Here is a 267,874-nt window from a genome sequence, read left to right as displayed (position 1 = left end):
CTGCTGCAGGACCAAACCAGTATGCTCCAGTGTATGGTTGAGCTGCAGCAAAGGCAGCTGGAGCACAGACTGCCACTACAGCCCCTGTGTAACCAACCGCCCTCCTCCCCAAGTTCCATAGCTTCCACACCCAGACGCCCAAGCACGCGGTGGGGGGGCCTCCGGCCAACCAGCCACTCCACCCCAGAGGATTGCCCAAAAAAAAGAAGGCTGTCATTCAATAAATTTTAAAGTTGTAAACTTTTAAAGTGCTGTGCTTAAAGTGCTGTGTGGCATTTTCCTTCCCTCCTCTACCACCCCTCCTGGGATACCTTGGTAGTCATCTCCCTATTTGTGTGATGAATGAATAACGAATGCATGACTGTGAAGCAGCAATGACTTTATTGCCTCTGCAAGCGGTGATTAAAGGGAGGAGGGAAGGGTGGTTAGCTTACAGGGAAGTAGAGTGAACCAAGGGGCGGGGGGTTTCATCAAGGAGGAACAAACAGAACTTTCACACCGTAGCCTGGCCAGTCATGAAACTGGTTTTCAAAGCTTCTCTGATGCGTACCGCGCCCTCCTGTGCTCTTCTAACCGCCCTGGTGTCTGGCTGCGCGTAACCAGCAGCTAGGCGATTTGCCTCAGCCTCCCACCCCGCCATAAATGTCTCCCCCTTACTCTCACAGATATTGTGGAGCACACAGCAAGCAGTAATAACAGTGGGAATATTGGTTTCGCTGAGGTCTAAGCGAGTCAGTAAACTGCGCCAGCGCGCCTTTAAACGTCCAAATGCACATTCTACCACCATTCTGCACTTGCTCAGCCTGTAGTTGAACAGCTCCTGACTACTGTCCAGGCTGCCTGTGTACGGCTTCATGAGCCATGGCATTAAGGGGTAGGCTGGGTCCCCAAGGATACATATAGGCATTTCAACATCCCCAACAGTTATTTTCTGGTCTGGGAATAAAGTCCCTTCCTGCAGCTTTTGAAACAGACCAGAGTTCCTGAAGATGCGAGCATCATGCACCTTTCCCGGCCATCCCACGTTGATGTTGGTGAAACGTCCCTTGTGATCCACCAGAGCTTGCAGCACTATTGAAAAGTACCCCTTGTGGTTTATGTACTCGGCGGCTTGGTGCTCTGGTGCCAAGATAGGGATATGGGTTCCATCTATGGCCCCACCACAGTTAGGGAATCCCATTGCAGCAAAGCCATCCACTATGACCTGCACATTTCCCAGGGTCACTACCCTTGATATCAGCAGATCTTTGATTGCGTGAGCTACTTGCATAACAGCAGCCCCCACAGTAGATTTGGCCACTCCAAATTGATTCCCAACTGACCGGTAGCTGTCTGGCGTTGCAAGCTTCCACAGGGCTATCGCCACTCGCTTCTCAACTGTGAGGGCTGCTCTCATCCTGGTATTCATGCGCTTCAGGGCAGGGGAAAGCAAGTCACAAAGTTCCATGAAAGTGCCCTTACGCATGCGAAAGTTTCGCAGCCACTGGGAATCGTCCCAGACCTGCAACACTATGCGGTCCCACCAGTCTGTGCTTGTTTCCCGAGCCCAGAATCGGCGTTCCACAGCATGAACCTGCCCCATTAGCACCATGATGCATGCATTGTCAGGGCCCATGCTTTCAGAGAAATCTGTGTCCATGTCCTGATCACTCACGGGACCGCGCTGACGTCGCCTCCTCGCCCGGTATCGCGTTGCCATGTTCTGGTGCTGCATATACTGGTGGATAATGCGTGTGGTGGTTAATGTGCTCCTAATTGCCAAAATGAGCTCAGCGGCCTCCATGCTTGCCTTGGTATGGCGTCAGCACAGAAAAAAGGCGCGGAACGATTGTCTGCCGTTGCTCTGACGGAGGGAGGGGCGACTGACGACACGGCTTACAGGGTTGGCTTCAGGGAGCTAAAATCAACAAAGGGTGTGCCTGTACATCAAGGAGTATTTCAGGCAGGACTGCACGGAGGGTTCCAATAAGAAATGGTGCACCTAAGTTATCGTTTTATTGGAACAAGGAGGTTAGCCTGGCCTCTGATTGATACATGGCTAGATTTACCTCGCTGCACCTTCTCTGTGAGTGACTGCAGTGTGATCTAGACAGGGGAGGAGGCAAATGAGTACAAAACAAATCTGGTCTATTTCTTGTTTTGATCCACTCCATCTATCTTTTACATCTTTGGCTGGCAGTAGACGGTGCAGAAGGACTGCATGCCATCCACATCTCATGGCTGCTCGGCAGAAGATGGTACAGTACGACTGCTAGCAGTCCGTATCGCCTGCCCGCTCACCATAAGACGGTTCAATAGGACTGACTGCAGGACTAAAGAGAATGACCTGGTCAAGTCACTCCAAATTTAGTCCCTGCGCCCATGTCTGCCCAGGCGCTCCTGATCGACCTCACAGAGGCGACCAGGAGCACCTCAGACATGACGATGACGGCTACCAGTCGTACTGTACCGTCTGCTGCCACAAGGCAATGGGTTGCTGCTACTGTGTAGCAATGCCGTACCGCGTCTGCCAGCACCCAGGAGACATAGGGTGACGGTTACCTGAGCGGGCTCCATGCTTGCCGTGGTATGGCGTCTGCACAGGTAACTCAGGAAAAAAGGCGCAAAATGATTGTCTGCCCTTGCTTTCATGGGGGGAGGGAGGGAACAGGGGCCTGACGATATGTACCCAGAACCACCCGCGACAATGTTTTACCCCATCAAGCATTGGGATCTCAACCCAGAATTCCAATGGGCAGCGGAGACTGCGGGAACTGTGGGATAGCTACCCACAGTGCAACGCTCCGGAAGTCGACGCTTGCCTCGGTACTGTGGAAGCGCTCCGCCGAGTTAATGCACTTAATGCACTTAGAGCATTTTCTGTGGGGACACACACACTCGAATATATAAAACCGATTTCTAAAAAACCGACTTCTATAAATTCGACCTAATTTCGTAGTGTAGACATACCCATAGAGTCAGAATGTTTAAGATCAGAAAGGATCCCCTGATCATCTAGCCTGACCTCCTGTATATCATAGGCCGCCGCCACCATCCAGAACCCAGCCACTAACTCAACAAGTGAAATGAGACCAAAGCAATACAACCCACAGAAGCCTCGGCTATTACATGCCACAGGCAGAAAACAGGAGGAACCAAGTTGCAACAGTGCCTGAGACCCTGGCAATGGCAGGAAAATGATTAAGTGAGATTCACTCAGGGACCTGTCAAGTGACCTGCATCCCACGCTGCAGAGGAAGGTGGAACCCCCCACCTCCTCCAAAGTCACTGCCAGTCTGACCTGGGGGGAAATTCCCTCCTGTCCCCATGTATGGCAATCAGTTAGACCCTGAGCATGGGAGCTCACTCCACAAGATTTTGTGACAATGTGTGATACACAGTATATGAAGAAGGAGCTATGAGGTATTGTACTGCAGAACATTCCCCTGGCAGTCCAATATATGTGATGTGGTTTTCTTTCAAAAACAGTAGTTACTGAGAGGTACTGCAAGTTCACGGAGGAGGTGCCATTTTGCTATATTTCTGCTTCCCACTCTCTCATTGAACAGGCTCACTTCTCTATTTAGAGAACAACCAGCATGTCGGACCACCCCTGCACCTGGCACACTCCGCCCAGAGCTTTCAGAAGAGCTGATGGTTGTGGGGGTGCAAAGGGTATCAATGAAGTGGAAAATATAGGCTCCTTTTTGTGCAGTCCACACTGTTTACATGTCACTTTGTCAGGAAACTTATTAACAGTTGTGCATGTCTAAACTGACTCCAGCCTTTTGCAAACGTAAAAAGGCCACATCAGGAAAAAGTCTTTCTTGAGCAACCTCCTATATACCCCACTCAAGTCAAGGGCCTTTCACAGTCAGGGCATAATTTGGCCTTTAAAGAGGAATACACTACATAGAAGCTGAAGGAAATTGTCTTCTCTTTCACTGGTTGAGAATCCAGAAGGCTGTTTGAGCCTCCCTAGGGGAAAGGCCAACTTGACCTCCATTCACTTTGACACCCAAATGAACTGTATTTAATGTAAAAAATAAATCTCCAGTGAGGAGCTCATACTTTAACCATTGCAAGGATGCTGCCTAGGAAAAAAACTGAATCCAGTTCTGCTCTCAGACACAGGACAGGATTTGGCCTGGAGTCTCTCTCATGGGGTGAGGAAACAAGTCTTCGTTGCAGAAAAATGTTAATGTAAAACAAAGGTGTTTTTGGGTCAGCAGGAGAGCTCCGTAGGAAGGCATATTTCTGTGTCCTCCCAGCTTTGCAAATTTGGGTTGAATTATGCTATGTTTTGGGCTACAAATTATTTTCAGCTGAGTCCAATGAGGAGCTGTACCTCTGGAAGTGACTCAGGTTTAGACAAGTTCCTCCTCAAAACCAGTCAAATCATGTTGTCAGGAAGCAAGCCTGTTGCACCATTCCTCATCTAGGGTTTTCAACCCTCTAGGAGTGTCCTGGAGTCTCCAGGAATTGAAGATTAATCTTTAATTAGGGATTATGTTGTGATGAAACCTCCAGGAATATGTCCAGCCAAAAGTGGCAACCCCACTTTGCACTCATCCAGCTCTGCGATGGCCTCACCTCATCCCTGTACCCATTGGGGTGTTTTGTACCCTTGGAAGCATTAGGAAGGAGTAGGCCCTGAGCTTGGAGGAGCACAGGGACAGTAGTTGCATTTGAATGCTGCATGAGGATCAGAGGGAAGTTGAGGTCTTCTTGAGCCCTTACCCTCTTGTGCACCTACAATGGTGCCAGGCAAAATCTGGTAATTGGTCTCTAATATACTGTTATATTGGCCTCTCTGCTTTGAGTTACAGAATAGATACTGTGAGGAGTAACAGCACTAAATAATAGAAGTAAGTCAAGCTAACGAGTGAAATGCTTGTATGGCCCTAGTCTCTCAGGCTTGGCTCTCTCTTCCATCATCTCTCTAGAGTACTGTTCTTCTCACCAACTCTGTCCCAGCATTCAGGCAGATTTGAGCACTGCCAATTATTGCTCCATTCAGCTGCAGAAATGACACTGGCAGGTCACAGGAAAGGTTTAAAATCAACAGTTCCCTTAAGTGGGCCCAGATTTCCAGCTATCAAGTAGTGGAGGTTTCAGGCTGCACTTCCTGACTATACAGTCTGAGGAATGCATTCCCTGCCACTCAGCCTCTTCAGCCCCACTAATGGCCATGCTCTTCTAGAAGCTTCTCCCCACATTGCCAGGGCCCTGGTATCCTGTCACGCTTCTGCTGGATTCTCAGATACAAACTGGTGGGAGTTCTACACACACACGCCGGGGCCTGAATTTGGGCGACGGTTTGACATGTGATAAGATCAGCATCATGCTTGTTGAAGTTTAGATAACAATGGGAATCTGCCAGTAACACTGGTGCCAGAGGGACCTGAGGAGAAGGTTAAGGAAGGGTGGCAATAGGAGAGTTGAGGAAAGCTGTCAGTGAATGAGTTGGTAAAATCAAGCCAATCAAGGGCCAGTGCACTGGGCTGTGATGGCCCAAACCTTGACTGTGACAGCTAGAAATTGGTGCCAAATCAAGTGAACTCCTCACTCAATCATCCCTGTGCCCTGCTGGTGTCCGTCCTTTTGAGACTAGTAAGAACTGACAGCACCAAAATTAGCCTGAATGCAGGGATGGAGCTGGCGAGAACAACACACCACAGCGCTCACGATGCAGAGATCTAAATGCAGACACTGTTACTACATCAGGATGCAGTGAGACAAACCATGAGTGGGTAGCAGCACTCTCCTCTTGTCCTGCCCTGTTAGCAGGTGTTGGAACTTGGGGGTAGGGGGGTGGGGGGAGATCTTGTTGACTCATTGTGGCAGGTGCAGCTTGTTAACTTCAGATCTGTCAGTGCCAGGCAGCTTGTGTGACATGCACATCTATAAGGCCCCCTTGTGTACTCCGAAGCCCAGACAGCTCCACACATTCATATGGGCTTGGGGGGAGCAGCAAATTGATCCTCATAGCCACTGAAAGCAGTCTGGTAGTTTCTCTGCCTCTGTCCCTGGCCAGTTCCCAGCCCACATGGTGCAGCGGAGAGGGAAAGAGGAGGTGTCCAATGGGGGGTGAGTGCCCCATGTGAGGGGCTAATAGGGAGAACTAGCTGGGGAGGGGGACGTAGGAGGGGTTCAAGAGCTGTTGTTAGTGTTGGGGACACTGGGGCATGGCCACTAGGTAACTCGAGGGGATGGAAGACCACGAGTGTTGATGAAGCCCCCTCGCACTAGGCCCGGTGTCCTTGCCCCCCCCTCCTGCCTGGAGGCACTCGCAGCAGCTCTGTGTACTAGGCCCAAGTGTCCTTGGCCCCACTGCCTGGAGGCACACACAGCAGTTATGGTGATGTAACCCTTCTGCCCGTCAGAGTTGGCAGCAACAAGGGCCGGGTTCAATATCTAGGGGATCCAGTCCAATAACACAATGCAAACCGGCTCGAGCCCCCACCCAGTGACCTGGGACAAATATATACCACCCCCGCTGGGCGCCTCCAAGAGGCAATACTTCCCCTCTCGCAAGCACATAGTCTGAGTGTAGCAAAAAGCCTTTTAATAACAGAGAGAAACAATGTGGTATTATGTTGGGGAAACACCACCAACAGGATTCATAACACAACCCATGAGCAAACCCCCCCCCCAAGCAAATTGGGGCATGCCCTTTTCCCTTTGGTTCTTGAGTCCAGCAACCCCAAATCACCCAAAGTCCCAAAAGTCCAATGCCCCAAAAGTCTCTGTCCCTGGTCAGGGCAGCCCCAGAGTTTGAAAGTTTATCTGCGGAGCTTTACCTCCCAACCTGGGTGGAAATGGGACGGGGGTAAGAGGCACCTTACATGATCTGAAGCTGACCGCCCCATAGCTCCATAGCAGCGCTCTGCTCCGCTCCGCCAGCCGCCCCACGAACTCCTTCGCTCAGCTGCGCTCCGCTCCGCCAGCCGCCCCACGAACTCCTTCGCTCAGCTCCACGGCCCACAAGCAGCTCCTGCCATCCACAAACTGCTCTGCGTCGAACTGCTTCACCAGCTGGTCCGCAAGGCACTCCAGCCGCCCCGCAAACTGCTCCACAATATATCTTCAGGCTCCCCCACTACTTAACACAACACTCAGTGATTTCAGCTCTTAGGTGAATTCAGCTTGTAGTAGGGGAGCCCCAGTGCTGGTGCACTGTCAGCCCAAAGTGAGCTCAGCAGCCTATAACTAGACTTCTAATGAAATCAAAATTAGCTCTGATATTCCACAGTGGAGAGAGGAGAAAGTGCAATTAGCATGTAATGCCCTCACCAAGAGGCCCATACCATCAAGTATTACTACTTGTCCCCAGCCTCTCTCCATTCACAGAGTTTTGGAACCCATGACCCTTGCCTAGCGAGTGCTACGTAGTTGATGGTGAATCTCTCCATCATAACAAAAGGCCACATACAGTTCCAAGCACAGTTCCCATAATCAGGGTAATAACAATTTATTCTTTCTGCCCCAATAACAGAGACACTGGGGATCCCACAGCAGCCAAAGTGACCATTTGGGCAGCTATGGTCTCATTCTAGGCGTGGTGGGTGTGCCTATGCAAATGAGATTGGCCCCTGAAGTTCTTTTCCACAACTTGCCACACCTCACCACCAGATGTCAGGGTGGAGCTCATCCTGACACTGCTTACACTGAGAATCTGCAACAGTATGTTGCAGAGTCAGACTGCCTGAAACTAAGCAAGGCCAAACAGAGGAGATATGAAAGAACAATGCTGAATAAAGCAGCTTTATGTATAGTTTAACAAATGATACAGAGAATCAGGGAACTAGCTGGGAATTGGATTGGCTGGCTATATGGATACTTGGGGCAGCTTGCTATTGGATAAGTATGCTGAGAAAAAGGATGTATAAAAGCCTGTGTAACTTCCTGCTCTGTTGTGCAGGATTTGAGATTTTATTCTCCCTGTACCTTTTTGCACCTGCAAATAAACTTTTCTGCTTCTCCACCCCGTTGTGATTATTGGGTGTAGCACACCGGGTAACGAACCACTCAAGCTGTTGTTCAGCCTCTCGGCACTGGGTGCCGGCAACAGCTTTTGGCGTCCCTGGGTGGGCGACGAGGCTGCAATTTAGCCTTGCCCAGACCCCTCCTGGAGGTCGAGGATTGAGGCGAGAACCAACGCCCAGCGCGCACCGGTGAGTTCATCGGGGGCCTCGGAGGAGACGCGATTTGATCGACCCCAGAGGGCACAACGGTGCAACGCACTCATATAATGGAGAAGCTGTTGTGGACGGCGGTGAAGTACCGGTCCCTTAGACATGGGGGAGGAGCAGCTGCAGGCCACGGTGAAGAACCGGTCCCTTGGATAAGGTAGGAACCTTTTAAAATCCGGATTATATGCTCTGTTGGAACCTGGGGATGCCCAGAGTTACCCTGTAGGTATAGGACAGGGACAGAGCTCAGAGGTTAGGGCACGGTGTGCGCCCCTAGAGTGCATTCTAGCAAACTGGAAGGTATTTGGTGCGGATCCGATGACTAAGAGCCAATTAAAATGATTCTGTACAGTTGACTGGCCTCAATATCAACTAGAGGACCAGGGTGATGGCCACCAGGAGGGTCAATTAACTACAACACGATCCTTCAGTTACTCCTGTTCTGTCAGAGAACAAGGAAATGGAATGAACATATGTATGCGCATTTGTTTCTGACTTTATGTACTCGACCAGATATTTTACAGCGCTGTAATCTGACTCCAACTGGTTCGGTAGTAGCTAATGTTGGTCCCCAGACCCCCACCTCCACTGTAATGGCAGAGCCGGAGTCCCCTTCGGCCCCCACACCCCCACCTTATAAGGGTAGGATGCCTCGGGTTACAGAGATTGCCTCCTCGGTGGGACTCTATCCTTTGCTTACCGAGACTGTTGTGGCTTGCCCAGGGGCAGATGGATGTCAGGCTACCACTATGCAAGTTTAAACCCATGTGCCATTCAATCCAATAGACTTAGCAGCTTTTAAAACACAGGCTGGGGAATTCTCAACGAACCCAAACAGGTTTATTTCAGTCTTTGAGGGGTGCCTCAGTAGTCACAAGCCGATTGAGACGACTGTAATATCCTCCTGAGAACCCTGTTGTCTGAGGTGGAGAGGGATCAGGTTACAGCTAAGGCAAGGGGAGCGTCAGCTGTTCAAGCAAAAAAAAAAAAAAAAAAGAAAGGAATCTATCTGTCAAGTTCCTCTCCAAATAATTGTAAGCGGCTCAGGGCATTTCTGGGTATGGCAGGCTTTTGCAGGATATGGATCCCAGAGTTTGGACTGTGGGCTAAACCCCTGTACGACTGTGTAAAAGGAGTGGATCTACCCCTTCTATTGGACCCCAGAGGCTGATAGGGCATTTAAAATCCTGAAAAGAAAATTGATGGAAGCCCCAGCTCTGGACCTGCTGGATCTCTCTAAGCCGTTTCAGTTGTATGTACATGAACGAAGGGGGGTGGTCCTAGGAGTGCTCACACAGCTATTAGGAGCATGGAGACGTCCCGTGGCTTATTTTTCTAAGCAATTGGATCAGGTTGCAAAGGGTTGGCCGGCATGTTTACGGGCGGTCGCAGCTACTGCCCTAGTGCTTGAGGAAGCAAAGAAGCTAACATTGGGAGGGGTTATGCAAATCTATACTCCCCATATGGTCCAAGCCTTATTGGATGCAAAGGGAGGGCTTTGACTCACCCAGGCTCGGATTGCTCAGTACCAGGCTAAGCTGTTAGAGAACTCTGAAGTCACCTTACAGCCTTGCCCCTCCCTTAACCCAGCCACCCTCTTGCCAGAAACAGAGGAACAGAAACATGACTGTTCAGAGATCATAGATGTCCAGTACTCCAGCCGTCCGGATTTAAAGGATGTACCTCTCCCAAATGCAGATTGAGTCGTACACTGATGGTAGCAGTACTGTAATAGATGGGCAAAGGAGGGCGGGTTATGCTGTTGTGACGCTCCATGACACTGTGGAAGCTGAAGGTTTGCCTGCTGGGACCTCTGCCCAGCTTGCCGAACTAATAGCCCTGACCCGTGCACTTGAACTGTCAAAAGGAAAGCGGGTCAACATTTTTACTGATTCAAAGTATGCTTTTGGTGTGCTGCATGCTCATGCTGGCCTATGGAAGCAAAGGGGAATGCTGGCAGCCCAAGGCTCCCCAGTCAAGTACGGGCCCCAAATCCTCCGGCTCCTAGAAGCCATACAACTCCCCTCGGAAGTGGCGGTGGTACACTGTAAAGCCCATCAAAGGGAAGATCAAGATGTGGCCAGAGGTAACGCTTGGGCAGATAGAGAGGCTAAGCATGCTGCCACCCTGCCATCCCCTCAGGCTGAGAACGCCCATATGCATGCCCTTATCCCATCAGTAGGGGAGCTTCCAACCCCTCAGTACTCTGGGGAGGAGAGACAGCTAACTGACAAACTCGGTCTCCGGGAAAAGGAGGGATGGCTCCATTCCCCAGAAGGGAAGGTCCTCTTACCAAAGGGCCCAATCCGGCCAGTGCTTCAGAAACTACATTAAACCACTCATGCTGGCAGGGAAGCACTTATCCAGCTAATGGGAAAATACTTTATCACTTCCGGACTCCGACCCCTGGCTGCCCAGGTACAAGCGGACTGCTTAGTCTGCCAAAAGAATAACCCCCGACCGGGACATCCTGTGCCACCAGCTGCCCTAGAACCCACTCCGGGCCCCGGACAAGTGTGGCAAATAGACTTTACTGAGTTTCCCCAGACCCAAGGGTTCAAATATCTCCTTGTCATAGTGGATCGGTTCAGCGGATGGCCAGAAGCCTTCCCATGCCGTAACTGCACTGCCAGAACAGTGGCCCTCAAGTTTGTTAAGGAGATCATTCCTCGCTTTGGACTCCCCCTGTGGATGAAATCTGACAGCGGGACACATTACACGTCAAAAATCATTCAAAGCATTTCACATTCCTTACAGATCCCCTGGAAACTCCATACGCCCTGGAGACCGCAAGCCAGTGGGGTAGTGGAGCGGACCAATCAGACCCTTAAACGGCATCTCTCAAAAGTGTGCCAAGAAGCCTCACTGCGATGGCCTGATGCTTTGCCCCTCGTCCTACTCCGTATCCGCGTTCTCCCAAAGGGTAGATTAGGGCTCAGTCCCTTTGAAATTATGTTTGGAAGGGCATGGCCTATGAATGGCACCCCGGTTCTGTCAGGGGAATGGGAGTTGGGTAATGGTTTTTTGTCACAGTATATGTGTTCCCTGTCTGCTGTTCTCTTGTCTCTTCACAGGTATACCAAGGATTCCCAGCCTCTCCCCTTGGACTCTCCCGTTCACTCCTTACAGCCCGGTGACTCTGTGCTTGTTCGCATCTGGAAAGACGAGCCTCTCCAGGAAAAGTGGAAAGGACCCTATACCGTCCTGCTGGTCTCCCATACAGCGGCAAAGATCGAGGGACACAAGAACTGGATCCATCACTCTCGTCTGAAGGCAGTAACCGCCCCCTCGTCAGCAGGACAGTGGACCGTCCAACCTGCTGACTCCTCATCTAGTGAGATCTCAGGCTAAAGCTACTGTTTAAAAGACACAAATAGCGGGCACCTTAATGCTAAAATGGGCCCACCCAGGTACTGGAGACCCTGGGTTGGGAAGACTCTGGTAATAATTAATTGGGTAACATTGTTATTCTCTGTATTGGTATTTCCAAACTGTGCATATCGGGAGCATAACTCCTTTGTTTTGCTTGCGCACCATGTTGCTACTTTAACAAACCAGACTGATTGCTGGGTATGTGCTCCAACTCCACTATCCCCCAAAACGGGAATGCCCCTTGACATGCTGCCCCTGACCCTAGCAGAATTAGCCACCACCAAAGAGCAGGAAAGAACGGACTCGCCGTTCTGGAATAAGACCTCTTTAAGCAGGCCACCTATCAGGACCAGGAGTATTCAGTTGCAGTACTCACTGAGGGAGTGTTATGTTTTACCCGAAACCAATCTGATCACTATGGGCGTCCTGTGGGAAAAAGCTCCTGTGTTATTACACAGTGGGCTGATGGGTATTGGATAAAGACCAACAGGGGAGGCCAACAGTGTGGGTGTAATGGTTCCTCCCCTTTTAGGGAAACACAAATAATCTTACCACAAAAAAGGGGTTTGGAAATGTAACTTGCCGTCAAGTTAACATCTCCAATGTAGCAAGCCCAAGTGAGAAAACTCAGAGCCAAGGCTATTGAGTGTTCTCAAAGGGGGGAGTTGTTGGGGACACTGGGGCATGGCCACTAGGTAACTCGAGGGGATGGAAGACCACGAGTGTCGATGAAGCCCCCTCGCACTAGGCCCCGGTGTCCTTGGCCCCCCCTCCTGCCTGGTGGCACTCGCAGCAGCTCTGCGTACTAGGCCCAAGTGTCCTTGGCCCCCCTGCCTGGAGGCACACACAGCAGTTATGCTGAGAATCTGCAACAGTATGTTGCAGAGTCAGACTGCCTGAAACTAAGCAAGGCCAAACAGGGGAGATATGAAAGAACAATGCTGAATAAAGCAGCTTTATGTATAGTTTAACAAATGATACAGAGAGTCAGGGAACTAGCTGGGAACTGGATTGGCTGGCTATATGGATACTTGGGGCAGCTTGCTATTGGATAAGTATGCTGAGAAAAAGGATGTATAAAAGCCTGTGTAACTTCCTGCTCTGTTGTGCAGGATTTGAGATTTTATTCTCCCTGTACCTTTTTGCAGCTGCAAATAAACTTTTCTGCTTCTCCACCCCGTTGTGATTATTGGGTGTAGCACACCGGGTAACGAACCACTCAAGCTGTTGTTCAGCCTCTCGGCACTGGGTGCCGGCAACATTAGCATTAGGAGTTAATGGGGTACCAGCACTGAGAGGGGGTAACAGAGACGGAAGGAAAAGCAGGTGCTAGTGAGGGAGGAAACAGAATGGGAGAAGAACTAAGGGGGGCAGGGTAGGGAGAAGGTCTGATGGGAGAACTACCTAATGCCACCCTATAACAACACCCCCCACTAATCCCTCTAGTAACTCCCCTGCCTCCTTTCCACTCAGCAACTGAACCCTCTTGGGCTCCCAGATACATTTGCCTTCCCCTCTAGTTCCCCATGTAAGCAGTTTCAGGATGAGCTCCACCCTGACATCTGGTGGTGAGGTGTGCCAAGTTGTGGAAAAGAACTTCAGGGGCCAATCTCATTTGCATAGGCACACCCACCACGCCTAGAATGAGACCATAGCTGCCCAAATGGTCACTTTGGCTGCTGTGGGATCCCCAGTGTCTCTGTTATTGGGGCAGGAAGAATAAATTGTTATTACCCTGATTATGGGAACTGTGCTTGGAACTGTACGTGGCCTTTTGTTATGATGGAGGGATTCACCATCAACTAAGTAGCACTCGCTAGGCAAGGGTCATGGGTTCCAAAACTGTGTGAATGGAGAGAGGCTGGGGACAAGTAGTAATACTTGGTGGTATGGGCCTCTTGGTGATGGGCCTTACATGCTGATTGCACTTTCTCCTCTCTCCACTGTAGAATATCAGAGCTAATTTTGATTTCATTAGAAGTCTAGTTATAGGCTGCTGAGCTCACTTTGGGCTGACAGTGTACCAGCACTGGGGCTCCCCTACTATAAGCTGAATTCACCTAAGAGCTGAAATCACTGAGTGTTGTGTTAAGTAGTGGGGGAGCCTGAAGATATATTGTGGAGCAGTTTGCGGGATGGCTGGTGAAGCAGTTTGACACGGAGCAGTGTGTGGATGGCAGGAGCTGCTTGTGGGCCGTGGAGCTGAGTGAAGGAGTTCGTGGGGCGGCTGGCGGAGCGGAGCGCAGCTGAGCGAAGGAGTTCGTGGGGTGGCTGGTGGAGCGGAGTGCAGCTGAGCGAAGGAGTTCGTGGGGCGGCTGGCGGAGGGGAGCGCAGCTGAGCGAAGGAGTTCATGGGGCGGCTGGCGGAGCGGAGCGCTGCTATGGAGCTATGGGGCGGTCAGCTTCAGATCACGTAAGGTGCCTCTTACCCCCGTCCCATTTCCACCCAGGTTGGGAGGTAAAGCTCCGCAGATAAACTTTCGAACTCCGGGGCTGCCCTGACCAGAGACAGAGACTTTTGGGGCATTGGACTTTTTGGGACTTTGGGTGATTTGGGGTTGCTGGACTCAAGGACTAAAGGGAAAAGGGCATGCCCCAATTTGCCTGGGGTGGGGTTTTTTTTTTGCTCATGGGTTGTGTTATGAATCCTGTTGGTGGTGTTTCCCCAACATAATGCCACATTGTTTCTCTCTGTTATTAAAAGACTTTTGCTACACTCAGACTATGTGCTTGCGAGAGGGGAAGTATTGCCTCTTGGAGGCGCCCAGCGGGGGTGGTATATATTTGTCCCAGGTCACTGGGTGGGGGCTTGAGCCGGTTTGCATTGTGTTATTGGAATGGAACCTCTAGATATTGAACCCGGCCCTTGTTGCTGCCAACTCTGACGGGCAGAAGGGTTACACCCACAAACCCTCTCCTCTAACTTGAGAGGTGCAAGGAAGGTCCTGCTTCCCCACATCTACTCTGTGTTCAGTAAAACCCTGAGTGGGAAATCAGTGACTTGTTGTCACAGGATATCAAGTAGGCAGACACGTTTCACTAGCAAGTACACTCACACAGCTTTACAAATGATGTTTATATGCAAGTTATCTGAGATTATGCAAATTGGCTTATTAAATAATTTGCATAAAATCTGACATGGAGCTGAAGAAAATTTGGCAGCTATGTAACTCTATTGGGATTTTTTTTTTTTTGGATGAGATTACAAGTTTAGTTCTTAAAGGTAATAGTGTTAATGTGATATTCTTAGATTTGTTCTGTAAAGCATTTAACTTGGTACCATAAGACATTTTGATTAACAACCTAGAATAATATAAAATTAACATGGCACACATTAAATGGATTAAAAATTGGCTAATTTATATAAAAATGTAATTGTAAATGGAGAATCATTATCAAGTGGGTGTGTTTCTAGTGGGGTCCCACAGGAATCGGTTCTTGGCCCTACACTGTTAACATTTTTAACAATGACCTGTAAGAAAACATAAAATCCTCACTGATAAAGTTTTCAGATAGAGAAATTTGGAGGAATGGTAAATAATGCAAAGGATAGGTCCCTGATTGAGTCCTCTGGATTGCTTGGTAAACTGGGCAAGGGTAGCAGAGCTTGCTGAAAAGTGGGGGGCCAGGGGTCAAAACCTCCTGCCCCAACCCCTCCTCTTCTGCCCAAGGCCCAGAGCTGCGGACCCAGGGCAGGAGGGTCCGCAGCTCCCCAGAGCTGCCCGTGCATGGCTCTTACCTCAACTGGATTTGGCTCTGACTGGGGGGGCACAGTCTGGCCATGGTAAGATCCACGTGGGGAACTGCGCCGTGGACCCTCCCTGCCTGGGTGAGGGCGTCAAGAGCAGCCCCCAGCCCGTGTCCCCTCCCTGGGGGCTCCCCACCCAGGGGAGGTGGCGGGTCCGTGGTGCTGCTGCCCACGCGGCTCTTACCATGGCCGGGCTGCGGCCCCCCCCAGCCAGAGCCGAGTCCAAGTAAGAGCGGCAGGTGGGCAGCTGGGGAAGCCACAGACCCTCCCGCTCTGGGTGCAGGGGTGAGGGCCCGTGGAACGGTGACATGTGCAGGGGTGTGCTCTCAACCCCCTCACCCTGGGCAGGTGGGGGGTCTGTGGTACCCCACAGCTGCCTGGGCTACGGCTCCAGCTGCCGGCCTGGCCAGGAGGGGCGGGGGAGGGACCCCTGCTGAAAAGAGGACAGACCAGACCCATTCACTTTCAAAAAGTGGGAGGGCCCTGGCCCCCCGCCCTATTCTGGCAACCCTGCATTTGGGTGCAAGCAAGCAATATGTATTTTTAATACAGCTAAATGTAAAAGTATAGATCTAGGCAACCCAACATGTGGCACAGCCCTTGAAAAGTATGGGGTGATTTGATACACAAAGCCTGAGGAGATACCGGAAAACAGGAGATGGGTCCTAAGAAGAAGTGGCATTTAGAAGGACTTCTGTTACTGTATCTTTAAGGACCTGGGACTTGAAGCCTTGCAGAGAAGGTGGGGCAGGGCTCCTCTCTCACCCAGCCAATAAGGACTAAGGAATGAGCTGGGAGTAGGGGTCAAATGCTCCCGCCCCCTTCATAGTAGGGTAGATGTCTGTAAATGTTGTAGGGAGAAGAAAGCAACAGGGGAAGGTCTGCCTATGTTAACTCTCCCAACCTGGGGATGGAAGGACTTATTGGGAAAAGGGCTAGCTGGAGGAGAAGCTGCCTGAGGTTCTACAACTGGTCTAAAGTACAACTTCAGCTCCAAAGAGAAGAGCTAGCAAGCTCTAGTCTTAAGGAGAGGGACAGGGATCGTCCAAAGTACAGCCCAGCTCTGGGAGAATTGCCAGGACCTCCTGAATGGGGGAGGAAATTGTCCAGGATTCTCACATGGATCTGGAGTGGGTGTGAACTTGGATTCCGTCATCTTCTCTTGGCTACCCTTCTCCATCTTATGGAAAGCTCCTCCTCATCTTCTCTAGCAATAGACCTGAAGTCTACCCATGGCCTCCTCCCCTCTCCAGCAGGGGAAAGGGAGAAGAGGACTTGGGCTCAATGTGTATGGGGGAGGCCAGGCTACTCCCACAAAAAGAAAAGGCTAGAGCAGTGGAGGAAAAAAAAACGAGGGCCCAAAAGAAGAATTGGCTTTGCATCTTCCTTTTGCTCTAGCCTCTCTCATGGATCTTTCCAGAATCATAAACAGCTCTAAATTAGCCAGCAGAACATGGCCCTCACCCAGCTGCAATACATAGCACAGCCTACAAACTGGCTATACTGATTAAACTGTGAATTCATCCAAAGCTTTAAGCAATGATGAGGCACATTTGATCTAGGGCAATTGGAAAGAGGGGGCCTGATTCACTTCTCACTGAAGTCAATGAGAATCTTTCTTTTGACTTTAGCAGCATTGGATTGATCCCAGGGTTTGGCAGTTCCATGCCAGCTGAGGAAATGGGGAATGGCACAGAGTTTAATAGCTTTGAGAGATCAGTTCTGCTCCCATTGAAGTTAATGGCTAAATTCCCCATTGACTTCAGTGCACACAGGATTTGACTGTAAATAATGGTTCGGCCTCCTGGCTGCTGAGCTTTGGCAAGTTGCAAATCCTTCAGCTGCTGAACCCCCTCATCTTGCAATAACTCCTGTCACTCGCAAATCCCTGACACCAGTGCTATGGGGCTAGCACATAATAGAAGGAGTGTGACATTTGTGCTACCCACCAGTCAGTGAATAGCTCTTGATTGTCAATAGCTCGGTGTTTGCCAGAAAGAGCGACAGTTCACATCTCCAATGTTTCGGGGCCTCTACAGCTTGGAATCCACTTTCATCTGAGTTCTTTCATCAGGGGAATGAATGCTGGCTTGTGGTTTGGCTGCTCTGTAGGATTTTGAACTCAGAATGTGCTGTTCAAAGAAATGTCACGTGTTCTCAGTCTGCCTTTTTCTCTTCTCTCTCCCCCCCCCCTTTTTTTTTTTTTTGTTGTCTTTAGCAGAAATGATTACCAGTGAATGATTTAATGTCCATCTCTTAGCATTGCAACTAGCAGCCCTTGGGGGCATGTGTTACAACTTGGCTTTTTTTTAATGGTATTTATTTTTGAGCACCCACATGCATGCTGGGTGCTTCACAGAAACAAAGACACAGGCTCTGCCCTGAAGAGCATACTATTTAAACTGATCAGGAGAGGAAATGAGCCAGGAAGAGAAATGGCAACAATGATCTTCCTCAGGAAGGCATGTACATTTCTTGATACTTCCATTAAAGTTCATAGTTGGGGTTTTGGGGGAAGGGTTTGGTTTTTTCTACTCTGCTAGAAAATTCACATTTTGTGACCATTGTAAAAGAAGCATTTTTTCCTATTTCTATTTAACATTTATGTTTTGGTAGCACCTAGGGGCCTCAATCAGGTTGGATCCTTTTGTGCTAGGTGCTGTACAAACATAGTTAATGACAGTCCCCACCGCAAAGAATTTGCCGTTTAAGACAAGACATGTCAGGTGAATGAGACAAACAAGCAAGGGCAGAGGGAGGAAAAGGTAGCTAAAATACAGGGGGTGAAATCCTGACTCCATTGTAGTCAATGGCAAAACTCCCATTGACTTCAACAGGGTCAGGATGTCACCCAGGATGTGCAATTCTGTGCTGTATGAATGTAGAAGGGATTTGAATAAAGAGGATGTTGGCTTGGCAAACTGGCTTGGGAAGGGCATAGGGGACTAAAGGAGGGAAAAGACAAAAATGGGGCATCAAGACTAGCATTATGGGAGCACTGGAGAGGCTGAACAGGGACACCACAGGAGAAAAGAAATAGCGTGGGGCAGAACTTTGGGAAGGTCTTTAGAGGTGAGAAGTATTATAGATCAACAAATGTAACCAGCTGTTCTATAACATTTTATGGTACCTAAAGGAAAATGGCAGTAGTAATTTCCAGCCCCAAATAGGTATTTCCTATTACTCCTTTGTAACTGATGTTTTTATTAGTATTTTTCAGAGGGGAAATATATCCGCACACATACACACAGACAGTCAGGTTTGAAAACTTTGCTCATAGTCCATAATCAGAGAATCATAGAACTGGAAGGGACCTCGAGAAGTCCTCAAGTCCAGTCCTCTGTACTCAATGTGTCATCCTAGTGCTAAACTTGTTTATCTCATTCATAGCTGTCCCACAAAAATGATCAATCCTCACAAGTCTGTCTTGGAATTTTAAAAACATAAGACTTGTATGACACTGCACCCATAGTTTTCACAGAGATATTATGATATGATTATGGCATAACTATGATGTATTTTATGCAAGATAGGTCCTGTGAGATCATTGGAAAGGTTATGATTTACTGAATATGATTGTCCTATTGGTGTGCATGATCATTTTTGTATCCGAAGTTAGGAATATTGACTATATATCTGTATTACACATGTGTTTATACCTGGAGAGTGCCCACTAGGCAGAATGCACTCTGTCTAGATGGCTGGCTGGGAAGGGCCCATTCAATTTAAAGGGCCATTAGGAGAAAACAGTAGGCTTTAGAAGCAGCTTATCTCCCACTGGAGGGTCATGGGGGGGTTTCCTGAGGACACTACAAACAGCCTCTGACTCATGGCTGCTATGACACTACAGGCACATGTGACCAGGTCACCTGGTACTGGACACCATCTTGGGATACCAGTGTTTTTCCACTGACTGGTGTGGGAACCAAGCTTTGAAACAAAGGATTCCCCGCTTATGCAAAAGCTGAATAAGGCAGGGGAGTGACATCATCAAGGTTCTTCACTGACTCCCTGCCCCAAAGAGACTCTTGGAAACACCTGAGGAACAAGGACTGAGTTGGGGGGGCGGGGGATGGGGATGAGTGCTGGACCCAGGCTGAAGGGATTTTTAGCCTGTGAAAGCAACACATGGGGTTTTAAGCTGTAAGCAAATGCAGCTGGCCCCCTTAAGACTATCTGCAGCCTGCTTGAGTCATCATTTAGGGTGAAAATTTTCTACTTGTATCCAATCTCTTTAGTATGTTAAGCTTAGTTTGTGTGTTTTGTTTGCTAGGTAATCTGCTTTGTTTGCTAGGTAATCTGTTTTCTATCCCTTATAATCATTTACAATCTATCTTTTGTAGTTAAACTTTTTTTTGCTTTGTCTAAAACCAGTGTGTGGGAGTCATAACTTGGGGCAAAAGCTGTTGCACATCCTTCTCCACGTTGAGGAAGGGGGCAAATTTCATGAATTTATGCTGTACAGTTCTCTGTGCAGTGCAAGATGGTATAATTTTAGGTTTACACTCCAGAAGGGGGTGTGCACTTGAGTGGCTGGGCAGTTCCTTAGCTGAAGCCTTCCCATGCAGAACTGATCTTAGTGTCTGTATGTAGGGTGTGTCCCCATCTGTATGTCTGCTGGAGCCTGGGCGAGGGCTTGGCAGCCTGGTCACAGCAGTACAGTGTAAAGGGAGTCCAGGCTGGTGGGTGAGGGTGGCTCAGTGGTACCCCAGTTCCAGGTGGCACCCCGGGGGAATCCATCACACCTTTGATATTGACAAGGCTAGAAGTGGACTAAGCTTTGTTTATATTATTCTCTTTCCCCTAGAATTTCCTACCACTGCTATAACCAGCACAGGGAGTGCGGATAAGGCACCATCCATTGCTGGCATTTTGACTATTATATCATCTAGACTCGTTCTGAGCAGAGTTAGACAGTACAGCATCAAAAACATGGGTGACTGTCTGCACCGTAGCCCACCCATTGTTGCTAGATCTGGTAGCAGAGCCGTCCCTAGGGGACAGCGAATCAGGGCTACTGCTCCGGGCCCTGTGCTTTGCCGCCTTGATTGGCCAGCGCTGCATGGGCAGCAGGTGAACTGCCGGCTGGGGGAGGCTACCTCCAGCCTCGCCCCTTCCACCCAAGGGAGAGCGCGCTGGGAGCCTCCCCAGCGCCGGGAAAAATAGCCCCTCCCCGGTCCTGGAGCACCGGGAGGGAGAGCATGCGGCAGTACCGTTGCAGCCTCCCCAGGCCCGGGAAGGTGGGCAGCGTGGTCCCTGGAGCCCAGCCATGCTACTGAAGCGGGGCCTTGTGGGGAGCGGAGTGTGGGTGGGGCCACACCTGGCTGTTTGGGGAGGATCTGTCTCCCCTACCCAGCGCTGTCGGTCCCAGAAGTGATGTCACTTCCGGCCGGTGCTCTGCGCCCCCCTAGGGACAGCCCTGCCTGGTAGTGCTGCCCAGGCATTAGCAAGGTGGGAAATTTTAGGAGAAAATGGCTATGCCTGGCTCCACAAAGGTATTTAGGCTCCTAGCTTCCATTAAAATAAATAGAAATTAGAAGCCTAAACACCTTTGTGAATCTGGGCCCTAGGGTAGATGTAGCTCAGAGACTCCTAAAACCATGCATTAGGACTCTCCTTGGTGAAATATAGAAAAGGGCAAATTATGATCCTCTTGAAACCAGTTGTAAAGCTCCCACTGACCTCCATGGAGCAGGGTTTGGATCTAAATGCATAAGGAGATTGGGCTGACAATACTATTTCCTTCATGGTTTCAAGCTTCTGTTCTCTTGCTGGGCTGTCACCCAGATGTTTAATGGCCCTGTTTTAAGGGTGTGCATTCAATGTTAACTGACAGCCTCCTCCTTAAATGTGTAGTTATGAAGACTTGCAGCAGCCAGCATCTGATCAGAGGTCAACTTATGATGCAAATGCTGGTGCTTATTCTAGGATGGCTGTGAAGTAAAAAGGGCTGCTGATGTCTAACCAGCAGATGGCCAGGTGAAAAGTTATATTATCAGTACTTTGAGCCTAATTCAGAGTTTGAAACACCAGTACCTAAGCCACAGGGTTTCTGTAATTTCCTCTCTTGGATGATGAAGACTAGAGAATGTAACATGCATGGAGTAGCCAATGACCAGAGCCATGGGGTTCAGCGAAGATTCAGGGTAGAAGTACTTGATTTATAAGAGGCTCAAAGGATAGCTGTTTTAAGATCAAAGTAGGAAGAGCTATTTGAAAAATGAGGGTGCCCTCGTGTGACCCAATATTTGCAATTTTAGTAATTTATAATAAGGTACCGTGCCATAGGTAACATTCATATTGTTAATTTAACCTTACACAGCCTATTGTCCTCTCTCTCTCTCCCTCTTTTTTTAAACTCTGCCATTACAGTTCTTCAGCATGTCTCTATCCCCAGTTCCTAGGAAGACATGTTTGCAGTCCAGCCATCAATTTTGATTGACTGCATAATCATATAAACGGCAATGCCACTCCAACCTGCATGCAGAATGAGGCTTTTTCAGGTGAGGAGTTGACCTGATTTGTTCAATCATTCATTTCCCCACTTGGTGTGTTACAAAATGGATTTCCATCCAGAAGGCCAGTCAACAAATTAGATTTGTGCTGGTGATTCCTGGGTGCCACTAGGAAGGTGTATTCATCAGTTTCCTTTCTGTACAGGAATGAACGTAAAGAATTGCTGACACCTCAGGGAGAAACGGAATGATATTCTAGGCCAGCTGCACTCCCACTGATATAGGGAGATACTATTTGAGAGGGGTGGAAATTTTTCATACTGCTTCTGTTTGTGCAGGATGGTTAGAATGTGTCTGTGTCACTGTGCCACCCTCTGGGGCTCTGGTGGAATAGCTTTAAGTTCTGTCAGGATCTCCACTGGAACCCCACTCTGGAAATGCACTGAATAAACATATCCCAGCCTGTCCTATGGGCATCTTACTTTATTTTAAAGAGTAGTGGATGCCTCAGGGATAGAACTGTCTGGAACTTGGTGACCTTACTCTCTGCCATGGAAACCAGTTGTATGCTCCCACAGAAATATGTCAGGAATAAGCAGCAGAACCGGGACAACTGAAAAAGCAAAGATCCTGTTGTTGGGCAAATAAACCAAATAATAAAGAGTGAGTAAAGAGACTTGCAGAAAGCACTGTATGTTAATGCTTTGTGTATGGACTGCATGATCAGGACTGCCAAGCTGCCTGCCTGTTGTATCTGCAGAGCTCCTACTGCTTTACCGCCAAGTAGAACAGTTTCTAAAATGGTGGCCAAATTCAGTTTAAAGAAGATCCGGTAAAGACTCAACACTAGTTATAGTGCAGGGATGTCTCATCCCCTGCAAAGTTCTCAGCACAGAAAAGTTTTTGGCCACTTTCTGCCACCAGTCTCCCCCAGTGCAGTTTCTGGTGGAAGCTGTGTGGACTAGAGAATGAATTAGATACTACAGTGATGAGTGCTCCATCCATACCGTAGGCAGGCTAATAGACATGTTGTCCTCCCTGCCACCAGGAATGGGAACTAAGTGAAGGGAGGATGTGCAGATGATGGTGCTCATCAAACTTCATAGGGATGATCTATTATTTCTATTTGGCATACACTATGGCTCAGACCGACTTTTTGATTCTGTCACTAGAGGGCACTCCAATGATGTTTTCAAAGTCAGCAGGCAATATAGCATTCAAAACATGCTATTTGCTTTTAGTTAATAATTGGATATGTTATTCCCTTGGATACCAGGGCCTTTTCAGAGCTGGTGGGAACTGAAGTAGTCATCAAGACAGCACACACTTTGGGAGGATGGGAGTGAGAAGGGTTTATATCAGCTTTAAAAAAAAATGCTCCAGATTGAAAGTGGTGTATTATTTGTATTGCAGTAGTGCCTAGGAGCCCCATTATTAGCAGGCGCTGTACAGACCGCCCATCCCCTGAACAACTTACAATCTAAGTATGGTTCAGAGATTCCAAGGCAAGATGGGACCATTAGGTTCATCCCCTCTGACCTCCTGTAGAGCATAGACCATAAGACTTCCCCAAAAGCTGGTAAATGAAACAGTCTCAGTCTGAGGGCTAATTTTCACCTATGGGTCTTTGAATAAAATAAAGAGTTGAGCAGCCCTATATTAATTTACAGACTAACCAGAAATATGGGTTTTAATTCAGTATCTTAACAGCAGCTTCAACTTTTAAAATACAATCCTTGTTAGCCTCTAAAGAAGATTCCGGTTTAAACAGTAAAAGCCAGTTGCACCCGTTCCACCCTTTTCACTGTCAAACAGTATATTTTTCTAATTGCTGAAATAGCTTTAGAGCTAACTGTTCACTGGCTTGTTGTCCTGTCCTCCCTTTGGTCCTCATTCAGCTCTGCCAAAGGAGGCTGGGAGTTAAGGGTGGAATTTGCTCTTCTTCCATTAAATACTCCAGGGATTAGGGCTAGAGGCCAAGTTCTGTTCTTATACCACTGTTGATCTAGATCAACTGCATTGACTTCAATGGAGTTACTCTGGGCCACATTTTCCTGCTCAACTCCAGTTCCTTTTCCTGACCCTGTGCCTTCTCATGTGGGGATTGCCTATGCCATCTCCTCCTGTAGCACATCCTCTTCCTCTCCCCATCACTTCCCAGCACAGAGAGTGTGGAGTGTTCTTGCAGTCCTTCATTGCTCTGGGGAACAATAGCCGCAGCTGGCATAAAATAGAAGATGCCCTAGGAGAGAAGGTTGGGTAGGGAGGGAGGGGCATTAGGGAGCTGATTATGGTTCCCCTGTTCTCTGGGCTGCTCTAGGCTGGTCCTGGCCCTAGCCCAAAGAATGAGGGAACTGTGATGGCCTCCCCCACTCTCCCGACCTGAGATCCAAGCCTCTGGATTTATGCCACCATAACAGAACACAAAATGTGATCCTTCATGCCATCTGCAAATGAAATATTGGTCCCTTTGAAGTCAGTGAAAAAACTCTCATTGAATACAACAGGGCCAGGATTTCATCATGTTCTGTACAATGTCAGAGCTCAGCGAATAATTAATAATGTGTTAAGAGGTGCTCCTTACCCTATGAATTTTCAAGCCTTTGCCATGAGCAAAAGGAGTGCCCCCCCATCTCTCCGTTAAACATGTTTCTCTCACATACTGTATCACATTAACTTTAATGCTTGTTGAGCACTAATTGGGATTCAAAGACAACATGTGTAACATATTTTCCGTTATTCATGTTTATTGCTAAAGCACCTAGATGCCCCTGTCAGGGCCCCACAGTGCTAGGCACCATACACATACATATCAAAAGATGGTCCCTGCCCCAAAGAACTTACAGTCTAATTATGATAAGGGACAACAGATGGATACAGGAGACAGATGGGGTAGGGGGGCCCCACAAGGTAACAGAGACAATTATACAACAGTATATTTTTCTAATTATTGAAATAGCTTTTGAGCTAACTGTTCATTGGCTTAATAGAATCATAGAATATCAGGGTTGGAGGGGACCTCAGGAGGTCATCTAGTCCAACCCCCAGCTCAAAGCAAGACCGATTCCCAACTAAATCATCCCAGTCAGGGCTTTGTCAAGCGTGACCTTAAAAACCTCAAAGGAAGGAGATTCCACCACCTCCCTAGGTAACACATTCCAGTGCTTCACCACCCTCCTAGTGAAAGTTTTTCCTAATATCCAACCTAAACCTCCCACACTGCAACTTGAGACCATTACTCCTCATTCTGTCATCTGCTACCACTGAGAACAGTCTAGATCCATCCTCTTTGGAACCCCCTTTCAGGTAGTCGAAAGCAGCTATCAAATCCCCTCTCATTCTTCTCTTCTGCAGACTAAACAATCCCAGTTCCCTCAGCCTCTCCTCATACGTCATGTGTTCCAGTCCCCTATTCATTTTTGTTGCCCTCCACTGGACATTTTCTAATTTTTCCACATCGTTCTTGTAGTGTGGGGCCCAAAACTGGACACAGTACTCCAGATGAGGCCTCACCAATGTCAAATAGAGGGGAACGATCACATCCCTCGATCTGCTGGCAATGCCCCTACTTATACAGCCCCAAATGCCATTAGCCTTCTTGGCAACAAGGGCACACTGTTGACTCATATCCAGCTTCTCCTGCACTGTAACTCCTAGGTCCTTTTCTGCAGAACTGCTGCCTAGACATTCAGTCCCTAGTCTGTAGTGGTGCATGGGATTCTTCTGTCCTAAGTGCAGGACTCTGCACTTGGCCTTGTTGTTCTGCCCTCCCTTTGGTCCTCATTCAGCTCAGGTGAGCTTAGTAAACAGCAGTCACAGCATACCTGCTGCCCAACCATTGCCACTAAGTGCTATCTATGTTCATTGAACTAATTCCTTTAGTTTAATCAAGCAACTGTGTCACTGAGGGGGAACCCCAGATATGTTTCTCTAGCTTATATCCCATTTCTTTAGACAACTGTCCCACTGGGGGTGGAACATCAGTCTCTGTGTGGTTCAGCTATTATATATACACTCACCCCAACATCGCTCAGGTGTTCCTCAGGGTCAAGCATGTCGTTGAAACAGCATAACAAATTCTGTGTCCCTCCTCTGCCTAGTGCTGTTCCTTGCTGAACTGTGTTTTTTAAAAAAATATTCTGTGTTTACTCAAAATCACTTGCTCTAGCTTTCTCTGCTTTCTGTTTTTTTACAGCGCTCCCAGATTTTAATCCTTCACCACAACTTTTCACGTGTTGCCCCTGATTTGTATGGCCTTTATTTTCCTCTTGACATGTACACATACAGTAATTTCCATTAATATTCACATCAAGAGAAGACTAGATCTCTAGGCCACTAGAGAAAAGAAGAGACATAGATTTGCATCCAGACTCAAATGGGAGAAAATGACATGCCACTTGTAGATGAATGAACAGATCAGTCTTTCTGAGACTTCCACTGATACCCTTGAGGATCAGTTCAGTTCTTGCATCCCCTCCTTAAAATACACAGCTTCCATGAAGCCTGGTGACTATGAGCTGCTAAACAAGGAAGCATTGCTATTCTTATTTTTTTTTTAAAAGCGGGGGGGGGGGGGAGAGGGAGGAATCAGACATCTGCCCCACTGTACCACACAGTGCTAAATTCACCTCCTGCTCATTAGGTGCATTCTAGATAAACTCTCCGGGGTAGGGATCAGCTTTGTTCTGCGTTTGTTCAGCGCCTAGCATAATACTGGGAGAGAGGGGGGTCCTGGTCCATAACTAAAGCACCTAGACACTATAGTAATTAATAATTTTCATAGTATTGTCAACATTGGGTCTGGTCCTGTGAATTGCTGGGCACCTACATCTCCTGAACATTTCTCTTAGAGTGACTTCGGTAGGAATTATGGGTGCTCAGTGTGACGTCTATGTAAATGTAGGGGCAAGGATATGATTCTGCATTCCGGGTACTACCTGCGTTTCTTTCGTGGTGACTTCAAAGCTGACTGGTATGACAGGCATACAGCATACCTGAGCTCCCGGCTGGGGAGGCTGGCCCCTGGCCCCTCCCCTGCTGTTCCCCCTCCCCTGCAGCTACGCCTTCGCGTGGGCAGCAGGGCTTGTGCCCACCCACCTCCCAGGCTTTCCAATAAGGGGGCGGGGGGAGGGAGGGGCAGGAGGTCCCAGGGGGCAGTCAGGGGATAGGGGGTGGTTAGATGGGGCAGACGTTCCGGGGGGAAGTTAGGAGAAAGGGAGCAGGGGGGATTGGATAGGGGGTGGGGTCTTGGGGGGCAGTTAGGGATGGGGGTCCCGGGAGGGAGCAGTCAGGGATGGGGGGGTTGGATCGGTCAGGGGCCTGTTGGGGGGTGGGGGTGTGGATAGGGTCAGGGCAGTCAGGGGACAGGGAGCAGTTGGATAGGGGGTGGAGTCCCGGGGGGGCGGTTAGGGGCAGGAGGTCCTGGGAGGTGGCGGTCAGGGGACAAGGAGTGGGGTCGGGGGGTTGGATGGGTCGGGGGCCTGTTGAGGGTTGGGGGTATGGATGGGGTCAGGGGACCGGGAGTGGGGGGGTTGGATAGGGGTCAGTTAGGGGCGGCGGATCCTGGGAGGGGGCGGTCAGGGGACAAGGAGCAGTGGGGGTTGGATGGGTCAGGGGTTCTGAGGGGGGCAGTCAGGAGGCGGGAAGTGGGAGGGAGCAGATAGGGGGTGGGGGCCAGGCTGTTTGCAGAGGCACAGCCTTCCCTACCCGGCCCTCCATACTGTTTTGTAACCCTGATGTGGCCCTTGGGCCAAAAAGTTTGCCCACCCCTGTGATAGAGCCTTCCTCGCAGCTGAAATGCCTATTGTGTTTACTTGAGTAGTGGTACCGTACCAGCACAAAGAGTGGGGTACACCAACATTTCAGCAGCTGGAGTGGGGGGTGGAAGTAGGGGCACAATTACAGAAGCAAAAAGTGTCTTGACTTTTCTAATCCTTGGGACATCATTGAGTTTAGTTTAGCTTGCCAGAAAGAAGCAAAAGACATTGCAAGTAGAGACAAGTCAGTGTAGAATTAGTAGAGGTGGAAAATATTTGAGGCAATCACGTAGAATAGTTCACCTTAAGTGATCACTCTCGTTACAGTGTGTATGGTAACACCCATTGTTTCATGTTCTCTATGTATATAAATCTCCCCATTGTATTTTCCACTGAATGTATCCGATGAAGTGAGCTGTAGCTCACGAAAGCTTACGCTCAGATAAATTGGTTAGTCTCTAAGGTGCCACAAGTACTCCTTTTCTTTTTGCGAATACAGACTAACACGGCTGCTACTCTGAAACATGTAGAATTTAGTGATAGATACATTTTTCTTTAGGAAATATTCTAAGTATAGAGGAGAGTATAGTAAGGTGAAGAGGATGGAAGATGATAAAATACAGGTAGGATCTGATGAGAAACAGTCAAATGAAAAAGTCTCATTCAATTACATCATGTAATGGGAGACACCTAAAAAGGGACATGTTTTTAAAGTGCTTATATACTAATGCTTGACGTCTAAATAATAAGATGGGTGAACTAGAGTGCCTCATATTAAATGAGGACATTGATATAATAGGCATCACAGAAACTTGGTGGAATGAGGATAATCAATAGGATACAGTAATACCAACGTACAAAATATATCGGAAGGACAGAACAGGTCTTGCTGGTGGAGGAGTAGCACTATATGTGAAAGAATCAAATGAAGTAAAAATCTGAAATGAACCAAAACTGTACCGTAGAATCTTTATGGACAGTAATTCCATGCACGAATAAGAATATAGCAGTAGGGATAAATTACCAACTACCTGACCAGGATGGTGATAGTGACTGCAAAATGCTCAGGAGATTAGAGAGGCTATTAAAAGAAAAAACTCAATAATAATGGGGGATTTCAACTATCCCCATATTGACTGGATAGGATCAGGGCTGGATCCAGCTTTTTTGCCGCCCCAAGCGGGCGAAGAAAAAACAAACCAACCCGATTGAGCCGCTGCCGAATGGGAAGAGAGGGAATGATGGAATTGCTGTTGAAGACCAGGACATGCCATCCCAATCACACACGGAGTGCCACCCCTTTCTATTGGCCGCCCCAGGCACCTGCTTCCTTGGCTGGTGCCTGGAGCTGGCCCTGGATAGGATGGAGAGATTAAGTTGCTTGATTCCTGAAATGACTGCTTCTTGGAGCAGCTAGTCCTGGAACCCACATGAGGAGAGGCAATGCTTGATGTAATCCTAGGTGGAGCACAGGATCAGGTCCAAGAGGTGAATATAGCTGGCCCACTTGGTAATAGTACCATAATATAATTAAATTTAACATCCCCGTGGTGGGGGGAAACACCACAGCGGCCCAACACTGTAGCATTTAATTTCAGAAAGGGGAAACTACACAAAAATGAGGAGGTTAGTTAAACAGAAATTAAAAAGTACAGTGACTAGAGTGAAATCCCTGCAAGCTGCATGGAAACCTTTTAAAGACACCATAATAGAGGCTTAACTTAAATGTATACCCCAAATTAAAAAACATAGTAAGAGAACCAAAAAAGAGCACTGTAGCTAAACAACAAAGTAAAAGAAGCAGTGAGAGGCAAAAAGCATCCTTTAAAAAGTAGAAGTTAAATCCTAGTGAGGAAAAGAGAAAGGAGCATAAACTCTGGCAAATGAAATGTAAAAATATAATTAGGATGGACAAAAAAGAATTTGAAGAACAGCTAGCCAAAGACTCAAAGTAATAGCAAAAAAAATTTTAAGTACATAAGAAGCAGGAAGCCTGTTAAACAACAAGTGGGGCCACTGGACAATGGGGATGCTTAAAGGAGTACTCAAGGACAATAAGGCCATTGCGGAGAAATTAAATGAATTCTTTGCATTGGTCTTCATGGTTGAGGATGTGAGGGAGATTCCCCAACTGAGTCATTCTTTTTAGGTGACAAATCTGAGGAACTGTTCCAGATTGGGGTGCCATTAGAGGAGGTTTTAGAACAAATTGATAAACTAGAGAGTAATCAGTCACCAGGACCAGATGGTATTCACCCAAGAGGAACTCAAATGTGAAATTGCAGAACTACTAACTGCAGTGTGTAACCTATCATTTAAATCAGCTTCTGTAGCAAATGCCTGGAGGATAGCTAATGTGATGCCAATTTTTAAAAAGGGCTCCAGAGGTGACCCTGGAAATTACAGGCTGGTAAGCCTGACTTCAGTACTGGGCAAACTGGTTGAAACTATAGTAAAGAACAATATTGTCAGACACATAGATGGACATAATTTGTTGGGGAAGAGTCAACATGATTTTTGTAAAGGGAAATCATGCCTCACCAAGCTACTAGAATTATTTGAGGGGGTCAACAAGCATGTGGACAAGGGGGATCCAGTGGATAATAGGGTATTTAGATTTTTAGAAAGCCTTTTACAAGGTCCCTCACCAAAGGCTCTTAAGCAAAGTAAGCAGTCATGGGATAAGAAGGAAGGTGCTCTTATGGATTGGTAACTGGCTAAAAGATAGGAAACAAAGGGTAGGAATAAATGGTCAGTTTTCAGAATGGGGAGAGGTAAATAGTGGTGTCCCCCAGGGGTCTGTACTGGGACTAGTCCTATTCAACATAATCATAAATGATCTGGAAAAGGGGAATAATTAAGAAATGGGAATAATTAAGAAAGGGATAGATAATAAGACAGAAAATATCATATTGCCTCTATATAAATCCATGGTATTCCCACATCTTGAATACTGTTGCATATGTGGTTGCCCCATCTCAAAAAAGATGTATTGGAATTGGAAAAGGTTCAGAAAAGGGCAACACAAATGATTAGGGATATGGAGCATCTGCCATATGAGGAGAGATTAATAAGACTGGGACTTTTCAGCATGGAAAAAGGATGACTAAGGGGGGATATGATAGAGGTCTATAAAATCCTGACTGGTGTGGAGAAAGTAAATAAGGAAGTGTTATTTACTGCTTCTCATAACACAAGAACTAGGGGTCACCAAATGAAATTAATAGGTAGCAGGTTTAAAACAAACAAAAGGAAGTATTTTTTCACACAACGCACAGTCAACCTGTGGAACTCCTTGCCAGAGGATGTTGTGAAGGCCATGACTATAATAGAGTTCAAAAAAGAACTAGATAAATTCATGGAGGATAGGTCCATCAATGGCTATTAGCCAGGATGTGCAGAGATGGTTTTCCTCACCTCTGTTTGCCAGTAATGGGAATGGGCAATGGGATTGATGATTACCTGTTCCGTTCATTCCCTCTGGGGCACCTGGCATTGGCCACTGTCAGAAGACAGGATACTGGGCTAGATGGACCTTTACTCTGACTCAGTATGGGCGTTCTTATGTTCTTAAATGTGCATTAGATGGAATAAAGTGAGGGCTTTTTTTTCCTGAAGTATGCAGTATGAGAGAGTTTTTGAGACCATAAGAATGGCTATGCTCGGTCAGTCAGACCAATGGTCCATCTTCCAACAGTGGCCAATGCCAGTTGCTTCTGAGGGAATGAACAGAACAAGACAATTATTGAGTGATCCAGTCCCGGCTTAGGGATACCCAAAACATGGGGTTGTGTCCCTGATTATCTTGGCTAATAGCCATTGGACCTATTCTCTGTGAATTTATCTAATTCTTTTTTTAACCCAGTTATACTTTCGGCCTTCACAACATCTCCTGGCAATAAGTTGTGCAGGTTGACTGTGTGTCGTGTGAAGAAGAACTTCCTTTTGTTTGTTCTAAACTGCTGCCTATTAATTTCATTGAGTGATCCTTGGTTCTTATGTGTTATGTGAAGGGGATATAATAGACATCACAGAAACTTGTTGGAACATTAAGACTTTTATTGTTTGTACTGTCTAGTATTTAAATGGTTGGGATAGGAGTGTCAAGTGGAATTACCAAAGTTTGCTGATAATGCCAACACTGGAGCTATAGAAAATAATAAGGAAAAATGCAATGATATTTAGAGGGAGCTGAACTGTTTTTAAAAAACCACAGCTCTATTCTGAAAAGCAGCTGGAAAAATTGCATTGTGGTGGTCCATGTTTGCTGTCATGTCAAATGTATTCAGTGTACAAGTAAACAGATGGTTTGGTAAGTGTCTGCTCTGCAAACTTAACCTAGGGTCGTAGGAAATCAGTGGGAATACTTCTGGAGTAAGGTATTTCTCTGTGTGACTAAGCCACTAAATGGGAAATGTGCTTTAATGTATTGACTAATGTAAACCATGTTGTGACCCAAACTGAGAATGGCACAATCATGCAATGCACCACCAAGTATTTGGAAATCCTAGTCAGATAATCGTTGAGCCTAGGGTGTGGCTATAAAAATAGGGGAAAATAAATATATGACCACAGCTGTAGAACACAGTGGGCAAATGCAGACACTGTACCATCTGAGTTATGGGACCTGTGCAGAATGGTAATTTTACTGTGGGAACAGAATCGTATATTTTCATAAATACAGTATGCAGGACACAACCTGCACTGAAGCATAATTACAGTTTATAATTTGCAATGAACACAATCAGCTACATAAAATATGTAACAAATCACAACAAACTTCCTACAAAAGGGGGAGTGATTCTCCTCTCCCTTACTCCATTAGAAGTACACCTTATTTTCACTAAAGTCATTGGAGTTACACAGATGGAAAACTGCTGGAAGTTGGAGGAGAACCAGGCATAATGGGAGGGGATCTCTGGGAGGATGCTCACGAAGCAGATTCAGCACAGTGGGCTGTCCTCATGACAAACTTTAAGGATAAAATTCCAAACCTCTGCTGCACCGGTTCATTTTGTTTGTACTGCACTAAATCCTGCCCTGCCACTTCCCCCTCCTGCATGCTGTTGCAGCAAATGCAGGCAGAAGACCAGTGTTACTCCTGATGGCATTCTGCGCCAAAAATTAAAAAATTCTGTGCACAATATTTTAAAATTCTGCAAACTTTGACACGTAAATGTGGAAGCTCCAGCATGGCATTTGGGAGCACAGGCCACTGTCTGCACAGAAATGGGAGATCACTGTGCAGCTCCCTCTCTTCCCCTTGCCCCCACCCCAGGACACGGACTCAGCAGTGATGCCACACCCAAACCTCACATAGTGCAAGGACTGGGCCTGCCCCAGAAACACCCCAGGGCCCTGCCTCTTCATGCAAGGTGCACCAGTTGTGGTAGGCAGGCTTAGCAAGGCAGGATCCAAGTGTGGAGGGGCTTAGTGGGGGGATTCAGGTGTGCATTGAGAGAGTTCTTTGTGGGGCAGTCTGGGTGCGGGCAGCTCAGTGGGGGATTGGGTGTGGGAGCTTGTTGCGGGGGCGTTTCTGGGTGCAACGGTAATGGGACTCTGCAGGGAGATCCCGGTGATTGAGGCTCAGCAGGGAGGTCTGGGTGTGGAGGGAAATAGAGCTTGGCAGGGGGGTCTGAATATGAGGGGCTCGGTGAGGGGGGGGAGGAGGTGTCCAGATGCTGGGGGAGTGGGGCTCAGTGGGTCGGGGCTTGGTGCGGTGGCTTGTCAGAGTAGTCCAAGTGCAGGGTGAGTGGGGCTCATGGGGGGGGGGGGTTCTGAGTACAAGGGGGTGAGGCTCAGCAGGAAGATCTGGGTATGAGGAGGGTCTGGCTGCACGGGGGTTGGGCAGATGGGGGAGCAGCCCCCTGCACAAGGATCTCTCCTCCTGCAGCTGAGGAGTGATGGCCACAGGAAGCGGGATGGGGGAGGATTTGCAGAGCTTCCTGCAGCTGGGGGAGAAATCTTGGGGTGGGTCTGACCTGGCCCTGGATGCCGTGCCGGGAAGAGGAAGTCCTGTGCTCCCCAGCCCAGCCAGGACTAGCAGCTGAGCCCGCCACAGGCTAGGAGCCACCAGTCTTTCCCAGTCCCACCCCCTGCCCCACAGTGATTTACCTCTCTGTTGGCTGTCCTGGGCACCCAAAACATATTGCTGGAGAGGGTTGCATGACTGCTCTTGTGGCTTTCCTTTGCTTCCCTGTGAAAGTCATTTTTCTGCAGGGAAGCAAAGAAATCTGCGGAGGACATAAATTCTGCACATGTACAATGGCGCAGAATTCCCCCAGGGGTACAATGTGGCTTTTCTGTGCAGGAGAGGTGGGCTGAAGTGAACTCACACAGGGAGGGCTGCACCTCCTGCTGGTGCTGTTCTTTGATGGGGTTTCCTCCACAGTTCAAGGACAGAGAATGTGGAGGTGGGATAGATGCAGAGATGTGGCTAGTGGACTCCTGACAACATCGATCCACTGGCCAGTGTAGTGCTTTCCTCATTGTGGTATTGGGCACCAGAAGATATTCCATTCATGGGCTGCAAGTGGAATGGCTGAGCTGGTTCTCTAGTTCCATGGCCGGACTGGAGGATGATATGACCTCCATCCCTGCATAAACTTTTTCCTCATGCCCTGCAGAGGAGGGAGGACTTGGTCCAACATGAACAGAGAAGAATCATGCATAGGGTAATAAATCTCTACATTCACAGCATTTTCACCAGAGGTGACCTTGGCTTTCTAGTCTGACCATGAACAGCTGAAATTGGAAGCAGTCTGTGAGATTCTGCTTGAACCTAATGCTGCTCTCAATATTTTGCCTTTCCCCTTACAAACTGCAAATGTTTCTAAGGTTCAGAGGAAGGACTTATTAAAATTAGCCACACGGATTCATTTCTTTATCATGTTTCAGAATAGCAGCCGTGTTAGTCTGTATTCGCAAAAAGAAAAGGAGTACTTGTGGCACCTTAGAGACTAAGGACAGGCCCAACAAAGAAAATAACAGAACGCCACTAACCATCACTTTCAGCCCCCAACTAAAACCTCTCCAATGCATCATCAAGGATCTACAACCTATCCTGAAGGATGACCCATCACTCTCACAGATCTTGGGAGACAGGCCAGTCCTTGTTTATAGACAGCCCCCCAACCTGAAGCAAATACTCACCAGCAACCACATACCACACAACAGAACCACTAACCCAGGAACCTATCCTTGCAACAAAGCCCGTTGCCAACTGTGTCCACATATCTATTCAGGGGACACCATCATAGGGCCTAATCACATCAGCCACACTATCAGAGGCTCATTCACCTGCACATCTACCAATGTGATATATGCCATCATGTGCCAGCAATGCCCCTCTGCCATGTACATTGGTCAAACTGGACAGTCTCTACGTAAAAGAATAAATGGACACAAATCAGACGTCAAGAATTATAACATTCAAAAACCAGTCGGAGAACACTTCAATCTCTTTGGTCACTCTATTACAGACCTAAAAGTTGCAATTCTTCAACAACAAAACTTCAAAAACAGACTCCAACGAGAGACTGCTGAATTGGAATTAATTTACAAACTGGATACAATTAACTTAGGCTTGAGTAAAGACTGGGAGTGGATGGGTCATTACACAAAGTAAAACTATTTCCCCATGTTTATCCCCTCCCTCCCCCGTTCCTCGGACATTCTTGTCAACTGCTGGAAATGGGCCACCTTGATTATCACTACAAAAGGTTTCCACCCCTTTCCCCCCAGCTCTCCTGCTAGTAATAGCTCACCTTAAGTGATCACTTTCGTTACAGTGTGCATGGTAACACCCATTGTTTCATGTTCTCTGTGTATATAAATTTCCCCACTGTATTTTCCACTGAATGCATCCAATGAAGTGAGCTGTAGGTCCCGAAAGCTTATGCTCAAATAAATTGGTTAGTCTCTAAGGTGCCACAAGTACTCCTTTTCTTTTTTCTTTATCATGTTACCATAAGCTACCCAGTGTTACCAAAGGCTACTCTAGGGCTAGGCTACATTAGATAAAGTAAAAATTGAAATAGCCTAACCCCTCTTGCTTTATATACTTTACGCCAGTGTGGGTTTTTACAACCAAAGGGCAAATTACTCCCAAGTATACTGCACTTTAATAGACAAGAGACAGCCTTGCCCTGCTCCCTTTGACCTCAATAGCAAAACTACCAGGGACAGGTGGACTTCACTGGAGATATCACAATTTAGACCAGCTGAAGATCTGCCTCTGGGAGTTTGGCTATTGACATTAAGGGGCTGTGCTATTTGCTATTAACTTCAATGGAGCTGTGACCATTTACACCAGCTGTGGATCTGCCCCTCAATTAACTCCAAGGCAGAAGAAGCAGACTAATTAGCTCTTAATCTTCTTCTCAGGTACTATTCACCCACACAAAGTTTTGTTGTGCTTTTCTGGGTTGTCCAGCTGTGTGTCACTGTGCACTCAGTTTTGCATCAATAGCATTTGAAATGTTGTCATTTTTGCTTACAGAGAAGTTCTCATCCCCTGCTGCAATCCAATAAATAGCTCACACAAACACAGAACCACATGATAAACAATAATATCAACTGCTTCATCTTAAATTACGTGTTTATTGTATAAACTCCCATGCATCAGGGAAGAAGTGCTCTGTATGAACTTACTCCCATCTTGTGAATCCTTACAGCTCATTCTTGCTTGTGATCTGATCTTGTTTGGGACCTTTCTGATATTCTGACTCCATTCTCCGAGGTATGCAAATAGCCTGAAACTAATGACAGTTGCTAGATTACTACATTTTTTTCCACTGAAAGTGTAACATTGATGAAAAGATGTGAATAAACACAGCATAATGGGACACCTTCAACCCCGGCATAAGTGGCTTCAATAGAAGTTGCAGCAATTTACATCAGGGATTAATTTGTTCCAACATTTCATTTTGTCTCAAATTCCAAATAGCAAATGACTATTTTAATTTCCTGAATTGTAGCCTATGTAAAAATGCATAAAGCGTTAATACTACTCTTTATTAAATAAACAGTGCCTAGTGCTGTGCAAAAAGGAATACAAAATAAACTGTGATGAATACAGCTAGGAGCATGAATTTTGTTGTCAATGGTATTCAGTGGTGCAAGTAGAAAACATTTCTTGTTGGTACTGCACTCATGAGAGGGACACGAGGGGGTACGTGACCTCCCCACATGAGCCTCCATGTGACTCTGCCCCGGCCTTAGCCTGTGGCCCCCGCACTCTCCCCGTCCCCTCTGATACCCTCCTTTGTATAAACAAACATCAACATGCTTAACTACTCACTTCCCCCCCCAAATATGAAGTATTCAGTCTGTTTATATGGGAGTTGGGTGAGGAGGCGGGGGCACAGCCTTCCCTACCCGGCCCTCCATACGGTTTAGCAACCCTGATGTGGCCCTTGGGCCAAAAAGTTTGCCCACCCCTGTGTTAACTCCTTATGCTTAATAGTCTGTTCTATCTTGTATTTAATTGTGACACTCTGATTACCGTTCTCAGACCCGAAGAAGAGAGCTTGATGGAGCCTGACTGCTTGTCTCTTTCACCCACAGAAGTTGGCCCACAAAAAAATATTACCTCACCCACCTTGTTTCTCTAATATTCTGGGACTAACACAATAACACTGCAAACCGGTCCCACTGCTGCATTTTCTGTAATTTCATAATGAATTTAAGTGCCTTAAGCAACCATAGATGGCCATTTGCCAGTTCACTATTGAACAACTAATAGTGATTTTCAGTGTGTCCCACTGCTTTTTGGCCAAAATACAATTAAATTTTCCAGGATGCTAATGGAACTTAATAGTACCGTAGTAACATACTGGAACCATTTCTGATGTAAGCTTATCATTATCCTAATGCAAAAATACTTCTATTTTTAAAGCAAACTAATTTTTCTTCCTGTAGCTGAGTGAGATCTTCTTGTGTTAAACTCCTTGGGACCACTCTCCCACTGAAGTTAGTGGCAGTTTTTTCAGTGACTCAATAGGAGGATTGGACATATAATGCTTTCATCTCCAGTCTCCTCCCTAAAACACCACATTTTCCTAATATTTTATATTAATAAGCATTATCCCCAACATCCCAGAACAACACATCTGTTTTTTTCATAACTATCAGCTAACTCTCTCCTTTTAATTCTTTGCTACATACACACTGCCGTTTTAATCTCTGATAAGCCAAAGCACCGTACTAAGAAAAATAGAAAAACAAATGAAAGATTTTGGTACCACACCAAATCATGTGCAAAAAAATCCCCTCTAGAAATGTGGCACTTTTCACGCTTTAGATTAGGATTGATTTTACTGAGTCTGGCAGCTGTTAAATTGCCATAATGAAGTACCATTAACTGAGTGAACATCAAATACTCTACAGATATTAAGGGCTGGTGGTGCCATTATAGGATGTCTGTAATTATCAACAAGTATCAGTCTCTTTTTTTAATGTCTCCTCCACAGCTCTGCTTCAGAGTCACACTTGCTACCCTAGCTGATGATTCACCAGAGTTCCTTTTTGTTTTGCTAAGAGGCAGCATTTCACCAGTGTCCCCCATCTGAACGCACGGGATCAGCTGAACCAAAGTTTTTCCCATGGTGGACTTGCTGGAATGAACAGAACTGGAAATGGGATAAGTGAAGCACTTGTGTGATCTAAACACCATCATGACTATCACATCTTAAAAGAAATGGCTTAAATATGAAACACCGTTTCTCCTATCACTGAAAAAGTTCATTTTAACACAAATCCTAGAAAAGCCAGGTTACAGGGGGCCAGCCACAGTAAGTGAAGTAGGTTCAGCTCACCTGTGTCAGCACATGCACTTCCATTTGGCCAGTTAAAAGGACTGGGCAGCACCTGGGGGTTAGCCAGGGCCAGGGAGAATCTAAGGGGAGGGAGCTGGTAAATCAGCGCAGCCTGGTCAGTCAGGAAGGGCAGGAGAGAGCTGCCAGAGCCAGAAAGTGTTTCCTGGGGGAAGGCTGAATGCAAGGAGAGTAACAAGAAAGGATTCCTAGCTGGCTTCCCCAAGCTATAGAGCTAGGGCTAGAGGGTTTGAGGGGACTGAAAGAAGCTGCAGTGGTAGCAGTAGTAGAGGGAGGTGCCTGCTGGCTCTAAGCCAGGGAGCCAGACCTGGGGGCCAGAGAGGGCTGAAAGAATGGGAAGCACTGGAAAGGCTTACCTGCTGACATCCAGCTGGAGAGCTGGACTCCAGGGAACTGTGAGAGGGCTGTGGCAGTGAGGGTTGCTCCCTGGTAAAGATGCCCTCCCAGCACAGGCTGTAGGGATTCCTACTGGGCAGAGCAGGGTTGTACCTCAGCTGGTAGGGTGGGGGTGGCTGTCCTGGCAGAGGGTCAGAAGAGGACCACCAAGGGGCCTAGGTGTGGCGGATGACACCTGAGTGTGGTCTGGGAGGACAGAGAGGCTGATGGAGATGCCTGCTGGGAAGAGCAGGAGTTTTCTGCACTTGGTTTGGGAAATGGAGGCTTCTCCTCTGTGATAGTCCAGCCATGTAAAGGTAATTCTTGAAAATGACCTGCAAAGCAGAAGAAATTGGGTTTGTGCCATATTATGCTTCTCTGATCTATACAGAGATGTGTGTTGATTTTATGTCTGCTTGTTTTTACATTAAAAATTAATGGAAGACTATGAACTGGAGAACCTAACAGATGTATTATGTTGGGTCTTTTGTAGGGGATTCAATAAACTGTGTTTTGGTAATAAACTGGCCCCAATGAGGGGTGTTAGTTAAGCAAGAAACCCTGCAGTGGATTTTCTGGGGACTCTGAAAGGGGGAAATGAGGCAAGGTTGGTCTATGACAGTTCCATAATGGATTTCATGGCAGCAACTGTCCTTGGTTAATGCTGTTCTTCAACTGTTAATGGAATAGGAAATAAGTTAAAATTGAAGAGATCAATCTTGTGGTCTTTATGTTAGAGCTGCCTGCAGCCATGGAACATTTGGATCAATGACATTGGAGGGTTGCTGAGATAACAGCAGGGAGCTAGGCTCCAACATTTCATGGGGGATTTTAAACTAATACAAATCACTTTGAGAAGATGCAGTTTGAAAGGAGCCTTGGTGGAGCCACTGCATTGTGCTGGAGGGACTCAAGCCATTGTGGAAGTTCTCTCACCACATTCAAGGGCAAGGTTGGATGATTTCTCTGCCTATGATGGAGTTCACCTATTCTCTGGATTCTGCACAAACCTGCCAGAGGGGACAGACTCCTGGGGCTTAATACAAATACATCTAAAAACTAATATATGGAAATATTTTTTGAACATTTGTCTTTACATATATGATATGTAAATGACAGAAATGTTCAAAATATTTCCCAGGGGAGGATATCGCTGGACTGCCCTATGAGGTCTTCACTTTAACTTCCACTTCAAACTTTTCAAGTTAAACTTTGAGAGATGTACATTCAGGTTATTTACTGGAACAAAGTATAAACACTGCTAGCAAATGCATTTAATAGGAGTTAGTTTTCCAAGTGATTTTTGCCTGTGTCCTTGTTGTGGTGATAAGGAAGCATTATTTAAAACTGGAAAACCCATGAACAGATTCCTTAGCCCCTCCCACTTCCTCTCTATGAGAAACTTCCCTTCCTCAGAAGCTGTTTGATTTACCATCATGTACAAAGACAAAAACACTTGAGAGATCCCCTTCCTAAAGCAGCACATCAGTTGGAAGGTGGAACAGACAATTTCTTGGACAGAGACCAGAGTTCTAGCATCCACCATCCCTACTGAAGCCATGGAGGTCCTGTTTACACTAGGGAAATTTTCTAAGCATTTCCCACCAGTGTTATCACCAGCTCAGCTCCCATGGTGATAGCAATGGCAGAATCCTTAGTGCAGATGGCTCACCAGGTGCTGCAGGTGTTTTAATGTTATGTTGATTACACTGTATGGGGAAACTTTGGCAAACCAGTAAAGTGCCTGAAACCACTATGGCCTATTGCTAAAAGCAGCCGCCAAGTCAGCAGGCTGTAAATTGGCCATTCAACAGTCTCAGTTTAACCAAGGCAGGAGGGGAGGGGGTGGTTTGGGTGCCACAGAGAGGGCAGCTTGACCCCGTATCCTTCCTGATAAGAATTGTGTTGAAGTTGCTGATACATGCATTTTAGAAGAGCAGGATGTGCCCCAGGAATGTCTGTTGGGGACTCAAGTCTGCAAACTCTGGAAAAACCCACACCTGGTTAATCGATAATCAGAAGGAACCTCTCACTTGACCATTGAAACTGCTTACTTAATAAGTTTGCTTTAAGGGACATGTCATTCTATTACTAATGTATAAATAAGGGGGAAAAGTTTGAGGTGGTGGGACTCTTCAGGACTGGACTCTCCCTCTGGATGCATCTTGTGTTCCCCACTGGCAGACGGGCTGCCGCTGTGCCACTCAAGAGCCACACTCCGCTTTGGTAATTATCAAGGGTTGGGGGTGTTTTACTAACCTGTTGTGGATGTGTGTATAAGTGCTTGAGACTAAGTAAAGTTTAGCTTTAAGTGAAAGCACTCTTGTATTGTCCTGTTTGTGTCAGCCATCTATCGGTCAGACGGCCGTGTCTCCCCTGATTTATTTCCTGACACCACCTCGCACAGAGTAAAAGTTACCAAGAGCTTTGGGTTGAAAGAACCCCGGGTAACACCACCAGTTACAAGAGCTGGCTTACATGATGCTGTGACTCAGTCCATAAAGTTAAGCACATCCATAAGTGATGTGTTTGGTTTTTTTTTTGAGGAGTGGGACTTAAAGGATGGATGGAGGCAGTGCAAACTTTTACAATCTTTTCAAGATGACCTGCAAAGGAAATATATGGGTTATACCTTTTAGTTGTTTGTTTTATATATAAAAGAAGGCCTGAATGTCTGTTTTTATCATATAATTTATTATCATAAATCAAAAGTCTTTATTTTTATTTTGCTTCAAAATATAAGAGAGGTGAAGTCTTGTCTTCCTGGCTTTAGCTGGAAGATTCTTTAGATGGCTTGGATTCTGAGTCAGAACTTTCTCAGACCCTAATTCAAAAAGGGAGGGGAAGTTGGACCTTAGAAAAGAGTTTTTCTCCCAAGTCAGTCACTTCTCCTCTCAACTAAAGGTTTCACTTGCTTGGGTTTTTTTAAACATCATACATCTGTTACGTTCTCCAATTCATAGTCTTCCATTAATTTTTTTTAATGTAAAAACAAGCATTTCTGTTTCTCTGTATACACCATAGAGAAGCATAATAGGGCTGTCATAAATATAAAGGGAAGGGTAAACATCTTTAAAATCCCTCCTGCCCAGAGGAAAATCCCTTTCACCTGAAAGGGTTAAGAAGCTAGGATAACCTCACTGGCACCTGACCAAAATGACCAATGAGGAGAGAAGATACTTTCAAAGCTGCAGGGGGGAGAAACAAAGGTTCTCTGTCCGTGTGATGCTTTTGCCGGGAACAGAAAAGGAATGGAGTCTTAGAACTTAGTAAGTAATCTAGCTAGATATGCATTAGATTCTGTTTTGTTAAAATGGCTGATAAAATAAGCTGTGCTGAATGGAATGTATATTCCTGTTTTTGTGTCTTTTTGTCTCTTAAGGTTTTGCCTAGAGGGATTCTCTATGTTTTGAATCTGATTACCCTGTAAGGTATTTACCATCCTGATTTTACAGAGGTGATTCTTTTACTTTTTTTTCTTCTTCAATTAAAATTCTTCTTTTAAGAACCTCATTGCTTTTCCATTGTTCTTAAGATCCAAGGGTTTGGGTCTGTGTTCACCTATGCAAAGTGGTGAGGATTTTTATAAAGCCTTCCCCAGGAAAGGGGGTGTACGGTTTGGGGAGGATTTGGGGGGGAAGACGTTTCCAAGCAGGCTCTTTCCTTGTTATATATTTGTTAGATGCTTGGTGGTGGCAGCAATAAAGTCCAAGGGCAAAAGGTAAAATAGTTTGTACCTTGGGGAAGTTTTTAACCTAAGCTGGTAAAAATAAGCTTAGGGGGGTTTTCAAGCAGGTCCCCACGTCTGTACCCTAGAGTTCAGAGTGGGGAAGGAACCTTGACAAGGGCACAGACCCAATTTCTTCTACTTCAAAAAAGAATTACCTTTATATGGCTGGACTCTGTCACTGAGGAGAAGCCTGCAGCACCCCTCTTCTCTCCTTTTTAGAATGAAAGGCTAGGGCAGAGAGGATACAAAATACATTTGTAATCTCAGTCTGCCCATAGTCTCTCCCATTTCTGTACAATATTCTCCTCAATCCAAAACTGATCTGTGGGTGGATTTTCATAAAATCACAAAGTGGTGACACAGCTATTTCCTGTTGCCATCAGAATTTCTCTCTTTACTGGTTGCCACGTTACATGGAGTTCAGCCAAGAACAAAAACAGAGGCCTGAGTTGGATGGGATTTGAAAGACATTTACAGTAGCTATAAGGATTTATGTTTACAGTTTTGCAAGTCAAGGACAATTACAGAAAACATATGCATGAGAACCCCTCTGCTTGCATCTGAAATAAAAGAGAATTTTAAAGATTATAGTAAGAAAAAAACAATAAAAAAGGAGGTTAGAACATAAGAACTGCCATACTGGGTCAGAGCATGGTCCATCTTGCCCAGTATCCCGTTGCTGACCATGACAGGTAGACAGTGACCCATACCAGAGCTTAAAGAGGAGTGTACAGAACAAGGCAATTATGAAGTGATCTGCCTGTCTTCCCCTCACGGCTTCTGGTAGTCAGAAGCTTAGGGTCACCCCACACATGGGGTTGCATCCCTGACCATCTTGGCTAGCAGCCATTGATGAACCTGTGACAGGTTGGATCACAGAAACCCCCTTGGGGCTCCCAATTGATGTGCCAAGACTACTTCTGCTCCTGCTTTCCTGCCCTGGCAGCTTGGGACTTCAGTGCCCTGCCTGGTTTGAGCCAGACCCGCTAGCCTGCTGCAAGCCCAGACCCCGGTCTGAACCATGTCCCCTAACAGCTATAAGCTTAATTGAAAGCAGCTTGAGAAGTGTTCCTGTCTTTAACGCTCAGATGCTCAACTCCCAATGGGCTCCAAACTCCAAATAAATCTGTTTTACCCTGTATAAAGCTTATACAGGGTAAACTTATAAATTGTTTGCCCTCTATAACACTGATAGAGAGATATGCACAGCTGATCCCCCCACACCCCAAGTATTAATACATACTCTGGGTTAAGTAATAAGTAAAAAGTGATTTTATTAAACACAGAAAGTAGGATTTAAGTGGTTCCAAATAGTAACAGACAGAACAAAGTGAATTACCAAACAAAATAAAATAGAACACAGAAGTCTATGTCTAATACAGTAAGAAAACTGATACAGGAAAAAACCTCACCCTCAGAGGAGTTCCAGTAAACTTCCTTTTACAGACTAGTCTCCTTCTAATCTGGGTCCAGCAATCACTTACACCCCCTGTAGTTACTTTCTTTCAGGTATCCTGGGGGGTGGCGAGGCTATCTCTTGAGCCACCTGAAGACCAAATGGAGGGCTCTCCCAGGGGTTTAAATAGACTTTCTCTTGGGGGTGGATACCCCTCCCTCCCGCTGTGTAGAATTCCAGCTACAGGATGGAGTTTTGGAGTCACATGAGCAAGTCACATGTCCATGCATGACTCAGAACTTACAGGTAGCAGCCATGGTTCACATGTTACCTTGAACATCCTCGTGTCAACTTCTTATGTGGATTGGAGCCTTCCAAGATCCATTGTCTGTTAAGTGCTTCCTGATTGGGCACTTAACTTGCAAATTCCTTTCTAAAGAAGCTGACCAAATGCCATACTAAGGCTATTTAAAATCAAACAAGTATACAGCCAATATTCATAACTTTGAATACAACAATGACACATACATACAAATAAGATGAATATATTCAGTAGATCAAAACCTTTACATAGATATGTTACATGGCATATGTAGCGTAAAACATATTCCAGTTATGTCATATGTACATTCATAAGCATTTTCCCATAACGCATTATAGGATGCAACGTCACAGAACCTATCCTACATGAATTTATCTATTTCTTTTTTGAACCCAATTATACTTTTGGCCATCACAACATCTCACGGCAATGAGTTCCACAGGTTAATTGGGTGGTATGTGAAAAAAGTACTTTCTTTTTCTCATATTAAACTTGCTGCCTATTAATGTCATTGGAAGACCCTGTATTTTTTGTATTGTGTGAAAGGTAAATAACACATTTTTCCACACAATTCACAATTTTATAGACCTCTATCATATCCCCTCCCTTAGTCATCCCTCTTCTAAGCTGAATAGCCCTAATCTTTTTAGTCTCTCCTCATACAAAAGCTGTTGCATACTCTCAAACATATTTGTTACCCTTCTCTGAAACTTTTCCAGTTCCACTATATCCTTCTAGAGGTGGGATGACCAGAACCACATACAATATTCAAGGTGTGGGTGGTACCATGGATTTATATAGTGGCATTATGATATTTTGTCTTATTTTCTATCCCTTTCCTAAAAGTTCCTAACCTACTGTTAGCCTTTTTGAGTGCTGCTGTGCAATGAGCTGAAGGTTTAAGAGAACTATCCAGGGTGACTCTAAGGGCTTGTGTACACTTACCAAAGGATCCAAGCTATGATGATCAATGCACCGGGGATTGATTCAGACCTGCTAAATCGATTCCAGATCGCTCACCCGCTGACTCCAGTACTCCACCAGAACAAGAAGAGTGTTAGGATATAGATATTCAGGCCTGCCTGTAAAGGCCTGTACTCTAAGAATGTAGGTATATGTTTATCATTTAGCTAGTAATAAAGGTATACAAGAAAGAATCTGTGTAAGGGCCTTCTCTCACTGTGACAGTCTGAAGCCCTGTTCTTAGGCCAATGCCTTTGGCTAAGCAGCAGAGGCAGCAATAAGCTGGGAAGCGAACGGTCACATCCTCACATTCCAAACTAGTCAATATGGGGCTGTTAGGAAGGTGATCCGATCTATCACCTCCAGAGAAAGGGAAGAGCCTAGAAGACGTAAAAGGAAATTTAGGTTGATAGTTTTCTGTCTGGTAAGAACTCACTTATCAATAGACACAGCTGGGAAACCCTTATGTCTTTATAGATGTAGTTGTGAAATCCTCACTTCTGTATTGTTTTCTCATTATAGGTTTCAGAGTAACAGCCGTGTTAGTCTGTATTCACAAAAAGAAAAGGAGTACTTGTGGCACCTTAGAGACTAACCAATTTATTTGAGCATAAGCTTTCGTGAGCTACAGCTCACTTCATCGGATGCATACTGTAGAAACTGCAGAAGACATTATATACACAGAGACCATGAAACAATACCTCCTCCCACCCCACTCTCCTGCTGGTAATAGCTTATCTAAGGTGATCACTCTCCTTACAATGTGTATGATAATCAAGTTGGGCCATTTCCAGCACAAATCCAGGTTTTCTCACCCTCCGCCCCCCTATACACAAACTCACTCTCCTGCTGGTAATAGCTTATCCAAAGTGACCACTCTCCCTACAATGTGCATGATAATCAAGGTGGGCCATTTCCAGCACAAATCCAGGTTTTCTCAGTGCCCCCCCCCCCACAAACTCACTCTCCTGCTGATAATAGCTCACCAGTAGGAGAGTGAGTTTGTGTGTGTATGGGGGTGGGGGGTGAGAAAACCTGGATTTGTGCTGGAAATGGCCCACCTTGATTATCATGCACATTGTAGGGAGAGTGGTCACTTTGGATAAGCTATTACCAGCAGGAGAGTGAGTTTGTGTATGGGGGGGCGGAGGGTGAGAAAACCTGGATTTGTGCTGGAAATGGCCCAACTTGATTATCATACACATTGTAAGGAGAGTGATCACTTTAGATAAGCTATTACCAGCAGGAGAGTGGGGTGGGAGGAGGTATTGTTTCATGGTCTCTGTGTATATAATGTCTTCTGCAGTTTCCACAGTATGCATCCGATGAAGTGAGCTGTAGCTCACGAAAGCTTATGCTCAAATAAATTGGTTAGTCTCTAAGGTGCCACAAGTACTCCTTTTCTTTTCTCATTATAGTTCCCACTTTGCTATTGTTTATTGGCATGGTCTCTGTCTGGTTCCGTGATTGTTTCCGTCTGCTGTATAATTAATTTTGCTGGGTGTAAACTAATTAAGGTGGTGGGATATAATTGGTTAGCTAATCATGTTACAATATGTTAGGATTGGTTAAGGTATAGCTAAGAATATTACTATATAAATCAGGGGCAAACAGGAAGTAAGTTGGGATTTGAAAATAAGGAAAAAGGAACTTGGATTTAAGCTTGCTGGAAGTTCACCCCAATAAACATCGAATTGTTTGCACCTTCGGACTTAGGGTATTGTTGCTCTCTGTTCATGCGAGAAGGACCAGGGAAGTGGGAGACTGAAGGAATAAGCTCTCTAACAAAGAGTAAGGGGAGTCAATCGGACAGCGTCTCCCATCAACATAGCATAGTGTGGACTCTGTGGTAAGTAGATCTAAGCTACGTCGGCTTGAGTTATGCTACTAACATAACTCAAATTGCATAGCTTAGATCGACTTTCCCCAGTAGTGTAGACAAGGCCAGTGTCTGTCTTGGGTGGTAGCAGCTAATTTAGTACTCTTCCACCAAAATATGTAACAGGAAAAATAACAGGTAAGATGTATCATTTCATTTATTCTAGCCAAATCATGTCTATTTTTAGTATGTGGAATTGGCACACAAGCGTAACAGAATCAGTATACCTTAAGCTACAAAGTCAAGCTTAAAAATGTGTTTGAATGTGTATACAGGATGTCATTTGTAAACTAGGTAGGTTTTTTGTACCTGCAGTCCTTAGTGTCAAAACCCAGCACTATTCTAAAAATACAAAACTCTTATCCCTGTGTGTTTTAAATCTAACTTCTCATGGAGCACCTACAGTATACCCACTCTAATAAATGACCTTATATGCGCTAGTCTGACATGTGAAATCCTATACGTTTTAAGGCAGGCTCCAATATTATCTTTTGGCCCATCCTCCATCTTTCCAAGTCTTGGACTTGATTCTCCACTCACACTGTAGCAAGCCAGAAGTAACTACTTAAGTCAATGGAGTTCCTGTAACCCAGACACCTTAGGTAAGTCTGAAAAGTGTCACAGTGAAAGTGGTGTAAATGGGTCGAAAAGAATCAGACCCCTTGACTTTGGAGTCACCAATAACATGAGGCAGACACAATTTACAAATAATGGGTACGTATTACTGCATCCAATTGCAGTTCCCTGTACACCTTCTTCCCTACTGAGGGAGGCTGAGATTACCTTCACCTGCAGCAGCAGACAAGAAGTGGAAGGATGGATCCTGTTTCAATGTCTTTCAACCTCTGCCCTTCTTAACCCTTTGTTCTGATCAACTCATTCCAAGGAAGATCTACAACAGAAGTAACAAGTGGAAAATGCCAAGAGCTCCATTCAAGTTCAGCAGCAGCAATTCCGACAGTTACAATGCTTAGGGCAGTACAGCCAGATGGGACAATAGAGTTAGCAGCTTTAGGAAGAGTGATCTCTCTATAACCAGGAAGTAATGGAGAGTTAGAATGATAAAAATACCTATATATTCTGTGTAAAATAATGTTTTTTGCAAGGGAATGGGACAACAAAGGTAGAGAAACTCCCTAATAGCTTCCCTACACTTTAGAAGTGCAGATTTTTAGTATAATCAATTTGACCACCAGACAAGTTGTGGTCTCAGTAAGTCAGGTCTCAGTCTAAGTGGTCCCAGTGCATGCAGCTGACAGGTACTAGCATACAGTTCTAGATCAGGATCTGAGTAGGCAATGGAGATAATAAGTCCCAATATGCCAGACACCGTCTCTGGGTGGTCACAAACATGGAACCAACTAACATCCCCAGCATGTTATCACAATCCATGGTCCACAGTGATTGTGTTCTAGAAAAGACATCATGCCTGAGGGGCAATGTCTCCTAAAACAAGAGCTTCCTGCATGTAATGCTCCATTGGACCCCAAGTGGCCGTGATGCCTGGAGATAGCTTCCAGCATGTAATACTCTATCTGGCCCTGACTTTATACTATGGGGACATAGGATTTATGGTGTGTTCAGGGTGAAAGCACTAATTTTTCCAGAGAGAGGAGGTAGCCCCTCCCTCTGAGAAAGTGTCAGGAGGTGTCCCCTCACCTCTAAGTGAGGGGAAGTGACAGAGGAGAAGAGGGGAGACAGTTGTGGGACAGAGCGAGAGAGGGCAGCCAGAGGAACAGGGGGAAGCCAAGAGTAAGTTGAGAGATGGAGATTGAGCAGGACAGATGGACATGCAGATGAGGGTCCCTTAGTTTAAAGCTGGCCAGCCAAGACAGTCTATGTTTGATGGCATGTTCTTGAGTATCAAGCGCCTGTTTGTTCCTGAGCATTAGTTCTGGTCATCTCCTATCATTGATTCATATTGTCCCAGAGATGCAGAACAGGAGCACCAAAAGTCCTGCAGTTCCAGTGGGTCTGGTCTAATGTGCACCATCGCAAGCAAGCATCACTGGGTTGAGTCCCTCTCCTTCAGGAAGTCATGAGAGGTGCCTGAGGCTCAGAGATTGACTTGGGTAGTAGATAGTGACCAATGAGATATTTAGGGAAAGGGGAACTTTGAACTAGATATAATAAACAACCCTATAATAGCCTGTGCAGACTGAGATAAGTACAGATATCTTTCTTCATTTAGAGAGATATATGTAGTTAAGTAGACTCAATAGTAAGTTATAGAGTGTGTGTGTGTATATATATATATAGGAAAACCCTTATACATACTTTATTATATATGTTCATCTATTTAATGTTTTTGTAGGTAGGTGGAATCCAGTTCCATTTGTTCTGGGTTAAATAAAATACCCTGTATGTTCTTTTTTGACAACCTACTGTATTAGCTTGGCTACCACTAAATTACCTTGTAGCAGAGTGTAGCGCCCCGCTGGACGATTACTAAAGCTTGGGCGGTGGTTTTGGGATGGAGTGACCCTCAGAGGGATTTCAAATCGTAACAGAGGAACGCGACTCCGAGCGGTCCTGGGCCCCGGACGAACAGCCTTGCTCCAGCCACGGCTCCCCTCCGGCCCCGCCCCTGGCGGCCTTTATGAGCCGCTCAGCCAGCCCCTGCCACGGCGCCCGGCTCCGGGCTGCGACCTGCCCTGCGGGCGGCCGGGTGCTGCGCTCTGCGCGGGCGGCTGCAGTGAAACACAGCGGTCCCGCACCTGCCCTGAGGTTACCTCACCCACTGGCCCTCCCCGAAACCCCCCAGAGCAGCGGCCGCGATTGTCCTAGAGGCAGATCACAAACAAGGGAGGAGCCGATGCGAATCTGCCGAGGAGACGCCAAAGCCTCCTCTTCCCCTCCATGGCCAGGGAACGAATTTGCTGAAACGAATGGTTTCGCCTCCGCTCACGGGTGACGAATCTGCGGAGTTCATTCCAAAGACACTTGATAGCGGCCCTCCCTCATTTCACGCTACGGCAAGCGGCTTTCCCAAAACTCCTCAGGACGGGTTCAGCCCGCCCCGCACATCCGTGCGTGGGGACGCTGGCGTGGTGGGCGTAGCTCTGAGTCCCGGCTGGGGACGCTGGGTGCCTCCTCCGGACAGAGCCGTGTTCGCCGCTGCTGAGGAGCCGCTGCTGTCCCGGGCTACCTGAGGCCTCTGGTCCCGTTAGGAGGAGCAGCCGTGGCGGACGCCCGTTCCCCGCACCGGACACCAGGGCGCTGAGAGCAGCCGGGCGCGGCGGCGGCCAGGCGGGCGCAGGAGGCCGGGTCCGGGCGGACCGGTCAATGGACCAGCCGGGCCTGGGGCAGAACCCGTGGAAGCAGCTGCCCGGCCCCCGGGGGGGCTCCCAAGATGTCGGCGTGAGGGGCGGGAGAAGACCCCGCCGCTGCCGGGTCCCGGCCGCCGAGGCGAGTGCCGCGGAGCGGATGGTGCTGCTGCGGGGACGCTGAAGCGGCGGCGCCTCGGGCCTCTGTACGTCCCCGTCCCCCTGCCCGGGCCGGCGCGCCCCGGCTCCGCCCGGCGGCACCATGTCGGCCAAGGTGCGGCTGAAGAAGCTGGAGCAGCTGCTGCTGGACGGGCCGCGGCGCAACGAGAGCGCGCTGAGCGTGGAGACCCTGCTGGACCTGCTGGTCGGGCTCTACACCGAGTGCTGCCGCGACTCGCCGCTCCGCAGGGACCGATACGTCTCCGACTTCCTCGAGTGGGGTGAGGCCTGGCGGGGGAGGGCGGGCGATGGAGGGATCGGCGGTGGGGGGCGGTTCGGGCATCTCCCGGCGGGACGGGGAGGAAAGCCCCGGAGCCGGGAGCAGCCCTGGGCCTCTGGACCAGTGAGAGCAGTCTGGGGAGGGGCAGCGCCGGCTAGTCATCCCCCCACACCCTGGGTTTAAGGCCCGTGCTTTGCATGGAGGGGAGAGGCCGCCCACTGGGTGTGACGCCTCCCTTGGTAACACCCTAGTCGCCAGGATGTGACCCTTGACGCCCGATAACCGCCGCCTCCCAGCTCTGCCTTCTTTCCAAAAGAGCCGCCTGGCAGCAAGTAAAAGGAGTGGCCCCGGAGTGCCCTTGGCCTGAAATCCTGCTTGCTTTTAGCCGGAAATGTCAGGCTAATCCGGTGCCTACCTGGAAGGGTGGGGGCAGTAGGGGCAGGCCAGTAAAATTGATTATTTAGCAAGGCTTTGTGTCCTGTTCGTGGCAGATTCCTTATAATCAGTTGAAGGAGGGGAGGGTGTTTCGTGGGGAGGGCGCTTGACATTTAGGGTGCACTCTTTTTAGTCTTAGCACACATCTGAAGGAAAGCGGCAATTCCAGACCATCCCTATGATAGTATCATGATTTGTCTTAGTTTCATGGTGTACTAACCTACCTGATCACAGAAAATCCACACACCTACTGACAAAGGAAAGGCAGCTGCAGGTGGTGGCACACAGAGTAAAAGCATTTTCTTGTAAAGGGGTGTGACTACGTACTCATTTGACATAGTGTTGTTAGACTGGGTTGGAACTACTGCCCTGGTTTATGTTAAATTGGTGATGGTAGCTGACTTGTTTGGGTTGTTGAAATAAATAATACTGACTGGTGAAGGTGACTAACTTTCTTCATGGGATAAAAAACTGGTGGGGGGGAAGTAACCCTTGCAAGACCATGGGCACCTTGCATTATTCTCTTTGTCACACACATGAAGTGGATTTTTAAAGAAACACTTTGTAAAAAAGGATTTTCTTGGGGAGGGGACTGTAAGGAAGTCAACTCCTTTATCTTAATAAATGCCTTTTAATATTAGATTAGTGCTCTAAAATATTGGGTTCCAGAGTAACAGCCGTGTTAGTCAGTATTCACAAAAAGAAAAGGAGTACTAGTGGCACCTTAAAAAGAAAAGGAGGACTTGTGGCACCTTAGAGACTAACCAGTTTATTTGAGCATGAGCTTTCGTGAGCTACAGCTCACTTCATCGGATGCATACCGCGGAAACTGTATGTATGTAGGCAGTTTCCACGGTATGCATCTGATGAGGTGAGCTGTAACTCACCAAAGCTTATGCTCAAATAAATTGGTTAGTCTCTAAGGTGCCACAAGTACTCCTTTTCTTTTTGCGAATACAGACTAACACTGCTGTTACTCTGAAACCTGTCATAGTGGCACCTTGGAGACTAACCAATTTATTTGAGCATAAGCTTTGGTGAGCTACAGCTCACCTCATCAGATGCATTGGGATAATTGGTTCTCCTTGATTTCTGTGGGGATCACCACTCTTTGTTATATGTTAACAAACTAAGGGGATTCGCTTCCTGCAGTCTTCTGTTGATGTCAGTAATGTGATTGTTAACTGAATAATTAACCACTTTATTGCTTCTGGCTTGCAAGTCTGCAGCTACGGGTGCATTGCTCATTTGTTTTGTGGTGGGAGCTTTATGTATGTCATTTGCAAAGTAGATTCTGTTTCCATGTTCTTGTAACCAATTGTGTATGATCATTTCACTTTTTGAATTTACATGTAGACAAGTTATCAAATATGATTGTAACAGACTGTTTATAGTCTAGCTCCGAGATTAAGAAGAGAGGTTAGGGCAGGCTGATTTCTGGTGGAGAAGGTACTTTCTCTATAGTTGTTTGGTGATCATCTTTTGTAGGACAGCCACCATATTGTCATCCAGTGTGCTAATGACAGACTAATCTGTTACTTCTTGTAAAATTGCTTTTCCTATTCTTATGCATCATACTCACTGAATAAATATGAAAAGCTTTTTGGCTTGATGGGAAGTATAGCTGGTAATAACAGTAGCATATTTATTGCATTGTGGTGCTATCAAATCAGTAATTGTAGGCCATCTTAATGTAACAAAGTAGCTATTTAATAATGCATGTAAGCGACCATCTGGTGCCATAGGATTTATAAGTAGGGATAAAAGTTTGTAATCAAAACAGTTTGGAAAGGAAACTGGTCTAAAAATGTAGTCCTGTATATGTATATTCCATATACAAAAAACTAGCTTTAAAAATGATTCAGGTTGATTAATATGTTCTCCCACACTCCCCAACTGTGCAAGCCTTATAAAGCAAAGAAATACCAATTATGGGACACATTTTATCTGTACCCTAATGCCCTCACAGCATATTTCCACTGATGGACTCTCCATCGTAAGGAACTTGCTTCTGCCTCCAACTAATAAAGAAACACAATGCACAACACCCAAATCTTCCTTGTGGTAGAATGCAAAATCTTAATTACAGCCTCATCAGTATTAGCAAATATTCAAAGTTGATGTGCACAAGTTGAATGTAACCTGTTATGTTTGTGGGGGGAGTATGAGATTGTAGTTATACTTTGAGGGAGATCAATGTGTCTTCTTGTCAGTTGGAGGCAGAAGGATCTTCCTTCTGACAACATGGAGTTTGTCACTGTCAACGGAAATGTGCTGTGTAAGAGGGGACCTATAATTGGCATTTTTGTTTGGGTTTTTGAACCTAAGGGGGATATTACACATAACCTAAGGCTTTGTCTACGCTACGCACCGTTTAGTGACATAGCTGTGCCACTCCAGCCATGCCACTGAAAGGCACACAGTATAGCCACTGTTTGTCAGCAGGAGAGAGCTCTTCTGCTAACAAAAAAACCTTCCACCCCCAATGAGAGGTAGTAGCTTTGTTGGCAGAAGAGCTCTCCTGCTGACAAAGTGCTGTTCACACTGGCGCTTTTCATCGGCAAAACTTTTGTTGTTGGGGTGTGTGTTTTTTGTTGTTGTTGTTCCCCCCGCCCCCACCTCTGAACGAGAAAACTGTCATCCAGTTTCCAGTGTAGACAAAGCCTAACTTAACCACTTCTAAGGGAAACTTATGTTTATGGATTTTCATAGGTTCTTAATTTGGCGAGTGAAAAGAGGCTTTGGGCATGGAAGGACAGGCAGGGATTCGTCTTAGTATTTCCTATGTCTTGTAGGGATATGGAGGAGGCAAAAATGTTTGAGGTGAGGGGAAAGGGGGAGGAGCTACCCTTCCTAAGCCTGGCACAAGGGAGCTCATGTTCCTGGGGCAGTAGAAAATGTGAATTACTCTATCTACTCCACCAGGCTGGCTATAGCTCCTTACAGTGGATGACTATCTCAGAATTGCAGAACTTTACAGAAGCTGCTGAGCCCCTAACACTGGAGCCTATAGCTTCTCTCTCCCTGGAACTCTGATTGCTGCTTCCTGATTGTCTGTGCCAAAAGCTTCTGCTCATCTCCTCACTGTTTCTCTACTATTAGAATGTAGGGGTTGGTCATCTTCCTCGTGGCTTCAGTCCCATTGAGTCTGCCTTCTTGAGTCAGAATAGTCTAATTTTCCCATGGCAAGCAGTGTGTGCTATTTCAGTTGAATCAGGCTTCGAGTCTGGGGAAGGGAAGAGAGGGTGAGAGGTTCCATAAAAAGACCTTCAGTAGGGGAAGGTGAGCTGAACTGGAAGCCAGGAAAGGAGTTCAGATCTCTTTTTGCTTTTAGCTGTTCACATTTCTTTTTACTTTTTAAATTTTTATTGAAAAAGGGCTCATTTTCCCACCACCACCTCCTTAGAAGGTAGGCAAGTATCAATCACACAGTTTGCACAATCTGTGAGTTATCTTATTTAAGAATATCCTCACTAGGAGTAAAAGCCAAGTTCTTAATATTATATACCCCAGTCTCCTACAGTTAGAAGGAATTTGTTAGATGTCAGTTCTTGGTGATGCTGCCTAAGCTGTTGCTTTAGCCCCTAGACAACACTCCTTTCCCACAGCCAGGAATAGAATCTAGGAGTCCTGATTACTAGTCCCCTTGCTCTGGCTATAGGTAACACTCTGCTGATGACTGTGGGAGAAATCTCAAGCTGCCTCCTACCATCTACTACAGTGGTTCTCAGCCTTTCCAGACAACTATACCCCTTTCAGGAGTCTGATTTGTCTTGCATAGCCCCAAGTTTCATCTCACTTAAAAACTACTTGCTTACAAAATCAGACATAAAAATACGAAAGTGTCACAGCACTATTACTGAAAAATTGCTAACTTTCTCCTTTTTACCATATAATTATAAAATAAATCAATTAAAATATAAATATTGTACTTACACTTCAGCATATAGTATATAGAACAGTATAAACAGGTCATTGTCTGTATGAAATTTAATTTGTACTGAGTTTGCTAGTGCTTTTTATGTAGCCTGTTGTAAAACTAGGCAAATATCTAGATGAGTTAATGTACCCTCGGAAGATCTCTGTGTGCCCCCAGGGGTACACACATCCCTGGTTGAGAACCACTGATCTAGTAAATAGTTGTAATTATCTGACAAAGTGTGTGTTAGGTCTTTCCCACATTTAAAAAAAAAATGTTATTTCAGTAGTCCAAATGGTTTAGAGTTGGGGATCTGAAGGTTTGTGGGTTCAAATCCTGCTGATGATGTGTATGTACTGGGATTCTTGTGGTTGGTTTGTTTTCTTTTTAAAAAATAGCTTATTTAATTCACGTAGTGAGAAAATATCCTTTGAAAGAAACATCAGAGTGAAAAAACATTACAGTATGTAAGTTATGGCACAGCATCCAACAAAACATAGATGTTCTACATTTCATTTATGTCAACCAGTGGGAGGTTTTAGTGAAATGGCAGTCATCTTTGAGGGCAGCGTGTAGCTTCAGTCCTGTGGAAAATAGTGATTATCTTTACTAGTGGCATCATCCACTGGTGATGTGGTGGCAACTTTTAATGAAGGCATAAAGAGCTTCATTGTAAGTATAGGACATGACAGCTATATCGAGTCTGGTTTTTTTTCCTGTTTTCCCTGCTGTCTTGCCAATCATTGATAACTTTGCTTAATTAAAATCTAATATACATTCAAAGGTAGCTGGTAATGAGTCTTAACTATTTGGAAGGATTGAAGGGTGGCAAACCAGCCACTTGTTATCAAAAGGTGTCTGCAAAAAGTCAATCACTGGGACATTTCAAAAATTCATTTTTAAATTTAATTCAAACTAAGCAGCCAATTCAGTGGCAGTCCAAGAAAATTCCATCTGTACTAACATTGTGCTGTAAATTTTGCTGTAAATTTTTGGCATTTTTTTTTAAAGGCTAAATCTCTGCTTTAAGAGGAAATCTTACCTGAATCTTAATATTGACATGTGACCAAGCCTTTATAATATGTTTTCATATTCCAAATTGGTGGACTTGTCAAACTAATTATTTAGGATAACATTTTTAAAAGTAATTTTGTCATATAGGAAGCTTATCACTCCTTCAAGAATGTCTACTTCCCATTTTCAGATTTTACTTAGTGTTTCTCCTAGCTTTGAACACCCATTTTAATGCATCAAGTACGAATAGTGGGATTCTCAACTATTGGTAGCGTGACACTGGGTAAAAGAGCTAATGTGATCCTGGGATGCACAAATAGGGGAATCTCAAGTAGGAGTAGAGAGGTTATTTTACCTCTGTATTTGGCTCTGGTGCGACCACTGCTGAACTATTGTGTCTAGTCCAGATGCCCACAACTCAATATAGATAGTTTAGAGAGGGTTCAGAAAAGAACCATGAGAAGGATTAGAAAACATGCCTTATAATGAAAGACTCAAAGAGCTCAGTCTATTTAGCTTAACAAAGAGAAGGTTAAGCGGTGGCTTGATTAGTCTATAAGTATCTATATGGGGAGCAAATATTTAATAATGTGCTCTTTAATCTAGCAGAAAAAGGTATAACATAATCCAATGGCTGGAAGTTGAAGCTAGTCAAGTTCAGACTGGATATAAGGCCTAAATTCCTAATGCTTAGCGTAATTAACCACTGGAACAATTTACCAAGGGTTGTGATGGATTCTCTGTCACTGACTATTTTTAAATCAAGATTGACTGCTTTTCTGTAAGATTTGCTCTGAGAATGATTTTTGGGAAGTTCTCTGGCCTGTGTTATACAGGAAGTCAGACTAGATGATCACAATGGTCCCTTCTGTGGACCATGGAATCTATAAATGGCTTTGGAATCTATAAATCTATAGTAGAGGACATAATTTTGCCACAAGAAACAAGTTATATTCCTTATCTTAATCTTTTATAGAATAATTAAATTCAGATTACCATATATACTTGATCATAAGCCGGTTAGTTTATAAGTTCCCCCTTCCTCCCCCCCCCAGATTGGTAAGTAAAAATGGAAAAAATTTTATGACCCATTCATAAGCCGACCCTATAATTCAGGGGTCAGCAAACTTTGGCTCCCAGCCATCAGGATAAGCTGCTGGCGGACCGAGATGGTTTGTTTACCTCGAGCGTCTGCAGGCATGGAGGTAAACCTAAGTAAACAAAGTGTCCCGGCCTGCCAGCTGCTTACCCTGATGAGCCGGGATAACGAGTGGTGGGGAAAGTTTTTGGGGAGGAGAAGTTGGGGGTCAGGAGAGTAACCCCTGTGACCACCCCACACATGGCCCCACCCCTAGCCCGGGACCTCCACACTCTCCCCATCTCATCCCTTCCCACCTTAGGTGGGGCGGGCCAGGGGACACAATGTCTGTGGCCTGGCCAGAGCTGCTCGGGCAGGCTGGGCGGCGTGGCCGCAGCCTGCCAGCCCGAGAATTGCAGCTGCTTTGGAGGCTGGGGGGAGAGCAGCATGGCCAGAAGTGGAGAGACTCTGGCCCCGCCTCTTCCCTTCTGGTTCTGCTGGCTGTGCTGCCACTCCTTGCCCCCTCTGTTGTGTGTGTGTGTGGGGGGGGAGGGAGCTGTGTCCCACCTCTATACCCATTCATAAGCCAACCCTCTTCTCTGATGCTTCCCTTTTTTACTAAAAAAAATTTGGCTTGTGAACGAGTATATACAGTAGTTCAAATAATGTTTGGTTAATCAGCGAAAACATTATGGTCTCTGAATACAATCTTGCTTTGTTTTGGCAAAATGTGTGGTATTATGGTGAAGATAGCAGCAAGCTCTGTATTTACGTGGCCTAATACTTCCCATTTTAAAAATTTCTAGGTTTTTTTTTTTTTTTTTTTGAGGCCCCCCATACCTCTATTGTTTGCCACAGGCTTTGGAAATTAAGCAAGGAGAAAGTTCTTAGGCTAGAGAGATACCTTTTCTTTGTACAATGAAATTCTGCTCATGTTTTGCTGAGAGAGAAGCTGCTGAAAATCACTGTTTGTTTATATTAAGGAGAACTTTGCCAGGAAATTGCCTACATAACTACATTTAAAATAATGTTGTTTTGCTTGTGACTTGAAAGTTTAGAACTTGCAAGTTAGGAAATGTACTGTCAGTTATAAATTAAGAAACCTAAATTCTTTCCCCTATACTGTTTTTAAATGCATGATCGCATACTATTTTTCTAAGTGGACTTCTGTCTTATTCAGTGCATAGGATGGATGCATAAGGGGGCACAACTGTGGTTGCAATCATAAAGCTAATGTTTCCGAACTTTTAATTAAACTTGGAACCTAAATAACCTTCTTTCAACATAGCTTTTTCATGTGAAAGATTACTTTAAGTTGAGTTTTGCCAAGAAATTACTTTTGTCACCACAACTTCCAGTTGATGCCAGTGAAATCTCATCAGTATAAGAAAACTGAGTGGATGTCAATTTAGTTAATGAACTTCAGTGCACTGAATCTCTTCACCAGGTGAAGCTAAACTAGCTCTTTTTTACAAATATGCTTCTTTCTGGTTTGGTAGTGATGGAATTGTTGTATATCTCTTGGAAATAAATGGCTTAACTACAAGGGTCACAGAACTGAAGTGACTAATTGTCTCGTTAGATTCCTACATGGAAACTAATTTTGATTTTAGATTTATTTTCAGTATGTATGTTTAATATGGAGAAATGCTAGTCCAGAGTTAAGTTAGTAATATTTCCTTTACTGGTGTTTTTGGTCCTATCTAGATTCTTCAAACTTGTGCACTTCACACTTTGTAAGTGTAGTTTGTTGCAAGAGGAGAACTGGCATAATTTGAGGTCATTCAGACAAGCAGTTTCTGAGATGAGTTTTAAGCAAACAAGGTATAATTCAGGCTTTGAAAAGCTTAATAATGCTTGCTTTCTCAAATCCAAATTTATCACAAAAAAGAATCTTGATGAAATCTAGTGGATGTGACTGACTTATTCATTCCAGCAAAAGGAATGAAATGCTCTGCCACAAATAAATCTTAGTTTGTAAAAATCAGGTGGGTTTGTTGTTTATTTTGGTATTTGTCCATGACAATGTAAAAGTATCAGTTCGCCAAAGATTTGCACAGACTCAGGACTGAGGTTTTTAAGCCTTCCACAGATTTCATGTGGGAGTATACACTTAAACAGCTAGATAGCTATGTCTACATTATACCACACCTTGCGACCATGGGAACTGAGCACCTGAATACTTTATTTTAAAAATAATAATGTATGAGTGTCATAGGTGATCTGGTAGACATTCTCAGTCTGTGAATTTCTTTAAGTGCAGTTAAGATTGTGATACAAGATTAATTATCCTTGTAGCTGACTCCCAACATGTGACAGGTAACTGAAATATTTACAATCCATTGCTATTTCATTGTTACATATAATAGTGGAATAAGCAATATCCTAATGTTCTTAATCCCAAGATGTCAAACTCCTGATCCATTTGATATATTTATACAGTTTCTCTGACAGATTCATATTATCCAAATGCAAGACATAATTAAAGACAAGTTTTTAGTCCTAATGATTGTTGAAGGTAACTTCCTGAATGTGAAAATGTATGGTGCTGTTTTAGACCTTGATCTTGCAAAGATTTAGGCATGTTTATCCACTTTGAGTAATCCCATGGAAGTCAGTGGAAGCACTTGTAATACACAAAGGTAAGCATGTGCGTAAGTCTGCAGAACAGGGCCATTGGCATCCTGAAGTGGTTCCGAGTTGTGAACTTCCACTGTTCAGGTCATAAGGGTCTGATCTTTGAAACCTAATAATACTTACCAGGGACTAAACTTTCAAACATGATTAGTGTTTTTTGGGTGCCAATTTGAGACACCTTGAAAGGGGCCAAACTTTTGGAAAATGCTGAGCAACCATTCTCTGAATATCATACCCTAGTTGGGTATCCGAAATCACTAGTTGCTATGGAAGACCTAGGCAGAGATTCTCAAAATTTATATACAGTTACCTTCGTTATGTGCACATCTTAGCTAATTGTGTAGGCACATAGCCAAATGAACAAACAGCAAAAATAACATTAATCCTAAATGTGCTCTGTATATTCTCTCCTCTTGCCCACAGTGATGCTAAATGCATACAGTTACTTTGCTAAGACTTGGTCTAAACACAGTTGTTCCCATTTTTAAACTAACTTAGTGAACCCATTGCAAAACTCTGTGTGGACGCTTAATTTAGTTTAAATCTGTTTTATATTGGTTCAACTTGCATCATTACTTAATTTACCAGTGCAAGCTAAACTGATGAAATCCAGTTTTAAACTGATAATGTTTACACAGAGATATGTACTAGTTTAATTAAATCAGTTTAAAAATGCTCTTAATAAAACTGATGCAACTTCTGTGTGGATGAGGCCTAAGTAAGGTTTGTTTTTTTATATGCAGTGCTTGATATGTGTATCCGGTGCCAACTGGCAAGAGTGAAAAAGATGATGTTTTGCTCCTGTACCGTTGAACCCCTCCCAGCCTTGAGGCTATTCATCTTGTAATTTAAAGGAATTAAATACAATACACAACTGTTTTATTATAGCGTATTATCACTTTGATGTAGTGTACATCTCTTCTGCTTTGTTCTACCTTCTCCTTCCTGGGTGCACTGTTTCCTTTCCTATAAAGTTGGTATATCTTTTTCCTGCATTATCTTTCAAGTCTGTTTACTGTTTTTCAGTCATTTGCTCCAGCCCATTGTCTCATTCCCCTGCATTCTGTTCTGTACCTCCTTCCCTGTTTTGTCTCCTTTCTTCTCTCACGTCTCTCCAAAATTTCATTTGTATAAGGCCTGGTCTATGCACAGGCTGTGTCCACGCTAGAGACCTTACAGCAGCACAGCTGTACAGCTGCGCTGCTGTAATATCTCACCAACATAGCACTGTGCATACTACCACTTATGCTGGCTTAATTTATATCGCTATGGGGTGTTTTTTTCACACACCTGAGCAACGTAAGTTTTGCTAACATGCATGGTAGTGTAGACATGGCCACAGTTTCTTCACCACTGTAACAATTCTGGTTAGGAGAGTGACTTTTTTTCTTAATAGTTATATCAGTACAATTCCCCCCAGTGTGGAAGCAGTTAGACTGGTATAAGGCACCTTTATATTGGTATATCTTCCTCCTCTTTCTGTGTGGGAGTATAAGCAGCTTTGTACTGGTATATCTGTTTACACACCAAGGGTGTTGTACCACTTTAGGTATACCACTATTATTAAAGCTGCACAAATTTTGTGGGTAGACAAGCCTTTAGAGTAATACCTAAAGGCCTGAATTAAGGTCATGACCACATAGTGCTAGGAGCTCACCAAACACAGGTAGAGAGGGTCCCTGCCCTTGAGCTTTTAACATAATTAAAGACAAAATACAAGTGAGTATAACTGTCAAAAGGAGGGCGGGGAGGACAAAGGTAATGATAACAAGATCATATGGTTACAAGGTCTTAACAATGTGCACAACTTAATGGATCTGAATCATTTAAATGTTTCATATTATACTATAGTACTTTGAATATCCTTGTGATACCATGAGCTGTGTATTACTTAGGCCAGGTCTACATTATAAATTTACATCAGTATAACTGTTTTGGTCCTTCTCACACCCTCAGTTTCTTCTGGCCTTTAATTATTCAAAATCTTTGTAACCATTTTTATATCTCCATTTAATTAGCGAGGTAACACCTTATCCATGGGGGGGGGGGGACGGAGGCATAGCTCAGTGGGGCGGAAGGATATCTCAGTGGTTTGAGAATTGGCCTGCTAAACCCAGGGTTGTGAGTTCAATCCCTGAGGGGGCCATTTGGGGATTGGCCCTGCTTTGAACAGGGGGTTGGACTAGATGACCTCCTGAGGGTCCCTTCCAACCCTGGTATTATATGTGCTATATTTCTGTGAGAAACTTGTCTGCCTTGTCACTTGAGTCTCTGTGATTGGGAAATACTGTTGGGGGGAGGGATAGGTCAGTGGTTTGAGCATTGGCCTGCTAAACCCAGGGTTGTGAGTTCAGTCCTTGAGGGGGCCATTTACGGATTTGGGGGATTGGTCCTGCTTTGAACAGGGGTTTGGACTAGATGACCTCCTGAGGGTCCCTTCCAACCCTGTTAGTCTATTGGTTTTTTCATAGAACCATATTGTATTTTAAGGAAAGACAGACTTTGTCACTTCTATCAGATGTGCAGAGTAGAACAATTAAAATTGTAAGAACTTTTCATATTTTGTAAATCATGAAATCTAATGCATCACTTCAAATATTTGTATTAGCTGTTACTTCAAATGTGTGCTCGGTAGTTGCAAAATAAATAGGACTATAAAGGTTTTATTGGAAAATGTGCTTGAGTAATTTACCTTTAGAACTCTGTGGGAATCCTATGAAAACACTCATTTATTGGAGACGAAAATGCGTGACAGCTGGTGGAAGATAATGGATTATCCCTTTGTGGGAGAGAGGAGTGGACAAGGCCTACTTTTAACTTCAACCTCCCCTTTCTCCAGCACTTAGAAACCAAGTGGACAGATTCCTGGTTCTTAAGAGCGAAGGATGTGATAAATGCGTTATACCACTTTTCTTTTAAAGCTTCATTATCGGTGAAAGAAGTCTAACTGGAGATAATTCACGGAAGAGGAAATCCTCAATAAATCTACTTCTGATCTTTTGCACTTATCCAGAAATACTACAAATCTGGAGAGAGACCTATCAGTATATGAATTAAGAGGCTGCAAGTACATCAGTTAGGAGTACTGGGAAATGTAGTACTTCCAAGTGCTTAATTGGAGACTAACTGATATAATTTACACTAAAAATTCAACTATGCTGTGTTTGTCACATCTAAAAAAACCTGTCAAATATATCCAAGAGGGAGAACTTAAAATAAGATTGTACACTAACTTGCCTTGTAAGCAAGCATTTTAAATAACAAAAAGATGAAAAATGGAGAGTCCAGAGGAGAGCAACAAAAATGATAAAAGATTAAGAAAACTTGAGTAAAGGTTTAAAAATGAAATCCGTGTGTGTTTAGTCTTGGGTAAAGAAGACTGAGGGGGAATCTGGTAAGCCTTCAGTTATGTCAAGGGCTATTATGAAGAGAACTGTGATCAATTGTTCTCCACATCTGCCAAAGTTAGGACAAGAGGAAAGGGGCTTAATCTGCAACAAAGGAGATTTAGGTTAGATGTTAGGAAAATCTTTCCAGCTATAAGGGTAGTTAAGTTCTGGAATAGGCTTCCAAGGGAGGTTGTGGAATCCCCATCATTGAAGGTTTTTAATTTTAAGACCAAATTGGACAAACACCTGTCAAGAATGGTGTATTTTTACTTGATCCTGTCTCAGCTCAGGGGCTGCATGAGAGAACATCTCGAGATCCCTTCCATCCTTGCATTATTGTGATTCTCAGTTTAGTCTCAAATTGTATATTGAAACTTCTGCAAGTGCTTTTCTTTTCTTTTTTGTTTTGTTTTTTTTGTTTTTTAAAAGCAGGGTGTTTGGTGTGTTTTTCTACTGTAAATCAGTCTTTTCACTTATATGCTGTTCCTCCATACCAAGCTGGGGCAATAAAGAATTTAGAATGACAACACTTCCTTGTAAAGGGAGCCTGCCAGCTCAGCATTCCATCAGTCTTTCCTGCAGATGGAATAATCCTTTACTGAATACACCTGGACTACTGCTGCAACTTTTCCATTACATTGTCAGGACAATGACAATCAGGAATAAGTTCTCCTTGCACCCATCAACTGATGCAAAATAGTTTAAGTTAGAATGTAGTTAGGGCAAAACTACTTTCAAAACTGTTGGAGAAAATATGATCACTTGTGTTCTATGCTAGGAAATTGGCCTGTTGTGAAACGAGGGATAAAGGAGTGAAATATCAACAAGAGAGCAGTTTATTTGGATCTTTGCAGGGCATGCATTGGGAGCAGCTACTAAGCTATCATGATTAGGATTTCAGATTTTAAACTCAAAGGTTTTTTAAAAAAAGTATAAACTATGCTCCAGAAGTACCCCATTCCTACTATTTGTTTGGAAGTGCTGAAATCTGTCCACGAGAGAGGTCTGAATTCTAAATATTTTCCAAGCTGTCTTGGAGTTTGGATCTTCAAAGGAGGTCAATTTATATGTGTATATAAATTGAAACCATCATAAACACTTGGATTCCCCCCTTTTGGGGGCGGAGGGAGGGGGGTATTTGAGGGAAACACAAGTAACTGTAGTTACAGGTTCAAAAAAGAACTAGATAAGTCCATGGAGTATAGGTGCATCAATGGCTATTGGCCAGAATGGGCAGGGATGCAAAAACCATGCTCTGAAGTGTCCCTAGCCTCTCCGCCAGAAACTGGGAATGGGCAGTGGGATGGATCACTTGATTACCAGTTTTGTTCATTCTCTCTGAAGCACCTGGCATTGGCCACTGTCTGAAGACAGGATACTGGGCTGGATGGGCCATTGGTCTGACCCAGTATGGCTGTTCTTATGGTCTTAGTTTACAGTTGGTGAATAGTTTTCAGCAGCTTGGTAACGTCACCATTTGGTAATGTTAAACTTGAGTGCTAGAAGAGAAGCCATAACAAAGTTAACATTGAGCAGTCTTTGTCATTGCACTGTTTCTTCACTATGGAAGTAATGTGTAGAAGTTTCCAGTCCTTAATTTTAAAGGTTGTACGAAACTGGCTGTTTAGATTACTTAGCAGTATATTATGAGCTTGGTTCTAGAATGTAAATTGAGTAAGACAATGCTACAGTTCTATAATTTTTTAAAACTTGAAGTCCATTATCCAACCTCATTTAGATGTTGTGGATTTCATATTGGTAGAGGTGCTGCAATGGCAGCCTTAGAGACTGACGTCCTTTATCTACAGTAAAGAGAGAGTTTGGACAACAAAAATGCACATTTACCTTCATTCCAGCACCAGTTTGCCTCAGCTCTGATCTTTAAGGGGTAGTTCTGGCTTTAGGCCTGTCAAGGTTCCTCCCCCACTCTGAACTCTAGGGTACAGATGTGGGGACCTGCATGAAAAACCTCCTAAGCTTATCTTTACCAGCTTAGGTCAAAACTTCCCCAAGGTACAAAATATTACCCCCGTTATCCTTGGAATGGCCGCTACCACCACCAAACTAATACTGGTTACTGGGGAAGAGCTGTTTGGACGCGTCCTTCCCCCCAAAATACTTCCCAAAACCTTGCACCCCACTTCCTGGACAAGGTTTGGTAAAAAGCCTCACCAATTTGCCTAGGTGACTACAGACCCAGACCCTTGGATCTTAAGAACAATGAACAATCCTCCCAACACTTGCACTCCCCCTTTCCTGGGAAATGTTGGATAAAAAGCCTCACCAATTTGCATAGGTGACCACAGACCCAAACCCTTGGATCTGAGAACAATGAAAAAGCATTCAGTGTTTTACAAGAAGACTTTTAATAAAAAATAGAAGTAAATAGAAATAAAGAAATCCCCCCTGTAAAATCAGGATGGTATATATCTTACAGGGTAATTAGATTCAAAAACATAAAGAACCCCTCTAGGCAAAACCTTAAGTTACAAAAAAGATACACAGACAGAAATAGTTATTCTATTCAGCACAATTCTTTTCTCAGCCATTTAAAGAAATCATAATCTAACACATACCTAGCTAGATTACTTACTAAAAGTTCTAAGACTCCATTCCTGTTCTGTCCCCGGCCAAGACGACTACAGACAGACCCTTTGTTCCTCTCCCTCCTCCCAGCTTTTGAAAGTATCTTGTCTCCTCATTGGTCATTTTGGTCAGGTGCCAGCGAGGTTACCTTTAGCTTCTTAACCCTTTACAGGTGAGAGGAGCTTTCCCCTGGCCAGGAGAGATTTCAAAGGGGTTTACCCTTCCCTTTATATTTATGACAAGGCCCATCTCATTCTCTGCTGAAACTACTTATGAGGAGATCTGTTAGTGCTAGTTGTCATGAAAATCTGTGTCATGTGGTCACTGGTCCACAAGAACTAGACCAAAATCTACATCTCATGTCACATAGGATATTAAATTTTCCATGATAAAACCAAAATTCTCTTATAAGAAAACATAAAATCTGTGCTTTTCTGCGATTAAAATGAAATGCTGAACTTATTTTTCCTAGCCACAACATATGTAGGTATCAGTTGAACATAATGTTTTATTCAAGTTCAAAGCCTACCAGTGTCATCAATCATTATAATAAAATTAGTAGAATTTCAATTTGTATTTCTTACATATACTAAATACATCTCATTATTCTATATTTACAAAAATTGATTTTTTTTAAAATGCACAAAAAATTAAGCAAAAATTGCTTTCATATTAATATTCCTCACTTTGAGTTAGTACTGATTGTTAAAATAGAGTCGCAGCATTCCAGCCACATTTTCATCTTTCAGACATTGGGCACTGTGCAGAGAAAAGGACTCCAAGTTTGCTGAAACTTTTCGCTATCAAGCCCAGGTGGTGGCTTGGGCTGACCAAGGCTGACAGCCCGAGCCCTGCTGTCCAGGGCTGACAGCCCCAGTTCAGTTGACACGGCTAGTCGGATAATGGAGGCGGAGATAAACAGGGTTTTACTTTGTTTTTATTTTTTCACAAAATGTAAAAACTTACTCTTTGTAAAAATGCAAATTCCATGTCTTTCTGGTTTTTTTTCCCTGTGGTAAATGGATTTCTAGGATCCCTGGTTATCATTTCTGGCCACATTGTTGACTTGAATTACATTTGCATTGGCAACCTACAGGTGGAAGGCTGTATTGTTGAATTCTTCAGTCCCTATATACCACTGGATATGGGTTAATGTGTAGAATAAAACAATCTAAATATTGTAATCTTAAGGAGAGAATAAGGTGACTAGAATAAGTTGTTAAAATTTCTTCCCAAAAACTTAGTGGAAAACTGGAAGTATGTACATTGGAGAAAAGAATTACGTAAACTCAATTCCGTATTACTCAGGTATCAAAAATAAAACTGTGAGCCTAAACTAGGATATGAAGAATGAGTAATCTGACTCTTTTAAATGAATGCGATGTGGGACTGAATAGGTTTTTATATGCAAGTAGAATACTTAAGAGCTAAAACAGTGACCAAATGGGAAACGTAGCTAAGGTTTCTTTAAGTGATATGGGAGATAAATCTTAATGCGAGGGGGAGAAGAGATAGCAGGGAGTTTAAATTTGTCGCCCCCCCCCCCCATGCAGATAGAGATGGCTTTAGCAAGTATACCGAGGTTTATTTTAAATTTAGGACTTTTTAGTGTTGTCTCCCTGCACTCTTTTTTTCTTTTCTCTCTCCCCCCCCCCCCCCCCCGACTAGTTAGGTTGACAGGAATGCCCTGTCCCAGCTGCCTGGAAGGCTGTACTGTCTCCATGTGGCAGATGATTGCTGGAAGGAAATGAACGAATCTTGATTCACTTACAGACCCTGGGAAGATTACCATTTCCAGCTTAAGTTGTCTTAAATTTTTCTGCTTCTTATACAAGTAAAAAAGGAGGAGACTGGAGGCCAACAGATCAGTGTAGAGGAGGATTTGGAACTGAGAGTCTGACACAAGCCTGCTTGGATTATAGGAGGTTCTACTTAAACTGAAGGGATTCTGACTTCTGATGGTCAAAATGGGTAGGTGGGCTTTAAACTAAGTAGGAAGAAGGAAGCTTTCACTTTAATCATCTGACATGCATTTCCAAGTCAACAGATGGAGTTTTGAAAGAAAAGATGAAGCACATTAACATACTGCATTATCAATACAAATGCAATAAGCATGGAAAATTAACAAGTCATGTTAAAATTATAAAACTAGAATTCATTCAGTTATAAAGAATATGATATTGTGGATGTAAAGGAAACTTGCTGAGATGATTCCCATCAGACCCTCACCCTGACAAGCCCTGGACCCCCCACGCTGAGTCCCAACCACCTTCACCTGGATACCCTGCAGAGTCCTATTGCCCCTGCACTCGGACCCCCCCAGTGAGCCCCTGTGCACCCCAATCTCCCACTGAGCCACCCACACCCAGATTGCCCCACACAGAAACCTCTCACCCCACACCAAGCACCTCCACACTTGGAGATCCTGCTGGGCTGAGCCTGCCCGCCCACACCTGGTGTGCCTGGCACATAGGGGAGGGCCCTAGGGTGTTTCTGTGGGAGGTCTGGCCCTTGCTCTGTGTCAAACTCAGGTGCAGCCTCACTGCCGAGTCCCTGTACCGGGGGGAAGAGGGGGCTTCAGGGTGATCTCCCACCTCAATGCAGCCAGTGGCCTGTGCTCCCCAGTGCCATGCTGGAGCGATATTTATTGACAGAACTTGCAGAATTTTAAAATATTGTGCACATAATTTTTAATTTTTTTTAAGCACAGAATTCCCTCAGGAGTAACACTTTGCAGCAACTTGGTTCCCTAATGACGTCACTGAGCGCCGTTGCTGTGCACAAACTGAGCACCCTTTCCCTGCAGTGCTTCCAGGCAGACACAGTGGGAGGCTGGTCCAGGGGATAGAGCCTAGGTTTCTGTGTAGTAATGCAACCAGACCAGCCATTAATGTTTTGATTAGTCAAATATTGACATTTGTAACTGTACCTTTAGAGTGATTTTTTTTTTTTACAGTTGTCAGCAATAGTGTTTGGCTGTAGTAGTGTGACTTTGGTTTTTCTGTAACAACTGGTTGGGCAACAAAAGTTCATTTTACAGTTTTGAATAACTTCGTTTTATTTTGATGTGAGGTGATGAATGGAAGAATGGGATGAAGTGTAGAAATAAACTAAACAAATCTATTTTATATTCCTTCTCCCTGAAATCTGTGCATTTCACAAAAATCATTGTGAATTTTGAGAAGTTCTGTAATGGATTTTACTAATGTTCTCCATAAAGTTAAAATTCTTTATTATGAGCCTCTGAATAACTTGAGCTACTGCAAATAGTCTAGGTACTGGCTGCAGTAGTTGCCTGTCACATGCCTTCATGGACTTTTGCCTGGGGCAGAGGTTTTACTTTTACTGACCTTTTTAATTAGAGCTCCAGCTGTAAGGAAATTCTGAAACTGGGTGTGTTACACCGTAGAAAATTCTGTTGTATAATGACTTTTAAGGGGAAGTGGGATGAACAGAAAGATGTGCCACATCTGTACTTAATGTGCTCATTGCTGTCTGACCCTCTTCAGATGAAAGTACAAGATATGTATATTTTAAATGCCCCTGTCTTGGTGCAGTGAAACACAACTTAGTTTACTTTAGCTCTTGACAGAGTTGCCAAAGAAATATTTGACACCTGATAAACTAGATTTCTCAAATTGTGTGCACCCCTGCTCTGCTTCAACAAAGAGTTCTAAAACTGAATTACAGAGTCACTAGAGAAGAGAACCTTTCCTAGATGCTCATTCTGTATAATAATACCGGCTATTTTCAATTAATAGTGGCTAAGTAGAGAGGTGGTTGGTGGTAAGATTTTTGAAAGTATATATTGCATATTTTATTCCTCTCAACCACCCTTTACTTGTTGTTTGTCTTAACTTGTGGGACAGTGGCTGGGTTTGATCTATATCTGGAAAAACTAAGGCTATGTCTATGCTGTGCACCTTAAGCGGCACAGCTGTGCCACTCTAGCTGTGCTGATGTAAGGTCTTCCGTGCAGCTCTCCTGCTGGCAAAATAAAACCACCTCAACAAGTGGTGGTAGCTTTGTTGATGGAAAGGTGTCTCCTGCTGATGAAGAGCTGTCCACAGCGGTGCTTTTCATCAGCAAAACGTTTGTCGGTCCGGCGTGTGTTTTTCACATCCCTTACCGACAAAAGTTTTACCGACGGAAGTCCAGTCTAGACATAGCCTTACTCATTGTGGGTGCTGCTGTGATGCAGACAAGTGATTGCTTTGTTTTTAATAGATTATTTTGTGGTTTTAAGGTTGATAAATCAAGCACAAACTCTGTCCCTTTGTAGGTACGCTGGGAATATAGTTGCTTAAATATAAATTTGTCAGTTTGGTATAGAATATAAAGTGAAGCGTTGTACATTGAGATACAGCATATGGTCATCAGAGTAGGCAAAATTTTTAGCTTGCAGTAAGACCTACAAATCAACCAAAGCTCAAAGAAAATCAGTTCAGTAATTTTAAAGTTGTAGACATTTAAATTTAAATTGTCCTGAGTCAGAAATGGCCAAATTTAGAAAATCACTCAATTTTGAGTCCACCTGAAAAAGAATGAAAACTCCAAATTTATTTTTAAACAATTCATAACTCTTAATACTACAGAACAGAAAGCTATAATTCACCTTGCTTTTTTAGAACATTATCATGTAGTTTTGTGAAGTTGCAGGATTTTTAGTCCTATTGGCAGCTTCCTTTTAACAGAATGAAAGGGGTTGAATCATTGATATTCTGCTATCTGGAGTTCTACAGATTCATCCAGATGCATGGACCAGTCTTTGAAAGATTGTTGTACTTTAATTGACATCTTCTGAACTTATTACTGCCCCACAGTGCATTTGCCACTGTGTAGGAGACCTTTCAGGTTGAATTTGTCTACACTTCTGACACAGGGCCAAGTTTTCCAGAAATCCCTGACCTGTACAAATAATGGTATGTTATCTTAGATTGTATTGCATGCTGCTTCTAATCACAAAGAAACATGACAAGAAGCCACTTTTTCAAATGTGGCATAAGTTGGCTACAGGCAGACGTTAAGCTGTTTGCCCATATGTGGGATGGCAGAGACTTAGTCCCAGTTCATATGTGTATTCCAGAACTTCCTGGTCTCTGACTTGATTTGCAAATGCTGTTTTCAGCTGGGAATTACTCTATCAGGGAAAAAATGCTAGGAGAAAGTAAAAGGACTGAGTGTGAAATATAATAACTCATTGGATGCCATCATTTGCTTTGGGATGGGGAGGAAAATCTGCCCCTTTCTGTTGGATTAGGACTGCATTGTTAGCTCTTCTATCAATGAAGAGCCTTCTGCAATGCTTTCTTGCCATACCCAGGACTGAGAGTCAATTGTTACCCCTTGCCTCTAATGAGAGGAGGACTTGCTGGTGTTTAACTGATCTGTTAGCCACCCAAACAATGTCAGGGCTCTGCCAGTCCTAACTTTGTCTTGCAGTTTACCAGTAGGTGCGTCCCAGTAGGTGTATCCCACGTCCCATAGAAGAATTCCACCTGTAGTGTCCATCCCTTAATCACAAGACACTCGCGCAACGGGAGGGCATACACACAAGTTTGTTTGGTTCAGCTGGGGGTCTGCTTCTATAGAACATCACAGCACTGAGATATATTAATAGTGAAAACAATCATAAGTTTATTAAAGTTTAAGATGAAGAGATACAGAGTCAGGATAGTAATGAAAACAAATGATTACGTATAAACAAAATAATAAAATGCAAAGCTGGATCTATACTTATCAATGGCTATCTTTCCTATTATAATAAAGTAGACCCCCCCCCCCCCAAAAGGGTCAGTCTTTTGCAGAACTAGCTGGTTTCAGACAACCTGGGATCCAAGTGTTCTTGAAGCATGCCCCTCCATCAGGAATTTTCCTCAGTGAATGGATACTAAGACGTCTCTTTTTAGTCTCTCTATATTCTTCAAAGCTCTTGCCCCGCCCCCCCTCCCCCGAGACAGAAAACCCCCTGTGGTTTAATTTTTCATGTCCTCCCATCCCCTTGTTAATGAAATATGTGAATTGGGCTCCTATTGTGTTGATTTACTATGCTTACTTTACATGTGAACCAAGATACATTCTTACTCCTGTCTGGAATAAACCTGTTTTTTCTCTTTGGTTGAGGACTGACTTTAAAATGTACTTTCAGTGCATATACACAACTCCTTAAATATTATCCGTACATACAGCATGCAATGATTGAGGATCACTATGACATAAGCTTTTATTAGAGACCTTACATTATTTTCTTTATGGATAAATATTGTGAAAGTGGTGTGCTGGCTGTAATGAGTTTATCAGGCCTGCCAAGAGTTGCTGTTACAGAACAATATACCCTTTGCCAGCTGGCATTGATGGGTTCTTAGGGTCACAGCTTCTTGGAGGCATCTGGCACCGGGTTGTTGAGGAACCAAGATAGAGGGAGGAGAATGCTGCCTTTCAGAACCATGTGAAGCACAGAGGTGAACCAGGACCTGGAGATGCCTTTTGACTCTTCCAGAATCACAAGACCTCCTCCTGGGATCTTGGACTCTAGAGATTATGGATGAGCAAGCTAAGGAGAAGATGAGGACTGCTACACAAGGTATATTCTCTATTCTCATTATTACTGATGTTCTTTCATGCTTGTGCGCTGGATGTCCTAAAGAATGTCACCATGACTGGGGGATGCATCCTCGTAAGAGGACATAAGCATCCTCCCCCTCCAGATTCATGGCGCTGCAACAGTACATGTAGCAATGTTTTTTTTTCTCTCTCTGACACTTCGGGTTTGGCAGCTTTCTCGTTTGCCCTTCTTCCCCTCCCCCTTTTTCCCCCAGATTACAGACCGTACTTATCTATGATTAAGTATAGAAAAAGTCAAAACAAGGGTATTTAATTGCAATAAGATACGTATTAGGTGTCATGTCTCCCCTCCCCCAGGCATGTATACTACACTGAAGCTGTCAGCCTGTACATCAGACTAGTGCATCTGTTTGGCTGTCTGCTCATATCTAGTTGTGATTACATGTCATTCTGCTGGAAACACAGGCATAAGCATTCCTTGATAGCACGCTGCTCCGCATCAGCCACAGGCAGAGAGGGGTGGAATAATGGTTTTGTCCAAACTCGCTGCCAGCCAACAAGGCTGTGTCCTTAGTCTAGCAGAGAGCATACTACTTGAGCTATAATTTTTCCCTGGTTCTCTTGAATGATCTCATATCATCTTTGGTAAAGCCAGTGCTCTAGTTGGCAATCAGATTTATTGGGTAATGCTAACTTCCTCATCTGCGCACCCCCCCCCCACCCCGAAGCTCACTATGGATATGTCTACATGGGGGATAAAAAACCTGTGACTGGCCCAGTTCAGCTGACTCAGCTCATGGGGCTCAGGCTTTGGGGCTGAAAACTACTGTGTAGAAATTTTCTGGTACCTTGTGAGGATGGAGGGTCCCAGAGTTCAGGTTCCAGCCCAAGCCTGAATGTCTACACAGCAATTTTAGCTCCACAAGCCAGAATGAGCTGACCAGAGCCAGTTGTGGCCACACCAAGGGGCTTTTATCCCTGTGTAGACATACCCTATACTTTTCCAGTCCCTAAGTGTTCACTGTTACCATCTGTGAGAGTCGCTCAACTGCAGACTTATTATCCTTGCCCCTGCTCACTTCATTAGGTCCTTCCTTTCCCTTGATTGGAGTCTTGGATATAAATCTTTCACCTGTTAGATCCTTTGTACTGAATGCATGTTGCTCCTATTCCCCTCTGAACCAGTTTCACCAAAAGTCAATTTAAAACTTGGAAGATATTTAGATTTATATCCTTACTACTTCACATCTAAGGACAGAGTGCCTAATAAACCACCAAAATTCAAAATTAAATAACTTTTACCATATTCTGTGATATGGATGCCTGTACCATAAGTAAGCCTATTAACCCCTCCTTATTTTACATTTCAGTGACTGCTTCTGCAAGAGGGTTATGACTAGGAAATACTGCAGTATCATAAAGCAGGAGAGGGAGTAGATGTGCTGGAACACAGAATGCTTAACCAGCCTGAAACTGGAAGAATAAGAGAAGATCTGTGTGTCTGCCTTCAGACAAACTGCAAAGGGATTCTAACAGAGTTACTTTGTGAAGAACAAACTGAATTTTTTTTGAATGTCAGCTTAGTGAAGAAGACTCAAGCAATGGCCGACTATATCGATCATGGTAGCCGAATAGAGCAGCAAGAACAAGAGTTCACTGTAAACTTCTGAGGAAGTATGTGCAGGGCCAGAAGCAACTTGTATTATTCTATTCATAGGCCCCTGTTCATCAGTTACCAGCTCCTCAGCATAGTGGTGAGATCGTAGTAGCCCGTAATGGACTGCCTGATACTCACCTGCTTCCTCTTATGTATTCCCGTGACGCATTCTAACCCTGTTGAACAGCCAGACAAAGAAATCCTAGGCCAGTTTCTTCCTGTCCCTGTGGCTCAGAAACCATGTCTTGTTTTTATGTGGGGTTTTACATCATTATCTATTTCAGCAGGCCTGTATGTTTGGAGTGTTTAAATAAAGTTGTGTTTTAGCATTTTTCTGCATGTTTACAGATCATCAGGCATGCTTGGGTTTACCCTCAAGATCCGTCCTGTTCCTTGGGCCTCCATTTAAGATTAATTCAGCAGAAAATCATTGGACCCCTCTCTGACTGTTCAAAACGAAATCAGTCAAATGCTAGCACCTGCTGAGTCACAGCGCCAGCTTAATCCATATGCTCTGGGAATGCTCCTATGACAGTATGTTTTGGGTAGAACTTAACTGCAGTTAATTTTTTCCTATCAAATAAAATTGTGTTACAAGCTAAACATGTAATTTTAAAGCTAATGGATGTTAATTGGCAGTTGAATAAATTTGAAAATCTTTGGCTTACCAGAGCACTAATGCTAAAAGTCTAGTGCTATAAAAATGGTAATCCAAAAAATGATCAACAATTTAGGACTATAGGCCTCGTAAGCTTGGTCACCATGGAACAAATTGTATACTGTAACAGAAATACCAAAGAGAAATTCTCAGGTATGGCATGCTTTCCTGGAAGTATCTGAATGATCCTATTAAATCCAGGGGACCCCTTCTTGTCTCTCCCTCCTCTCTGACCACTTCCTTCCTTTCCTGTCTCTACCCCCCTCCTTAATTTTGCATCTATTTATTTTAAAATTTTACTTGAATTAGATTTTGATAAATTCTGTCTTTGTAAATTGTGTAATACAGTTTATACAAATAAATTTATATTTAACCACATTATATCCATGTTTCAAGTATCACTAAAGTTCGGTAGCAAACAGTTAATATACTATGGGAAGCTGATGTATACTTTATTTTCTCTCTGTATATTTTAAAAAATTAATAAAAAGCTAATAGAAAAAAAATAGTTCCGCTCATAATGTCTGCACCAAAAATCACAAATGTAAAGCCATGATAAATGTAAACACTGTTATAGGAGGGCAGATCCATTTTGCTGCCTCCAACCACCACCACAAGAAACAATAAGCATCAAATGCTAATATTTTACTGTGCCTCTTTCAAGCTTCAGTCAACCTCCATTCTGCTCTGTGTTTGTGAAATCTGAATACAAAGCATCTTTGATTTGTCTTGCACACTTGGTACAGGCGGCATCCCCAACAATCACAGCATCACTATGTGGTTTGCAGCAAGGCTCGCAGGCTGCCTCAGTTCAGTCTGTTAAGCACCTTGCTTTCACAAATGCTGTGCAGAATAGAACAGGTAGACATGAAACTCTAATAGCTGATCATACTGTCACTGTACCTTTGGAAGGTGCTCCCCACTATATGCTTGGAAATCTTTTCTGGCTCTATAATTGCTGCTCAGTATCTTATGGGAAGACGACTGAGAATCCTTCTAAACTTCATACTTGTGCTGTTTAGAAAAACTGTCAGCAGTTCAAGTGGGTAGAACTCTCATGGAGGACACATTTCTCCCCCCCCCCCCCGTCTTTTCTCCCTAAAATATGGATAGTATAGAAGACTAAGTGTGGAGCAAGGCCTTTTTTTTACAAGCAGCCAGGCAAGGATTGAGGCGAATGGGAAGGCTCTTTATTTTATGAGGTGTGGAGACTGGAGAACTAGGGAGTGTCCCTATTCTCCAGCAATTGATGGTGAGTTCCAAAGGCATTGGATGTTGACTAGCCAAAAGCAGATATGAGAAATGGAACACCCTGCCACCATTCTTCAGCAGCCATGTTGGAGAGAGCGGATGTCTAGAATCTGATCAGGGTTGGGGTAGAAGTTTCTTCCTTCTATAGTTGCCTCAAGCTAGTAGGTGTCAATTTTCTCTGTCAAGCACTTAATTAGAATAATGTAGACTTTCTTGTTCAGTCTTTCTTCTTGTGTTAAGTTATATGCTCACAAACTGACGTGTGTGTGTGTGTGTGTGTGTGTGAAGAATCCATATTGATTAAGCATTGTGAGGTTGCATCAAACTCACGAGAAGGGTCTTTTTGCCCTTCAGGTTTTCCTAGGGTTTGTCTACACTGGCACTTCTTCAGCAAAACTTTTGTCCTTCAGGGGTGTTAAAAAACCACACGCCCTGAATTATAAAAGTTTTACTGATGAAAAGCACTGGTGTGCACAGCACTTTTGTCAGCCGCTGCTGCTTGTGGGGCGTGGAAGTTTTTTGTCAGCAGGAGAGCGCTCTCCTGCCGACAAACAGCAGCTACATTGTGCGCCTTTTAGCAGCTCAGCTGTGTTGCTAAAAGCCTCGTAGTGTAGCCATAGCCTTAGTTTAGTGCAGCCAGGAATGCCATATTGCTTCCTATAGTCTCAGACCACTATACATCATCTTGTTCCTGGTCCTGTTATAATTGTTCCTTTTTCCAAAACAAACTTAAATCTAAAAACTTGGTCTGAGACAGAGAAGAAGATAAATTCTTTTTAAATTTATACATTTCTCCATTGAGCATCACTGCCATGGAATAAAGTGAACGCGATGAAAAGCTTCTTATGCAGTGCACTTTATCTGTGAAACTCCATGAGCCAACCCCAGGTAAAAAAAAAATCTGAGGTATGTACTATTTTCCCACATACTGTTGTGTTTCTGGCTCCCATGTGATTTATTTGTCCCCTAACAATTATTTTTTCTTACGTGATCTGCTATTTAGTGCATTTAAATAATATAGCAAGTAGTCAATTGGCATTTGTCCTTATGTATAGTAAGCCAAAAATGTTGTTCTTATTTCCTCCCCCTTCTTTTGATACTGCTACTGTCCAATTCTCCAAAAGAAGCTAGATTGATTTGGCTGGAATTAAATTGGCATATTGTTACATTGACTGTTTAGAACCATCTTTAATTCTTTAGTACTTGCCGCCATAACTCTTGATCTTTCTCGATTTCTTTTCATTTTGGGTGTAGAAGGCAGTGAATGGGACAGGCAGGGAGGCAGCCAGCCAACTGTTAGTGTTCAGCAGTATCGTTCATTAGCAAGCTGGCAGATACCAGGATACTGCTGCAGATTAATTTCTTCTGCATGGTGCTACAGTGTATGGATATTACAGGTTTTTTGTGCAAAAAAGTGCACTCAGTAGATAGCAATGAATATAGTTGCTGTGTCAAGGTGAAAGAAAACTTAATGTCTGATGTTGACCTTAGAATCATAGAATCATAGAATATCAGGGTTGGAAGGGACCTCAGGAGGTCATCTAGTCCAACCCCCTGCTCAAAAGCAGGACCCATCCCCAATTAAATCATCCCAGCCAGGGCTTTGTCAAGCCTGACCTTAAAAACTTCTAAGGAAGGAGATTCCACCACCTCCCTAGGCAACGCATTCCAGTGTTTCACCACCCTCCTAGTGAAAAAGTTTTTCCTAATATCCAACCTAAACCTCCCCCACTGCAACTTGAGACCATTACTCCTTGTCCTGTCTTCTTCCACCACTGAGAATAGTCTAGAACCATCCTCTCTGGAACCGCCTCTCAGGTAGTTGAAAGCAGCTATTTCAAAGACCTTTGAGATTCTGCCAGCATATCTGATTAGTTTTGCTTATGAGATTACTGCCATGATGGCCATACTTTTTGTTTTGGACCACTTTTTAATAACATGGCCTTCTGCTCCAGCATGGCCATAACTATATCTTGTGTACATAGCATATTTCATTCCAGAGTTCTTCTGTAAACTGGTATACAGACTTTAAATACAGAATAGTTTCTCTCATCACTGACACACAGCCACTTCTGAGGTAAAATACAGCATCTGTTTAATAACCCACCGCAAATTACATAATGGTTTAGGTCAAAAAGTAAAGAATGATCCTATATCCACTTGAATCTGTATAGGGTTTTCATGTAAGCAGAATGTAATAACACAAATGTGATTTGATCAGGTGATTGGGATTATGAAAAGTGCCATGGGATGTTTTGATCATAAATGGTGAGGAACTTCATTTTACATCTTATTCAAAAGACTTTCCTGAAACTGGGCAGGACTCAAAACAAATCTTTCCTTAACACATCCTAATGGAAACTTAAACAATTTTTCCTGCCCACGCTATTTCAATCGGAAAATTATATTCCGGAAATAACCAGTGACTTTATAAATTCAGTTAGTAGTTGATTACTTCTGATAATCTAGTAAATATTATAGGTGATTGCAGGAAGTGCTACTAATTGATATCCAGAGGAACGTAATCATTTCTGTTGTCAGTGGAGTATTTTATTTGAATTTCGATCAGTGTGATTAACATAAATAAGTAGTCAGTGAAATTCCCAATTCAGAGATGAATTGCAATATACTTTTTGATATAAGCAAGTTGTATTAAAATGTCCTTTCAGAGCCATGGCTATTACTCGGGCTCTGGAAAGCGGAGGGTGGAAATGGATAATCTTCACCGCAGTTCTTCAGAACCCTGTAGGCAGAGTCTAGTCGGTTTGACTCTGCTGCAGCTTTGGAAAATGATGGGAAATCGGAGGCAGGCACTACTTCTTTCCTTAAGTAAGAAATGGAAAAACAAGAGGTCAGTAGAGGAGTAGATTAATAAAGACCCTGTGCAGCAGCCTGGAGGCTTTGTGGCTGGAGGGAAGAAAATTCAGCGAGAAGACCGGATCTGTGTCTCTTTCCCTCTGTCAGCCAGAGGGGGAGGGCTTCTAATTTATCAGACACTTACTAAAAGAAGGCTATAAAAGTTGGGGTAGAAATCCAAGCATACCCCAAAGTTACAGTCCTCTCATCCACTACTGCTGAGAAAAGGGCATGAGGAACCATGTCTTTGTTTGTTGGTGCCTAGCACCATAGGACCAGGGTCTCCAGGTGCTTCTGCAATAGACGATAAAAAATGGGCATTGCTCTTGGACAGTAAGGCCCCTTAGACTAGTGCTTTAGCTCTAGCTGTCTGATACATTTTTTCAAGACTTATAGTGTATATGTTTGAGTGGATAGAGGACAGAGCATGGTGTATGAAAAACATTGTGGGATCAACCAGAAAATTAGAATAGGGTGTTTGTGTATGTGACAAGTGGGTTGAGGAGTACGTGGGACAGTCAGCAAATAACGGGGGGATATGGGAGGAGGCAGCAGAGGACACAATACAGTTTAGGGGAAAAAGTAATATATGGGGCAGAGGAAGAGAGAGAGAGAAAAGAGAACACAAGATAAAATCACAGAAAGATATACCACAATACTTTTTTTCCCCTTTCCAATAATAAAGTCAGCTAAGAAATAAAAGAAACAGTTTCACTTTGTAAAATATATTGGAGCTCTGATTGACACTATGCAATTAAATACAGTACAGGTTTATTTCTTTAAATTGCAGGAGGAGTAGATTGGTGAGAGGGAATGAGGAGGAGCAGGTATTTTTCACCCTGAATAGTAAGCTGGTCTTGGGCTCCCAAGTGGTGGATACATTTTTCAAGCCCGGGATACATGTATACATACTGTAACTTGTTAAACCTGTCTAAGTATTGTACTAATAGCAATATCACAGAAATGTTGTTGTTTTCTTTTGAAAGGGTGCATTGAGGGCAAACAGGAACCTACATTCTTGAAGTCAAGAATGAAGAAAAGTTAAGGGAGTTTAAGTAAAAATGTTTCCATATCCTCTTCATCCTTCCCCTTCAAAAACACCCCCCTCTCTGCCTCTACCATATATCAATGAAAGGCCCAAAGACGGAAACATCCTTTATATTGTCTGGTGTGTATCTCTGATTTGTGTCCTATTTCTTTAGGCTATAAACTCCTCTGGAAAAGGGCTTTCTACTTGTCTTTCATGGTGCCAAGCACACTTAGGTTTATTTCTCTAAGTAGATGGTATAAGGAGTGTGGTGAAGAAGCAGGCAGGTGAGCTTAAGTTCAGACAAATCAGACTGGGGTGTTACTATTGTAAGTTGAATATGGCTTCTGAAACTTTGTTACAAGATCCTTGTTTTAGATATGCACCTACTTTCTGTATCAACCGTATACTTTGTGACATGAATTTTGATTTTCTCACAATACTCCACCATACTTTGTGTAAAGGAGAAAATGAAAATATATTCTTCTATAACTGAAAAGGTTGAAAAATTCTTTAGATGGATTTGCTGGGATTGTTAAAATTAGATTAGTATAATAATAAAAAAAAACTTTACTTTTTTTAGTTTGCTGCTAATTTTGTGTGGTGTACCTTTGAATCTACTTAAGAATTTACCAACTCTGAATAACTTAAACCACATCCCCATATTCACAGCATCTGAAAGTGCATTTCATTTACTCAAGTTACATTTCCTTTTTGCACAAACAAGAAATAGCTGCTTAAATGGTTATAGTAGGGCAAGGTATGTTAGCAACAAGGAGGTCAGGGAAATTGCGGGACCCTTACTGAGTGGGGGAGGCAACCTAGTGACAGATGGTATGGAAAAAGCTGAAGTACTCAATGCTTTTTTTGCCTTGGTCTTCACAGACAAAGTCAGCTCCCAGACTGCTACATTGGGCAGCACGGTATGGGGAGGGGGTGAGCAGCCCTCAGTGGTGAAAGAACAAGTTAAGGACTATTTAGAAAAGCTGGACATGCACAAGTCCATGGGGCCAGATGCAATACATCCAAGGGTGCTGAGAGAGTTGTCTGAGATTGCAGAGCCATTGGCCATTATCTTTGAAAACTTGTGGTGGTCGGGGAGGTCCGGGACAATTGGAAAAAGGCAAATACAGTGCCCATCTTCTTTTAAAAAAAAAAAAGGGGGGGGGGAGGAGAATCCGGGGAACTACAGACCAGTCAGCCCCACCTTGGTCCCTGGAAAATTCATGGAGCAAATCCTCAAGGAATCCATTTTGAAGCACTTGGAGGAGAGGAAGGTGGTCAGGAACAGTCAGCATGGATTCACCACGGGCAAGTCATGCCTGACCAACCTGATTGCCTTCTGTGATGAGATAACTGGCTCTGTGGGTATGGGGAAAGTGGTGGACGTGATATACCTTGACTTTAGCAAAGCTTTTGATGCGGTCTCCCATAGTATTCTTGCCAGCAAGTTAAAGAAGTATGGACTGGATGAATGGACTATAAGGTAGATAGAAAGCTGGCTAGATCGTCGAGCTCAATGGGAAGTGATCAATGGCTTGATGTCTAGTTGGCAGCCAGTATCAAGTGGAGTGCCCCAGGGGTCAGTCCTGGGTCCAGTTTTGTTAAACGTCTTCATTAATGATCTGGATGATGGGATGGATTGCACCCTCAGCAAGCTTGCAGACGACACTAAGCTTGGGGAAGAGGTAGATATACTGGAGGGGAGCGATAGGGTCCAGAGTGACCTAGACAAATTAGAGGTTTGGGCCAAAAGAAATCGTATCAGGTTCAACAAGGACAAGAGTCCTGCACTTAGGATGGAAGAATCCCATGCACTGCTACAGGCTGGTGATGGACTGGCTAAGCAGCAGCTCTGCAGAAAAGGACCTGGGGATTACGGTGGACGAGAAGCTCGATATGAGTCAACAGTGTGCCCTTGTTGCCCAGAAGGCTAACGGCATATGGGGCTGCATTAGTAGGAGCATTGCCACCAGATCAAGGGAAATGATTATTCCCCTATATTCAACACTGATGATGCCACATCCAGACTACTGCATCCAGTTTTGCCCCCTCCCCAATACAGAAAGGAAGGGGACAAAAAGGGAGAGAGTCCAGTGGAGGGCAATGAAAATGATTAGGGGGCTGGGGCCTTGTCTACGCTGCGGGTGGAGATCAGTCTAGTTATGCAATTTCAGCTACATAGCTGAAGTCGACATTCTTAGATCTACTTACCACGGGGTCCAAACTATGCTATGTCAACGGGAGATGCTCTCCTGTCGACTCCCCTTGCACTTCTCATTCACGTGGAATACAGGAGTTGATGGGAAAGCGATCTGCGGTTGATTTAGCAGGTCTTCACTAGACCCGCTAAAGCGGCCAGCAATGCATTGATCTCTGGTAAGTGTAGACAACCCCTAACGGAAGAGAAGAGTGAGGGAGGATTTGATAACAGCCTTCAGCTACCTGAAGGGGGGTTCCAAATAGGATGGAGTTAGGCTGTTCTCAGTGATGACAGAACAAGGAGCAATGGTCTCAAGTTGCTGTGCGGGAGGTCTAGGTTGGATATTGGGAAAAACTATTTCACTAGGAAGGTGGCGAAGCACTGGAATGAGTTACTTAGGGAGGTGGTGGAATCTCCTTCCTTGAAGGTTTTTAAGGCCCGGCTTGACAAAGCCCTGGTGTGGAAGATTTAGCTGGGGTTGGTCCTGCTTTGAGCAGGGGGTTGGAATAGATGACCTCCTGAGGTCTCTTCTAACCCTAATCTCCTATAATTCTAAGAAGGAAGGAAAGAAAATTCCTTGAAATTCTCTGGTGTGGCGGGGAAGTGGATAATGGTATGTGTGATGGAAAAGTTGTTTAACTTGAAAGTAGGGTATGTTAGGATTATCATACTCATACATTTATGACAATATCAATAAAAATATGTAGTATGTGTTATGGTCTGAAAGCATATATGACTTATTTTCTGAAATTTAATGCCTTCTCCTACAAGACCTCATAAGACACCTATTACTTATTGGATATCGAAACATAGGTACATCTTTTGTGCTCCCCCATCTCTCTGAATAAATATCCATCTGTCTCTGTTCTTAGATTGTGAACTCCTTGGGATGGGGACTTTTTTTTTTATTCTGTGTTTGTACAGTACCTAGCACAGTGGGATCCTGATCCACAGCTAGGCCTCCTAGGTGATACACACACACACACACACACACACTCTTATTTATATAAATAAAATAATTGGGCAACAGTTTGAGGGAGGGAAGAAATATATTTATTCAAACTTTATAGTATATAGAGTGCACATCTCAAGTTCTGTTCACCCTTTACAAAGCCTTAAAAATACATTCATGCATAAACAGTCCAGATAATGCCACCCTGACAGCAATATGAGTAACAAAAGTTAGTAATCCATACCATAATTCATGCTACCATTTAATGATATGAAATACTTCATAATGTATTACCTTTATTTCAATATTTATCATAAGCCATTTCCAATTTACGTAATCAAAATTAGATATAAAAAAAGTAGAACAGTGCACTTAACTCATACCAGATCTATAGAGAGAACTCTTATCGGTTTCCCTATTTATAGAATGGAGATTGACACTTGCCTTCCTTTGTAACATGCGTTGTGGCCTATGAATGAAAAAGCCTAAAGATCTTTTCAATAATAAAAATAGCACAGTGGTTGGTATGTCACAATGCATCATCCTGATGAGTACAGTGGAGGCAACCTAACCATACATTACAGAGCAAGTTCCTACTCATCTCCTAATCTTACCAGGCATATGCATGCTACTAAATCACATCCCTGGGGGGATGGGGCACTAAAAACATGTAAAAGTAGAACCAAGACAAGAAAATTGGAAGATATTTCAATTTAATATCATAAAGAAATAACTAGTGTGCAAGCCAACATAAAAGCAAAGGTACATGCAGATATAAACAACGTTCTAGTCCAAAATAAAGCAATAAAATAACTTTCCAAGAAAATTCTTAATGATGTTACAGACAGCTTTTCTTATGTTGGTTAGTCTGCTGCTGGAGTATGTTTGTCCAAATTCTTTACCAACCATTGTAATATGTTCTCAAACTGAATAGTGTCCATAGTAAAAAATATAACTGTCTTCCCACAGTGATCTGAGTTCTGCTGGTACCAAATAATAACCTTAGACCAGAGCTCCAGGATGTATTATTTAAATAAGTGGAGGTTCATTTTTCAGCAGGAGAGGCAAATAGTCAGTGAAGAATCTTGCAGAAGAACCTTCATGCATTAGATCTCCAGCTTGCTGCAGTTTTTAAAATTATCAGTACTACTACTTATTGGTTCAGATCCTCAGCTGATGTGAATTGGTTTAGCTCCATTGACTTCAGTGGAGTTTTGCTGAGGAATTGCCCCTTGAACTGTGTTTACGGTAGTGTCTACCAGCCCCAATTGAGATCAGGATGTGTTGTTCTAGATATTTGTCTCATGCAGAGGTGCATATCAGTAGAACTGTGAATTGAGGGTTCTGATCCTCAGTTTCCTTGTTTTGGAAGAAGGGGTAGTACCATCAAACTGAATGGAGGTGGTGGCTATGGGTAAAAACATCCAACTTTTCTACACAGAGTTGTCCCAGGTACCAACAGGGGAATTTAGCAGTTCTCCATTAGAGAGATTTTCTCTTATTTTATTAGACAGTAGATCAATTTTTGGTTTGAGAATTTGGTTTTCCTTGGTTAAACCTAACTACAGTACTATAATCTGCAATTGGGACTTTCAGATCTGTGCTCATCCTACATATTTGTCAGATTTCAGATTCTGGACACAAAACTATCATCTACTGCAGCCACCTTTTCCTCTAAGGAATTCTATTTGGGTTATTAGCTCATTACTTATGCTGTGATGTCAGCTTTTTACAGCTAAATCTGAGTCTGGGCTCAGTCAAAACCAGTGATAGTTGATGTGTGGTGCTTCATCCTGCTACAGGTGAAAATAAGTTTTGTTGGGGTTGAAATTTCTATGTCTAATAATTACCAATAAAGTGTGTTTTATGGTGTGGTGGAAAGAAGGGAAATTTTATCTTTTACAAATTAAAGCGGAGACAGTAATAAAATCTCTAGACGACCTCAAGTAGTTCTTTCATAGTCCAGTCAGCACCAAGTTAAACTTTTTCTCTCCTTTCTTTGTCTTTCTTTTCTTAATACTTACCAGGTTAAATGGTGAAAATACAGAGCCTATTATCTAGAACTCGGATCCTCATGTATGCACAATGCAAGGAATCCCTTTAATATCGGTATTCTACATTACGGGGGAGTGGGGGGGGAATCTCCTACATATAGTGTAGCTCAGTAGTTCTCAAACTTTTGTACTGGTGACCCCTTTCACATAGCAACCCTCTGAGTGCGCGCCCCCCCCATAAATTAAAAACATTTTTTATATATTTAACACCATTATAAATGCTGGTTAAAAAGTGGGGTTTGGGGTGGAGGCTGACAGTTCATGACCCCCCTCCATGTAATAACCTCGGGACCCCCTGTGTGGTCCTGAACCCCTGGTGTAGCTGAATGTTTCAGTGTTTATGGAGGACAAGTAAGAAAAATCAAGGGGAGTATGTCTAGGGATCACAGGTTAACTCCTAAGCTACAGACTTCAAAGCTAGATCCCAAGAGGGACCCCAATCAAGTCACCGTAACTGTTGATAGAAGAAAAGAGCCAAAAGCTCAAAAAAAGCCTAAGTTCTAAAGCAGACACATGCATTCTGGGAGAAGATTACTTTATTGTTCTTGAGTGCGGTATGCACCTGTCCTCTGAAAGTGGGTTATAAAAATTTAGCTTGTGGAGGTTGAGTTGATCATTGCAAATGAAGTTAGACCATTTTGAATAAGGTTCCTTTCTGTGTGATGACTAAATAGTGTACTGAATTTTCTTCTTGGTTTACCAGTAGAGTTGACTTAACTTTAACGTTAACCTTCCCCACTGAAACAATACGTAATTCCTGAAATATTTAAGAAAACTCATGCCCTGTATATACTTGCTTATCCTTAGTTGATGAATCAAATTATAAAATCTTCAGTGAACTAACCTCGTATGCATGTGTATTCTATGTCAGTACTTAAACAGTAACCTACAGAGCACTTTTGGGTGTTTGTGCTGGCTGCTCTTTATCAACAGGGCAATAGACTGCTTTATGATAATATTTAATGCCCGACTAATTCCGACAACATTTTCATATAATTTTTAGAGAACTAAATAAATGTCCTTGTATGTGTATGGTTGATAGAGGGGGAATGCAAAAATAATCTCTATTAAAAAAGGTTTGAAATTATTCTGTAGATGTACACTGTGTAATCAGTATTTTACATCTTAATTTTCTAGATCTTTCTTGGGTTGCTTATATTTATATTTTAAACATATGTTCTTGATGAAAAGCCAAAGTTCTAAAAGTAACTTTGACATAGAACTGTAGATATTTCATTTTTAATTTGTTATACTTCCATGTGTTATAATTTTAATTTTTACTTTTTTAACAGCAAAACCATTTACACAATTGGTGAAGGAAATGCAACTTCATCGAGATGACTTTGAAATTATAAAAGTAATTGGAAGAGGTGCATTTGGCGAGGTAAGATGTCTGCAATTCATCGTTAGATACTCTGAACAATGTTAGTTATTGGTAAAATATATTGTATAATATGCATGTGTTGGATTTGTTTTTCTGCAACTGGTCTGTATCTGTCATAATAAGGAAAAAGGGTTAATGTAGAAAGGTATGATTTACAAAAAAATTCTAATGGAGGAATATTAGCTATGCAGTAGTGATAGGGATCTTGGGAACCAAGACATACCAGCTAATAATACTTCGGTTTTTTAGACAACTTACTTTCTAACAATATTGGATTACTTAAACTATGGAAGAAGCTGCCCAGGGATATGTTTTCCTATTTTATTAAACTGATGTCAATTAAAAGCTAAATCAGTTTTTGCTCCAGAATTATGTCAGTCTGAAGAGACTAGAGGTACAACCAATTCTATCCATCAGGGAACAGTACCTGCTGGTTGACAAATTCACCATAATGTTTGGTGGATTTTCTCTATAGTGGAGAGAAGAAATACCTTGCTAATTCTATTTTGAAACAAACTACAGCTCCTTCAGCTATATATTGAACGTATGCCTTTTAGCATCTCTCAATCATGGAGAATTAAAAAAAATCTGTTTCAGAAGGTAAGCCTTGGGGAAAGACTGTGTCCTCCAGTATATTTATGGGGTCAGACAACACAGCTCAGACAGAATCCACTGCTCGAGTAGAACACTGTTGGGAATGAGACAATACTTTTGTGAAAGAGAATGCATTAGTAAATCATCTGTTTCCTGGAAATGCTTACAAAAACACTTCTAATGTTTCATATGTGATGGCTGTACTATAGTTGACTAATTGGCTGCTTTTCACATTAGGAAGGGAAACCAGTGTGCTTCCCTCTGACAATTCTAGAAGGTCCACCTAGTTTTTCTCCTCAATCATTCTTATTTATTACAGGCTAAACAGGCATTGCAACAAGAAGTCTGCCTTAGGGAAATGGATAGAGAGAGAGCAAGTGCATTAATCAATAAAGAAACTTTGAAAACATATACCAGATTAATCTGATAAATTGGTTGCCGGCTCTTCTGATGCTTTCAAAAAGAAGGGCGTTGGAAGTGGGATAAGTCTATCGATCAGATTCTTGTTCTGCATTAGATGAGGAACTTTTCAGTTCAAGTTTAAAGGGCTATGACTGTAATGATATTTGATATGATCTAAAAGTCTTAGGCTGTGTCATGAGTACAAATAGATCAAAAATGTTTTCCAGTGTATTTGTTAAAAAAGAATCTTGTAACCTCTCTTGACTTGGTTGTAGAAAAAAGAATTATTTCAGTGGTAGTCTTTTACTGTAGTAGCTGATAAAATATATCAAGTGTGAGGAAGATTACTCATCTTGAGTTTTGTGTGTGAGTGTGTGCACACGCACGTATATGCTCAGAAAAATTGGTTGAAATTGTTTAGTTCTGAGTCCCAAGTCTTAAACAAGTATCAAAAAAGACAAATTCTGGAGGAGATTTTCACCTACAATGTCTTGAGTACCTCAATCAGTTGTGTAATGGTCACAACATAAGCAAATATGACTGTATGGAGTGCTCATTTAATCCTGGGTAGATCATGGCCACGAGAGAAGAAATAGATTATAGGTCTACTGAAGCCCATTATGGGTAGCTTTCTTAACTCTAAAGACTCTTGTTGGGAGCAGCCATTTGTCATCATAAGTTGTCCATTCTCCCCAGCTGCTAGGAAGGGTGCTACCAGTCCTGCCAAAGGATTGTTTCAAATTTCTGGTTGGGGGTTCCATCAGCTCCTGGCTAGTAGGTGTCAGATACCTGTGAATCTCTATCCCCATATAGCTCAGGTAGGGGCAAAGGAGCTTTCTTTTCCCTCTCTAAAGTCTCCTGTGAGAAAGGATAGGACAGAGCTTTTTTGCTACTCTGTTGTTTTTCCAGCCTCATATTTTGGGTTTTTAGTCTCCATTAATGTAGTCTACAATATCTGCCTATGCTGTCACTTAGAGCTTTCCTAAACAATAAGAATGTGAAACTGTGCATCTGTATGCATCTGTATAGTTTTTCATGCTACTGCCCACAAGTTCCTGGGTAGCAGCAGTGACAATCTTAATTTCATTTAGCTGCTTGTCAGAGCTATGAGAACCACAGAGGCAGTGGAGTTAGGTATCGGTCTACAAACTCAGGAAGACAATACTGCAGTGGGTTTATATTCTTGTATTTGGAAGGTTGCCTTCAGTCACAGAAACTTTTTCAAATGAAAAGTGGATTTTTTTGTGTGCAGAATTGAAGGCTTAAGCTCCCCCCAGTTGCTATGGAATACTTCATTCTTGTCACTGGTGAAAGGATCCTTCAGCCCTGTGTACTATTAAGTAAGTGTGAGGTATTATGATGGCCATCATAAAACAGGAATGTAGTCAAAGACAGAAGTTGGAGCTCCATGCAAGCGTAAATAGACTCTCTTGTTTGCTAAGATAGCTCAGATGCCACAGTACCCAAGTCCTGTGTAAAGCAACGTACTGGAAATCTTAATTTAACTGAATTACTGCACATTAATATTATTGCTCTTATAAACTACATACATACTGTAGGAACTTTATTAGAAACGAGTGGATTCACCAAGGGAAGGTCATGCCTGACTAATCTAATTGCCTTCTATGATGAGATTACTGGTTCTGTGGATGAAGGGAAAGCAGTGGATGTATTGTTTCTTGACTTTAGCAAAGCTTTTGACACGGTCTCCCACAGTATTCTTGTCATCAAGTTAAAGAAGTACGGGCTGGATGAATGCACTATAAGGTGGGTAGAAAGTTGGCTAGATTGTTGGGCTCAACAGGTAGTGATCAATGGCTCCATGTCTAGTTGGCAGCCGGTGTCAAGTGGAGTGCCCCAGGGGTCGGTCCTGGGGCCGGTTTTGCTCAGTATCTTCATAAATGATCTGGAGGATGGTGTGGATTGCACTCTCAGCAAATTTGCAGATAATACTAAACTGGGAGGAGTAGTTGATACACTGGAGGGCAGGAATAGGATACAGAGGGACCTAGACAAATTGGAGGATTGGGCCAAAAGAAATCTGATGAGGTTCAATAAGGATAAGTGCAGGGTCCTGCACTTAGGACGGAAGAACCCAATGCACAGCTACAGACTAGGGACCGAATGGCTAGGCAGCAGTTCTGCGGAAAAGGACCTAGCGGTGACAGTGGACGAGAAGCTGGATATGAGTCAGCAGTGTGCCCTTGTTGCCAAGAAGGCCAATGGCATTTTGGGATGTATAAGTAGGGGCATAGCGAGCAGATCAAGGGACGTGATCGTTCCCCTCTATTCGACATTGATGAGGCCTCATCTGGAGTACTGTGTCCAGTTTTGGGCACCGCACTACAAGAAGGATGTGCATAAATTGGAGAGAGTCCAGCGAAGAGCAACAAAAATGATTAGGGGTCTGGAACACATGAGTTATGAGGAGAGGCTGAGGGAACTGGGATTGTTTAGTCTGCAGAAGAGAAGAATGAGAGGGGATTTGATAGCTGCTTTCAGCCACCTGAGAGGTGGTTCCAGAGAGGATGGTTCTAGACTATTCTCAGTGGTAGAAGAGGACAGGACAAGGAGTAATGGTCTCAAGTTGCAGTGGGGGAGGTTTAGGTTGGATATTAGGAAAAACTTCTTCACTAGGAGGGTGGTGAAACACTGGAATGCATTACCTAGGGAGGTGGTAGAATCTCCTTCCTTAGAAGTTTTTAAGGTCAGGCTTGACAAAGCCCTGGCTGGGATGATTTAATTGGGGATTGGTCCTGCTTTGAGCAGGGGGTTGGACTAGATGACCTCCTGAGGTCCCTTCCAACCCTGATATTCTATGATTCTATGATTGGAATCTAGGGAATACACAGAGTTAATTCCTCTGACATCAGTATAAATAACTAGTTAGTGTTAAAATAAGAAAATCCTACATCGATACTGTAGAATGATATAGATTCTTCTTATACTCTTACATGCCTTTATATATATGTGTAAGAAGAATCTATATCATTCCACAGTATCAAATTAAAACCATGCTCTGATCTATATTTTTGTCAGCAGTTACTGGACATGACACTAATCAGGAAGGAAAAGATGTTTACATTAAAAAAGCTGAATAGCTAAACAGACTGGACTTAAAATTAAAAAACTGGCTGAAAATTGAATTCCGCGGTTGAATATAAAATATGGATATATCCACTTTTAAAATTTTTCAGAACACTTCTGAAAACCATCAGTTGCTATAGTTTTACACAGGAACGTTTGTATTTGCTTCAAAGCTGCTGATTTTATACTGTTTGTCTTAATATTATTTCTATTACGATAATGCCTGGAGGTCCCAGTCAGGCAGTTTGCTAGACATTATGCAAAGAAAGGAAGCCATGGCCCCTGCTTCAGAGTATATTCAGGCTAAATGAGACTCCACATGGGTTTGCCTGCACAGATACAGAATTGGTGGCTAATTTAAGACATGATGCAACAAGCTGATGTAATAAATCAGTGCTTCTCAACTTGTACCATATTGACATCCCTTTTCCCTCCTCTTCTTCCCATGTAACCAAGATCTTCCTGTCAATTTAGAAAGATCTTTCTAACAATATAGAAAGGCCCAGGGTGGTTGCCATCTACTGACACCTGTTCACGGGACCCCGGTTGAAAATTCATGTAATGAATGAGAAATGGGAAAGTGAGAGGATGGTTAAAGCTAATAGAAAGTTGAAAATTTTTAGAAATAAGAAACAAGCTTTCAGTAATTCCCACTGGCCATCTATTCTCCTTTCTGTATAAGCTAAACAATCAGTTACTGTCCATTCAGGGCTAAATTGAATGCATACATGCACTATAGGTACAAGTTTAGGTCCCTGGGTTCTTAAATCCTGTGATTTCATTTAAAAAATGTTTCTTGCGCTTGTTGTGAAGAAAACCTTTAAAATGTGTAATTGATGCAGTAATGATGACTTCCTGAGTTTGCACTTAGTCTGAAACAGTAATTGTAAGAGTTTCTAACTGCCCCATTCCTACCTTCTGTTCTCGGGGGGGGGGGGGGGGGGGGAGCTGCCAAGACCACCCAACAGAGGAGTGTGTATGGGTTAATGGGAGGCCTGCCACTATCACTGTTATTATTCTGGCTTTGCTGGGGTGGTGTAGGCAGACAACCCTGCACAGAGGGATGCATGGGGCTGAGGCTTCTGTGGGACAGACCTCAGACCACTTGAAACAGGAAGCAGTGCTCTAGAGAGGAGTGTGGTCCCAGCCTGCATGAAGGGCCTGACACTCACCCCTTAGATGGCATATGTGGCAGCCCTGTGATGGGTGTGTCTATGGCTCCAAATAGCCTTAAACCAGTCCTGTGCATGCTTCGTATCTGACTTTCTTTTCAGTAGTGTGTTTGTGTATCTCTTTAGGAACTTTTCTTCTCTGGCTGTACTTGTGACTCTCCTTAAAGTTAATGCAGGTCACATATTAGTACTGAGGCGGATGTACAACTAAACTTTGTTTTGTGATATTTTTAGCAATGAAGAAATAGTCTGATCCTGCACCACTGCAGCCAATAGGAATTTTGCTATTGACTTTAAAGGAAAAAGAATCACTGTCCTAATAACAGAGGGTAAAAGTTTCAAAAGTGCCCAATTTAGGAACCCAAGTGTAAGCTACCAGAGTGTGGGCAGCCTACTCAATAGGTGCAGCTGGACCTTCTATGGTTGTTGCAGTGGCAGTTCAGAGAAGTGGCAAGTGTATATCCAGGAGTTAGGTACCAGGCTGAGGTTGAAGCTGAAGTCGGGGTTGAGAAGCCACGCTAAAGGTTTAAACTGGATTCAGGACTGGGGCAGAACTGGGAGGCAAAGACTGGACTGGAGCAGACAGGAGGCATGGCTGGAACGGGACCGGAGCTAGGGCTGGAAGCAGGAGCAGGGCAAGCACAGCTGTGGGTGTGGTACACATGGAGCAGCAGCTGTGCAGCTGCCCCTGCAAGCTCAAGTAGCAGGCCGCAGGCTCTCCTGCCCAGTCAGGAAGCTTGACTCTTTGGAGCAGGCTCACTGGGCCAAACAGAGCTTGCTGGGTTGCCTAGCAACCATGCTGGGAACTAGCTGTTCTCCTGATAGTACCCTCTCCCCTAGGGCTACTTCTAGGGGCCCTTGGCCCTGGTTTGTCACGGTACTGTTGGTGAAATTCCTGTAACAGGATGTGGGCATGGATGTTTTCTGTGGTCTCCCAGGATTGCTCCTCTGGCCTGTATTCCTTGCAGTCAACTAAGTACTGGATCTTACCTCTGACCTGTCGGGAATCAAGAATTTGATGGACCTCACATTCTTCCTCCCCCCTGGCCATTATTGGTGATGGCAGTGGATCCATCTGTCTGAGGAAGGGGTTGTTAAGGAATGGTTTGGGAAAGACGACATGAAAGACTGGGTAGCTCTTGACGGACTTTGGGAGCTGGAGTTTGAACTCACTGGATTTATTTTCTGGGTCATCTGAAAGGGGTTGAAGCACTTATGGTCAAGGTGGGCAGAGGGATGGGTTGACCAAGTTCTGGGCGGGAAGCCCCATCGTGTACGCTATGTTTAAGTCTGGGGTTACTTGCTGATGTCTATCAGCATAGCTGTTATGAGACTCGTTGGCAGCCACCAAATACTCCATGAGCTCCTGATGAATTTGTTGGAGAGGGAAGACCCAGTGTGTGGCTGCTGGAACAGGGGAGCCTTCTCATAGTTCAGGGTGAAACCAAGGTTGAAAATCAGAGTTCACGGAGAATGGGCTTTGCCGGGTGGAGACGTGGGATGCAATATTGTAAGTGAATTCGGCCTGGCAATAGGAGAACCCAGTCATGTTGGTGGAAATTCAAAAAACATGAGAGAGACTGTTTCAGTGTCTGGTTGACATTTCTGTTCAGAGTAAGTCTGAGGGTGATAAGCAGTTGAAATGAGGGTCTTGATGCCAGGAAGGTGGAGGAAGTCCTGTCAGAACCAAGAAACAAATTGGGCACCCTGATCAGAAATGATGTGTTTAGGTATGCGGGCATGTTCCAAGAATTGCTGTGCTGTTTCACAGGCTGATGGAAGCATACAGCAGGGTTCAAATGGGCCGTTTTTGTCAGGAATTCCACAACTGTCGGGAATATCGAGTGCCCTTGGGAGTGGGGCAGCTCCACAATGAAGTCAATTGAGAGGATGGACTATGGACATGTAGGTGTGGGAAGAGAATGGAGAAAGCCCACTGGTCTTGTGTGGTCTTTTAGTGTGGGCACAGAGATCACACATCCTAATGTAGTCCTTGATGTCTTTCCATAAGGTTGGCCACGAGAAATACCTGGAAATCAGGTTTCCAGTCTTAAACTGCCCAAAAATGTCCTTTCATGGGGGAGGTGTGGCATAACCTCAATACTTGGAGTTGGGGCTTTCCTTCAGGAATGTAAAGGCTATCCCCATGGTAGAGAAGGTCTTGCTGTAGAAGGAAGCTTGACTCAAGGGAGGTGCCCGAGTTTTCCAGGGACTGGCAGATTGGCGCTGCCAATGGGTTGCTGGGGAGCAGAGAGCAGATAGTGATCATCAGATGGCCCTCGCCTGTTCCTCTGATTAAACTGCGGGGGTTTGATAACAGTTGAAAGAGCTTCTTCCTCTACTTTGTGGTGCTCACCCTTGTGGGACAGGTCTGCTTTCCCATTCTTAGTCCACGAGTGGTACGGGATTGTAAAATTGAATCTGGATAGAAAAGGCACCCAATGGATCTGGCATTTGCTTAACCGTTAAGCTGTCTGTAGGTGCTCTAGGTTTTTTGATTGGTCTGCGTGGGTGCATGGGCCGCTTCAAAGAGGTGTGCAACTCTTCAAAGGCAGCCCTTATAGTCAGGAGTTCTTGTTCTAGTGTCATTTTTTCTCTGTGGGCATCAGTTTCTGGGAGAAAAGGGCACAGAGGTGAAGTAGCTGGTGGGGACCTGTGAATCGAGAAAAGACTGCACCCGTTGCAAAGTGTGAGGCATCCGTTTCAGTGATGAAGGCCCAAGTGGGGTCTGGGTGGTTTAGGATAGGAGTGGATGTAAAGACTCCTTTCAGGTGATAAAACGCAGTCTGCACATTGGCTGACTAGGCGAATCTGGCTCCCTTATTGAGGAAGAATGTTAAGGGGATGACAAAGACTAGATTGGAGTGGAGAGGAGGCAAGGCTGGAGCAAGGGCTGGAGGCAGGCCAGAGTGGGGCTGAAACAAGGGTTGGAAGCAGGGACAGGGTATGTGTGGAAGGCTCACGTAGCAGCTGTAGATTCTTCGAGTGATTGTTCATGTCCATTCCAAGCAGGTGTGTGCGCGCCGTGTGCATGCCAGCTGGAAGATTTTTCCCCTAGCAGCGTCCGTAGGGTCAGCCTGGGCGCCCCCTGGAGTGGTGCCTTCACAACGCCAGATATCGGGCCCCACCGACCCCCCACCCCTCAGTTCCCTCTTACCGCCCGTGACGGCTAGCTGGAACTTTGCTCGCTCTTACAGCAAGCGCCTTAGCAGTGTCTTTCTTCTTACTGTACATAGTTCAGTAGTTATTCTCTAGAGTTATACTTTTTCGTATAGTTAGTAGTGGTTTGTTAGATAGTTCATTTTCCCTTCGGGGGTATGCCCTGGTCTCCGGGGTTTAAACTCTGTGAGTCCTGTGGAAAGTTTATGCCCAAGAGTGATCCTTATTCGTCTTGCCTGCAGTGCCATGGTGAGACTCACCAAAAGGACAAGTGCCGCATTTGCAAGGGTTTCTGCCCAAGAACCCTTAAGGACAGAGAGCAGAGACTAAAACTCCTGCTCATGGAGGTGGCTCTGAGACTGCAATCCGACCCAACGACCCGGCACTGAGCACATCCTCGTCAGTGCGCAGCGCTTTGGTGCCAACGGCATGCGAAACGGGCCCGGCTAAGGACTCTAAAGCCCACCGGTACTGCCGCTACTTGAGCCAAGGGCATCGGCCTCAGTTCGGCACCATTCTCCATCTCCAGTGCCGGTAAAGAAGAGGAGGCTGGTGAGGGACCGATCACCCGCCCCTTGAAACCTAAGGGTCTGGCGCCGTCCGCGAGTGGCTCGGGACAGACTGCCTCCGCCTCATTTCCACCCAGGGTTTTGTCAACTCCTGCCCCGGCTGGGGTCCAGTAGAGTCCGAAGCCTCCTCGGTCCCCGGACCATCTGGTGGACATACAACCACCATCGACACTGGAGGTGTTTGAGGCGGCAACAGACCTGATGCACCTCCAGGTGCTGTCCTCCCCCCAAAAGAGAGATAAATCTCTGGCGACTGCACACCCCCTGTTCCACTCCAGGGGTAAGCCAGCCATGATGGCCCGTCAGTCTCCATCTCCGGCACCGCCTGGACAGACGCAGGAAGCGCACTGCTCCCTGGATTCGAGTCGTCGTTTGTTGGCGACCCAGGGGACTGCTCCTCTGTGGTAGTCTTATTCGGAGACCTATGAGTCGGAGGTGGACTCAGCTCAATCTAGCAGATCGAGGAGCAGAAGGTCCAGGTCCCGGTGCAGTCACCAACCATACCCGGCACCATGGCAGCAACAGTGGCAACCACCTGCCCAATGGCCCTTCTGGACACCCGGGGCGTACCATCAGAGCCAGGGTAAAGTCCATGGTCCATGCTCCAGAACGGTGTCGGTGTCCTCTGCGTCGTTCGTGCCACAGTCAGCACCGGCACCGCCTATGATGGCGGCGCCCTCAGGCGGAGTGCCCTGCCGACTCACATGGTTTTGGCACCAATACCTCAGCCAGCTCTGGCACCGGCTCTCCAGGTGACGGCACTGGTAGAAGCCTTAGCTCCGTCCCTACCGACCCCGACTGTCTCGGTCCCAGCGGTTTTATCTGCCCCGGCACCAGCTGTGGTGCAGAGTTCTTCATTGGTACTGGCTCCACAGCCCAAGTACTGCGTGCCGAGGGACCCCAGGGGGGCCGAAGGCAGTGAACTGGGCCCACCTCCTGTTCTGTCCTCCTCGTCCTTATCCGGTCGCGGGGACTTCGACAGCCCCAGCTTTGGAGGACAGCCGGGCTCTTCTCTTTTGAGGCGGGCCGCCCAAAGCCTGGGGATTCAGGCAGAGGAAGTGGAAGAGGATTTAGACCCTGTCATACACATCCTGGCTCCCTCCGGCCCATCCAGGGTTGCATTGTCATTTATCAAGTCAATAACCGAAACATCTAAGAACTTGTGGCAAACTCCTGCTTCTCTGGCACCTATGGCCAAGAAATCCGAGTGCAGCTATTTTGTTCCCTCTAGAGGGTATGAACATCTTTACACCCACCCTCCTCTGGACTCTTTGGTGGTCAACGTGGCCAATCAGAGAGAACAACAAGGGTTTCAAGGATCCACCCCTAAAAACAGGGATGCCAAGAAACTGGACCTGTTTGGCTGGAAGGCCTACTTGACAGGAGGCCTGCAACTTCGTATAGCCAACCAGCTGGCCATACTAAGCCGCTGTGGGCATAACACCTGCTCGTCTATGGCTAAGTTTACAGAACTTCTGCCCCAGGAAGCTTGGGGGGTTTTCTCTGTGCTCGTGGAGGAGGGGAAACTTGGAAGTGGTGGATGCGGCCTCCCGCACTTCAGTCACAGGGGTAGTTATGAGGAGAGACTCCTGGCTACAGGTCTCTGGTCTTCCCCACGAGGTCCAGCAGACCATTCAAGACCTTCCCTTTGAGGGTGTAGCTCTCTTCTCCGAGAAGACGGATAAGAGACTTCACAGCTTGAAGGACTCGAGGGCTACCCTTCATTCGCTGGGGCTTCACACGCCTGCTACCCAGCGCAGACATTTTAGGCCTCAACCTGCCCCTCGTCCTTACCAGCCCCCAAACCGCCAGGACGCTCCGCTTAGGCGGAACAGGAGCACCTGGAGGAGGAAACGCCCTCCCTCTGGACAAAGCTCGGGCCAGCCCAGGGCCCCACCGGGCTCTAGACCACTCTTTTGAGGGTACGGTTGAGGATGGCTTGCCAGTATGACCGTTGGATCCTTCCCATCTTACTTTCTCGTCCTGTCTATCCCCTTTCTGCTGTGCCTGGTCTCGAATTACTTCAGACCGATGGATGCTCTGCACGGTAGAGAGGGGATATTCCATCCAATTCTGTACCCTCCCACCCCCCCCCCCCCGCCCAACTCCCTTTCCTGTCCCTCTTCAGGGACCTCTCTCACGAGCAACTTCTAATTCAAGAGGTGCAGTCCCTCCTTTTGGTAGGGGCAGTGGAGGAGGTTCATAGATTCATAGATATTTAGGCCAGAAGGGACCATTATGATCATCTAGTCTGACCTCCTGCACAATGCAGGCCACAGAATTTCACCCACCACTCCTAAAAAAGACCTCACACCTATATCTATGCTATTGAAGTCCTCAAATTGTAGTTTGAAGACCTCAAGGAGCAGAGAATCCTCCAGCAAGTGACCCGTGCCCCATGCTACAGAGGAAGGTGAAAAACCTCCAGGGCCTTCCAATCTGCCCTGGAGGAAAATTCCTTCCCGACCCCAAATATGGCGATCAGCTAAACCCTGAGCATATGGGCAAGATTCATCAGCCAGATACTACAGAAAATTCTTTCCCGGGTAACTTGGATCTTACCCCATCTAAAAACCCATCACAGACCATTGGGCCTATTTACCATGAATATTTAATTACCAAAACCATGTTATCCCATCATACCATCTCCTCCATAAACTTATCGAGTTTAATCTTAAAGCAAGATAGATCTTTTGCCCCCACTACTTCCCTCGGAAGGCTATTCCAAAACTTCACTCCTCTGATGGTTAGAAACCTTCGTCTAATTTCTAATCTAAATTTCCTAGTGGCCAGTTTATATCCATTTGTTCTTGTGTCCACATTGGTACTGAGTTTAAATAATTCCTCTCCCTCTCTGGTATTTATCCCTCTGATATATTTATAGAGAGCAATCATATCTCCCCTCAACCTTCTTTTAGTTAGGCTAAACAAGCCAAGCTCCCTGAGTCTCCTTTCATAAGACAAGTTTTCCATTCCTCGGATCATCCTAGTAGCCCTTCTCTGTACCTGTTCCAGTTTGAATTCATCCTTCTTAAACATGGGAGACCAGAACTGCACACAGTATTCCAGGTGAGGTCTCACCAGTGCCTTATATAACGGTACTAAAACCTCCTTATCCCTACTGGAAATACCTCTCCTGATGCATCCCAAGACGACATTAGCTTTTTTCACAGACATATCACATTGGCAGCTCATAGTCATCCTATGATCAACCAATACTCCAAGGTCCTTTTCCTCCTCCGTTACTTCTAGTTGATGCGTCCCTAGCTTATAACTAAAATTCTTGTTATTAATCCCTAAATGCATGACCTTACACTTCTCACTATTAAATTTCATCCTATTCCTATTACTCCAGTTTACAAGGTCATCCAGATCCTCCTGTAGGGTATCCCTGTCCTTCTCTAAATTAGCAATACCTCCCAGCTTTGTATCATCTGCAAACTTTATTAGCACACTCCCACTTTTTGTGCCCAGGTCAGTAATAAAAAGATTAAATAAGATTGGTCCCAAAACTGATCCTTGAGGAACTCCACTGGTAACCTCCCTCCAACTTGACAGTTCACCTTTCAGTAGGACCCGTTGTAGTTCCTCAGGAGCTAAGGGGCAAGGATGTCTACTCCCAGTATTTCCTCATGCCGAAGGCCAAGGGGGGCCTCAGACCCATACTGGACCTGCGACAGCTCAACAAATACATAAAGAAACTCAAGTTTTGCATGGTCTCACTAACCTCCATTATCCGCTCACTGGATCCAGGAGACTGGTACACCACCTTTGACTTGAAGGATGCGTATTTTCATATCGCAGTAGTCCACATCACAGGCGCTATCTCAGGTTCATGGTGAACAGAAGCCACTACCAGTTTGCCGTCCTCCTGTTCGGATGTCGACTGCCCCACCAGTATTCACAAAATGCATGGCAGTCGTCGCAGCATTCCTGTGCAAGCGCCAGATACAGGTTTTTCCATACCTCAATGACTGGCTGATCAAAGGTCGCTCAAGAGCCCAGGTGGAGGCTCAGGTCGAGTTTATATAAGGAGGACCTTCCTCGACTTTAGGTCTTCTCCTGAATGAGGAGAAATCTACTCTGTCCCCGGTGCAGAGGATAGAGTTAATAGGCGCGGTCCTGGACTCTACCCAAGCCAGGGCGTACTTCCCAGAGGCCAGGTTTCACTTACTTCAGGACATCATACAGAGCCTCAGACAGTTCTCCACGATGTCTGCAAGAAACTGTCTAAAGCTGCTGGGACACATGGCCTCCTGCACATACGTGGTGCAGCATGCCAGGCTCAGGCAGCGCACACTCCAGTCTTGGCTGGTATCAGTGTACCGACCAGCCAGAGATACGTTGGACAGAGTTATAACCCTGCCTCGCCTGGTACTGGATTCCCTCCTGTGGTGGCTAGACCCTCAAATGGTTTGCATAGGGGTGCCTTTTGCCAGCCCTTAGCCCTCGCTCACCTTGGTGTCAGATGCCTCGGATCTGGGTTGGGGGGCTCACCTAGGGGACCTCAAGACCCAAGGCCTCTGGTCTCCGGTGGACCTCGTTCTTCACATCAGTGTCAGAGCTGAAGGCAGTGCGTCTGGCATGCTATGCTTTCAAAATACACATAATGGGCAGATGTGTTTCAATCCTCACGGACAACACCTCGGCAATGTTTTATATCAACAAACAGGGGTGTGCTCTCCTCTCCCCTGTGCCGAGAAGCCCTTGTGCTGTGGGACTTCTGCATAGAGCACTCGATCCACCTGCAGGCTTCATACCTCCCAGGGGTGCGAAACACGCTGGCGGACAGCCTCAGTCAGACCTTCAATGGCCACAAGTGGTCCCTTCGGCCAGACGTGGTGAGCTCAATCTTCCGGTTCTGGGGCTTTCCCCAGATAGACCTGTTCACCTCTCCGGGCAACAGGAAATGTCAGACATTTTGTTCCGTTGGGAGCCACAGCTCGGGATCCATCGGGGACGCCTTCTTTCTCTCATGGGAGGGTTGCCTGCTATATGCTTTCCCACCCATCCCCCTAGTCCACAGGGTGCTCCTCAAGATCCGCAGGGACCGGGCCCAAGTCATACTAATAGCGCTGGCATGGCCGCGTCAGCATTGGTTCACCTCGCTGCTGGAAATGTCCATAACAGCCCCACTCACCTTACCGCTGGTCCCCGACCTGATCACGCAGGCCCAGGGCCGACTCCGGCACCCAAATCTGGAGTCGTTGCGCTGGATGCTCTATGGCTAAGTGCCACAGAGCTGTCTTGTTTGGACCAGGTCAGACAAGTCCTCCTCGGTAGCAGAAAGCCCTCCACCAGGGCTACTTACCTGGCCAGGGGAAAAGGTTTTCCATCTGGGCGGAGCAACGTAGTCAGTCGCCACTCCTCACTTCCATACCATTTATACTGGACTACCTCCTTCACCTAAAGGATCTTGGTCAGACTACATGATCATAACGGTCCTTTCTGACCTTAATATCTATGAATCTATAAAGCATCAAGACTTGTCCCGCTCATCAATAAGGGTCCACTTGGCTGCTATCTCCGTCTCCCATCCGGGCTCAGATGGTCTCTCAGTCTTTGCAAACCCTATGATCAGTCGTTTTCTCAAAGGTTTGGACAGGCTCTTCCCAAACACATGTCAGCCTGTCCTTGCCTGGGACCTCAATTTAGTCGTCTCCAGGCTTACAGGCCCGCCATTTGAACCTCTGGCCACCGGCTCCCTGTTATATCTCTCATTCAAGGTCGCGTTCCTCGTGGCAATTACCTCGGCTCAACGGGTTTCAGAGCTCAGGGCCCTCACGTCTGAGCCCCCTTACACAGTTTTTCATAAGGATAAGGTCCAGCTCAGGCCTCATCTGGCTTTTCTCCCGAAGGCAGTCTCCCATTTTCACATGACCCAGGACATCTTCCTCCCAGTGTTTTATCTCAAGCCATGCTCCTCCTCCAATAGGGAGTGCAGGCTGCACTCACTGGACATGCGTAGGGCCTTAACCTTCTATATAGAGAGAACTAAGTCTTTCCGGAAATCCGTCCAAGTCTTTGTAGCCATGGTGGACAGAATGAAGGGCCTCCCGGTATCCTCTCAACGCGTATCATCATGGGTAACGTCCTGCATTAGGGAGTGCTGTACCCTGGCAAAGGAGCTCGCTCCGCAGATAACCGCTCACTCTACCAGGGCCCAGGCCTCCTCTGCGGCATTCCTGGCACAAGTCCCTATTCAGGAAATTTGCAGGGCAGCCATGTGGTCCTCTATGAATACATTTACGTCGCACTATGCAATTACACAACAGTCCAGGGATGATGCGGCTTTTGGACGAGCCGTGCTCTTTTCTGTGGATAACTCTGACTCCACCTCCTGAGCTGTAACTTGTGAATTACCTGCTTGGAATGGACATGAACAATCACTCGAAGAAGAAAAAATGGTTACTCACTTTCTCGTAACTGTTGTTCTTCGAGATGTGTTGTTCATGTCCATTCCAATACCCACCTTCCTACCCCTCTGTTGGAATAGTCGGCAAGAAGGAACTGAGGCGGTGGGGGGGTTGGCGGGGCCCTATATTGGGCGCCGTGAAGGCGCCACACCAGGGGGCTCCCAGGCTGACCCTACGGACGCTGCTAGGGGAAAAATCTTCCGACTGGCTTGCACATGGCGCGCACACACCTGCTTGGAATGGACATGAACAACACATCTCAAAGAACAACAGTTACGAGAAAGTGAGTAACTGTTTTATCTCCTGCCCAATTAGGAAGCATGGTCATTTGGAGAAGGCTCATTGGGACCAGCTGAACTTGTTGGGTTGCCTAGCGACCAGGCCTGGAGCCAGGTGTTCTGCTGACACCAAGTCCCATTATTGGAAGTAACCTAAATACTTAGAAATGTAAGCCTCATTGAAAGTCAGTGGGACTTAAGCATTTTTTAAAATTTTACCCAGAATAGCTTTTTCAATTCAGTTGTGAATTTGTACATTTGGAATTTTTTCTTCATAGAACTGAACAAACATGAGTTTTACAGATTCCTGTTAGGTGACTAAAAATGTGAACTCTTCAGCATTCTGAACTTGCTTACACAACTATGTAATTTTCTTATGTTTTTTGCCCAAGAATCCCTTAGTGAGTTTCTTATTTGCTATAAAGAGCAAATTACATTGAATTTGTATGTTTCAGTGTGCAAAAATATATACTCAATTAACAGTATAAACAATTATTTTTAAAGAATAACTCTTTAAATATGGGTGTTGGGTAACTCTCTCAAGAGGAGAGGATGTTTGGCAGTTGACATCTCATGGAAAGCTTGCAAATACAGGTTAGAAACAATTATTTTCCTTCCCTTGTTCATTAGTAAGGATTTTTGCATGCAAACGCAATGCTCTAGTTTTCTGGGAAATAGTAACTGTGGATAGAACGGAAGGGTGGAACAGTTTGGGCCTGCTTTGCATAAGAATAGCTAAAATCCTTAATCATGTGCCCTGTCTAGATATTATGATAGATGCTTTAGAAACACCTTTTCATAGCAATACTATTACAACACAGAATTTTATTAGTAATTTATAGTAAGACCTATCCCTCTGCTTATTATGCTCTGGCAATCAATCTAATCAATACATTTAACCTCTCACTCCCAACATACACTGTTATTGTCCTCAGAATGGAACATATTTGTGAATTACTACCAAGCTATAAGGAGAGAGAAAACAAAAGGAGTCCATTGTGTCCACTTTATGATTAAACATAGAGTTCCAGGCACTAACGTGATTCAGAGTCAGGGATATGTTGACTAAGCGGGAAGTTATACTCTAAAAAGTGCATAGTATGTGAACACATTTTGTTTCTTGTGAGTATTCAATCATGTCTGGCCACTTCAAGGACAAATAAGAGCTAACACTTCTTGTGCCTGTTGGTAGTGCATTGTCAACACAATCAGGAAAGAGTGAGCTAGATTCTGTTTCTTTGTGTATCGTATCTAAAAATAAAGTCATACATCCTGAAAAAAGGTACAGGATTCTATTAAAGGTCTGTTCAGAACTTTCCATGGGATTGGCCCTCGCTACCTGCAGGAGCTACCTTCCCTCCTTGAACTATAGAGCAATAGGGAGAAAAATCATTAGCACGAGAGACTGAACTTCTTCAGGGGCTGGGTCAAGACTGTGGAGCTGAGTACCATAAGAGCTATGAATGGTCATTAACTTCACTGAATTGAGAATATAATGCAAAACATTTAATTGACTTTGCTTGCCCACAATAAGTTCATCACAAAAATATCAAAACAAGCAGTTTACTCTTACATGGGAACGGAGACAATGTTTCAGTTTGAAAATATTTCTAAGGAACTTAATACTGTTTTAGGGTTTTCTGCAGTGCCTCTTACTGTTGGATCTAAGTGTGAAGTTACAATGGTGATAGGCATGTTATAAGAGCTTAAATAGACAATTCTTTGTAGTTCCACTTAGTCATCTGTTTATGGGCAACCCCACTGAAGGCAACTGGATAACTTAGGTATTGTTGAGGGCCGAACTGGTTTATTGGATAACTTAGGTATTGTTGAGGGCCGAACAAACTTTATTGCTGGTAGTGACGTGCAAAATGAAAAGAACTTACTGTGAGCTTCAGATCCCAAGGAAATGTAAAGGGTGGATAGTTTAAAAAAAAAAATCTAACTTTTAATTTTTGCTATGTAAACTGAGACAATAAAAATGAACCCCAACAAAGCCATTTTTAGTAACTCTACTTTAATTTTAAAATATACCTAATTAACAACTTATATGAATAGGTAAAAGCTGGTCTAAGTAGACAGACTTTTGTCCAGGTGGAGCACTGGCACTCAGTTTAGCATTAACTCACAGAAACGCCACTTCTGAGAGTACTAGGGCAGTTCTAGTTCATAATGCAAGTTTGTTTCAGTAATCACTACCTAGGATAGCCCTACCAACATGATGAAGCACACAAACTACTATCAAGTTTACCTTACTTACAGCAGCTGTAACTAGAACAATAAGAGTTATCAAATTCATAACTGAATAAATTAAGACTCTAACAGCATGTTTATAATATCTCATGTTTGGTTCTGATAGGTAAAAGTGGTGTATAACTTGTACACTTTTAAAAGGAAAATATGTAGCACACACGCACTGCATGACATATGGACTCTCTTGCACCTTCCTTCTCTAACAAACTTCAGTTACACCCAAGTGTCCCTCGATTTTACTCAAATAAAAAAAAGTTTCTATTTGAAACCTGAAGATGAACTTTTAACTAACACAATTACCAATAGCTGTGCTTGATATAAAAATCACCAGTTTTGGTGTTACATACCAAGGCCTTCTCGATAATTTTACAGTCTTCTCCTTAACATCAGGGAAGTGATATCTGAGTAAATTACAGTTTTTGTCCCTTAGAACTCTGGTTTCCTAAAACTGTGGTTGCTTACATTTTTTTCTGAAGGTTTGATATACAGTAAGTACTGTAGATTGTGTAGCAAATTGTCTTTTGCCTTTGCATTGACATAATGCCAGCATGCTTTACAAAAAGTTGAACATCCAAAGACCCATAAGCTATCCAGCAGAGTGTCTTTATCATCTATCTCTAGATTCTCTGGAAGCCCAGTAAATCGAATTTGTAACCCTTTACTTCTTTCAATGAAGTCACTGCTCATTTCTTACACTTTTATCTAGACTGTAAAAATGACATTAAAACAGTTTACAAGAGGATTACTTGCAAATCCATACCTTGTTTTGATATGCTCAACCTTAGAGAGACAAGATGGGTAAGGTAATATCTTTTGTCGGAACAACTTCTGTTGGTGAAAGAGCTAATCTTTTTTTATCTGAAGAATAGCTCTCTATAGCTCGAAAGCTTCTCTTTCACCAGCAGAAGTTGGTCCAGTAAAAGATATTACTTTACCTCTTCAATATCCTGAGACCAACACGGCTACGACGACACATGCTCAACCTTAGACAGTAATTTATAGAGTTCACTAATGGGGAGGGTTCTGCAATGTGCTTAGAGCCAAATTTTGCTTTGATTTACAACCCATTTAATTAAATGGGATGAAACAGTGTGGAAGTCAGCGTGGAACTTGGCTTAATAGTCTACCTTATTTTCATTTAAGACCTGAAATCCTCAAAGCTCAAATTGCTTCTTGAAGATGGAGTCCTAAGATGAGGTTTTTTTAGCTAGGATTTTGGAAGCAAAGTGTCTGCTCTTACTGAAGTCTGAAAACATTCTCTCAGCTGTATAGATTTATCTTGTTCTTTATTTCAGTACAAGTGGAACAGAGCTTTGTTTCAGATAAAAAACCATTTTGAACGAAAATGTACTACAAAATGAGTACAAATAATATCCGAGTGCTAGGTCACAGTGCAACTGTACAGTTGGCTTACATGTGTGCCTCAGAGATCCTGTTTCTGTGCATTCTTGAGAGACGAATACCAAAAAAATATACGCTCAAACATGGCTTGTTGGTTGATGTATAGGGCTGAGTTTTGTGAGGTTTAGAGTCTGTTCCTGGCTTTGATTCCGATGTGAACTTGGGAAGCTTGCTTAGACTCTGTGCTTCAGCTTCCTTATCCATAAAATGAGAATATTACTTACGTATTCATGGGAGGGTGATGTGAAGATTAATTCATTGTTTACATAGTAGTGCTAAAATGGATAGGTTCCGGATATCCATGCAGTTTATGGGAAGGAGAGAGAGCAGAAGATAGTGTACTCCCATAGTAGCAATTATGAAAGAAAATGAAAGAAAACTAATTTGATGTGACTATCTACTTAAAGGTATGAAATCCCTATTCTTTATAAGAGACAGGTGCACACAGCAATGCAAAGTGGGTGAGTCACTCCACAATTTGGTGGTGGCTAGAAGTCCAAGATAAGAGGCATAAACCTAGATAATTTTTTTTATTGTTCAATAGCATAAGAATTAGAATTTAGGCAAGTCAGTTGTCTTTGGAGACATTTAGAGAACAGTGTGTCACTGAACTCTGTTTAGGGTCTTCATCTTCCATGTCACCCTCTGCCTAATTGGTGTCTAATAATCTTGAAGACTCCCACTCCATCCCTTTCTGGCTACTGGATGGGAGGAGTATTCTTCCCCCCCTCCACTCCTCCTCCGGCCCAGAGCTTCCAGCCAGAATGGTGAGTTGGATTCTCTGCTACTCAGTCTCCCTCCTCCAGTTTCCTGTTTTGTGAGGGAGTGTCTCTCTCAGCTGCTCTACTCCAGCCTCATTTTCCACTCAGCCTCCTGTGTGAATGGCATCAGTGCCTGCCTCTACTGCTACTCAGTCTTTTCAAGTAACAGTGGAGGTGTATTTGATCTTATTCTTGTCAGTTTCACTGCTGCCTGCAGAGTTCTGAAAAGCAACAGTGAAAACTGACAAGTCCGTCTTTAGGCTGCTGAAATCTAGGAAAGCAATCAGCAACAGCAGAGACACTCAAGCAGTCTGGCTGCAGACTTAGGATGGCACGGCATTACTAGACGTTTGGATCACGTTTTCTTTGCAACCATAAGAATTAAAACTTTTTCTTCATCAAAATGAAACCTTAAGTTTTTTAGAAGTTGGTGGCTTTTGCCCAGGAAAGATTCTTATTAGCTTTGGGCAAGTGGATTTTTCAAGCCCTGCCTAAAATGTGGCCTTCACAGTTCCAAAATAGAACTATATTCCTTCACTGTAATTTAAAGACAGCATGCTGCTTTACCTTAGGCCATGTCTACACTCCTGCTTATGTTGGCAAAACTTCTGTCACTTGGGGGTGTGAAAAAAACACCCCCCTAAGCAACCTAGATTTCACTGGCATAAGTGGTAGTGTGCACAGCGCTTTGTCGATGGAAGAGCTCCCTGCATCGGTACAGCTGTGCCACTGTAAGCTCTCTAGTGTAGATATAGCCTCAGTGTATACTTTGCCATTAGTAAGGTACAGTACTGGAGAAAGTTCTCTTCCACACACTCCATTATACAGCCATACACACCACCATACTGTGTGTCAAGTAAATGAGTAGTAATGTGCTTTTACAACTCAATTCTTAGAAGGGAAAAATAATTTACCAATATGTTCAGTGCGTTGTTCATGGACTCTTGTTCACTAATTACTTACCCTTCAGTAATCATGATTTTATTAAGCAATATTTTGCATCATTTATCAGCTGTTTGAAAAAAAGTATTGAAACTGTTAAATTCCTTTTGTTTTTGTTAAACAAAATTATTATTATTCCAGGTTGCGGTTGTTAAAATGAAGAGCACGGAACGCATTTATGCAATGAAAATTCTAAATAAATGGGAAATGCTTAAAAGGGCAGAGGTAAGGACTATGTTTTCTAATACAGAGAACTTTAAAAAATGGCATTAGGGAAAATTACATTGAAGCTCTTCCAGATTAGAAAGAATTATTTCATGAGTATAGGAGGTGCTGCTTCTTTTCTTTCCTTTTTTTTTTTTTTTAAAGAAAGTGAGCTGCTTTAATGCAATCAAGTCTGACAATCCCTTCCAGGCATCTGTTGTTCTCAGCATTACTGTGTATTCGTTTACCAGACAGTCTGCCCTAGTTTTTACCCTGAATTATATTGGCCAGATTTTTGTTTACAGTAAAAGCAAGTTAGACTACATGGAAGCCTCAGATTTCTGTTGCTATGACTATGTGGAAAAAAAAAAGATTGAAAACGAACTTGTTCTTATATTTGAAAAACAAGCCTTCAGGAAGTGTATCCTACAATTTGTATTTGGATTTGCATTACTAAAGACAATTAACTAATATTCTGGAAACACAGAAATAAAAGTAGGTGAGTAGATAGCTGTGTAAACAAAGCATTTGAAAGATGTTAGTAGTTTTCTTTAGAAGTTATTCATTTGTTTCCAAAAAGCACATACATGTGCTAATCTAATAGGAACTTTACAAATTAATAAATAGTGGTTAGAGGTCCTATTGAGAGGAATTATCCAAAATAACATATGCTCTGGCCTACTTAGAGTAATTGCTATTATATTGGCAAAATGCAAGTCACAGTATCTTATAATGTTACATAAATCTGTGTAAAGTAAAATGCAGCTCACGAACAGCGCAGGGCACTGTTGAGGAAAGAGGTCTAACTATGTAAATACTTACACAGCAACAAGAGGGCTTGAAAGCTTTCCCGACTCCACCTTGCTGAGGGCTAAGGTCATGTCTACACTACAGCTGCTGCAGTGCTATAGTATAGATGGTTCCTACGTTGGTGGAAGGGGTTTTTCTATAGATGTAGTTAATCCACCTCTTTGAGAGGCAGTAGCTACATCAGTGGTAGAATCTTTATAGACTTCGCTGCATCTACAGTGTGGGTTAGGTTGATCTAACTATGTCTCTCAGGGCATGACATTTTTCACAGTCCTGAGCAATGTAGCTAGGATGATCTAATTTAAGCATAGACCAGGCCTGAGCCTACCAGCGCAGGAGAAAATACATGGCCCACCACACGCTAATATTCCATCCATCCCCAGTGAACAAGTTCCCCACCCCTCTTAGACACCTCTTCACCGCTGCATGTGATAATGGTTGCCTGATAAACTCACCTCCTTCCAGCAGTCCATGCAGGCTCCTCTTCACAGACTCCCTTGAGGGGGAAGTGGCTGTTGCTATTCTCCTGACTTTTCTCATAACTTTTCAGCACCACCAGTTTCACAGTGAAATTGTACCGATCTAACTACATTAGTTTAGAAGTACTAATTCCTTAAGTAGTAAGGAATGAATTTAAACTAGGGCTGTCAAGCGATTACAAAAATTAATCGCGATTAATTGTGTGATTAGTCACGCTGTTAAACAATAATAGAATATCATTTATTTAAATATTTTTGGATGTTTTCTACATTTTCAAATATATTGATTTCAGTTACAACACAATACAAAGTGTACAGTGCTCACTTTATATTTATTGTGATTACAAATATTTGCATTATGTACAAAAAACCCCTGCATTCAAAAATAAAACAATGTAAAACTTTAGAGTCTACAAGTCCAATCAGTCCTATTTCTTGTTCAGCCAATAGCTCAGACAAACAAGTTAGTTTACATTTGCAGAAGATAATGCTGCATGCTTCTTGTTTACAATGTCGCCTGAAAGTGAGAACAGGCGTTTGCATAGCACTGTTGTAGCCGGCATTGCAAGATATTTATATGCCAGATGCGCTAAAGATTCATATGTCCATTGATGCTTCAACCACTATTCCAGAGGACATGCGTCCATGCTGATGACGGGTTCTGCTCGATAATGATCCAAAGTAGTGTAGGACGACGCATGTTCATTTTCGTCATCTGAGTCAGATGCCACCAGCAGAAGGTTGATTTTCTTTTTCGGTGGTTTGGGTTCTGTAGTTTCCGCATCAGTGTTGCTCTTTTAAGACTTCTGAAAGCATGCTTCACATCTCATCGCTCTCAGATTTTGGAAGGCACTTCAGGTTCTTAAATCTTGGGTCGAGTGCTGTAGCTATCTTTAGAAATTTCATATTGATATCTTCTTTGTGTTTTGTCAAATTTGCAGTGAAAGTGTTCTTAAAACGAACATGTGCAGGGTCACCATCCAAGACTGCTATAACATGAAATATATGCAGAATGTGGGTAAAACAGAGCAAGAGACATACAATTCTTCCCCCAAGGAGTTCAGTCACAAATTTTATTAACGCATTATTTTGTAACGAACGTCATCAGCATGGAAGCATGTCCTCTGGAACGATGGCCGAAGCATGAAGAGGCATATGAATCTTTAGCGCATCTGGCATGTAAATATCTTGCAACACCAGCTGCAACAGTGCCATGCGAATGCCTGTTCTCACATTTAAGTGACATTGTAATGAAGAAGCAGGCAGCATTATCTCCCATAAATGTAAACAAACTTGTTTGTCTTAGCAATTGGCTGAACAAGTAGGACTGAGTGGACTTGTAACTTCTAAAGTTTTACATTGTTTTGTTTTGAGTGTAGTTATGTAACCAAAAAAACTACATTTGTAAGTTGCACTTTCATGATCAAGAGATTGCACTACAGTACTTGTATGAGGTTAATTGAAAAATACTATTTCTTTCGTTAATCATTTTTACAGTGCAAATATTTGTAATAAAATATAATATAAAGTGAGCACTGTATACTTTGTATTCTATGTTGTAATTGAAATTGATTTCATTTGGAAAATGTAGAAAACATCAAAAATATTTAATAAATTTCAATTGGTATTCTATTGTTTAACAGTGCGATTAATTTTTTTGAGTTAATCGCGTGAGTTAACTGTGATTAATCGACATCCCTAATTTAAACTAAATCACTGTGAGGCATTTTTAATCCAAAATTAGTGTCCACATACAGGATTGCACCAATTTAATCAGTTTCTACACCAGTTGAATTACATTGTTGTAATTTTCTCATGTAGACATGTCCTAAGTGGGAGAAGAGGAGGAAAATATAGGAAGCAATATATGACCTGCACACACTACCTGGCTGACTTACCTCCGCCCCAGTCAGGAGCATCTGGTAGAGTGGCTTCTGGGGTAGGCAAGAGGTGAAGATGTGGAATCTGCATAGGAACCAGAATCTGAGCAGTAATTCTGCCATCTCCTCCTATGTGTCCCTATTCCTTTCTAGGGAAAGCTGTAGCCATTCCAGCTAGTTTCTGTGCTCACTGATTTCCCCTTGGAAATGGAGCAGTGCGTAAAGCAAGGTCACTCAGCACCTTTTTTCTTTTTGCCTGCCTCTGATTACCACCTGCTGCACAAGGCAAGCAAATAAGTTGATTTCTCAAAACCTGCATATTGAGTTCATAAAGCATGTGGGAAGCTTTCATTTTTATTTGTTGTAAACCCTTCAACTTTAAAATGAAACCTTTAAGTACACAATAGATAGCCTCTTAACTGACACACCTTACTGCAAAACAGACATTAGGTAATTTTTCATTCAGTTATCAGAGGTTCAATGAATGCATTGTGCTGGTTGTATGTTGATTTATTTTATGAACTGTAGAAACATTGTATAATTCATTAAACATAGCAAAGTGCATCTGGTTAATACCAGTTTTTATATCAACTGTAAAAGGAGCAAGATGGTCTGAAGTGAACAAAGGGCAACATGCGGAAAATTGTTAGCAAACACTTGTAGATAGGCTGGTAGGCAAGACTAGGTATGCTCCTACATAGACAAGGTGTGCCTTTTTATCCATTGTTTAGTCAACAAATTGCATTGTCTTAAATCTGTTCCCAGCAATTGTTTCAGTTAAGTGGGTCTGACTGTTACTTGGGTGGACTCAGTTGTGTATTTCAAGTATATTGTTTTAAGAATGTTAAAATATGGAAATATCTAATTCTGGAAACTGGGAAAATAGCAATGTACTCATAGACCTTCAGACCAGATGCAACCACTATTTATCATCTAGTCTGACTTCCTGAATTACATGGGCCAGAGAATTTCACCAAATAAGTGTTTATACCTGGAAGTATTAGCATAAATGACATTCTAATTCACAGCATAATATAGACATATAATGATTCACCTTGCACGTGAGTGGTTCTGTTTGTATGCCCACTGTGTAACTTAATTGTCCCAACTTGACCGTAGTATATTCCACTTCCGCTGGAAAGTTTCTCCACTCAAAAAAACAGTTAAGACTTTTCTCTTGGAAAACTCAAATACAAACATTGTAATAGTGAGGCCTCTAGGATGAGGGTGGTGAAGTGTGGGATTCCTAGGTGTTTCCTCAGTGCACGTTGTTGGACAATTCATAGATCAGAACCAGTAGAAACACTCTTATCCAGAGCGCAAGTGCTTGATGATGGGGAATGGAAATAAAAAGAATATATGGATAATGGCAGCCTCAATTTATCGTGGTAAAACAACCCCAGGGACTCGGTCTTGACCAGTATTTTGGGCCAAGAAAGCCATTAATAAACTCAAGGTGAGTCTTCTTCCTAAAAATGTAATGAGATTTGTTGTATGTAAACGTATATGGAGCTGAGCTGTGATAATCTTTCGTGCAAATTATTTTGTAAATGTTACTCCGAAATACTGGGAGACTCCTGAAAAGTGCAGTATTTTATGCAGAATATTAGTGTGGGAAACTATATGGATTTTTGTAGATTTCCTGCCTGGTTTATATTATCTGAGGCCCTCACTAGAGGTACTGTTAGAAACTGACCCATTAAACTGTGGCTGCATAGATATATTTTCACACAGGTTTTATCCTCATATGCAGTTGTCCTTTTGCTACAGATTGTGGTGGGGTGAAAACATTTTTTAGTACATAAGGGAAGAAAGGACTTGAGTGGCTCAAGCTAAATTGTTTTTAAAAAGGTAGCACTCTGGATTAGGAGGAGTGGATGCCTAACCACAGAAGCCTGCTGCAGAGCTTCCCTGGCTTATCACTCGTGCAGACTAAATTCCAATGACTAGAGACCTCTGTGTAGAAATTTTAAATAATCCCATAAAACATGCATATGTATGAATCCTGCAAAGACGACTTATGGACTGTGACGATGCCTTTTTTCCTCGTTTCTTTAGACAGCTTGTTTTCGAGAAGAGAGAAATGTTTTGATGAATGGAGATTGTCAGTGGATTACTACATTGCACTATGCCTTTCAGGATGAGAACTATTTGGTATGTTTGCTTCGCCATTAAATACAAAAGTTTTGTTACTTACGTTAAAAACAAACTTATTTCTGATAAGTCTGAGGGTTTTAGAGCAATAAATCAGTTCTTTGTTTCTTGCTGCAACACTTCATCTTTGTTCTTCCCTTACATAAAAACACTTCAGAAGACTTAATGTAACTGTAGGACACTGAAAACAAAATTAAGGTAGTTTTAGAGTATACTTAATTGTCCCATGTAAATCATCTAAAATATGCTGATCTACTATGAAATACAGTATATTAGATATAAATTTAATTTGTGAATAACTTGTTAATAAAATGATATATTGATTCTGTAGATATTCTTTACCTTGACAGTGACTCCGTGAGAGTTCCTATGAAGTTTAATTTTACTTTATTCTACAGTTTAAAATGTGCAAAAATTTGTTTTTTGAGCTGAGACTTTCTTCATAGCATTTTATAAATGACAGAGATCAGTTTTATTCCACTAACATTGTCATAAATCAGTTAATTTTATTTGAAATATTTTGCTTAGCTTTATATTGGAAAAAGTCAATAAAAATGATGAAAAACATTACCTCCATGCCCTAAAAATATTAAGTAGCAGATATTATGCATCAGTATTTCAGTGGATTACATCTTCAGTTTTTTTGCATATTACCTGCAATGATTCATTGAAGAAAAAAAAATGTATTCACATTAGAAATTTTTAGCCAAATTGAGGATTATACAGTAGACATTCACAGTTACCATTTTGTATTCTGTCATGGACTGCTGGTTGGGCCGTGACCAATTACAATAGATTGAAACATGAAGACAGTAGAGCTGGGTGGGGTGTTTCAGTGAATAGTAAATTCACCAAAAAACACACATTTTTTGGCTAACCAAAATTACTCATGAAATGTTACGTGAATTCACTGGATAATTTCAACCCCAAAAAACACTTTTTTGGGACTGAGATGTTTTTTACAAAATGGGAGGTGGAGCAGTTGGTAATGATGCAGCTTTCTCTGTAACATTTAGCCCAATGGTTAGGGTGCTTCTCTGGGGAAAAAGCTCCAGCAGCGGGCCTTTCTCTATGGTAAGGAAAGGCTCTGGCAATGGGGAAGCAGCAGGACACTATACAACTGAAAACAGCAGTGTAGACATGGGAGGCATTGCTTGGGCATGTGGAGAGACATGTAGGGTCTGTACCCTCAGGTTCAGGTGCATAGGGCAGTCTACTCAGCTAAGCTGTGCCTCAGTCTACGCTGCTATTGATAGCCATGCTAGTGGGAGTGCAGTATCTGTACTTTGTACTCTGCCATAAGGGTAGATGTACCATCAATCGAATGCCCCTCTAGCACAGCTTCTCTGAGCTGAGGCTCAGTGTTCAGTCTTGACCAGTCTGCACCCGGCCTTCAAACCCATGCATTTTTACAGAATTGTTCCTTTAACTACACCTGAAGCCTTTCCAAACTGCAGTGCTTCTGGGTAACGTTCTACTGTGCTGCCTCAAAGGGTGCATCTACACTGAAAAATTAGTACACATATTACAGCAACAGCAAGTAATGGTGCAGTTGAACCAGTGAAGGTGGGGCTCAGACACTTTTTCTACTGTCATACTCAGAGCAGGTTATTGTGACATGGTGATAAGTGTGTTTGAGTGTTTGTCTAAGCTAATTGTTACATTATTGCTGGCACCAGGCAGCTACTCCATTGTTGGCAGTTTTTCTAGTTCAGATAAGACCCATGAAACCTGCTCTGATGCACTCTAATTTAACCTACAGTGTTATACTTTCAGTTTTGCATTAAATACAGAACCTATTAGTATCTATTGGTTCTGTTAATGATATAAAGCAGACTTTATGTCAGGGGTCTCAAATTCCCAGCCTGCGGGCCATCTGCGACACAAGAACCTCCCCAATGTGGCCCGTGGGGCTCCAGCAATTTTGGAGCCAGGTCTCTCTCTTAGCCCTGCTTGCCGCCCCCAGGAGCTCTGCCCCCACACGTCCCACAGGTGATTTACAGTGGCCCAGGGCCCAGCCCACCACCAGCAGTGCAGCAGAGCTGAATGGCTTCTGCCTGCTTGCTCCATGTGTCTGCTGGCCCCTCCCTGCGACCCCGGGATGGGGCTGTGCCTCTGTGCGCTGCCCCTGCTCCGAGAGCTCCTGTGGCCAATGGGAAGCTGCGGGGGCGGTGCCTGGGGGCAGCAGCGTGCAGAGGCCCCCCCCGGCCTGCCCCACCTTGGAGCCCCAGATAAGCTCTGCACCCCCCTCCTCCTCCTGCCCCCAAACTCCCTCCCAGAGCCTGCAACCCCTCCCCCTTCCCACACCCCCCTCCTGCCCCCAAACTCCCTCCCAGAGCCTGCACTCCAGACCCCCTCCCTCACCCCAAATGCCCTCCCAGAGCCCAACCTCTCACCCCTTCTGCACCCAAACTCCCTCCCAGAGCGTGCACCCCAATCCCCTACCCCAGATCTCCTCCCACCCAAACTCCCTCCCAGAGCCTGAGGCAGTTGTGTGTGTGTGGGGGGGGGGGTTGGGGGTGGGTTCTGTGTGGCATGAGTGACATTATTGGCCGGCTGGGAGGATTTGAGGACTGGCACTGGCCCTAAGGTAAATTGAGTTTGAGACCCCTGCTTTATGTGATACTGGAGTAATTCCAATATTAGGAAAAGGAGAAGTAACATCTCTTTTGCTGTAGGAAATTACAACCTAGTATTTCAGCTGATGAGAGGAGTAGAACTTTATAAGACTACTTTTAAATTGACTAAAGTGTTCCCAATGTTTATTTAAGGATTGGTGAAATAAATATTGAACAATGTGTTAATCTCTAGAGTATTTACTTACTAAAATAGTTTTTTTTAATCAACAGTGACTCTTCAGGTCTTGAGATCCTGTTTATTGTTTACACTGATCTCATCTTCTAGTACATTTAGCTTGCATGCAGCAAATTGTTTGCATGTACTTTATGAAACTTGAAAAAAATGTGCTTGTCATGGAAATATTCATAAACCTTTAAAATAGCAGGAAGTTTTTCCTACTAGTTCCTTAGTTTGCAAAAATTGAATTCCTCTAGCTTTTTCTCACACTAGCATGGACTGTATGAACAGGAATGCCCATGCCAGATGTCCACACATTCCATTGCTGCAATTTCTAAGTATTCTGGGACAGATACTAAGAATGTTTCCCTACTACAAATTCTGAGATGGTCTTACCTGGAATGTTAGATTTATAATGGTTTTATGGTGGTTCTGATTGCTTTTCATAGAGACCGTTTTAGGAACAAAGGTCATTTGTAAGTACCCCTTTGTTTACTTTATGAAGTATATTTTGGGTAGGTGAAACATCACATAATGGTTTATGAAACACACACAATTTGAAAAAGAAAATTCAAACAGTTAATTCTCTCGAAGAACACTCCATGTTCCAGATTCAAGCACATTTGAACTTATAAATAAAACTACCTTGCAGAAAGACACTGGGAATCTGGACATTGAATACACAGAGTAGGATGTACATTCATATGTAAATTTATCTTTGTGTTGAACACACTGTTCCCAATGCACATTCAGAAATTGCCAAGTTACACACACAGTCCATTGTCAGCATAAGCAAATATTTGCCCTAGGGTTAAGCTATCCATGAACAGTTGTGTGGAGGGCAATGTCAAGACAGACACCTTTTGGGATGTCAAGGTAAATGAGGTAATACCTTTTATTGGACCAGCCTCTGTTGCTGAGAGATACAGGACCTGAAGAAGAGCTCTGTGTAAACTCAAAAGTTTGTCACTCACCAACAGAGGTTGGTCCAATAAAATATGACCTCACCCACCTTGTCCCTCTAATATCCTGGGACCAACAGAACTACAACACTGTATACACCTTTTGGGGTGTCCTTTTGTCTGCAACAAAAGTTTTGAGTAAATAAAAAGGCAATTACCCTTTGCCTTCCCTTTTACTTTATGGTCTTGCTGACTTAATCAGTTTCCCTTGTAGGAAGGGAGTCTGTTGTTCCCTCCTTCAGGAACTGAATGGAATTCAGATTGCTCTACCATGAGCAACAGAATTAAGTATTTACTTTAGTAAAAGTCTGTTACTGAGGATAAGCAAGATCATTGCTAACACTTTATGCCACTGGGTGGGAAGAAGGGTCAGACAGAATGGCTCTGAATTGGTAATGGGAAATATAAACATCGGTCCCTAGGTCATGGGTTAGATTCTAATTCAGGTGGGGAGAGTGTCAAAAAATAACTTAAAATAATGTCTGCGGTCCATTGTGGATAAATAATGAACGAATCATTTGGGGGGGGGGGACGTGGGAGAGAGAGCAAGCATGAGAATGACTCTGTAGCTTGGTGTTTAGAGCACTTTTGTGACTCTAGTTCACAGTGGCTAAAATGCTGGCCTGTGCTCTAGCAAGCCCCTCCTCTTGCTACCAACCACGGTAATACAGTGGTAAGGAATTTTAAGAAAAATGTTAGCATACACAAGGCCAAGGGCTTCCAATCTATTTAATGAGCACTAAATTCATTGAAAGTATTTGTTTAGAAAAGCATCTTTTACTCCACTAACTTACTTATTTCACGCAAATTGAGCTCCCTTCATTATCAGTCAAAGTAGTATTTGTGGAGAAAGTTGGTTTTCTGCAGCAAATGCTTAGTAGAATAAAATGAATATTCTAGGCTCATATTTTTGTTGTTGCTCACAGGCTTATCAACACCACAAAAATATGCCTATAATCCAAACATACTTCTTGTCTAAACAAGAATTTAATTGCAAATGTTATTTGTTCCTCATTCCAAAAGTTTCATATTCCACTAGAAGAATCCAGTGTTTCCTGTTCAGACTACACAGGGATTTAATGTTGTGATGTGTAAAGGGATTTAAAATTAATTCTCCAGTACATAAATAGATTTTAAACTAGTTTCCTCTTTTTCATGCCATATGAATCCTCACACTTTGAAACTTAATATGCTAGATTTGGTCGTGATTTTGGTTTTGTTAAGGTTTTTGTTTTTGTTTTGTTAAATTAGTGCAGAACCTCACAAAAACCAATTCCCTAAAGAAAATGGGCCTTGTTTCTGTCACTTCTCTTTATAACTAAGCTAGATAGTCATAAATCGTTGTCTTGGTTGCCCTCTGCTGTATATTCTCTCTGCTCATTTTTATGATAATGACCATATCTGAGATAGTTTAGAATGTGTTGAGCTAATGTTTTTACTATGATTATATTAAAGAAAATTAGAAATACTTGCAGCAAAATAGACAATTCATAGTAACTTGTTCATAAAAAGTGCTCATTTTGACCCTTCTTCACAGACACACTTTTTCCACAACCTCTTTTTACATCCTTCTTGTTCCACAATGAGCTACTTGTATTTAATTGCTGTATTTATCCGTTCTGACTCAAGCATGCATTAATCATATTTCTCTTGTTTTTTAGTATTTAGTGATGGACTACTATGTGGGTGGTGATTTGCTGACACTTCTCAGTAAGTTTGAAGACAAGCTTCCTGAAGATATGGCCAAATTCTACATTGGTGAAATGGTGCTTGCTATACATTCCATTCATCAGCTGCATTATGTGCACAGGTAAAATATCCACTTCATTATGCATATGCCCAATTTTGAAAGTGTCAACGCAGAATTAACTGCACATACAGTGGTCATATCAGGCAAATTTATAGGGCTGTTTGCTAATTATTCCTATTTAAACTTTTAACTCAATACATCAAGTTTATAAATGACCAATTTTAGAGGTGGTGAAATGTAATTTGATTAAAAATAGTTGGCTTAGTAGTTAAAGAATTTAAAATAATAAGGGGTTTAGTGATCAGTTAGCCACACCTGTAGTTTACTTTGGGCAATTCACTTGATGACTTAATGCCTCAGTTCAACCCAGCTAGAAAATTCAGGCAAAATCAGATGCATCTTAGTGAAGCTTCTCTGAATAAATAAATTCAGTAGATGTATCATGCAGGAAAATATTTAGAATGGACCCTTTATAATAACTGTTGGTTACCTGTCTGTATTATCTGTATTAACTGTTTGTAAAATGTTATGATGTTGGTGTCTGTGCGTCTTACGTATAGGTGTATATTCCAACTCAGCCTATTCTAACATTTAGCAATGCTGAAAATGTAAAAAGCTTGAGTTATCAGTTGTTAGTTCACACTCTGAAATGGTTAAGAAAATAACCTTCCTTCCTCTGACTGTGGGAGGAAATTAGTCAGGAAAGCAAAGAACACTTTGTACACTTCCTTATTGTTAGGTTACTCTAAAAAATGCAGGTTCCAGAAAAGCCTTTGGTAAACAGGAGTGCTGTTAGGAAGAAGCACATGATAAATGTTTTGTTCAGCATAGTGAGAATCTTGTTCAAAGGAGAATTGCTCTTCTTGACACTTGCTTTCAGACTTAACATTTAGTATGTTAGTCATGAAAAAGCAGTGACATTAGTACAGAAAACCTTTGCCATTGTTTTTATGTTCTGACCTTGTACTTTGTTTCTGATAAATGTGAAGTTGTAAAGTATGGAGTGTTGTAAGGCAATGATATCATTCAGTTAGCTGTGTGTGTAGATACACATAAGGGATCTAGAGAGTTCTAACAGAAAATACTGCACTTTTGAACTATCAACAGTGTATATTTAAGCGATAATATTGTAGGCATAACCATCAGGCCTTTAGCCACAGTCAGTCATTTAATTCCCTTGAAATGATATACACCAAAGTTGTCATTATTGAAAGCTGAAAATAAAACCATGCATGTGAAAAATAATCTTCTGTGATGCTGTTTGAATTGATATGTACATCGTATATCCTTTCTAGAGAATGTATGCTCTCTGTTAGCCATAAAGATTGCTTGAATCTACTTGGCCCTCTGGAGCAAGCCAATGAAACTGTAAAGTATGTCCTACTTTGAGATAGAGGAAGGGTTTTAATATTGCGTTTTTAAACTTTAGTCCTATAGGCTCTAAAGTAAGAATGTTTGTTTTAAAACAAAACAAAAGTGTTTAGTTAAGACTAGCTTTCTGTTTAAACCTTGACTGTCTTAAGTGCTCTAAAAATCCGTGCAGTTAATCAGATTGCCTTGTATTTTGGTGTGCCTCATGGGGATGTGAGGGTACAGTCAGTGATTCAATGTTGGGGTCATTTGATCAAAGTTCCCAAGGCAGCCCCTGGAAAAAAAACAGATTTTTCTTAAAGTTGACACGTTCTAGCAAATGTTTTGCTCATAAATAGAGATCCAGTGAAGGCTCAGATATTTCATCAGGGCCTCAAACATTTGAGGGTTACTCCAGCAGAGTGTGAGACACCCACCAGCCCTTTGGGAGCATTCAGATTTCAGTGTTTGAAAAATAGCTTGCTTTTCCAGTTAGGCACACTAAGGCTCACAGGCCTGCTCATGCACCAAGTGGATTATACAGAGCATGTGCAGAGAGACAGGCTAACTATCTGAAAAACTACTTGCACATTGCAGGATTTGGGTGGCTCTGAGAGTGTTAGTCATCGAAACCAAGAACACCCAGGGCACTGAGAGTTCAAATCCAACCCGGGGCAGAAATTTGAGTTAAATAAATAGGCATGTTACTCCAATCCACCTCCGATGAAAGGGGGATTTTTATTTTGGGAAGTGTAATCTGAGTACAGCAGAATATTCAGAAGGCACTGAAATGATTTTGAAAAGAAAATGAGATAAGCAAATGCTTACTGGGAGGGGATGGTGAGTAGGGGTGTAAGAGTAGGTGAGCATAGTGGCAGAGGGGTTGCGGGATCAGGGGATGCTCAGGGGAGGGGTCTATGGGAAGGTGTGAGACACAGGGAAGAGGAACTGGGGAGAATAGGGTTGGGATGCCTGTCAGCCCCACATTCCCCTTCTGTGTGTGCCATGATCTGGGGGCCCCAACCCATCTGCAGGGTTGGGTGACCCCTCCTTCCCTGCCGCCCTCATGTGAGCCAGGTTCTGGAAGGGTTCCGAGCCCCACTCCCTAATCCCCTCCTGGAATGTGAGGAGATCACTGCCCCCGTGCGATGTCTGAGCCCTGCTCTATGTCCCTCCTCGTGTGTGCTAGGATCTGGGGGCCCTGCCCATCAGTTGGGGGTCTAACCTGCCTCCCTAACTCCACTTCTGTGAGCCAGGATCTGGGAAGGCCTGCCCCTCTGGATGTGGGGAGCTGAGAAGAGGTATGTTTGACACATCAGAAAATCTCCGGCACTGGGGAAGGGGCACGGGAACTGGCAGGAATGAGATACATTTCTCAAAGCTGTTGTTCCAGGCTGGGGAGTGGGACGAATGGGTGCCTGTGGAGGGAAAAAGTGTTGGGGTGGTTCAGGCAAGGGGAAGGATGTAGGGATTGGGGGAATGGGAGGAGAGAAGATGAGGAGTTGGAGAATGTGAGAGGTAGGAGAGGAGGTTGGGGGTTAAGGGGTGGGGAGCCTGACAGCCCTGAATTTTCCCTTTCTGTGTGTGCGCGCCTGGGATCTGGAGAAACCCTACCCCTCTGCAGGGGTCTGAGTTCACCCAGTCTGCTGTCTGTTCTAAGGTCTGGGGGACTCTGCTTCTTTTGGGGGGTCTGAGCCCCTCGCCCTGTCCCTCCATATGAGCTGGAGTGAGGGGAATTAAAGTATCACAAATTTAAACATTAAATTCACAAAATGAATAGTTACGCTATACGTCACCCGTGTGGGGAGGTGGAGCTGGCCAGAGTGGATAGAGGGTACAGGACTTTGTTTGGAGGAGTGGAGGATTGGGTGGACCTGGGGCATAGCTGAGGTAGCTGGGACTAATTTACAGCAGTAAAGCATTTTGTTTTGTGATAATGTGCAGTTTTCTTTAAATATATATCCCAATATAGAAAGGTGTTTGGTTGTTTTTTTTAAAGAAAACAGTGCCTCATTATTTAAAGTTAAATTCATTTTATAGCCCAGCTCACATACCCAGCTAAATTCTATGGAGGGGTGATGTTCCACGACGTACTAGCAGAGTGCACATTGGGGTATATTGCTGAATTGATGCGGATGACACTGACATAAAGGGAGGAAGGCGGTGCATTTTAACTTGTACATCTGTTAGATGTTCTTTATACGGCTAAATTCAGAAAATCATTTAAAAACTGTTAGGTTTTGTGTTTCCCCTTGCACACTGGCTTGTTTTTTTAAGATTCTTTGAGAGAACTTATAAGGAAATATCTGTAGAGAATGCCTGCCTGCCTTAACCACTAAGTTTCAGCACTACCTTCTGTTTCCTCGGTGCTACAGCCATTTTATTTGCCAATACTTTTAAGTGGATGTGAAGATGAGTGAGTACAAAATGATGAAGGAAAACATGATTAATTTTGAGATTAAATGAAATTAAATTTACATTATGCCCATTCATTAACATTTTGACCACATTACCGGTCGAAGAATATCCGGTTATGAGCTAGAGCAAAAATGAACTTGTAGTTCATTTCCTTTAGTAACAACAGCATATTATACACAACTATACACATGTTACCTAGCAAGTTGTGGTATTGTGTAGTTTAGGAGACTTGTTATTGTTTTTTGGCCGTCTCTTGATACTCTTATTATTAATACATTTCTTAAACTTGTTTATAGCCTCTTTGCTCATGTAGGCGTGTAAAGCACTTCAGATGCTATATACACGCAAGAATCACTTCACAACCTCCTAAAACACACCTTACTTCTGGGCTATAACAGAGCAGCTGTTTTAATAGAGCACTGCAGTACTAGACAAGCAGAGGACAGGAAGTGAAGAATATGGTCTTGAATTGAAATAACGGGGTTTAGGGAGGCAGAAAAACTGTACCCAGATTAGAACTTGGTCAGGATAGTTGGAAAATACAAAAGATTCTACTTTCCCTGTAGAATACTATGCTGAGACATTGGTGCTCTTCAAGACAGTATATGAATCACCTCTTCATACTAACTTTCTGCATCACTTGGTTTTATCATAATTCTCCAGTTCAAATACTGACCATTGCAGGTTTGACAGAATCAAAGACCTGGGTAGTACAGCTGCAGGCATAGTATTAAGTTTCTCTGAACTTACTACATACCCTGCACTTAACTGATAGCCAGACATAAACTGAACACCATCCATGTAGTAAATAATTTTTCTTTCAATAGGTGATTAACTTCTACATTAATTTATATTGGTGTTTTCTCAGTGGAGCCAATACTTCAGTGAGAACATTTGGCTTCATGTTTGTACTGTGTTGACATCACTTTATTTCTTTTAATACAACAGGGACATAAAGCCTGATAACGTTCTTTTGGACATGAATGGCCATATACGCCTGGCAGACTTTGGATCATGCTTGAAGATGAGTGAAGATGGCACTGTATGTATAAAGTAAAATTTTATTCAGGGTCTTTGTAGTAGGTGCCTTGCTCTTTGAGTCTGCAGCCTAAGAGCGCATCTGCATTGCAGCTGGGGATGTGAATGGCAACTTGTGTAGAAGTTACCGTGCTAGCTGTACTCTCTAGCTAGCTTGCTAAAAATAGACGTGAGGTTGTTGTGCTGCAGGCTTCAGCACCAGCTACACAAGCCCATCTGACACTCCTGCACTGCTTTCCCCAGGTACATACTCACTTGTGCAGCTGGTGCAGAAGTCGTCGTGTCCTCACTTCTATTCTTAGTGAACTAATTAGACTAGCACAGGTACTTCTTCATGAGCTGCCATTCCCACCCCTGGCTGCAGTGTAGATATACCTTAGGAAGACTTTCAGCATTCCAAGGGAGGGGGAAAGAGGTAAAATCAAAATATGTACATTTTTACATACATTTTGCGTATATATAGTATTTTATAGAGACTACATGAAAGTGTGTATATGCATTAGTTATACCCATCTGCTCATCAACCATTCCATTGCTAGCTGTTGAATTTCTTGTTGGTGTTACGGAATATCTAAACATTAAAAGTGTTGTTAATGATTATTTATTGATTATATGAATTACAGCCACAGGCTACAACCTTCAGGTAACCTTGAAATCCTGGGAAAAACTAATCAGAAATCAAGGCAATCAAACTAGCAGAGAAGAGGGAATACATCAGGAGCCCACAGCTCTTAGATTTAAAAGATTCAAAGCCCCCCTCACTATGAGCCGGTTTGTCTTATGTGTAAAGGTTGAAACAAACTTGTAACAGCAGGTGAATTGAGGCAGCCTATATTAATCGGGCTATGTCCCACCCAAGAGTTGAGTTGTACAGTTGCTCACAATGTCTACAGCTCAGAACAAATAACATCTCTTGGCCCCATTCAGAAATCTTTATAGACTTGGCATAAAATCCTCAGGCATTAAATCAGACTTCAGATGTCTCCCAGCTCTTCTCCAGTCTGCACCCAAGGTGTTTGAGCTCCTGGGAATCACTGTGAAAGTGCCTCTGGACAAAAGAAAGAACCAGGATATGCTAGCTGGCCATCTGGTACACTGCAAATTTGATACAAATATCACAGCTAATGCCCCATCTCTGTTTTGTGCAATGCTGGTGGTGTGATGAGTATCCAGTGGAACCAGTCATGACAAAATAATGCTTGTAGCATCATCCACTGTCACTGAAACATTCCAGAGCCTGGGGACATTCCACAACCCTAAAGCATCTGTCTTGGCGTTATCCAAAATAATATGCAGAAGGGATTTGAATGAGCCATGCCAACTTGGCTGCAAGATATCTCAATGGAATTTGCCAAAGGAGCACAAAACTAAACACCTGCCACCATCCCCAAGACTTGCTTTTTATGTGGATATATTGAAGCTTAGTAGCTCATCTCCTTATCCCATCCAATTCACCTATCCTGTAATCTACCACGTTAAGACATTTTCCATCCACCCCAACACGTGACGCACAAAAAAGCAAGCTCTAGACTCAGAGTGGACACTCCCTCCAGTACCTCCAAATCAAATCACACAAATGAGCATGGGAAATGGAGTGGGAGCTTGGTAGCCCCCTGCTCTCCTCGCTTCCTACCCCAATCTTTGACAGCCATTTCCATCCTTAAACATGCACACACACTGAGGCAAAACATTTTCTCTTCATGTCTTAATGGTGTTTACATCAGTCTTCTCTTGCCCTTCCCTTTTTCACCCCATCAGGTTTGGTGGTTCTGAGTTTCCTACTGCACAGAGTATACATTTCACGGTTAGAGCACTGGGAAATCAAAATTTGCCTTTGATAACTTCTATGTTTTGCCAAAAATGTATTAAATGAAGTTGCATTGGAGTCCACTTTATTGAAGCCTCTTTTTGTTTTGAATTTTCTGTACATATTCATTAGTTCTTTTTAGTGTTATGATTGATAATTCTTTTCCTTTTTATAAAAACAAGCATTTCCTAATGTCTTCATCTGCCAAAAATACAAGATATGATTAAGAATGCTGTCTTGAGGAAGCCTGGAAGCCTTCCAGAATGACGCTTGTTTATTTTTAAGGTACAATCTTCTGTGGCAGTGGGTACGCCTGACTACATTTCCCCTGAGATACTGCAAGCAATGGAAGATGGGATGGGAAAATACGGACCTGAATGTGACTGGTGGTCTCTGGGTGTCTGTATGTACGAAATGCTGTATGGTGAAACACCCTTTTATGCAGAATCATTAGTGGAAACCTATGGGAAGATTATGAATCATGAAGTAAGGAGTATAATCAAACCATACATAATTATTAAAATATTTATGCAGAAGTAGACAACCTTTAAAGAAAACATGATTTTTTTGGTGACAATAATTCTGTAGTTATAATTCCTTGATACGTTTCTATTTACATTAATGTAGTTTTATAGGCTTATCCGCTTGCGTTAAGGAATCTGTTAGCTTTTCTGAGTTTACAAAAATGGAAAAACCATCACTACTGTTGTAATTTGAAGATGGCCTCCAAATTATGATTTTTATTTTTAAACACTTATTTTTTTATTTTGCAAAGATTAACGAGAACTAAACCAGCCACCCTGTTTATGGGGCCCACTATAAAATATTTACTCTGGAGCCTGCAATAGTAGTTAAGTAATACATTGTTTACACAGGTGGCACATTTTCTGTTACACTGATAATCAGTACAAATAAGAAAATGTGCGTGATAAGAGATTGATTTTTGCCACTGTTAGCTGCAAAACTGGTAGGAAAATTTTTGTTTGTAAGCTTTTGAGTGCATTTTGAACAGTGAAGAGCAAAACCGTAAACAGCTCATGGTTGGTGTCCTTTTGAGAAAAGTTATGCAGAGGGTGATGCATTTTGGGTGCCTCCATAATAGGAAATTCGTTGCTGTTTTTTTCAGCATTGGTACAGCTGCAATTGTTACTAATGGGACTTCCTCAGAAGAGTTAAATGATCTGACATGCCCTACCTATACTAGAGCTCACAGTGTTGGTAGTGCTGATGCAAAACCGCTGGCAGTTTTCCTATAGCTGATACAGCCACTGAGTGTTTCATTTCTGTTTTTAAAATGTCTTTAAGTTGAGTATATGTATATTGAGGCATGTCCTATCTTAACTAGTCTTGGAAACTTGTTTGATTTGTTAGTTTTGTGATATTTTTGTGGCATTTATACCTCTAAATGCTTTTGTAGTTTCTGTGGTCTTGCTGTCTTAATAATGCAGTTTGTCTTGGGTTTTGTTCATAGATGTGATTATACTGAAAATTTCCATTTAAAAATTAAACTTGAAGTTCTATTAGCTAAGTCTTGCTATCTCAGAACACTTTGCCAATTTTTGTGGTTTGACAATCCCATTTAACTTTTTATTTAAATTTCTTCGTTGTTACAGTAAAAGATCCACAGAAACTGAAGGGGAAACTAACAGGCTGGGCAGGGTAAACAGTGAAACCTTACTGTTCATAGACAGTGTCAAATATATAAAGTAAATAAACTAAAAATAGAAAAACATTTTCACCTCATTGTTTATTTACAGTAATTTCAAATGGGAATTTGTAAATAGTAGGTACATTTTAGGTGTGATTTTTTAAAGTTGACTTTGACTTCATATTTGACAAAGATTAAAATATGCTGTCATAAATGTATAATGCAAATTATTATATAAAAAGTCAAATGGAATTAGTACAGATGCCAAAAATACTGAAATCACATTTTTTCCTTACATGTTTACTATTGACATAGCCTACTATTACATTATTTTTCATTAATAAATCTCAGATCTGAGAATAGGATTGATAGTTTTTTGTTTGTTTTTGCAATAAATAATACACAACACAAATAAATAAATAGCTTGCTTTAAATGGCTTAATGTTGTTGGTACTGAACTATTGACCTTTAAAATTATTACACAACCTTACTTTTCCTAGCCATTTCAATAGCAAAAGTTATTAAAGTGAAGCCAGTTTAAATACAAAGTTCCCAAAACACTCCACAATGAAAAGAGCTAAAACAAAATTTAATATTTTAGGAATTAATTTTTTATTAGCATATCAGATTTCAAGGCAAATATCACTTGCTTTCAGAAAGGCTATTGGTGCTTGTGAAGTCAGCTTTGTTTTCTGTGTAAGATTTCTTAATCTTTAAAACCACCACAGAATGTTAATACATGCCAAAACATTTTAGTCAGATTTTTGTCATTATATAGTCTAAATATTTTTACTGGGGGGTCAAGGGGAAAAACTTAAAATATCATAAAAATACATTTTTAAAAGAGTGGTGTCAGCTAAAGAACCACAGTTCTAAGACCCTGATCATGCATGTTTCTAGCAAGCAATGGAAACATCAAGGGTTAGAGTCTTAATAGGCCAGTGAAGCTGTGACAATGTATACCAATGAAGATCTGCTCCTAGTGCTTCATACTCTATTAGTGTGCCATACAGAATTAAAATAAAATTTAAAAGTTAAAAGCTTCAGTTTTCACCCTACAGTTAATGTATTTACAATCAGTGTATTAAAACCAGTTGATAATGTATTAAAGCAGAGGGGGAATGGATTTGAAAAAGCTAGCAAATTGGATAAAGTTCCACTGTAAAATGAGTTACCCTTAGCAAAGGACATAAAAGGCTACAAGAAGAGATTCTTTAAATACAGTAGGAGTAAGAGAAAGATGGAGGTAAGTGTAGGTCCTTTACTTTGCAGGGAAGGAATGCTAATAGTGGTTGACACCAAGAAGGGCTGAGGTTTTGCTTCAGGCTTGACTGAAAAGGTTAAAAGTGACCAGATGCTTATCACAATTAATATTAACAACAAGGAGGAAGGAAAATAAACTGGAATAAGGAAAGAACAGGTTAATGACTATTTAGATAAATTAGATTTTTCAAGTCAGCAGGGCCTGATGAAATTCATCCTTGAGTACTTAAGGAAATAGCTGAAGTAATCATTAACAACTGTCCTGGAGAATTCATGGAGGATAGGTGAGATTTCAGATGATTGGAGAAGGACAAATGTAATACCAATTTTTAAACACAGTAACAAAGAGGACCTGGGGAATCATAAACCAGTCAATCTAACTTTGATATCTGGAAGGTACAGGAAAATTGTTAAAAACCCAATTTGTAAGCACCTAGAGGACGAAAACGTAATAAATAATAGCCAACATGAATTTGTTGAGAACAAATCATGCCATACCAATCTAATTTCCTTCTTTGACTGGGTTACTGGCCTCATGGGTTGGGGGAAAGCTATAGATGTGATATATCTTCATGTTAGTAAGGGATTAGAATCATAGAATAGAATATCAGGGTTGGAAGCAAACTAGGAAAATGTGGTATAGAGATTACTATAAGGTTGCATGCATAACTGTTTGAAAGACTGTACTCAGAGTAGTTATCTATAGTTTGCTATCAAACTGGGAGGACTTATGTAGGGGTCCTGCAGGGGTCTGTCTTGGGTCCAGTATTCAATATTTTCATTAATGACTTGGCTAATGAAGTGAAGAATATGCTTATAAAGTTTGTGGATGACACCAAACTGGGACGGGGTGTAAGCACTTTGGAGGGCAGGATTGGAATTCAAAATGACCTGGACATATTGGAGAACTGGTCTGAAATCAAAAAGATGAAATTCAGTAAAGACAAGTGCTAAGTGCTACACTTAAGAAAGAAAAATCAAATGCACAAGTACAAAATGGGGAATAACTGGGTAGGTTATAGTACTGCTGAAAAGGATCTGGGGGGTTATAGTAGATCACAAATTAAGTATAAACCAACAGTGTAATGCAGTTGCAAACAAGGCTAATATTATTCCGGGGTGTATGAACATACATCAGACACAAGAGGTAATTGTCCCACTCTATTGGGGAAGTCTCAGCTAGTGTACTATGTTCAGTTTTGGACACCACACTTTAAGAAATATGTAGACAAATTGTCAGAGTAGAGCAACAAAAATGATAAAAGGTTTAGCAAGTCTGACCTGTGAGGAAAGGTTTAAAAAACTGAGCATGTTTAGTCTTGAGAAAAGATTGAGGAGGGACCTGATAGGCCTTCAAATATGTCAAGGGCTGTTGTAAAGAGCACAGTAACTGCTGTGAAGGTAGGACAAGAAGTAATTGTCTTAATCTACAGCAAGGGAGATTTAGGTTAGCTATTAGGAGAAACTTTCTAACTATAAGGATAGTTAATCACTGGAATAGGTTTCCAAGAGAGGTTGTGGAATCCCCATCATCGGAGGTTTTTAAGAACAGGTTAGACAAACGCCTGGTGGGGACGTTATAGGTATACTTGGTCCTGCCTCAGTGCAGGGGGCTTCATTTGATGGTCTTGAGGTCCCTTCCACTCCTACATTTCTTTGATTCTGTCGTTCATCATGATGAGACTTCTGTTGCTCATAATAGATTTGAAAATGGTAGCTATAACTATTAGTTTCCAGTGTCATATCTATAGTCTAGAACTTAACTTCTTTACCAAAAAGCTTATAAAAATTGTATTTTTCCTTTTTACAGAAATTTTCCAGTATAAAATTCTCAAATCAGGTTTATTTTGTTTTTCTAGGAACGATTTCAGTTTCCATCCCATGTGACAGATGTTTCTGAAGAAGCAAAAGACCTTATTCAGCGACTTATCTGTAGTAGGGAATGTCGACTAGGACAGAATGGAATAGAGGATTTCAAGTCGCATGCATTTTTTAAAGGACTTAATTGGGATAATATTCGAAACCTAGAAGCACCTTATATTCCAGATGTTAGCAGTCCTTCTGACACATCAAACTTTGATGTAGATGATGATGTATTGAGGAATCCTGTGAGTCTTTCATTTAAACATTAAATTATGGCCTTTCTGTATGTATAGCAACAGTAAAAACTACTAGTTCAGATGTGAGCAACTTGTTTCTACTTTGTTCTAATAAAAATATCTAAAGCATAACAGTTGATAAACTATGCTAATGCAACAAAGTTAAGCTTTTTAACCCACAAAAGCCATGAAATTGAGTTACATTTCTCCTGCAACTTTTAAGTCCACCCACTTGTGCATATGCATTGCAATGTTATGTAACACTGAGTAAGATGATATGCTGCTCATCAAAGCCACACCCAAAGCTCTGAGTTGATGATCACATGTATCCAATTCACATGAGATCATGTTTCACTCATCTCTGCCTCTTGAGCCAGCTTTGGGTTGTAGTTAACAAGATTTCTGCTTCTTGAATACTTGAGAATAGAATTTTTTCCCCATTTCAGTCTCTTAATAGCTTACAAGAATGAATTTGGCAAGAAGAGCGGAGGGAGGGTATGCCATGTTCACATGAGCTTATCTCATGCAAGTATGCAGTCATAACACACAGGAGCACTGGGTTTGATTTTGATGGGTTGTCCGGCACAAGAGCTAGAATATTAACACCATTCATTTTGGTGGCCAATCGCTTTTCACTTTTAATGTCTTTTAAAAGCAAAACCAAAACTTATTACGAATGTATTACATTTTCGATTTGTCATACAGAATTGTCCTTTAAATGGAGTGTGAATAAGAAGAGGGTTTTCAATGTGTATAATGCATTATGAATGACCATATTTGGGATAAGGGATTTTGGATCTGTGGGAAATTGTTGTACTCAACGAATAACTACATATTGTGTGCTGATACATTCTAAGAAAAGTTCACTTCTGATACCACACTCATAGATTCTAAGGCTAGGAGGGACCATTATGATAATCTAGTCTGACCTCCTGAGCATTAAGGCACAAAAAAGCACTTAAGATTTTTAAATATTCTTTGGTTTTCACTCATGTTCTTTTTATGCAGGAAATTGTGCCACCAGGTTCTCATACTGGCTTTTCTGGATTACATTTACCTTTTGTCGGGTTTACATATACAACTGACAGGTAGGCAAAAGAAACAGGTGCTTCTTACATGTATCGCTCAAATAGGGCTAGAAGGTTTACCTTCACAAGCACACTGAAGAATGTGTGTAGATAAATTTTTTTTACTGTACATGAAAATTTTTGCTTTGACTGTACAAGAATTAAAGGTTTTTTATTTATATTTAATCTTTCTTCATGTATTTGAAATAGAGCTTACAATGCTTGTGGCTTTTTCATTTTGTGGTATTTGTATGGTTGCTGTGGTGTTAGGTGTTGAAATAGTGTTTACCTGCTGCAGCAATAATTCTGGGAGCAACAGAATATAAACATTGCTTTCTGGGGGACCAAAAGAAATGTTGGTATTTTGGATTTTTTTATTGTACCATCACATGAAGTAGTTACAGTTGATATAATCACTATTGAACTTCTCTTTAAAAAGTCCCTCTTTTGGATGTAACTTCCCCTACATTTGAGACAGTGGATTAAATTTTGTTTGGTAAAATTTTTTAGTTTTCAGTTAGACCTAGAAAACATATTTTCAGCAGTGTTTTTGGCTTGTGATAGCTCTTTTAAAAATGTCTAATTTCAAAGAGAGGCTGTAGCAATATCAAAATTGCAGTGCACCTGGTTTTTATTAATGGAATCAAAGCAGCAATTTTTGATGTGTGGAAAGTATCCAAATCCTGCCAACATCTATTTTGATTGTTTGTTTGTTCTTGCGTAGGTATTTGGTGCGCGGTTATGAATAGGCCATCTTTCCTAGTACCAACTTAGGAAAGTGCGGCTGCGCAGCAGTAAGCAAGTTGGCTATTCAGATAGTTTAGCAATGACTGTTTGAGAGTTTCCTCATTCTAAGAATACGATGAGCCAAGATTTTCAAAAGCACTTCAGTCACTTAGACTCCTCAGTACCATTTAAAGCAAATTGGAATTAGGCTCCGAGGTGTCTTGGTGCTTTTTCGAAATTTTATTCTTCACTCCACAGCCAAGTCAAATAAGGGTATCTATTGCGTAACCTGGAGAAGGAGCCTGACTAAAGGCAGTTCACCAGCCCTCCTGGTAAAAGGTTAGGAGTGAACTAATGATCTGCTTCTATTAAAAAAAAAAAATAGTCGTTATGAAAACCTATACTTACTGATCAGTACAACAAAGTCGATCCAACTCAACTCAGTTCAAACAGACCTAAGAAGAGAGATGATGATGCAAAGTGGCCAAACCCCAAAGGAAAGTACTCCACTGATAAATTTGCTTTCTTCTAAATCCCTCACCAAAATTGTACATGGAATGGATGGACAATATTGAGCCTGGTAAAATGGCCCAAGTAACAAAAGAAATGTACAGATATAAATTAGATATACTAGGCCTAAGAAGAATGAGATGGGTAACACCAGGACAAAACTTTCAGTTAGTCATCCTACTATATTCTGGGCTGTCAAGTGCCGGTGATGTACACCAAGATGGCCTGGGTCTGACAGATTGGGTACGAGTTTCAGAAAGGATTATAACAGCACAGTTTACATCAAAGTTCCAGAAAGTGTCCATTATTGAATGTTATATTCCAGAAAATCAAGCTAGCCAAAGGGAAAAAGAAAACTTCTGTGAGCGTCTACACAACTTAATAGACGAGGTCCCTAAAAGATATGCCCTCCTATTAACTGGAGATATGAATACTAATCTGGGAGCAACTACCCTGGAAGGGAGGTAGTTATGGGGAAACAAGGCCTCAGTGAAACTAATAAAAATGGTGAAATGTTTGATTTTTTGGCATGAACAACCTGGTTACTGGAGGAACGATCTTCTCTCACTGCACTGTTCATAAGATAAAATGGAGGTCACCAGTTCACAGAACAAGGAACTAAATCGATCACATTACAATGCAATACAAATGGAGAAGAACTTTAGAAGATGTTTGTAGCAGGAATGGGGCAGATGTGGGAACAGACCATGCCCTAGTGGTAGCAATATTGAGGAGTAAAACAAAAACAAAGAAGAGACCTGAACAGCAGAGATGCCTATGTTACAACATCACCAAGCTAAAACAGATGACGACAAAACAAGAGTTTAGAATTGTGCTAGCAAATAGGTACTAGGTGCTTGAAGATTGAGATAATGGAATACTAGAAGGTAAATGGAAATGAGTAAAGGAAAATTTCACTAAAACTTGTGAAGAAGTGCTGGGAGTCAGCAAGAAACATCACAATTAATGGTTATCTGTGAATACCTAGCAGAAAATAGAAGAGACCCACACAGTTGAACTGAAATTAAATCAAGCAAGAACACAGACAGAGTGACTCTAGGAGGAATATATTGTAAAGAACAATGAGGCCAAAAAGAATGTTAGGAAAGACAAACAAGACTTCATAGACAAAATAGATGCACAGACTGTTGCAGCACAAAATGACATGAAGACACAGTACAATTCATTAGAGGGTTGTCAGAAAAACAAATACCAATCAATGAGATCAAGACAATGAGGGCAACTTAACAAAATATAAAATAAAATAAAAATCAGAACAATTAAATATATGGAGGCAGTTTGTTAGTCAACTTCTGAATGGTGAAACAGTGGCCAATCCTCCAGTTATAGAGAAAAGAGAAGATCTGGATGTCAACCTAGGACCTATCACCAAAGTAGAAAGGGCAGTCAGTCAGTTTAAAAAGTGGAAAGGCACCAGGTCCAGATAACATTAATGGAGGTTCTTAAGGCAGACTTGAAGAACACACTAGACATTTTGGTAGGACTCTTACAAAAGATATGGGAAGAAGAAAAAGTACCAACTGAGTGGGAAGAGAGTCATATGGTGAAGCTGCCAAAGAAAAGAGATCTTGTAAAAATTGGAGGGGTATTTGATTGATGTCTATCCCAAGTAACATTTTTACTTTCTTTTTGTCTATAATAATAATAAAAGTGATAGTTCCAGGTTACAAAAAGAACAGACAGGAGAAATCATGTATAGATCAAATAGTAATCCTACATATCATCAGACCTGTTGATCGAATGGCAGTCACCACTTTATATGAATTTTTTAGATTTCCAAACAGCCTTTGATATAGTAGATAAAACAGTTTAATGGAAGTTGTTACACCACTACAGAATCCCTCAGAAATTTGTGAACATCATTCAAAGCTTCTATGGAAGTATGGCATGCCAAATAATACATAATAGTGAAGTGACTAAGCCATTCCTAGCCACTACGTGCATCATTACTGGGTAACAAGAGATCACAGAGCAACCAAGTGATGTACAGTAGTCTTTCACTCACAAGTTATGAGGACCTTGACTTTGCAGATAACATCAACTCACTATCCCTTACGCATAGAGATATACAAGCCAAAACAAATGATCTCCAGGCATATGCAGAATTAGTAGGGTTGAAAATCAACATTGAGAAAACTAAAACTATGGGAATCAACACACAACAAGAAACGCCAATAACGCTGTCTGGTATAAACATAGAAGAGGTCTGATACTTCACGTGTCTTGGCAGCATTGTAAGTACTATGGGTGGAACAGACCAAGACATTAAAGCTAGAATAGCAAAAGCCGGATAACATACTTTTTGTAACTTTGAAGCCAATCTGAAGAAACAGAAATCTTGCCCTCCAAACTAAACTTTGCATATTTAAAGCCATTGTAAAGCTAGTCTTAGTATATGAAACTTGGAAACTTAAAACCTTCCTATCCTTCAGAGTTTTCATAAACAGCTGCCTTAGACAAAATCCCAATATCAGATGGCTGGGGGTAAAAAAATCACAAATGAACTCTGGAGGAGGAAGAAACAGAAGCCAATAGGACAGGAAATTACAGAATGAAAATGGAGATGGCTAGTACATATATGTAGGAATGACCTGAGTAACATAAGACGAGTATTGGACTTGAATGTCTAGAACAAGAGATGACAAGGTAGACCAAGGATAGCATGGAAATGTGTAATAGAAGCAGAATTGAAAACTATCAAAATGGCATAGGAAGAAGCTGACTGCAGCAGGAGATGGGCAAAGATGGAAGGCAATGGTGAAGGCACGGTTTTTCTGCATGGAATAGAAAAGCATGAGAGAAATTGCAAAATCTTGGCAGCAGTATATACAGTAACACTACATTAAGTGTTGTGCTCAGAAATTTAGGTGTAACTGTTGAATTCCAGCATGAAACTGGAACATTTTGAAGACCGGAGTTGACCAATTCTGTCAAAGATTTTGTGCCATGCTGAAGAATGTGGTATGTACTTAGAGCTCTGAATTGTGGATATATCAGGAAGAGAGTCTGCTCCAGTTCAGAGTAGCGTTGGAATGCAAATGTAAAATAGGATAAGATGAATTCATCTTTGTATGAAGAATGATACTATTGTTTATCTGCTTTTTGTTGTAAATATTGTTGTAAGATATTCACTAATGTATTTTCTAACTCATGTTTTGGTTGCAGCTTATTTTCTGATAGAGGCTCTTTAAGGAGTGTAATGCAGTCTGGTGCTGTAACCAAAGAGATGGATGTGCAACACGACAAAGAAGAAGCTTATGAAAGGCGAATACGAAAACTGGAGGAAGAAAAACTGGATTTGTACAGAAAACTGCAAGGTTAGTTGTGGACATTTACTAGGATTTGCAATTCAGATGATGAAAAGCAGCAGAATGCTCTTAGTTTGACTGATATTTTTTCTTATTCAACTTAAGAATCTCCTGTGCCGCCCGTGCTGGGTCCAGATCCTGACAAAGAAATCAAGAAGCTAACTGAAGAAATTGAACGTTTGAACAAAAAAATAGCAGGTAGGTGTCTGGTATGACTGGCAGATGTTCTGACTGGTATGCTTCAAGTAATAACTTAATTCTAATATTAATATCTCAGTAGCAGTAATGCTTGACTTTATTAATTTAAATTTAATTCAGTACAAATAGTTACTGATGAATGCTAATAAAAGGAAAGGATACCTACTGGAATGCTTATATTAAGTACGATTTCAGTATTTACAAATAAACTCTGATCTTTCCCCTCAACGTCTGTGCTGAGCCCGATAGCATATATTCCACTGGGAGCCAAGAGTAGAAGGAATGGGATAGATAGGTTCAGTTTGATATGTTCTGAATGTGATCTTGTACTTTTAATCTTGCTTTTTTCTCATGGGAAGAAGGGGCATTTTTCTGGTCTTAGGTACATTTAAGGGGAGAATTAAAAAGAAATTGTATGGTTGTTTTGAAGCCCACTCAATCTTCATCTAGCAGTGTCTAAAACTGACAAGTTGAAAAAGGCAACTACTCAAGTCTTACCTGAGAGAGAGACAACTGTTGGATCCAAATCAGTTATTTGAAACTATGCTTTTTGACCACCCTATTTTGTTCATCCATGTAAACATCTCCCAGAAAACATGAGATCAGTTTTAGAAGACTTTTATAAAAGGGAATGAGAACTACTTTTGAATTAGTGCTAGCTAAACTTTCAGACTTTTAGTCTTAATGAAGCTTTACTAAAGAGAGACTCTCAGTTGCTATTACTATAAAGAAAGGAAGAGCAGAGATGTAGGTTTGTTTGAACAATCACTCTCAAATTTCCACAGCCCTCAATCTTGTCATCTTCCACTTCATAAAAGCCTCCTCTCTGCCTTCCTTCCAGATTTCTTAGCTCAAATCAAATTTTTTCCTCTTCAGACATCCTCCTCACTGAAGATGTGAACATCCATGTTGATGTAGCACGCAATTTTCTGGCCTCCAATTTCTGTCATCATCTTGACTCATTGGCTTCACCCCACTCTCATTCATGGGGAAGTCCTTATCCTAGCCATGACTAATCTTCCTTCCTTCCTACAACATTTATTACTTCAGTAGCAATGGTCATTTCCTTAACAGTCTTTCTCTAGATTTAGCCATCCTAAAATCTATCCTAATTTGAGTATAGTGCCCTGCTTAAAAACCCATTCCTGTATTTTGCAGGATAGCATTAATTGACCCCCAAAAACCACTGTTCCAACTTTTTAATGTGGAGAAATGTCTGTCTCCATGACATCAGGGCTCTTGGTAGAGACAGAAGAGTAAAAGTAAAAAAGAGGGTGAATCCTCGGAGAACAGAGGTTGGCTAGAAGGCTCTCCTGAGTGGGGAGATGGAGAAGAAGAAATATTTAAACTCTCTAACAAGTTCCTAGCAAAAGTTAGTGGTTTGTTCATGTAACATTGCTGCTTATGCTATTGGTGTAAATCTGGGAGTCAAGTATACTTAGTTTGAATTTCTGTACAGATTTAAATAGGATAGAACGACAGCTTCATCAAGAAAATGAAGACTACACACACAGGCTAAAAGGACTTGAAAAGCAGTACAGAACAATAAGGCAAGAGAAGGAGGACCTTCATAAGGTAATGGTCCAAAGTGCATACCCTTAACACTCACGTCAGGTAGCTCAAGGATAGATTTGTCCAACTGGCAGTATTCCCTTAATGTTTGAAACAATGCTTTTCCACCCATTCATTTAATGAGTAATAGAGTGGCAAGATGAGAACCGAGGAGACATATGTGTTCTACATCGCATGTTGGTAGGTATTCGAGTAGTTTAAAAAAACATGCTTTCTTATTAGTATTTAAGGCATTCGTCTGTTCTTCCTTTTTTTAGTATGTTCATGATACTTCTCATGAAATAGTGGAAAGTTGAAAAGCCAGATAGTCAGGGAAAACAGCCTAGTTTGCCTTGGCCAATCCAAGTATAATTTATAAAGACTTGATGTATCCAGGAGTGTGGAGGTTAGTTTTCTAACTGTTAAAAAAAAATTGCTTTCTAAAGCAGAATCAGTTTGGCTGTCTTTTTACTCTCAAGACGTTAGAATATCCACTGAAGTTTTCAAATTGTAAATCTATGGCTAATAATAAATTCCAGACTTATTGAAACGTATTTTATACAAATATTTAATTCAGTAAGTTTAGCTGGATAACTTTTCCTCACTGAGTCCACTGCCACTGTTTGCAGTAAATTAAAATTTCCTTTTTTTTGATAAAGGAACAATATGCCACAATATGAGGCTATAGCATCTAAAGGAATTTTTTTTAAGATTGTTGTCCTGCTTTAGTGTACAATACTACATATATTATACGCATAATTCAACCCTTCCATGCTGTTCTTTTTAAAATATAGTAGAGTATATTATCTTACAATGTTGCACTTAGACTCTTCTTATTATTTCACCAGAGTAGTTTAATTATTTCAAGGTAACTAATTATACATGATGTGTTTTTAAAGTGTTACTGTGTATTTTCATTGATATGCTTTCAAATGGTTAGTGTTGGGCATTGGTAGGGCCCTACCAAATTCATGGTCCATTCTGGTCAATTTCACGGTCATAGGATTTTTAAAATTGTAAATTTCATGATTTCAGCTATTTAAATCTGCAGTTTCAGTGTTGTAATTGTCGGGGTCCTGACCCCAAAAGGAATATTGTTTGTGTGTGTGTGTGGAGGGGGTGTTGCAAGGTTACTGGAGGGGGTATTGCAGTACTGCTACCCTTAATTCTGGACTGCTGCTGGCAGCGGCACTGCCTTCAGAGCTGGGCATCTGGAGAGTGGTGGCTGCTGGCCAGGAGCCCAGCACTGCAGTAGGAAGGATGGCATGATATGGTATTGCCACCATTCCTTCTGCCTTGCTGCTGGCGGGGTGCTGCCTCCAGAGCTGGGCACCTGGCCAACAGCCACTGCTCTCCGGCCGCCCAGATCTGAAGGCAGCACAGATGTAAGAATGGCAATACCTTGACACCTCTCCCAATAACCTTGTGACACGCCCCCATGCAATTCCCTTTTGGGTTAGGACCCCCAATTTGAGAAACGCTGGTCTCCCCTGTGAAATCTGTATAGTATAGGGTAAAAGCGCACGCACAACCAGATTGCATGGTGGGAGACCAGATTTCATGGTTCTTGGCGTGTTTTTCATGGCCGTGAATTTGGTAGGGCCCTAGGCATTGGGTTTGGAAAGTTTGAGTAGCCATATTTTTTCAATTGGCATTTCAGTTTAGTGAAAGCAACCCACTGACCAGAATTCCTCAAGTTTTTATTTTGGAAGAAACTTTTTGCACCATAGGAGGCAGTTCTTTTAAATTCTCTTCCTCCCTGTCTCTCTGAACCACTACTAAAGCTTATAAACCAAATGATGTGAGTAGGGAGTTAGCCAGTTCAGCTCCTCTTGACTTGAACACCTCTTTTGCAGGTCATTGAATATCTTAATTTCAGTAATCATGGCAAAAACTTGAAGCTGGAACTAGTCAAGTTACAAATGTGTTTTTTCCTAAACTGCGGCTGTACAGTTCTGTCATTTCTCATGTATGTTCATTACCAAGTATTATGGAGTATACACTGTTTTGTATTGTAAGCTGTCATGTCTAGGTTAGGTTCTTCCCACAAAGGAAATGTGGTTTTTACAATGCTCTCCACCAAAGTACTGAATCTTCTTCATAATTTTGTCTGTGGAATCTTGCATAAGATTTTCTTAAAGAATTTCACACGTTTTGCTGAGCTTTTAATGCTTACACGGTCATAGGATTGAGAGTTTGAGAGTTTGACTCTTCATCTTGATGGCATTGTATATGCTGGAATCTATGGGGTGTTTTTTTTAAGCGTGGTGCTTTTAGGCAAGCACATGGCACTAAGATGAGAACTGCCTTGGGCTGGTGGTACGTTTTATGCCTTCTCTTCAGCCAGAGATGATTATGGAGATGGAATATCAGCAGTTGCATGAAAGGAAGCGACTAATTTGTGTGTACAAATCATGAGACATGTGGAATAACACAGCTACACAAAGAGGAATGCCAAATTAGAAGTAGCACAATATTTAAACTCTGCATGAGACAGGATTTTTGTAAATTAGAAAAGTACATATAATGGTTAACTTTAAATGAAAGACTTTGTCTTACTCAGTGTGCTTTTTCCTTGGAGAGGAGATGTGGATTTTTAATGTCTTTTTTAAATTTTACCAGCAACTTGTGGAAGCTTCAGAAAGATTAAAGGCACAGTCCAAAGAACTGAAGGATGCTCATCAGCAAAGAAAGCTAGCTATGCAGGAGTTTTCAGAGCTCAATGAGAGAATGGTAGACTTGCGCTCTCAGAAACAGAAGTTCTCTCGACAGCTTCGTGACAAAGAGGAAGAGATGGAAGTGATTGTGCAGAAAATTGATTCTATGAGACAGGAAATTCGTAAATCTGAGAGAGGCAGAAAAGAGGTAACTTGGCAAAATATTTAAGGCTAACATGTTTCAGCTGCTCTTACGCTTCACTTAAGTCATACTTAATAAAAGTAAAAAAACCCCAATGTAACCATAATTTACATTGGGTCTGTAAATTGGCCTGACATCTCTAGCTCATTTTATTTCATTTACAGAGTACATCTTAAATATTTAGTAATTTGTGAAGGAAATAATTCTGTGTTTTTTCTCATGTATTTGAATTGCTTGTAATCCAGTGAAAATATATTCTTGCTGTATGCTCATCTTCTCTTTAAAAATGTCAAGAGATGCAGTCAGCTTGAAATCTAGTAAATTCCAAAGGTCAAAGCAGTTTATTCTGAGTACCCTTGCCAATTTCCTCTTTTAAATGTGTTTCTTTTCCATGGCTATGTGAAAGAGAGGGGAAACAGTAAAACAGACTAAGCAAAGTGCTCTCAAATTCAGGAAGTAAGCAAATTGGAAGTCATAGTTTCCTCATAGTTTTCAATTAGCTATTTTAGTAGGTGTTTGTAACAACTGTAGCTAAAATAATCAGTTCATTTTTAAGTTCACTACACCACCACCACCATTTTATTATTAGTATTCCCATATGGCCTGGGAACACTAATTGTGGAGCAAAATCCTGTTGTGCTGGGTGCTGTACAAACGCAAAACAAAAAGACAGTCCCTGCACCAAAGAGCTTACAGTATAAGATAAGAGACAACAGGTAAATACAGACACAAAGGGAAGTATAAGGAAACAATGGGGCAGTGCTGATCAGAATGCTGGACAATATCAGTGCCTCTGGGGTTTTTTGTTTTTTTTTGGGGGGGGGGCGGTTGGGTTTTTTTTTTAAGTGCATCATGACAAAGGAGTTTTAAGGAGGGATTTCAAGGAAGGATAATGAGATAGCTTTGTGGATGTTCACAGGGAGCTCCTCCCAAACAGAGGTGCTTGTTCGAAAATTTAAAAGGTTGAGCTATGAAGGCTGGAGCATTGTGGGCCAATTGGGCTTGGGGGGGAGGGATAGCTCAGTGGTTTGAATCATAGAATCATAGAATATCAGGGTTGGAAGGGACCCCAGAAGGTCATCTAGTCCAACCCCCTGCTCGAAGCAGGACCAATTCCCAGTTAAAGCTTTGGCCTGCTAAACCCAGGGTTGTGAGTTCAATCCTTGAGGGGGCCATTTAGGGATAAGGGGCAAAAATTGGGGATTGGCCCTGCTTTGAGCAGGGGGTTGAACTAGATGACCTCCTGAGGTCCCTGCCAACCCTGATATTCTATGATTCTATGAAAACATTTCAGTCGTGAGCAAAAGATTGGGTGGTGATAAGTCGAAGGGCATTGTTATCCTCTTTTACCCCACCCTCTGTCTTCCCCCAAACATCTTGGCTGTGTCCAAATGTTGATGCTTTTTCCTTTACAACATTTCCATCCAGGCCCTCATAATGTCCTATATAGGTGCTTGCAAAACTCTTCCACTCTGGTTTCCTGACCCTCAAGTCCATTCAAAGTGCAGCAGCTGAAATAGTTACCATGATTTTGAACGTGACATCCCTTTTAAAATGTCTCTATTAGCTCTCTTCAAATTAAAGCTTATCCTACATTTTAGGCTATTTACAACTCTGCCCCTCTACTTATAGACTTTAAGGCCAGAAAAGACCATCATGATCATCTAGTCTGATGACCTGCACATTGCAGGCCACAGAACCTCACCCACCCGCTCCTGTAATAGACTTATCTGCGCTTGTAACTTAGAGTTGTCTCTCCACCACCTTTGCCATGGTTGATTGCCCATTTATTTACTCTCCAACAAGTCTCTTCCATGGCACCTTAACACATCAAGTGCTCTTCCTTAACTAGGCTGTAAAGTCATTGCCCCTTCCTCCTCCTCCTAATCCCTCTTCTACTGTTATTTCAAAGTGACCATATCTTCATAAGAGAGAAATAATTCATAGAAATAACATAATCACTTTATACTACATAATTTTATGAGACAGAATAGTCAATACTTTACTTTCAAATTAACTGGCATAAAAGGTGAGCATTTTAAGGGAAGCTGATTTGAATGTTATGTATTTTAAGATGCAACTGAACTATAAACTTAAGGGGTTATCCTGTGTCATTGTCATTGCCAGAGTGACGTACATACCTCACCCCTCCTATTATTGTTAAGGGCTACATGATTTTCCCAGACAGATGTTGTATATTCTTGATTATATTTGACTTTAACATGGTTCTTCGAGTGCTTACTCATGTCCATTCCATATTAGGTGTGTGTGCTTGCCACAGCTCTGGTCCTCCGTCACAGCTCCGGTCAAGAAGCCGAAAAAGCCTGAAAACCCTGGGTTTTTACGTCCCAGCCCCGGTGCATAAGCAGTTCAAACCGCAGCAGTTTCAGGGCCTGGGGAGCCAGCCTCGGCAGACCAGCCCCCACAAATGAACCAAGGGCTACAAGCGCCGTCCAAGCCACCTGCCTCCACCCTCTGCCCAGTTGGCTCGACTCGTGCTAAGCAAGGGACCAAACAGTCATTTTGAGGGCGCTCCCGAGGGCGACCTACCAGACTGTTCCCCAGATCCATCTGTCCCAGTGTTCTCCAACCGCCTTTTCCTTTTCCTTCCTACTTGGACCGCTATAACCTTGGACCAATGGGTCCTCAGTATGGTGGAGCAGGGTTATACCATCCAGTTCCTTTCTACCCCACTTCGCTGTCCCTCTTCAGGGACCTCTCTCACGAGAGTCTCCTCACACAGGAGGTAAAGGGGTTGCTACAACTGGGAGAGGTGGAGAAAGTTCCACTCGAGTATAGGAACAAGAGGTTCTATTCCTGGTACTTTTTAATTCTAAAGGCCAAGGGCAGTCTATGGCCCATCCTGGACCTGTGAGACGTTAGTTAAAGTTCTGCATGGTTTCCCTGGCTTCTGTTATACCCTCTCTGGATCCGGGAGACTGGTATGCCATCCTCTACTTGAAGGACACATACTTCAACATAGCGATCTTTCAAGGACACAGACGCTTCCTCTGGTTTACAGTGTGGCCCCACCACTACCACTTTGCGGTCCTCCTGTTCAGCCTGGCGACAGCACTGAGAGTGTTTACCAAGTGAACGGCAGTGGTTGCCGCTTACCTCAGGCACCGGATCTACCCATACCTTGACGACTGGCTCGTCAAGGGCAACTTTTCAGTTCTCGAGTCTAAAGGGATGCCGCGGTGCTTCAAGCCACGTACCGGTCTCAGGGCCTATTGGTGAATGACAAAAAGTCGACATTTTTGCCTGTGGAGAGGATAGAGTTAATCAGAGCAGTCCGCGACTCTACCTGCGCCAGAGCATTCCTGCCGCTGGAAAGCTTCCACATGATGGCAAACCTCATCGCAGAAGTCTCCATATTCCCTTTGACTACAGCCAGGGTCTGTCTGCGCCTGCTGGGTCACATGGCAGTGTGCACTTATGTGATCTGCCGTGCCAGACTTCGGATGCGGCCCCTGCAACAATGGCTGGGGATGGTCTATTCCCAGTCCCAAGACCCCCTGGAAAAACTCATTACCATTCACCAGGCGATACTTACCTCGCTACAATATTGGACCAACCACAGGGCAGTCCTGAAGGGGGTTCTGTTCAACAACCCCCCTCACTCCATCGGGTTGGTATCGGATGCCTTGGGCCTCGGCTGGGGTGAGCACCTCTGCGACCTCCAGAGACATGGGAGGTGGTCCCCAGAGGAGGCGAGGTTGCACATAAACGTCAAAGAGCTCTGAGCAGTCCGACTGGCATGCGGAGTCTTCCTGTCAAACAAGGTGGTACGCGTCCTGACAGACAACACAGCCTCGATGTTCTGCATCAACAGGCAAAGGGGAGCACGCTCATCTGCTCTCATTCAACAGGCACTCCGTCTATGGTACTTCTGCAGAAGCCACGAAATCCACCTGGAAGCTTGTCACCATCCCAGTGTCAAGAATACTCTGGCGGACCAGCTCAGCAGGGACTTCTCCTCTCACTATGAGTGGTCGCTCCATCCAGAGGTAGCCTGCATGATCTTCCAAAGGTGAGGAACTCCCCAAGTGGACCTGTTCACCATCAGACTAAACAGGAAATACCACCAGTTTTGTTCTGAGCAAGGGCTCCCTCTCCGATGCCTTTCTCCTGTCATGGTCAGGGAGCCTGATGTACACGTTCCCTCCGATTCCACTCATCAGCTGGGTCCTTGCAAAGATCAAGAGAGACAAAGCGCAGGTTGTTGTGATAGCCTGGCATGGCCTTGCCAGCATTGGTTTGGCATGCTCATGAACTTGTCAGCGGCCCCTCCCTGGCCCCTGCCCAACCTCCAGGACCTGCTGTCACAGGACCACGGTCAGCTCCTACATCCCAACCTCGAGTTCCTCCACCTCTCGGGGTGGATGCAGTGTGGCTGAACCCAGAGGAGCGGACATGTTCAGAGTCCAACAGGTCCTCCTGGGGAGTAGGAAGCCTTCAACCAGACTGACTTACCTGGCCAAGTGGACGAGATTTTCCCGCTGAGCATCCGAACGTGGCATCTCTCCCTCGCGTTCTTCCATACAGGCTGTCCTGGACTACCTGCTCCATCTGAGGAACCAGGACCTGGCACACTCTTCCATTAGAGTGCATCTCACCACCATCTCCACCTTTCACCCGCCAATCCAAGGACAGACCGTGTTTTCCCATGACATGACGGTCGAATTCTTGAGAGGGCTCGAGACTCTCTTCCTGCAGGTGCGGGCTCCTGTCTCTCAGTGGGATTTTAACTTGGTCCTCTCTAGGCTCACCGACCCACCCTTTGAACTGCTGGGTTCTTGCTCCTTTTCCCATCTGTCATGGAAGGTCGCGTTCCTAGTGGCGGTGACGTCAGCGAGACAGGTCTCTGAAATTAAAGCCTTGACCTCAGAACTGCCATACACAGTCTTCTACAAAGACAAGGTTCATCTGCAGCCCCATCCGGCCTTCGTGCTGAAGGTGGTCTCCACCTTCTATATGAACCAAGACATCTTCCTCCCAGTGTTCTGTCCCAAACCGCACAAGACCAGTGAGGTGTCTTCACACGCTAGATGTCTGAAGGTCCTTGGCTTTTTATTTAGAATTTACCAAGTCTCTCCATAAATCGACTCAACTCTTCATCGCTACAGCAGATAGGATGAAGGGCCTTCTGGTGTCCTCACAAAGATTTCCAATTGGATCACCTCATGCATAAGGAACTGTTACAATCTGGCGGGAGTTCCGCCGCTGCCAATTGTCAGAGCCTACTCGAGAGTTCAGGTGTCTTCAGCGGCCTTCGTGGCACACATCCCTATTCAGTACATCTGTAGAGCCACAATGTGTCCTTTGTCCACACGTTCACAGCTCATTATGCCATCACTCTCAGCAAGCCAGAGATGACACTGGATTTGACAGAGCTGTGTTGCAATCGACACGTCCGTAAACTCCTACCCACTTCTGGGGTATTGCTTTGGAGTCACCTAATATGGAATGGACATGAGCAAGCACTTGAAGAAGAAAAGAAAGTTACCTTTTCTGTAACTGGTGTTCTTCGAGATGTGTTGCTCCCGTCCATTCCACAACCCCCCCCCCCACTCCTTTCCCACTGGGAAGAAGGAACTGAGGGTAGGGGGAGCCTTATACCACACCATGTGGGCGCCACTCCAGAGGGCGCCAGAGCCAGTCCCCTACGGATACTGCTGAGGGAAAAACTTCTGGCAACGGTGCATGTGGCGAGCACACACACCTAATATGGAATGGACATGAGCAACACATCTTGAAGAACACCAGTTATGGAAAAGGTAACTGTCTTTTTTATTACCCAACAGTAACCCCACTGGCTGACAGAGTGGTGGTGGTTGGCCTACAAAGGGAATGAATCTTGCCTGAAAGACTTGTCTAGAAATATTGTTAACCTATCCAACTATACTCTCAGCCCAGCAGAAGCAGCTGTTCTATCTCAGGGCCTCTCCTTCTGCCCCTCCACCCCCACGAACATGATACAGTTCTGTGGTGACCTAGAATCCTATTTTCGACATCTCCGACTCAAGGAATATTTCCAAAATACCTCTGAACAGCATACTAATCAACAGAGGCCTCCCTACCAACACTACAGAAAGAGGGATTCTAGGTGGACTCCTCCTGAAGGTCGAAACAGCAGACTGGACTTCTACATAGAGTGCTTCCGCCGACGTGCAGCATCACTTGCCCCATAACCTCAGCCATGCGGAACGCAATGCCATCCACAGCCTCAGAAACAACTCTGACATCATAATCAAAAAGGCTGACAAAGGAGGTGCTGTTGTCATCATGAATAGGTCGGAATATGAACAAGAGGCTGCTCGGCAGCTCTCCAACACGAGTTTCTACAAGCCATTACCCTCTGATCCCACTGAGAGTTACCAAAAGCAACTCAGCATTTGCTCAAGAAACTTCCTGAAAAAGCACAAGATCAAATCCGCACAGACACACCCCTGGAACCCCGACCTGGGATATTCTATCTACTACCCAAGATCCATAAACCTGGAAATCCTGGGCGCCCCATTATCTCAGGCATTGGCACCCTGACAGCAGGATTGTCTGGCTATGTAGACTCCCTCCTCAGGCCCTACGCTACCAGCACTCCCAGCAACCTTCGAGACACCACTGACTTCCTGAGGAAACTTCAATCCATCGGTGATCTTCCTGATAACACCATCCTGGCCACTATGGATGTAGAAGCCCTCTACACCAACATTCCACACAAAGATGGACTACAAGCCGTCAAGAGCACTATCCCCGATAATGTCACGGCTAACCTGGTGGCTGAACTTTGTGATTTTGTCCTTACCCAAAACTATTTCACATTTGGGGACAATGTATACCTTCAGATCAGCGGCACTGCTATGGGTACCCGCATGGCCCCACAGTATGCCAACATTTTTATGGCTGATTTAGAACAACGCTTCCTCAGCTCTCGTCCCCTAAAGCCCCTACTCTACTTGTGCTATATTGATGACATCTTCATCATCTGGACCCATGGAAAAGAAGCCCTTGAGGAATTCCACCATGATTTCAACAACTTCCATCCCACCACCAACCTCAGCCTGGTCCAGTCCACACAAGAGATCCACTTCCTGGACACTACAGTGCTAATAAACAATGGTCACATAAACACCACCCTATACCGGAAACCTACTGACCGCTATTCCTACCTGCATGCCTCCAGCTTTCACCCTGACCACACCATACGATCCATCGTCTACAGCCAAGCTCTGCGATACAACCGCATTTGCTCCAACCCCTCAGACAGAGACAAACACCTACAAGATCTCTGTCAAGCTTTCTTACAACTACAATACCCACCTGCAGAAGTAAAGAAACAGATTGATAGAGCCAGAAGAGTTCCCAGAAGTTACCTACTACAGGACAAGCCTAACAAAGAAAATAACAGAACGCCGCTAGCCGTCACCTTCAGCCCCCAACTAAAACCCCTCCAACGCATTATTAAGGATCTACAACCTATCCTAAAGGATGACCCAACACTCTCACAAATCTTGGGAGACAGGCCAGTCCTTGCCTACAGACAGCCCCGCAGCCTGAAGCAAATACTCACCAACAACCACATACCACACAACAGAACCACTAACCCAGGAACTTATCCTTGCAACAAAGCCCATTGCCAATTGTGCCCACATATCTATTCCGGGGACACCATCACAGGGCCTAATAACATCAGCCACACTATCAGAGGCTCGTTCACCTGCACATCCACCAATGTGATATATGCCATCATGTGCCAGCAATGCCCCTCTGCCATGTACATTGGTCAAACTGGACAGTCTCTACGTAAAAGAATAAATGGACACAAATCAGATGTCAAGAATTATAACATTCATAAACCAGTTGGAGAACACTTCAATCTCTCTGGTCACGCAATCACAGACATGAAGGTCGCTATCTTAAAACAAAAAAACTTCAAATCCAGACTCCAGCGAGAAACTGCTGAATTGGAATTCATTTGCAAATTGGATACTATTAATTTAGGCTTAAATAGAGACTGGGAGTGGCTAAGTCATTATGCAAGGTAGCCTGTTTCCTCTTGTTTTTTCCTACCCCCCCCCCCCCAGATGTTCTGGTTTAACTTGGATTTAAACATGGAGAGTGGTCAGTTTGGATGAGCTATTACCAGCAGGAGAGTGAGTTTGTGTGTGTATGGGGGTGGGGGGGATGTGAGAAAACCTGGATTTGTGCAGGAAATAGCCCAACTTGATTATCATGCGCATTGTGTAAAGAGTTGTCACTTTGGATGGGCTATCACCAGCAGGAGAGTGAATTTGTGTGGGGGGGTGGAGGGTGAGAAAACCTGGATTTGTGCTGGAAATGGCCCACCTGATGATCACTTTAGATAAGCTATTACCAGCAGGACAGTGGGGTGGGAGGAGATATTGTTTCATATTCTCTGTATATATATAAAGTCTGCTGCAGTTTCCACGGTATGCATCCGATGAAGTGAGCTGTAGCTCACGAAAGCTCATGCTCAAATAAATTGGTTAGTCTCTAAGGTGCCACAAGTACTCCTTTTCTTTTTGCGAATACAGACTAACACGGCTGTTACTCTGAAAAATGGTCACAGTGTGGGCTGCAAGAGTTATAAGGTTGGGAGGTAAGGGAGTCCTGCTGTTTCCAAGGACCCAAAAGCAGCCTGAGAGGAGAGGAAAGGAGCAGGGAAGCTACAACTGTCTGTCTGCTTTGACATAATTTAAGGTTTTCTTTTTCACAGCTGGAAGCTCAACTTGAGGATGTCACCGCAGAAGCATCAAAAGAACGCAAGCTTCGTGAACACAGTGAGATTTTCTCCAAGCAGCTGGAAAATGAACTGGAAGCACTAAAGGTACCATTATTTTAAAAATGCAAAATATGGGGAAACAGATGCCCTTTTCACTACTGATACAAGACCGAGCCTCCAATAACTTCGCTTATCTAAGCGTGTACATTTGTGGCACTTTGTGTCTTTTAACTGAATCGGGCTTTCATAGAAACCTGACACAGCCTGTTAGATCTACTTGCTTTTTTCAAATTGTTTTCCCACAAACTATGTTATTGATGTTAATCTCTTGGCTTTTACCTGTCCACATTTATTCCTAACTTTCTAAGCAACACTAGAAAAATCTTGGGTCGTCTTTTCCTGATAATTTTCACTCTCTTGCTTCTGCAGCTAAAGCAAGGAGGCCGTGCAGCAGGTGCCACATTAGAACATCAGCAGGAGCTTTCCAAAATGAAGTCTGAGCTAGAAAAGAAAATCTTGTTCTATGAAGAGGAGTTAGTCAGGCGAGAGGCATCCCATGTCTTGGAAGTAAAAAATATAAAAAAGGAGGTGCATGATTCAGAAAGCCATCAGCTAGCACTGCAGAAAGAGATCATGATGCTAAAAGATAAATTGGAAAAGGCAAAACGAGAGAGGTAAGGGTCTGTATGAAACCACTTTGCTGGAGAAATTCCCCCCACCAGCTGCCGCATCTCTCGTGTAGTGGGATTTTGGGCACCTAACTCCCCTAGTGTCTTTTGAAAATCCCAACCACGCCCAGTGGTCTGTAAAGTTGTACATTCTCTATTTTTTTCCCTCAGGCACAATGAGATGGAGGAGACTGTAGGAACAATAAAAGAGAAATATGAACGGGAAAGAACCATGTTCTTTGACGATAACAAAAAGTTAACAACGGAAAATGAAAAGGTAGTTAGTAGAGCCATTGTTTTGGGACAAAGTTCAATTACTCTTCTTGAAAACTAGTGTTCTGTTTTTCACGTAAATCTTGTTACCTTTTAAGTCACTCTGATATTGTGATAGTTCTCTATAAAATTCACTGACCAAAGAAGAAACCATGAATATGCTTTAAAAATGGGATTTTTTCATTAGTATGGATAGGAGTAATTTCGACTGTCACACATGTATGCCACGGACGTGGACAAATCAGTTTCCTCTTGTAGTATGCAGAGGCCACTCACACTGGTGGGATTGGTGCCGCCATGCTGAGCAGTGGAATTTTATGAAAAGCTGTCCACTGGGGATTTTCCCCCTTCCCCCCCAATGGAGTATTCCAAGAGTATAAAAGGGGTGATACCAACTATCCCCAATCTTGGACTACACACTATCTTTGGCACTCATTGGTTTTTCTATTCATTTCTCCTCTTCTCATTTCCCTTGTTTGAAGTGGCACATGAACCTGAGTACTACTAGACCTGGAAGTCACACTCATAGAGCCTGAGAAAAACGGTTTCTGAAGGCTACATTGTTTTGACAGAGCTTCTTCGTATCCTCTAGTGGTCTTGTTTGTGTATATTCCACATGCATAATGAGTCTGAAAGTGACATAAATTGCAGATGAAAACAACTGATCACTTTTCATTTCAGCTTTGTTCCTTTGTGGATAAATTAACAGCACAAAACAGGCAGCTAGAAGATGAGCTCCAAGACCTGGCAGCAAAGAAGGAATCGGTTGCTCATTGGGAAGCTCAGATTGCAGAAATTATTCAGTGGTATGTACTATTCCAGATAGCAATCTTCAACTTTTGAAATACAGATACGGCCTTTTTAACATAACCAAGTCTTCTGTGGATTTTTGAAGATTAGTGGAAAACTATACCTGGATGTGGTTGCTGATGATCTGTTTTGTCTTTTGTTTACCAGTGGATTAAGTAGTAGGATTTTTTCATTTTGCAGCAAATTACTGTCATAGAATATTAAATGCACAAGAAGAAGATTTCAGTGTCAGTTCAAGTCAAAATTTAAAATGATTATTAAATCATGAATCACTATCCTTGATTTCCTATAGAATTTTCTGACTAATTCACTCAGGGCAACTGCCAGAACTTACAGGGTTCAGGACAAGCAGGAGACTCAAAGCAGGAGACTACCTTGTAGCAGTTCAGTCTCCAGTGTCATTGCCTGCAGTCCCCAGAAGGCTTAGGGCCTCTTGTATTTCCTCCTTTTAGTTTTAGTGTTCCCACCCTCACCCAGACAAGCACTTGCAGTCAGAAAGACGGCCTCTCTCTTGCACACAGTTTCTATTCATTAGTACCTTACTGGTTTGACAGGCTATGTGCAAGTGTTTCAAGAGTGTAAGAACACAGGCAGGCATGTGTACACACATTCATAAAGGTGTGCTCACATTCTTCCTCCACCTGAGACTCGGTGGTGATGGAGCCTAGGCCTAAAGAGCAGTGCTTCTCCGAAAGAAGAGTTTCTTGTCCCTGGAGTGACCTATAGGCTTGAAAAGAATCTTTCAGGTAGTGAAGTAGGGAGGAAAGGGGCTCAGAGGGCATGTTTATATGCTTTTCTGGGCACTGAGAGGGAGGGAACCTGGAGGAGGCCCATAGAAATCAGCTTCTGGCTATTCATGGAACAAGCAGATCAGGCTCCATGCAGTAGTAATGAAATGCTGTGTGGTTGCTGTTGGGTTCTAGAGGGGAAGCTATCATGAAACACCTGGCAGCATCCAGGGGTAGGGGAACCAGGTGGAGGGAGGTCCTAAAGGAGGCACAGCTAGGCTCCATCCTGGGCCTGGCAATTTCCCCAGTGCTCTATCCTTGCTTGTGACCCTAAATTCAGTACAAATACTCTGTTGATATTTGGCAGCAAGATGACTTGTTTCCTGGTGCATGGTGCCTGAGTATCAAAGTTTTATATTTTCTCCAGCTTCTAAACAAGGTCTTGTTTAAGTAACTGCTTTGTAATTGCACTCTAGGGTAAGTGATGAGAAGGACGCACGTGGATATCTTCAGGCTTTAGCTTCCAAGATGACAGAAGAATTAGAGTCATTGAGAATCTCTAGTCTGGGCTCAAGAACATTGGTAGGTCAACAGCAAGCATTCAGAAGGCTTTCTAATTCTGGATGCCTAAAATTCTTAATACTTGGCTTCATTTACTTCCACGTTCATTTAGAAATCCTCTTATTTATCAAGAAAGGGTGTAGTATGCAAATAGCCAGAGGTGTTTTCTAATGAAGACTGTGTGCTTTGATTATCCTGTCTACTTTGCCCCATTGTGTGTGAATCTCAGTTACACCACTGTGACAGTTCTTGGGATACCCAGGCCTGTGAGTCACCTTGTTACCATCTTCTCTAGAGAGAGGGAGTCTTGTCGTAGTGCAGTGTCAGCCTTTCAGCTACTCTCTCCTCTGGCTTGTGCCAGCCCTTCCTTCCCCAGGCAGGTTAATAATAGGTGCACCGAATCCCTTTGAATCATTCCCCTGTGATATACAGCCCCTGACACTGACTACTCACAGAAATTCAAAATCCTCGGCACCCAAAGGTACAGTGTTCCCCAGTTTACTAGTTTTACCTTAAACCACCTCTCTTGTGAATCACACAGCACTTGTGACCACTTATGATAAAAGTGGATTTATTTATTTAAATAAAGATTTAACTAGAAACAAGAGAGAGCAATGGAAACAAGTGGTTACAGTATAAAACAACATAATAAAACGTGAACCTGAGTTTACATGAATAGTTATCTTTCCCATATAATAAACTAGATTTTTCTCACCGAAGTTCCAGCTGTTGCAGAGCTGGCTGGTTTCTCAAGAACCAGGATTCAAATTTTCATGAAAGTACCCACGTCTGCCAGGGGTTTTCCTCAGCGAGTGGTTAGTACTTTTCCCTATTCTGGTATACTGAAACCAGCCATTTATTTCTGCTCACAGGCCAGGCAAATCCCTGCCTTGCTGTAGAGTGTCTTTTCTACCTTTAAATGGTTTTGGTGGTTTGTAATGTCTGGTGTTTTCCCCATTGACTGTTCCGGGATGTGCAAAGGTAGACAATGAAACCCTGCATTACCTTGTCAACTGACTAGGGAGGAGTGACAACTCCCACTTGCTTGAATAGATAATCATTAAGACACATTACCTTGTGGTGACTGATTTATCATAAAAAGAAAAGGAGTACTTGTGGCACCTTAGAGACTAACAAATTTATTTGAGCATAAGCTTTCGGGAGCTACAGTTCACTTCATCGGATGCATTCAGTGGAAAACACAGTGGGGAGATTTATATACATAGATAACATGAAACAATGGGTGTTACCATACACACTGTAACGAGAGTGATCAGGTAAGGTGAGCTATTACCAGCAGTATCGGGGGGACGGGGGACGGACTGACCTTTTGTAGTGATAATCAAGGTGAGCCATTTCCAGCAGTTGACAAGAACGTCTGAGGAACAGTGGGGGGGGAATAAACATGGGGAAATAGTTTTACTTTGTGTAATGACCCATCCACTCCCAGTGTCTATTCAAGTCTAAGTTAATTGTATCCAGTTTGCAAATTAATTCGAATTCAGCAGTCTCTCGTTGGAGTCTGGTTTTGAAGTTTTTTTTGTTGAAGAATTGCAACTTTTAGGTCTGTAATAGAGTGACCAAAGAAATTGAAGTGTTCTCTGACTGGTTTTTGAATGTTATAATTCTTGACGTCTGATTTGTGTCCATTTATTCTTTTACGTAGAGACTGTCCAGTTTGACCATTGTACATGGCAAAGGGGCATTGCTGGCACATGATGGCATATATCACATTGGTAGATGTGCAGGTGAACGAGCCTCTGACAGTGTGGCTGATGTGATTAGGCCCTATGATGGTGTCACCTGAATAGATATGTGGACAGAGTTGGCAACGGGCTGTGTTGCAAGGATAGGTTCCTGTTGTGTGGTGTGTGGTTGCTGGTGAGTATTTGCTTCAGGTTGGGGGGCTGTCTGTAAGCAAGGACTGGCCTGTCTCCCAAGATCTGTAAGAGTGATGGGTCGTCCTTCAGGATAGGTTGTAGATTCTTGATGATGCGTTGGAGAGGTTTTAGTTGGGGGCTGAAAGTGATGGCTAGTGGCGTTCTGTTATTTTCTTTGTTGGGCTTGTCCTGTAGTAGGTGTCTTCTGGGTACTCTTCTGGCTCTGTCCATGTATTTCTTCACTTCAGCAGGTGGGTATTGTAGTTTTAAGAATGCTTGATAGAGATCTTGTAGGTGTTTGTCTCTGTCTGAGGGGTTGGACCAAATGCGGTTGTATCGTAGAGCTTGGCTGTAGACAATGGATCGTGTGGTGTGGTCTGGGTGAAAGCTGGAGGCATGTAGGTAGGAATAGCGGTCAGTAGGTTTCTGGTGTAGGGTGGTGTTTATGTGACCATCGCTTATTAGCACCGTAGTGTCCAGGAAGTGGATCTCTTGTGTGGACTGGTCCAGGCTGAGGTTGATGTTGTGATGGAAATTGTTGAAACCATGGTGGAATTCTTCAAGGGCTGCTTTTCCGTGGGTCCAGATGATGAAGATGTCATCAATGTAGTGCAAGTAGAGTTGGGGCATTAGGGGACGAGAGCTGAGGAAGCGTTGTTCTAAGTCAGCCATAAAAAAGTTGGTATACTGTGGGGCCATGCGGGTACCCATAGCAGTGCTGCTGACTCCAGCAAGAGACTGCTGAATTGGAATTAATTTGTAAACTGGATACAATTAACGTAGGCTTGAATAGAGACTGGGAGTGGATGTGTCCTTGCACAAAGTAAAACTATTTCCCCATGTTTATTTCCCCCCCCCCTCCCCCCAACTGCTCCTCGGACATTCCTGTTAACTGCTGGAAATGACCCACCTTGATTATCACTAAAAAAGGTTTTCTCCCCTCCCCCCCAACCCCGCCCTGCTCCCCTGCTGGTAATAGCTCATCTTAAGTGATCACTCTCCTTACAGTGTGTATGATAACACCCATTTTTTCATGTTCTGTGTGTATATAAATCTCCTCACTGTATTTTCCACTGAATGCATCCAATGAAATGAGCTGTAGCTCACGAAAGCTTATGCTCAAATAAATTGGTTAGTCTCTAAGGTGCCACAAGTACTCCTTTTCTTTTTAACACGACTGCTACTCTGAAACCTGATTTATCGTAGAATCACAGGACTGGAAGGGACCTCAAGAGGTCTTCTAGTCCAGTCCCCTGCACTCATGGCAGGACGAAGTATTATCTAGACAAGAGGTTCTCAAACTGAAGGCTGGGAATGGTCATGAGAAGCGTTAGACAAAAAACACTGCCCACATTTTACCAGCAGCAGTGAATAACTAACAAAGCTGATTCCTCTAGGTGTATCAGGTCTTCAGATGGTGCTGTGCATTTCGATGGATTTCTGTTAAGCTTGCATAGCGTTATATAAAGTTGTTGCCATCTGTGTTACTCGGTTTGCTATGACATGGTATGGACATCTAATTGTAAGCATTGACCACAATCACAGTTTTGCTTTAGCTCTTATTACAGTGGATCGTTAGCTTGGTTTAAATGAATGACGTACTGTTTTTAATATTTCATGAGTTTCATGGGGTTTTTTTATTGGTATATGTTCTTGTGTGCTAGGGGGATGTAAACTACTACAGACACAAAGGGGGCGGGGGGCACAATTAAATAAGTTTGAGAATTGCTGACCATCCCTGACAGGTGTTTGTCTAACCTGCTTTTAAAAACCTCCAATGACACAGACTCCACAACCTCCCTAGGCAATTTATTCCAGTGCTAAACCACCCTGACAGTTAAGTAGTTTTTCCTGATGTGGTGCCCAGAACTGGACACAATACTCCAGTTGAGGCCTAATCAGCACAGAGTAGAGCAGAAGAATTACTTCCCATGTCTTGCTTACAATACTCATTGTTCCTTTAATAATATCCATCCGTACATCTCTGTGATTGAGTCATGACAAGGTACGAACTTTCTGTAGATACCTTACATGTTCTTTATGGATAAAAAAGACATGTTTGCTGTAGTGAGTTTCAGGTCTGAGGTGAGAGCTGATTGCAAAGAACAGGGCACCTTTGCCCAGGGGTCTCTGTGTCACACAATCCAAATTTGATAAAATCCCGTGTTTTGCTTATTGCTAGTACCTGCCATTAATTGCAAACTATGCCTTAAAACAGGATTAAAGAAAAGAGTCAATAAAATAAACATTTCTAAAAGAAATAAAAGGGAATATTTTTAATACACCATACCCCAAAAGGTTTAGACACATAAATGAATAATAGCCATTTGCCCTGACAGTAATAATAAAACTACAAGAGGTTTCATTCTTCATGCTTCATGGCATAAGATGATCAACATCTGGGATCAGGAAGAAAAATGTTAAGCAGCAAGTTATATTAATTTATATTTCATAATTTTGTCTAGTGGCCTTAAAGAAGGGAGCCCCTGCTAAGGAAAGCTTACAGTCCTAAGGGCAAAATTCTCTCTTGTCCTTAGCACTTGGTAAGTCCAAGAATGGGGAAGGAGAGCATCTTCATGGGGCCTCTACTCATCCAACACACTGACCAGCACACAAGGGGAAAGTAACCTGCTACTGGTTTATACTGGTAACCATAGGCATAGTTTGACTTCTCTATTTGGAGGGGCAATGCCCCCATGCTCCCCAGTCTCCGCCCATGCTAGTAACATATTACATTCCCTTTTCCTTCCTACTTCAGAGTAAGCGGGGAGCAAGAGAGCAAATTGTGGCTTGTAATTTTTTTCCTGCCTTTCTTCCTAAGGCAGTACAGCTGTGCACCATCCCTCCCTTACTTGGGGTAGAGAGTGAACTGGGGTAGAAAGTGAAGACGAGTGCAAGAGGAGGAAGTGGCAAATTTAAGGCAGACAGTGACCATTTGCTTTTTGCCTACTGTCAAAATTTAAAAAGCAGATGACATACTATATCAAGGCAGGTTTCATAGACTTTAGCAAATTTGCTCTAAATTAATACTCATGTATTTGGAGCAGACTTCAGGTATATATGGAAATGAAATAAGGCATCGCCTTTCAGATTGTGGTTCTTGGACAACTGAGATTCTTTGGACACTTTCAGCTCTCCCCAGGTCACCATTATGTTAAAATAGTGTTGCTTTCCTTGGTCTCAGCTACTAAACTTCATTAGCGAGCAAAAAATATATTTTTAATATTCTGTTTCAGTGCAAGAAATTGCTGCAGTTGCCATGGGAATGTTATACAGTGTTATGATCTTGAGTGGGTGGATAGGTGTCCACGAGACAATCTCTATTAAGATACAATCCACACTATGAAAATGTTTAAGTACCTCCTAAAATAAAAAAAAACCTTGAAAAATTATCTATCTTGGAAAATCAAAAATACCGTTTTCTGGTAATAAAATGCAGAGAAACTAATCCATATCTTAAATTGGTGTATAATGTACAACAAGATTAAAAAAAATACATATACTGTCTTTAGGTTTCTCAAAGAGATGCTGACAACTTAAAAACCTTTCGTTGTAAACAAGCAGAAGTTTGTACATATGTCAGTAATAACACACCCTTGATTGACTGTGAACATTCTAAAACTCCAGTTTCACTGTACTCTTTATTTTTCTCTCAGCGCGGACAATGAAAATCAGTGAAGGCACTTTCACCTTTATTCATAGTCATTTTCAAGTTTTTAGTGTTGCAGAATTTGGGTTTCAGGCACTGCAGATGAACCATTAATTGCTTTAAAACTACGGACTGAACACTTATTGGTCATGGCTTTTTATAAAAGCCTGTTTTATAAAATTTAAATATTGGGCCAATTTTGACAGGGTCCATTTAAACTGTTTCATCATAACAATGAAAGTGTTAGCATGTGATTTTTAAATTAAGATCTCTGGGGCAAATCTGGGGGGATCAGAGGTTCTGTGTTCTCTTTGTATTTGTGAACAAAGGAGGAAAATTACTTTAGAGAGTTGATGTTAATGTACAATAACTTACTGCAATAGGATCCACTTTGGAAACTGCGACGAAGTCAGAAGCTGGATATGTCAGCAAGGCTGGAACTGCAATCTGCCCTGGATGCAGAAATACGTGCCAAACAGCTAATTCAAGAAGAGTTAAGAAAGGTTAAAGATGCAAACATATCCTTTGAGAGGTAATAAATTACTGAAGTGTGCAGTCTTGTTCATCTGAACATTCTAACATGCTGGGTTATCCTTAATGTGCCACTCTTAGCTACCTGTTCAAATAACAAACACTTATTAATTTACCCTCCTTTATGCCAAGAAACTTACACCCTGACAGAAAACCTGTCTATTACAGGTTTTTTCCCCAACTCCATTTAAAAATTCTACAGATTTCTTCAAGTAATTTTTAAGATAAAGCAGCATGCCCAAGTGAGTGGATTGATTGTAATATGTGGGTCTTTGCCATGCAGGAGAAATGGGTACTAGGAGTAGCATCAGAAAGCCCCTTTCTTAGAGCAGCTGGAGAGAGGATGGTGGTATGGGGAAGGGAAGACCATCCTACCAAGAGATTATCATCAGTTAGCTACCACCTGCAACATCACAGAGAGAGATGCAGATAACCTAAAGGACTCTCAATCTAGCATGGTAGTGAAATTGTAATTCACAGGAATGGTGGGCTGGGGGAAATGATCTGCCTTAAAAAGAAGGCAGGTGTTGCTAAAAGGCAAAAGGGGGACGACTGCTAGTAAAAACAAGAATATAAAATTATGCAGTAAATTTCTTCCCTTTCAAATATTTAATGGTTTTCATGTTCTAGTAAGCTGAAGGAATCTGAAGCAAAAAATCAGGAACTGTTGGAAGAAATGGAGGGATTGAAGAAAAAGCTGGAAGAAAAATACAGAACAGATACAGGTAACTAAAGTTAGTATTAGAATTAATTTTGAGCTTATTATCTGTAGTGTTTTTCTTTGAGCTAAATCAGGTAATTATTTTCTTTCAGGTCTCAAACTTCCAGACTTTCAAGATTCAATTTTTGAATATTTCAACACTTCACCTCTTGCACGTGATCTGACTTTTAGAGTGAGTTTTTAACATCAAGTGACTACAAAAATGTGTCTTGAGGATTTTGAATTAATTAAAGTTTATGCATGGGTAATATGCAGTAAATTAGGTTCTGACAAATGAGTATGAAATATGCAAGACGAATTAAAAGTATGTAGCAAGTGCACATTGCCCCTATAATAGATGTCAGGTAGCTAGGCATTAGTAGAGAAAGCTATAACTTTTTGAAATAGTTGTAAAATCCCACTTTAAGGTAAGCAAAAGAACCAGGATAGAAAAATATCTGAGAACTTCTACTGGATAAATAATGCATTCACTTTTTCTGAACATGCTTCACAAACTAAAGGGCAGCGTGTATAGCTGCTGGTTACATGGTTGCATCTGCTGACAAACTGGCTGATTTAAATGCATTGATGAGCTCCAAAGGGTGACTCATCTTGTCTGTGAAATTGTCGTCTCCAAGCTTGGGCGGTTAGAGTAGATGGAACTGGGAAGAGCTTCAGAGATGCAGAAGACCCAGCATGTTGGTGTAGGCCAAATAGGACTTTTTCAAGGTTTTTGTTGGACTGTAGCTCAGCTTTGTCATGACACACCCTCTGATTTTCTTTAGAAAGTTAATCATACAAATTGTGGGTTCGGTGCGTAAAGTTTGTACATCCCCTGAGGAAACAGCTGTTAATTACTGCAGTGAATCACATTTCCTTACTTTATGAACTCTTGATCCTTGATGGGTTTCTGGACATGTTTTGTATAACATTTAAAACAGACAGTTAAGAATGAAAATCATAAGAACTCTGATAGTATAAACTAGAGGGCTGCAGTTATACTGGTTGGGATTAAATCCTGGTCTACCTAGATAGATATTTGTATCTAGGTGGTGTTTCCTTGTGATTACTGTGCTTTCTATGTATTTCTCACATTGTTGCTGTTCCCAAGAAGTCAGGGACATGCTGTGAGATGTGCAATACATAAACCATAAATGTGTGCTATTTCCTATTAGAGTATCTGTCTGCTAGTTTATTTACTATTAACACAGCAGGTCATTGTGTATACTATTCCACTTCCACTCCCCAGACATTCCTTTAGAAAAGGAATAGATGAAAAGCGTATGAAATGTGCTGCTGCCATGGTGTGAGTTCTTAGGTCTACTGACCTCGATAGTTTCTCATTTAAAGCAAATTGACATTACTTAGTCAACAAATGAGATTTTAAAGCACTTTGTTTGAATAAGGATTGAATCACTGTTTTTATAATTGAAATGTAGGGCTTAAAAAATTAAATGCATAATAAACCAAAAGGCCACGTCATATATCCCACCATAAATAAATAAGTGCTAAGGAAAGTTGAGTATCATTTTCTAATGAATTACTGTTAGAAGTCTGAATATTTTGATTAACAAAATTTCCATTAACTTTTTGAAGGTACACTTATAACATACCTCCCCCGATTTTCTTGGTTATTTTGGTTTGTGTAAATATCCGTTTGCTGCATAAACATTCATTTAATTAGCCTACAAATAATCCCTCTGAAGTTTCTTATGGGTGATAAGTGATCATTTTTATCCCTCATATCTGTTACAACAAAGGATTCTCTTTCTTCCTCGTCTACGTCTTCTCTGCTAGCCTTTTGGGAAGAAGTAAGTTCTTGCTGATACATTTGTCTCCTTAATTTATGACCTGTATTTGTAAGATTGGCATCCTAAAACTAGTGGATTTTTTTTCTTCCATAATAACTTTTTACTACAAATTAACCCACTAAATAGAAATAGTTGATTTTTTTTTTTTTTAAACCTCCTTACAGGCTGACAATTTAAGATACTTTGACAATACAGTCATGGCTAAAGATGAATCTTGTTTATCATGGTAACATACTTTTGTTTTACACAAGGATACAATTTCATGTTTATTTGATATTCCTCAGTCTAGCACTACCAATCAGCATATAACAAAATGTCGACACATATCTAGTGTAACTGTTGAGTTATCTTCCAATCTAAAGTAGCTGAAGAGTGAGTATGACTCTTACTCAACGGCCTTTACTACTAATTACATTATATTTTAGAAAGTTTAATCTGATGTTTGCTAATCAGAATCTTCCCAATGTCCACAGAGTACAATAATATAATATCCTAATTCCCCACCGAGCTGTTTTAACTCTAGAATTATAGCACACTACCCCTTGTGCTGGCAATTAGTAGTAGTTATTGTAAATATGTATTTAATTAATAGAGGATGTGTGGTATTAATTTCTAGTATTAATGAAATGTGTTGTAATTATTGTTAGAATTCCAAATGGTAACAAAATTCTATCTATAAAATTCCTGAAATATTTTTTTAAATACTAAAAATAAATTGGATGAAGTCACTTTAAAAACCTTATGATTGGATCGGTGGCGGCTCTGCATTGTAAAAATCCTACTGTAGTAAATATTTCATGGTTGGTTGTCCAGGAAGCCTGGCTTCCTCTCATACCAGCGTACAAGAATGTAGGAGCAACATTCAAAGATGTGGTTGGTGAAGTCCAATCATGTTATGAAGGGTCCTTCTTGGATTTCAGGGAGAAGGAGGCTGATGTTTATGGCTATTATGCCACCTACCATTTGGGAATTTTTAAAATATGATACTTCCATTTCTACACTTTTGCTATCATTTAGTGGATCTGATTTTTTTTTTTTTTTTAGAAACAGACATTACATAGCATTTATAGACATTAGCAGTGCTCTTAATGTTGTGTTTCACAAACTATTATTTTTGCTCTGAGTTAATAATTGTAACCATTCTAGGATTTATTTCATGTTGATGCAAGAACACTACTTCAGATCTATAGTATTAATCTAATTTGTTTGCTAACATTTTTTGCAGACAAGTTCTATAAGTGAGCAGGAAACACAAGGTCCCAAACCAGAAGTCTCACCATCCACTTCTGTTATGACTACAGAACAGCAGCAAGAAGTAAGGCAGCTGGTATTTTATTAGTCAGAGTAATTCACTTAGGTCTTTAAGCACTGCTGGTTTGTTATAAATGTATATCACAGACATTACTCACCATGAAGAGGCTTAATCCAACCTTGAGTGTTAGCTTATTTGCAGACATGTGTCATTGTTATAAGCACACATGCTTTGAGAACAGTTGCAGGTTTTCCCAGTCTCTGCGTATGTTGATGTACTCCATTTTCATACCCATTTTCGTATTGCTGCTTGTTTGTTGTTATGCAGGCTTTCCTATGAGCGCTTTAAGATGTAATTCATTCACAGTAAATCAGGAATGGCAATATGTTCTAAAATCTAAACTCTTACTGATCCTTTGTAAAACAAATTATTGAAGCCTCATTTTGCTCAACTGTAGTTTTTTGTGATTCAGGAACCAATACGGCTTCAGAGGATGCCTGCTGTTCCCTCCCCTACCATTCAGTCCATTTCTCTAGCTGTACCAAAGGTAGGGGGACCTTGTTCACCTTATTTGTAAGAACTAAAGAAAAGAGATGCTTTATATAAATTAGCTATCCGTATGTTTGGGTTTGTCCTGTCTGGGTTTTTTATTTGCTGTTTATTTGTAAGCCTGTTTTTAATTCATATTCGTAAGTAATTATTATTTAAGTGTTTAGTTTTGTCAGAGATCAGAAAAAATTATTTTGGATTAGTTAGTAGATTTGGGTTTTTTATTTTGTACTAGAAATACCTGTCTGGTTCTGCTCCTAACATGGGTGTGTCTTTCTTAAATTAGAAATCAAAGAATATGCAACATGACTTTGAGAGAAAGTTCTGTCTTGCAGGACTTCTGACAAGTTGTAGTTAGTTACAAGAAAGCAGTATTTTATAATTCCCTCCTGCTAATAAGATAAAGAAAAGATAAACATATTGCATGGAGATAGGAGTTGATTGATCCCCCTTATCATGTAGCTTTATTTTATCCTGAACTTATCTTGCAGCCTAAAGCTCACCAACTCAATATCAAGTCCTTTTCAAGCCCTACTCAGTGCAGTCACTGCACATCTCTCATGGTGGGATTAGTTCGACAAGGCTATGCCTGCGATGGTGAGTCAGTTAAACCATTCTGAATTTTCAGTCATCTAACCTAAAAATCATTTATTTTAAAGCAACAAGTTACTCAATGGAAAATAATACTGTTGTGCCTTTTCCTCCTACCTTTTTACATCTGCAGACTTGTAACAGTTAAGGAATGCAATTCTCAAGTTTTTCTTAAGCTCAGAGATTTATCTTCCTGCAATATTTCTCCGTACTAGTATAACCATTAATCCTTAGCATTCTTTTTGGAACATGGAGAAACTCATATTGCAGCGATGTTATTGCCGTACTAATCTAACGCTGTAAATTTCCAGTGTCCACTTCTCCAAAATCCACAGGTTTGGAAACATTTGCCTCCTGTTTTACCCTTTAGATCCAGGGTGTCATCAGATCCTGTCAGTTTTCTGTTCAGTGTCTCTGAAATCCTTTTTTTCCTTTCCACTGTTACTTAATTTTTATAGGAATTTCTACCCTGACGGTTGCATCTGAAGTATGAGTATTGGGAAGTTTCGCTCTGAAAATACTTGTCTGAGCCTTAATCACCTTTTGCCTTGATTACTGCCATTCCTCCTGTTTGGCCCCTCTGACTTCACATATCTCTCCTCAGATCTGTCCAAAACACCACTGTAGAAATAAGCGTCCTCTTGGATCGCTATGCCCAGCTCAGTCCCCACTTAACATCTCTCCACTGGCACCTTCTGTATCACATTCTGGCTCTTCAGTCTCATCTTCGCACATTTTCACACATCAGTCATAATCTATTTCTAATCTAATCTCACTCCCCTTCCTCTCTGTAGGCAGCACCTGTTACTCCAACTGCACCCACCCGTAGTCATACTTTGTCGTCTCCTTCTTGCAGCTCTGCACTTCCCTTCCTTTCCCTCAATCCTGGAACAGTCTGTCTCCAGTGGTCTGACAACCTCGTTCTCCTATTGCCTCATGTCTGTCAGCAAGAACTCAACCACTAATCTCCCCATTGTCAGGCTGACACCAGCTCATGATAGTGACGTAAGAAACCAGAGATAAGCTAAAGGGATATAAGAATTGAGAAGGTGGCAGAGTAAAATGTGTGCATAAAAGAAATTGCTTTAACAAGAGCTGCTCTAGTCGTCTTGTTCTCTCCAGCTCCCAACACCTTCAGAGTGCTGATGGCTTTACAATATTACAAACTGAGTACGTTCCTCAGTGCACAGACCTTGTCTTCATGTATGTATGGGAAGCCCCAGGTATCCTTAGTGTGTGAAGCACCATGTATTTTTAGTATTATTTACAGTGCCCAAAAGTTTGCTAGGTGCTTTATAGATAACAGGTCTCTGTCTCTTGAAGTATTGCACTCTAAATAGACAACAGACAAAGGAGGCAACAATTCAGTTTTATTGGTGTTTACTCTTTATTTTAAGTACTGACTATTCATATGCCTTTCTCATAGCACGATATCTTAACCATTGTCTATTAGCCTCTATTTTACTATACATCTAAGCCCATTTTCTTCATATCACCCTTTTTCTGTTTTTCTGGACAAGATGGTTTCCCTTTTTATTTTTAACTGTATCCCATCCCCTACATATTTACTCATTAAATTAACCCTTTCCTATATTGATTTATCTAATCCTCTGTTCTCCCATTTCCACCTTCCTTACCAAAAGTCATCTTTACCCCCTTCCCTCTGCTGAAGCCTCTTTATTCCTATCTGAATTAATGAGGTTGGTGGTGTGAAATTAATGGGACTGCCAAAGTCCTTATCTCCCTGAGAAAACTGCAGATTTTATAAGCCACCTCATGCATCGTGGTGAGAAGGCTCTTTCCCTATGTGGTGCCAGAAAAAAAGAAATAAGAGCTTGCTAGGGGCCTCTTATGGTATTTAAAAAGCAAGTGCTTATCTATGCCAAAATAATTAAACAATAATGTGCTGCTGACATGTATGTTCTGCAGGCAATTTCAATTGAACTCATTGGTCTCCTGATTCCAAGAGTAGAAAATATGCACCACCTATTAAGATGAATTCATCGTCATAATATAATTTCATTATAGTTTTTCTCTTTTGTTCTCAGTGTGTTCATTCGCATGTCATGTTTCCTGCAAGGACAGTGCGCCTCAGGTCTGTCCTATACCCCCTGAGCAAGCCAAAAGGCCTCTTGGAGTAGATGTGCAAAGGGGGATAGGAATGGCATACAAAGGTTATGTTAAGGTAAGAATCATTTGACCTTGGACATGAGTAGTATTTTTCTCCAGTATAACTGCAAACTTAAATTGCAGATGCTGTTTGGTCTTGTATTGTAGCTGGAAACCCTAACTATGTTTAACTCTGTCCTCAGATTGTGCTAAAGCCCTGGGATTGTGTACAATTCACACTAATGCCCTTAATGCTAATCCTTGAGAAACAGGTGGTTTTACTTGGAGGACTAGAAGTTGGCTGCTGAAATTGCCACAAACATAAAAAAGAGAAACCACCTTTGAGGGAAAAAGAATTCTTGCTATGACAGAGACAAATGTAGGATAAAAAGTAAACTCTGTCACCGATTTGGCATCTGTGGAATCTCTGAAAATACATGTCCTGGGTTTACCACTTGAAAAGTTGAACGTATTTATTAAACCTGGACAGAGAATGGGGGAACTTCATAAATAATTGTTCTGTTCTTGAAATTTCATGTACACTGACACTTTCCCACCAATTTTAAATATAACCAAAATATGGTGTTCAGGTTCCCTTCACTCACATGTGAGTCTCCATGCCTTTCTAAATTTCCTCTTTTATGTCTATATAACCATTTTTACATATAATGAACAATCCATTATTTACATGCAGGTTCCAAAGCCTACAGGAGTTAAGAAGGGGTGGCAGAGGGCCTATGCAGTTGTCTGTGACTGCAAACTATTTCTATATGATGTGCCTGAAGGAAAATCCACCCAGCCTGGAGTTGTTGCAAGTCAGGTGTTGGATCTCAGGTTTGTGTTGCCATGGTAGTTAGAAAACTTCCATTATTTTTCCCTACATCAAGTGCCTCTGTAATCAGTACACAAGAAGCTCTTGTAACATAAGAACTCTGTTCTGAAATGATTTATGCCTCCTGTATGTGGACTTACGGTTAATTTAAGCAGTAAGAAGTGGTGTGACACGTCATTTTCTTTGAAATCACATAATGTTAGTGTGTTCCCTCCTGGAGTTTGATGTGTGTCTTGGGGAAACTAATCAAGATAAAGTAGGGCACAGGGGATGTGCAGGCTATGAACAGGGAAAGAGCAATCCCAAACAAGCAAATCGCAGGTAGAACATAGCTAGCAATTTCAGGAACCTTGGAAAAACTGAGTACATTAAAGCAGTTCTCCAGGAAGCTTTGAGCTTGCCAATTTAGACTGTAGATTACCCCAGCACTCCCTGACTATATTGGTTACAAGGGTCATGTTTTTACATTTAACTGGTTTTTTTTAAGCACAGGAGACTTTTTCCTACAACAGGCCGGTTGTTTCTCTCCATTTTTTACCCAGTAAACGAAAATAAAATTTCTCTTGGCTATGATGCAGTAAAAGTGGAACATCCTGTAATGTTAAACACCTTTATGCCTTTCTTTAGTGTAGAATCTGCTTACACAACTCCCTTGATGAACAGTCCCCTCCAATAAGGCCTAGTGCCATAGGGTGACAGATACTTGGCTCTTTCCTCTCAGTAATTCTGTTTGAGAGTTGATACTGATGATCTCCTGGGCATGTGACAATCCACAGTGTTCAAGAGTAGAAATGTGGAGGCATGGCAAATAACAGCATTCTCATTAGCAGATTGCCTGAGGCAGCTCAGCCAGACATTACTCCTAGCAGCCTTGTGCTTTATCCATTGATGCCTCTTTGGGTTTGTCTACACTGGAATTTTTAGTTGTGTTTTAACACCAGTTGAACAATACAATTGTAAGTTATTTTGTGGACAGGACACCAAGGTTTGTTCCTGGTTATGTTTCACTATGGTAGGAGCAAGTAATGGTGTCTGATTACATGAAAATTTACAATGCAATTAAAAATCCCAGTATAGACAATCCCTATGTAGAAGGACACCGTCTAAAGTACATGAGAGTTTGTTGTGATTTACACTGTTTATTTCTACAATCACAAAAAGTGGGAAACTAGCTGTTTTGAAAATCTAAGTATTCCCTTATTTTAATCCAACAAACAGGTGAGATATGTTGCTTAATCCTTTGAATCTAAACTCTACAAATGTTCCTACCTTGTACACTCTTAGGTGTGAATTGTTTATATTTCCAATGTCGTCATTTGCTTCAAAGAACAACTAACTCTCTCCAAATCATTAGGGTAATAGTCCTAATCAATCACTGACATCCCAATAGACTGTTGAGCATGCCTGGAGCCCATTAACTTCAGTGGGCCCCCACAGATGCAGCAGGCCCTGCTGTAAATTGCAGGATCTGGGCCTAAAATTGCAAACTCTTTGGGACAAGGACTTGTCTTGTCTTGTGTGCATACAGTTCCTAGCACAATGGAGCACCAATCCTGATTGTGGCCTGTAGGTGCTACCACAACACAAATATCAGTGATAGTTGGCACTCAGTTGAGAAGGTTTCTCTAACAAATTATGTTAGCCTCTTACTGATTATAGTTTTCATTTTCTTACCAGAGATGAAGATTTTTGTGTGAGCTCTGTCCTAGCATCAGATGTAATACATGCAACCCGTAAAGACATCCCTTGTATATTCAGGGTATGACTGTTTTAATTTGCTCTTTCTTAGAAATAATGCATGTTAAATATTAATGTTGTATTTTCATCGTTAATTGTTATCCATATAGATGTTTCCAGTTACCAATTACCATTTAATGCAAAATATGATATTTATTAGTTTGCAGATGTATCTCAAATAACCAGTTAAAAGGAGTTTCTAAAGGTGGTAGAAAGGGTTATGGCATTCTTCTTAAAGGTGAACCATGAAATGCAGAATATTTTTTGTTCTCTTTATGATCTATAAAATTGTCATGTTTAAATAGTTTCCTTTATTTTAAAAATAAGTGATTTTGGTTTTTCTTTTTACACTGGAATGATCAGATCCTGGTTTTCCTCTCTTTGCTGTGGAGAACTCTGGCTACAATCTTAGGGACTTGGATGGTGACATCGCAGGATGAAACCTGAGCTGTGGCTTGCCAGACTTCCACATGCAGCATCCCTTCCTCATTACTATTTCTGATTACCTAATGTAAAAACCACATAAGGAATACTTTTTAAAACCATTTAACAATCATATTTATATATTCTAGAAGATCAATAAAGAGAAGAAATAACTTTCCTTGGTTCTTAGTTCACCTTTAATGTGTTTATTTGGTCATCTAAGGACTTTGTACTAAACAGATTGTCTTATTTTTTTATAGATCATCTTTAATTTGGAACAAGATGAACATTGTGTCTTTTTAAAGACAAAAAATATTCATTGCTTTTAATATCTTGAGTTTTGTATCTGAAAACGTTAATTTCTCCAAGTATATCTCTGTGATCCTGTCCATTAAGATGGAGTCCCATATCCATGGAGCACAGGAGTAAAAGAGCAAGCAATCCCAATCACTTATTCCCATCCCCTAAGCAAAGCTGTAAATGTTCTGTATCGGAGAGGCGGCTTAAGTGTGCCTGCAGCTTTTTTAGCCTCTTAGAGGGGATATTTTCTTCAGTGAGAATTTGCACCTGTATTTACTGTTGTTTCTCCTTTCTGACTTTTTTTCCTACACTTCCTTCCAACTTTTAAAATTAATGTTCTGCCCGCTCCCCTCTTCTCAGTGCAGTGAGTAGCTGGTTCTTGGGGGATGTGAGGAGAGATCTTTTGAATATGGTGGTCAGGCTGTGCAGAGTGCCTCATGGGATCCAGACATGCAAAGCACACGGAATGGTCTTGTCTGAGTCTGGACTCTGTAACCTCTGTGCTCACACCCCTGAATGTAAGGCTCTGTCTGGCTCAGAAGGGGAAAATCTTACCATCACCGTGTCTCCCAATAAGAACACGGTAAAGCTCTCTGGTCACAGTGGAGAAGAGCAGAAAAGAACATGCCTCATTCCTCAGTCAGGAAGGAAGACAAGGAAAAATTTGACCTAAAAAAAGGCTATTTTCTGAATTATTTGATTTCCCCAATCAGTTAGTTATACTCTCTGGTTCAAGGGCAATATCCAAAAAGACTCCTTTCCCAGGCCCGTTAGAAAACATTTCCCTAGGAGCTAGATTTGTCCCTAATAGTGCTCAGGAAAAGATGCAGTCAAGGGAGAAATGAAGGCGCCAGCTAAGAGAAGTTCCACACATCAGTCATGCACCCTGGGAAGTGCAAATAGGCAAAATTCGTAGAGTTCCATTCCTGAGAAGAGATGCAGCTGAGACAACGGCAGCATTGTCATAAACACTGAGGTTGACTTCTCTACAGCTGAAGTGGACAACAAAATCAATACAGCCCTCAGACAAAACAGAGGCTTCTGCCAGAGGGTTTCAAAGCTGCTACCAGCTACCTGCTCTCTTTGTGTTGTTCTAGTATGGCACCTAAAGCTCCGGGATTACCACCACACCAGGATAAGGAAGCGAGGTCTTCACTGAAAAAGATACTTATCACCACATCCTGTGCTTTGGATCCTTCCTTGGACACCATCTGCGCTTCTTTGAGTGATGGTCCCTATATGTATTCCACAGATGGGTGTGTATATGCACCATGCATCTGAGTCCAAAAGTGTTCCTTAGCAATGTCCATTGACCTGCCCATGCACAGTGCGTCCCCTCGTGCTCATAGCCAAGGGCAGTGCAGGCCAGTGCCTCTCCAGTTCTCTCTGACGGCTGCATGGCCTGAGCTGGAACTGCTGTTCCTTCGCACTTAGTTTTTGTTGTTCGTTTGTTGTAAATAGTTGTATATAGTTATAGATAGATGAGTTAGTGAAGTTCTTTCCCCATTTGGGGACCGTCCCCACCCTCTGGGGACTATGCCCTGGATTTCGAGATTTAAAAACTGTGTCTCCTGCCTGCACTCGCTTTTCATAAGCGACGAGCACCAGAGGTGCCTTTACTACCTCAGTGAGGCTCATATTGCAGCTCGCTGCTCCATTTGCAAGTCTTTGCCATCCTGAACCGAGGAAACTTGGGAGCTCCACCTCCGTTTGTTCTTAATGGAGGAAACTATGCAACCGGGTGCACGCTTGGATCTGAGTCTGTTGGACCCCCCTGTACAGCAGCCAGCACCAGTGGTAGGCTCCGCTCTGAGCACCTCACATGCTCCAGATCTGTCAGTACTGGAGACCAAGGACAAGTCCTGACATGAGAGTAAAAAACACTCTCACAGGCACAAGAACAGATCCCCACTGCGGACTGCTTCCAAGTGCAGCGTTTCCTCCCTGAGCCGGGCCAGGTCAGGTAATATGTCGCACACGGATCCGACCAGACCAGCACCCAAGCGTCCCCCTGTGGAGAGTAAAGCTTGGCACAAACAGGATCTGACCGTAACCCTGGTACCTGTGTGTTTGGAATGCTCATCAGCCCGTGCTGTCCATCCTGCCGGTACCGCCACACCTCCTGGACAAACTGGCACCACAGGCGCCGTCAGGTCCCTCTCACATCTCCACAGGCACACGGAGAACTCCTAGCTGCTTGTCGCCTCTCTTGTTGGCAGCGGAGCTGATTTCTTTCATACCCCCTGTCTCCACTCCTATGTGGACCCCGGCTCACCTGGGATGTCCCCACTTCGGAAGACAAGCCTTTTCTGTTGTTGCCAGACAGGCCCGTCCCATTGCCACACCTTAGTCCTCCCATACCACCAGTTGCCCCGTTGCCAGAATAGTCTTCAGAGTATGAGGAGTTTTTGGAGCCAGAACCCTGGTTCTCCCGGATGTCACGCCATGGTTCGGACTTGCATCCCTAACCGTCTTGCTCCCTGGCTTACTATCCAGCAGTGAGTGTCCGCTACCCGTGGGGCCCACAGCATCCACAGGACCCTTCCCCTTGGTCATACTTGCACCCTGAGACCCGTACTGTCAACACCATGCACCCTCCCAGACGTCCTATCGCGCCTCTCCCATTCCCGCAGCACTATCAGTGTCTGAGGAAGAGGCAGACACTGAACCGGTACTATCAGTTCCACCAGCCCCCACAGCCACTTCCTCTTAGCAGGATGAGGCACTTATTCTGAGGCACAACCACCAATACCAGGACTTGCTCCAGAGGGTAGCAGCAGACCTGGGGATTCCCTTGGAGGAGGTTCAGGACCAGCAACATCAGTTCCTGGACATTCTTCAACCTTAGGGGCCTTCAAGGTAGCTCTGCCTATTAACGAGGCCATCCTCCAACCAGTGTAAGCAGTGTGGTACACCCCTGCTTCCTGTGCTGCCTGCAGGCAGAGAGGAAGTATTTCATACCTCTGTGGGGGGAGATTGTCTTTTTTTCTCATCCGCCCCCCCAGCTCTCTTGTCCAAGCAGTAGCAGAATGGGCACGCCAGCACCCGCAGAAGTCGACCCCTCTGGATAGGGCAGCAAAGTGCATGGACCCTCTAGGGAGGAAGGTATATTCCTCGGCAGCAATACAGTTCCAGATCGTGAATGGTCAGGCTCAGCTAGCCAAGTATGACTGTAATAACTATACTAGACTAGCAGAGTTCAGGGGCAAGCTGCCACTGGACCAACAGCAGCAGTTTCAGGTTCAGGTAGACGAGGAGCACCTCGTCGCCAGGGTGGGCCTCCGGGGGGGCTGTGGATGAGACTGACACGTCCTCTCACTTTCTCCCAACCGGGGTCGTCCTGCACCAGGACTCATGGCTCCAGTCATCTGGCTTCCCCAGGAAGGTCCAAAATACGATCGAGGACCTCATCTTTGACAAGAACAAGCTTTTTCCACAGCAAGACAGACAAATCCCTTCACTTGTGAAAGGACTCCAGGGCCACATTGCAGACCTTCAGGATACATACACCAACCCCACAACACAGACAGCAGAAGCAGTCATTCCATATGTGCCCGCACACTCCCTGCTCGGCCTACTACCAACGCCAGCAGGAGGCCCCACGTAGGTGGCGCTGCTCTCAACGACCATGCTTCCCCACCTCTGCCACCATCACCTCCTTGACCCTCTCCCAACAGCAGCCAAGACCTCAGTTTTGATGTGGCAGTCGAGACTCACGAACCTCCCCCCATGCCACTTGCGGCACCCCGTACCGCCTTTGGGAGCCATCTTGACCTATTTGCACACAATTGGGGCAAGATCACCACAGACAAATGGGTACTGGAGATCATCCACCATGGATACTGCATAGAATTTCTCTCATTCCTGCCGCATCTGATCCCCTCTCCCCCCCCCCCCCAGTTATTCCCCCCTTGGAATCCTTTCCATCAATGCATTCTCCAACAAGAAGCAAATGCTGTCCTCCTCAAGGGAGCCATCGAGCACATCCCACCTCACTACACGGGACGAGGCTTCTACTCCCCATACTTCCTCATCCTGAAGAGTGGATGAGGGTGCCACCCCATTCTCAATCTTAAGGTGCTAAACACCTATATCAGAAAGTTCAAATTCTATATGGTGACTCTGGCATTGATTATCCCATCCTTCCCCTAGGGAGCCTGGTTCACGGCTCTCGACATGAAGGATGCCTGCTTCCACGTGGACATTCTCCCGGCCCACTGCAAGTTTTTCCATTTTCTGATAGGGCACCATCACTATCAATTCCAGGTCCTCCCTGTCAGCATAGCAATGGCTCTGCAAGTGTTCACAAAGGTCTTTGCCCTGGTGGCTGTCCAAATGCACCGCCTTGGCTACTCGATATATTCCTACCTAGATGTCTGGCTCCTTGTGGTGTTATCGCAATAAGAAATCACCCTTTACATTCTTCTGGCATCTCTAGGTATTTGCATCAATGAGGAAAAATCAGTATTGATACCTACACAGATGGTCCACTTTATTGGAGTACAGCTCAACTCCAGCATGACAAGGGCCTTTCTTCTGGCAGGCAACACTGACAACCATTGTCGCAAGCGGTCTGCCATTGTCTCTCTCTCCTTGGCCATATGGCAGCCTGCGCCTACATAACACCGCACACACATCTGCACCTGTGTTGTCTACAGACCCAACATGGACTATATGCAGGTCAGGGTCATAGTTCCCTAGACAGCGCTGGCCTCCCTCAATTGGTGGACCGATCCTTCCAAGGTCATGACTGACAGCCATGATGGCAGACTCTCCCCCACCACACACACACTCTCACACTGTATTCCACAAGGACAAAGCGTCCTTATGACTACACGCTAAATTCCTCCCAAAGGTAGGGTCGGATTTCCACCTAAATTAGTGCACCCACTTACCTCTTTTCCACCCCAAACCACATGCTTCCCACATGGACAGGGTCCTGCACTTCCTCGATGTCCACCATGCACTGACATTCTACCTCCACAGGACTCGCTTATTTCACGCATCACTGAAGTTATTTGTGACCATCGCCAAACGATCCAAGGGCCAAGCCCTCTCCTCCCAATGAATCTCCAGATGGGTCTCTGGGTGCATCTGTGAATGCAACACACAATCCAGCGTACCCCACCTGATAGTCACAGCGCACTCTATGCAAGCACAAGCAGCCACGTTGCCCTGCCTTGCGAACATCTCATGCCAAGACATCTGTCATGGAGCAACCTGGCGCTCTGTCCACATGTTCACAACCCACTACACCATCTCACAAGCAGTAGCTACAGAGCAGATGTGGGCCAAGCCGTACTGCAGACTGCACTTCCTGTCACATCCTTGCACCCACCTCCACACTGATCATTGCTCGCAAATCACCCACATGTGGAATGCATATAGGGGCCATCACTCGAAGGAGAGGAGATTGCTTACCAGTAACTGGAGGTTATTTGAGATGCGTGGTCCCTATTTGTATTCCACTACCCGCCCTCCATCCCCTCTGCTGTGGACTGGACTGCACAATGATAAGAGGGAGACTGGAGAGGCATCAACCCAAACTGCTTTCTATACCCTCAGCTGTGAGCACGAGGGGATGCACTGCACACATGCAGGTCAATGAACACTGCTAAGAAACACTCCGGACTCAGGCATGTAGCGTGCATGCACACCCATGTTTGGAATAAAAATAGGGACTGCATATGTCTAAGAACCTCAAGTTACTGGTAAATACCCTCTTTTTCTGCCACGTCTGTGGCATCCGTTATAGTGGCTGAAAGACAACTTACGATCCTGACAAGCAAAGCAATTAGTAGCATCTTTGCAATTGCAGGATAGCGGGTTTTTTGGGGAAACTTTGGATAACTAATGGCTGAAAATTCTCAAAAGGAAAACAAGTCTCTAACCCAGGTTCTAATTTGGGCATGATTTCGGAACCACACAAATTTGAGTCTGTGTGGTCATTTCTGCCAACAATACAGAGGGCCTGGCCACGCCCCTCAGGGTATGTCTACACTGCAATAAAACACAAAGAGCTGGCCCATGTCAACTGACATGGGCTCACAGGGCTCAAGCTGCGGTGCTATAGAATTGCAGTATAGATGTCCGGCCTGCTGAGTGGGTTCCCTTAACTTTTCATCCAGAAATGGGGGGAGGGATACCTCAGTGGTTTGAGCATTGGCCTGCTAAACCCAGGATTGTGAGTTCAATCCTTGAGGGGGCCATTTAGGGATCTGGGGCAAAGATTGGGGATTGGTCCTGCTTTGAGCAGGGGGTTGGACTAGATGACCTCCTGTCCCTTCCAACCCTGATATTCTATGAAATGAGTTACTTCTTCTTTCTGTCCAGTTAAATATATTGTAAATATACTAGTAAGCAACAAAACTGTGGAAGTTCAGTACAGTTCGTAGCAATTTAAATGCATCTTTCTCAACATACAAAAAGGTTTCATTTTCTATAGAAATCAATTGAGAATTAAAGGTTTGTGTTTCAGGAAGAATTATTGTATGCTACTGTGATTCCAGTACAGGAAAGACAAGTTTCCATTACTAGCGTGCCTTAAAATAGATCATTTGGGGAATAGAATGTAAATTTTGTTGTTGTTCATATCTGTGGATCAAAATTCATTAACTAAATGTGTGAAAGCCCTAAATATTATCACTGTAGACTGCGTTTTTTTTAAAAAAAAACAAGTACGATGGTGCTCAATGTACATTTAAGATGCATACTATGTTATATACCATTTTAAATACATCCTGAAGCTGATACTTAGAGAACTCTTATAAGTAGTCCTGTTTTTGTACAGTATCAGGGGTGGCCAAACTTACTGATCCTCCAAGTCACGTACGACAATCTTCAGAAGTTCGAGAATTGGGGTGCGCCTGCCAGGGCTCAGGGCTTCAGCCTTTGCAGGCATGAGGAGGGGTCACGTTTTGCCCTCCGTCCCCCTGATTTTTTCCAGGGTTTGCTGGCTCTGCTCGGTCACATGGTGTGGTTGGCCCCCGCACTGCATGGCGGCTGCTGGAGCCCGCAAGTTGCTTGTGGGGAAACACAGTGGCAAACAGCTGAGAGCTGCATGGAGAGCCACTGCTTCTGCGGCTGCTTCTCCCCACAGAGCTAAAGCAGCAGCCCCTCCCTGCAACTCGCAGCTGTTTGCCGCTGCCTCGGAGCGAACACCTAGGAGCTGCTGGTAGAGGCCGGTGAGGGTAAGAGGAGGGGTGACTCAAGCTGTTGGGGAGGGGGGACCTTTAAATTGTGCCCCCCTCTCCCCTCCCCCCCCACACTCAGCAGGCGCCAGTCATCTCTGGCAGAAGCCCCTAGCACCACCACCCTGCCGCAGGGCGGAAGCCCTGAGCTCCCACCCCCAGTCTGGTAGGCAGAGAATGGGGAGGGGGGCTCTGTCAGCCAAACTTTAACTGTAAAAGAGCCACAGTTTTGGCTACCCCTGCTATATAGAGAGCATGTGTTTGTCGTATAGGTGTTAATTTTGTTTTCTCTGGCTGTTAAGGTGACAGCTTCTCTCTTAGGCTTCCCTTCAAAGACCTGTTCACTACTGATCTTGACAGAAAATGAGAATGAAAAGAGAAAATGGGTTGGAATCCTGGAAGGGTTGCAATCTATCCTGCACAAAAACAAACTTAAAAACCAAGTTGTACATATTACACAAGAAGCCTATGACAGTACACTGCCTCTTATTAAAACAAGTTTAGCTGCTGCTATTGTAGGTATGTCCACTTTAACCTTACATTTAACTGTCTGCACTGCTATAACTTTAAGGTGAACTACAATTTTGAATGTGCTGATACCTTAAATAAATTTCTCAGCTGAATCTTCTTCCCATAGAAGTTTGATGGCGTGAAACATTTTTTAAGATGCTAATCTCAATTTTCCCTTCAAAATACTAACTCTATGTGCAGTAAGAAGTACTTGTATAATTTTGATTTCACTAGAAAAAAAAGTGTGGTTAAAGAAAAGCCCTAAACCATTTGGTTGTACTTATTGTTTTGCTTATTTTCTTGAGCAAAATAGTTAACACACTGTGTTCTTTATCTAAAATAAAGTACAAACTTACATCACACAAAACTATTTTAAAATTATTTTCTGCAAGGCTATTTCAGCTACTGGGTTTTAAACATTTTCTAATGTCTTTCAAAGAGAAGAAGCCTAGTTTTAACGTTAACTTTATACATACTTGGATTCATAGCTCTGTTTTTTCCTTTCTCTCTCTCATTTAGATCGAGATAGAATAGCAATTGGTTCAGAAGAAGGACTGTATGTGATAGAGGTGACCCGTGATGGTAAGTTAGATCTCAGTGTATACAGTAATTGCATAATGAATAATGGTCTCCATAAATTTTAGTGCTGTTTTAATATAGATTACATAATAGCCCTTCATCTATAGCTTATACCAGCACGCAGTTAACTGACAAAAGATGGCCATTTGAATGTGAGGTATAAACACTAATTGGGTCATTACCATTACACTTAGCTGGCTGCCTAAAATTAAGGAGCCAACTCACTGGGCATAGTAGGTGACACAAACCTCACTGAAGCTCCAGGATTCAGAGCGCACAGCACTAGTTTTTGTGCAATAAATAGCCAGGCACTTATTGAAGAAAAATACATGGTTTATTTAGAATGAGTTGAGAGAGAAAACTGGTAACTTCAATAAGTTAACCTGGAGGCTGATTTGTTCCAACATGCACAGTCATAACTTAGACTGGAATATAATAGGATTTTAGGATGGTGCTGTTTATATTTTTGCTAGCATGTTGAATACTGTTGTTAGCTTTGCGAGGCTTTCTATTATTCATGCCCTTTGCATTTTCTTCCATTTTTTTTCTGCCTCACAATAAAAGAAACTTGATTGCTGCTGCCATTCTAGTCTATGCTGGTAGCTGACAGTCTAAAAGAGTGTTGAATCTGTAGGTAGCGGACCTCTCCTTGCCTACTGTTATCTGCCTCTCCTTCCCTGCACTGAGGTTCCCTTACAGCTTCCCACTCAGAGCCTCTCTCTGCCACTCCTCCCTCTTCTCATTCTAAAGGCTGTCCTCCATTTTCCTCTGACACTGGTAGCAGTGCGTGGATTTGGCCACGGCTGTTTCTGACCTTTCCTTGAGTACTGGTCGCCAGGGCCAGCAGCACACGTACTCAGTAGGCCCCAGGCAACATAGTGGAAAGAAGACTGCTACTTAGCCCTTCAGTGAGATCCTGCATAGCCTTACTTCAGGCAGTGTTGGGGTTTAGCCCTTAATTACCAGCCATCACGGCTCATATATTAAGGAAGTGGAGTTGTTTTTCCCTGCAACCTGATTTTCCAGAGACAAACCAAACAAGGGGGGAAAGTGTACCTTAGTCCAGCAGGGAAGGCAAGTGAACTGAGAGGGTTACTAATGGACATGAACATGTTGACTTCTCAGTGGTAAGTAATCCTAATATCTGTCCCCTTTTCCATAAAACTGCAAAGCACAAATAGTTCAGTGGCAAGATAGAATCATGGCAGTGTTATATTCACCTCATTATGCTGTAAAGTATTGCAAGTGATGTCTATGCTCAGAACAGATTAGTTAATAAATTGAATTATATGAGTTAGACAAAATATCCTTCTGGGGAGGGATACATGCTAAAAGTTAGTTTACTGCCACTTGCATCTTCCACAACACCCTAAGTAATTTTTTAGGCCCTTTTGTTTTCTCTGGCATTATAAACAACTGGTACAAGACTGGTACTTTTCTACCAGAAAAATAGGTGATATTACATCTGGCTTTTTTTGCCCATTAAGATCTTACAGCCTGAACTATATGGTAGGTCTTTTTCTATCTCATCTCACCGTAGTAGCTAACCACCTGTTCAAAGCCCGTTGCCTAAAGGCTGTGGAGGAATTAAGTGGTGTTGGAGACCATTATATGCAGTTATGCAGATTTAAAAGATATAGGGGCACACTTCAATAGTTTTGAAAAATGTAAACACTGGGTGTGCCAGAGTAGTGTCCTGAAACTCCCTGAGGGACAGATCTTTAATTACTTCCTTTTATAGTACTTTAATTACAGTGTCAAGAAGTAGGTCACCAATGTTAATATCATACTGTAAGTGAAGTTCTTAAATTGCTCTAGCAATCTGGTTATATCTAATGGCTCTAACCAAGATCCTTGTAAACCGCTTACGTGTACATTAGACTTAAAATCTGACGGCTAGGCTTGGACAACAAACAAAAGTTATATTTTATTTGTGGCAAGACATGGTTAACTGAGCAATTACTACTTACCTCGTAGAACATTTCTGCAAATATATTGTGTTTCTGTGCCAGTGGAGCAAAATCTACAAGGACTTTTGATTTCATATGGTCCAAAATTCTAGGGGTTCTTTGTGGGGGGGTATTTGTAGAACCGGATACCTTGCCAGGCTACTTTACCAATCACTGTACAAGCACCAAAGGAGGATTTTTATTTTTTATTTTAACCAGTATTTATTATTTCTAAATATTATTTACTTAAATGTTTTCACTAGTAATAAAGTAAAACTCTGATGTTGATTAAAGTTTTATAAGATAACATGTACATTACTATGAAATGTGAATATATTAATGTTCCATATTTCATAATTGCTTGGTCTTGCCTATTTAAACCTCATGAAATACTGAATGCTTTGCTAGAGCTAGTCACTATTATGAAGATGCTTATTTATCACTCTTCTATTCTTTAGTTCTCTCTACCATCCCATTTCTGCACTCCAGTCAAAGAACTATTGTCTAATACCACAGTACTGAGTTTTCCTGTCTTTGGCATTTAAAGAAAAAATTGTTTGTCTTTCTCTCCCCCCCACCCCCCTTTCCCATCTCTCTCCTTTATTTATTAATGGTGTAAATGTTTTTTCTCTGGGGGTGGAGTCATTAACTGGCATTCATACAGTCTCTCACAAGGCATGTTTGTTTTCCTCTACCTGTGAGGGAATGTGAAAACTCTGGAGGGAGATCTTAAAGATCTTCCTATGTTTTTTGCTGCTGAGGGTTGCTGGAGCTATGCGACTTCATGGTTGAAAAGTGGGGGGCGCTATTGGAGTGGTTTATTTCTTGATTGTATGTTTAAGAATTGGCAAGGAAAGCCTGGAGCCAGGGCCTGGTGTCCCTTTCTAGTGGATGTGTGCATAAGTCTAAATTTTTGATGTGTACGTTACTGTGTAATACTTCCAGGCCTACACATACTGCTGTCATTTACTGGTGGTGGCTTTTGTTCTCATTGCAGTGATAGTCCGAGTTGCTGACTGTAAGAAGGTGTACCAGATTGAGCTTGCTCCCAAAGAGAAAATTATTATCCTCATCTGTGGCAGGAACCATCATGTTCACCTGTATCCGTGGGCCTCGCTGGATGGATCAGAAAGCAACTTCGACATGAAACTTCCAGAAACTAAAGGCTGCCAGTTGATTATAACTGGAACACTGAAGAAAAGCTCTTTGACTTGTTTGTTTGTGGCAGTCAAACGACAGGTTCTTTGTTATGAAATTCACAGAACTAAACCTTTCCATAAAAAATTCACTGAAATTCAGGCTCCAGGAAATGTACAGTGGATGGCAGTGTTCAAGGACAAGCTTTGTGTTGGCTACCAGTCTGGGTTCTCTCTGTTGAACATCCAGGGAGATGGACAATCTATAAACCTGGTAAATCCTAATGACCCCTCGCTTATGTTCCTCTCACAGCAGTCTTTTGATGCCCTTTGTGCTGTGGAGCTCAGTAATGAGGAATACCTGCTTTGCTTCAGCCATATGGGAGTGTACGTCGATTCACAAGGTCGAAGGTCACGCATGCAGGAACTAATGTGGCCTGCAACTCCTGTTGCCTGTAGTATGTATATGTTTTTCTGTTGCCATATCCCTGTTGCTGCTTTACTTGTCTAAAAATAATCAGCATGTATTCTATTTTGCTTTGGTTTGTCTTTCAATTTCTTACAGCTTTAAGTTTTGATGAGTTAACAGAATAGTAATTCTTCCACATAAGGACCATTTTGTGGAAAACTCCTGGATACTGTAGGAAAGCAGTTTTTACTAGTCACAGGAGACAGAAAATTAACGAAAATATAAAGCAAGATGACGCTTTCTTTTAAATACGTTCATGTCTGATTAACTAAGAGAGTAACCTGGATGTAGGATAGCAAAAGACCACATAAACTGTAAAATTCTTTGCTAAAATCTTTTTTGCTCCGCCAGTGGATTTAAAAGTACTTTTGTCTTCAGGCCACTTTCTATAGCATTTCAAATCCAGTACCTATCAAAAGTTGTAGATCAGAGTTTTCAGCTACTAACACAGAAGGTGACATGGTTCAGGAAAAATATTGCTTTTTGGCAGAGCTGGTAAGAAAACTTGTATCAATTGTTTCTGAAACCAAAGGAAGTTTACAAAAATATGCAAAATTGTATTATGTTTTCCAACCAGCTGTAATTTTGAGGTCTGTTGTTTTGAAAGAGGCACAAATGAGTTGGTGAACTACATATAGTGACTTAGAAATCTTTTTTTAAGCATTATTCCATTGATTGCTTATAGTAAGTACTAAAATTATTTGGAGTTTCAATAGCAATGACTATATGTGCCAAATTATTGTAGACCAAAAAAGAGCCATTGTTTAAATAATGAATTAAACCAATCGGTTCACTAGCTGCTACAGCTGATAGTAAAATTCCTCAAACTGCAAGACCTTAATAGTTTGTTTTATTTTAATTCTAAATAGAAATTATTTGCTTGCCTTACTGACTTGGTTCTGTATATAAGAGTTTGGAGAAGGGCATAGGGATGGGATGTAATCAGCAAATTTACTTTAAAACTCTGGTTCAACAAACCAGATGCACTGGTTTGTTGGAGGGTTTTTGTTTACTTTTAGTATTATAAACATTTTTAGAATGATTTTTGCACATTGGATTCTCAGTTTGGCATTGACACAGATGGCTGTGGGAAGAGACCATAAGCTTGATTTGCCTAAAGAAACCTGGTTACTTTCACCAGCCTACTCCCCTTGCCTTGGTCCTGATGTGTTACCGGTGAAGACTTTCTATCCTTTCCTGTTAGTTATCCCATCATGAGATCATAAAACTAGAAAAGGTTCTTTCTCCCTTACCAATGTACTCAATCCTAAGGGATTGTTTACTAGAGAAATTATGTCTTGTGATGGAGTATGTTTATCTTCCAAAGGTCATTGCTGGGGACACGAAGACACTAATTTGAGTGGAGCAGGTGTCTGTCTGAATAAGTCATTTCTGGAAGAGGTTTTCTTCTGAAGACATGATTCATGATAGCTAGCTTATGATACCATGATACCAGGCTTCCTTTGAGAGAAAACAAGTTTTTAGCTACAAGAGCACACATCACTGCCTTGCAGGAATTTACTCTCACATTGAATTCTGTGTCCCTGTTAGGGTTTTTACCCTCTGCGATTTATTGAGGCAATCCTGCCAGCTGAGTACATCTTTTTTTCTCTCCTAAATACTATGTGATCTGTAATGGCTGTTCTTTCTGAGGAACTTCTGTCAGGAGCAGGCCCAGGCGTGTTGGTGCTAAGATGTCCTGATCATTGCCTTTTTTCTTTTTTTCTGAGCTAAAATAAAGTTCTTTGACACACCTAATGTAGAGGATTCAAAAAGAGAGAAAGCAAGTGGTAAGGTTTGAAGCTCTTGAAGTATGTTTCATTAACCTGGGTAGAGCAACGTGCACATGTAAACCCAAAGGTAAACCATTCCAATAGAGGGAGGAAGGAAATGAACATTAAGCTGTGCAGCATAACTTGATGACTTACCTCACAAGTAATACTCCACTGCATGTGCTTACTGTATAGTTATAGACAGTGCATCACTTTCAAAATGCACTAAGCTGCTTCCTTAGACATGGTAGCCTTAAACAGGATGTTAAGTGCAGTTCATTTCCTATAGAATAACTCATTTACATTCCTGACACTTACTGTCCAGACTGTAGACAGCATCTTGAGAGTATTAAACCAAGATTTGAAGTCAAAAGTAGTAAATGTATCAAAAATTAATAATAATAAGATTTGCAGGTTGGTGGCTGTTTACCACAGCAAACCTCTATTTCCACCAAAATAACATGAACTTGACAGGGATACATGTTTTTTCTTTTAAGAGATGGCTTAAAAAACTGGATATTTTAATCTCCTCTTAAACATACATAGCTGAAAAATATAACACTGTTAAAGCAATGCTCAAATGTGTGCTAACTCCAGACTTGTTGAACACTCCTTGACTTTTGTTTTTTGTCTGTACCAGGTTGCAATCCTTCGTATGTTACAGTGTATAGTGAATATGGCGTTGATGTCTTTGATGTTAACACTATGGAATGGGTTCAGACAATTGGCCTACGAAGGGTAAGTAGTTCACTTCTGTTGCACAATTTAATTAACTCTGATTTGGAATGGAGGCTCCTTCACAATGTACACTGCAGCTGGGTTAATTTTCCCCCCCTTTATCTCCAAAACAGATCAGACCATTAAATGTGGAGGGCACACTGAATCTCCTTAATTGTGAACCCCCACGGCTTATATATTTCAAGAACAAGTTTTCAGGTTAGTCTTCTTGAGGGAGGGCAGGAGTGGTGTAATGACATTAGGATGGGATGACCAGTCAGCTTGAAACAATCACAAACTTGTGAGCAAGACAAATTTTTTAGATTGTAAGAATCCAGTTTCTTTCAAACATGCAGTGCGTTCTTTACAGAGTCAACATGCTTTGGAAAATAAATTCTACTATTTGAAGGTGTGTATGTGTCATTGCATTATGTGTTGTTGCAGTAGGAGCTGTCCTCAGTGTGCCAGAAACTTCTGATAACAGCAAAAAGCAAATGCTTCGAACCAGAAGTAAAAGAAGATTTGTCTTCAAGGTTCCTGAGGAAGAGAGATTACAACAAAGACGGTAAGGGTTTAATATCTGTACATAGCAGCTTGTACATATTGAAGTGGAATTGTTATGAAAGTGAAACAATATTAATCATGAAGTGTTGCTCTTTCAGAGAGATGCTGAGAGACCCTGAACTAAGATCAAAAATGATTTCTAACCCAACAAATTTCAACCATGTGGCTCATATGGGACCAGGAGATGGAATGCAAGTTCTCATGGATCTTCCACTGGTAAAATAAATATAACGGGGAGGGATACATGTGTGTTCAGTTTTGCACTTAAAACCTATGCAGATGGACTGTATAAGGTTTCAGCATTATATTTTAAAATCTTTCAGAGCTGTTAGACACTTTCAAGCTATGATTTCAAGAAATGTGTGCTCCTACAATGCATAGTGCTTCTCAGTCTTATACAAGGAAGTGTTAGCTGACTTTAAAATGGAAAGCTGAAAGAAAGAAATATCACTGCCAAGAGTTTGATAGTATTTTGTAAATAATCAGTCTTTCCCCCTTCCTCTTCCTTGTTTGTTTTGTTAAAATAACAGAATGAATTTCCTTCCCCCTCATCCTCTCGTCACTCTGCTCTGATATCCCCTCCAACAAGCTTTGAGCACGTCTATCACATGAGCCCTATCTCTGCAGAAATCTTTCTCCAGAATGGCCATTCCTCATTGCAAGGCTCCCCTCTGCTTTCTTCCTCTTCCTGTCCCTCCTCTGCCCCCTTGGCAAGGGTAGGAGTAGCTATAAACTTTTAGGAACTAGAATGGTGTGCTGTGACGCTTTGCCAATACTAGAGCAAAAACTAACACAGTTGGAAGATAATTACTAACGTGCTTCTAAGTCAGTGTTCACAGCTTGATTTTTGTACTTGGATTTAACAAATGTACTGTGGTGTCAGCGGCTAAAATAAAACAAAGGTAAGAGAATGAGATGTGAAGATGCATCTTTATCTTTTATACCTTCCGTTTTGAAATTCCCACCTTTCCTCTCTTTCATCTCTGCTAGCCCAGGCAAGGGTAATATATGCTTCCTTCCAGCGGGAGGAGACAGGAAAACAGCAATTGGTGATGTCACTGCCCCTCTGTAAAGGTTTGCTGCCTGCCAAGTTCCAACGGCTCCTGTCTCCAGCAGGTGGAAGGAATTTCTGCTGGCTGCTTTGCGGCTCAGTCCTTTCCTTGTGTTTTGTTGAGGGTGTTTGAAAGGGGTGTATTTCTGATACTGTATGGATGCAATCAAGTAGGAGCATTGAGTTTTTGTTTCTACAAACCATTCTGTGTAATGGTTCCAAGCGCATGGGTGTTGAATTATGCTAGAATTTTCATGGGAAAGGAGCTTTAATTGGAAATATCCTGACTAAGGATATGTTTGGTTTGTGTTGCAGAGTGTCTTACCTTCCGCCCAAGATGAAAAAGCATGTCCCTCCACAGCCAACCTCTCACGGCAGCAGCAGAGAAGCAAAACCTACATTTCATGGCCCTCATCAAGTAAGACTGAAAACAAGCAGGTCTGTTCTAACTTAAAGCTTAGATTGTTTCAACATGAGGTATAAAATGCCTTTGTTCTGCAGGTGGCGGTGATTTGGGAGTAGCCGTGCCTCTGAGAAGTATGTCCGACACTGACCAGGAGTTCGACAAAGAGGTAAAGTAGTTTTTATTAAATGGCGACTGAGGAAACATTTTGATAAAGATTGCATTTCTGCATTTCCTCTGCAAAGAGTCTTCCTAGCACACAAGGCCTCTAATGGCAAATTAGTGAAGCCAGCATCAGCTACGAGGACTGAAGGGATGTTTCTGACAGTAAGCTTCAAGGATGTGCTAGTGGCTATGGTTAAGTCTTGTCTACAGTCAGAAGCTGACCCATCGCTGAAGTGTTCCTGAAGCCGCTCAGTCACGTTAACAGTGCTGAAACCAATTGGTCTCATCCACACTTAACAGTTTTCCACACTGGTTCAGGGGGACTGTTGCCAAGAACCTTTTAAACAAATGATGCATTGACTCACTGAAATATGTAATGCCATTTCTTTTGCAGGTCTTGCAGTATGTGCTGCTTTTTATCTGCAGGTGAAAGAGATTGCAAGTGGATACTTCCTGTCATCACAGGAGTATAAAACTGCATGAAATTCAAGTGTCTTTCACCAGGCTAGTGAAATAGGATTTTTCATCTGTATTGTCATCAGTGCAGTTTTTTTACAAGCTTTGTACAGGTACTTTCATGTGACCTGTGCAAGTGAAATATTAAGAAATGTGACTGGGACTGGGCCAAGATCTTTGAAAGTGACTAGTGATTTTGGGTGTCCAATTTAAGAAATCTTTTAAAGACTTGATTTTCAGAGTGCAGGTGCTCACTGCTTTCTGAAATCAGGCCTCTTTGAGATGTTTCAAGTTGTGCACCCAAGATCACCAGGCAGTTTTGAAGATCTTGGCCCTGAGTTCTAAGTCCAACTCTCCCTCTGACTCATGTTGCCTTGGGTGAGCCGCTCTAAAACAAAACACAAATATTAATTGAGTGGCTAAAGTTTAGATATCTAAATAAGCGTCTTGATTTTTCAGAGGTGCTGACCACCTACAGTTCTTGTTGACTTCATTATGTATTGCAATCTTCTTCCTAGATCTCCTGCACATTCCATATTCTAGTTGTTTGCTGTTACTTGTAGATGCATATACTGGAATATATTCAATTTTAAAAAGTATTTAATTTTCACTTTTTTGTTAAATCTTACATTGGTTATTACCTAGAAATTTTAATTTACAATATAATAGATTATTACACATGCAAAATCAGGATCTAACACTACCTTTATATCATTGTTTTCCCATAGCTTGCTGCCTTATCACAGCATGAACTCAACTGTGTATCTTGTTAGAATAATCTTATTATCGGTGGTATATCCTAGAAGTGGCAAAATCTTGTGAACAGCAGTCCTCATGGATGTCACCTTTCAGTCAATGAGCTAAATTTAAATCCCCTTTTCTGCAGTAACTGACTGCGATGATAGCAGTTTGCCTGTGAAACTTTTCATGAGCCACAGATTTGTGTACTGTTAAGGGTTACAACTCCCCAAAATAGTGGGAAACTGGCCAGCTGAGGGAAGACCAAGATTTGGAGGCAGAGTTCCAACAATCAGTAGGGTGTCTGGAAAATGACCTGGAAGAGAGCTGTCTTAACTGAGTTATTGAGTGGAAGGAGTCTCCTGTAAATACTTGTTGTTTCTGCAGTGGGTTTCCAGCCTGTTGTTTGGCAACTCTCTGATTATTTTGTCATGCAGTCAAAACACTTCCCACAGGTTTCCTCATGCTGCCAGGGCCATTGTTTGCCAAAAGCTTATGCAATATGTAAGCTATTTTATAATTTCTATTCTTCAGTGTGTTGATAAAGTATTGGAATGAAATTGTTCATTTATGATATGTGCAAACCAATCCTATTTTGTGCTCACTTAAATCAGTTGGGAAAAATTTGCTGAAAAATCCTAAATTACATTGAATAGAAATAAACTTTGTTTTCCAACAGGAAAAGCTTTGTAGTGGCTAGAGGAGGGGAAAGTAATAATAGGGACTCCTGAGTTCTTTTCCTGACTTTACCATTTACTTGTGTTGATATTGGTAAGTCACTTAGGAGACTGATCCAAAGCCTATTGGCACTAATGGAAATATTCATGTTAACTTCTGTTAGCTTTGGCTCATTCCTTCTACCTCTGCCTCATTTCATGAGTGTAATGTAAATTAATGTAAAAGTGAATGTAGCACCTTAATTATGTTTGTAAAGTGCCTTGAAAGCTTCTGAGTGTAAAGTATTTTAAATAAGAAATTGAATCCTTTTTGTTTCTCTTTAACAGCCTGATTCAGATTCTACCAAACACTCTACTCCCTCTAACAGCTCAAATCCAAGCGGTCCCCCAAGTCCCAATTCTCCACATAGGAATCAGCTTACACTAGATGGACTGGATCAGTCAACCTGTGATGCGTAACACTACCGCTCCTACCATTCCAGCTTCGATCATTCACTGCTCCGTGGAGTATTCGAGAGCAAGGCAAAGCTGTCTCAGATGCTAGTGCCAAGACTGATGCTAAATCTCTAGTGTTGCACAAGAATAATTATATATCCAGATTGTAGATACAAAATATTGAAATGAAGAAAAATACTTTACTACAATAGTGATCAAGCTTTTTATGCAAAATTGTTCACTGTTAAGTTATGGTTGATTCATTCGTTTTATTTCTGCACAGCTATCACAGTTCCATTGCATAGTAGGATTAAAGGCCACCAGTAAATAGTCTGATTCTTATGCTGAAAAAGAAATAGAGAAGAGGTACTGATAGTGTTACTACTAAACAGTATCAGAAATCTTATTTTTCTAGAGAATGATGTAATGTCTCATTAGCAGGAAATCCTTTTAGACAGAATTTGGACCTCTGAATAGGAAATACAAGCAGCTTGAGTTACATCCTCAGATAAATATACTTTTCCCTTTTTCCTGTAACTGTTTCCTAAGTCTTTAGGGGAATGATAGGAAGCTATAGGCTGTTCCCAGCATCAACAGAATCATCAGGAAGTCAAATGAAAGTTGGTGATAGTTTTGTGGCCTTTTAACTCATTTAGCCATTACATTTCAGCTGCATAACTGTCTTTCTATCTTTCTACCAACTTTTTAGTCTTGTACATAGGACTATTACTAGTAATGTTTTACTCTTACCCTGCTTTTTAGTCCTTATCATTCATGATCATTAGTCAGGGCTTTTAAGACATCAGTAAATAATGCTGTGAAAACAAATTTTACTTCTAGTTCCTGCTATCCTCCTCTGAGATGTCGTTTCTCTTGGTTTTTCAGTGTAAAATACACTACTTTTTTTTTTTTTTTTAAAGCTCGCAAGCATTCTTGCAGGAACACTACCCTTAAAGTCTGCTTGAACTAAGGGACTGTATCATACTAAAACATCAGTCTATTTTATTGGTAACCAAAGTGGAACATGAAGGATGTGTAAGCGAGGGTGCTGCTTTTTGATTAATTGTATCCTCACATGCATGAAGACCCCATGATTATTAATCAAGTATTGATCATGGAGAAAGATGCACAACACACTCCTGTATATTTTGCTATGGCCCACGTGCAGTGGTGATGGTCTTGCGTGTATATTTAATCTCATGCCTCCATGTATTATACATTTAGTAATCAAAGATTTGTGACCATGTTTCATTAAAAGCTTGTAATTAATTCAGTGGCTGGCATATCCAGTTTGTCATTGTCACACTAGTGTGCCTTCTGTGCCAATTTTATGACAGTTGGATGTCACTTATTTAAAATTTGGTTTAAATGGGCTAATGATAATATACCAATGGCTAATGTTCTTTTCTGAAACACTGTATAGGACGTGCACTTATTTAGTTTAAACTGAGTGTTCTAGTCAACATTTAATCCTGTTACATTAAGTGTTTGACAGTACTTGCTCTTTTTTCCTCAGATTATTGATAAAGGGGGCTCAATTAGAGCTGGACACTACTGCTTTGGGGGTTTTCTGGTTTTTACTTTTTTAATGTAAGTCTAAGTCTTTGTAATTATTGAATTGTGAAAACATTTTTGAACAATTTACCTGTCAATAAAGCAGAAGAGGGAGGTTTTAAAGTTCATAATGGTCTGTCTTGACATGTGAAAATACTTTACTGTATTTAGTTTCATAATAAATTCACTGTGTTCAGTTAAAACTTAAGATATAAAATGAATGAGAAATATTTTGAAACGCCATTCATGAGCATTACAAAAGAGATGTGAATTTCTGTGCACTTGTTTAATGGCAAAGAAAAACCTTTTGCTAGTGCTGCTGGAATTGCAGCAACTTCTCTTCGTCTGAGAAAGGATTATCATTTTCATTCTGAGTCCCTGATTCATGTTAGCATCTTTAAAATATTTAGAACAATTATTTCTTGGGGATTGAGGTGTAGGTGAAGGGACTTCAATATCTGTTCAAACATCTTCTAAATGCAGGATGCAGGAAAGTCGGATGGATGCAGGAAAGTCGGGAAGATGCAGTGGTTCTAAAGAAACACTGTTATGAAAACGTTAAAGCGTGGGAATTTGAATGCCTAGGCTGAAGTTCCATTGTTTTAACCCATCTTACTGTGCCTACTGTACTGAGGGATTTTGAACAATCCTTTGTTTTAAAATTCCCCATGTGCTGCAGTACTTGGCTACAATGGGGCAGGTTACAGCTGAAGTTTAGAAGAAACCTAGTTTCTACTTTATCCCTTCTAGATGGTTAACATACTTCCTATGTGAATTTCCACCCGCCTATATAGGCGCTCCCAAGGATTCCAGTTTTTTCCTGCTTGTTGATCATTAGCACCCTCATAGCAACCATTATCCTCCTAGCCACACAGGCCTGGATGGACCTCTTAATTGAGTTCACAGTGCTGCACTCTAATCAGCCAAAAGGATTATGTGGATCTCTTGTATGATAGTGCAGAGCAGTGCAACTGAGCTGGCTCTCCAGTTTGGGGAAGGTGTACCAGGAATCTCCCTTGAGGTGCGTGTAGGATTGCTGACCAGAGGGAGTACAACAAACTCTAAATGCAGTATTCAGACACTAACCCATCTTCTAAAAAAAGTCAAACACTTCTACTGCTCTTGGGCTGATTGTTCTTTGCATTGCAAGGGCTTAGCATAGAAACAATGACTCTGTTAATTATAACAGTGCTAAATTGCAGCACTCAAACGCAGTAGCAGAGGTTTGGATGTAATGTAATACTTCTGGGGGAAATCTGTGCCACTGCACAATGCAGAATTTTGCAAAAATAAACGTGCACAGAATTTCCCTTCCCCCCCAGAAATGGGCCTGCAGTGCTGCTAGGGGCCACTGGACTTGGCAGAGCCCAGTTTGCACATAAGACACTGCTAGGGAGAGGGAGCTAGAGGGGTTCTCAAACTAGGGGTCGGGACCCCTCAGGGGGTTGCGAAGTTATTACATGGGGGGATCGCGAGCTGTCAGTCTCCACCCCAAACCCTGCTTTGCATCCAGCCTTTATAACGGTGTTAAATATATAAAAAAGTGTTTTTAATTTATAAGGGGGGTTGCACTCAGAGGCTTTCTATTTGAAAGGGGTCACCTTTACAAAAGTTTGAGAATCACTGAGCTAGAGGGTTCCTGGCAGCTACAGTTCCCAGTATGTCCTGAGGGAAGGAGAGGGCGATGCGCAGAAAACTCCATGCAAGCCTGGGACAAAAACATCAAGCCTTTTGTCCCTCTGGATCTCTAGGGAGGAGGGTGCAGGTATCGGGGGGGGGGGGGTGAAAGGGTGCATGCATCTGGCCCTCCCGGCTGGGCTCTGGGGGTGGGAAGGGGGCAGAGAAACGGGAACTGGGTTGTCATGTTTCTTTAACTCTCTACTCCTGGGGCATTTTTGTGTGTGTCTGAATTGTGACAGACATACTTGCTGACATAAATTATCAAAATAATTGAAACTGGTGTGATTATGTAGTGTTATTTTGACAAATAAAATTTGCAGAATTTTAAAATAGTGTGTGCAGAATTTTTAATTTTTTTGGTGCAGAATGCCTCCAGGAGTAATTTAAGCACATGGGTAAGCAGCGGTGACTAGTAACTGCTGATAGTGGGGGTGCACAATTTAAAGTTTCTGGTAGTATGCAGTGCGGTTTCAGGACAGGTACTCGAGACAAAGGAGTTTTAATTTCTAGAACTATTTTTGATGTCATGTTTTACGATAGTATGTAATAGCAGATGGAGGCTGTTCTAAAAGAGAGCTACACATGATGCTCTGGATTGCACTAGTGTACTATATCAATTTGAAGAAAGATTTGCAAACCAATTCGTTGATATGCTCTTTTAGAGCTCTTGTGATATCTGTACCCAATAATTATGTCAGGAATCAGTTCTAATTTAACCCTATAAAATTATTTTCCCTCTCCATGTGAATCCCCTCTCCCTGCTGGATTTACAAGAAGACATCTCTTGGGCATCACAAGTACCAGAAATTTCATGCTAACCCTACTGGTAGCTATGATGTCTGTTCTGGCATCTGTAGTATCACAGAATGCTGAATATTGGTCATCATTAGCAAACCTGTAAAAACAGATTTCATGGCAGGAGGATAGTGGTTTGAAAGAATTTTTGGAAAGTAAATTAAAACAGATTTCTGTGCTCAATCTCCTGTGCCCAGCCCAATTAACAGAGACATTCAAGTCATGTTTCTGAGCTTGCCTACAATTTTCTCTTTACAGTTCACTTTTAACTAGAGATGGACCAAAACTAGGACATAGAATTCAAACCACTCAGAAAGAAACATGAGGCAGATCAGATCTAGGTCCAGATTTCAACTTCACAGCTTAGGTTTATTTTTATGATGTGCCAGTTCAGAACTCCAAATCCCAACACCCTTGTCTGGCTTGGGTTTGGTATTTGAAGTTTAGGAACTTGAATTTGGATCAAAGCTTCACAGCTTACACACTTTTTTGCTATTAACTTTACAAAGTTAATAGTGTGACTCTCCGGTTCTTAATTATTTATTCTATTCCAGCATTAAGGCCACAATCGAGCAAACTCTTAAGCATATGCTCAATTATAAGCATGGGAGTAGTCCCATTGAAATCAATGGAACTGCTCAAATGCTTGGATTTAGCACGTTTAAGTACTCTGCTGGACTAGGGCATTTAGAAAAAATGAAATAAAATATTGTCACAATTCAGGGGAACTGCACTTCTATTCCCCTCATTGCCCCTGGTCCCTGCTGCTTTCCCCCCTCCCCATTGCCTTGAGATCCTTTCTGCAGCCTCCCATGTACCAGGCAGGCTCCCCTGTTGAGCCTGCTGTCATCCTGATCCCTCTTCCCAGCTGTGGGTGCCACCTAGTGGGACTCAGGAGGAGCACATGTATCAGTGTCTTTTCCCAGGCACATCCCCTCAGCCGCACTCCTCTTGACTCCCACCCTGGCAGAAATCTGGGGCAGGCAAGCGAACCCACATGTCTCACCACCACCATGCATCGCCTATGTGGGTAGGTTTCTAAAAACAAATCAATTGCTTAATATTAAGTTCCATTTTTTAATTCAACATAACAAGGTGTCCAATCTGTCCCATGCCCCATTCCTCTACTAGAAATTGCCCAGGCTTCTCATTCTAGTCACCAGCAGGGTCATCCTTAAAGCATCAGGCTAACTTTTTAAATGAAAAATAATCTGGAGCTCATGAAATGTTAGCTGGACAGCACCATGGACTGATCCTGTTTAATGGGGAGGAAAAGGTATAGGATCGGTTGGGCACTTCAACCCTCCAAGGAAAGAGAATTCTCTCTCCACTGTTCCATTAGTTTAGATGGAATATATGGGCCCAGAGAGTTAACATGACCCTGTCACTGTCCAACACCAGTGTTAAACAAGGAGCAGAGACCTCAGCCTGATTAGTACCATGGCAAACATAGAAATTCATGCCAAAGGTTAGAATTTTACTAATTTACTAACACACACAAGGAAAAAAATCAAAGCCAGGCAAAAGGCATTGAAAGTGGAATTGGACGATTATTCAAAACCTGTCAGTCTCTCTTTAGAGAGTGAATTTTGGTTAGTCTCTTATTCTGTCAAACAGTCCTTGGTGGGGCAGGGTTAGTTCTGTTGTTCAGTTCTGAGTCAGAAATGAGTCATTTTCCTGCTTTAGACAAAACACACAGAAGAGAGAGGATAGTAAAGATGGGGGAAATACAGTTTGTTGATGTTCTCAGTATACAGGACAACTGGTCAGTCACCGACAGATGAAAGGCCAGCCACAACAGCAGCTGTTCTGGACTATGGCTCACCTTTCCTGGTCAGGGACATCATCTGGTTGTTTGGTCAGGTCCCTCTTCACTGGTCCTTCTCTGGCAGAGGTGGATAGGCTATCTCATCTTGCCATGCCGGTGCCCTGCAGTGCAGCTGATTTCAGAATCAGGTGAAAAGCAGGACAGAAGGAAGATTGGGGGTTGGGGGGGAGAAGGAAAGGAAAACACGAGGGAAGGGAAGACAGCAGGATCTCACATGTTATCAGACTGGGGTCCTCACTGGTGCAGCAATGGTGTTCAAGCATCCCGAGCGGAATATCAAAGCCTGGTGTCACGGCAACAATCCTTCCACCTTACCTGCAGAAATTTTAAAGTTCAATTTTTCTCCCCTAAAAGTCTCTTTTTAAGGTCCCCCAAAAGGGTAATAGATGGAATGGTCCATCCTCTCATTAGTTTGCCCACCCCTTAGGCCTAATTTCTGAAGCACCGATTCTGGTCTATTCATTTCCAGTTCTCTATGCCTCTTGTTTTCCAGTCATAATCTTAACACTGGTCTTGAGCGGTATCAGTAAAACCCTTCGTGTTTAAATTAATTCAGTCCTCCTGTCTCCTGACATCATTCTTTAAATAATTTTATATAGCAGGTAATTTTGACAATTCACCTTTACTCACTTTACTCAGCAGTTAGGCTAAGAACTAAAGTGGGCCTGCTAGGCCCCAATTGTGACAAGAACTCCCACTCAGGGTCAGACCCCTGTCCTGAGATTGTTTTTTCCAAGGCACCGGCTGGTGCCAATACTGACGATAGTTTTGGCGATGTGGATACTTAGCCACTAGGAGCTAGACTGGGGCCACCTACAACTTTTATATTAAATTTTGGTCACCCCTAACGTAGGGTGACCTTAATGTGAAAGGCCAGTAGCCTTACTAATTCCTTGAGTCCTTTCCCTGCCTGTGAATCGAACACATCTGCCAATCCAATATGCAATGCAAATATTCTGAGAACAAAACTTTTTACAATTAAAAATAGCCCGAGTGGTGTGTTTGAAAAGACCAGCTTCATGCAGGCCTATTATGTATACACAGAGATAATTTGGGTACACACAAATGTAGGCTCTCGGGCCCAATTTTTAAAGAGATTTAGGTGTTGCTCAGCTGAATGGAACAAAGCTTAACCTCTAGGTGGCCTGCTGCTTACTTGCATTTTCAGCTCTCCGTTAGGCAGCTCTGTCCTGCCTAGGCTTCCTATAGGGTGCACGGGGGTCGTTATAAGTCCCTAAGAAAGGGATTTTCAGATGCCAGTTGGTGGAATGGGCGGCTGCCTGTGCTAGCCAGATGAGAAATGCTGAAGACAGGAGAGGAGGAGGGTGTAGGGACCTACGTAACTGACCTGATGTGCCTGGCTGACAGGCCAGAGGCAGCCATCTCCCTCCACTTGGGATTCTCAGATGTGAACTCGCTCCTGGAGTTAGGCACCTAAGCTAGTTTAGTCACTCAAATAACCAAGCCCTAGCTCCCCAAACTGACCATATCTCTGTCTATCTGCTCATGCTCATTAGTTCTCTCACACTGCCTTATATTACCCTATGCAGGAGCATCGCAAGTGCCCTAAACGTTTGAGGGGGCCCCACAGGCACCTGAACTGTGCCCCAGGGACCTCTCCAAGGCCCCGCACTGCCCTTCTCCCTAAGGCCCCGCCCTCATACCACGCCTTCTCCCCAAACCCCTGCCTTCTCATCGCCCCAAGTCCTCGTCCCTGCACCGCCCTTTCTCCCAGAGGCCCTGCCCTCACACTGCCCCTCTTCCCCCCAAGACTACGCCCCCTGCTAGCTTCTCTCCGCCCCTGTCCAGGGCTGCTGGAACAATTTGTATAGTGGGGGTGCTGAGAGCCATTGAACCAAACTCTAAACCCTGTATATGATAGAAACCACGTCAAGCCAGGGGGTGTAGCAGCACCCCTGGTTCCAGCACCTATGCCCCTGTTGCTTGCCCTTACGGCTGGTAAAAAGTGAGAGGGCCCTGGCCCTGCCTGTTCTGGTGCCGCTGGCCCTATGCCTCCAGCTCAGTCTTGTGCAGGTACTTGTGCTGCCCCTCCCAGAGCCAGCAGGTTTGTATAATTTTTGGTGGTGCCCAGAACAGGTCCAAGTCTCGCCCCACCCCCCACCTGCCTAAGGCTCTGAGAGAGCGTTTGGGTGCGGGCTCTGGGCTGGGGCAGGGGGTTGGGGTGCAGGAGGGGGGAGCGGGCTCTGGGAGGGAGTTTGGGTGTGAGGGTTGGGGTGCAGGGGGGGTGGGCTCTGGGAGGGAGGCTGGGTGCAGAAGGGGGGCAGCGGGCTGGGGTGCAGAGCTTACCTCGGGCGGCTCCTGAAAGCGACCCTGCAACCCCCCCCACCACCACCACCACCCCCCCCCGCAGCAGCTCCTAGGCAGGGGCCAGAGGGGTCTCCACGCACCGCTGCCCGCAGGCACTGCACCTGCAACTCACATTGGCCGCAGCTCGGGGCGGGGCAACAGGTGGAAACATGCCCTCCGCAGGGGCTGCAGGGACGTGCTGGCCTCTTCTGGAAGCCGAGCGGGCAAGCTGTAAGCCACCTTGGCCCTGTTGCGCTGCCGGAGGTGGCGGCGGGGGCCCCTGGGCCCTTTTAATTGGTAGAGCATGGGCACAAGGCCCATACAACTTGCCACCCCCCTGGCCCCTCCTCCTGTCAGTGGCCTGCATCAGGCCCCCTGCTGACAGGTATCAGGTCTTAGAGCACATCTACATGATTGGATCCCCTGGTGAGATCAGCATTTCTCCTGCCTAGCTTGAGGATCCTGGCTCCTGCCCTCCAGGGCTTCAGCGTCAGCAAGGGCTCTGAGCTGCTCCTTAACTGCACTTAAGCTGCTTTGAAAATGCTGAGCAGCAAATTTAGGCACCAGGAGGGGGGAGGGGGGGGGCTGTTAGGTGGCATCTGAGCTGTGCTTTTGAAAATGTCATTGGCACCTACATGGTGGACTTAGGTACCCAGCTGCCTTTTTAGGCACTTAAATCCCTTTGACTATAAGGGCTGCAGTGACATTAAGAATTTTGGTGTGTTATGCCAGAAAAATGCTGAATGGCAACATTTTAAAGGGCTACAGTGGGTGAGGTAATATCTTTTATTGGTCCAATTTCTGTTGGTGAGAGAGACGAGCTTTCCCAGAGCTCTATTTCAGGTCTGGGGAAGGTATGCTGCGCATGACAGGTAAATGCAAGGTGGGACAGAGTGTGCTAAGGTGCCACAAGTACTCCGTTTCTTTTAGCCTAAGTAGTTATCACATATTCAAGGAAAAGTGGCCCATTAACACCTCTCCAGTCATAGGACTGTTGTAATAAACCAAAAAATCCAGTGTCTCTGTTCAGTCTCTGGTTTTTGAGTGTCTAGCAAAGTTATGACTTTAAGCTCCCAGGCTCATCGTTTGAATGTGTTTTGCAGGTTCCCTTCGAGGATGTGGACTGAAGGGTCCAATATAGAGTGATGACTTTGTGAAATTTCGTAACACTCAAAATCATGGACTGAACAGACAGACTGGCTTTGTGACTTATTACAACAATCTGTAAGGCTTTGTCTACATTAGCATTTTTATTGGTAAAACTTTTGTCGGTCAGGGATGTGGAAAAAAACACACCTCCTGACTGACAAAAATGCCAGTGCGGACAGCACTGTGTCAGTGGGAGATGTTCTCCCACCAACATAGCTACCACCGCTCATTAGAGGTGGTTTAATTATGCCAGCCGGAGAGCTCTCTCCCACCAGCATAGAGCAGCACAGGGGAGACCTGTGCCACTGTAAAGTCTGTCGTATAGACAGTTTAACCCACTAACCCCCTCCTTGTGTCCTATGGCTGCAGAGGTGTTAACGGGCCACTCTACCTCGAATGGTCCCATACAACATGTGCTAACGATTTAGGCTTAACTCTCTGTTCCACCTTGCATTTAACTGTGATACTCCTTGTACAGTCCCCAGACCTGAAGAGCTCTGTGTAAACTGGAAAGCTTGTCTCTCTCACCAACAGAAATTGGGCCAATAAAAGATATTACCTCACCCACCTTGTCTCTCTAATATCCTGGGACTGACAGGGCGACAACTACACTGCACACAACATTTAAAGGGTTAGTTAGGGCAGCACTTAATTTGTGCCAGGGCTTGTCAGGCCTGATCTCTGGCACCTCTAGGCTTTGCAGTTCATAGCCTCAGCACCTCTTTCATTACAAATTAAGCCCTGTTTTAGGGTGTGAGCAATTCTGTGGGAGGCAGTAATAGGAAGTTAGAGCTGCAGTTCAACCAGAGAAGGACTACAGAAGCAGAAATCACTCGGCTCATTATACCTGTCGTAAACATTTCTTCTCCCCCATTAAGATGAAACACCTCATTGAACTATGACAAATCAGATTATAGAGTGGATCAAAGCGCTTTCCCCTTCTATTGGATCACACAGTCCACCTTTTCAGTGACTGTAAGTTTGTTCCCTATGGCATGTGCCTCGAGTCCAGCTCTGACCTTGTTCCAAGGAAGCTGGAAAAGCCAGACAAACTGATTTTTAGAAAGGGAAGTCAGATGCTACAGTGTTGGGTAGTGAATTCTGATGGGATTAGCTGTCCACTTTTCTGCGGACCACTTTGAAACAGCTCAGCCATCTGGTTCATCTCAGTGGTGCTGTTCCATGTTGACTAAGCAAATCTTGTCAGATGCTGCCATCTCCTGCTAGAACTGAACATAAAACCAGAACCCAAGTGCTGCAATGCTATAAGGGCTGCTGAACAAAATGATTTTAATCTGAATTATGAGAAGCTTCTAGGAGCCATTGCAGGCATACTGACTACGTGCCAGTTGATGTCCATTAACACCGTGAATGCTATGCTAACCTGGGAACCAAGGACTCCAGCAGACCTGCTGTTAACGGTAATATATTTTGCATTAGTCTAGTACGGTGGGCAATCTCAACTCCTAGCCCCAGGAAGAAAAGGAGTACTTGTGGCACCTTAGTGACTAACAAATTTATTTGAGCATAAGCTTTCGTGAGTGACAGCTACAGCTCACGAAAGCTTATGCTCAAATAAATTTGTTAGTCGCTAAGGTGCCACAAGTACTCCTTTTGTTTTTGCGAATAACTAACACGGCTGCTACTCTGAAACCTAGCCCCAAGAGTTTAACAAAGCCATCGGATACTCAAATGTTGCATGAGCAATCCTAGCAACCCTGTCCAAGAATCTAATTAAGGAATTGATTATCAAAGCAACTGTACAAATCCAATTACATCCCCGTTTTGTGTTGGTTCTGCAGAATCCCACTAGGTTAATGAGACCCTTTCTGTGCCATGGGCCAGGAGTATACAGTGGGGAGTAGGAGAAGGCCTCATGGCAGCAGCACTCTGGTACTAAAGCACAAGCCTGGCCCTGGCAAGGCACACTGAGGCTTTTTTGTCCCCCTCGGGTCATTTCTGTGAAAACTACAGAGTCCCTGCAACATTTCTCCATGGGCTAGCGGAACGTGGCTCCCACAGGAAGAGTACAGACTGTGCTCTATTAGCATGCTGACAAAATTGATCTCTGCTTTAATTAAACCCGCTCCTGCAAGTGACCTAGAGCTTCTAATGCATTTCAAATTAATCCTCAGTAGTGGGAAATCCAGGCTCCTGCATGCCAAGCAGTCAACCAATATAGATCTGTGCTAAGAGAAAACCTGCCTCTCTTGCCTGCTTTGCATTCTGCTGCGTGTCTTGTGAAACCATATCGCCTCAGCTACAAATGGCCTTTCCCGGCACGCAGCAAAATCACAATCATACACAGCGGAATGCATAAGATGTTTTCAACTGATGCAGTCGAGCGGTGTCGTTCTGCTGCCATGTTTTGCAATGATCCCTCTTATTATTGGTTTCCTTTCCTGGCACTTGGTCACAGGATGTGCTGTTTAGCGCTTTGCTGGCAACAGCCTGCTTTATGCAGTCACGGCGTCCGTTACCAGTGCCAGAGTAAGCACCCCAAAAGTGAGAGCAAAGGGAAGAACCTTTAAAGGGGCTGAGGCACAAAGCAGTAGCTGGGCACATGAAAGGCAAGCGTGACGGCTCTTCCCCCACCTTCCCCACACCTCACCTCCAAAATGCCTATTCAAAGAGGAAACAGGAGACACGGACACCCCCACGCCCCCCCAAGTGCTTCCATTGCATCCCACACAGGCTGACTACAGCAATCTGCAGTGAGCCCAAGCCTTACTCTGCTCATGTGGCAGTTTGCATCCCCAGCGCAACTAATTCTGGGCCTATGGGCTGTTTTTTTCCCCCAGCTGCCACCCTTCATGTGTGAGGCCTCCACCAGGCTACAAAAATCACTGAGTGGCCTAACACTCTTGGTCAACCCATCCCTAGCCCCAAGCCCGCTCATTCCAGTATTGGGAAAGCTGTAGTATGGCCTGACTCAAAGTTGGCTAAGTGTTTATACCAGGTGAGGCCAGTTATCTACACGTGGGCCGTAGGCACTAAAGAACCTGCTCAGGCATAGGGTGACCATATATCCCGTTTTGGCTAGGACCATATATCCCTTTTTTACACACTGTCCTGGCCGTCCCCACTTTTATTTCAAAAGGCGGCATTTGCTGCGCTTGCCAACTTCATCAGCTGGCAAGAGCAAACGGGACAAATGGAACAGTGTGAGGGGGGACCCAGCCTCCCCACAGGGGGGGCGGAAGAGCTTGGGGGGGGGCAGCAGGGTTCTAGCCACGGGCAACAGCCTCCTGAGGGGGCCCCGCAGGGGTCCAGAGACAATAGCCTCACAAATTGCACGCGGGAGGAGCGGAGAGCCTCAGGGTTCCAGCTACAGGCAACAGCCTTGCACTGGAGGGGGGGCGGGGACCTCAGGCAAGTCTCTGAGGAGATTGTCCCATTTTCTCTTTGGGAAATATGGTCACCCTACTCAGGCAGGGCTGGATTAACCACTAGGTCGATACAGGACCTGCCCATGGCCACAGGTGACTCGGCCCCAGGTAAGTAGCCAAGAGCCACATGTCCCCGGGGAGAGGGGCCACCCTTGGTGTCTTCTGGCTGCTCGAGGTGACGCTGGGCTGGCTCCACCGTATAAAGCCTGCTCATCCCATGTCTGGCGCATGAGCAGAGAGAGCTGCAAGCAGCACAGAGCAAGCCCAGCAGCAATGGACCCCCTCGACCCGGGCCCCATGGTAAGTGCGTTCTCTGATGGGCAGCTAGGGGAGGAGGGCAGTCAGGGGGATTGAGCCAGTGCTGGCGGGGGCTGGATCAGGATGGGCACTGGTGTCCTTTTGGGAGGGCAGAGACAGGGGCGAGAGCTGGAGGGCACCTCAGCAGGCTAGAAGGGGAATTCCCTGAACAAGGAATTGGGGGACTATACGTGGGCAGGGGAATGGCCTCAGGGCAGGCAGCATATGAGCGTTGGCAGCACCACGTGTGTGGGGGGGGCACCCCCTAGAGCAAGGGCTCCAGGAAATGAAGGGAGGGGGCAGGTCCCCAAGCAGAGGAGCTCCTGCCGTGCCGTCCTAAGCCACAGGCATATGCGCTCTACCCAAGAGGGGGGTGGGCACGTCGCCTCTCCCAACCCAGGGTCTGTGAGCCATCCCTCCACTGCACAGTGGGCTCCATGCTGGTTTTGCCCCTGCTCCCTCTGCTAAGCACTGGCTGGAGGTGGGGCCACCAGAGGGAGGCGAGTTGCTTACAGGGCCTATATTGGCCATGGCTAAGGTTAAGATTTTTGGTTTTAGTAAAAGTCATGGACAGGCAATAAACAAAAATTCACAGAAGCTCATGAGAGCTCTGACTTTTACTGAAAATAATGTGGGGGGTGGGGGGAGAATGGACAGGGAGACAACTAAACCCCAAGCCCTGGGGCGGGGGGTGATGAGAGCCTGAGCCTTACTCCAGGAGGGGTGGGAGGGTCCAGAACCTACTGCCGCAGCAGCTGACAGCCCCGGGACCCCACCACAGCCCCGGCGGCTCAGAGCTCAGGGGCCCTCTCTGCCCACACCAGCTAACAGCTCCAGCACCCCCACCTCACCCCCCCCACACACCCTGTTTGCCATCACATGTGCAAGCACCTCTTCAACAGAGCTGCTTCAGGCCATCTAGGGCCTACACTCAGGGAGACAGAGGACTTGATCAGGCTTCCATTGAGCGTCCCCCGAATTCAATGGGCATAGGGCTGGGCTATCTCTCTAACTTAGGTGGCCCCCCAGTCCCATATTAGCTGAGTACCTCACAACCTTTAATGCATGTATCCTCATGACACCTCTGTGCTAGTATCCCCTTTGATAGACCATGACCTGGGCCCACAGGACCACACCACAAAGGCATTTAAGGGCTTACGTTCACCATTTAGGTTCCACTGACCTTCTCAGAACTGCCCCTCAGCTGCCACCTAACCTTTAGGCATCTAAATTTCTAGCTGTTGCCATTATTTACAAAGGCGCCTCACACTAGGCAGGGGAAAGCTAATTTCACCAGCAGGCCTTAGCTGCAATTAGACTCAGAGACGATTAAGTCATCTAGTCCAACCCCCTGCCCAAAGCAGGGCATCCTCAACGAAATCATCTCAGCCAGGGCTTTGTCAAGCCAGGCCTTAAATACCTCCAAGGAAGGAGATTCCATCAGCTCCCTAGGTAACCCATTCCAGTGCTTCACCACCCTCCTAGTGAAATAGTTTTTCCTAATATACAACCTAGACCTCCCGCACTGCAACTTGAGACCATTGCTTCATGTTCTTGTCTTCTGCCACCACTGAGAACAGCCGAGCTCCATCCTCTTTGGAACGCCCCCTTCAGGTAGTTGAAGATTGCTATCAAATCTCCCCCCACTCTTATCTTCTACAGACTAAATAAGCCCGGTTCCTTCAGCCTCTCCTTGTAAGCCATGTGACCCAGCCCCCAAATAAATTTTTTTGCCCTCTGCTGGCCTCTCTCCAATTTGTCCATATCCCTTCTGTAGTGGGGGGGACCAAAACTGGATGCAATACTCCAGATGTGGCCTCACCAGTGTTGAATAGAGGGGAATAATCACTTCCCTCAATCTGCTGGCAATGCTCCTACTAATGCAGCCCAATATGCCATTAGTCTTCTTGGCAACAAGGGCACACTGTTGACTCATATCCAGCTTCTCGTCCACTGTAACCCCAGGTCCTTTTCTGAAGAACTGCCATTTAGCCAGTCGGTCCCCAGCCTATAGCAGTGCATGGGATTCTTCCATCCTAAGTGCAGGACTCTGCACTTGTCTTTGTTGATCCTCATCAGATGTCTTTTGGCCCAATCCTCCAATTCTGCTAGGTCACTCCGGACCCTATCCCTACCCTCCAGCATAACTACTTCTCCCCCCAGCTTAGTGTCATCTGAGAACTTGCTGAGGGTGCAATCCATCCCATCATCCAGATCATTAACGAAGATGTTGAACAAAACCGGCCCCAGGACTGAACCCTCGGGCACTCCGCTTGATACCAGCTGCCAACTAGACATTGAGCCATTGATCATTACCTGTTGAGCCCGACGATATAGCCAGATTTCTATCCACTTTATAGTCATAGAATCATAGAATATCAGGGTTGGAAGGGACCCCAGAAGGTCATCTAGTCCAACCCCCTGCTCGAAGCAGGACCAATTCCCAGTTAAATCATCCCAGCCAGGGCTTTGTCAAGCCTGACCTTAAAAACCTCTAAGGAAGGAGATTCTACCACCTCCCTAGATAACGCATTCCAGTGTTTCACCACCCTCTTAGTGAAAAAGTTTTTCCTAATATCCAATCTAAACCTCCCCCACTGCAACTTGAGACCATTACTCCTCGTTCTGTCATCTGCTACCATTGAGAACAGTCTAGAGCCATCCTCTTTGGAGCCCCCTTTCAGGTAGTTGAAAGCAGCTATCAAATCCCCCCTCATTCTTCTCTTCTGCAGGCTAAACAATCCCAGCTCCCTCAGCCTCTCCTCATAACTCATGTGTTCCAGTCCCCTAATCATTTTTGTTCCCCTTTGCTGGACTCTCTCCAATTTATCCACATCCTTCTTGAAGTGTGGGGCCCAAAACTGGACACAGTACTCCAGATGAGGCCTCACCAATGTCGAATAGAGGGGAACGATCACGTCCCTCGATCTGCTCGCTATGCCCCTACTTATACATCCCAAAATGCCATTGGCCTTCTTGGCAACAAGGGCACACTGCTGACTCATATCCAGCTTCTCGTCCACTGTCACCCCCTAGGTCCTTTTCCGCAGAACTGCTGCCTAGCCATTCGGTCCCTAGTCTGTAGCGGTCCATTCATTCGATCCATACTTCTTTAATTTGCTGGCAAGAATATTGTGGGAGACCATATCAAAAGCTTACTAAAGTCAAGATATATCACGTCCACCGCTTTCCCCATATCCACAGAACCAGTTATCTCATCATAGAAGGCAATCAGGTTTGGTCAGGCATGACTTGCCCTTGGTGAATCCATGTTGACTGTTCCTGATCACCTTCCAAGTGCTTCAAAATGGATTCCTTGAAGACCTGCTCCATGATTTTTCCAGGGACTGAGGTGAGGCCGACTGGTCTGTAGTTCCCCAGATTCTCCTTCTTCCCTTTTTTAAAGATGGACACTATATTCGCCTTTTTCCAATCGTCCAGGATCCTCCCTGATCACCACGAGTTTTCAAAGATAATGGCCAATGGCTCTGAAATCACATCAGCCAACTCCCTCGGATGCATTAGATCTGGACCTATAGACTTGGGCATGTCCAGCTTTTCTAAATAGTCCTTAATCTGTTCTTTCACCACTGAGGGCTGCTCACTTCCTCCCTATACTGTGCTGCCCAGTACAGGAGTCTGGGAGCTGACCTTGTCTGTGAACACTGAGGCAAAAGAAAGCATTGAGTACTTCAGCTTTTTCCATATCATCTGTCAGTAGGTTGCCTCCCCCATTCAGTAAGGGTCCCACACTTTCCCTGAGCTTCTTGTTGCTAACAGACCTGTAGAAACCCTTCTTGTTACCCTTCACAGCCCTTGCTAGCTGCAACTCCAGTTGTGCTTTGGCCTGCCTCATTACAGCCTTGCATGCTTAAGCAATATTTTTATACTCCTCCCTAGTCATCTGTCCAAGTTTCCCCTTCTTGTAAGCTTCCTTTTTGTGTTTAAGCTCACCAAAGATTTCTCTGTTAAGCCAAGCTGGTCACCTGCCATATTTGCTATTCTTTCTGCATATCGGGAGGGTTTGTTGCTGCACCCTCAATAAGGCTTCTTCAAAATACAGCCAGCTCTCCTGTTCTCCTTGCCTCCTCATATTATCCTCCCAGGGGATCCTGCCCATCAGTTCCCCAAGGGAGTCAAAGTCTGCTTTTCTGATGTCCAGGATTCTTATTCTGCTGCTCTCCTTTCTTCCTTTTATCAGGATCCTGGACTAAACCATCTCATAGTCACTGCTGCCCAGGTTGCCACCCACTTCTACTTCCCCTACCAATTCTTCCCTGTTTGTGAGCAGCAGGTCAAGAGGAGCACGGCCCCTGGTTGGTTCCTCCAGCACTTGCACCAGGAAGTTGTCCCCTGCACTCTCCAAAAACTTCCTGGATTGTCTGTGCACCGCTGTATTGCTCTCCCAGCAGATGTCAGGGTGATTGAAGTCCCCCATGAGACCCAGGGCCTGTGATCTGGAAAATTCTGTTAGTTGTCTGAAGAAAGCCTTGTCTACCTCATCCTCCTGGTCTATAGCAGAGGCTCACCACGACACCACCCTTGTTGCTCTCGCCACTAAACTTAACTCAAAGACTCTCAACACTCCAGTTTCATACTGGAGCTCTGAGCAATCATATTGCTTGCTCCCTTACATACAGTGCAATTCCCTCTCCTTTTCTCCCCGGCCTGTTCTTCCTGAACAGTTCCTGTCACAATGGATGGCAGATGGGGGAGGGGAGGCAGCAGATCAGCATTTGGTGACAAAACCGTTGTGTGTGTGTTTAAAGCACTTACTGGGCATGTGGGAGACCCAACTTCAAGTCAGTTTTACCTGATTTGGAGCAGAACATGAAGCCAGGGCTCCTAAAGCTGAGATGAGCGCCCTAACCACCACACTGGTGGAGTGCTCACCAGCTCTCCGGGTATGTATGTGTGGGGAGGGTTGCTGCACTTTGAAGAACTAAGTCAATATTCATGGAGCTGCAGCCTGATGTATCTGGCTGATGAATCTTGCCCATATGCTCAGGGTTTAGCTGATCGCCATATTTGGGGTCGGGAAGGAATTTTCCTCCAGGGCAGATTGGAAGAGGCCCTGGAGGTTTTTCGCCTTCCTCTGTAGCATGGGGCACAGGTCACTTGCTGGAGGATTCTCTGCTCCTTGAAGTCTTTAAACTACGATTTGAGGACTTCAATAGCTCAGACATAGCTGAGAGGTTTTTTGCAGGAGTGGGTGGGTGAAATTCTGTGGCCTGCGTTGTGCAGGAGGTCAGACTAGATAATCATAATGGTCCCTTCTGACCTAAATATCTATGAATCTATGTTATTCCCCAGCGGTTAGGGCACTCCCCTGGGATGTAGGTTCAAGTCCCTGGTCTGACTCAGCCAAAACAGGATTTTGAACTTGAGGTTCCAAGGGCCTGATCCACCAGGCTATGGTTCCCTTTGTTGCTGCATCCACTCCAGGGTGTGGGCTACTGAGTTGGCTGGCCTGGTTTAGACCACTAACTGCAGGAGGAGGGTCAAGGCTGACATTCCCAAGAGGCAGAAGGTGCCCAACTCAGGCCCACCAGCCACACGCTGCAGTTCACAGATGGCTAGTTCCCTCCCGGCCTCTGAGGATCCCTTAATCTGCCCATGCATTGTGTGGGGAGGCTGGGCACCCAACCGAGGGCTGGGGGGTTCCACTGGGCAACAGGGCGCCTAGGAGGTAACACTCAGTGAAGCAATGCCTCCGTACCTTTGGCCTTCAGTGATTTGCCCAAGGTCACACAGGGAGCCCGTGGCAGAGCAGTGAATTGAACCCAGGTGTCTCAAGTCCCCGGCTAGCACTCTAACCCCTTGGCCATCCCTCCTCTCCTAGCGTGGGTGTGTTTGTGGCGGGTGTCCTTGCTTTTGGCAGTTGAATTCTGCAGCACACAGCTGTGTGGGAGCATGTTGTATGAGGGGTGCTGTACTGCGCACTCTCCTCCAATGAGCTAGTGCTGACTGATGCAGGAGGCCAGTGTGACTGTGAAATTCTGCGCTCGTAGATGAATAGCTTGGCAAGTGACATCATCCTGTTACCATGGCATCTAACATTATGGGAACTGCAGCACTGGCAACAACAACCGGTCTGTAAGATCGATGGCCTCGCTGCCCCCACCTCTGTGCAGGGAAGAGGCTGAGGCTTGGCAGTGTTCAGTGGTTGTCTCTTCCCCTCCATCACCCCTCCCGTTCCAGTCTCCTTTCTTTTCAGTACCCAGGAGGGTTCATTGGCTTGTCAGTTTTATTCTCACAGCACGTAGTTCTGCCAGGGCCCCCAGCACATTTGAAGCATTCCGCTCTATTGTTTTTTACACTTCAGCTCCTCGTTTGTCACTAAAACAAGCAAAGTTGGAATTGTTTTTAAATGTGATTCGTTTTCAGTTGAAATCAACAAAGGACAACCAACCACCCGGTCCCAGGCAGTCTCTGCTCTGCACCACTTACCATCTGAATTAGGCAGGGAGAGAAAGTGACTTGTCCCAGAAACAGCCACGCCTAGACCCCCAGCACCCATGAGTCCCAAGGCTGCTACCCCATGCTCAATTTTCCATGTAGATAGTTAGGCAGTTTGGGCTTTTACATGCTCCATCATCTTGGTCTTTCAGGGTGGGTCTACATTGCAATTAGACACCTGCAGTTGGCCCATGCCAGCTGACTGGGGCTCCGGATAAGGGGCTGTTTAACTGCAGTGTAGACATTCATGCTAGAGCTGGAGCCTGGGCTCTAGGCCCCTCTGAGTTGCGAGGCTCTCTGAGCTTGGATTGCAGCTCCTGCCCGAATGTCTACACCCCAATTAAAAAGCCCCTTAGCCTGAGCCCTGCGAGCCCAAGTCAGTTGGCACAAGCCAGGCAGAGTTTTTTTTATTGAGTGTAGACATACCCTATAGGGACAAATAGGAGCTCATTGGTGGCTAGGAAATGGGCTATGGAGTCTTCCCCTTCTAGCTTGTGGGTACAACCTAGCCTGTCCCAACAGTGAGCCAAAGCTGCTACCACATAAAGGATGGTAGGTATCTGTTATGAAATGGAGCCGGTGGTCATCACCCAGTTCATGTCAGATACATGCCCCCATCTCAAGGACTGTCAGGTAGGTTGTTGGCTGTTGTGTTGAAGTATATGCGTGATTGCCCCTGGTCCTAGCAGGGTGTGGTCTCTGAGAGAGGATGCAACAGGTACCAACGTTATGAAGCACTTATAGCAGCTTTGTATTTTTACAGTGTGTTATTCCAACATTAACCAATCCTCACAAAGTGAGGCAAGGCAGCTTTGAAGGCAACAGCAATCCCTGGGCCCAGCACACACATTGGCACAAGGCTTTGCACTTAAAAGAGCCTTCAAGGTAGTGGGGTCCAAAAGGTGACACCTCAGGGGGGCTACAGAAAGGAGGAGCTGCGGTGTGAGGCAGTAGACTAGAAATCAGGGCTCTGAGTTCAGTTCACAAGCTCTGATCCAGGCTTCGTCATCTCTCTGTCCCTGCAGAATGGGGCTCACTATACTCCATTCTTCCACCTTTCTGTCTGTTTAGATTGTATCCATTGCAGGGCAGGGTCTGTTATTGTAGGTTTATACAGCACCTAGCATAATGGGATTGTGGTCTTGGTAAAGGCCTCTTGGTGCTACCGTAATACAGATAATAAGGGAACTGTAGAAGCCGCTGGGATAATTCATCCCTTGGCCTCAAACCTCCCCCCTACTTTTCCCACTCCAGACCCATGGTGTTACTGAGCTCCGCTCCCATGCTGCTGCTGTCTTTGCTATGAGTGGCTCCCATGGGAGGCTCCATGAGGGAAAAGGAGTTCGTTGGTAGCACATATTAGCTTCCCATTTTTGACTTCAGTTTTCCTAGCTGTGCTGTCTGGTTTCTACTCTTCCATCTGACTGCTCAGGGCCTGTCTCCATTTGGACCAGGAGAGATGCTGTGTGTTGTAGAGGGCTGTTATTTGAGGCCCTCTCCTTGTTTCTGGCCCCTGGTCCATTCACGAGCAGTTGGGGCTGATAGCCCAGAATGACAAATTAGTCAAGTGTCTGCTCCATAATGTCTTTGCCCAACCTCGCTACCAAAACGGCAACAGAATCAATTGGCTGTTGCAAAACTTTTGCCTTTTGGAGGTTGACGTTTGAATCTATTTTTCTGCCCCATTCATGCCAATGGTTAGGCAAGTGAACCAATCAGCACTGGGAAATGTTTGGGACCCCTATAAAATACATTTAATCTGTCTGCAAAGGAAACTTTGTCAGAATAGTTCCAGTGGGTCATTATCCTAGAGACAGACATGTAATGTCTTTAAACACTATCTATGAGCTGTCACATTTTGTCAGAACCTGTGATAGACATAAAACCAAGTTCCAAAGCCTTTGAAAAAAGCTTAGGCCATCTAAAGACTAAAACAAAAAATAATAAACTAAACAGAGCTACTTCCCTACTGTACCTGCCCTATTGACAACCCAGGAGATTGCAAATTTGCATACATTTTCACGCATCTCCACACATTCAGAATCCAAGATCTGCCCATTGATAAGTTATTCTATAATGAATTCCCAACACGTGAGGAGGATTGCTGCATGAATTTTTGGGGTGCGTAGGGTATTTGAGAGGTACCAGCTATAAAAATCCAGTGATAAATAAGTAAACGTCCATGCTGAAAGTTCTCTGGCCTGTGTTATGCAGGAGGTTAGACTAGATGATCATAATGGTCCCTTCTGGCCTTAAAATCAATGAGGCTACATACTTACCATACTGTTCCTGATGCCACGTCCTAAGGAGCTGTGGAAAGGTTGTGCCTCTTAGTCCCACCCTTAATTGAGCACTTAACTAGTCCCCAGAATGTCATGCAGAAAGGAATATTGGTGCCGTTCCCAGGATATTAGAGCGACAAGGTGGGTGAGGTCATATTCTTTATTGGACCAACTTCTGTTGGTGAATGAGACCTGCTTCTTCAGGACTGGGAAAGAGTGCTACAGCTGAACACAAGATGGAACAGATAGTTTAGCATAAAGGTTCCTTAGCATATGTTCTAGCTATGCTAAAACAGCTGTTTGATCTTGTATTTAGCTGTGACACTATTAATACTTTCCCCAGACCCAAAGAAGCGCTCTGTGTGGCTCAAAGGCTTGTCTCTCTCACCAACAGAAGTTGGTCCAGTAAAAGATAGGCCCTCACCCACCTTGTCTCTGATGCAGAAAATAAAGCCATTTAAACATCTCATGCTGGACTTCTCAATGGAACTAGTGTGGACATCGTAAAGTGGCACATTGGAATGTCAGGAATGTAAAAAATGATGGGTCCCCGCTTTTGTTTTCCTGCTAAAATATTTGCTCTCTGACCTCAGGAAGCAACATGAAAAATTCCAAGGTGGCTCTTTTAAGTTCTCATAACAAATGTCAAACTTGAATGGGATCGCAGGAGAAATCGGAGCAGTGCAGCCATTTCAATAAATGACAGAGGAAGATAAATACTTGCTTAGGATTCCATCTTGTGAAATGGGCTGGCTGGGGGTGGAGGGCGGGGGAGAAATCTGCATTCAGATATTCTCAGTGATCAGGGAAACAAACAAGGACTCTGAAATATTTTGCTGCCATGCCTGTTTCTCTCCACACGCACAAATCACTGGCTGATTTCATGTGAAAAGTGCTGGATCTAGGCCAGAGAGCTCAGCATCTTGCAGGGATCAAGCCTTTGATCTCTCTATGCCTCAGCTTCTTGGATAAAATAGGGATAAAGTATTGTTATTTAATTGAATATCTTTAAAGGGGGAAAAAAACAACGATTGCACACAAATGACATGAACTGTATGAACACTGTTTATTCTGTTAAGGCATTGGGAACTTCAGCTAACAAATGAGTGAATACAGCTCCTGTCAGTGACAAGGAAAACTGATATGCAAATTATATCAATTCACCCACCACTGAAATGCAGCCACCTTGGGGGTGGAAGAACTCAGCAGCTCTAGCAGCAACACAAAATAACAGTTTAGGACAGGACCTGAAGAAATCATACACAGATGCTGATGCAGGGGGATTTTAGTTAGGCCTTGTCTGTGTGGTAGAGGTTTTTTGGTATAAGCTAAGGTGCGAATTTAAAGAGGTATAGTATACCGGTGTATAATCCCTGCATGTGGACACACTTATTCCGGTATAAGGGTGGCTTTTTCTGCTTTAACTTATAACACTTGGGAAGAGATTTAGAATAACCAAATAAAAGCCACTTTTACTGCAAAATAAAAATGTCCCCATAGAGGGTTATCCTGGGATAACTATTACTGTACAGTGGGTAAAATATTAGCCTGAATGAAATTATATTCCAACCTCACATTTGGCTAGGACCGCTCAGGACTCTGCTATTAAGCAATGAGTTCAGTTTCATCATATAACGGGTTAACAAAATAAATCCCACTGTCTTTACTAGCCATCTCCTTCAGGGCCTCCTCTCCGGAGCATGCACCATGTGACTCCTACAACAGAAAGAGACAAAATGTTTAAGGAGAGGGGTGAAAAAAAAGCCGAGCTCAGGCGCTTGTAAGATGAAGTGAATCTGATGTGACATTGTGGAACTGAGCACTACTGTTCAGCAAGCTGCATACTTCACATGGAAATGGCCAGACCGGCTCAGACCAGCCAGCCGTCTAGCTCAGTATCTTGTTTCCAGCAGTGACCAGCAGCCGAAACCCCTCAGTTGACCATTCTGGACTGAGCTGCCCACAGAGGATGTTCCTCCTTAGACCATCCAGCTGGGACTGGCTTCTGCCATGAAGCATGAGGCTCCTATCTCTGGAACTACAAAACAAAGTGACCCTATCTAATGTAATGGTGAATGGTCTCATCCAGAGAAAGGAAAAACCTTCTGTGGAACCTGATAAGCTTTTAGCCCATCCCTAGAGTGACCACATTTCCCAAAGGGAAAATGGGACACCACATAGGGCTAGCCTGAGGCCCCACCCTCACCCCTGGGCTGGCCCGAGCTGCTAATCTGAGGGCCCCCGCTCTGTGTGTGGCTAGCCCAAGCCCCCCGCAACGCAGGCTGGCCTGAGCTCTGCCCAGCTCTTTCTGGGGCAAGTGTCCTTCCTCCCATAGCAATTCTCTTCTCCTGCTGCTCACTCTTGTCACACCCCAATTACATTAGATGGGGTAATTTGTTTTTTTAGTTACAGAGCTATGAAGGGGAGGAGTGTGGGGAGGGCGTGGAAGAAGCATGTCAGTCGAAGGCACTATGGATTCAGGAACAGCACAACTCATTTTTGCCAGTAACGTCTCCAGAAAATGAAACACCTCTGCTACATTTTGTACTTAGTGCTCTGGCTCCTAGCTACAGCTGCCAGCTCAGAATGTTCCTCAGATTTGGCCTCCCTCAAATGTTCCACACATCCAAGCCGCTTGCAATGCACTCGGGACATAGACCTCACCTACCACTCCTTTGAAAGCCTCAGCCGTGATGGGTGTGTAAAACTGGAGAGCTTCTAGCGACCCACATTGTAAAAAGCGTCTGGCCACAAACAATGGCCAGCACAGTCACCAGCTGTATAGCACATCTGCAGCATCGAGGGAGAGCCCAAGGGCTTCCACTCACTCCAAGTGCACACAGCGTTTCCACTGGAGCTAACGAGGAATCTCCACTGTGTACATAGGACTTATCCCTGCTGTAGTCTGCAGAGTCCCAGAGACTCGACGTTCCATCTAGCAGACACCACCCAGGTCAGATATTCCAGCCAGTACCCAATCACCCCACCAGCCCAGTGCCTGCAATGACAATTCCACATGCAAAGGCTGAGCAAAGGGTTACGCGTTGAGCCAGCTGTGGAAAAAGAGAAAGTGAAGACACTTACAGCTCTGTTGGTCGGCGTGTCAAATATGGGATTGTCAAACCCTTTGTCACTTGGTCCTGCCACAACATCCTGGTCCTTCTTTCTGTTCCACAGGCCTGCCAAGTGTACGGATGGTAATCTGAGAGGAAAGACATTTTAGGTTCCCAAATGTGCGTCCATCCAATACTGAAGGCAACTGTCAAGCCAGTCTCCCCTAGTGAAATGGATTTCCTTCATGCTAGAGGTGGGGGAATATTTCAGGTAAGTGTCAAGCCCTCTTGAAAAAGGGACATCGATTGCTCTTCAGGGAAGTGGCTGTAGTTTTCAGTTTTAAAACCGAGGCTCTCTGAAGGAGGACTGTTTCAGTAGCACTTAGGATGATTGGCATCCTCTGCTTTAGAGCTTCAGGTTGCTCTGAAGCTCTCACACATTCTGGCTGGCCCTATCATTTCCCCATTTTCTAATTTAGAGCACCCTCCATTATAGGAAAAAACTGGTATCCAGCTGCAGTGATCCGAGTGCTGAAGTGGTATTTGTGCCAGTGCTGGAATTCAGAGCCTGCAGCTGGGCAGGGAGAGCCAAGCCAAAGGCTTTGGTCTTGGGTTCCCCCCCTCTTTCATTATTTCATAAACTTTCCCCCCAAAGCAGTGAGCACGTATGTCAAACAACTGCCCAGCCTCCAGACGAACGTCACTGGGAAATGAATAATCTAGTAACAACTATGGGGGCTGGAGATTTACTTAGAACTGAAATAAATCTGCTATTTTTTGCTAGGAAACGCTAATCATCTCTGCGCTTGTCGAGAGGCAAGAAAAACAAATGATGCCTGAGAACTGCGCTGGTTGTTGAAAAATGCAACACTAATGCATTGGCAAAAGCAGAAGCAGCCTGCCTTGGATTCCTCCCTTGCTGGAGCCAGCCAGCTGTGACAAAGCTCTTTGGTATGCAACAGCAGCCTGGACATGGGATTTCATCTGGAACATCTGGCCTTGGCTACATGTAACAGTTTTGTCACTTTAACTATGCCATCATAGTTAGAGCAACACCACTCCCCTAGTGTGGAAGCAGCTATACTGGTATAGCTTATTCCAATTCGGCGAGGCAAAATAAAGCTATATCTGCACTTAGGAGTACTTTCCCGGACTAGTGGTATTTCCATGGTCCGGTATAGGAATCCTGGTATGCTATAGCAGCAAATCATGCCTAGCGAGGATGCTGCTGTGCTGGCAAAGCTGCATGTTGCACTGGTGAAGTAAATCTACCCCGCCGGACTGAAACAAGCTAGTTTTGCCAACATAGCTGCGTCTACACTATGGCCTTTTCCTGGCACAGCTTTGTTGGTCAAAAATCACATCTCTTCACCCCCTGGCTCAGGGAGCAATGCTGCCAGGAGTCTGTAGGGTAGACCTGGCCCAAGTTATAGTGGTATAAAGCACCTTATACCAGTATAACTGTGTCTACACTGGGTCTTTTATCAGCATAACCGCAAAGCACACCCCTGACATGGCTCTGCTGGTAAAGCTTTTTAAGCAGAGACCGGGCTGTTTTGTGATCCTTCGCTGTGGTAATCTGACATATGGGACAAACACCTGCAGAATAGGCTCATAAAGCCCATCTGATTACACTGAAATCTTGTGATGGGACCTTCCCCGGCCACCCCCAGTTTTCTCCCCTTTTCCTTCTGAATTCCCCCTTTTTTCCTTCTTCTCATCTCACCTATTGTGTCAAATGCATCCGATCCAGCCACCTCCCAGTACAGCTATTCCCTGATAGCTATACATCCTCCCAGTGCACGCACACACACAGAGCTAACATTTCAGAGATGTAATCTTTACTGCTTGAATCTGCTTGTTTCGCAAGAAGTCTGAAACATTTAACAAACACAAGTGATTTAAATTGCGTGCTGGCCAATGGAACAGTCAGACAAGCCCCAAGGTACTTCAACAGGCCCCAGATCTGCAGCCACCCAAAAGAAGTGAGGGCCCAGACCTGTAGACCGGGTTCCTTTGGCCTCCGTGGGAATTTGGGGCGCAGAAGGAATCCAAGGCCAAGCCCTGCCCTGGCCTAGTCTCCGTTTTTGACGCCTGAGCGCAGGCTGCGTGACAATTAATAAATAAAGTGATATGGTCCAACGGGCTGCCGCGGGCTCTCTCCGTCGTGCAATTTGCTCTCAGGGACACAAAGTTGCAGAACAAGTGTTTAGAATTGTTTCGGTGCATTAATATGGCCAAATGGGCCCCACCAGGCAATGTCAATTCTGCATGCAGTTGCGGGACTGCAAAGCGACAGGGAATTTCCATTAAGTTACAAAATTGAACCGCATTGAACTCAAACCGGAGAACAGCGCGACAGCTATTGGTTCGTGGGCTGCAGCTGGAGGGGGCACTAATGCGCCTTGAAGCCACCAAAGAACTTCCCTGATCCTGGGGCCACTATGCACCTACCAGTCCCTGGGTACAAGTCAGAGCAGCCTCAAGGCTGCCCTCATTTATTCCAGCTTCCCACAACACATACAGCCAAGGACTGTTGCAATGCCAGGATGCCCAGCCACGACCAGGCTGCAGGGACAGGGCGTGATGTAGACGCTGCTCTGGCAGTTCTTTGTCACCTTAGGACCTCCCCAGGATGCGAGGATATTTGGGAGGCCGGCTCTGCCAATGCTAGCACAGCTTGACACTGGTGGAGTAACATAAAGTTGCTTTAATGGTGGGTAGGGTCTGGGCCAATCCCTGGATTCTTTGTTTCATGAATCAGTGAACGACGGAAGACCTCGGAGTTCATTTTCTTAGTCTCAGCTGTTAAACAAAACTCTTCGGTGGTTAACAATCGAATGGGTGTGAAAGCCCCCGTGCCTACCTTATCATCCCCTTCCAGTGGAGAAACAGCATTATGCCGAGCAACAGCACCCCAAGGAGTAGACCAATAACTGTCCCAGCAATGGTGCCTCCTTCTCCATTAGAATTACTGCCAGTGGCTACTTGCACTGTACCCGTCACAATGCCAAAGGAGTCACCTGCAAAGTAGGTAAGAGGATTTTTCAGTACAGGGTTATATAATACAACACCCTCCCCCCTTCTCCCCTGACTTGCAATCCCTGTACTGAACTGGTATGTACATAAAAAGCAGGGTGCCTAGAAAAATACTCTCTGCAACTCACTGTGGCATTAGCATTTCCGCAAACATGGGTCAGTCTAAATAGCAGGTCTTGGGGCTGTGTGCCATCAGTGGTTTCCGTTTACAGGGGTTTGGGAGACGCAGCCCTTCAGTTCTGGTTAGCATGGGTTCTCACGCACACTAGCGTCACTTACTTGGCAATTCAGGTTAAAAAATCAGTCCAAGTGAGACTTGGTCAAGACCTCTACCTTTCATGGGTGCCAAGTTTTTCCAAAGTGCTGAACAGCCAACAGCCCTCACTGACTTCAAGGTATTCGGCTCTTTTGAAAATCAAGTCATTTACTTACATGTTAGAGGCTATCCACTACAAAGTTTTGCCAGCATACTATGAAAAAAAACATACCCTGTAGACAACATAGGTATGCCAGAAAAGATCCCGGGTGTAGACATGACTATACTGATAGCAGAGTGCTTCCCTCTGTTTAGCTCGTGTTGCTCAGGGAGGTGTTTTAACTGTGCCGGCAGAATTCCTCCTGTCAGTTTACACTGCATCTCCACTAGGGAGCTCTGCTGGGTTAGCTATACTGGTATAACGATGCTGGCAAAACATTTGCAGTGCAGACAAGCCCTAGATGTGGATTCAAGAGTCTAACTTTAGGCTCCTCATTTTGAAAATGTTGGCCCTGGTTCCCGCTAGAGATGGGCTTGAGTCATACTATTTGAATCAGGCTCTACATCAAGAACGGGACACATTTCAGAGGGAACTCAGCTCTGGGGGACTGATTTGGATCTATCATAAATCAAATGATGGACACCCAAGAGTCTTGCCCAAGTTCCAGGCTCATGAGCCTTGCTGAGAGTCCAGGTTTTATTTGAATGTTCTGCACAGCTCTAGCATGAGTGTCTCATATTCTATGCAGGAAGGTTTGGATCAGAGCTATCCTCCAGAAAAAGTGAACTAGGCAGATAGTGTGGTCCCTTTTATGGGATCAGTGAAAAGGTTCAATTAATCCACTAGTCTGGCCAATCAATAGTGCTGTTCTTGGGGGATATCAGGAGCCCACATATGGGAAATGCATTTTGCAAGAGTGAAAAACTTTATGTGAAAACTCTGTTCCTTTTGCTTGTTCCTCTATTTGGAGGTGGAGACAAGAATGGACAGGTTGTATGGAGAATGGTAAAGTCCCTAAGTTCAGACACCCAATTCCTTTCCTTTCTGGAAAAAAGAGACTATTTGTGTAGATATTTTTCTAAGGTTAGTAGCCTTAGAATCATAGAATATCAGGGTTGGAAGGGACCTCAGGAGGTCATCTAGTCCAACTCCCTGCTCAAAGTTGGACCAATCCCCAATTTTTGCCACAGATCCCTAAACAGCCCCCTCAAGGATTGAACTCAGAACCCTGAGTTTAGCAAGCCAATGCTCAAACCACTGAGCTATTGGCATCCGATAGGCAACATGCAAGTGGCAGTTTCTTTCTTCCTGCAGAATTAAGCCTGGCCTACACAGAAAGGCTGGTCCATGGACAGCTTTGGTACTGGCATAGTTATTTTGGTTAGGGAAGGGATTGTTTACCAAAATAATTATACCTGTAAAGTCCCTAGGATGGACATAGTTATACTGATGTAAAAATGCCGTGTACCGGTATAACTTTAGTCCTCTTCCCATATGGAAATAAACGGCACAAATATAAACACCTTTATACCAATATAATTGCTTCCACACTGGGGGTTGTATCACTTTAACTGTACCACTATACTGGTACAACTTTTGGGTGTAGACAAGACTAAAGATGACCAAAGGTGTGATTTTATACTCATTTAGTTAAACTGGTACAGCTCTATATGTGGACACTGCTGTAAATTCACAAGGACAAACTAAACCGATATAACCAGTTTTAAGTGTCCACATACAAAGCTGTACCAGTTAACACTGAACTTGTGTGTAGCCAAGTCCTTAGGGAGTGGGGGAGGATAGATTTGCAAGAGTTGTGCTGGACTCGCACTGATTAATTCAGAGGGGCCGGAAAATGCTTAGAAGCTGAAAGTGCTGATCTATACTTAAAATGCATGGTGCTCCGGGGTATGAAAAATCCAGACCGCAGAGCACTGTAGCTATGCTGACCTCTCCGCTGGTGTAGATGCAGCTAGGCTGACAGAAGAATGATTCTGCCATTGCAGCTGCCATTGGTCAGGGAGGCAAAGTTCTTAACGGCGACAGAAACCCCCTTCCATCACTGTAGGCTGCATTTATACTACAGGGTTATGCCAGCATAGCTACACCACTGGAACTACGTTGCTATGGTCCTTGGAGGATAGACACAGCAAAGTGCTATCATAGAATACTAGGGGTGGAAGAGACCTCAGGTGGTCATCTAATCCAATCCCCTGCTCAAAGCAGGACCAACACCAACTAAATCATCCCAGCCAGGGCTTTGTAAAGCTGAGCCTTAAAAATCTCTAAGGATGGACAAGCTATGTACAAGCAACCAGGAGTTTTCAATACATACTTTGTTAACTAAACTGCCACTTAATTTTCTGTGATTCCTATTAACTGCCTAGAAAGCATCATTGGTGAATGAGAAAGAATCTTCCATAGGTGAATGGGACCAGTTACCGTGCACTGTTATGTCACGTATGATGTCCTCAGCCAACTGTTCAGCATTAGTCCCTGTCTGTGACCCTGTCTTATCATCCATTAGCACAATCTGGATGACCGGAACTGCATTCCGCGAAGTCTGGGGTTTACGCACCTTGGATATAGCCATCTGAACACCTGCATATTTTGGCTTTTCCGAGAAAGCAAGACACACAAAACACATTAGGTCAGCAGGCAGAGATCACAGGGTCTGTCTCTAGCTGGAGCTGCGATGGACAGTAAAATAAGTGCTGGCTATAAATCTTAATGTAAATATCATCAAAGAGCTAGTGCGGCTGTGAATCACCTCATGGCTGTGTTTTCACAACGACACATTTATGTCTTCTTTCCATGCAGGGCTGTAAACAACAGACACCAGGGCCCAATGTTACTTCAGAGTACGCAGGGTAGGTTATGCCTGTAGGAATAGTGCTCCCTTTGGAGCTGGATCGGGGCGCCTACGCTCTAGTGACAGTGTCATTTGGCCCCTGTATAAAGAGGCAGTGTATGTAACACATCCTTAAACAATGTATTAGAATGTACACGTTTGTAAGGAGGGAAGAACCAGACTCGCATCTATTGCTACATGGGGCTATAGTCGGATCTTGATTATAGCAGGGTAAATCCAGAGTAACTCCTGTGATGTTACTCCGGAAGCACAACCTGCCCCGGAGCAAAATTTGGCCCAAGGGATCCATTGTGGGGGATCTCTGAAGCCATATCCTCCAGGTGGCTGCACAGGGCCCGAAGCTCCAGAGCATGAGGCCGGGCTGCTGCAGTGACCCCCAATACTGGTGTGCTCGACTGGCCGGTTGGGCGGGAGAACGCAGAGCGGAGGAGTGGAGCCGGGGGTTCAGCATGGCAGCTGCGAAGAGCACCGTGACACCTGAGCGAGTTTGCCTGTCGCGCAGCCTGGGACCCCCAGCTCTGCCGTCTCCTGCAGTGTTGCTAACAGATGTTTTGAAAACTGTGGGTCAGGTTCTCTGGTCAGCCACCTTTGTGCCCCCAGATCCCATGGCTGCCAGGGACAAAACTAGTCCCCAGCATAAGTTAGAGCAGCCTGAAAACTGCTCTGGTTTAGGCCCAGGTGCCCACACTTTCTAGGACCCATTCTGGCAGGCAGGGATTGGCCAGATGCACCACCTTCTTGTTCAAGCACCTTTTGCTCTGGCCATGCCCTCAGTGGTGGGATGGGATAGGAACTGATATGCCAACCGAATGCTCCTTGAGGAGTCTCCTACATCCCCACCCACCCAGCTCCACCAGGATGAAAGCGGCTCTGTGCTGGGCCCCTGCATGGCTGTGAATCTGGCCCTGTAAACCCACCCAGCGTGGGTTCTGCCTGCTGCTGAAATGCTGTCATCCCTTGGGAAGCGAGAGTGCCCCACATCACTCACCAGCCAGTCTCCCCACCCCCACCCCCAGCTGAGACTTAGAGAAGAGCTGAAGCCTCAGGTGCATACTTCAGGGGTTCAGACAGCTACCTCAGGGGTCAGGAAGGGATTATGCCTCCCCTTACCCATACTCTGGGTTGGTGGGTTTTTTTAATCTCCTTCCGCTGGAGCCAGATGCCTGGTCGAAAAGTGACCCTGGCAGCGCTGGTCAGCACTGCTGACCAGGCCATTAAAAGTCCGGTCAGGGGTGCAGTGGGGCTAAGGTAAGCTTCCTGCCTGCCCTGGCTCTGTGCAGCTCCCCAGAAGCAGCTGGCATGTCCCCACAGCCCCAAGGGGCAGGGGCAATCAGGGAAGCCCTGCGTGCTGCCCCCACCCAAGCGCCGGCTCTGCAGCTCCCATTGGCCGGGAACCACAGCCAATGGGAGCTGAGGGGGTGGTGCCTGCGGGGGCAGGAAGCACACACCACACAAAGCCTCCTGGCTCCTCTGCTTAGGGGCTGGACATGCTGGTCACTTCCAGGAGCAGCGCGGAGCCAGGGCAGGCAGGGAGCCTGTCCTAGCCCCGCTGCGCTGCCGACCAGGAGCTACCTGAGGTAAGTGCCACCCGGCTGGAACCTGCACCTCAAACCCCCTTCCCCAAGTCAGAACCCCCTCCCAGACCCAAACTCCCTCCCAGACCCAGCACCCCCAACCCCGTACCCCAGGTCAGAACCCCCTCCTGCACCATAACTCCCTCCCAGATCCCGCACCCCCATCCGCACCCCAACCCCCTGCCCCAGGTCGGAATCCCCTCCCGCACCCCAACCCCCTACCCCAGCCCTGAACCTCCTCCCACACACCAAACCCCTCAACCCCAGCCCGGAGCCCCCTCCTGCACCCCAAATCTCTCATCCCCGGCACCATCCCAGAGCCCGCATGTCCTCCCACACTCCAGCCTCCTGTCCCAGCCCAGAGCCTCCTCCCGTACCCTGAACCCCTCATTTCTCACCCACACCCTGGAGCTCACACCACCAGCTGTAGCCCTCCCCCACTTCCACACCCCAACCCCAGCCCAGTGAAAGTGAGTGAGGGTGGGGGAGAGTGAGTGACAGAGAGAGGGGAGCTGGAGTGAGTAGGGGGTGGAGTCAGAGAAGGGCTGTATCAGGACGGGGCCTCGGGGAAGGGGCAGGGAAGGGGGTTTTCTGCAATTAGAAAGTTGGCAACCCTCCATGGCTGACAATGGACACTGGGCGGGGTGGGCTGGTGCCTTGAGATGGTACCAAGCATCCCTTCAGGTCAGATTGGCTGTGACTTTGGGTTTTTTTTGCCTTCCTCTGCAGCATGGGGTGTGGCTCACTTGGTAGGATGGTCTGAGTGTATCTCACTTAATCATTTCCCTGCCATGGAGGGGGTGTCGGGCAGTGGTGCACCTCGGTCCCACCCTCCTGTCACACATCATAGCCTAGTCTCCTGTAGGCTGTTCAACTTTTAACTCATTTTGGGTGCTGGGTTTAGTGGCCGGGTGCTGGATGGTGTGGGTGGCCTGTGACATACAAGCAGTCACACAAGACAATCTGGCGGTCCCTTCTGGCCTTAAACTCCACGACTCTGCTAACTTCTCTGGGAGACCACGCGGCCACGAGGGGTGAGTGAAGGAAAGGAGGTGAAATCAACCCCCTCTCCTCTCCCCATACCCCCCAGTTCACATCCCTAGCCCCAAAACAATAGAAGGAATGAATGACAAAAAGGAACAATTCCCACTGCAGTTCGAGGGCCATCGGGAACCCTGCATGGTCCGGGGCTGACTCTTTCCTCATTCAAAGGAGCCCGACTTTGGGACTTGCTGCCCCTGACTGTCAAAACTCGAACAAGGCAGGTGTGAGCTCCTGGTGCCCGTGCTGCTGGCTCTGTGTTGAACAGCACTCTGTGTTCTGTCCTTGGGCTATAGTCTTGTTAACTGGAAGAGTGGGACAGTTTGGGGTAGTCTGGGCTCAACACGCCTGGTTCTGCTCTCATTTACACCACTGTAAATCAGGATTCACACCAGTGACATCCTGATGTGAGAGCAGAACCAGATCACTAGCTTCAGTAGTAATACCTAGCTCTTACATAGTGCTTTTCATCCCTAGACCACAAAGAACTTTACAAAGGAGGTCAGTATCATTAATCCCCTTTGTAAAATGGGGAAACTGAGGCACTGGGCAGGGAAGTGACTTGTCCAGGGTCACGTAGCATCAAATATTCAGGGTAGGAGGTTGGATGTAGCTAGAAAAAAGGGAAACGCTAATGGGCCATATAGTAAATAGAGACTTCCTACTAGCTGAACTCTGTGTGCTCCAGCAGCTGAGTTCCTGTTTGAGGTCAGAAGCCAGGGCTACAAACAGCTGTTTCCCACCCTGACTTCCAAGTTACAAGAGTATCAGATAGGGCTCTGCAAGCAGCCACTACCCAGCTTGACATCACTGGAAAAATGTACATACCAGTCTATTATAATGTATTTATATTATAAGATAATGGTGAGTGTCTCACTGGTGGGATTTCCTGGCTTCTATCTGAATGGTGTATTAAATAAGTCTTTCCAAACAGACTACCATACCAGGCTCAGGAAGGCGTGAAGAATTCTGTTCTGATACTGCCTAATGTCGAAACCAGGAGTGTATTCCAGTGAAATAGTGGCTCCTATAGATCAAAGGCAGAAAGACAAGAAAGAACACACACAGGTTCATTGATTTTGCATTTGCAAGCACACCTCTCCTTGCATGTGGGCTATTGTGGGGCTGGCAGCGTGAATCAATGTGGTTTTCAGAGTCTACCAAGATCTGGATCAGTACAAGATTCACAAACAATTCCCCAGTCCCATTTGTGTAATCTGGTGCCATTCTAGAGCTCACAAAGGGGAGGATAATTCTATCAGCTAGCGATCTCTGAAAAAAGCTTTCAGCAGGAAACACCTCCTCTATTGCTGGTCTTTTTACAGGTTTAAAAAAGCCAGTGTCAGCAGGGCTCTTTTCAGAACACTCCTGGGAAAGCCACATCCACTCCGGACACTTACCTAGTTCTTAAAGAGGTAATGATGAGCGTTCAGCAATGCTTGTAAAGTACTTTGAGCTCCTTGGATAAAAAGCACTAGAGAAGGGCACAATTGGATTCACCAAATCAATTGGCACCACGTTAGCTGAGCTAAATATTTTTCTTGAAAAGCAGGAGTAAAAGTTTCTGGAAATATGAAGTTCCATTAATTGCTTTCAAAGGCTCTGCTGGTACGAACAGGTTTGAAAACCATATGCTAGCCCTAATGAGTTTGGCATGATGACTGTATATGAAAAATTCTTGTTCACTTTCCAGGTAGATAAGCAGACAAACACCCATATGTAGAGGAAATTCCGCCAATCTGTTGGGTATATTTTCATTTTCAATTAAATTTACCGTAGGTGATAAAGATGACATTTATTGGAACAAGAAAGTGCATTTTCCTTGGGTATTTTCCATTAGTGACATCCCTGATGCCAGCACTGAATGCAGTCCTCGCAGCCTGCACTGACAGGAATGGATTGAACTATCTTGATGACTTGTGACACCCTGACAGGCTAAACCAGGGGCAGGGGCAGGGCTCGGAAAAATCAGACAGGGACAAAAGGCTGCAATCCAAGATAGACTCCAGAAAGGGATGATAATGATTCAGAGAGACAGAAATATAACTCAGCGCTCTGCATAACTCAGACTCCAGAGACAGGCATTTGAGGCACAGTGCAGGGGTGGGAAGAGGTGGTGGGGTTGATTTGAACCCACTGCTAGAGGATCCTGACACTGACTTCCTTGGACAAGTCCCTAAGGCCAACCTTTAGGCCTTAAGCAAAAGGAGCCTAATTTTCAGAGGTGCTGAATCCCTTCCTCTGAAGCCAGCCCCTGTGCCTCAGTTTCCCCATCTGTGAAATGGGGATAATAAATAGCTACCAACCGCAGCGGGGCTGTTTGATGAATAGTTAATATTTATGTTGTGCATTTAAGATCTGATGGCACTAAAGGAAGCACTGAGCATTGTTTCCTACAATCATCCCGTGAGCTTGGGTCCCCATCCTGCAAGGTGATCCCTGTACAAAGCTCCATTGAGGGGCTCAGAGCTTTAACTCTAAAATCCTTTTCCTGTGTCTTTTAATCTCACTTCATAGGGAGGTAGAGGTGCCCCTAGAGCAGGAACAAGGAGAAAGTCGGATGCAGAATCAGGACAGTTCAGGGGTTTGTTCGATCAATGAATCCTTTGTACTTCTTCATCATACATTGCTATTCGAGCCAACAAAGTGCTGGCTAAACCAGAACCAAGCTAAGAAACACGTACGGTTTCAATTCTGGCAGGGATTTGGACAGTCTAAACCCCAAAGGAACCAAATTCTACCACAGCTGACGTGCTATTGGAAGCTGTCCTGCTTGGATATCATCAATATAAAATACTTACCACTGGGGGAGGAGCGGTAGATAGAACACTATGTAAAAGACCTTTCTCTTGATGCCACCATGCTGATATGGGGGGTTGATCAAAACCCCACAGAGAAAAACCAGAAGGGCTCAGCAGGCGGAGTATGGGTTATTCCTCAGCTTCAGAAAGTCCAGCCAAAGTGAGTCTAGAGTCCACTGAGTTAACAGGAGTTTTCCCACCGATTTCACTGGACTTTGGATCAGGCCCTAAATTATTAAGCCTGAGTCTCGATACTTGCAGAGTCCCCAGCATGTTTAATTATTTTTATACCAACTCAAGCCTCCGAGGTTCCGTCCAAAAGCTCTGACCTTCCCACTGACCAGACCCCGCACCACTCAAACAGCAGTCAGTCAATTGTTGGCATTCCCAAAGTAAAGATGACAACCACAAGATTCAACTCCAGAAGGGCATTCAAGGCCTAATACCAAGGAAATAGATACAATAAAGCTATGCCAGAAGGCCAGCATGCCCATGCCTGTTTACAGGAATTAATCCCCATTCTGCACTCACCGCATATTTCACAGCAGTGTCCGACTGGCTGGAAGGGGTCCTTGCATGCAAGCGCTGGGCACCGAGTCCCAGAATCCCCGAGCAAGGCAGCGCAGATCTGTCGATGTTTCTTAAATGAAAACACAGGGTAAGTTCCTCTGATCCACCCCTGGCTAGAGAGCTGCTCCTGCTCTGCTTTTCTGTTCAGTTTTACAAACACCAATGAGATTGCACTGCCCTGTCTGAGCATAGTGCTGGCATGTTCCCTGACTTCCTGTCCGCATCCTGAGGCCATGAAGAGCCCACCCAGGAGTTGTGACTTGTGGGAGCTAAAAGATCCCAGAGAACAGTTTGTTTAATTCCAGTTGAAGAACTCACCCCAGCATTTCCACACTCACAGCCCGATTTGTCCGGACACCCGGCATTTGTCACCTGGAAGGTCCCGTTGCCGTGGAACTGCAGCTTGGCTGAGCTGGTCGGCATGTACTCAGCTAAGGCCACGTCACTGGTGAACTTCTAGCTCCCAACCCAGAAAGATTAAAAAATAGATCAACATTTCTTACCAGCTGAGACTACGGAGTGTAAGATGTGGCAGCTCCGGCCTTGTCGACAGAGCGGTCACTTAGCCCACCTGCCCTCAAAGGCGGAAGTACTAGGCCTTGGGACATCCCCTTCAAGGTGTGTTGGCAAGGGAAAATAATGGGACAGTGCCCACCTCCCCTTCTTTATGGAGCCTACAAAGGCCTGAAAGGCTTTCCCAAACTAAAAAAAAACAGTAAAAAGCAACAATATGGGCTGGGTTTTTTATTTGTTTCTTTCTTTTTAAGCTGAGAATTACCAGGACTCTGGGGTTTCTTTTCCCTCTTTGTACTGGGAGTCTGCTTAGAGGAGCCGAGAACCAGACTGAAGATCTATCCGCCTGTAACAGCAGGGCTAGAGATGTGGATTCTTTAACACAAATCTTTTATCTCAGGCTTGTCTGTCAGGCATTTCAGTTACCTCACGGTTAGCAGTGAACCAGAGTGTACTAAACAGTCTGACTAAAAATCCCTGCCCCGTGTAGCTCCTCTGCTTTTACTCCTATTAATTTCCCATGCATCCACACAGGCTTCCAAAGAAACATTTGTGACACCCTGACACTTCCAGGAAAAACAGGGGACACAAACCCTAAGGTAAAAGCAAGAGGAAAATAATCAGACCTTCTTAATACCCCATGCCTAAATGGGGGTGTGGGAGTGGATACACAGACTAGTCTTTGCATGTCACCTTGCAAAGAGGCGTAGAAGCAGCTGATGGGCATCTTTTTACCCTACATCACTCTTCCTTTTAATCCTGACACTGCTGTCTTGGGAGTGAATGGGAGCTTTGCCACTGGTGTGGGTGGGAGCACGCTAGGTGGATCCAGGTCTAGGGTCCTGTCAACACAGGGCTGGGAACCAAGTTATTCCATGTGAGCTCGGTTTGAACACTTTCATCGACTCTGCTGGTTGACACTGCATGGCCCCCAGTCTGGATGAGGCCAAACCAGGAGACCGGTCTAGAACATTGTGGTGAAAACCCCACCCTTTGGTACCCCATCCACACCGCCCAGCCAACCAGTGAGAGAAACCAACTTCTCAGCCTCTCTCTCAGGCTGTGCATTACATTACAAACTTGAAGGCATGTCGCCTCCTCATTGTGAATGAACAAGGCCCTGTCACACTGAGAGGATTTGGTCTGGAAGGTCACTGAGGAACAGTAAAGATGAACACCTCTATGTCATTTCTATAATGTCAGTTCCCCGACTCTGGCCAGAGTTGTCGCACACACAGCGCTGTGGAACATAGGGGCTAGAGCTGGCTCCAACCAAACCCCAGCTACAGCACAAACGCCCCCGACGCAGGAAAGTTTGGATCCAGAACTCTGAGCAGGGCCCAGGGAAGTCCCGTACTGGATCACGCAGTTACATGCTGTGTGGGGCACGGACTGTCTTCATTACTGTGTTTGTTCAGCTCCGAGTACGGGGAGGATGAGGGGACTCCTGGGCACGATCACAACGCAAATAATAACAACCACTGAGACACCCAGCTACGTCTCCTGCTTCAGGGCGTAACCAGTGCCTGCTGTTTCAGAGACCGCTGTTAACTCCTCAGATCACCAGGTGCTGCAGTGGCCATATGGTTAGTCCCTGGGCAGAGGCACAGGGCAGGCTGCGAGCGTCTCTGCAATTACCCTCCAACCCACTCAAGAGGGGCACTGAGCCAGGGCTGGAAGGTGAAGCCACGACATGGGATACACAGCTCAGGGCTGAGGAGGGCTCTCAGGAGGAAAAAGGAACTGCATGGCTGTGTCTTCAATGCGGTGGCATGTAGCCTCCATATATTCCCTCTAGCAGTACCATTATCCTCCGAAGGGCTCATTAAAATCCTCATTTCTAACCAAGCTAGAGGTCCTGCATGGTGAAAACCTGCCTGAGCCACAATACAGAGCCCCAGAGCCCAGCAAGTGCAGAGGTGAGTCTAGGAATGGAGCAGCCAGGGAAGCAGAGGGCATTGTTTATTCCTGGATTTATTTGGCCTCCCAAGCTCCAGTGCCCCAAGGCGCTATTTGAAAACTACCAACTAGAAAAACAGCAGCAAGCCCACAATAGGTGGCAGCAGCCCTGGGGAAATGAGTACGAATGCCCTTCCAGCCACATCTTCCTCCCCAACAGTCTGGCCCTGAAGGTCCCACCATTCAGGCTCTTACAGGCCAAGAAACACAGACAAAATTTCCCAGGCCAATTCAGCTGTGTGTCATGTATATATCTGACAGAGAGGAAGGATGGTCAGTTGTTAGGGTACTAGCCTAGAACCCAGGAGACCTGCGTTCAATTCCCTGCTCTGCCACTGGCTTCCCATGTGACCTTGGGCAAATCACTTAGCCTCCTATGCATCAGTTCCCTGTCTGCCAAGAGCTCTTCCCCACTCCCAGGGTGTTGTGACATGCTCACTTACTGTGGTCACAGGAGCCAGATACATATATCATCTGCAGTAGAGTGGGACATGAGGTGCAAAGTCTGGCTCCCAGTACAAGCATTCCCAGTGGTCAGAACCCCCTGGATCTCAGCTTGTCCCATTACCAAGTTGGAACCCTGCTGCACAGTTTGGATCCCAAAGTTAGGAGCTGTTTGGATCTGGGGTTGTTGTTCATGCCCATCTCAGTATTGCACATGACGTGACTAAAGCAATGAGCTGAACCTGGGAGGAGAGGAAGGGGCCAGTCTTAATAAACCACTGTGCAACTTTTGTGACAATGGCCATTTTTATTTAACAAGAAAAGTTGAGGCCAAACTTGCAGAAGGGCCTGGTGATTCTGGGCACCATTTGGAGACACCTCAAAGGGGGCTGATCACCAGAGGGTGAGTGCTCAGCACTTTGTGACAAACAGACCGCTGGAATGTGTCTCAGGTTCAGCACCCAAAGTCCTGGGTCACTTTGGAAAGTCTTGGCCTAATTTTACTGAAATGCTTCCCAACACATGGATTCAAATGAACAAGCTAATCAAGGACCAGACTTTCTTCAAACAGAGTTTTCCCAGCCTCAGAACCTTCATTTACATTGGAACCCAGTCTGAAATTTCCCCAAGCTCTCCAGGGACACAGCATTTGAAAGCAGAACGGTCACGTTTCTCCTTTGTTTGATTTAGACACAGTCCGGCCCTATTTTACCACAGCAGCCTCCAAAATTGCATGCAGAGTTTTGCACACCCATATTTAAATCACATAAGAACTCTGACTTGGGCAAGAGACAGCAGAGATGGTAGGGTAATAACCATTGCCACCCAATCAGGACTGGACAGCAACAAGACAAATGAACAGAGGAGATCAACCCCCCAAAACAGTAGGACTCCCCCTCCCCCCCAGACAACCATATACTTTCCTCTGAGAGACACCTGAGACGGTCTGTCTCTTATTTATACTTCAACAACACTTGAATGGCTTGTCATGTCAAGAAAGTCAGTGGAGTTGAAAATTGCTTTTGCATGCCCCAGATGGGGCAATCAGTGCCTGACTCCCTTGGTTGTGGGGTCCCACGCAGTTTGCATGCACAAATCAGATTTTTTGCACATGCACGAGCCAAACCTGTGCTTACAACTGTGGTGCACACGGTTGAAGCCTTTCTGGAAATCTGGCACCACGGTGCACACTAAAGTCAAGCTCATGCCTAGTGCTGAACAAATGCCTGTAAGTGAACCATACTGATACACACAGCAAGTGTCACTGCACTTTTTGTTCTCATGACCTACTTTGTGGGTGCCGCAGGGGAGGTGGTGAAGTGTGATTGCGTTTTGTTTTGTTTCTCAAATGTTCCACTTTACCTGTCCCATTATGGAGATGCTTCGGAGATGAATCATTTGCTCAGATGAGTCGATGTTTACTCGAAAGGAGGTTTCAGGCTGAAAGATAACATCATCGTACTGGCACGGGACACGTTCTTCATCCACTGCAAAGATGTACTTGCCCTGGTCTAGGTCCTCCAAGGAGGTTGCAGCATGCCATAGTGCAGGGTCATGCCACTTATACTTCTCAGCATCAGTGAACGAGACAGCTGAAGCTGGGAAGAAAGACAAGGGGTAAGGTGAGAGCTGGAGTCTCTCTGCCCTGATTCTCTCATCGATCTAAATTCTCTCTTCCAATTCTCTCATCAATCTAAATAGCAAGAATGCCGGGATTGAAGTGAAGGAGCTAATAGCATTTAACAGGAGTTAAAATCTACTCTCTGCTCATCCTCCCCAGGATAACAGCAGCACTCACTGCCTGGAGACTTGTCTGTGCTTTGCAAAGCCAGACAGGTGGCTTCTGTAGTCAGGACTCATGTATTCCAGGATGCTGAAGCTATCGAGTTTCCCATGGAATCCACCTCTTGCATCAGACTGGTGCATCTGAATCTCAGTTTCCTTTTTATGTTTCCAGCTTTTAGGGGTCTGGAGAAAACCTTTACAAGATCAACTGATTGCAACAGATGAAATAATGTCTGTCTGAGTCTGCAGATAGCCTGAAACAAGAGCTCTGAGAGGTGTGACCTGCCCCATTAAGCTCAGTGGGTTAACTCTGAAACCTAAAGATGGCAACTGACACAAAATTAACTATTTCATGGCTGATCATTTTTAGTAGTAACAGCAGGCAAATTCTGCTGTTCTCACAGTCCCAAACTGCCTCTCGCATTTCCCTAGCTGAATTGATATCCAAATAAACTACACAGGGGCTACTCACTGTCTGGTTTAGATATTTGTATTTAGTTCATTAAAACAAATTGTATTTTAAGTGAAGCTGCCACAGAATTTCCAGCTGGCTTCAGTGGAGCGCCCCAGCATCCAGCGACAATGCTGCAGAATGTAAGACTAGCTCAAAACGGAGGTGGCCTTGGATATAATCATAACACAGATTAAGCAACAAAAAGTTGAAAAATTGCACCTGCACTTGCCCTGTTAACATTACCCTTGAGACTGCTGGCACTGAATCTGGATAGGCCCAAAGCTGAAATCCCTTCTCCATTTTTCCACGAAGAGAACTCTCAATGAAGTTAATGAGAATGTAGTTTGAATCTGTTTGCCTTTGTTCTCTGTGCTCAGCACCTGTAAGTCTTTAGAAACGTGGCCAGTGTGCAGAGACATGCTGCCATTTTGGTCTCAGTGTTGCTACAGCCAATCACAGTGAAGACACACACTCTGCTCTCTCATGGCGACTCCTTGATTCTTTTCTTGTTTTTCTGACTCTAAATGAAATGTCACTTTAGACTGAAAGTATTTTTTTGGCTGTAAAATATGGGAAAAACTCATAGAGGACCTGGCCTCAGTGCGAACTGAGTTAAGAACCTCAGGATCCAGTCACATATTAGCAGCCACTCCTAAAACAGAACCTGCTCAACAGCCTACAGACACTTGGGATGTGAATTTGAGATTAACATGGGGGCTAGATGATACTTTATTACTGAAATGCACAAATAGGAGATGGGCCGGATAGCTATCTCCCCCTAGTGGGAGTGGTTCAGCTCATTATAACAAGGGGGGCAGGTGTAAATTCGCAACCAACCTATTTTTTCAAAGTCTGGAAGTGTTGAGAATGGGGACTTTGATTTGGGCCCCATGTGTAATAAATAGGTGGAAAATACATACAACACCCTCCCTGTTTTTAAGCCTTCCCTTCAAAGTCTTCTCCGACCTTTGTTAGAAGGCAGGTGATCTAATGAAAAAGGCCTGACCTGGCCCTGGTCTACCCTAGCACTTACTTCGGTATAACTTATGTCACTCATGGGTGTGAATAAGCCCCACCCTTGAGCCACGTACATTACACCCACCGAAGCCCCAGCGTAGACCGCGCTATGTTGGTGGGAGAGCTTCTCCCGCCAACACAGCGCCCGCTTCTAGCGGCGGTGGAGTTATTGTGCCGACTGGAGAGCTCTCGCCCATCGGCAGAGAGCCTTTGCACTCGCGGCACGACAGTGACATAGCTGCACCCCAGAGCAATTCTAGTGCAGTCTACTGGCCCATGGAGAAGGGCGCCGGGGCAAAGGCAGAGGTTCCAAAGCAATTCTTTATTTCGTTGTATTTCCCATAATTAAAGCCCACCCGGACGTCTTTGTGTTGAATTTACATGGCTAATCAAAGCGGATTGGGCACATGATACCTGTGTCACAGCCTGGATCCCAGCTGCCATCAAAAGCTGCAAATCCTGCACCAGGCGCCATAATGAACTCTCCATTCAAAGGAAGGTACTAAACAAAGGGATTCAAAGGGTTAGTGCTCGGCCCGCCTCCCAGCCAGACATGCTTATGATCAAATAATGATGCTAATTCTTCAAAGCTCTATGCCGCATGCCATTGCCAACGTGTTATACAAACACAAAGCAGTCTCTCTCCACACCGACACTGAGCACCCAGGGTCGTAGGGACATACCAGCACCTCCATTTTACAAGCCGAGACACTACACTACGGAGAGATGCTTTATTTTACCTTGCCATAACTACGAAGCCGGTAAAGTGAGTGCAGATGTGAAGCAAGCAAAAATTACCCCACATCTTAACACACTGTCTCTCCATGGTGCAAAACCGCGCTAGTCTTCCCCATTTGTCTCTGTGTGAAAGGAGAAGGCTGGGTCTGCTTCTTCACGGGAACACGGCTTGGCTGCACAGCCTCTCAGCAGCTGAGCATTTTGCGACTGGAGGGGCTGGCTTCCCAGCATTCCTCGCCAGTCACTGCCCCTGGCCTGAGCTCACAAAGGACTGCACAGCCTCCTCTCTCCTTGGCCACCACTGGGCTTGGGGGGGTTCAGAATCAGGCCATGGTGTGTTTATTATTCAGGCTTTTGCCCTAGGCCATACAATTCCTCCCCTTTTGGCACTGGGTTATAGAATTCCTTCCCTTCCCCAACTCGGGCCTTGCCTATACCCAGAAGTAGCCCTGGCTCAGCCATCGCTGGCCAGTCGTTAGACTAGCAGTGTTTGCACTGATTGAGCTAGGCAAGGCTTCCCCCTGCTTGTACTGGGTGTAGCTTTCTGCTCGCAGGCATATGCAAAGCCACCTACATCCTGACGCTGCCCCACAGCTAACGATCCGCTCAGAGTCCTCACTCATGGCAAGGCCTCGGGCGGGTTTCCCAGCCAAGGCCTAGCTTGCCTGTCAAGCCTGATCCAGTAGGAGTGCTCTGAGCATGCCTACTCCCCACAGAAGGAGGAGGCCAGGACTGAGCTGGTTAGGAATTTTCGGGGGAGGGGGGGTGCTTACAGAGGATGTGGAGACACACGTTTGAATCTCTGTTTTGCCTGATATAGGGCAGGGACTTGACCCCAGGACTCTCAAGTAAGTGGTCTGACCACCAGGCTCTGGGGGTGGGTCTCTCTCAATGGCTTCTGTTGAACCTGTTCCCCTTTGTATAATAACTAAAAGTTTCCTGGTGCAGGGACTCGACCCTGACTCTCCCCCATGCCAGGTGAGTGCCCTGAGCACTGCGTGAGAGAGTCACTCTCACTTTGTGTGTGTTTCTCTCATTCTTTCTACAGAGTGAAATAGCTGCAAGAGAAGGGACTGAGAGACACCAAGCAGAGGTACTAGGCATCCTCCTCCAGCTGTCAGTCTGGTGCCTGAGGTCCAGACCAATAGGAGTCAGACGCCTAAGTCCCTTTGCAAATCTAGGCCCTAAGCCCCACCCCTTTCCTTTCCATTTCACACCAGCCTAGCTTGGGCAGGTCCTCATTCAGCTTTGTTGGCTTCTGAGAATCCCTTTCTTAGATGCCTCTCTCTCCCCTTGCATTGTATGGGGAGCCTGGGCACCTAACCCAGGGCTGTGGATTCCACTGTGTTCCTAGCCCCAATCATAGAATCATAGAATATCAGGGTTGGAAGGGACCCCAGAAGGTCATCTAGTCCAACCCCCTGCTCAAAGCAGGACCAATTCCCAGTTAAATCATCCCAGCCAGGGCTTTGTCAAGCCTGACCTTAAAAACCTCTAAGGAAGGAGATTCTACCACCTCCCTAGGTAACGCATTCCAGTGTTTCACCACCCTCTTAGTGAAAAAGTTTTTCCTAATATCCAATCTAAACCTCCCCCACTGCAACTTGAGACCATTACTCCTCGTTCTGTCATCTGCTACCATTGAGAACAGTCTAGAGCCATCCTCTTTGGAACCCCCTTTCAGGTAATTGAAAGCAGCTATCAAATCCCCCCTCATTCTTCTCTTCTGCAGGCTAAACAATCCCAGCTCCCTCAGCCTCTCCTCATAAGTCATGTGTTCCAGTCCCCTAATCATTTTTGTTGCCCTTCGCTGGACTCTCTCCAATTTATCCACATCCTTCTTGAAGTGTGGGGCCCAAAACTGGTGCAACTACTGGCCCAAGCGCTGGTGCAACTACTCTCATAACCAGCCCACGATGGCTGAACCCAGGATACTCCTTAGTGCAGACAAGGCGGGAGGGATTAGTAAACAACAGCCACGTGACTCATTCATAACACATAATTTTTTAAAAAAACAAGTCACCTCATTTTCCATTCATGAATCGCCCATGAACAGGTTGGGATTTTCCCCAGTGTATTTGATGTTTTAAGAAGTGGTTCATTTCCAGTGCTCCTGCTCGTGAGTACGAATGTGAGGTTCCTGAATACTCTTCAATATTCACTTAGAATCCATGGTTTGCACTGAACTTTCCTGCCCAAAAGTTCATGTGCCATGAACGTTCACAAGATCAAGGCAAAAATGTCACTAACACAACATTTAAACAAACGCTTACTAAGTTTTGTTGTAGTATTAACCCTGCTCCAGGAAACCCCAACAAACTGTGAGCAGCTTGCACATTTATTATGCCCCAGGGAAGACCTGGAGATCAACAGTCAGCTGCATCCATTCTGCTAAATACAGAGTTTGGAAAGCGCAGGGTGGAGATGCTCTGGCTACCATATCTACACTGGAAAATGTCCCGATTTTATAGGGACAGTCCCGATTTGGGGGGCTTTTTCTTATATAGGCACCTATTACTCCCCACCTCCATCCCGATTTTTCACACTTTCCCGCTGGTCACCCTAAATATATGTCCTCCATGAGCTTGTGTGCGCATGTGCAAAGGTTGGCCTAGGGACCTATTGAGACCACAACGCCTTCTTCTCATGAGGGATTCAAGATGGGGTCTTCAGCACTGGGGCTGGCAGAGCCTGCGGACGTTGTAGAGACAGTGTGTCCCATGCTCCTTGGAGGGACGGTAGCGCTTTATAGAACTCTAGCAACACCCCTGGCCATGCAGGCTAAAAATATAGGGTGGAATTGTCAAAGCCAGGGGAGTGAGGCATCCCTGCAGACACTGATAGGGAAACCAGAGAAGTATTGATGGAATGTACAATCATTTACCACCTCAGGATGATGCTTACAAAGTCTGGACAGGCTCAGTACTATAAACCCTAGACCTGATGTTAAATGGAAATGTGAGAGCTGGTGGAAGGAGTCACGTGTTCTATAAAATCCTGAAGAGCAAAAGGAAGCTTTTCTTCCTTGTATATTCCCGTTAGTATCATAGCAGCAATCTCTGATGATAGGCGCTTGCATTGCCAATGTCCGGCGCCAGGGCCCTGATCCTTGAAACACACAGGTGCTTAATGTTAATCATGAGGTGTCCCACTGGAACTACTCACAGACTTAATGTAAAGCACGTGCACAAGTGTTTGTAGGACTGGGGGCCTAAGCAAGTTCTCCTTTACGTGGCCACTATCAGAAGGCAGCTCAGAAAAGGGTCAATCACACCACAGGAAGAACCATTCACCAGAGCTAACTGCAGAGGACAGAATGGGAGTTTCCATTTGGAAACCACTTTCTCTGCACGGTGGGGTTTGGTATAGAAATTGCCTATAAACCAGGCTCCTTCCCAGGTCCATTTTGAACTGAGCAGTGACGTGTGCCAAAGGACTGGCTCCAATAAACTGGTGATTTCAGCTGCCCTCTGTTTCCGCCAAAGAGTACTTGGGGGCCAGCACGACACTGAGAGCATTAGTATTTTTAGTATTAGCATTTTTTCTTCTCGGCTATTGTTCAATAACTTATTTCTTTGGTCTCTATGACGAAATGTAACGACAACTGACATGTTTTCAGGACTTTTGGAAAGTATCAACTAAAAACAGTTTTAGGGCTGCATGTATGGATATAGAGACACCTCTGTAACCTAAGTATTGCAGCACAGTGCTAGTACCTGAGAACCAGGAAGGCAAACCCACTAGAATCTGTTCATAAGCAAAAATGAAATTGACTAGCCTGTTTTCAGAAATGGGGAGCGGTGTGTGTGTGTGTGTGTGTGTGAACAAGCAGCTGAAATGATGAGAATCTAATTCTACCTTTAGAATTAGGTCCATTTTAATAATCTAAGGTTCTACTAATGACACAGACATGGGAATGCGTCTTTTAAAATGCATGGCTTATAACCAGATGATGTTGCTTTAAAGGTCCAGCTGATTAATGAGGGTTACAGCATGTTGATCAGCAATGGCAGCGTGACTGATGTGTCATAATCATCAGTGCAGGGGAAAATGTCAAACGTCCTTTGCTCACCCAAAAGAGCAAAGCTCATCATTACAGCAGACCATTCCATCATCTTTATTTTCATTCACTGAGCCAAACTATGATCATTTTTGCTTTGTCTAGTTTGTGCCAGCTTTCCCTGTTCGTAACTCAGTGACTGCACCAGAACACTGGGCTCTGCAGTGCTACAAGCACGTGTGAGCTCTGCAAGCAGCTAGTTAGCAGTCAAGGCTATGTGCTGATTTGTGATATACTGTACTGTCCCAGCATCAAGTCCTTAGCTGACATTTCAGGGCTGCATCTAAAAAGCAGCACTACAGTATCATCGAGTGACTCGTTAAGTTAAGCCACCACAATAATTAAAGTTCTAAAACAGCAGATTTCACTGTCATCCGCCTAATTCCTTCACCTCTATTTACAAATCTGTCCTTGTGTGTGCTTGCCAGTTCCTTCCTGAAGGTGGTAGCAATGTGCCAAAGCACTTGCTTACACACAGGCAGGCTTCCCCGTGTGGGGAGAGCAGAGGCAGTTAGCTCATTCCTTCTTTAACTGGAGCTGCGGGGAATGGGAAATTTAGGCGTACAAGGGAGTTTGTTAATATGCTGTTGATGCAGCGCTGTGTGTTCGGAGAACAAGCTTTAATACAAAAGGAGTAGTAGAGTTAGTTAGGTCTGATCAGGTTGTTGGCAGTAGGACAGGGTGACCAGATGTCCCGCTATTAGGGGATTTGTTTTATTTAGGCAACTCCCCCCACCACACCCTGAAAAAAAGTGTGTGTCCTAATTTTTCACACTTGCTATCTGGTCACTCTACTGTAGCAAGAGACAAGGCACTGGGCCAAATCCATTTTTGGGTCAATTCTATTGACTTTACTCGAGTTATGTCTGGGATTAACTTGCCTCAAGAGTTTTTCTGCTTGGATGAAATCTGCACCTCCACTCTTGGGCTTGCTACTTACACCCTAACCCACGCCCGTCCGCATGCCCACACACACGCACTTTCCTTGCACTGTAGCACTCTCCCAGAGTGCCCTCTTGCTTACTGCCTGCTACCTATTTACGGGCCAGATTTTCAAGTGCTTAGCACCCACAAGAGGGGTCTGGTTTACAAATGCACTCAGCTGCCATTAAATATGGGTCAGATTTACCAAGGAGCTTGGCGCCCGCAATGCCCCCACCATGCTGAGCTCTGGAAAAGCTGGACACATGAGAACTGAGCACTTCTGAAAAACAGGGTCCTCACTGCTCCTTTGCATGCTTCCCTCCATTTCCAGAGCCCACGTAGGCCATATGCCCTCTGTCAGTCCAATGTCACACTCAGGCCCGCTCCAGACCCCTATCTACCATGCCTCTAGGGCCTTTCTTTTTTTCTTGTGCAGAGCTGAAGGGGGAAAAAAGCCCTTGTTTTCCTCTCGTATAATAATACTTTGCAAATATATAGTACAGCTCATCTTCAAAGATCTCTACAACATCTCTGGCTCCTTTCACCTACTGGCTCCTCATTGTGGCGACCAGCTTCCTATGGGGAGGACTGGATGTGACTCTTGCTATCATCCATCAGGGATGCTGCTCCAACTGGCCAGAGGATGCCACTGGAAAGTAACACATGGGGCCTGATCCTCAGATGCTGTAAATCAGCAGAGATGAACTGCTCTGATTAAAACTCGCTCTGGATCTGGCCCATGCTGTTTCCCAATTCTGCCAGCAGAGGGAGCTCAGGACTGGCACTCAGGACTGGCACATGGCCATGAATAAATCACTGAGCAATACCAAAGAAAAGTTGGAAAACCTTAAGAAAATCTTTGCAGAGCCTAGCCACCCTCAGGGTCACACTGTTATACCAGGAGATAAAGGAAAGAACATCTGGGGAGTGACAGGTGGAAGGAGCAGAAATGATCAAGCTCAGGTAATATGGGGATGGGGAGCTGGCTGTGAAGGGAGAGTACCTGCCCCTTTCCCCTCTGTCCCCGCTCATGGATCACTTCCCTATGCTCAGACAAGGCATGGAGAGCCAGAGCCTCAGGTGAGAGACGGTTTGTAGCAGCTTTTGCAACAAGGAAGAGGGCAGGTTGTCCTGATGAATGAGGAGAGGCCTGTGTGTATCTATCTGTTTGGAGGGATATTGACCGGTCCAGCTCGTCTGATCTCTCCCTGGCTCAGAAAGGCGAGATTCATTCCGTCAGAGCAATACTGTACCAACCCACTATTGGAATCTTTGTGGAGCTGTGATAGGGTTTGAACCTGGAGTGACATTCTGACCCCATTGAAGTCAATCACAAAACTCCCATTGACTTCCGTAGAGCTAGGATATCACTCCTGGTAGACACTGAGGCAAAAATACCCACCTTAGCAGCAGTGCAGTGTGCCCCTGCCAGTTCCCAGAATAACACTGGTACAGTTACTAAGATGCTGTTAGGTTTTGAGGTTGTAACAGCTTTGGCTGCTGGTCTCAAGAGGGGAGAGACATCCCTGTAGAATCATATTACTATGACTACGCCCAGGCTGGACCCAAATGGAACGATTAAGCTGAGCATGCCAAAGGCAATAATAAATTAACAGAAATCCTTTTAATAAGGCTTAATGACCTAGACTGAATGAGGGGACTGGACACGGCCTGTCAGATCATGTAAAGATGACACAGCATTTCCCACGCTCTGTGCAGCATGAGAAAGGATCCAATAACCACTAGCACTGAGGATCAGCTGCGTGCCCTGCTTCAGATCTACAGGCAAGCCGAGAACAAAGCCCTTTTCCTGAACTGCATCTCCTCCCTTGCTCCGCACAGTGCTCTTCAGTGCTAAGAAACCCAGTGCCCTGGACATTCCCCTCTGGAACAACACGAGAAGTCTGATCTCTCTCATGGTGAAGTGTTCAACTGGGACACTGGTCCCGTCAGTCCTTGTGCAATGTGCAGTGGGGGGTGGGGGGGGGGAGGGAGCACATTCCACCATCCATGTGAGCAAATGCTACTAGTGGGCACAAGTAAGAGTAAGTGCTTGGCACGGTCCACTGCACTGTGGAACCCATCCCTTGTGTCCTTCCCGTCCTGCGAGAGGATATAAAAGGTGAGGAGTGGGCAAAGACTGGGTGTGTCTGAGGAGACCTGGGAATAAGCACAGTCCTCCACGTGCGATTGAGCTGCTTAACTTCGTGTTTCCCCTTAAGCCTCACCCCTGCAGCGAGGCTGGAGCAACTTGGCAGCAGCAGTCTCATTAATGCAGGATCAGTTCTCCTGCTCTGTCAGCTCATCACGCTTTCCCTTGAGTTTATATGCACAACGTGCTGCTTCTGCACCTGCTCTGGGCAGGATCAAGCCTAAACTCGTTCGTTCTGGCAGCTAAATCCCAATGCTGGGGACAGCCAATAAAATACGGTTCCTAAACGTAAACAGTTACCACTTGAGAAATGGAAGGCTGCATAGTTCAGAGCTGGGCTGGTCCATGCTGTTTGCAGCCAGAAAGAAGGGTGGGCAGGCACTATGCAAACTCCCCATCCCAGCGCCACAGAGGCACTTCGGGTCTCACCCACTCCGTCTCCTGTCATCCAGACTGTGTCAGAATGATCTGGTGAGTTTGGGATGGAACCACATTTGTGTCTGGATGCAACCAACGGAAACTACTAAGACTCGAGGACTTTGAACAACAATTCTGCACAACCCATGCAAAGTTCAGCTAAATGAACATCCTGGGACTCTGTCTGAGACTCTCCCAAGGGCAGCAGGGCCTCTAGCGGCAGCCAGTTCCCTAGAGAATCTCATGGCCCTGGCTCTCTATGGTACTGATCCAGTTCCTATTGCTGTCCTATCCAAGCACCACACAGTCTTTGAGGTATTTAGCTTCACAGCACCTCTGGGAGATAAGACAGGGTCATTCTCCCCATTTTACAGATGGGGAACTGAGCCACCAAGAGGCCAGTGTCTCAATCCCAAGGTCTCACAGAAAGTCGGTGGTGGAGCAAGGAATGGAACCGAGGGCTGCTGGGTCCCAGGCTAGTGCCCTAACCACTTGACCAGCCTACACTTACTGCACAGAGAGAAGGCCTTGCCAAGCAGGGGGTTGTGTAGCCTTTCATTATAAGAGTATTGTAACCAGCCCTGCTGCAGGACGCAGCTGTGAGGGCTTTGGGACACCAGTCCCCTCTAGATAGCAGGCAACTCACTACTGGGCTTAGAGGCAAATGCTGTCAGTGCCCCAAGTCCTACAGGCTGTAGCCCTCAATGGGTTCCCATAGACACTCACCCCTTTAGAGTAACAAAGGTGCATGTTACTATGGCTGTGTGATGGGGCTTTCCCCTTGCACTACCCCTGCAGGGATTAATCTAGGTAAGAGAGCATAGGCGCTGGCTTCCTCCGAGCCCGGGTGGGTGCTCAAACCCCTGCTCCGCCCCAGGCCCCGCCTCCACCCAATCCCTTCCCCCAAGTCTCCACCCCATCCTGCCTCTTCTCGCCCTTGCTTTGCCCCAGGCCCCACCCACAGCCATTTTCCCAAGTCCCCACCCCTGCCCCGCCTTTTCCCATCCCACCTCTTCCCACCTAGTTCTGCCCCCTCCCCTGAGTGTGCCCTGTCCCCGCTCCTTCCCGAGTCTCCTGCATGCCGTGAAACAGCTGATTGTGGTGGGTGGGAGGTGCTGGGAAGGAGAGGAAGGAGTTCATCAGCAGAGCTGATGGCAGGCGGGAGGCACTGAGGGTGAGAGGGGAGCTGGCTGCCAATAATTTTTTTCCATGGGTGCTCCAGCCCTGTCGGCGCCAATGCAAGAAGGGCCAGTTAGAATGGGCTTCACCCAGAGGGGAGTTAGGACGCAATGAGGCTTAATTGGGGATGAAGTTCACCTGGGCAGAAACAGGCAGGGCTTCTATGAAGCCAGGGAGCCGGCAACAGAGAAGGTGGCTGCAGTGAGGAACCCTGCAGTCACACTCCCTGATACAAGGCGGGTGAGTAGTAGCCTGTCATAGGCAGTGCAGGAAAGCAGTAAGGGCTGGGAGAATAAAGCCCTGAGTTGCTGGGTCAAAGGCCCCTGGTTTAGAAGCTGGTGTAGAGGGCAGGCCTGAGTTCCCCTACAAGCCACTGTGGGGGTGGCATGCTATGGACAGTCCATCTGGGGACTCCTGGGGAGAGTTTGGATAATACCCTGGAAAGGGGGAGAATTTCAGTGTGTCTTGGCCAGAAGACTACGCCACAAAGAGGAAAGAACTGCAGGTCTGGGTGCATGAGAGAGACCACGGAGCAAGTGAGCGGGACAACAGGCTGAGGACCACAGGAAAGGGTGTCAGACCATGTGGGGGGCTAATCCCCAGATGGGCCACTAGGAGGCAACTAAGCGGTAAAAGAGCACACCCTGTTACAAGCTGCTAGAAATCAAGATGCCAATATCCCAGGCAAAATGGGTGAAATCCTGGCTTCACTGAGGTAAACAGGAGTTTTGCCATTGACCTCAATGGGGCCAACACTTCACCCCGTGATTTTACTTTAAAATAAAAAGATCAACCCAGCAGTTCCTAACCCAGCCCCTAGGAGGTTATCATGAGGCACAGAAAGACTTAATGATTTACCTGAGGTTCCAGAACCCATCAGTGGAAGAAGTGAGGCTAGAACCCAGAAGGGCTGACTACCAGTCCCTTGTTCTCATCACGAGACTAGGGCCCCTTGTTCACTGTGGATGGAAGAGCCCTAGAATAAATGTTAGGGTCTCTTTTCCCTGTTTTGGTCACTGTCCTGGATGCCTGGTGCACTGAGCTGTATCAATAGATTGTGCAGTGTTCCTGTTCTCCAAGAAGCACACCTGCAAATGATTAGGGTTCCCCAGAGAAATCCATCTCTAGACTGTCATTTGTACTGACACAACCTGACGGCACAATCTCGATTCAGTGCAGCTGGATCATTGCCAATAGCTGAAGCGATGGTCTTTTGCTAAGACCACAGCTGCTGACTGATTTATTGATCAAACTAATAGAAAGTGGGTTTTAAAGCACAGATACCTGTAATGTGGCCACCAATTTTTTGGGTTGCTAAAGGCAAAATCACCACCACCAGCCCAGGTCCTGTACTGCTCTAACGCAGTGAGAGCTCTCCACCCCCACGGTCACTTGGTTCCTTTCCCTCTCTGCTAAATCTCTTCTTTCTTGCCATTTCCCTGTTCAGGCGCAGTGACTTTTGTAGCCTTTTTCTAACACTCATGATTACATACCTGGCTGTCATGCAAACTGATCTCTCTAAGATCCACGCACCAAGTCTTTGGCTTTCCCCTTGATTGACTTCTGTCCACGACCATCACAAGGGCCATCGTAACCATTATCACTCTCAGGTCGCCATGGTCACATCCATACCAGTGTAGCCTAGCCTCCCTCAACTTTTCTTCAGCTGGGGCAGCCTGCATTAGGTCCCTCACAACCTTATTTCATTTCCTATCACAGAGTGTCCAACCACTTGACCATCTCGACACTGCATGCATCTCAACATCGTCATTTCCGGAGCGGAAAGATTGCTGGGGGTGGGCCAGGTCTCTGCTCTGCTTCGAACAGGTTGAATTACAGTTTTATACACTCTACCTTTTAACTTTACTGGCATCTTGAACTGGGGTCAGCTCCTGCCATTTTGCACCAAACTGCTTTGGTGTGAAACCAGGCATCTCAGGACAGCCATTGTCAGCAACCAACTATCCTAGGTATTTAAATTCCCTCTCTGCTGGATAATAATATGAGAGAGAGCTTTTGTTCTAGAGCTGCGTTATATAGGCATATTCATCCACCCCCATGATCCCTATACTCCAGCTTCCTGTTCTTTTCTCTCTGAGATACACCAGGATTATAGGTAATTTTAGTCCTGTGGCAAGGAATGAGGTGGTTGTGCTAGCAGCTACAAGGGTTGCTATCAGCGTAGCTCCATGCTTGTCCAGGTGTCAGTGAGGGCAGAAGAGGAAGACAATGGGACTGTACAGGTGGCTCCCCATCTGTAAAATGGGGCTATTTAGATCAACCCACTTTCATAAAGCACTTTAAGATCAACAGGTGAAAAGCACCATACACTAACCATTACTACTATATATTATTTGCATTACCATAGGGTCTAGGAATCATAGTCAAGGATCCTTCTGGCAACTAACGGAAGTTACTAGATGGCAGGCCTTGGTTCTCATGGGAGACTTCAATCACCCTGATATCTGCAGGGAGAGCAATACAGTGGTGCACAGACAATCCAGGAAGTTTTTGGAAAGTGTAGGGGACAATTTCCAGTGCAAGTGCTGGAGGACCCAACTAGGGGCAGAGCTCTTCTTGACCTGCTGCTCACAAACCGGGAAGAATTAGTAGGGGAAGCTAAAGTGGATGGGAACCTGGGAGGCAGTGACCATGAGATGGTCGAATTCAGGATCCTGACACAAGGAAGAAAGGAGAGCAGCAGAATACGGACCCTGGACTTCAGAAAAGCAGACATAGCCCTGGTCTACACTAGGACTTTAGGTCGAATTTAGCAGCATTAAATCGATGTAAACCTGCACCCGTCCACAGTGCAGGTTTACATCGATTTAATGCTGCTAAATTCGACTTAATTTTATTTCGACTTAAAGGGCTCTTAAAATCGATTTCCTTACTCCACCCCTAACAAGTGGATTAGCGCTTAAATCGGCCTTGCCGGCTCGAATTTGGGGTACTGTGGACACAATTCGATGGTATTTGCCTCCGGGAGCTATCTCAGAGTGCTCCATTTTGACCGCTCTGGACAGCACTCTCAACTCAGATGCACTGGCCAGGTAGACAGGAAAAGAACCGCGAACTTTTGAATCTCATTTCCTGTTTGGCCAGCGTGGCAAGCTGCAGGTGACCATGCAGAGCTCATCAGCAGAGGTGACCATGACGGAGTCCCAGAATCGCAAAAGAGCTCCAGCATGGACCAAACGGGAGGTACAGGATCTGATCGCTGTATGGGGAGAGGAATCCATGCTATCAGAATTCCGTTCCAGTTTTCGAAATGCCAAAACCTTTGTCAAAATCTCCCAGGGCATGAAGGACAGAGGCCATAACAGGGACCCGAAGCAGTGCTGTGTGAAACTGAAGGAGCTGAGGCAAGCCTACCAGAAAACCAGAGAGGTGAATGGCCGCTCCGGGTCAGAGCCCCAAACATGCCGCTTCTATGATGAGCTGCATGCCATTTTAGGGGGTTCAGCCACCACTACCCCAGCTGTGTTGTTTGACTCCTTCAATGGAGATGGCGGCAATACGGAAGCAGGTTTTGGGGAGGACGAAGATGATGATGAGGAGGAGGTTGTAGATAGCTCACAGCAAGCAAGCGGAGAAACCAGTTTTCCCGACAGCCAGGAACTGTTTCTCACCCTGGACCTGGAGCCAGTACCCCCCGAACCCACCCAAGGCTGCCTCCTGGACCCAGCAGGCGGAGAAGGGACCTCCGGTGAGAGTACCTTTTAAAATACTATACATGGTTTAAAAGCAAGCATGTGAAAGGATTGCTTTGCCCTGGCATTCGCGGCTCTCCTGGATATACTCCCAAAGCCTTTGCAAAAGGTTTCTGGGGAGGGCAGCCTTATTGCGTCCTTCATGGTAGGACACTTTACCACTCCAGGCCAGTAACACGTACTCGGGAATCATTGTAGAACAAAGCATTGCAGTGTATGTTTGCTGGCGTTCAAACAACATCCGTTCTTTATCTCTCTGTGTTATCCTCAGGAGAGTGAGATATAATTCATGGTCACCTGGTTGAAATAGAGTGCTTTTCTTCAGGGGACACTCAGAGGAGCCCATTCCTGCTGGGCTGTTTGCCTGTGGCTAAACAGAAATGTTCCCCGCTGTTAGCCACAGGGAGGGGGGAGGGTTGAGGGGGTAGCCACGAGGTGGGGGGAGGCAAAATGCGACCTTGTAATGAAAGCACATGTGCTATGTATGTAATGTTAACAACAAGGTTTACCCTGAAAGAGTGTAGCCACTGTTTTATAAAATGTGTCTTTTTAAATACCGCTGTCCCTTTTTTTTTCTCCACCAGCTGCATGTGTTTCAATGATCACAGGATCTTCTCCTTCCCAGAGGCTAGTGAAGATTAGAAAGAAAAAAAAAACGCACTCGTGATGAAATGTTCTCCAAGCTCATGCTGTCCTCCCACACTGACAGAGCACAGATGAATGCGTGGAGGCAAATAATGTCAGAGTGCAGGAAAGCACAAAATGACCGGGAGGAGAGATGGCGGGCTGAAGAGAGTAACTGGCAGGCTGAAGAGAGTAAGTAGCGGGCTGAAGAGAGGGCTGAAGCTCAAATGTGGCGGCAGCGTGATGAGTGGAGGCAGGATTCAATGCTGAGGCTGCTGGAGGACCAAACCAGTATGCTCCAGTGTATGGTTGAGCTGCAGCAAAGGCAGCTGGAGCACAGACTGCCACTACAGCCCCTGTGTAACCAACCACCCTCCTCTCCAAGTTCCATAGCCTCCACACCCAGACGCCCAAGAACGCAGTGGGGGGGCCACCGGCCAACCAGCTACTCCACCACAGAGGATTGCCCAAAAAAAAGAAGGCTGGCATTCAATAAATTTTAAAGTTGTAAACTTTTAAAGTGCTGTGTGGCATTTTCCTTCCCTCCTCCACCACCCCTGCTGGGCTACCTTGGTAGTCATCCCCCTATTTGTGTGATGAATGAAGAAAGAATGCATGAATGTGAAGCAACAATGACTTTATTGCCTCTGCAAGCGGTGATTGAAGGGAGGAGGGGAGGGTGGTTAGCTTACAGAGAAGTAGAGTGAACCAAGGGGCGGGGGGTTTCATCAAGGAGAAACAAACAGAACTTTCACACCGTAGCCTGGCCAGTCATGAAACTGGTTTTCAAAGCTTCTCTGATGCGTACCGCGCCCTCCTGTGCTCTTCTAACCACCCTGGTGTCTGGCTGCGCGTAACCAGCAGCCAGGTGATTTGCCTCAACCTCCCACCCCGCCATAAACGTCTCCCCCTTACTCTCACAGATATTGTGGAGCACACAGCAAGCAGTAATAACAGTGAGAATATTGGTTTCGCTGAGGTCTAAGTGAGTCAGTAAACTGCACCAGCGCACCTTTAAACATCCAAATGCACATTCTACCACCATTCTGCACTTGCTCAGCCTGTAGTTGAACAGCTCCTGACTACTGTCCAGGCTGCCTGTGTACGGCTTCATGAGCCATGGCATTAAGGGGTAGGCTGGGTCCCCAAGGATACATATAGGCATTTCAACATCCCCAACAGTTATTTTCTGGTCTGGGAATAAAGTCCCTTCCTGCAGCTTTTGAAACAGACCAGAGTTCCTGAAGATGCGAGCGTCATGTACCTTTCCCGGCCATCCCACGTTGATGCTGGTGAAACGTCCCTTGTGATCCACCAGAGCTTGCAGCACTATTGAAAAGTACCCCTTGCGGTTTATGTATTCGGCGGCTTGGTGCTCCGGTGCCAAGATAGGGATATGGGTTCCGTCTATGGCTCCACCACAGTTAGGGAATCCCATTGCAGCAAAGCCATCCACTATGACCTGCACATTTCCCAGGGTCACTACCCTTGATAGCAGCAGATCTTTGATTGCGTGGGCTACTTGCATCACAGCAGCCCCAACAGTAGATTTGCCCACTCCAAATTGATTCCCAACTGACCGGTAGCTGTCTGGTATTGCAAGCTTCCACAGGGCTATCGCCACTCGCTTCTCGACTGTGAGGGCTGCTCTCATCTTGGTATTCATGCGCTTCAGGGCAGGGGAAAGCAAATCACAAAATTCCATGAAAGTGCCCTTACGCATGCAAAAGTTTCACAGCCACTGGGAATCGTCCCAGACCTGCAACACTATGCGGTCCCACCAGTCTGTGCTTGTTTCCCGAGCCAGAATCGGCATTCTACAGCATGAACCTGCCCCATTAGCATCATGATGCATGCATTGGCAGGGCCTATGCTTTCAGAGAAATCTGTGTCCATGTACTGATCACTCACGTGACCGTGCTGACGTTGCCTCCTCGCCCGGTATCGCTTTGCCAGGTTCTGGTGCTGCATATACTGCTGGATAATGTGTGTGGTGTTTAATGTGCTCCTAATTGCCAAAGTGAGCTGAGCGGCCTCCATGCTTGCCTTGGTATGGCATCCGCACAGAAAAAAGGCGCAGAACGATTGTCTGACGGAGGGAGGGGCGACTGACGACACGGCTTACAGGGTTGGCTTCAGGGAGCTAAAATCAACAAAGGGGGTGGCTTTACATCAAGGAGTATTTCAGGCAGGACTTCACGGAGGGTTCCAATAAGAAATGGTGCACCTAAGTTATTGTTCTGATTGGAACAAGGAGGTTGGCCTGGCCTCTGATTGATACATGGCTAGATTTACCTCGCTGCACCTTCTCTGTGAGTGACTGCAGTGTGACCTAGAGGAATGAGTCCCCTAGACGGGGGAGGAGGCAAATGAGTACAAAACAAATCTGGTCTATTTCTTGTTTTGATCCACTCCATCTATCTTTTACATCTTTGGCTGGCAGCAGACGGTGCAGTAGGACTGCTAGCCATCCTCATCTCTTGCCTGCCCGGCAGAAGATGATGCAATAGGACTGCTAGCAATCCATATCGCCTGCCCGCTCACCATAAGACAGTTCAATAGGACTGACTGCAGGACTAAAGAGAATGACCTGGTCAAGTCACTCCAAATTTAGTCCCTGCGCCCATGTCTGCCCAGGCGCTCCCAGCCGACGTGGCCAGGAACACCTCGGACATGACAAGGACGGCTACCAGTCGTACTGTACCATCTGCTTCCACAAGGCAATGGGTTGCTGCTACTGTGTAGCAATGCCGTACCATGTCTGCCAGCACCCATGAGACATACGGTGACGGTTACCTGAGCGGGCTCCATGCTTGCCGTGGTATTGCGTCTGCACAGGTAACTCAGGAAAAAAGGCGCGAAACGATTGTCTGCCCTTGCTTTCACGGAGGGAGGGAGGGAACGGGGGCCTGACGATATGTATCCAGAACCACCCGCGACAATGTTTTAGCCCCATCAGGCATTGGGATCTCAACCCAGAATTCCAATGGGCAGCGGAGACTGCGGGAACTGTGGGATAGCTACCCACAGTGCAACGCTCTGGAAGTCGACTCTAGCCTCGGTACTGTGGAAGCGCTCCGCCGAGTTAATGCACTTAGAGCATTTTCTGTGGGGACACACACACTCGAATATATAAAACCGATTTCTAAAAAACTGACTTCTATAAATTCGACCTTATTCCGCAGTGTAGACATACCCTTTGACTCCCTCAGGGAACTGATGGGCAGGATCCCCGGGAGAATAATATGAGGGGGAAAGGAGTCCAGGAGAGCTGGCTGTATTTTAAAGAATCCTTATTGAGGTTACAGGGACAAACCCTCCCGATGTGTAGAAAGAATTGGAAATATGTTAGGCCACTAGCTTGGCTTAACAGTGAAATCCTTGCTGATCTTAAACACAAAAAAGAAGCTTACAAGAAGTGGAAGATTGGACAAATGACCAGGGAGGAGTATAAAAATATTGCTCAGGCATGCAGGAGTAAAATCAGGAAGGCCAAATCACACTTGGAATTGCAGCAAGCAAGAGATGTTAAGAGTAACAAGAAGGGTTTCTTCAGGTATGTCAGCAACAAGAAGAAAGTCAAGGAAAGTGTGGGCCCCTTACTGAAAGAGGGAGGCAACCTAGTGACAGAGGATGTGGAAAAAGCTAATGTACTCAATGCTTTTTTTGCCTCTGTCTTCATGAACAAGGTCAGCTCCCAGACTACTGCACTGGGCAGCACAGCATGGGGAGGAGGTGACCAGCCCTCTGTGGAGAAAGAAGTGGTTCGGGACTATTTAGAAAAGCTGGACGAGCACAAGTCCATGGGGCCGGATGCGCTGCATACAAGAGTGCTAAAAGGGTTGGCTGATGTGATTGCAGAGCCATTGGCCATTATCTTTGAAAACTCATGGCGATCGGGGGAGGTCCCGGACGACTGGAAAAAGGCTAATGTAGTGCCCATTTTTAACAAAGGGAAGAAGGAGGATCCAGGGAACTATAGGCCAGGCAGCCTCACCTCAGTCCCTGGAAAAATCATGGAGCAGGTCCTCAAGGAATCAATTCTGAAGCACTTAGAGGAGAGGAAAGTGATCAGGAACAGTCAGCATGGATTCACCAAGGGCAAGTCATGCCTGACTAATCTAATTGCCTTCTACAATGAGATAACTGGCTCTGTGGATGAGGGGAAAGCAGTGGATGTGTTATTCCTTGACTTTAGCAAAGCTTTTGACATGGTCTCCCATAGTATTCTTGCCAGCAAGTTAAAGAAGTATGGGCTGGATGAATGGACTAAAAGGTGGATAGAAAGCTGGCTAGATTGTCGGACTCAACGGGTAGTGATCAATGGCTTGATGTTTAGTTGGCAGCCGGTATCAAGTGGAGTGCCCCAAGGGTTGGTCCTGGGGCCGGTTTTGTTCATATCTTCATTAATGATCTGGAGGATGGCGTGGATTGCACCCTCAGCAAGTTTGCAGATGACACTAAACTGGGAGGAGAGGTAGATATGCTGAAGGGTAGGGATAAGATACAGAGGGCCCTAGACAAATTAGAGGATTGGGCCAAAAGAAATCTGATGAGGTTCAACAAGGACAAGTGCAGAGTCCTGCACTTAGGACGGAAGAATCCCATGCACCACTACAGACTAGGGACCGAATGGCTAGGCACAGTTCTGCAGAAAAGGACCTAGGGGTTACAGTGGACGAGAAGCTGGATATGAGTAAACAGTGTGCCCTTGTTGCCAAGAAGGCCAATGGCATTTTGGGCTGTATAAGTAGGGGCACTGCTAGCAGATCGAGCGACGTGATCGTTCCCCTCTATTCGACATTGGTGAGGCCCCATCTGGAGTACTGTGTCCAGTTTTGGGCCCCACACTAGAAGAAGGATGTGAAAAAATTGGAAAACATCCAGCGGAGGGCAACCAAAATGATTAGGGGACTGGAACACATATGACATATGAGGAGAGGCTGAGGGAACTGGGATTGTTTAGTCTGCAGAAGAGAAGAATGAGGGGGGATTTGATAGCTGCTTTCAACTACCTGAAAGGGGGTTCCAAAGAGGATGGATCTAGACTGTTCTCAGTGGTAGCAGGTGACAGAACGAGGAGTAATGGTCTCAAGTTGCAGTGGGGAGGGTTTAGGTTGGATATTAGGAAAAAAAATTTCACTAGGAGGGTGGTGAAGCACTGGAATGGGTTACCTATGGAGGTGGTGGAATCACCTTCCTTAGAAGTTTTGGCTTGACATAGCCCTGGCTGGGATGATTTAGTTGGGGATTGGTCCTGCTTGAGCAGGGGGTTGAACTAGATGACCTCCTGAATATAATGTTACTGGAATATGCTTCATGCAAAAGTCTCTTGTAAGGTATCATTACAAATCTTATAATCTACTGGGTGTGGTCATCCTATTTGTATAAATGTATCACTTTTGTATCTGAAACTAGAAATATGAAATATAACTCTGAGTTCCTATTGTAGTTATGCAAAGTGTGGGCCATTAATGGTGGTTTGGAATCTTAATGGCTCCCATTAACAGGACAATTGACTGTAGATGGCTCTGTTTTACTTGTAAGTCTTCCTGTATACCTGTGGGCTGGCAAGTGGGTAATGAATTCTTACAGTGACATGTGATCATGTCACCTGAACTGGAATTCATTTTTAAGCTGGTGCTTTTCCATTGAGAAGGAGGAGTGGGAACCCAGAGAGACAAAGGATTCCCGCCTTATGCAAAAGATATATAAGTGGGTGGAACAGAACAAATGGAGCGGCCATCATGAGAAATCCCCTAGCTATCACCTAAGCTGGAACAAGGGCTGTACCAGAGGAAAGGATTGTGCCCAGACTAGGAAGGCGTCCAGTCTGTGAAAGAAACTTATTGAAACTTATTGAAACATCTCAGAGGGTGAGATTTTATCTGTATTCAATTTTATTACTGTACTAGGCTTAGACTTGCATGTTCTATTTTATTTTGCTTGGTAATTCACTTTGTTCTGTCTGTTACTACTTGGAACCACTTAAATCCTACTTTTTGTATTTAATAAAATCACTTTTTACTTGTTACTTAACTCAGAGTGTGTATTAATACTTTGGGGGGGCAAACAGCTGTGCATCGCTCTCTATCAGTGTTATAGAGGGCGAACAATTTATGAGTTTATTCTGTATAAGCTTTATACAGGGTAAAACAGATTTATTTGGAGTTTGGACCCCATTGGGAGTTGGGCATCTGAGTGTTCAAGACAGGAACACTTCTCAAGCTGCTTTCAGTTTAAGCCTACAGCTATTAGGGGATGTGGTTCAGACCTGGATCTGGGCTTGCAGCAGGCTAGCGGGTCTGGCTCAAACCAGGCAGGGCACTGAAGTCCCAAGCTGGGAAGGCAGGGAAAGCAGGAGCAGAAGTAGTCTTGGCACGTCAGTTGGCAGCCCCAAGGGGGTTTCTGTAATCCAACCCGTCACAGTAGTAACAGGCAAATAAAGACAAAGTCCCTGTGCTGAAGAGTTTACGTGCGAGACCTTAGTTTTTATTGCCTCTCGGAGAGCTGGATTAACTACCTCAATGGGAAAACCCATTCTGTGGATACAGGAAGCGTCTACACTACAGCTGCTGCAGAGACACAGGTGCTGCTCCGTAGCACTGCCACTGTAACAGCTGTAGTGTAGACATGGCCTAACATGCCCTTGAGAAGGCTTCTCCTGCACAGTGTAAGAAATCTCAATGCAGTTTTGTTTTGCTCTAGTCTATTGCTGTTCCCAAGAGTAACAGGAAATGATAGTATTTGAAAAGCTCCTCTACTAGAAACTGTTTTGTAGGGGACTACCGTGCTCCAGGAGGGGTTGGGCTGCATGCCCTCACAGGCTGTTTTCATCTCTATTTGATTGCAGTCCTTTCTCGCATTCACAAGCAGTCAATGGGAATTATGTTTGATTTGGCCCTGTAATTTTATGCACACATAGATACATAATACACAGGTTCCTAAAATACCCTTTGACCCACACAGATTTCCACCCCATCACAGGGAAAACCACCCTTCCTCTCTTTATATTTAGCCAGCACTCCTGCTGTTTCAGAAGCTAAGGGACCTACAGTGCCTAGGACTAGTGTGAAACATTGCAATGCATTAGAACCAGGCCCCAGGAGAGCAACTGGCATTTCAAAATCAACCTCTACCAGAAACAGAGGAGTGTCCTGCCTTAAAGCTTGATACATTCTCCTCTTACAATTAGGTGACTAAAAATATAACCTCGGGAGATGAATCCCATGTTAGACCCTCGGCACTTTGCACATCAGCAATCCTGTGCACTTGTCTGCTTGTTTCACCTAGCCAGCCTGAATAGCAAAGAGGCTACATGAGACTGGCAGTACTAGAAGACATTTGCAACACTGACACCTGACTCAGACAGTGGTGGGACAGATGTTGGAGAGGGATTCCAGGGTTCGAATGCTAATTCACAGTTACATGCAGGCAACTCGACTGGTTTTTAAAAGTATTTCGTTCCCCTCTCTCTGCATCTTTGTGCGGCACATGAGGATCAACAGTCATTCCCGCACTTTTAAGGAGGATCAGTGAGCTCGGAGCGGAACCCCCACACAGGCTATAATGCACATCTTGTCCTTACCACATTACTGAGGAGTACGTGTGCAAGGCACATTAACCAGGGAATGTGTGTTTCACAGAAGAGCCCGGGCGCTCAGCAGCAGCCTCCGTAAGCTACCAATGCGGAGGTTGCTATGGCCACTCTTCTCCTTTCATATAACAGAGTGAGGAGAGAGACGACCTGCATAAATTGGCTGACGCTGCAACAACCCCCTTGTTTACATCTGCAGAGCTTCTTCATCAATACCCACGTTCAGCGGCACACGTTCCACCAGCCGCAGACAGGCGCTGCCCCATTTCACTCACTGCCGGGGACAGACAGTTACAAAAATAACCATACATTCACAAGGGATCCCCCAGGCTACAGGCCCAGTGAAGGGGAAGGATTCCAGGTGGCTGCCACGGATGTGTGGGGGCAGATCAGGCAGATGGGGGGCTGGCTGCAGGACAGGGGTGGAGCATGGTTAAGGATGGGGATGGAGCCAGAAGAGCCATCACTCCATGGTCTCTGCCCTTTCCCCACAGTAGGGCTACATTGGGGGCACACAGGGCTACTCCAGCCATGTCAGTAGAATGGCTGCACAGTCGCTTGACAGATTTGGGAGTGGCTATCTCCCTCCCTTCCCCCTTTGTACGTGAAAGCTACTGGATCTGGAGACCAAATCCGCTATCCAGAGTACAAAGCTCCAGCTGAGGTGGTGATTCTTCAGATCTGGCCACCAATCCACTGGTAACTAATCTGAGGCCACAGAACTCAGTTTCAGTGGGCTACCAAGCAGCCATCAGATAGGAACAACTTCCAGCCAGTACAAACTTAGGGTAAAATCTTTGAAAGCACCTAGGTGACTTTGGTGACTAAGTCCTATTGACATTCAGTGAGACATAGGTGAGACATTCAGTGAGACATTGCACCTAAAGATGCAATAGGTACCTTTTCAAAAGCACTTAGGCACCTAATTCCCATTGATTTCAATAGGCACTGGGCACCTCAGCACTTCTGGAAAATCCCACTAGGTACCTACCACATCTTTAGGTGCTGTAATAACTTTGAAATACCACCCTAAGTGGTCAAGCCCTTTTTTAAAATGGATCCTAAATCACATCAGTACTTTTGAAAATTGTGCCTCTAGTCTGGATTTGAAGTGGTGACCTAAAGCCAGGTTCTGATCCATGAATAACCCAAATTTGGCTTCTGTCCAAATTATTGAATTGTACAAGAAAGGGCCCAGTTCTGCCAGGTGCAGAGTGTTCCAAACTCCCGGCATGTTCATGGGGCCCAGCTCAGAAGCTAATCATTGGGAGCTGAAGGCACTCAGCATCTTGCCAGAGCAAGCCCTTCAAGAACAGCCTGTAGGATACCAAGCTTTATGTATATTGAGCACCTCCAGGCTGACAATGCAGAGGGTGAACCCTGTATTCTCTGAGGCAAATTGCAACAGCCAGCTTCTGCTCAGCTCCCATTAGATTGTCATGCACAGCCAGTTTATGGGCTTTGTTAAACCTGGGCTAGATCCAGGGCAGATTAATGTGTGGAGTGAGATTTTGACAGGTGGCTCCTATGAGTGACAGTACCGAGGACACTTCCAAAGAGATGCAGCAGGCTTTTGGACATTGATTTTTTTTTTTTAACCCCAAGAGCATAAAATAAGTTCCCATTTTTAAGATTCTAGCTGAATAAGGAGAGCACACTTTCTCTCCCTCCATCACAGCTAAATGTCATTGAAGAGCTGGCTGGAATATTGACTTACATTGATTTTCTACTAAATTCAGAATTGGCTATCAAAACAAAAAATGATAACTTCCATATCCCATTTAGCCCTTCAGCACTACCTTCTCCACACTCACACACACACACACAGAGCAGGAAGGTTTTGTCATGCTGCGCATTCCCATGTGGACGGGAAGTACACCACCAACAGCCATAAACTGAGAGCACCCCTGGAACACTGCAGTCAGTTCTGAGTGCCTCAATGTCAAAAAGATGTAGAGAAACTGACGGGAATTCAGAGATGAACAGCAAAAATGATCAGAGGGTCAAAGGGACTGATTTCTGAGGAAAGATAAAAAGAGTTAAATATCGAGAATTAGCTTGTTTACTATGCTAAGACTATGGGCATGGCATGACAACTATCTACAAAATATCTGAAAAGGGGTAAGACCTAGGAGACAGGGAGATTATTTGAGGTAGGTACAAGTAGAATTAATAAGATGGAAATAAGAAGAGGAAAATGGAGAATGAAGATGTGGAAAACTTGCAGGAGAAGAGATCTATAAGATCCAGATCCTCAGAGGTATTTAGGTGCCTAACTCCCATTGAAATCACTCAAGTCAATAGGAGCTGAAGACCCTTATCTGAATTTCGCCCTTTGATTGTACAGTCTGTGACGGCCACTTCTTTGGCCAAAGGCTGTATAGCGTCTCCATGGAGACTCAAAAGCTTAACGTAGTCCTGCTGATTTATGTGATTAATTTCACTGAAATATTGAGGCTACAGTCTAAAAAGGCACATTTCTGCTTTTCTCTCTAATGCTGAAAATCAATTTTTCTGATGACCCTGTCACCACATTTCAGGCCATTCCCAGGAGCGAAGGGGCAGATCAATTCCTTGATTTTAAAAAATCCTGAACCTTGGCATTATTTTTATCACCTAGTGACAAAGAACAGAGAACAGAAACCCACCTACCATACAAGCAGCGAGCTGAGCTGAATCAGAAACCTAGAAAACTTGGTCTGATCAATATAGTGTAAATCTTTATGTCTGTTACACTTTGACCAAATGAACTGTCTGATTTATATACGGTGGCTGATTGGGGGCCTGATGTCAGTCTCATTGTTTAGAGACCCCCTGTTTTACAGCAGTAGCAGTTGGGTCAGTATACAAAGGGCCCTGAGGTGGACCTTTAGCTGTTGTAAATCGTTGAAGTCAAAGGAGCTGTGACAATTCATACCAGCTGAGGATCCGACCCCATATATTTTGTAGTGGTTTTTGACTGTAAATTCTTCCAGGCAAGGTTGGAGTCTTGTTCCACATCTTGTAAAGTACCATGTACATTCATGGTGCCATGTTAAAAAAAAAAGTAATAACTTGGCACTGTGATTTGGCATGACTTATTTTAAGTCTGTTGATGGGATTAGATCTGGAGAGTGTCTGGACCCACTCTATAGACATCAGGTCTTATAGACAAGAGGCAAAATTCAGAGCCAGTTGTTCCAATCGGGGTCCATTTCACAGAAAGGGGCCTAAGCAGAGGACTTTGGATTTAGCTGAGGATCCCAACTTCCCTGAAGACTTTCATTTTGGGTTCCTGTCTCACAAAAATCCTATAAAACAAATTCTGAACCTAAATGACTTCAGCACATTCCCATTCATTAGAAGCCTGTATAATATGCTGCAAAATAATTGTCTAAAGCTGGAGGCAGCTTAGAGCCGTAATTAGATATAAAATCCCTCAGAGCATGGCAAGAATGAAATCTTCAGCTGAGATTCTCATAGCAGAGCTCCCATCAGCCAATGCCAGACACATCCTCTGGGGTGCAGACTAAGGGAGGGGGGAGGAGGTTTGGGAGTCAGGCTGGGACTAAGGATCTGACGTCACAGCAGCAAAGCTAGCAGCTAGTTAAGGGCCTGATTCTGGGAGGGCACAGCATCCTAAACTCCCATTAGCTTCCATGGGCAGTTGAGTGTGCTCAGCATGTTGCAGGATCAAGCTCCCTAGTATGTATATTGATAAAGATGAAACAGACATGAAGGAAAAGCGGCTGTGCCAATGAGGTGGGTAATATTTACCACTCTAAATCCTCACCACCTAACGCCTATGCGTGGCAAGGGGCAAACCTGCCTCTTAGACGTGAACTAGTTCCTGAGGACCGCAGCAGGCTATTTATTTTTAAGCACAACTGCAGCATCATTTTCAAATGGCAAGTTCTGCTTAAAAACCAGAGCACAATGAGGTGCTTAGATCAGTACCCAGGCAAGGTAACAGTTTCCTTCAGTCTGCTTTAATAACTTGACCCTTTCTTAGTTGCTGTAGAATCCCGATACGTCGATGTTCCCCCCTAAGTCCTTCAGGTAAGACAGAGTTCCTATTCTATTACAGATGAAGTTGTTATTTGTATGAAGCTTTTATATCTGTCTATTTTTTGTTCAGGAGATATGGTCTGTCTTAGGTTTTTTTAAGTTTTAGCTGTTTAGCTTGTTTTTGAAAGGCTAATGCCATAATGGATAATAATAAATACTTTGCAGTTATGCACTTTCAACAGTGGATTGCAAAGTACTTCATAAATATTATACATTAATCTGTAAATAAAATAAAATCTACCGAACTGATATTTGGCACCTATGTTTTTCTAGTAAATTTCACATCATTTAACCGTAATATTTGTACATATTCCAAATATACATTTTTTCCCGCTAATATTCACATCATTTAAAAATTTCGTATTTTATAGGTTAGACAGATAGATGATAGTTCCTCCAAGCATTTGTAGAAGAGTTAAATGTGGCACTCTGTGCTATTAAAGCACCAAAGCCTCCAGTAGTTTAGGCAGCTTGTACAAATTATAGTCCAAAAATGTATAGGGCTTATTTGGATACAGTGACACACACACACAGAGAAAGTGGCCTAGGCCAGTTTTCAAACTACTTGTGGCAGCTAAAAAACAAAAAAGACAAGGACAATTCTGTCACAAATAGATCACATCTGGGTGAAAACCCCTATGGCCTGGATGTTAAGGTGATGGGTACATTAGAATTGCCAAAAACAGATCCAATTATAATAGGTATAAGGACAGCTAGAAAAATCAGGTCACCATGGCAACCTCAGCTGCCATTTCCATGAGCAAATGTTCTTTGCACAGAAATCAAGACACACTGACTTTGGTCTGACACGATCGCGGTTAACAGGAACGTCTGGCTGCCTGCCAGGGCGGTGCACACATCACACAATTTGCTTTAAACTCCCATTTCCCCCTTCGATGATAAATTTTTGAAACCTTCTAAAAATGGTCACTATTCAAAGAAAGCTTAGTGTAGTGAGGAAAAAAGATTTGGGAGGATAGCTAAGCGTGATGGTTTTGAATGAATGGAAAGTGCCAACTGAAAGCTCATACCTCTCCTTGAGTATGGAGCACCTCTGACATCCTGATTAGCCTCTCATTGACAAGAAATGAGAAACGGAAAGACCCATTCAGCTGCCTAGTTCATCCCCCTGAAAATGCTAGATTGCTCCCTGCAGCGTATCCGATCTCTCTCTGTCCTGTCAGTTTTTAAATGGCGCTCAGCGATGATAGGATAACCTGGAACTACCACAGATTGGGCAGAGAGCCAGACAGGAAAGGCACACTGGTGTCTGTGGCCCTGATGATGTAGTTCTTATACCACACTCCTCACTATGGCCCTGAGCCAGCCAAGCACTACAGCACCTGCTTAGCTCTAGTGACTAGACGGACAACGAGCTCTGACTCAAGTGATAGGGCTTCCACTGCTTCCCTCGGGGAGGCCATTCCATCGATTTTTTTGGCACTGTACAGCAGCTCTCCGATCTGTTTGAGGACTCGATGCTGTTTTCGCTTGGCAGCTTTTGTTACGAACCAGAATGCTACGGCGTATGGGGCCTCATGCACAAAAATTGTTATTGTTAATATTATTTCGCCAATAGGATTTTTTCCCTTGTGGTCATCTTAACTTCTCCTTTGTTTCACCTGGTCCCGTGACACTCAGTTACAACCCCCTGCTGTTTTTATGCCCTTCAAATACCCTCCCAAAAGGCAGCGAGTGCTCTCAGCTGCCACTGCAGTGAGTGGAAGATGAAGGAGCTCAGCAGTGGACCTTATTCATTCACTTGCTCAAGCTGCTGTATAAAAGCTCGTTCTGTGCTGGTTCCTCCCTTCACCCCAGAGCCATTGTTGATGCTTTTTTCTGCACTCTCTCCAGGTTAGTGCTCTCTCTCTGGGATGTGGATACCCAGAACTGAACACACCTTCAAGATGCAACCTCACCTCGGAGGAGCCCTCAGCCCCAGAGCCTTGGCCTGATCCCTCCTACATACGCCGACGCCACCACAATGTTGCACTGGAGGGTAATTTGATTTCTTTCCAAATGCCTCCCCTCCCACCAGCTCTGGTGCAGCCCCCCATGAACTACAGTAATAGGTCTGGTTATCCTGGGGTGACTCTCTTTTCTGTGGTACACGTCACAACCAGCATTTTGCTCCCCATGGAAACAACAAGAGTGCTATTTGCTCAGCCTGGACAATGAATGGCTTTCTCGGAGAACAGCTCCGACACAATTCCACAAAACAACCAATATGGGGCTGTTCTGTAACACTCCACCCACCCTGGCCCTCACAGCAAAACTCCAACCATAGGTGGTAGGTATAATAGGCCAGGGGAGGCTCAGCTGAGGATGTGGTATCTCCTATTCAGCTTCATGGGTTCATCAGTAATCTCCCTGGACTCCAGAGACATTACTGATGAACACAGGAAGCTGAGTAGCAGGTACCACCTCCTCAGTCACCCCAGAACCTGCATAGCACATATATAAAGCTCCGCGTTCTTCGGGAAGAGCTTTTGCTTTTCCCACTGGGTGGCTCTGGGTCTTGGGAGGTACAACTGGGGCTGGGTGCAGCTGGGGCCAACCCGGGGCTCCTCCAGTCATGGGGGTGTGGGGGGGATGGCAGAGAGGGGCTCGGGGCTCTGGCCTGCCCAGGGCTCCTGCAGCTGTGGCAGGGAGCTGGGATGTGGGGGCTCAGGGCTCCAACCATGGCGGGGGGAAGCAGGGCTTGGGCCTCTGGCCACAGGAGTTTGGGCCTTGGGAGGAAGGGGCAGGGCCAGGGGGCTAGCCTCCCCAAAGGAGGGGGTCCACGCGCCCCTCCAACTGCCTATGCAAACACACCTAAGCCACCCAGGTCATCAAACGAGACACCAGAAGTGGCTAGAGAACCCCGGTGTCCTGCACTGTAGCAGTCCTTGTGTCCCATATTTTTGACAGCGTTCGTCACCACCACATCCGGTGCTGCAGTATGTGTCCTTACCATGTCTGCCAGAGAGTGAGTTGACTGGACAAAGACCGAGATCACCTGCAAGAAATGCAAAAAAGCTGAGTGCACTTTCTATAAGCAGGTAGAGATTGGCCCAAATGAATGCTATTTTGAAAATCAAATACCTGATTACTCTTGAAAAGGACCACATCGTTAGCACATGGGATTCTGTCTTTATCCCAGTTGGAAGCATTTTCAAAATTGGTGTTCGGAATCCATTGTTTGTACACAGCAATCGAAGCAGCTAGGCAAGGCAAAAAAAGAAATGGAATTCAATACTATTCAGTTTCTACACAGTAATTTCCAGACACACTGTTGGCCAGATGGTGTATATTACTGTATCTCTACTGAGGTCAATGGAGCTACAGGAACTGACACCAGCTGAGGATCCGGCCCTCTATAGCCCCCAAACTCCTCCCAGAATGAGTTAATACAGCCACACAAAGATAAACAACACTCAGCAAAGAAATGAGCTGCCAATGTCTCGGACTGGAACTAGAGGGCCCAGTCATGTCAGCTGTTCCTCAGATCTTACTCAGGCAAAATGCTCATCAACTTGCTGACTTTGCCATTGGTTTGCAACCTACACACTGCTGGTGTAAGAGCCTTCTCCTGTGCAGCGCCTCTGGACTGCCAACCCAAAGCATTCAAAACACCACGATTCAGGTCCCTCCCCTCCCATGAGTTTGGCTTTAAAATCATCAGATTTGAGTACTACTACCTGCTGGGTCCTTTTGATCTGCCTTCTGGTCTCTGAGCCTTTACAGACCATGTCTGCAAGCTTTTATCCACAGCCAGGAGGACTAGAAACTTTTTTTTTTTAAATGAAAGCTGAGATTCTCAAGTAATAGCATGACTCCAGGAGCTGAAGAAAAACACCTCAGATTGTCAGGCTCATGATGAAATCATGAGAGTTGTGACACTGGCTTCTGCCATGTTGAGCACCTTCCTTTATGTTCTTCCACCTCACCAGTCAACCAAGTCTACGCCGCTCCTCTTATTTATCTCTGCAGTTGCGTTATTATTACTCACTGAAGGAGACAGGAATTTAATTGGGTCAGGGCTGAGCAACCACTAAGCCAGCCGGGATCGGGTGTAGAGTAAGTGCAAAAGAGCAAAAAAAAAAAAAAAAAGCTTTTAAACAAGAGGAGCAAGTAAGGCCTGGTCTAGACACGGATTTTATACCAGGATAACTATGTCAGTTAGAGAGGGGATTTTTTTTACCAATCCAGTTATACTGGTACAGCCCCTAACGTGGAGACAGTCATGGCTGTGTAAATGTGCCCGAGGCCTGGTCTACGCTAGAAAATGAGGCTGATTTAACTCTGTCACTCAGGGGTGTGAAAAATGCACACCCCTGAGCAGAGCTGTCAAGCGAACCAAAGTCCCCGACTAAACAGTGCGAGGTCAATGGAAGACTTCTTCCATCGGCCTAGCTACCAGCTCTTGGGGAGCTGGAGTGCCTGTGGCACCAGGAGAACCCTTGCTGTCAGCATAGGCAGTGGTACAGCAGTGCTGCAGAGGAGTTTTAAGTGTAGACAAGCCGTTACACCGGTAACGCTTATTCTTCGCCCCATGCAGGAATAGCTACACTACTACAGCCAAAGCACCTTTAGAGCTGTATTTTTGTCTTATTTATAAGACAAGAGACAACGAAAAGAGATGCAGACAGACAGGAGAGTGCAAAGAGTCAGCATGAGACACAGTACGGTAGCATAGCTAATGCAGTGTACAACTTTCCTTTGTAGACAAGGCCTAATTTAGCAACTGGATCTCATGGTGACTCATGCACTTGCGAACAATCAATAACATCTAGAGAGTGGCTGTCAAAATGCCATAGTAAAAGATGAGGAAGTTGGCCCAATTATTCAGTGTGGATAAACTACCTGACAAATATAGCTGTTGCCTTTCTTTTAGGAACTGACTCTTCTGCAGATGCCTTAGTGATTCCTATGCAGTGTTGGTGTAGCCATGTGGGTCCCAAGAGATTAGGGACAAGGTGGGTGGGGTAATAGTTTTTATTGGACCAACTGCCGTTGGTGAGAGAGACGAGGATTGGTGATTTTTAAACATTTGCCAAATAATCTGGCTGAACCAGCCTCAGTTTATGGTTTGTTTGCAAACAACTCATTTGGACTCTTCACTACTATTCATTACTCGAGGCATGTGGTCAGCTACGTCACATGATATTGTTCCTACTCTTTGACTTTTTATACACAAGAAAAAACAAACACACTTGTCTCTCCACAAGTCCCCTACCTTGCAAATGAATATGGGAATTGTAGGAATAATAGCCAGTCTCTAAACATTTGTGCAAACACAAACCCATTTGCACTAATGATTGTGCATAGCAAATTCAAAGGAGCATGACTCTGGTTGTACAAGGCAGCGGTTGGAAATTTTAACCTATGTTTGTATACACCAGATCTGCCATATTCAACCAGCTTACCTAGCCCTGATTAATCTACAAACAGACTGATTCATTCTGCGGGAATAGATTTAAAGAGACTTATCTGAGATTTAGAGCATCCTTCTGCCTCTATATGCCAGAGATGGAATTTTCTGCATAGGAGCAAAAAAGCATCATCGCCTGCGTGTATGTCTTAAATAAAGCAATGTCAAAATCCCTGTGATCAGCGAGCACAGGGGACATTTTCAATGCTGTGATTAACATGTAGTTGTGGATCACCGATGGCTGAGAGAGAAGCACTGTCTGTGCATGTACAAGGCCTCCAGGTGGTAAATGAAAATGCTGTACTACTAGATACCGGTGTGTGAATATTACTTATTATTTATTTCTATGGGGATTAGGGCCCCATTGTACTGGGCACTGTACAAACACAAAGACAGTCCCTGCCCCATAGTCTACAATTTAAACAACATGGAAGGGGTGATTAAACAGACAAGCAAGGTAGTGGGGGGCATAGGCACCGACTTTTGCTACAGCCAGTGGGTGCTTGATCCCCCTCTTTCCCCAGCCCCGCCCCCATTCCAACCCCTTCCCCAAAGTTCCTACCCCAACTCTGCCCCCTCCCTGCCCCTATTCTGACTCCTTCCCCAAATCCTGGCCCCGGCCCTACCTTCTCCCCTGAGCGCTCCACATTCCCGCTCCTCCTCCTCCCTTCCAGCATGCCACCGAACAGGTGTTTGGAGGCAGCAAGGCAGGAAGCGCTGGGAGGTAGGCGGAGGAGCGGGGACGTGGGAGCCTGGCTGCCGGTGGGTGCAGAGCACTCACTAATTTTTCCCTGTGGGTGCTCCAGCCCCAGAGCACCCACAGAGTTGGTGCTTATGATGGGGGGTGAGGCCAAGGTAACAGAAAAGGGAGGTGTGCTTGCCACAGTGGACAAAACAGTCACAGGCAGTCACCAGCCAAACCAGATGAAAATGAAGTTTGTCTTATCAAGTGTGTATATAAATGAGGTTCACACAGTAATTCAGATCGGGCCACTCTTTCTATATCTACTGTTGGAGTCTATGTGACCCACTGTACATGCATTTGTGACACAGAGCATTGAATTGGTTTAATCCTTTGTGGGGAGATTGTCTCACATTGTCTAATCCTGCAAGAATTTGGTGTATTCCTGACATTTTTACTAGCCCTCTTCTCAACCATCTCCCTACTCCACATATTTTTACACACCCTCTCTGCTGTAGATACAGGCACAGACATTTGCTCTGATCAGTATTATCCCTCCATCTGCCAGCAAAAGTCACTAGTGCAGCAATATGAGTGTCTCACTCTGTCCCTCTGTCTGTTGTGGATTGAGAGGATGAGTTTAAGGAATGATGGTTCAAAGTCAGGACCCCAGCCTGACCTCCTGCCCATCCGGATCTTTTAATGATAAAAATGGGACATGTTTTTGAAAGCGTACCTCACTCCAGAAATTAGCATGATCAAATGAGAGCCTCTGTCATAGAAAAGGTTACAAGACAGTTTCCATTCCTATCTCCTGTTTTTGCACAACATTTTTTAAATATTCTCTTTTGGCGCTAACATTCCCCAAGCTTGGTCTGTGTCTGAACATGTAACTGACTCAACATTCGGAGTAAAATGGTTTCAATCATGTGAGTTACTGGACAGTAAAAAGAAATTTGCACTTTTCCCATGGTTAAAAGTTCTAACCACTTTTTTAACCAGTAAAGGCAACTGTGCCATTACTTACTTCATGTTGTGGTGGGGTGTTAAAATGAATGCTATGAGTGATGGGGAAGAAACTCTAAGTGGGGATCTGCTGAAATTTTAGCAGCACCGAATGATCTCCTTTGTAACATAATTGTACGTTCTTTTTGTGTGGCCTGGCCAGGGGTGCTATTGAGACAATCACTGCATATGGCCATATGTAGACTAGAAAAAAAGGGGTATTTTTAAAATGTGCAAAAGCAGCAAAGTGTAGACTGGGCAGTTGTAGTTTTAACTGGTCGAGGTTTAAACCTTAGTGGGGAACCTCAGGAGGCAAACTCAGGGAAGAGGGCTTCCTAGACTGTGCCTCCAAGACCTACATATGTTAAAATAACACCAGTTGCCTAGTGAAGACAAGACCTTACAGTGTGCTTTTATGGTCTTACTGAAACACACAGCAAAACAGAACACCCAACCAACAAACAAAAACCCCACTGCTCCTTTAACAATAGCAGCTGAAAACCATAGAAAGCGCTTTCCAAAATTTCTAGTGTGCCCTGCACACTCTTATCCTTTTGTGACCCAGAAGCCCATTGGTACTAAAGGCCACTATTCTTTACAATCAACTGCTGTCTCAGACCTGAGAAACTCAATACACCTAATACTCCACTCTCATAGTATCTATACAGGAAGGCTAGTGTCAAGGTTCCTCCACCACTCTGAACTCTAGGGTACAGATGTGGGGACCTGCATGAAAAACCTCCTAAGCTTATTTTTACTAGCTTAGGTCAAAACTTCCCCAAGGTACAAAATATTCCACCCGTTGTCCTTGGACTGGCCGCTACCACCACCAAACTAATACTGGTTACTGGGGAAGAGCTGTTTGGACGCGTCTTTCCCCCCAAAATACTTCCCAAAACCTTGCACCCCACTTCTTGGACAAGGTTTGGTAAAAAGCCTCACCAATTTGCCTAGGTGACTACAGACCCAAACCCTCGGATCTGAGAACAATGAAAAAGCATTCAGTTTTCTTACAAGAAGACTTTTAATAAAAATAGAAGTAAATAGAAATAAAGAAATCCCCCCTGTAAAATCAGGATGGTAGATATCTTACAGGGTAATTAGATTCAAAAACATAGAGAACCCCTCTAGGCAAAACCTTAAGTTACAAAAAAGATACACAGACAGAAATAGTTATTCTATTCAGCACAATTCTTTTCTCAGCCATTTAAAGAAATCATAATCTAACACATACCTAGCTAGATTACTTACTAAAAGTTCTAAGACTCCATTCCTGGTCTATCCCCGACAAAGACCAGCATATAGACAGACACACAGACCCTTTGTTTCTCTCCCTCCTCCCAGCTTTTGAAAGTATCTTGTCTCCTCATTGGTCATTTTGGTCAGGTGCCAGCGAGGTTACCTTTAGCTTCTTAACCCTTTACAGGTGAGAGGAGCTTTCCCCTGGCCAGGAAGGATTTCAAAGGGGTTTACCCTTCCCTTTATATTTATGACAGCTAGCATGTGAGGTCTCTGCTGACAACTTGTAACTTCCCAGTTCTCACAATCATTGTGAGGTGTGTGTGCATGGGTAATGTTTAAGGAATTACATAAATATATTAAAAACTATACCTTATGGTCTTGGAGTACAAGTTAGCCACCAGGGAATCCTGTGTCTTGGTGATGGGCCATTCAAGTGGAAGAGAGTTGTCACCCCTCCGGTGATATAATGCAATGTTTAGTTGTCTACCCTTGCTCCAACCCACAACTGTCAATGGCAAACCATCAAAGACAACTGCCAATGATTGAAAAAACTTGGAGGTAAAAAGGATTGTTATAAAAGCCTGTAAACGGAGACAACAGACTGATTCAGCATATCGCAGGGTGGAGGAAGAAACTGTGTCCATTCACAGAGGAGACATCTTGTTGAGTAGGGGTGTTTCATAAACATTTGGATCCTGGTTCCTGGCTCTGCAACAGACTGAACTTTGTGGGGGAGAGACCTTCTTTATTAGGCAGGAAAGATAACTATTAATAAATGGAGGCCCTAATTCACACGTTATGATTTTGTTTTATATTGTAACCATTTGTTTCCATCTCTCTCTCTCTCATTTCTAGTGGAACCTCTATTCTTTCTTAAATAAACTTTCTTTTATTTTATTATAAGTGCTCACAAGTGCTGTGTGTTATACAGGTACAGTGATTTAAGGTAAAACTGGTAAACTGGGGTACACTGCTTTTTTGGGACCAGAGATCTGGGATTTCTGGGAGTAGCCAGTGTCAGGATCTCACAGGGAATGCTTTACAAGGACTCAGGCACTGGAGTGTACCTTTTGTTAACCTGCAAGACAAAGACAGGCTGGCATATCCCAGAAAAGTGAGCTTGAGAGGCTGACATGCTGGCGGTGTCAAGGAGCTAGCGCAGGCATGACTCCCTCATGCAGGAGGCAGGGGATAACAAGGTGACTCACAGTCCCAGGTACCCCAAGAACTGTCACACCTTCATTAAAATGAAAATGTTTCTGTCCTTCACATGGTGAGGGCTGCATCGTAAACAGATCTGCTGCTGCCCTGCTAACCCAGCCTTGCAGTGAGCAGATTGCAGCCACACCATAGTGGCAATAATATGGAGAATTCACCCCCCCGACCCCACCCCACTTTAATGCAGTGTGAATTCCAAAGCCAACCTGGGACATTCCAGAGCTAACATTATGAACGCCCTGGTTCAGCAAGGTGCATACACACATGCCTAACTTAAAGCACGCAAGTAGTGTAATTGAAGCAAACAGGCGTGAGTCTGATTTAAGCCTTAAATTAGGCAAAAATTTGTATCCATTTTAAGGCTCCTTTACATTGCCAGAGTAGTGTAACGAGACTCCGAACCAATAGAACAAATTCACAAGTATTAAATTGAGCATGTGCGTGAGAACCTTACTGAACTGAAACTTAAACACGGGCAATTTTTTGTTTTGTCTTTTTCTTTTAAGACAAAAAAACCTATGAAATTAAATACAAAAAAACTGTGAATGCAATTCTGCAACTGCCTAGTTAAAATCCCCAGGAGTCAGGAAAAGCAAAGGTTAAAATTCCAACAGAATGTCTAAGTTGATTCCATTGCAAATATGTAGAAAGTTCTATCCCTGTTTTGCTGGATAGAGGTAGCTTACCTTATAAAGTGTACAATACCCAGTACCATAAGACATAGAGCCATATCCTCAGCTGGGGTAAATCGGCATAGTTTCCTTGCTTTCAACAAAGTAAGGCTGAGTCACACAGCTGAGGATCTGGCCCCAAGTTGTGCAATGCAGCCAAGTTAACCGAACTGTTGCAGCCGCAGCTTATGCAATTCCTGATTTTAACTATGCACCACAGTATTGAGTTGCTGCACCTTTTGCCTCTCTATCAACATCACTTGACTGTTTAATCAGTCCTTTCACTGAGGAATCATGGTCTCTGAATGTTAAATCCATATGCATATTCAATAGAAGATGATGGCTCTTCAGGTCCTTAAATAAAAAGAACCAAAAAACCCAAGCAGCAGAGGTGCAGCGAACAGGAGATGCAAATCACAGTCCACCCACTCTTTCTCTGTCCGTTTGGAAATGAGTTTTTCCATTTGCATTAGAAATACGTCACCAAGTACAGAGTCCGTGGCTTTATTCCACACTACCTAAAGCCTGAAATGGAAAAAGCCATTTTGCCCTCATTCTCCATTCTCAGACAGTCCTGTCATTACTCACCAAGGAGCTGCATGAAAAGGAGGAGGAAAAACAGACCCTTCATTTCGCAGTCCGCTGCTAGCACATTCCTTCCCAGCCCTCTAATGAACTTTGGACTAGCCAGTGTCACGTGATGCTTCATACACTTGAGAATTTGTAGGGGAGCAGAAGCATTGGGAGAAGACTGGTGAACTATGACGCTTTGGGATTCAGCTCATTTACATGGAGACTTGTCCAGTCTCAGAGACCAGGTTATATTTAATGTCTCCTCAAAGCTCACCGATTTTTTCACAGCGTTGCTTTAACCTGCATGGTGCGGGATATAATCGTGAGAGCAGGGGATGGGAAGTCAGGGCTCCAGAGTTCCGGTCTCACCTCTGCACTGCCTCCTTGTAGGCTCTTTGACAAGTCGTCTCTCTATGCTCAGTTTCCCCACCTGTACTTGCCCACCTTGCTGTGGTTGAAGATTCTTAGGCTGACTGTCTGTAAAGAGCTTTGAAGAGGTAAAGCACAGTACCAGTGCTAAGTGTTGTTATTGTATGTCATTCTCCACTCCAAAATGCCTCTTATCTTATAATTCCTAATAGTAGTGTCAATGTGTTTTCAATTAGCGTCCTTGGAGGAAAGCAGCTCACAGACATGGCTTGTACTTGTACTTTGGACACCCACTGATTTTCTCATTATCTGAACAGTTATGGCTCCTTTTCTATTCCAGCACAGTCTTAGCCAGGCAGTCAGGGGTCAAAGGGAGTCGCAGGCAGTAATATGAGCAAATTCAGGAGGAGGAACGTATTTCCTCCCAACAATTTGTCTCTCTCTGAATGCCCTAGAAGCGCACACCACCCCAGAGAGGCAGAAGGAGAATTCTGGACACACTGTCTGCTTCATCTAGTCTCCACTTACACTCCCAGATTTACCAGTCACCAGCTACTTCCCACAGACCTCCACTCACTCTGGCTCTGCCTCTGGCTCGAGGAGACTCTGCTGCTGAGGGTCAGTGGGTTTGCATCAAGAGTGGGGGGTGGGGGGTATGGTTGGTGGGGAGTCTCAGGATGGCTACACCTAGGCGTTTGTGTTAAGGTGTGCGTAAAGAAGCATCCTGTGTCTGTCGGAGGGTCTTGGTTGCTGTGTGTCTCTGCGCTGAACTGTTGACATGCATATGTCTGGGACTGTAGTAGGGTGCGTACAGGACGGTCTGAGTGACCCCATCGTTGTTTCTGTCAGTGGGTCTGTGATGGGG

General features: G+C 44.3%; 2 protein-coding genes across 5 annotated transcripts; one reads left to right on the top strand and one right to left on the bottom strand.

Annotated features, from left to right (window-relative positions):
- The first annotated feature begins 50,109 nt into the window (after positions 1-50,109).
- On the top strand, positions 50,110-188,951 carry CDC42BPB (CDC42 binding protein kinase beta). 4 transcript variants are annotated; one of them, XM_084630315.1, is made up of 37 exons: positions 50,111-50,710; positions 86,282-86,373; positions 107,549-107,632; positions 112,839-112,934; positions 118,354-118,502; positions 123,159-123,252; positions 125,341-125,541; positions 129,826-130,074; positions 131,074-131,153; positions 135,555-135,706; positions 135,803-135,895; positions 137,355-137,470; positions 140,069-140,311; positions 149,046-149,156; positions 149,481-149,725; positions 149,891-149,996; positions 150,674-150,798; positions 152,007-152,112; positions 158,004-158,152; positions 158,782-158,876; positions 158,965-159,044; positions 161,888-161,977; positions 162,387-162,461; positions 162,955-163,060; positions 165,103-165,239; positions 165,858-165,997; positions 167,673-167,754; positions 175,948-176,164; positions 176,675-176,737; positions 179,681-180,277; positions 182,701-182,798; positions 182,912-182,996; positions 183,225-183,342; positions 183,440-183,557; positions 184,708-184,810; positions 184,894-184,964; positions 187,159-188,951. In XM_084630315.1, the coding sequence occupies exons 1-37, from the start codon at positions 50,533-50,535 to the stop codon at positions 187,288-187,290; spliced, it is 5,076 nt and encodes a 1,691-aa protein (XP_084486441.1). In that variant the 5' UTR covers positions 50,111-50,532; the 3' UTR covers positions 187,291-188,951. The 4 variants fall into 4 exon arrangements, with proteins under 4 accessions (XP_084486443.1, XP_084486441.1, XP_084486440.1 ...); XM_084630314.1 differs by having other exon boundaries at positions 183,222-183,342; XM_084630317.1 differs by lacking the exon at positions 162,387-162,461 and having other exon boundaries at positions 50,110-50,710.
- Positions 188,952-210,053: 21,102 nt separating this feature from the next.
- On the bottom strand, positions 210,054-266,742 carry AMN (amnion associated transmembrane protein). Its single transcript, XM_084631496.1, has 12 exons — positions 266,656-266,742; positions 258,921-259,039; positions 258,790-258,834; positions 230,800-230,887; positions 228,492-228,727; positions 224,532-224,669; positions 224,175-224,283; positions 221,787-221,869; positions 217,798-217,969; positions 214,926-215,082; positions 212,091-212,208; positions 210,054-210,722 (listed from the first exon to the last, which is right to left on the bottom strand). Exons 1-12 carry the CDS (start codon positions 266,696-266,698, stop codon positions 210,612-210,614), a joined length of 1,419 nt encoding a protein of 472 aa, XP_084487622.1. The 5' UTR covers positions 266,699-266,742; the 3' UTR covers positions 210,054-210,611.
- Positions 266,743-267,874: the final 1,132 nt, after the last annotated feature.

Source organism: Lepidochelys olivacea (genome assembly GCF_965140295.1).
Source record: "Lepidochelys olivacea isolate rLepOli2 genome assembly, chromosome: 6".
NCBI classification, from domain to species: domain Eukaryota; kingdom Metazoa; phylum Chordata; order Testudines; family Cheloniidae; genus Lepidochelys; species Lepidochelys olivacea.
Note: the sequence above shows the minus strand (reverse complement) of the source record. Positions and strands in the feature narration are given on the sequence as shown.

What these genes read in the sequence shown, in the direction of transcription:
- AMN (XM_084631496.1), bottom strand. Translation starts at nt 266,698, where the DNA reads ATGAAGGGTCTGTTTTTCCTCCTCCTTTTCATGCAGCTCCTTG. An exon ending in CACTGGAAGGGGATGATAAG is followed by an intron (nt 212,209 to 214,925) that starts GTAGGCACGGGG and finishes CTTTCCTCTCAG; the next exon opens with ATTACCATCCGTACACTTGG. An exon ending in ACACGCCGACCAACAGAGCT is followed by an intron (nt 210,723 to 212,090) that starts GTAAGTGTCTTC and finishes TTTCTGTTGTAG; the next exon opens with GAGTCACATGGTGCATGCTC.
- CDC42BPB (XM_084630314.1), top strand. Translation starts at nt 50,533, where the DNA reads ATGTCGGCCAAGGTGCGGCTGAAGAAGCTGGAGCAGCTGCTGCTGGAC. An exon ending in AGAAGGAGGACCTTCATAAG is followed by an intron (nt 137,471 to 140,068) that starts GTAATGGTCCAA and finishes AAATTTTACCAG; the next exon opens with CAACTTGTGGAAGCTTCAGA. An exon ending in CTACAGAACAGCAGCAAGAA is followed by an intron (nt 161,978 to 162,386) that starts GTAAGGCAGCTG and finishes TTTGTGATTCAG; the next exon opens with GAACCAATACGGCTTCAGAG.